This window comes from Pectinophora gossypiella, chromosome 3 (genome assembly GCF_024362695.1).
Source record: "Pectinophora gossypiella chromosome 3, ilPecGoss1.1, whole genome shotgun sequence".
NCBI lineage: Eukaryota > Metazoa > Arthropoda > Insecta > Lepidoptera > Gelechiidae > Pectinophora > Pectinophora gossypiella.
The window spans coordinates 7,011,816-7,300,173 of NC_065406.1; the positions used below are offsets into that span (position 1 = coordinate 7,011,816).

At 37.0% G+C, this 288,358-nt stretch overlaps 2 protein-coding genes and 1 long non-coding RNA gene across 6 annotated transcripts; 2 read left to right on the forward strand and 1 right to left on the reverse strand.

The window, feature by feature from the left end:
• Positions 1-70,807: 70,807 nt before the first annotated feature.
• Positions 70,808-74,101, forward strand: LOC126381766 (centrosomal protein 43-like). Its single transcript, XM_050031240.1, has one exon. The coding sequence runs from the start codon at positions 71,306-71,308 to the stop codon at positions 72,782-72,784; it is 1,479 nt and encodes a 492-aa protein (XP_049887197.1). The 5' UTR covers positions 70,808-71,305; the 3' UTR covers positions 72,785-74,101.
• Positions 74,102-74,208: 107 nt separating this feature from the next.
• LOC126381753 (protein sickie) lies at positions 74,209-223,612 on the reverse strand. 3 transcript variants are annotated; one of them, XM_050031212.1, is made up of 33 exons: positions 223,514-223,612; positions 215,556-215,738; positions 186,692-187,002; positions 160,368-160,474; positions 154,106-154,202; positions 152,311-154,032; positions 133,755-133,929; positions 133,333-133,470; positions 132,819-132,869; positions 132,496-132,673; positions 131,682-131,774; positions 130,889-131,033; positions 129,402-129,515; positions 128,548-128,730; positions 127,471-127,577; positions 127,006-127,134; positions 126,302-126,384; positions 125,936-126,010; positions 91,021-91,104; positions 90,192-90,320; positions 88,565-88,726; positions 85,945-86,179; positions 81,660-81,799; positions 81,241-81,396; positions 80,681-80,990; positions 79,441-80,092; positions 78,722-78,871; positions 77,973-78,184; positions 77,142-77,250; positions 76,578-76,770; positions 76,050-76,208; positions 75,622-75,705; positions 74,209-75,451 (listed from the first exon to the last, which is right to left on the reverse strand). In XM_050031212.1, the coding sequence occupies exons 1-33, from the start codon at positions 223,595-223,597 to the stop codon at positions 75,329-75,331; spliced, it is 6,873 nt and encodes a 2,290-aa protein (XP_049887169.1). In that variant the 5' UTR covers positions 223,598-223,612; the 3' UTR covers positions 74,209-75,328. The 3 variants fall into 3 exon arrangements, with proteins under 3 accessions (XP_049887169.1, XP_049887168.1, XP_049887171.1); XM_050031211.1 differs by having other exon boundaries at positions 88,565-88,729; XM_050031214.1 differs by lacking the exon at positions 128,548-128,730 and having other exon boundaries at positions 88,565-88,729.
• LOC126381787 (uncharacterized) lies at positions 83,283-86,258 on the forward strand. 2 transcript variants are annotated; one of them, XR_007568968.1, is made up of 4 exons: positions 83,283-83,713; positions 83,785-83,870; positions 83,961-84,373; positions 85,930-86,258. It is a non-coding gene; the product is annotated as an uncharacterized LOC126381787 (long non-coding RNA). The 2 variants fall into 2 exon arrangements; XR_007568967.1 differs by lacking the exon at positions 85,930-86,258 and having other exon boundaries at positions 83,961-84,584.
• Positions 223,613-288,358: the final 64,746 nt, after the last annotated feature.

Genomic DNA, 288,358 nt, shown 5'->3' on the forward strand with positions numbered 1-288,358 from the left:
TTTTTGGAGGAGAAAAACATGTTGCAATGAAACGTTTTTGCCTAAACTCAAATCTGCGTTTTTGCTATCTCATGTCATCATTACACGCAGCAGTGAGAAATTTGAGTCACACACTTCGACAATCGGCAATAATGTGGATTCCATTTTAATTTCGACGTCTCTACAATCGCCCCAGAGGCTCCTTGGATCGTGCAGTCGAACATATAAAAGAGATTCGAGGTTGTAACTTTTTAGCGTCAGACGTCTACTCTTTCATATTGAACTGTGAAAGAATTTGTGCTGTCGGTTACAAAAAGCCCGATAATCGGCTCTGAAAGCGCGCCGCTATGAAACGAGAAGTTAATGATTCGTGGCCCATTCTCTGTAATACGGGCAGCAATCAATTAAAAACGAATCGATACGCGTACAGCAAGCTTTACGTGTCAATGGCCATGCAGATGTGCTTAGTTTGATTATTATATTAAGTACATGAAAAGAGCACTTTTATATTAATATTTTCAATGATGTCAGTCACCCTTTTAGCTATAAAAGCGATCAATCAGCTAAGATATAGACTGTATCGGGTGCGAACGAGAGATGTGTCATTTTGTATTATTGTACCTGCGTCAAGTCCGCTCCCCTAGTTACTTCTCGTGAATTATTGCTCTCTGTCCAAACTCCCTATGGTGTATTTGTTACATCACAGTATTTTAGAAATACCTGTGTTATTACGCGCCTCACCTCATCGCATTGTAAATGCAATTTTCTGATGCATTTTAGCCGAGATGACAGCGCAGAGATTGAATGAAAGTTTCGCAACCACACAGAGCGGAAGTAAACTCGATATTTCGTTGGCAAGCCGGAGCTGGCCCGGGCAATCATTTTTCAAATGGTATTTTCAGATTTGTTCCTTTCATGGTGATATTTCAATTCAGGTCAAAAGGATTCAATTTTCCGTGATAGCGAGTAAGCAGGGTTGGACGTTAAGTGGCGATAAATACTACACGCGCTCAGTCCGAGGGCTTTGCTTCTGTTTTCCGTTATTACTACGCCATAAGAATAAGAGGTCTTTCCTCTCTGCATCTTCAGCATGTATTAGGGAAAGAAGCGTTAAAACACACATTTATAGACCGTGCACTCTCGTTTTAAAAAGAATTATGATTATCCACAAAGAGATCCCATTTTTTGGTAGATAAAAGAACGAAAAATATGAAAATTGAGGCTAACACTTATCGGCGATTCGTGGCACACAATGACAGGAGTGAGAATCTTCATTTTTTTTACCGACTTCAAAAAAGGAGGAGGTTCTCAATTCGACCGTATATTTTTTTTTTTTTTTTTTTTTTTTATGTTTGTTCGGGCATATCTTCGTCGTATATGAACCGATTTTGATAATTCTTTTTTTGTTTGAAAGGAGATATACCCAAGGGGGTCCCATGTCAAGGAAGTCAGGATCTGATGATGGAAGACCAGAGAAATCGAGGGGAATTTTCAAAAATCATAGGAGCGACTAGTGCGTTTGTAAAGTCATATTGATCGGATCGATCTTTAGGCTTCGGGAAAACTTCCCGACCTTCGAAAACTGGTCAGCATCAGGGAGATACCCTATGGCCTGGCAAAACTATACAACCTGGAGCAATTTTTCTTTCACGAAACGTATTTAAATCTTGATCAAATCCAATCGCCGGTGCAAAAAAACAAAATGGCGGAAAAAAAAGATGGCCGCCATACAAAATTTTGTCGATTTTGGAAGAAGCCCGTTTGGGTAAAAATAATGTATGGGGCGCTTACTCAAAACGTCATGTAGAGTACGGAAATACTTTCTGATCACCAAAAACTGCTCCGCATCAGAGAGATACTCTACGGCCTGGCAAAACTATCGCACGTGAACCAATATTTCTTTGAGAGCACTTATTTAAATCTTGGTCAAATTCCATAGCGCGTAAAAAAAAAACAAAATGGCGGAAAAACAAGATGGCCGCCATACACAATTTTGTTTTTTCAGAAAATGTCTCGGGATATAAAATATATATCGGGGTTGTGGTCGGATCGTCATGTTAAGTATGGAAATACTTCCCGATTTTCGAAAACTGCTCCGCATCAGGGTGACACCCTACGGCCTGGCGAAACTATCACACCTGAACCAATTTTTCTTTCACGAAACCTATTTAAATCTTGGTCGAATTTAATGGCCGGTGAAAAAAATACAAAATGGCGAAAAAACAAGATGGCCGCCATACCAAATTTTGTTTTTCCAGAAAATGTCTTGGGGGTAAAAATGATGTATAGGCGTGTGATCGGAACGTCATCTTTGAAAACTGCTCCCAATCAGGGAGACATCCTACGGCCTGGCAAACCTATTGCACCTGGATTTTGTTTGTTTCCACGACACCCATTTAAATCTTGGTCAAATTCTGTCGCCGGTGAAAAAGAACAAAGTGGCGGAAAAACAAGATGGCCGCCATACGAAGAGGGACAGTTTCGAATAAACAGGACACGCGAGCTGCTTTAGCCGCGAGCCAACCACGCGAAATCTACTGTATCTATATGTATGCGTGAGTGTGTATGATAGCAGCTTCCACTGACAACCACATGTGTGTATGTACACATACACATGTGTGTGTGTGTGTGTGCGTGTGTGTGCGCGCGCGTGGGTGTGTGTGTGTGTGTGTGTGTGTGTGTGTGTGTGTGTGTGTGTGCGTGTGTCTGTGTGTGTGCGTGTGTACGTGCGCGTGTGCTCGTGTGCGTTAGCGCGTGTGTGAGTGTGTGTGTGTAAACATGTTCATCAATAATAATTGTGATCACTACTAATAATATATTATATTATTATATATGAATATAAATCAGAAAATCTGTCTGTCTGCATCCTTGCTCGGTCTAACCATCACTTAAAATCGTAAAATAAAATAAAATTTTTAACAAAAAAAAACCGACTTCAAACGCAAAACTAAAAAGCAATAAATAAATTTACTTCGCACAAAGTAATTAGTACGTATTTTCAATTAGTTAATTATTTTATAATTCTGAAGTCGGTGCCAAGTAAATGCTACAACAACCCTACTACAATATCAAATTACTATGTACACACAATATTGTTTAATACCTATATCAAAGCAATTACAAAACAATGTCAAACAAAAAATTACAAAACAATCAGTATTGAAAAATATATGAATCGGTACTTCGTTGTAGCATTTCCTTGGCACCGGCTTCAGAATTATAAAATAATTAACTAATTGAAAATACGTACTAATTACTTTGTGCGAAGTAAATTTATTTATTGCTTTTTAGTTTTGCGTTTGAAGTCGGTTTTTTTTTTGTTAAAAATTTTATTTTTCTATTAGTCGGTTTCGTAAAAGATCGCTATTTTCATTAATGTGCTGAGCGGTAATACTCTCATGGATTTAAAGGGGCCGTTATTAAAATAAATAGCTTCATAAATCGGATCAAAAGCCGCATTGATCTAATAAACCGTGATGAAAGACAATAAAAGTCACGTTGGACTTAAAGACAATTCACTTAGCTCCCTCAAAGCGGATCGGAGCCGGCTAATGCAATCAGAGCAGCTATTGTGGCAATTTCGAAGGAAATCGCATGAAGGAGGAACCAATGGGTCGGTCGACCGTACTCTTTCATAACGATATTATATTTATTCTCCGCGATTCAAATCAGTACCTTTGACCCGTCCGCGTCCGTGGCATTACTCTCGCGCCATTTGTGACGATATCGCCGACATGTGAGAAGTATTGGATTTTCCCGCGGCTTACGAGTACTGTTCAACAATAACAATTATTACGGTTTTGGCAGAATTCTTTGGTAAACGATAATATTTTGAAATATTGCACGCGTACGTGTAGGTTGCAATTAAACTTGGTAGACCTTTAATAATAATTTGATTCATAATTAAAGCTTATGTAAGTACAATTATTTTTGGTTCAGAACATATAATTATAATTAAGTATACACTTGAATGTAAATGGTTCATTATAAAGCTGAAAAAGGTTTCTTTCGTAATGAGTATTAAATGGGCCAAAATACGTCGGTCCATGATATACGGCGCAGAGAGATGATAATTGTTATCTGAGTACACAGTTGGAAGATTCACAGCTGGTAGGTACTTTGGTAAGGCCTGAAATAATTTATAAAGTGAAACATAAATTGAAACTTGTTTAAGGAATTTGCTGTAATTTTGATGGAATTTGTAGGTACGCGCTAATCCATGGATATTTACCTTATTTTTACCCGACTGTGAATTTCAGAGAAATATACCTATTTTCTTGTTTAATACTTTTTAGATAGTCGGATTTTAGTTTAGTTTTTAAATTTATAAGTACTTTTATATTCTGAGGTCTGAGTGTCTGAGGAACTATCCATATTAGTTTCGATAGCTTTCAATATAGAATTTAAGTATTGCGTGTGATATTTTTACTTTTTTTTGTAGACGCAATGTTAAAACTGGAGGTAATCGAGTGAGGATCTTTTTTAAAATTTATGTGTATATCATTAGTTGTTATATTTTTATTGGTATATGGCTACTTATCAAAAAGTTTTGCGGTTATTTTACAAGATGTTACACTATTCATCCACTTATCAGAATCGATGGCCAACAATGATTTTTCATATCGGAGTTCCATACACGTACTATATCATAGATTTTGAAAACCAGGCAGGATTCAAATCTAGTATATGTTGCATATGCATAGCAGCGAATGATTCGTTAAATAATGACCAGAAGAATCGCTTTCAAAGGAGAAATTAATAATTCAAAATAACACGCGCAAAAACAAGTAGGATTCACAGAAGCTTAAACGCTCATATATTTCCATTATCCCTGTAGAATACGACGTTGAAATAGGTAAGTAATGTCAGAGGAATAATAAAGTCCGGAGCGTCCTGTTTTTATTCACGATTTCAAACGTTTAAAACAACGGAGCTGGTTATACGCGCAGTACAAAACTTTCAATGCTATTGTCAAACTTAAAAAGGAATTCCTCTCCGACTTGAAGCCAACAAACTTTGTCATAATGTATTTGAAAGCTGCAAAAGACAAGTTTTCAGCTGTCGTTGCGCTTGGCATAGAGGAAACGTTAAACATCAGCTCTGTGCAGAGATACCTATAACACGCGATATTTTTAAGAAAAATTACTCCATGCTCCATCCATAGCAACAAAATGGACAATAATAATCTTATTTTGTTGTTTTCCTCAAAAAAGTTGTTCGTGTTCTTTTTAGTTATGAAACGTGTTTTCGTGCACGCTTCTCTTCTCGAGTCTAATGGAATGTTAGCCTTATAGCCCGCAATCTCATTGGATTTAATTTCTGTTGCCCCTATCTTAATGTCCGATCGTACCATCGTCCCAATAGGCCTTCGCCGGGTGGTCCCTCATAAAAAGAATTCGATACTCCTATAGCCAATGACGTAACCATTATCAAAGATTTGTTTACGATATTAGTGGATTTATTCGCATTTAATACTGCAAACTTCGCGCGATAAATATTTTCTAATGACCACTTTGTTCTTCTTTATAGACCGTGTTTTTGTTAAGGATGAATGAAGCTATTCTATTTCTCGGGCGTGGATCGATTCAGACTGGCCGCCTGATGAATAAGCCTTTTGAGAGAGATAATTTGCAAATCAGAGCAGGATTACTGTTGTTCTGAATCTCAGTAGATAAGTAAGGTATGTACTCCCACAATCCGTTGACTGCAAATTGTCATTCAGGAGAACGGATGAAATAAAACTGTGTACCTTCAGTTTCGCGAAGATTTAAGTACATTGACCGATTTTCTTATACAATCCGTTACATTGTATAGGTAGATAAGATAGTGAGGCATGGTGTCGTAAAACAGTATTTACGAGGCGGTTATGTCCGAGTGAGGTTACTCGACATTACCCGACCGTTGACGCGTGCTCTTTAGCGCAGCGCGCGCCGCGGCGACCGCAGCCCGCGGTCGGGGTCGGCGCTGGCGGCGGATAAAAGCAGCATAATTAAATTAACCGCACTACAGGTGCACGAGGGCTCGGTTTCTTTGATATGAGACGAGGAAAACTTTGTTAAACCCCCGAGTGGGTGGTAACTTGAGAGCGACCCGCCACGTCATTCGTCTCGTAATTCTGCAGAAATCCGTCTAGTTACGCTGCTAGCTACTACATAATAGTTTGTTGGAGCTCACTCCCCTTTACTTACGATGTATACTAAGACAAACTCGCTACAAAGTTTTCCATACATATTTTATGGAATGCTCTTAGTCTGTATTCGTCAAAGAAAGCAATGTATAATGTGATGTAATTCGAGCAATTTATTCTATTATGCGCCAGATCTTGAGGAATGGGCGAACAAATAATGGAAAGACGGGCACGTCGACATAATGGGCTGGTGAGTGAATCGTAAGTAATCGTTTTTATTCAACGTCATATATTCATTCCAATTTCTTTGTGAGATAGTTGGCAGTTGGCAATGCAGGTTGTGGTGACATATTTCGTGCGTTTATAGCGGGAACAATGGCAGTTGTCGGGGTTTATGGGACGGGTCGTTTCTTGGCAGATGTAGTAATGACTGAGCGAGGCGACACGGAGCCTCTAGTTCCCTGGCTCCCTGCGCCCCGCGCCACGCAAAACACAACTACTGACGTCTTTCAGTGCCATGAATAACGAACGTTGTTTCAAAGACCCATCACTTCTAAGCGCAATCTACCCGCCATGATACAACTTTAATTGTTTCCATTTAACTTTTGAGAACTTTGTCTAATTAAACATTAATGTCTAGGTGAAGTGTGACATCAAGCAATGTGAATACCTGATTTTCGTTGAAGAAATAAAATGTAAACGTTTACGAACACAAACATTCACACTCGAGATGTGAAATGATTCCTTTTACAATATTAAAGAAAAAAACAGCTAACGTTTGATTGCTTCTGGAAACAAGACTATTATTCCTGTTAAAGGTTCTGTAATAGGTACGTGTACACATAAACACAGTATGTGAACTGTCAGTAACATAAACGTATGTAAAACATTAAAGCAAACCAATTCCGTTCTGTCGATAAGAAGCCTTGAGTATAAAGAAATAAGCGGTCGTATGTTCGAGCGGCGTCGAAAGGAAAAGCAATTAGCTGGAATGCAAATAGCAAAATGTATTGTGGAGTTGAACACATTTGCATGCAAAGCGCGGCCCCCAAGCCCCTGCCGCGCACTCATTTCAGTACAGGCTTCCTTTCAAAACTTCCATCGTAAAGCTAAAAAATTGCAACGCCCATTCTAATTTCGTCCGCGGAGAGCAAATACCCCAATAAGCTTCAGTGAGATCTTAGGTGAATACATAAAGGCTTTTCTATTAAATTTTAATGGAAAAACTGTACGGAATACCAAAGACTGAGTGGTTTAAATAAGTAAGTGTGTACTTAAGGTAAAAGGGGTGAAATTAAGGGACATTTTCAAATTGTCTTGAGCCGCTTTGGTGATTGTAGTATTTGCGTCCATTGTACATTTTGTAACTGGAGTATATTATCATAGTTGCGGGTAATTGTATTTATATATATTTCGTGTGTACCTTCGCAAATAAAAGTTAGTCTCGTATTACGTGAGTTTCATTGTGCGCCGCCTCCTACTACCTATTTCAAATATATACTAGTAACGTAAGTCAGTTAACAATTCATTTGTTTTCGTGGAAACGGTTTCCTTCGAACCATTTGCGTCGGCGGCCGTTTCGCGGCGCCGTTCGTAGGAATTGTCTAATTAACCTGCCTATTACGCGATTTATGGGCAGCCCTCGCGGGCCGGACGCGGGAGTAATTCCGTTCAACCTTATTGATTGTGGCGTTACGAGTAAATCACCGATGTCCTACATATCTGATGGCGTGTGATGTGCCCGTGCTGTTCGCTTAGGTGTGAGCTTGTACAATTTGTTGCCAATTTTGCAAAACAACGAAAAACTTAGGTACTTATCTACACCTTTTTTGAAATAACTTTTAGAGAGTAAGTAAATTGTTCAGATATTTTGGATTGGTATTTTATAGTAAGGAATGGTTCATAATTACATCGTAGAGACTGAACACTTTTTTACCAAGTACTTACCAATTATTTGGACAATCTTAAATTCCCTTGCCTCATTTCCTTTCTTTAGTCAACTCCATTCACCAAACTCAGCTACTGAAGTGAGGTTTTGAAGTATTTATTGAAGATATTCACAGCAGTGAGAGCTGAATGCTCCGCCTAACTTCGCCAAATTGTTAGTGACAAGACCATCTTCCAAATTTACGATGAGCATTACCATCAACTGCTGTACGAATAGAAATACGATTCCCCCGACGACGCGCACTCGCCATGCATCTGATCGTGTTTACGAGATCGTGTAAACATTTTACAGTTCTCGTAAACATAAAAGCTGTAATAAGGGTTAAGAATGAGCACCCCTAATGTAATATAATCTAATTATAATTTATTAGCATAAAATTATGTTGAGAAATCACTAACATGGTTGGCTCACAACCTATTACGTTGGTCTAACGGAAATGTGGGTAGGTACTTAGTTCATCTTGCGATAGATGTACTTCTGACTACCCCGGTAGTCGCGACTATTATAGTCGTGAGCCTATGCTATGTTGGAAAATCTTATATACTTACTTCTATGCTGAACTGGGATCATTGCAAGATTTCGCTTCAAAAGTGACTGCAAGTTGTCATCTGGTTACTTGTGGCTCTGGCTGGCGGGTGCCGTACATGTATGAAAACTAACATAAAATAATGATTTGCCTGTCTAAATTCTAAAGCCCCGCAGTAAAACACGTCACGGCACATTTCAATTACCCCGTGACGTGTAAGTATTCCTGCTGGTATGAAAACAGCGGCTTACGACATATTAAAATGAGCCTGACAGCACTTTTCACGTATATTTTCCACATTTTGCGCAAATAATGTACCTCACACGTTGTTTAATATTTACATAATTCACGCCCGTGATCCAGACAACTAACTTATAGTTTTTAGACTAATAGGCATGGCATAAGAAAACCAGGTATGCTCAAAACTGACAGCTAGCATTTCAAGGTTAGCCCAGCTGACGTCATCCCATCCTACGTTGCCATTTAAAAAATAAATTACCCACGTCCAATATTTTAATTTACTTTGAACGGAAATTTTGTACTTTTAGTAAAAGATTAACGTACAGCTTTAATGTTTTTTTATATATGTGACAAATAAAAGATTTTCAATAAATAAATTTAGGTCCTTGGAATGTTGGAGATACCACGTTAATGGTAACACTTAATGCGGCGGCACACAATGGCGGCGTGTCATAGGATTGAGCATACCTGGTCTTCTTATACCATGCTAATAGGTATAAATAACATGAAATATGATACGTTTTGTTGCACTATAGACGTAGGTTTGAAGCTGATGTACGTATATATAAAATTATAGTAAGAATGTAACTTATTTCCCCTAAAAGAAGGTACAGAGTTTAAGTAACATTCGGTAGATTCGGTAACAATATTTATCTAGAAACGCACAGTGGTATGCTCTGGCTAGGAATAAATATGTATCTTGGGAGAAATCCATTTTATTGAACACTGATTTTTCCTAGCTAAATAGTTTTTACTATAGGCCTTGGTTACAATTAGAATTTCGGCCCGGTGCTCGCCGGCCACTGCAACGGCACGCTCGCTTCGCTCGTGCTATGTTGTTATCGGTATACTAAATTACTAACCTAACCTAACTTATTATTATAGTAAATAAATAAAATAGTTTAAATAAAACACAATAGTTTAACTAACTGGGAATTTCTACATTTAGCAGGGAAATGGCGTTACAACCAAAAACCAGATTTAAGTGTAACTTATTATAAATAACTACGTATGTTGCGTTGACGTGATACATTCTCAAAATTCCAGTTACCTATTTATATAAAACACTTTCATTAGGAATATTCTTTTACAGAATATTATCACGCTTTGTTTCATTAAGTATTTTTTTGTTAAAGACGACAAATACAGCTCCACATAATTGTCATCTCGTTTGAGTTCGTAGAGTCTACATTTATTTTTCGGTTTACCTACGTAGATAACGCAATTTCGTTCATTTGGTTAATTAACTTTACTCTCGTGCAGATAAATTGTTTACTCTTTCATATCCTTTGTATTCGATTCTCATTGTTATTTGGCAATCAAAGGAATCGCCGAGTGAGGAATTTGGATTCACGTGTTTCGGTCCTTTTTTAAAGATTGCCCGAGTTGAAATTGATTGAAGCGGAGATGGGAGGGGAGATCTGCGATTGTAGTGTCAGGGAGTTCCGGAAGGGCCATTTTTTTTAGCTATAAATTCAGGACGTGCTCGCTGGCCCCGCGCTTGCGTCGAGTACTCTCTACCAAGCTGTTTGAGTAAACGCTCGCTAATTAACAGTCCTTCCCTCGATTTACTCAAAACCTTCAAAACAATTTTGAGATCTTTTCATTTCGGGTCGGATGAATGTTATGAACTTTAAAAGGGTGTGTAATTTTTTTGCACCACTGCTAACGCTGTCTGTTTTTAATTATTTTTTTAAAATATCTGTAAGTACGTTATTATGATTACTTATTAAAGACATTTATGCCACATGACCGCACAAAGTGGTGAGCACTGAGGGCTCTCATCCATAAAATATTACATCAGTTAAGGTTAGTCAACGTTTAAGGGTTGGTATAAATCATCATAATATGATAGTACAGTGTGAGTTAATAGGACTGTAGATAGGGTGCGCTTGTGGTGAGGAAATATTTTCCTCCAACCCGTGTATAAAGTAACGTGCTAGAGTGAGCTATAGTATACGCTCTGTATACAGGGTGTCGTGAACCATACATAATCATGTAAGGTCACGAATTATCTGAATTCTGAATCACATTCCAAAACTGAAATGTGTCATAGTTATATGAAATACCTATGGGGCAAAATACCCACAAATGGGCAACGTGCCCATAGCTGTCTAAATATAGGGTAAAAAACCAACGATGTTAGAATATGTGATTAGAATGTTTCATAGTTATATGAATACCTATGGGGCAAAATACCCACAAATGGACAACGCAACGGACATAGCCGTCTGAATATAGGGTAAAAAGCCCACGATGTTTGAATATGGGGTGAAACCCCGCGAATGGCCTCCAACCGCCCCTTACAGCCATCCCTGTCCACCTGATTGCCTTGATAAATTCATCTGATTACCTGATAAATCACCACAACGATATTACCTACTGCAATGTTTTACTGTTTGTTTTACTATCCGTTTTACTGTTTACTGTCTGTTGTTCTCTTTATCGATTTGTATCGGATAATACAAATATAGCATAACTGATATCTAAGTAATTAGGAAAATATATAAGTATTATAAGACTTAACTGAATATTCTTCCTGCACATCGACAGGAAGTCTGATAAAACTGTTGTTGATTGTTATACCTGAAAACACACTGTTTCTTCTCTAATCTGTTTCTGAATAATCTGAATATTCACTGATTTCTGTTCTCTCCTCTTAATGCAATTTCATTTGTTCCTTTGTCGATTTATACCAAATAATACAAGTACCTATAGTATAACTGATATCTAAGTAATTAGGAAAATATATAAGTATTATTAGACTTAACTTGGGGGAGACCTATGCCCAGCAGTGGGCGTCGTACGGCTGATGATGATGATAAGACTTAACTGAATATTCTTCCTGCGCATCGACAGGAAGTCTGATAAAACTGTTGTTGATTGTTATATCTGAAAATACACTATTATTTCTGCTCTGATCTGTTTCTGAATAATCTGAATGTTCACTGATTTCTGTTCTCTGTTCTAATGCACCTTCTTTTGTTCTCTGAAAATTATTTAGTTTTTTCGTAATGACAGCCCGCCAAAAAGCATCAACTTTTTTCTGGCCAGTGTTATTATGACATATATAACCTACAAATCGATTACTCACTCGAGTAAAAATAAAATCGATATGATGCATTTTAATATTATTATGAATTTGATTATTTAAATTCGAGAACTGATTACAGTTCGAGACACTGCCCCGACGCAAGAATTATGAAATACACATGTGTTATGATTAAGTTTAGCATTCTAAACCCTGCTGTAGATTTTGAGTAGACTGTTCAATTTGCTGCACTATGTTCTGAACAACTTGATAAGCAGTTTGTTGACTTAGACTCAAACTCTGTTTCATTGCTATGTCCTGTTAATTTAGCTGAAGCTGTTGTTGATTATGAAACAGCGCACTGAATCAAAATTTTGCTGATGTTTTCAATAAACATAAGCAGATACGTCTATTCTGGATAACTGAAAAGTATCAGTAATATAACAACTTAATATATCTAATATCACAACTTTCTCCAGATGATGTTAGCATGTTTGGTTTGTGCTGACAAATAACGACTGAAAAAGGACTAAAAATTTGAGCTATTCCAATTTGTTGCTACTGGAGGTATAGCTTAATAGAGGGCAATTAGGCTCTCACCTGAATATCCTGATCTGCGACTGAAGAGGTCGAGGCTGCTGATATCATCGACAGCTCCCTGATATGCGTCAGCGTATAGTTTACCTCTTTGAACTCTTGATTAATGTTCTCCAACTCCCGAAGCTCGTCAACAAGGAAGAACTCCTAATTGTACTGAATAATAACCTGGAAGGCATCCACTAGCTGTGGATAATGACGCCTGGATTGCTTCTGCGCCACTGATAGCACGATTGTTGATTTATGTTCTATAACTGTTGCATATGAATTGGTTAATATACGATATTTAATTGAAAACTTGGTCTTAACTTTTAGCAAATGGTTGGTATTCATTCTAATAACAATACTTACTGACTATTTCGAATATGTTTACACTGAATTTTTGCAATATAAATTGAAGTAAAACATAATAAAATTTGTACCCCAAAAACATAAAATCAATGAATTAATACTTTTAGAAACTCGTAAATGAACTGACTTACAACAAACTTAACAACTCAATTCAACTGATCTGATTTCTGATTTGTTGATAACTGGTATAGTCAATCTGATTTAATGTTGATAACTAACATGGTCAATCCAATTTGATGTTCATAACTGTTATGGTCAACAGTTACATGGTCTATCCGATTTGATGTCGATAACATTAACAACTGGCTTCGTCCTTCTGATTTATCAACTGATTTGGTTGATCTGATTCGCAAATAATCTGGTCAATCTGCTTTGACAACTGATTTGGTCCATCTCATTTAACTACTATTATTGGCCCATCTGATTTGAGTTAACTGATTTAACAACTGTTATTGGCCCATCTGATTTAAGTCAACTATTATTGGCCCATCTGATTTGAGCCAACTGATTTAACAACTGTTATTGGCCTATCTGATTTGAGCCAACTATTATTGGCCCATCTGATTTGAGCCAACTGATTTACCAACTGTTATTGGCCTATCTGATTTGAGCCAACTGATTTAACAACTGTTATTGGCCCATCTGATTTGAGCCAACTGATTTAACAACTGAATTGGTCCATCTAATTAGGTCCATCTGTTTTGATGTCAACTATTCTGTATCTACTGATTTCGTACTGGGTATCATAACACTAAATTACATGTTCAAGATATCCCAGCATCTCCACCATGTCGTGTACCATACATAATCATGTAAGGTCACGAATTATCTGAATTCTGAATCACATTCCAAAACTGAAATGTGTCATAGTTATATGAAATACCTATGGGGCAAAATACCCACAAATGGGCAACGTGCCCATAGCTGTCTAAATATAGGGTAAAAAACCAACGATGTTAGAATATGTGATTAGAATGTTTCATAGTTATATGAATACCTATGGGGCAAAATACCCACAAATGGACAACGCAACGGACATAGCCGTCTGAATATAGGGTAAAAAGCCCACGATGTTTGAATATGGGGTGAAACCCCGCGAATGGCCTCCAACCGCCCCTTACAGCCATCCCTGTCCACCTGATTGCCTTGATAAATTCATCTGATTACCTGATAAATCACCACAACGATATTACCTACTGCAATGTTTTACTGTTTGTTTTACTATCCGTTTTACTGTTTACTGTCTGTTGTTCTCTTTATCGATTTGTATCGGATAATACAAATATAGCATAACTGATATCTAAGTAATTAGGAAAATATATAAGTATTATAAGACTTAACTGAATATTCTTCCTGCACATCGACAGGAAGTCTGATAAAACTGTTGTTGATTGTTATACCTGAAAACACACTGTTTCTTCTCTAATCTGTTTCTGAATAATCTGAATATTCACTGATTTCTGTTCTCTCCTCTTAATGCAATTTCATTTGTTCCTTTGTCGATTTATACCAAATAATACAAGTACCTATAGTATAACTGATATCTAAGTAATTAGGAAAATATATAAGTATTATTAGACTTAACTTGGGGGAGACCTATGCCCAGCAGTGGGCGTCGTACGGCTGATGATGATGATAAGACTTAACTGAATATTCTTCCTGCGCATCGACAGGAAGTCTGATAAAACTGTTGTTGATTGTTATATCTGAAAATACACTATTATTTCTGCTCTGATCTGTTTCTGAATAATCTGAATGTTCACTGATTTCTGTTCTCTGTTCTAATGCACCTTCTTTTGTTCTCTGAAAATTATTTAGTTTTTTCGTAATGACAGCCCGCCAAAAAGCATCAACTTTTTTCTGGCCAGTGTTATTATGACATATATAACCTACAAATCGATTACTCACTCGAGTAAAAATAAAATCGATATGATGCATTTTAATATTATTATGAATTTGATTATTTAAATTCGAGAACTGATTACAGTTCGAGACACAGGGTGTTAGTGAGTGACATCGTAACGAATACGGAGGGGGATGATGAATCATGAGTCTGGATGATTCTTTGAGACGGAAAATTCCACTTGATATCAACTCAAAATCATGGCCTGAATCATCTCTCAAAATTTTCGTTCCGATGTCACTAACAGCCTGTATATAAGGAATGTATCTGTGGTCTTTTCAAAGCCGCAAATAATAAGCTTTCCCAGTCATATACGGAATCCCGGAAATACGGAAATGATTCTGATTTCTGATTTCAGTGTATCATATCATCGTAAACAGCCTATATACGTCCCAATGCCGGGCATAGGCACACAATCAGCCGGAGGGGGTATGGAGCATACTCCACCACGCTGCTTCAGTGCGGGTTCAGTGTAACTGAGTAATAATTCAGCACACATTGGTAGAAAATAAAGTTCTCACTTTTGCATCTAAGTACCTATTTTTCTAACCAATTTTGCCAATTTGTACCTACAGTTCCTTTGTGTGATCCTTTTTTGGTCGCTAAGTTATGGCATATGAGCCTAAATGCGGCGCTGGTACCAATAATACACATATATTATAGGCCGTTTATACAAAGCAAATATTGTAGTCAATTCTATTACCATTTTGTGTTCACGAGGCCTTCATACATCATGCCGGGTCGCCGGTTTATTTCGGAACAATATTCGGCCTCCGTCAAACATTGGAAATGAAACCGTTGGTTGTGGTTGCTATTCATAACCGGAAACTCTCTCTCAACTTCCTGTACAAATATTAACGTATAGACGGAAGGCATTAGCAAGTTTTGCTCCAAGTTCATTATACAAGGAAAAATATTTTTGTAATATCATGTACATTGTACCTACCCCTCAGATATTTAATGTTTTTTCCGTGTTGAATAAAGAAGTAATAGCTAAAATGCTTATTTTTCGTGATGAGATAAGGAATTAAAAAAAAATACTGATTATAAAAAATACTATTATATTATTATATATACTATATTATTGAAATAGAAATTAAAATAATGGTGCTGATTCCAGTACACACCATCTAATTTTAAGTTATAGCTGTCATTTTCTTATTCGCTGAAAAAGAAAGGGACAGGTAATCGACAGGCAGAAAATTAAAACACCATTCCAAAATTTGATATTGGCCAATAACCCGAAATAATTAAGTTGACGGCACATATCAAACGGGTTGCATATGGCCTATTTTATTCGTCCGGGTTATTCATTCATTTTAAAATCTCCCGTCTCTTTCCTTTACGGTGGATAAGATAATGACGGGTATAACTTAAAATAATATTAACAGGCGTCTGCAGGAATGGGAGCCATTGGCCATAGTAAGTAAGTAGTTAAGTTGCAATAAAACTCGTAGAAGTACAAAAATGATTGTACTTTCATCCATCGTTTAATTGATAGGTCTAAGAATATTAAGATAAATATGTTGCCTCTACACTAGAGTTTAATATATATTTGAAGCTGTTGAAAACTTCCCAAAATTTGAAACGATTTGTAACATTTCGTGTGGCCGAGACGATATCATAATCATTTATTTGTTAACCATGTGTAACATAACAATGATCTTACAATTTATATTTATATATATTGACAGTAAGTAGGTACCTATTAGATTTGTTAGCAATTATTAACAATTTCTTAAATAAAAAATATCCAAAAAGCCTGTCAAGGGCTATGTAGGAGCATCATTCAAACATGATAGGGATTCATATGTCCCCGATGAACTTGAGTAACTCTAGGTTATTTTCGGCCATGTTGTTGACAATTTTGTGGTGGAGTATGTTGTTTGAGGGGGAGTATAGCGGCATGCCGGGCTCGTTGGCCCGTCGTCGCCAGCCCTTCACTTGCGGAGTGAGCCTCTGGAAGCTCTTGCAGCACACCTTGAAGCCCCACATGCAGCCAGCCACGGTGCCGTCGAACTGCAGCATCGGACATTCTCGCAGGTCGACGCACACCCCGCCACGCGCCCAGCACGTTGCCTTTGTATTACCTATACGTCATTTATTTATTAAGTAGTCACATTTATATTCTATAAATCATTAATTACAATATATACATGAAGGGCGTAATCCCGGATAAATTTAATTAAAATATTATAATTAATAACTAATAATATAATGTAATGTTGTTATTATATAATGTTAAGTACTTTATATAATAGATAAATAAAATATGGGATTTATATCAAAATCAAAAACGGGATTCAAAATCATCAATACGGGACTAACCTGCCTGGCACCCCGGATCTACAGGGAGTAACACGCAGGGCACACCTGCCCTGCGACTTAGACTTCTCAGCGGCCACATAAAACTCATACATTTTATGAGTGGCCCTAAGCGACATTTATAAAGGATTTCATTAATTGGTATATTTCTAGTCGAAAATATCTGTATTTTGAGGGGCGGCTAAATATTTTGCTAGGGCCGCCACTGCTGATTGTGATTCGCTACTTGCACTAACCGCACATACAACTTGCCGATGGAAGGTTCTTCGGGTAGTTGCCATCGTCCTAGAATAGCTGTAAAGTCGAGTGTCGCTAGTTGTGTGTGTCTGTGTGTGTCACATAGTGTGTACCACGCTCACCACTGTTTTTCCCAGACTTTTCTATTTATGGTTCCACCTAGGCGCATCGTACTACCAACAGGTAAACTAGTCCAACGTTTGCTTTTTTACTTTTTTATGTGACGTAACTTATTGTAGGTTTGCTTCAGATGGCATTATCTATTTGGCTGGACAAAATTGGGAGCTCCGAGGGCGCTTACCCGGTACAAAAAGTTGTCAAACGACAGACAAACAGATAATAGATTTCTCAGGTGCAGCTAAATTCATATTGCATATTCATATTTAGTGTAGAAAATGAAACATAAATAGTTCGTGTTCAAGTAAGAGAAAGGATTGGAATACCTAATAGACTAGTACCTTTATCACTCGTTGAGAGGAAATATAATTTCGCAATTCATTTCCATTAATTTGTTGGAAATATAATAAAAACAAAAATTTGCGGGCGGGCGTGGTAGCCTCCCTCGAAGTGCGGCATCGAATATCCAATGCGGGCCCGGCCTACTTATGTAAGATGTTCATAATATTATTGGATCATTACATAAATACTTGTAGACACATGAAAAACGAGTGATTTGATTTTACCAAACATTTTAACGTTTTAAACATTACGTAAGTACTGTTTTGCTAGCCACATTAGAGCCTATCATAACATCGACCTGGGATAGACATTTAGGAGTCGCCGTCGCCGGACACGGCTTGGATGATTATGATGATGATGAAGTACTGTTTATTTTAATGTTTGTTTTAAGTGCAATAAAGAGTTTTGTATTGTATTTAATAATCGTGCAAACATTCGTGATAGACATACCTACAATATGAATTTGTAGTATAGATGTGTCTTGGAGGTAGAAAGCTATATACTCAATCGGGACTAATATGACTACTGCGTAGTCTGATAGCTAGAAGAGAAAAATAAATAAACAAAAAAATAGTAAAATAGGTTAGTAGATATAGTACGCCTCGTCTACACTATCGGCGAATTTAGACGGTTCGCAAGCAATCATAGACGATGACCGGCGCGTACAGCTAGGTGCTCTCCACGCGAAGGTGCTCGGCCGTAATCGCCGATTGTGCAGAAGGGTCTTAAAAAAGATGCAGATACATTGCGATGTGATATCCAAAGGACTATATCACACGCTGTGCTGCGACTTCCCTCAATCAGCGCTTATCACTATCGACTCGCTAGGGTCGATTCATTCTTTCAATTATTTTCCCTCTCAGACGACGCCCTGAGCCGAAGTTCGCGTCCAACTGGGCCCCTTCAGGCCTGTTGTCTTAAACGTTGTACCGGGTGAGAGCCTTCAGCGCTCCCCATTTATCCGGCTAAGTAGTTAATGCCATCTGCGGCAAATCTACACGTAAAAAAAAACACGACAGCGCGCGAAATATTAAGGTATTTTACTAACCGTAAACAGGTCTTCCACCGTTAAGACCGACAAATATGTCTTTATACGTGGTGGGCAGTAGTAAACTTTTAGCTTTTTGCTTCTCTGCGGTAGTTTTTTCACAAGATTTTTGAGCCGCTGACAAAGCTGCGGCTGCGAGGACGAGTGTCACGCGCCATGTCCATAGTTCACACTTACTGCTCCACCGCACCATTGTAAGTTCTCTACATTATTTGCCGTACAGATAACAACATTTTTACGATTAACTTTCTAAATTAACCATAAGCTATTTAAATGGTTTTCTGATAAGGCGCCTTATCAGAATTTGAAATTAATTTTAGACGAAATTTTTATTTGGATTTCAACAACGAATTTAACTAGTTAGTATGAGAGCTAATGTTTCGGAGTTGGTCTGGTTTCTGAGGTTCGGCTTTTTCCTGTTTTTCTTGCTTTTCTTGTTTTCCTTCTTCTTTTTGGCCATATATTTTTCACGGTTGGTGACAATTCCTTCGCCGGCACCGAATTCGTAGTGTAGAGGCCACGGGTAGTGGATGCCTTGAATGCCGTGAGCTCGGTAGTCTTTGGGTTCGTAGCGGTTCCAGGCGAAGCAGCAGACGTTGAGGCGGTTCTTGCAGCCAGGCACCTGCGTTAGAAACCGGTGCCCGTCGCACAGCCTGAAGTTGACGCACACGCCGCCCATCCTCCAGCATGGCGTTGTCACCAGCGACCCTGTTTAGAACCATCACCTAATTACATACCAGTAGACGTACCACCACAGCAAGTTCATATCGCGAGTGCTAGAATAACTACACCAATAGAGTTGATTTATTTATCGCGCCTCTCGCGACTGTATCTTTTTAATAAATATTTAATTGCGAGCGGTAATTAGATTTGTTTTTGAGTAGGGTTTGGTGCCACTGCAGTTTAAAGTGATCAAGAGATGGGAGGATATCAAATACTGACTGCGTCCTGAGGTCCCGGCGGACAGTTTGGTGAGAGCGGAGTGGTACGCCAGCAGCTCAGCGCGCAGATCCTCGTACTCTTCGTCTCGCGATAGGTCTAAGTTGGCATTTGACCTCAACTGGGCAATCAGCTCGTCGGTAGGGTCAACATGATCTTCCGCAGGCTCGCCGTCTTCAGTCGCCAGCACCACAAACGAGACCAGTATCAACTTCAGAAACACTGCTAGTCCAGACCACATATTTTACATCGCAACTATGAACACTCGCGACCCAAAACGATTATTTGATTTCTTTTCAGTACACTTTTTATTGAGGAAAATGTATTAAATCAATGATAAGCCAGTCGATGTGGCAATATATTCGTATCCTGCGCTATGTAACTAAAATGTACTTACTAGAAAAACAAACCCATACGTGAAGATTACGTAACAGTAGGTACCTCGTGTTACAATACAGAGCAGGGATTAAAATGTTGTAGTCGTGAATTGCTATTTAAGGTATTAATTTGAAAGCAAAATTGAAGCTATAAAACACAAAGTAGGGTTGTAGCCGGTCCCGACTGGAATAAATATCTGAATAGTCACGCGACCACCCGGCACCCGACACATTAAACTTAGATTAAACTTTAATTTCGTCGTTATGAAAATGACTATAGAAATCAATGTTTCAGTATCAGTTATGGTGGTCAATTAATCATAACTGATTGACTATTAATGTTTGTATAAACAACAACTTCGTTTTACCAAACGCAAAGGATAATTATCAGGATAATGTTTTATTATATTCACAGAATTAAATTAATTCGCAGAATTATTGTTCTTGAAGTACCTAAATAATCCAAAATGATCCCCTTTAAGGAAAATTTAAGATTATTTACCGTTTTTATGGGTGTTGCCACTTAAGTGTTATATGAGTTCTTGTAAAGGCGGATACAATTATTGCTAGCCATGGATCCCGCACGCCGCCGTACGGCGTACTCTTGATATGTGTTCAACAAGCGCAGCACATGCTTCGCCACGAATATGAAGGTACTAAGCATCTGGCGCATGGCGTGTTTTTATCCGGCTTACGACTTTTTCTATCAAGGTATTTATTTTCTCGCTGGAACGGAACATAGTCTTCGGTTACGACGTCGATTCAATTACGTATCTTCGCAACTATTGTGTACAGATTCCAACGATCCTCAACCAGAACGAAATCCCTTAAAAGTCTAAATCAGCATACAGCATATCCTGATTACGTTTATTCTACGGGACGAAAATGTGCTCGTTTCCAATGCATGTTTTAGGCGGATTACATGGGAATATATCCAATAATGCAGTGAGTGGCGATGTATGCCGCTGCAGTCACGACACAAGCCAGCCTAGCTCGCACGGACTCATCGCTCATCTGCTGAATTATTGAGGGCCCGGCGCCGGCGACCGTCCCGGAATCAATCGCATCGCTCCACGCCGCCGCCGCCGGACCGGCACCACCCACCTATAAAAACCTTTTGCGAACGTTTGTCATTCACAACGGTTCAAAGAAGATTTTCCCCCACGAATATCAATTCGCCTGGACAGGTGACGCGTAACCCGAGGAGACACGAATGCTTCCTACATATACAATGGGACCCTGAATAAATTTTGTTCCATGTGGAGTGCTATTCATTTGAATCCATTGTAATCTAACAATCACTAATCGATTTACTGTAAAATTGTCGAGAGCACTCGTTTGTGAGGAGACTCGTACATTTTAATCCAAGTAAGTAATGCGCGAATACCTTTTATGTTGAGTTCACCAAATTGCTCGTAGCTCGTATCCAGCGACCGTTATAGATGATGTTACGTCTCTGTTGACCCTTTCAGTAATTGAATAGAATGAGACAGCAGTCTTTTGTCGGGAGGTGCAATTTGAAGGCGCGTGGTAATGGCGCCGCTTTGTCCTGCCATTCTTATGCGCCCACCCTCGCCTTCGGGAGACAGATGGGAACAGCCACAACATGTCTGTCTACACGTCTACATTACGTCACGTACGACACACTGACATATTACTCTCGCCAAAGGCTTACTGAAACACATTTAAGCAATAAAACACTCTAGCTAAACTGGCTTATAAAAGTGTATAAAGCCATAGTGTACATCTAATCTCGGTAAATGCATCGGCGAAACTGCACCGTACGAGGCGCATGTGAGCTACAGTTATCGACGTATCTGCACCGTCATCCATTACCGAACTATTTATGAGTCGTTTGCATCTCAGTGAACAAAGAAGGTTGATTAATCGTCTTGGTAACGACATCTCACCGAGTCTACGACGTAAACAACAAAGTTTTACTTAAATCGCTTTTAGAGAAACGCCCTTAATTGCGCCGAGTCAATTTTGACAGTTGATTGTTGCTCGAAGACAAATGGAAACTAGCTTCGAAGCTAAAGGTTGCACTGGCTTAACTACCTTTACAGAAACAATTGTAGAAATAAACATTGTTGGTTCGAAGTAAGTATCTGTTGTAATAGAGTAAGAGCCCCGCGTTATTGTGCCCACAACTGTCCTGTATTAAACCACAAGAATGTCTGTCATCTTGTACAATAAACCACTACTTTACTGATGTTATCTTTTTATTGATATATCAAAACCTAGTATGTACCACAGCACTTGTTAAAAAGTACAGTAACTATACAGACAAATAATAATTTAAGTAGAACTGATAAATGTGTATAAATGAGTGGGGTTTATATAAATAGGACGCAAATCTCTCGGATAATAAACACATTCTGGTGCCAAAATTACATAATATAGAATAAGTTAAGTAGTCAAAGCTAGTAACGTTTGTCTTTTTTTATCGAACAAAAACAGGAAAATGAAACAAAAGCTTAATTTTTTTTTTATATCTTTTCATGACAGCCTCTTTTCTTTGAAACTTTTTGACAGTATAAAAGAAAGGACAAAGATACAGATTCGTATCCGGAGCATATCTAATGGTAAGCGATGATGCGGCAACGAAACACGGTTATTCAGTAAATATCCTATTATCACTGAAGCGTTTTAGAGTGAAAAGCTGCGAGAAGGCACCGGGGTGAAATACTACACTATTGTTATGAATAAGTACTACCGCCTGGATTCTACTCTCAAAGTGGATTCTCTAGGCATCATGTTGGAATACAAATCACGTCTCTTACCCTAGTAACAGGTCACGATTGAGGCCTACCACCGGTCCAATATATCCAAGAGAAATTGTTCTTTTTTACTGGACTAGGCGCAAATAAAAAATGTCGTAAAAACTGATAGAGGGGCATTGTGCGCTTTTAAACATGATGAACTATTATAATGGTTATGGGCGATGAGCTGTTTATACTCCCAATGTATCAACAGTGGCGGCGAATTGTCTTCATATTTGTGGCTCTGCCCACCCCACTACGGATTACGACCTTAAGTTAATATAAGTAAGTAGGTATGTAGGAGTATTTGACCTTTTGTTCTGTGGTTGTGGCTCTAGCGGAGTCACGCTTACAGTTTTTTAACTTCTATTCCTCACGTTTCGAAGTTGTACCTAATAAGTTGCAGAACTAATATATTTTGACTTTCAATATATAATTGCTTTGTTTTAAGTTTAGATGACGTTTTCATCAATATTTAAATATACTTCTAAAATATGTCAAGAATATTAAATTATTCATTTTTAAATACTTTAAACATATTTACTTACGTACTTATATAAATAAATAACTATGGGGGTATTCAAACCAATGAGCAACCCTGGTTGCCCAAGTCACACATTTTTAACCGACTTTATTACTGATACAGGTTTAGACAGGATTATATACTACAACTACAACTTGGTATTGACGTATGAAGAAAGTAAGACTAAGCTTTAGCTTTTAAGAAAACTCAGCAACGTTTCTTGAGAAAAAAAAAGATTATCTTAACAGAAAGCGGCGAAGAAATCAATTCTATAGACATGTTTTTTTTCTTGTTGGAAGTTAAAGTAAAAAGTAAAGACGTACTTAACGGTTATCTAAATGTTCCGGAAAAGATATATTCAATTCGTCGCGGTACGAGAGCACGCGTTTCGAACATCGGCTGATCACGTCGCAAATATTGTACTCAGCCCTAGTCTTCTTCTATAGCGATGCTTACTGGCGTCCCCGCCGGCGTGATCGACGATCTCCCTCAATCAGCGCTTATCGCTATCGACCCATTAGGGTCGATTAATTCTTTCAAATATTTTTCCTCTAAGACGACGCCTGAGCCGAGATTCGCGCCCAACTGGGCACCCTCAGGCCTGTGGTCTTAAACGTTGTACCGGGTGAGAGCCTTCAGCACTCCCCATTTGTCCGGCCAAGTCGTTAATGCTATCTGCAGCAAATGTACAATAAGTCATGTCAAAAATAAATAAAATAAAAGATGCTTACTGGCGGAACTAGCCCGATTATACAAAATCGAAAAAATGGATTTCAGAAGTAGACGCTTTAGCCCATAACAGTTAAAACCGCGTGCAAATCCGTTCCATGATTCTCGAGATTAGCCCAAACATTAATTATACAGGACAGACCTTCGTTCCTTAGCAACATATAATATTAAGTACGAGTACTTACGTAATATCCTTACGTTGTTTCTGGGGTCGATGAGATACTGAATTTATTAATAATTATGAAAATTGTATGAAGTAGAGCTTGAAGAACTTAACTAGTATGTGTAGACGTCACAGTTTTAACATAGAAACAAGAGGTAAATTTCCACGGAGTTATCAATCTCCGTAATTAAATAAGTTGCTTGTCATTATCAGCCGTACGACGCCCATAAGTTGCTTAGTTCATAATAATATATCGTTCCAAATAATCTTGCTACTTGGAACATACGAGAGTGATTCTGAAACTCTTAGCTTGTGGAATTTATTAGTAAGAACTTGTATAAGTTTTGGTTATCCTAGTAGGCATTCTAAGTCAGTTCCTGGATGATACTACTTTCCAGTACCAGTTCTAGAAAAGTAGCTATAGGAGTCTCTAGGTTTCAATTTATAATGTACCAATCCTTTTATATTTTTTCCAAATCCGTTCACTGGTATAGCGCTGAAGAGAAAAATAGATAGAAATACAGACTTTCTTGACAGTAGGGATTAATTTTATACAGTAGTCAACAGACTATTCTAGAATTCAGTTTAGAACGGGACAAAGTATTTAATCAAAAGTTTAAAATTAACTCTGAACCTTGTTCGACAGAGCCTACGTAAAGTCAAGCAACAAAGCTAATCAAGCTTATGAAAATAATCAACTATAACATAGAACGCGCAGAGTCGAGAAGATTGGAAGAATGAAGGTTAGGTCTTTTCCCAGCAGTGGGATCAAAGACACTAGATAATAATGAACAAGGAGAGGAGATAGCATAGAAACATACTGCTGGACGGCACCAGCACAGTCGTGAATACCACATTATACAAAATGGATTGTCTTATGGTAAGGAACTGGATTTCCATTCACGTTAAGTCTAGGGCTTTTGTGTAATAAATTATGTTTATGTGTTACTAGTAACTTAGCCATAAGATAAATTGTTAGTAACACCTGATGATAACGAATAAGGGGTGTAAGTTCGTACACTTTTATCTAGTAACTGCTTATTCATATAATTTTGAGGAAGAGTAAATAGGCAGGGAGAAAGCAGTGGGGCGAGGTACAACCTTATCGGCCCAGCAGTGCGGCACGCTCTTCTCGAATAAATAGTGAACTTTAACTGGATTATTATTATTCTCTCTCTTTATTTTTAAGAGCTTGTCGGTGGAGTAATCGCCATCCCTCTCTTCTTCCCGCCAAATCCTTCACCTCCTGATACGACACGACCTGCACCTTCTCTTTTATTTGTTTCATAAATGTTCTCGTAGGTCTACCCCTTCCACTTTTCCCTTCAATTTTTCCTTCTATGATGTTTGTCATAAATGAATCGTGTAGTATCAGGTGGCCAATCATATTTCCTCTCCGGTTCTCTATAGTCTTCATTATGGTTTTGGTCTGGTCTCTATAGTCTTCTTTCTTCAACTCTTTCCAGCACTTTTTCATTTGACACCATTTCAGTCCAGCTTATACCCTCCATCCTTTGCCAACACCACATCTCTGTCTCTATATGTCATACTCCACGTTTTACTTCCATAGAGTGCAATGCTCCAAATGTATTATTATTATTACGAAACCAAAATTAAAGGTAATAAATACCAGGTTTAAAATATGTCGAAAGAAGTCCCAGATTGTGCATAGAATTATCATGATTTTTCGATTAGTTCTGTGATAAGGCAAGCGTTTTTAAAACGAATATATAAAATTCTATATCTAGCTCACACTAGTACGCGAAGGTAGTGCTTGTATAAATCAATACGTTTCCTCCGTATCGCCTAAAATAGTCCTTTATTGACGCGCTACATCCGCTCCTCCTCATGTTTTATTTAAGCTTTACAGACGTTTTTGTCGCTTCACTAAAGCTTTATTAAGTCGTTTCATATTAAAATCAAGGAAAGCCGGTCGATGCTTCATATATCATACGCCCTCCCACGTCTCGCTTCAATGGTGTGTATTTATAGTTTGCATTGACATAAGGAGGGTTTTCTGAAGTGACGTTAGCGTGTATATAAAAAAGAAGCTCTTATCTACTTCGATGGCATTTCAACTTCGACAAATGAGGCTGATGTTATAATATGTTACTATGGTGAAAGTATTGAATATAAAAAAAGAGACAGCATTAAATTTTGAAAAATAAAAGTGTATTTTCTCGTTAATATTGTGGAACAGTCTTAAAGAAAAACAACCCAAGTCCAAGTTAATGACTCCAGTTCCAAAATAAGTTTTCAATTTGGTTTGAGAAACACGGACAGGCTGACAGAGTACTGACAGCAATAAAGTTCCGTTTTAACTTGTTACTGCACAAAAAACGACAAATGAAATGTAAGTACATTACATATCCAAAATGAGTACCCAGCGGAGTCCTAAAAGAACTACTGACAAACTTTTAAAAAAGTTTTGAAACTATTAAAAGGTTAAACGTACGGCGGCGCAGTTAGTTAGACGTAATGCGCCTTTAATAAACAACTTCCTAATTAGTTCCGCGCTGGTTTCGCACACTCCGGCTTGCACGGCCGCGTAATTACAACATGTAAGCTCTAAATATCCTATAAAACACTTCAGGCTCGTTTAGTACTGATTATAAAATTTTAGTTCAGCTTTATGCTATGCCTTGCTCCTTACAAATACTTCGATTTCAATTAATCTGCATTTACCTCCATTTACATTTTCGTGTAGCAATTCATAATGACGTTTGCAACCCCAGCAACTATTTAGACCTCTGATTTGTAGCCCTGACGTAGCAACGTAGCAGCGTAGCTCATAGTTATCGTAGCGCTACGCAGATTCAACATGCAAAAATAAAGCTAATGATCTACGAAAGTAAAAAACTATTTTTTCTCTTAGAAATAGTTACTTATTTAACCGCGAAGGACAAATCTTCTCTAGTAATTGTTTATGTAAGTTTAGTTATTAACATGGACGAAGGGATATTTTTCCATTTCGCAAAAATTGTGTTTCATTTGACCTAATATACATTTGAGGCTACGTTGGCGACAATTAGGCCGATATTTGTAGAACGGTTAACCGCAAACACGACCTTAATAAATTTTGATGACCGTATTCGTTTTTAAATCGGCGAGTACATGCACGTGGCATCTGCTGAGATAGCTCATACAAAATGTATCGCGCTTCCTTCCGTTAGGGAGGGCACACATGACAAACAGTGGGCTGTGTACGTAGCCGTGAGTCAACAAACTGCCGGAGTCCTTTCCCTGTTGTCTCCGCTAATTGTACATGCAAAAGTGTATTGACTAGCTCGTTGTTACAATCAGCCTCGCTGTCGAGCGAGAAAAAGCTAGTTACGTACGTTAAAGGCCCTCGTGCCGTGGTCATATATGTATAATGTAAAGATTCATGAAATTAGTCAAAATTTTATGTGCTAATTCAACATGTGAATGTAATAATTCAACATTCAATTTTCGCAAAATCGAATAGCAAAATAAATATTTCTATCAAAAATGGCTCACAGAACCGTAACTTTGCACAGTCAACAAGCGACCACAGGTTTTCACAACTTGTAAATTCGTATTGATTCACGGCCCAATATTCTCGTTTCGAATTCAATCCAGGTGAGTCAAGTCAAAAGGTAAATCGATTATAATCCGACGATTTAGCTTTCGCCCCAAACTGCTTGATTAAACTTCGATCGCCAGCACGTAGAGCCCTTAATATTGGGAGTCGCGTGTGACCGTGGCCAGTATTTCAGTTTGATTATGTTTTTTTGGTATGAGTATTATCTAACCACTAAAATACCACATTTTATTTAATATGGTACAACACTACTCTAGTACACTACATTAGATCACATATTAGATTACTCTAACCAGGCTAAATTTTAGGCGAGCCAACAGTGTGCATGAATCGCAATGCCGAGTTAGGAACCTACTCCTTCGTTACTAGATAGCATACTGGGTACTACGAACGGTCCAAAACAGATAAATTCCAAATCCAGTGCTCTTGAAACAAATAAGTCAATTTACCTGATTGAAACCTGGAGGTCATTTCCGCTCGGGAATCTTTTATCTTCTTAGCGAAAAGGAAAGATTTCCATTATTACGGAGTAAGCCCTGCTGCTCGTCGCATTACGAAAATAAATGCTTGGTTCGAATTTAAAGAGGATATGCGTCGTTTACGTCAAAGAGATAGCTGAGGTCAAAGGGTTAAATCCAATCCGAATTAATGAGGTGTGCGATTTAATCCTATCCCTGCTATAATAAAATGTGCCACATAATCGAGCGGTAGCGACTTGCGGGAAACGTATCTTTGTAACTGAAGTGGCTCTCGCGACCCGATGTGCCCGGCATAGTAATATCTGTAGATATCACAATGAAATGGAAAAGGCGATATTCGGACCGCCCATAACGTTTAAGTTTCGATAACTATAGTAGTTTCACTATACAAATATTACAAGAGCATCCTTTCAAAGTCGCACGTGAACTCTATGTTGAAATTAAACGCACTTAGGTCGTGAATTTGTTATTTAGGAGTGAGTGTGACAAGCATTAGCGCGAAAGAGCCCCCTCCCCCGCGTCTGCACGTACACAGGAAAACTCTTACCGAGAAACATCGCGGTCTCGCACCTGTACGTAGTTAGTTTATCTACTTGCGTGAGCCTCTTTAGTGTCTCTGAGAGTCGGTCGGCAGTGCTAACAAGCTCCGCTAACACAAATTCCCGCAACCAACATTATTTAGACCTCGACACCTTTTCCTCTTCACAAAATATAACTCGTGTGTGAGTAAATATTAAAAGTAGGCATTTTCGTTTATAATTCGTAGTTAATTTACGTTTCAAAGGCGTGAATGAACCAAATCCGCAATGTCATTGCAAAACGGTGAGGCAGAACAAAGCATATTACTCGCGGCGGGCTGGCGCAAACAGTCAGCGCGGTGTGGCCCCGCGGTGTATCTCCAGAAACAATATTTATTGTAATCAGCTCTGAAATATTATGGAGTAGATTTTCATTTATATTTAAGGCAAATGGAAAGGGAATCTTATTCGCTCGGTTAGCGCGTGCCGGCGCGCGGCCGCCGCGCCATTTGTCTTACCGCGCCACTTCGCATTCAACTGTCAAAATTGATGTTCCCTTGTTAATAAGGCTCAGTTCAAATATAATTAAACAGGGGGAGTTCTGCTTTCACTAACACTCCTCGCCGGAGCGCGAATAAACGTTTTGTAACCTGTCAGATATACAAACAAAAGACATAGAATTACGATTGATAATACGTTCATGTACTTCAAAATATTAATAGAGTATATATGTCATTTCTGCTGGCTGCTACCTATTTCCTTTGAAAAATGTCCGCGCCGTTATTACGTGTGCATTTTACAGTTGAGAACGTGAAGAAATTCTCACGGTCCGAGCTTGTTATAACACTGTAATTGGATTCTTTAACTTCATTCTTTGAAAGAGAGATGTGGTCTTGATTTAATAAAGAAGATAATATTTAAAATAGTGACTCTTTACTTTACTTTTGTAAATACCTTCACAGTACTTTGCTATGTATAAATACCAACTGTATTAAATTACCCGCCATAAAGTAGTGTAATATTTTACGGAGCTTTTTGTCCGGAAAAGCTTGGAGCGTCGCCTCCGCTTGAAAATAGAGCTTTTAGTAAAATAGGGATATGAAAGTTGTATTTGTGGCAATCGATAACTTTAGTTAATACAAAACTACCTACATTAGTAACGTATTTGTAACTTGTTGAATGATTATTGAAAATACTTTTATTACAGCTACATAGAATCTCTCTTCAATATTTCTATGCACGTAAACCAAAAGGAAGATGGCGCATATGTACATATACCCCATTAGATACCCAATATTTTTCTTTCGTAATGATCAGAATACTTTTTACCGACATCTGTTCGCGAGTTGCACAATCCGGCTTTGGCGGTGGGTTTCGCCCTATTTTATCATTCTCTTTCAAACTCCATGTCTTGTGTCTTTGAAGTTGAAACGCCTTTATCCTAAGAGCGCGAAAGATAGACAATAATTTCCTTGACTTTAATAAGTTTATTCAATACAATATTGATAGATTGTATTGTAACTCATCGGACCAATTCCATAGCGGAGATGGTAAAGGAAGGGTCAATTGCAGGATTAGTAGGTCAACCCAAACAATGACAGATACGAACCGTTGAGTACAAATGTAATTACATTGTTCAATGTAATTATGCGGTAGAGATAGAACAGAACCGCAATGTCCGTAGGACCAGTGTTGCAGCTTAACATAAATCCAATTGATTCACGCACCTTCACATACCTAGCTGTTTTTATACTACGTGTTATATATTTATAACTATTATAATAGCGGTCCGGAAGTAGCGGTGATAATGAATCTGATAGCACTTACCGAACTCCTTGGACGCCGGGCCCGGCATATGTATTCAGGAGGTTTGCCTATTCATAGAACACAATCTTAGTTATCCATGGGCTACACTCCAGCAACTATTTTCATCACACTTCTCTTGTTTCCGCAACAAAAAAAAAAAAACATCTCAAACGGGGAGATAATTTTTGAAGATACTACGAGTACTAGTGCGAATGATGTGCAACGGTCTTCAGAGCAATGTATCAATTTTTTTTATGAATTGACAAGAATCGATCTCATTCATTAAATCGTCGATAATTAATATAGCGCTGATTGTGGCGCCATCGAAGAAAAGGAAAAAATGCAAACTAAGATGACTGGTAAAAAAATACAAATACTTAATGTAAAAAAAAAAAACAATCCAGATCTGCCTAGGCAGAACTCGATTGGTGTATTTCAGCGATTAGACCAGGATATACATCGACTACGGACATATTATATAATTTACCCTACTACCCAACCGATGTCCCTGCGTTTCACATTTACATAATATATAATTAGTTTACTTATAGTCGTCTTCGCGTCAGACCTAATCGCGACGTTTAGTAAACGTCGATATGCAAGATTGATTGGCAGCTCGATTGCTAGTTCGTTGCTGTATATTATACATATTTGTCCATTCTCTTTCAATAATAAAGCAGCTATTCAAATAGCAACTATATAAATTAAATTCCGTCATATATTTAGCTAAGGCAGTTCCCTAAATAAATAAAATCTTCATTGCAAGTAAATATTGACTGTGTTAGTATAAAATTTAAAGAACAGAACAATAGCAAAAGCTTATGATGCATAAGCCCATTGCAGTGACGCAAATAGGGGCTCACGTCCACAATCGAACAGAGAGTAAAGCAACAAGCTATAATTTTACTAGATTTCACCGCAGATTACGGTAACTACTTATAACGTTTTGTAATTGGATGACTTAACCTAAATTCTAGTGTAGAGCTGGAGTTATTACATGCATGCATGTACGGAAACATTAAAGATTTTATTTGGTTTTTGATTCATAATATCGTAGAGGATAATAATAATCACAAAAATATACTCTGCGTGTAGATAAGTCTCTTCTATCTAACATAATAAATGACAAATTTCAAAATACGTCGATATACGTCCATAGCCTGGTCTACCCTATTGTAACTGAGTCAAAGGAAGATTAATTAATCGACCGTTAATCTGTTATCATTTTCCCTATTTTGGTGTACTCTGCAGATATCTCCTTGATAAATTTCCACCCATTATTCTTATCACGATTGGATTAAAACTTTGCCTTTAGTGGCTCCCCGATTAAAAGAAAAGTTGGTTTCCTTTTAATTGCGATGAATATTTTAGCTTTTGCTTGTTTTTCATCATATCCTAATTCTACACCACACTATTTTATTGGTTATTGAACCAACCCTATGCGTTCCAGTAATACCAAATCAAAGAAACGTGTACTACGAACGAATGTGCGTTCATCTTCTGTTAGTTAAACGCCGTAGGTATACTTTATAAAGTTAGACCTAGTTATAAAGTTGGAATTTTACACAAAGTGACTAATTGAAAAGATTTTTATTTCAAAATCAATCTTTTTAAGTACATCATAGGTAATCTTTTCAATTTAAAACATAAAATAGGAGCTCCTAGCTGTAAAAATTATATATTGTTCTTGACAGTGGAAGTTTATTTTAGAGTGATGTATATTGTGTGAACAGTTTGCGGTGTGAAAAATAAATTCCATGTAAATGTAGTGTAGTGAGGTGCCGGTATATTCTGCGGTATCAGCGGCGGCGGCATGCGGACAATCCAAATATTGTATCACTCCAGGCTTGTGTGTATACCATATAGTGTGCTGGTCATATACTAGCTTTTTTTTTTTTTTTTTTTTTTTGACGTGACTTATTGTAGATTTGCCGCAGATGGCATTAACTACTTGGCCGGACAAATGGGGAGCGCTGAAGGCTCTCACCCGGTACAACGTTTAAGACAACAGGCCTGAGGGTGCCCAGTTGGGCGCGAACCTCGGCTCAGGGCGTCGTCTGAGAGGAAAAATATTTGAAAGAATTTATCGACCCTAGTGGGTCGATAGCGATAAGCGCTGAATGAGGGAAATCGTCGACCACGCCGGCGGGGTCGGTATCGGGGTCCTGAAGTGTTTGGTGTCGCGAGCTGATTGGCTGCCTCTATGGTATACTAGCGCGTGTCCACGTTTAAAAGCTTTTATAATTATTCTGTTGGTAAAGGTGCTTGAGGTAATGGTTAGCTTGGGAGGTAGACATACAAGCTCAGCATAGAATTTATATACCTGATATCTGCTGTGTTTGAATAGGAGCGCATAAAATCATAGAGTACGCAGCTGCTTTATATTCTAGAGTAGGTATATATTTTTGACGAATGGAGTATGTCTTTATTTGAGCAAGATACAGTCTACTGTTACCAAAGAGTCACAACGGGATTAGATTCCTCACTGCTAATTAAGTATTTTTCATTCATAACAATATACATCATAAGTTTTATAAGCTTCCTTGTCTATTAATGAATATTTTAGAAACCAATTTCTAGATTGTGATAAAGTGGAGATAGAGTGGAACAGTTCATGTCACTTTGTTTTAATTTAAAAAATCATAATAAAATTATCCTTATTATAGGAATATAATTGTAAATACACAGGCAAGAGATAGTTCGCTTGAAGTTTTGAATAGTCAGGATTAACGTATGCGGAAGCCAGCTGATTCCAAATTGTGTTAAATAAGTCACACATTGGGTTGCAAATCAGTATGCAAGAGGTGTGGTCCTAGTGTGAGGTGAAGCACGTTGATTATACACCCGCTCGGGTACCAAAGTCCTAATAACCTTTCGATTAATTCGTATTCATAATAAGTAAGTACTTTGTTAATACGGAAAAATAGGAAACGGTTTTTCCAATATTGGTCTACATAGTGTTACAGTACTTTCCATTATATTACACGACGGAATGTTAAATATTAAACATGGTATGTCACGACAACGCAATTGCACGTTGTGTTTATTTTCCTGTTTTTTCATTTCGCTAGGTTATGCTGTTGCATGCTAAGTAGGCAGGCAAGTACTCACGGCTGATAAAAATAATACGAAACGATATTCTGTACCTATATACGAGTAATCATAATCATACATCCTAGGACAATATCTCTGACTCCGTGCCCCCGCCAAGATGAGCAAAGTGAAGCGCAACCTACGGGCAGGGCACTACTTACCTATTCTCGAAACGTTTCGTAATTTTTTTTAAACCCTCATAACTCTGGTTTGGATCATATCAGATGAACCAAAATATCTCACGATATGTAGTTATCAGATCTCATGTAGAGCCAAGCTTGTAACTCTAGACGCCCTAACTATACAAACCCTAAGTTTACAAACTCTACACTGTCTACACGTTAGGTAAAATATGTGGCATGGCCGTTTCACTACCATCACGATGAACAAACGATTTCACAACCGCCACCATGGGCGTAAGGTAACAAATTTATTGACTGTTCATTGCCATTCTGTTATATAGTAGTAAAGAAACGGACAAGGCTCATATTTTGCCTAGCGTGTAGAGTTTGTAAACTTAGGGCTTGTATAGTTAGGGCGTCTTGAAGCTTGGTTCTACATGAGATCTGATAACTTTTTGACATTGGGATCGATATGATCTCGTCTAGGCGACATTTTACATGAAAATGTTTTTGTTGAGATGTAATATTATAAATATTGTGTGTGTTGCCATGCCAAGACGCACACAATTACCTACTCGCATAACTGGTTCATATACGAATGAGTCAGTGACAGTAGCAGATGAAACTCAGAATAATTGCCTACCCATTACAGTACGATTTGTTGTTCATATTATTTCCCGCATTGTGAGCCTTTTTGGAGACCATGAGGAGATTGACATGTTTAATAAGGATAAGAGGAAGTAATCGCCCCGCTTTATTAGAAAGAATACATTTATAAGCAATGACGACGCAAACAAAACAAAGCTATTTACTAGTATAAATAGTGTTTAGAGATACCTTCTATATTTTATTGTCTAAACCAGAAGAGTTATAGTGAGACAAATGGCTAAGAAACAAGATTTATCCTGAGACAACATCAAATGCAGCTTTAAAACGGTTTTAGGAATCATTTATCACAGTAACTCAGTTTATAATGCATCAAAATTTATGATCGAAGTTTGGGGTGATTTCGTCACGTAAGCGTTTAGGGTGGCTATCATTAAAGGGTCCATCCGAGATATCCCATGCAAAGTTTGAGTATCCATGGATAGTAGCGGGTGTACCACACTTGTATCGATTAGCCACTTGCCCTTTGTGCTCCGCTGATCTCAGCACTTCGACAACCTTCGCGCCCTTGCCGTCGGAAAACATCGTCTCGTGCCCTGATAAAATTGATGCTCAGATTTACAATTCGTCCCTAATGACCTTGGCAATAGATATTGCTTGCATGTCCCTAGCTGCTTATCATCTCGCGAAATTCGTATTGGTAAACAATGGCGTAAGAATCACTAGTGTACTTGTAATTATGATAGAATTGCAGGACTCGCTTGTCTCCTAAAGGCATAGCTATCTATTGACTACTATTTATAGTAGAATAAGCAAGCTTATTATGTTTATGACACATGAGTCGGTATTTTATTAAAAGCCCAATGCTCGTTTCCTGTCACGACATCAGATATGTGTTGATTTATCCTTACGTTTTCCCTATTTTATTATAATACGTACCCGGTACAGTGGCTGCAAGTTGTCTTTGATTACTTGTGGCTCTGCCCACCCCATTAGGGATTACGGGCGTGAGTTTATGTATGTATGTATGTACGTACCCGGTAGAAAAGTTGTAATCCGAATACTGCACAATAATAATCTAAGTATTCTAAACATTTTGAGTGTTATTTATTATAAGTTTTTTATAGGTAAAATAGTAGTTCGTTTTGCTAGGTAAGCGTGTATATACGTGATATCAGCTTAGACGTCATCTTCACTTGCCATTAGGTTAGATTGCTGTCAAACGCAAGCCTATTTTATAATTAAAAACGTTATATTATATTAATTTATTTAAAAAGAAATGCTACTAAATATTTATGTGGGTAAAAAGAGAAGAAGATATTATTAAAAGTAACCACTCTGTGCGAACTGAGTAATTCTAATGGAGTGCTTATAAAATTAATGAGCTTAAGAAAAAAAAATATTGGTATCATTATGGAACTATGCCTTTTAATTACTTAACTTCCCCATTGGTTTATTAATCCGGGGCTTAAAAAAAGCAATTAATGGATTCGAGATTTTCTCATCGACCGCATTTCTGAGAAGTAAGTACCTAAGTACTAAGCTGCGCCGTCGGTAGAGCTGCGTTTTCATTAGTGACGCCAGTAGTCAGGTTTCTGTCTTGTACTAATTACTTAAGTAAATCGTTGGAATACAAGAACGCGTTCACTAATAAAAGTCGCTAGGACTTTAATCTTCGAAGAAATCCGAGGATATTTTTATATACGTCAGGAAAAGTGAATGTCATGGTAGATACTCGCATTGCGAGTCATGTGCCTAGCACGCCGTACACTTTACTATGTGTTCTAAGTGCGTAGCACATGCCTTGCCACGAGTATAAATGTCTCAAAATGTGTGTATTCGCCTTTAAATGCTAGAAAGCAGTTTGATTTAGAATGCACTATACCTCTCAGTTCCGCAAGTGATGGATGAAACAAAGATAGGATGGTAAGTACCTATTTCTTTAATTGAGTTTTTAAGTAGTTTTGTGGTTAAACAAAATATATTTTTCTTCTTCTTTAATTAATATAAGACATAACTTATCAAGACATTTGATCATGTCCTAAATATTCACATAAGAAGATTGTCGCTGTTATTTTAGTTTCGTATAGTTACTCATTAATAGTATTACTTTATTTTTCTTATAATTTCTCTAAGTATTATGTACTTAAGTAAAAAAATATTATGTCAAAATATAATAGAAGTTATCACACGTGTGTAAGGTCGTCGTTATCGGTGGATCGATTGCGTAAACACAAACAGTGGCGACAGCCATGATAGAGCGGCGTGTGCCGTATTCATACGGCGATACTTTCGTATCCATCACAAGTGTCCGACTCGAGTGGGGACTGTTGCGGCGAATAAGTATTTTGAAGATGTTATATTTAGCTAGTATTCCGCCCGCGACTAAATCCTCAAATAAGCCTTTGCAAAATATCATATGGCCATCAATATCATCAAATCGGTTCACAGTGGTTTCAAAAGGTAACAAACAGACAGTAGCGATGTTTTTCCTCCACGCCCACAGTGCGCTAAACCGCCGCCATTTTAGTAGCACGCACTTACTTCCTCGTCGTCGTAACTTTTAAAACATTTGTCCAAACGTAGTATAACAGATGGTTTCTGTACTTTAAATAAGGTAAGCGAGTTAAGATTTAGGTTGGCATGAATAAAGGCCCTCCTTTTTAGCGGTCTAGGGCGGGAAGCGAGTTTCTATGAAACGGCGTGTGTGAACATGTGCATTGAAACTCACAAGCATTGTCTGTGCCTGTATTGAGCTTAAATGTGGTCAGTATTATTACAAAACGATGACTAGAGATAAACTAGGTTTAAAAAAATAATCCGCTAAAATAAACGCTAATTGACAAGTCATCATTGTCAAGTCATTGGATCGCCGATCCCCAGTTACACTATCAACTTGTGACTAGCGGGGTACTATGCTCTGTTCGGTAACCCGAAAACATCCTTTGGCGGCAGCACACCCTCGCCGCCAAACTACTTTCTGATGTAAGTAAGTAGTCGTTACATGAGCCATATCAGGGGCCTTGGCGGCCCAATAATAACTCTAACACCAAGGTTGATGAGGTTGGTAATTCACCTCACAATCCACACGATAGAAGAAGTCATAATAGTTCTATGCAGAATATGCGACAGGAGCGCCGCGACCGCAGGACTATCTTAAACACCGGGTATACAATATAATCCAGTTAACCAGATGCCCGAAATAGTCCTTCATTATTGCACCTTTTAGCGGGTTTAATTATGTGTTTTAAATTAGCGACTTTAAAAGGCGAAACTTTCAAATACGACACGTTTTAACCAATAGATTTGCTTGAAATGATAAATAGTTTGAAGCGTATCTAAATGTCTATCTTGATAAAAAGAAAAAAAGTGATGTTACCTGAGTTGCCAGCAAGTAAAACCTAAAAGTGTCCCAAGTTTCAAGTCAATATCAATAGTATCTAGATAGGTAAGTATTTGCTAAGACTGAGAAATATAGAAATCTCACCAAGAGAAATCCATTAATAAGAAAGTCTTTACAAGACTTAGATTTAAGTACAGGCATTTTCAATGAATATACAGGGTGTTAGTGACATCGTAACGAATACTAAGGGGGATGATTCAGACCATGATTCTGAGTTGTTATCAAGTGGAATTTTCTGGCGGAAAATTTATGTTTTTTTTGTGTTTTTTTAAATTATTTTCAGTTTCATATTTTTGCGACGGTAAGATGGTAATGGATATCATAATCTTCACGATAGAAGAAGAACCACGTAATGGATTTTCATGCGGTTTTTGCATTTTCTTTAAGAAGTCTATGGGGTAAAAATGGGGGCTTGCTAGTTGTAATATAAGCATCAAGCTGTGTACTTCATGTGTTACAATTTATTTTCATCCAATACCATGTAAGTGTTTGTTAGTATCAGGTATCATAAGACAAGTGTTGCATACTTAATAAATAAGGAGCTCGGGAGCCTTTGAGAACGAAGCCTTTTATCTGTTATATGCTGTTTGTGTCTCAAGAGTATCCGTGTATATCTCTACTCATAAATAATATTGATAAAGACCGGGTAATAAGGTAGAAAAGCCACTACTGTAGTTAACGTACTGCATAAATGTATGGTAGAGTTATCTAATAAAGAAAGTTATACTTAATATTAACTTGAATTTTGCTTCTATAATATAAAATAAATAGATAAATGAAACATTATTTTATAAACAAGTACCTGTATACCCCGTTCGTCCAATCGAACTTTTCAAAGTTATGACAAGATGGAGTAACAACCCGGAAAGGAAAAAATAAAATACGCGCGCAAAAAGCTTGAGGTTGCTTTATATATTTACTACGAAATAGAATTTTCAGTGTCTACGTGTTTCATCTGATAAAAGAACCTACTCAAATTGCCTCGCAGGGGTCAAAGCGCTCAGTGGCTCGTCTGAGAGAAATTCGCTTCTTTAAACAGCATTATAGCGTACAGACTAAAAGCTTCTTGCGAACGAGAGGTCGTTAACAATGAAATCTATTCAAATACGATGATACGCCTCGTAGGACGGCTAGCAGAGCGAATAATACCAAGGAGCGATGCTTTTACTTATGCACAACGTGCTTGACCGGATTTTTAAATGACTGTACCCTACGGTTCGGGTGCACGGCACCTGGGTCAAAGAATGGCAGAATAAAAGGTATGCCCTTCTGACGTCGCCTCGCTCAGTGAGATGGCAATTTGCAAACTAATCTAGTTCAGGAGGAGATGGTAATGGAAGATCGTGATGTGACGTTAGAAGGAATGCATAGGGATCATGCGAGTTGATGAGAATTGTTTGTTTTTTTTTAGTTTACGTAAAAGCAAAGACACTAGGTACTAATAAAATGTATGTACTTAGTTGTATAAACGCCAACTCACTTAGTCTCTTGTGAGAGATAAATTCTGTTGGTGACGCGACTTTGGTGGCGCCATCATGGTGTGCTAGTGAGATAAGGACCTAACGCGCTACAGTCCTGGACAACATGCACCTCTAACCGAATTAGTATTATATTAAGCTAATAATCAAGTCGACTTTAATTTACAGGTTTCGACACGCGGTGACACGTTTTGTATGAAACCGCTTCGCGCCATGGCAGGGTATCGGGTAGGGTAGGGTACGCTGACATCTCGCATCCAAACTCCAACATTGCCGAAATTTCGGACTCCGAAACGTGATTTCTACTGCTGAGGACTTTGAAGCAAAGCGTAAGCGTTAAAATAAGTTTTCACCCATTGGCGCTTATTGCGGGCTGTCCACTTGTGTCAGCCACCCTCCCTCCGGCAGGCCCCGGCACTCGCTCACCTTCCAGCCACTCCACTCTCATTATTCTTTCATGCTGCTTCTACTCTAATTAAGGAAATTGTATTCGAAATTTAAACAAAACCCCCAGAGTACCTCATTATTTACCATCAAAGTGTGTTTAGATTCAGCTCCAGGTAAATGCGATTCAACCCTGATTTATCGCTCAACCGTTATTCAATGGATACTTATTTTGTGTTGTGTTAAAGCGATTTCCTTGTTTATACATTTTCTGGAAACAATACGCTTAAAGTACCTTTTATTTACTTTGAAATAAGGCAAAATGAATATATTTGGTAGATACACGTTGTAAACTGTACGGTGCGTTTATTATACTGAGTAACGAAAAGTTAAGTTATCAGCGACTTATCACTGTTTCTGGGACATAAACTCGGAGTATAAGAAATTGAGCGCGTCACAGCTAACAAAGCGGTCGTCTTTAAGGGTCGCTATTATTTCCTCACCCGAACACATTAGTAGGGACTACGACACTGGCGCTTGTTTAGCCACTACGCCCGCCTACGATAAGATTATCTGCCCCGAATGCTTCCTTAATCTTGCAGACTTGTTTCCTTTGTCCCCCATATATTGACCGGATCTGATTATTGTTACATATAAAGCCAACCCGGCTACATGGCCGGAAATTGGACAGCTATTTATTCATAATCCTTTTTAGAGATCCTGACAGAAAGCCCCGGTGACAACCGTCATGTTTCCAAACATCTGACCCTCGGGCTTGGAGGGATTTCCACCCCGACTAAGAACAAAATCCACGTACCTACCTACTTTTCCTTATTGACTTTCATTTTAAGTGTTGAAAAATAAAGGCAATGTAACTGTTTAAGCTTTTTATCTATTTGTACTTTGTCATTTTTATTTTAAAAGTCACCTTAAACGTTAGGTACCTATAGATACTTGAGAAAGACTGTTCAGGCGGAACGGCGTTAAAGCACTTTAGCGAATAGCACAAAAGATCTGTCAATATCAAAAACTTTTTCCTATCAGACATTGCTTTGCGAGTGGAATGGAATTCCTCGCACACAACCGCTTCCTCTATTTTGCTCTCCGGTTCACCCCTCATTATTTAAAAGAAGAGATACCGTGTGTGGAGGCTCTATCGATTCTCCATTTAGCTTTGTTCTCAGCTCAGGATTAAGGGCAAGTTTCTGTACTCGACCAACGAGACCTCCAGTAAACCCCACTGCAATCTCTTTCGGTAAACACTGAATAGTTCCACTTTAAATTGCTTTTCAGTGAACTTTGAAACTCAATATTTGCCGTCGGATGGCCGTTATCATTTCGCACAAAACTGTTGTACGTCGAAGCCGGAACCTCGTTCGGAGCTGTCGAGCAAACTTGCTTATTTATTGATGTGTTTTGTAACTGGTATCTTGGAGAACAATGTCTCCTTCATCCTCTGAGCCTGTTGTAAAATTACAATATCGAAATAAAATTTCTTTGAAATTAAATTAACTTTTCAAAGGACACCGTTGAGTGGGCCCATAAATTATATAACTTAATATTAAATTATTTTCCTTGTCCGCGAGTGAAATATATTTTCTTAGAACGTCTCTTAGCTATCATTTGTGCAAAGCCGGATACAAGTTTAGTTTGAAATGTTTGATTAAGCGTCTTGAGTTTAATGTTTAAGTTTAGTGTTACCGGGTCTCGTATGCGCGACCTCTACCCCGCCGCAGTACGTCATGTCAGCTATGGGCTTCAATGTGTTATCAGTGAGAAGGATCAACGTAGTGCAATTAGTTTGTGTCCTGATATACGAAGCAATTAGCCAATAACGACGCGCCCCCAATTACTGCCGCTACCTGCCGCCGCCGGACTATCTCACGAGTGCCAATTATATATCCAGGTCACAAGCTCATCGTGATCATTTATTCAAATATTATACAACTAATAACCCTCAAATCACAACAAGGGATGGAACTATCAGTTTAATGTGGTGGTTGGCATTAATTATTGGCTGGACTTTGAAGTCAATGTAGGTAGAAATTGTTATTGATATACTTAAAGCCGACTCAGTCAGAAATACCGCAATTCATTACTGGCAAAAAATAGACGTCATTTGTGATCCCATAAGCTTAATAGGAAAAAAACATATTAAGTATAAATAATGTTAATGTTTTCCTTACATTTAAATATTAGAATATACTTTTTTCCTTCTATTATTACCAAAAATAACCGATCTTGACAAATCCTACTCTCCAAATCTGTTTACACAAACCATCAAAGTCAATTTAAAATTAACTCGGAATCAAAGCGAATTCTTAACGTAATTATGAATTGAACAGCACATTCATATTTGAAAATTAGCGAATTTTGTTAACGTAGTCCGTTTGTATCTACGTTGTTAATTTGATAAAAAGTCCTTCGTCAGACTACACTTGATTAAATACCTACCTAAGTACTGCTACGACGATTTATTTCACTCGGCAGTCGCTTTCTTTTTCCAATGAACGAAACATGGCCGCGGTGGCTTTTAGACAGTTTAAAATTGGTACCGTTCGGCTTTTAAAAAATACAGTGTTTTGTGAAGTTTCTTGCTACTTCTCCACAGTCAAACCACGTTCCGGAGCGGTTGTAGAAAATCGACGTTCAAACGGTGTTTTATATTGAAGCTACTTTGAAAACAGACGACTTTGAATTTAGTTGGCTTACGGTTCCTTTCCCGTTTCTTGGATCAAAAAAATGTGCGTGTTTGTTGATACGCTGGCTTAGGTATTGTATTGACGCAGCTGTTGCCCGCGTTAATATTTGTCCGCTCCGTAACAATCCCAATATCAGAGGAAGTTTCGGCGTTGCGCTCCATTATTTATTCAGAGGCTTCTGCGTTTCTTTAACTTTCCAGAGCTCGGGGCAGCGTTATTATAAACGAACGCTCGCCGGCACAATTGGCCGCAATTTTTCCCGGCGATGCCCCCGGCTGTAGACACAAATACTTTTTCGATATTTGCTCATACCGGGAAAAAAGCAAACATTAAAAAAAGTAATAGGTTATTTATTACATAAACGCAACAATGTTAACACAGTCATGATATCTGCCGTTGGCACAAATTCAAATTCGGCCTAATATTTTACAGCGAAAAATGGCCAACAAAGTGTAACAAAGGATTAGCGAACAATGATGCAGTTGAAAACTGTGGCGATTAATTTTGTCGAAACTGTTCCTCGCTTTTTAAAAAAGGATATAAATAAGTCACAATCTAGATTAAACTGTTGAGTTTATAATGGTAGAAAACTCGCATGATCGAACATATTATAATTTGCATGACACGTCAGGTGATGACGTCATGGCGTGAGTGTAGGAGGCCGCCCGCGCCCGCCGCGCCGCCGCCCGCCCTGCAGCACGCTCGCTGCCGCTCAATGAAACCACTTGGAAATAATATAACAACCTACTTACGAAAATACACATTTAATATTTTTCTTACGGCAAAATATTACGAGGTACGATAATACTGTATCTTTTATATTAAATGTACAATAAGGAGCAGCTCCGCAGAGACTAAAATAAATTAAAAAGGAATAACTAAGTAATGGAGGTAGGTAATTATCTCTGAACGGTGCGGTGGTACCGACTAGAACAGGAAAAATGAGGACGAAGTCGTAAATTAGTTAAAATCTTTCATAATGCGTACACCCAATTCGTTTCTGAAGTTGGACGACGTTGAACTTCTCTACGTCTTTATTCTATAAAGAACTCTGATACGATTACGGTTTTGTGCTAATTTTCCGCTTTGTACGAAGACTTTATTGTAAGTAAGTATATTGTGTAATATTACTCGAAATGAAATACATCAAAACGTATTGCAGACCTTAACGACTTTCCAAAGTTTATACTTAAACAATTTCACAAATGTATTGGGCAATTCAAAGTTTATTCATTTTAAGTTTAAAAATAAGTAATAAAAACAGAAGGTTCACAAAGTTGTTGATCTTGTTGTATTTTGTTATAAAAAAGAAAGGAGACGTGTTCGACATTTTTTGTTCAATATATTTTTATAATATAGATATGGTCTAGAATTGTGAGTAATAGTAATAATACTTACCGATAATGGTACGTATAATACGGGAATAACCAAAATACTTTGCGTGACTGTAATTGAGATAGATAGACATTAGTATTTGTGTTATCATTCGTATGGAAAAGCACTATTTGGGGGAATTTATAGACAAATGTTCTGAGCGAGGCTACATGAGGCATCGAGAATTCGGGACCGAGTTAGGATAGCGCATAAAGGAGATTTGCAAAGAAATGGTGCAGTGCGGCGCAAGTCCAACATTAGCCCGAACTTTGTAGAGGGATTTAAATAAGTTGTAGACGAAATTTGTGCCTGATTTTGGCACCAGCTCCTTGCTGCGCTTACTGTCTGTACACAAAAACTTAAAAGGCAATTAATTAAAGAAACACATGTACAAAATGCACGCGAAGGGATGACAGAGACACATTATGTCATAATAATTATAACACCAATACCGTACGGTCACAAAAGTTGCTCCACACTATATTAATTAAAAAAAAATCGTAGATGTTGTATTGAGCACCAGCTTCGACATCATACCATAACATAGCATCACCTCTGCATCCTCGAAGGGGCCGGCAGAGGCGTATAGTACAGCTTAGACACTAGTAATAAAAGTCTATTGAACCGCAGATGAGATGCTATTGTTCCCTAATGAGCCATAATGTTCGTTGTGTATTATTATGTCGGCCGTCATTGCAAAGCAGATTGCAATTACACCTTTATGTCTATGTATAAAGAGTGCTGAAGGGCCCGATCGCATAATTAAGTCTAAAATGCATCGTGACTTGTAAAATGTATTATCTGGGATTCCTCAGCTGTCAAGCGTAGATAGTTGCCTGAATTATGCAGTAGATTTTAATTGCTAAAGAAGCTAAATCCTGTCAGTATTAACTTTAAGCGGAGTGAAGAGGATTAACTAGAGCAAGGAAGGCTTTCATCGAAAACATTAGGGCTAAGTGTACATTTTAAGCAGTTTTGTTTACGTCCCATAAAGATGAGTTTTACTTTATAAATATTAATTAAGGGTAGTGTATTTTTGTAAAATGGGATAAAAACGTTTTCTAAGAACGCCTTTCAGATTACTAGGAATATTCTAAATACTTATATAATATAACGTGAGTAAGTAAATTATTTTTAGGTTTTAAATAGATATATATATGAATTAACTTAAAAGTATAAAACTAACATACATAAAGATTGCAAGCACAACTTTGGACGTGAAACAGATACTTAGATTTCTTTTGAAAACTACCACGAGAACTTGCAACAATTACGCTCATTTTGATGTAACATTTGTTCCACTTTGACGTTAGTTATCGAAGAAAATTGCTAGAGAAAGGAAATACAATTCTTTGCTAACAGCGGAGTAAAGTTGTAGTGTAATAACGACTTGCCGAAAGGGAAAGTTACTTCCAGGCGCACTCACGACTCACGAAGGCCACAAAGTTCCATGGCAGTCGTGCCATGGCTTATATTGCACTACTGCTGGGTAATTTCGTCGGTCGGACCTTGTACCTGAATTTAACTGGCTGAACTTGACTAAATTGCCTCACGTAATGTGCTGCTGGAAAATGTCTTTCAAATTAGTTGCGAATACGCTCATTTGTGCAGCAGTTTTGAAATTGAATAGGTAGTTCGATTTGAATGTTTGTAGTAATGTAATGAACTAATTTACACTGTTAACGAGAAACTTTTTGATGTTACTCTCTACTTTACGTGTTTTAGTCACTGTCATCACCGGTCTTAGACTTACACCGGCGATTCAGCTCACTACCTATCATGGTCTAACAGAAAGCTCGGTGAGGTGTGGGTTCTTAATTCATCTTGCGATGGATGTACCACTAACTATGCCAATGGGGATATAGTCGTGAACTTATGTTATGTTATGCTTTAGAAACACAATACAGAGTGCCTGCCTGCAAGATGTCTTCTGCCAACTAGTAAGCAGTAGTTGTATGGGATATGTCCCAATAGTCTACCATTTATGGTCAGTCACATCTCTAGCGCGAGCAAACCAACGCGTCTCAATGTTTGGATCTTGGATCATGTCAGTCATCCCGTGATCATGGCACTTGCAACAGTGTCGAAATATCGGGAGTCTCATATCCCCATTTAAACGCGGTAAGAACCCGTTATTATGTGTTTTAATTATGATAATAACCGCGTAAACTTAAAACAATGGTGCTAATTCCTGTAAATACCATCTAATTTTATTTTAAGTTATATCTGTCATTTTCTTATCCGCCGAAAAGGAAAGGGACGGGTAATTGACAAGCATAAAATTTATGGAACACACGTCAATTTTAAGCACAAATCTAAACCAACCGTCTAAAAATTTTACATCAGTCAATAACCCGACACATTCATTTACTCATCTATACTTATAATAAATCTGTAGAGAGGTCAATTCTGTACATTAAATATTTTTTCAAAATAACTATCAGGGGGTGATAAGTGATCGATACTGATGCCAAAAATGCAATCAGTAAAATTTTTGTCTGTCTGTCTGTCTGTCTGTCTGTCTGTCTGTCTGTCTGTCTGTCTGTATGTTCCTTATAGAAACAAAAACTACTGGACGGATTTTAATGAAACTTGGTACAATTATTCTTCACACTCCTGGACAGGTCATAGTATACTTTTCATCACGCTACAATCAATAGGAGCAGAGTAGTGAAGGGAAATCCTTTTGTATGAAAAATCTAAACCACTCAAGTTAGACGTTTGAAATTTGGCATGCAGGTACCTTAGATACCGTAGAGGTGCACTAAGAAAGGAATTCCCGAAATTCCTACGGGAACGGGAATTAGCGGGAAAATCCTTTTGTATGAAAAATCTAAACCACTCAAGTTAGACTTTTGAAATTTGGCATGCAGGTACCTTAGATAACGTAGAGGTGCACTAAGAAAGGAATTCCCGAAATTCCCACGGGAACGGGAATTAGCGGAAAAATATTTTTGTATGAAAAATCTAAACCATTCAAGTTAGATGTTTGAAATTTGTCATGCAGGTACCTTAGATACCGTAGAGGTGTACTAAGAAAGGAATTCCCGAAATTCCTACGGGAACGGGAATTAGCGGGAAAATCCTTTTGTATGAAAAATCTAAACCACTCAAGTTAGACGTTTGAAATTTGGCATGCAGGTACCATAGGTACCGTAGAGGTGCACTAAGAAAGGAATTCCCAAAATTCTCACGGGAACGGGAATTAGCGGGAAATACCTTTTGTATGAAAAATCTAAACCACTCAAGTTAGACATTTGAAATTTAGCATGCAGATACCTTAGGTACCGTGGAGGTGCACTAAGAAAGGAATTCCCGAAATTCTCACGAGAACGGGAATTAGCGGGAAAATCCTTTTGTATGAAAAATCTAAACCATTCAAGTTAGACGTTTGAAATTTGTCATGCAGGTACCTTAGGTACCGTGGAGGTGCACTAAGAAAGGAATTCCCGAAATTCCCACGGGAACGGGAATTAACGGGAAAATCCTTTTGTATGAAAAATCTAAACCATTCAAGTAAGATGTTTAAAATTTGGCACGCAGGTACCTTAGACACCGTAGAGGTGTACTAAGAAAGGAATTCCCGAAATTCCCACGGGAACGGGAATTAGCGGGAAAATCCTTTTGTATGAAAAATCTAAACCACTCAAGTTAGACGTTTGAAATTTGGCATGCAGGTACTTTAGTAAACTTAAAGCTTAGTTGCAACAGGATATTACAAAATTCCCACGGGAACGGTAGTTAGCGGGAAAAAACATTTGTATGAAAAAATCAAATCTAAATAAAAGGAGAAACTGACTGACTCAGTGACTGACATATCAACGCATAGCCTGAACGGCTAAATGTAGGCATTTGAAATTTGGAAGGGACATAGCTTAGGTACCGTAGAGGTGCACTAAGAAAGGAATTCCCGGAATTCCCACGGGAACGGAAATTAGCGGGAAAATCCTTTTGTATGAAAAATCTAAACCGCTTAAGTTAGACGCTTGAAATTTGGCATGCAGGTACCTTAGTTAACTTAAACCTTAGTTGCAACAGGATATTGCAAAATTCCCACGGAAACGGGAGTTAGCGGGAAAAAAACATTTGTATGAAAAAATCGAAACCGCGTAAGATAGATGTTTTCAATTCAATTCAATTAAATTATTTATTGCATTCCATGTAGTACAATGGGGTGTTACATAGGCATAGGAACTAAAACATGGACCCTGTAGGGCACAGCAACGTTGAAGGGAAGAGAGGAAGTGTGTATTAAAATTAAAACTCAATGAACAATCAATTAAAAAAAAATCAATTCAATCAATTGATTCAATCTAGCATGCATGCATACCTTAGTAAATATAAAGTTTATTTTTGGCTGTATTTTGAAAAATGGGAGTTATTGGGAAAAAAATTGTATGAAAAAATCTAAACTGCATAAGTTAGATGCTTGAAATTTGATATGCACTCCCACACACACAAAGATCTCTCTCTTATATAACACGCCACGCGGACGAAGTCGCGGGCAAAAGCTAGTTCTTTCTAAAATTAAGAGCTGTGAATCATCCGTCCCTTTCCTTTTCGACGGATATGAAAATGACGGATATAACTTAAAATAAAATTAGGCGGTGTTTGCAGGAATCGGGGCCTATGAATATGTAATTAAATATATCCTAATTAATACAGTTCATTCAATTATTTGTGTGAATTTTATTATGACGACCACCGCTCCCTACAGTAGTAGTAGCGATTTGCATTTCTTTAAAAGCGAATGCGAATGGGGAGGTTATTTATATTAACTATATCTGGTAACTAACGGTATACAGTGGATTCCTTGCGGTAGGGTAAATAAAACCGTAATCTTTGAACTTTTATGCCCAAGAAGCTGCTATATTTAAGTTGAATCTTCTAGGTGCCAAAACTGTATAAGCTACTTTAGAGCTTAGATCACTGATAGTTTAATAGTGTTAGTGCAAATCCAACTGCGTTAAGTCCTACTTAGGTAACTGGTTAGGTACCTATCTCTATCAGAAGAACTCAATGTTAGAGATGGATGAAATCTTATTAGAGTTAATCCTGAATTTGTCGACTGTGTTTTTTAATCACTTCGATGTTTTATGAAGTTTGTTCCTAAAAATAAACATGATAGTTTTTCAAATACAAAATATATAGTTTCAACACTATTTATTTTTGGTATTTTGACTATTCGATGCGTAATGCCAAATTGCTCGGCAGCGTAGTTATACATACTCGTATTTTGCACATACCTACCTACATCGCTGATCTGTAGGACTAACATGCGCAACGTGATAAAACTTTGTCACGGTTATTTTATCGTTTCTGACGATATAATTATGTCGTTTTGTCGACATATGTGATCGGTGCTAATATGTGAACCTAAATAAGTCACGTCGTTCTGTCAAAAAATCACGTGATACGCATGTTAGGTAAAAGCAAACATCTATTTCGACAAAATTTATCGAATCGATCGATAATTTTATCACGTTGCGCATATTGCGCAGGTAGGCCGTTTAATAACAGTGGTATGCCTGTAAAATTTAATTAGAGATAGTTATGTACAATTAATACAGGTATTTTGAATAATTAGTACTTAATTGAGTTCAATTCTGGATCCACGCTACAAGTACTTATAATACGATGTAGATAGATTATTAATAAGCGTTTCAGTAAAATAACTAAATGTCTCATGTAGCACCTAACATAACTTACTTATTACGTTGTATTAATTTATTTATTATTAAATAATGAGACCAGGGTTGATGGGGATGGTAATCCACCTCACAACCCACACGATAGAAGATTAAATAATGAATATGGTTGTAAGACAAATATTCAAAAGTGATCGAGGACAGAAAATTCAAGATTTAATATTTCGTAGTAGGAAAAGAAGAAGAATACCAAGAAGAGCTTACATTACTAAATTAAAGGGAAGGCGAACGCCATGTCTTATAAAGAAGTTAAAGAATTGGCCTTGGATAGTGAAGAACGGAGAATGCTATACCGATAAGAGCGTGGTTCTTATCGGTATAGCATTCATTAATGATGCAACATAACATACAAAACATAAAAAGCCTAAATACGACCTACTGCTGAGCACAGACCTCCCCTCAATCAACCGGAGGGGGTATGGATGTTAATGATGCAATAATAATAAATTGTTTTGAAGAACTAAAGTCAAAGCAACTAGGGAATTGTAAAGGCTAGACCACCTGCGGCTATTGCATACAACAAAGTAAACGCTGTGCTGTCGTGCCACTTTAGCTCTCGTCTCTCCACAAACAAGATTATCTTCTAGAGCCATCTAAGAGCATATCAGTGACTCGACACGGAATAGAAACAAAGTAGTATTTAGCTTTATTGATAATGCTTCAGTCATCATCACCAGCCCATTACCGTCCCCACTGCTGGGGCACGGGCCTTCCCTATAGATGGATAGGGAGATTGGGCCTTAAACCACGACGCGGGCCCAGTGCAGATTGGTGGTTATTAACGACTGCTAATGCGGCCGGGACCAACGGCTTAACGTGCCTTCCGAAGCACGGAGGAGCTCGAAATGGAAACTTTTTTTTTTTGGTCACCCATCCTATGACCGGCCTTTGCAAAAGTTGCTTAACTTCAACAATCGCAGACCGAGCGCGTTTCCGCTGCGCCGCCGAGCTCCTCAATAACAAATGCTTCAGTACTTTTGGACAATCAGGTGATCAACCTGTAATGTCCTAACCAAACTAGGGATCACAAAGTGATTTTTTCTGATTGGTCCCCACCGGGATTCATGAGTCATGTCAGGAGCCTATGGCGGCGCAGTAATAACCCTGACACCAGGGTTGATGAGGTTGGTAATCCACCTCACAATCCACACAATAGAAGAAGACTATGCGCATGAGTAGGTCCGTCCGGTATTATGTCGCTACACATACTGCCGTACCCGCTTGATAACTTTGGAAGTATTTTCTATGGGTATTTATCCAAAAATCCATATTTTTTTTAAATTAATACCTGAGAATTTGCTTCAGGGATGTATTCTTTACTTTCTGTCATACTGCTGTCCTAACCAGTGTGTCATGGCTTCCATTACGATATTGTTTGAACGTCTTTTCAACTGGAGGTACGTCCAATGGTTTCTTGTATAAGGAATTATTTTAAACCGTTACCCTCACGTCCTAAACCCTCTTCAGCTACGGTCACTTCAAATCGCCGTTTTGTGCTGGCTCACAGTTTGAAAGTTTAACATATTCTATAGTAACTATCTTGAGTGGACACCTAAACTAAACATTGTTTGATCTATAGACTTGAAACCAGAATATTCCTTCGCCTTATTCGCCGATACAAACAACATTTTATTCAACATTTCATGCAAGACCCTCGAAACTTTGCACAGGTCAAATTTCGACTCGGCGGCCAAAAGTTATCCAAAAATCTTTGGAGACAGCCGTCTGGAGATAGACGTCTTATATGAAATTGGATTTGGAAAGTAATACAAATAATAAAGATGAATTCCTTTTGGAGATATCACTATAGAAAAAAGTCAGATAGAAAGACGAATCACTTATATTAATAACTTTGGTCATTTTCTTCCTAAAGTTATCATCTAATACTGATGAAGTTTAGTTATCATCGTAAAACCGCCGCTAAAAGTTTGTGTTACGTTATACTAGCAAGTAGTAATAATCTATGTAGGAGTACATAGATAAGAACCACAGGTCCTATCGGGTTGAGTTGCATCACGCTTTTTACTTTAATCTTTTTAAATTATCCTAAAGGACAAACGCTAGTAATTTACTGCTGCTTGGTATTTAAATATATTTTCTATCGCGTGATAAATAAGCATAATATCCGTACTTATATAATATATATTAGTGACATCGTAACGATAACTTTGAGGGATGATTCAGACCTTTATTCTGAGTTATCAAGAGGAATTTTCCACCGCAAAAGTATGCAACTGAAAATAATTTAAAAAACAACTACATTTTCATGAGTTTTCCGACAGAAAATTCCACTTGGGGTTAAAAACTGAAGTCCGACAAACTATTTTCCGAGAAAATATCAACTCAGAGTATTCGTGTCACTAATACACATACTTACCTGTATGTACTTGTACGGGGTTTAAGTGACATCGTAACGAATACTGAGACAAATGATTCAGCTCATTTTCTATCGCTTTTTCTATCGCAAAAGTATAGAAATGACAATAATTAAAAAAAATCAAATAAACATCATAATATTGCGGCGGAAAATTCCACTACTTATTAACTCCGAATCATAGTTTGAATCATCCGCCTTAGCATTCGATATCACTAACACCCTGTATTCGAAATTATGATGATCAATTGATTGACATACTTATTATATTGGAAGCATACTCCAATTTGACTATAAGCCGTATCTCTCATTAATAATTCAAACGGGAACGGGAACCGTTCATAACCTTCAAAATCACGTTAGGTATATCTCTAAGTATTGATAAGTCGTTCAACCTTGTCATAATACCTTACCTGTATGCAAAGTGTCTATGGGTTCCTCGCAGATGTCTATTATAATAATTGCTCAGTAGGCTGCCATGGTACCTGCATAACTCTCTACCGGTTTATTTTATTGACGTAACATTTATAAACTTTGTTGGACTGGAATGAAACGGAATACGTTCAGTTGATTATCATCGGCTTATATACATTCATGAGCAATATCATGTACTCACTTTAGAACCCTGTCGCACTATCATATTACGGTTTAATTTGTCATTATTATTTGTATTAGTACTCGTGACTGTACAGTATAAACTTCAGCTTTCTATATAATTAGTTGAATCTAACTGCATATTTTTTGCTCAAATTCTGATTTCACTTCCGTCAACCTGACTTGTCCTTCTAGACCAAAACCTGGCTACGTCAACTTTAAGGCAGTAAGTGTGTCTGTGTATGAAATTTACAGCGCGTTTAAATAAGTCGTGTTACTGCAGCGTTGCTGCCGCGCGACTGGAGTTTCTTGTTCATATTTTGGCAGTTCTTCGAATTATATAACTCGCCTAGACATTCGCTTCTCTAACAAAAAATTAACTTGTCTCACCTACACATATTACATTTAACACCAACTTTCTTAAGCTTTGAATAGGCTTTGGGCCCAGGTGGATCGGAGTAAGGAAAACTTGTCCAGGGGATTCATATGAAATTCCAACTTGGAGTGTGAGTGTGGAACGGTTCCTCAAAACATGGAACACTCCATGTCTTGTCCTTCATACCCTGCCACCTCTACGCGGGAAGACTTGATGCTGGCTACTGACAATTCTATTCCCGTAGCTAAATACTGGGAGGGTACTATATAAGTCTGCCATCGACTCGAAAAGAAGAAGAAGACATCAGATTTCTCATCAAAACAACGCTATATAGATTATTGCTTAACACAATCTTACTGTTTGTCTGACTGTTTGGTGTACATGACGTAAGACTTAGTATACACCTCTGCCTACACCTTCGGGGATATAAGGCGTGATGCTTTGTTATGTGGTGTTGCTGGAAATATTGGTTTCATTATACCTGAAATGCTTTAGTCATTTTTCGTGCGTGAATTGTACCAATTTTACTGCAAAAATGATATCATAAATACATTGCTTCTTCCTGTTAAAACGCAGAAAAAAAAGCGTTTAAGTATTCCAACGATAATATAAGTATCATGGAGAATGCTACACCGACAAGAGCGTGGTTCTTAAATTAGTGATGATGATTCCAACTATAAAGCATTTCAAAATTTCTAATTTTAATCTTTAGATTGAGGGATATTTTTTGTGAGTTATTGGTTTGGGACAATGGGCGGGCGCGGCACTGGCGCGTGTAGAGCACGAAACGAGACGAGTGCCCTCCATTTACTGCGGAAACCGAACGAGGACCACGTATTACCTCCCATTTGAAAGGAAAACTTTTATCGCCCCAACCAATCTATTAAGTACCTACCCTTCAGCAAGAATCCACACAATCGTCGACAAGATCCAAAGTCAAACTTCAAAGAAAAACCATACTTTTACGCAACCATAGTACGTCTATAACTAATAGTCGAATCCTGGAACGCATTACACGCATAAAATTATTTATGTATTCAAAACTTTCCAATCAAAATATCAATTAGTAAAGCTGTCGGCATCAACCAGAAATTAAGTTATTACAAATCTATCACCAACATTAAATTTACTTATAAGTAGTAAAAGAATGATTGAGTTTTCGTTTCTATTCTAAGTAACAATTCCATTTAAATAATCACTGTCGTTGAAAAAAAGCAGGCGTCAAACGTGTGAATGGTAATGCCCATATTAAAACTTTGAAGCCGTTTTATCGATAAAATTGTCCTTATAATGGGTAACAAAAGTTGTCGTATAATGCTCTAACGAAACATCTTGCTAACGCATCGAACGAGCTCTACTATAACAGTTACTTGACCTGCCTAATTAGGTAGCAAGATAATAAGGCGGTTGGTAAAAAAATATTAAATGAAGCTGGCTACCTCCCCCGGCGGGAGGAAAGTTTTCTTATAACAAGAGTAGTGAAGCGCGACCGGTCTCTGGGCAGCGATAGACTAGGTTAAATGGGTAGCGTGAAGGTTGGTGAGCCCTAATTGGGTTATGTGTCAGTTTAAATAAGGATTGTTCTTGCGCGCCGCGAGGGGGGCACAGCGCCATCGTGCCGCGATGAGCGCCCGCCGCAACGATACGCCGCCGCCGGTAATCTATGATGCTTGTCTCACCTACGGCTACGACGCTACGCGCTACGCGGCTACGCTCGTTACGCAATTTACTTTTAGTATCCCAAAGTAGTTCTATTTATCTTATCTTAATGTACGCAAATGCTTTAACACTGAAATTTAATCAAAGCTCATCATCAGCCGTACGACGCCCACTGCTGGGCATAGGCCTCCCCCAAGGATCTCCACGACGATCGGTAATCAAAGCTCAATATTAAATAATTTTTGATAGTAATTACGTTTCATACGCTCTGTCTAGTAACATGAAACCAGTTTCAATTTCAATAATACACATTGTTGCTAGGTATACCTGAAATTGTGAAGTTGTATAATCGAATGTTCTGTTGAAACGTAGAAAATAGTTTACAATGTTAACATGCGAAAAAATTGTGAGTCACGCGAAGTTGCGTGTCTGGATGTTTTTTAATTAGAGTATTGTCACATTAGTAGTGAGGGGTGAACGCTATCTCTGTGAGACCGGTACAAGGAAATCCGCACCACATCCGAAACAAAAAGTAATTACTTACTTACTTAAATAAACGATGGTAATAGACCCAACGGCCTTTTCATCCCCTAATCTATTCACTTAACTAACAGCACTTCCATTCTCATTATTTTTTGCCAGTCTCTGATATCAATAAAAAAGGGAACAAAAGCAAATCGCTTCTGTAATTTATATTTCTGCCTATTACATTTATGCCTTATTTGACAAAGCGGTTGAATTGTGTACATTTTATGTCGCTTTTAAAAAAGCTACTGTGTCATAATCATAAGTCATGGGTCTCAGCAAATTTCCCTAATTAAAAATTGGCACCGTCGGTGTTGCTATGAAAGCAATATTTTATGATGAAGTGGGAAATATAATGTATAGGCTGTGTTCCACGGAACGGTTGTTGTTCCGGTTTTCTATTCACCTTGGCTGGGGGGCGTGCGTGCCGGTCGATCGTTATTTTTGATTAGGGAGCTTATTATAACGACATTTTTTCACAGTATGAAATATAACTTCATAAATCTACCTTTGTATCGACGATTATAAAAGTACGGTTTTGAGGCGGCCGTTTTAAACGATAGGTACTTACTCAATATTTGCGAATAATCTTGAATAGTAAGCTGGAGAGAATAGTAATCTCATGTTGATATGACAAATCTTGATAAAACGCTAAGGTAACAGTTCAACAAAAAGACGTAAGTATTGAGATAATTCGGAGCATTTGCTTTTCAGCCAATTAGTAAATCCGAGGAAAATTTATAAATAAGGAATGCCTTAAACAAAAAAAAGTGTAAAAGAAGTACTGAATAAATTTAATTTTGTTAATACGGAAGGACAGCCAAGCTTGTCCAAGATAAAGTTTTTTAAACCAATAACAACTAAGTAAGTCCAAAAAGACCGAACAGTATAACATGCTCCAAACTTTCCAAAGTCTCTTGGAAAAATTTGTTCATACATTTTGTTACTTTAGGAGAGTATCCTAGTCCGTACTCTCAGTGTGGAAGCAAAAGAGAATTACTAAACAACTAAAACAGATTTTCGTGTTCTAATATAAGTCTTGTACGTAACACAAGAGAAAACAATTCACGTTGCACATACTATGGGATATGGAATAAAAAAAAAAACATTCTTGAAATTATAAAGAAATGTTTCAGGCAAAGGGCACCTCGCATTGATATCCTACTTTGATTATTTAAAGTCATCGTTTAAAAAATATTTAAAACATAAATTGGAGTGATAGTAAATAAATATATAAAAATAAATATAAGTATTCCGAATAATCAGTATTTCGGCTTATTCGTAATGAGTTTTTAGCTTTAAGTATATCTAGGTTCGGTTTCCGTTTATATCGATTCCGAATGTCAATAGCGACGCGCCGGTACAATCTGCGTGATAGATGTCTTTCTCGGTCGCTCGTTTATCAAAGATCTTACTTGCGAATCCCGCCTATTTCCGGGGATTTTTTTCACCGCGAGTGATACGGGTGTAAATTGAACCGGGTGTAAGGTGGGTATTCAGTATCCTAACCACTCCAGAAAAGCGGCATTCGAATCGGTAAATAGCTTTTACGCTTGTAAATTCGGAAGTGGCTGTTGTTGGATAAGATGATTACGACTCATTTTTTATTGTGTTATTTATCACGGTGGCTCTAGTCTGATGGTGGGAAGCCGTGGTAGCCCAGTTGGTAGAACGCCTGCTACTTTGAGTTCGCAGGTTCGAATCTAACACAGTCCTAAACCAATGATAGTCAAGTTTGTTTTCGAATTCATGTTTGGATCATAAATGTCACATTCCCGAGAAATGCATTTTCGGAGGTATGTGACCTAACCTGTATTGGATTGGCTTTCCCTTCGCGGGTTGAAAGGTCAAACAGGCAGTCGCTTCTGTAAAAATCTGGACCTGTCATATCTTCAGGTGGCTCTCGATGCCTCTCGTTTACTATGTATTTATTAAAAACGTTGTAGATATGTCTGGTCTTCATTGGGGTGATGGAGTACTACTGTTCTGTGGGTTGATGTCTTTTCTTCAGAATTCTTTGGATTAAACGAATTTGACAGACTGTTTTTTGACAGGTAATATATTTGTCGAGGCTTTATTCAAACGAACGGAGTTTGATATTCCTTCTATTCAAACTACGGCAATTCACGAAGTAATATCTAAAAGTTACTATAGTAACATATTATGTACATCAACGTCTAAAAGCTTCTAATTGATTTTGAAAACTGATAGATAATTTGTGATATTATAATGTGGTTACGTAGCCCGGGTTATCTTACAATATGTAAGTACATTGAATATGAACTGAAAAATGGTTGCCTGCCGGCTCTGCACCGTTATATCGAGGGTTTCGACCAATAGAAGCAGCGAATGATATAATGAATGATACGTGGCGCGTTTACCGTGCCGAGACGGCTGGAAGAAATTGTTCTAGAGTAATAAGGCCACCCAATTGTACTGTATCCATGTATTATGTCTGCTTGTTAGAATTAAGTTCCACGCAATAAAGTGTGTTCGATTTGATTTGATGAACTAAGATTAGACGATGAGATAATGGACGTATTATTTTATATATTTTACGCAGCGTGTAGATCTCAAGTACTTTTCCTAATATCGGGGGCAGAATTCTGAAATTGCAAGCTCAGCGTAGTGCAGAGCAATTCTTGAGAATGTTCTGTATGCAATTTTGCAATCCAGATTAAATGGAAGACGATCAGTCTCGCAGCATTCGCGCTTCGTGCGAGCACGCACATAGTTGCTACGTACCTACCTATATTCTTCGGTTTATAAGTATATATAGAGTCGCTCCTAAATAATTTAAACGCAAGCTCAGTGTAATATGCGCTCAAGCCGCTCAATACTATGCGTTGTAATATTATAACTCGCTTTTAAGCAATGAGCGATAGTCAATTTCTTAGCTTCATCATTATGAATAACCATAGTTTTGTTAGATACACGGTAAGTACCCCTTCCGGTTAATTGAGGGGAGGCCCATGATCAGCTGTGAGATGTATATAGGCTAGTAATAACTTCTCACTTTTAGAATAAAATGTAAAAACATTTTATTACCTTCTATTACCCCAGTTATTTTACTGGTGAACAGTATCAGTTATATTTTCAATCTACAGATAGGTAATGATACGAACAACAGTAAACTATTAATTAATCAGTTACACTTCATTGGATTCTCATTCATTTGTTTACTTCCGCAAGGATTCCATCAAATTGGAAACCCACTTCTCGTTAAGGAACCGTACTCCTACAATATTAAATATCTACAGACACTCGCTCAGCTAGTAAAGACATTTACCAACTAGTATACTAGTATAGCTTTTGTAAATCATTCCCTAATCGTTTTTCACTAGCAGTCAAACAGGCAATTTAGTCGTTGTATTAATAACTTCCTTGAAATTAAAGGCAAAGAAAGCATGGTGTCGTCGAAATAAGTGAAGGTTAATGGAAAGCGTGAGCCGCCTTGACCGTATTTGTGGTCGAACGCGAGGCCGCTACCCACTCACACGTTGTTTCAAGGACAAGAACGCTTTCCAACGCTTATGTCAATTATTCCAAAGCCTTCATGCTTTAAATTGAAAGTATACTTATTTAAATTATGCGAGAATTTGAACCGAAAAAACGAACTTTAAGACGAACTATGCTATGTTTAGCAATGACGAGTTTGGAGAGACGCTTCGCTTACCGTGTTTCGAGCAATATAGTTTTTAATGAAAAGTTTAGTATCTTATAACTTTGCTTTCAGTAATACTTAAAAGATGTCGTATTTTTTGTTTAATTTAAAATTCAATTACTTTTTAATACTTAAGCTTTATTCCTTCATTCACCGTCGTCAGTTCGTTTCAACAAAGTGTTTACATTTACGGCTCATGAAATGAGTTATCTCGGCAGTCAGGACACGGGAAGCTGGGTACAGCACAGCCCTGGAACAGGTTACTTTATCCAAAGTACGTAATAAGTTTATGCAGAGATTTACGGTTAATAACACTACTTCTTTAATAAAACAAGTTTTCTCCGCTCTCTGAGTTTTGCTATTTAAAAATATGAAAATGAGGCTGGCACGGGCTTTAAATAGGAATTGAAAACTACAGTACTTACTACTACTGAAAGCTCGGTGAAGCGTCGGTACTTAGTTCATCCTGCGATTAATGTACCTCTGACTACCCCAATTGGAAATATAGCCATGAGATTATGTTGTGTTGTTATGTGAAAAATACAGTTAAGTTTGAAGAGTTGACCAAAACACCGACCGCTACAGCCTCGTCGGGTAGAGTATCGGGTGACGGTGTAACCGCAGTAGGGCTCAGTATGTAAACGCATTGCCTTCGTTAAAAGTTGGTCACGCGATCCGCCCTTTTATAATTATTTCTCGACAAACATAGGCTTGACTTGGAGGCTATTTTTTCCCTCTCACCTCAATTTAGTTACTATGGGTTACTAAAGTCGTTACGTCATTACTTTACGCGTATGTGTCTAATGTCTCGGAACTAAGGAAAGTAATCATCTCTGAGGGCTACATAAACTTGCAGAGAAAATCATAAGACAATTTAGTACGTGACTTCATAAAATATAAGAATCGGGATCCTTCGCGCTGCGCCTTCCGCACGATGCTATATCCTGCGTAGAGTCGCGGCGCATGTTCACAACACAAACTCTGTTATAACTCTACTGGAGTTAGGAAAAAATGGGATTTAGTTTATTTGAGGGTAAACATCGGTCAGAAAGAACGTGAATTATAGTGCCATTTGTTGGCGAGCCTTAACTCGTACTCATCGTAGGGTTATCAAAACTAAAATTTGCGCTCTACGAGAAATATAATGCGACTTGTCATTTTATACGATAGAGAATTTATTTTTCACTTTAAAATAGTGTACGATAAAGATATTTTCCTGAACTGAATACACATCTTGTAAAGTCAGTCATTGACTTTTCAGCTCACACGAAAAAGGAAAGATTAGTTCGATGACATTTTATAAAGCAACAGAAAGTTCTTTGATCAAATATTTCTAGAGAGAAAGACGATAGTGTATCAATAAAACGCAAGATGAAGGAATAAAATCAATATCGACGAGCAGAATTTGACACTTTCTTGGCAGTTAATTTGGCGAAGGATCCGCTCGGTACTATCCTCGTTACTTACGAAGACAGCGCACAAGTGTCACATAGCTTGTCTATCTTATTACTCGGGATCAATGATACTAATATTGCGTGCTCGAGGCAACTCACGTCCTTATGCGCCCTTATGTGACGTCATTTGATTAGGCAAACAAAATATTCACAAACCAAGCGAGATTCTCACGGCACCGACTCACTAAACAAGTGAATTTCATTAGGCGTGACTCCGTAATGGCGAAAGAACGAACAAATTTACTTTTTTTTCCTCAATGTTCACTCGGGCAAGGACAACATTTTCCGAGGCGGTTGTACTTTCTCGACGCGTTAAACTTTGGTAAAGTGTATCGACACGGCACTATAGAGCGAGCTCTACGTGAGCTTCTAAGCGGTGTTACTATTGTTGCAAGAAAATGTTTTATCGACTACCTATAGAATAGCTTTGCTGCCTATGATGTCACAAAAATGACAAACTTAGTTACAGTAGGTACTTACGTCATTTCGTTTCATAGAAAAAATAAATAAATAGATTTCTACGTTATCGAGTATTTAGGTAGATATACCGTAACTTACTCCGAATATATTGAATTACTTAATAAGTAAACAGAGAATGGTATTTAACCAAATTACACTGCAAGATTACATTTAGTAAACAAACAATTCATTTCTGTAGATGTTTTAAATACTTAGCAGTTCCAGTACGGAAATGTGTTCGGAATTAAATGGATATTTTAATGCCGGTATAAATTCTTAATGTCAAATTATTCTTATTATTACTATTGCACAAATGGGGTGAAAAATCCTTTACTTTGTTGTGTTATTGGGGAAAATGTTATGCCCGAATTGTATGATAAAGTCGTCAAATAGACCTAGGTACATCTCTCTTAAATCTGTATTTTTTTCTTTTTGGTGCATAAGGTATATAAAAAAAAAACATAAAAGTACTTAAATATGAAATTATGAACATTATGGTTATGAAATTATTTTCTCGTTAGGTGTAGTCAACCCTGAGGCTGCACGGGACAGGCTCGAACCGACGTAAACCTGCAAAATATACGTCAGTAAGCCACTCATGCTTACGTGGTTGCTGAACGTCTAGGGCGAGCCATTCCACCTTACTCACAGCATAAAATCTCATAAAACACAAGATTATTGCGCCCGCGACCCAGGATTAGAAGTGCTCACTGAAAGAGAAATAGTCGCCTACTTCTAAAAGGTGGGATAATTTCAAACATTTCCTTAATAGTAATTTTATGTTTCGTTTGAGTTATGTTTTTGTAGAGCAAAATTAGATCATTCCGAGCGCTATAAGCTTATCTATTAGACTTAATGAAGTATTAGTAAGTATTTAGTTATGGAATTATTAGACAACAAGTTACACCCTTCGTTCTCCGATACTAATATTTAAATTCCCTCACCGAGCAGTTGAAAACACGATGTTTATTGTTGATATATATTTTGTCAAATGCAAGTGGCCACTATAGGGAGCTCCACGCGATGCAGTTTAAATTATTTCCCTAGAGCGTGTTTATCCGCTCGCATCGCGTTTCTATCTACATCCATTCTCCGCCGCCTCAAATGTCAACCCGTCGCATTAAACGCCAACTGCCACTTCTAAAAACAAGTATTCGTAAATTAAAAAAAATACTTTTGTACCGCGGAGGTTCTGTTGTATCTGAAACTCGTTTTAATTAACGAACTTTTTAAAACAACAGACAACCGTCCTGAGTAACATCCGAGAGCATTGTTATCTCGGATAATTAAGGCAGGTTCACTCCATTTAATATACCTAATAGAAATGATGCGGCGTCATCGTACGAACATCGTGTATTAGTAAACACCGCAACTGCCCGCAACCAATTCAGTACACCGCAAAATACTGCCGAATTATTCCAATTATCGTTTCCACTAATGGGATCAAACAAATGTTATCCAATACGCACACAACATTTAAACAGTGAAACACATTCATACCATAAGTAATACTCAGTATTCATCCGGATGTTATTGTTTCATTTCTGTAACGTGACTGTGAGTACACCATAACGCCATACCCCAGTATGCCGTATATACCTTATAATACGCTTATATCAGATCGTAAGCTTTGGAATGTAAAGAAAAAAAATGTTCTTAGAGCACAAAACACTCTCCAAAACAATACCTACCCTCGTTAAAACGAAAAAGGACGAAATCCAATGATGCATGAACGGCGGCGCGTGAGGCGTACCGCTTGGGAAAAATGCCTGTGGTTTAAAAACAGGCCTTCCGCGTCAGGGAGTAGCGCAGTAAACATGATAATTGTAATTTTACGCTGTCCCCCCGCTCATCCCGCTCGCTGTGGACAGAATCCCCCCCGCCACGCGCCGGCCGGCTGTTTTCACCAGAGCCCGCCAACCGTGAACCGGTCAGAACGCCAAACGACCCTTTGAAACATCCCTAAAATTTAATTAAAACGTTATAAAGTACAATGTCTATTTAATAAGTAGGTAAGTACCTACTCCTAGTATTATTTTGCGTTTATAGTTAATCTTCTTCTTATCGTGTGGGTTGTGAGGTGGAATACCAGCCTCATCAACCCTGGTGTCAGGGTTATGATTGAGCCGGCAAAGCCCCCTGACATGGCTCATGTATTGTAACGATTACTCACTTAAGTACATCAGTAAATAGTAACCGGGACCAACGGCTTAACGTGCCTTCCGAAGCACAGATTATCTTACTTTCGGACAATCAGGTGATAAGCCAGTAATGTCCTAACCAAACTAGGGATAGTAAATAAATAATTACTTAAGTACTTAATTTAACAAGATTATAATGCATGTCGATTTATTCATGACACTTTTGATCACAAGCGATAAATTAAGTAAGTCAGACACAATTAATCATAAAATACTTATTTACTTAAAGTATAATTTTTCAATTATTTTAATTCCACAAACTTGGGCGTCAGTTACACAAATTAAATACAGGAACGCTTGTTTTTCGTATTTCTTTTGTAATAAGAACAGAAAGTAATTTAAATAAAATGTCTGAAAAGGACACTTTTAGGAAAATGAGTGTTTTTTATAAAGGACGGACGGCTGTAAGCGGGTGCGGGTGGCTTAGGTATACAGCACCTATCCAGTACGAGTACTAACGGTAGCAGGAGTTTACGTGACATTTCAATTAAACCGTGGATTTCCCTAATGAACTCGGCGACTCTACTAAACTTCGCAAAAACTCTCGCCAACTTAACAAAGTTCAATTAAATGGAAGTAAATTTTACGTCACCCCTTTCTTGGGATATATGCTCGAATAGAACCTCAGTAAATGTAACCTTTTTCTCTTGCCTTTGTGTAAACTTACAGGTAACAACATTTAGAACGCCAACAGATTAAGCAACTTCTTCGTAATAAACTTTTTATTAAAAATGTTCGATCATCCGTCTAATACCGATCTCTGGGATAGGTAGACCACTATGTAAGTAATATCGGAACTTAGACCAACTCCTCATATATCTTCAAGTTGCTATGACTAAGTTTAGCCGCACTGTCTTGCGAACCACGCAACTTGAACGGGCTATACGGCGTACTAGCTGCCGCATTATTGATTCTAAGGTCCCTATATCAATAGGACACATGGTGGCACAACCTCGGTCTCCAGAAAATATATGCAGTGGTATAAACGCTAGCTCACCGCTAGGTGAGTCATTTTACAGTTAGGGCCATATCTCACTAGAACACCATTGTGGCACCGCTACCTTCGCGCCACCAACAAAATCTATGCAGTTGACCACGGTCTCGAAGGTGGCGCTACCATGGTGTCCTAGTGAGATATGGCCCTAACTGTAAAATTGCATGCATTACTCTCCTATGAACTATGTCTTCGTAGTTTCCACACTGCAGGTAATATGTTTCACGTCAGACACTGAACTTTCTTATAAATTTTAATCCATTAAAAACTGTCAAAAACATGTTGAACGACTGCCGTAATCCTTAACGGTAACAGTTTTAGGATCAGGTGGAGCGTTGCGCTGTAAGTAATATAGGTGTATCCAGAACAATTATGAGTGAGTAACATAACGTACTAATTATACTAATGTTATACGTAATACTCTGAGCAAAGTAGGCCATACCATTCGCAATAATAGGCGGTTATGACTAGTAAGGAGATAAAAAAACGTTAGTGGCTGTTTGTGTGTTGGAGAATATTCATAAGGTTGTTTGGCGATATTGCGGTGTCCACGACAGCTGGTTCACGTCGACAGCTGTAATTCCACTTTATTGGGTTTATAGTGGCGACACTTGTACCCGCCCGCCATGAATACAGATACAACGCCCCACTTACAAATGTTCTTATTGAAAACACAACTCACCTTAAACATTACGTTGCTATGTTCGCATTATAATTGAAATTTTACAACCAATGCAGCAGCAAGATTTTCTTCTTCCACTGCGGATAGTATTCCTTGTTTATTTTATCTTGAAGACGATTGCAGAGACAGTGGATCGGGAAATTCTATTTTCAATACATTTTATATTCCCTTTGGTATGGAAATCGTAATTGCCGGGTCTCTTCGCGACGACGAAGGAACTCACTTCAGCGGAAAGATATTTTGTCACGGCAGCCCTTTTTAATCGTTATCATTATTGTTTTGAGGCGAGTGCTTTCAAACAACTGGTCTTCAAAATTTAATTACGGCGTGACTAAATGAGAGACTGTTAAGGCTTTCATTGCCGTGATTGGAGCAAAACTTGTTTACCCTGATACCGTCTCAGAATAATGCTCTCCGCTCGCCGTAATGATGGCTAGAGGTAAGATACTCAAACTTATTGGGCAAACTCCGACAAAGAAATTATTGTGGTAATTACGACCATTTTTGATGTAAGTATAACGTTTTACAATAGCAGAAATGAAACAGATTTTCTACTTTACTCGTTATGAAGTTCTCATTTAATTTTAATATTGTTATTGCAGCATCATTGATCTCCATTAAGTTCAAGTAATTATAATGTACCGTTGTTTATCCGACATCTGTGGTATGATTAACTCTGTGTACGCTACAGGCGCAGGCTAATGGAGCCGAGACTATCTCTGTTAGCTCAGTTAAGAAGCAAGCTCCTGCAGGTAACAGCCTTGCGTAGCTAAGGCATTATAACCATACGATTTATGATACTCTATCACATGTGCCGTATCGAAAAATGTACGGCCGAGGCGTGACGGATCACCGATATCGTCACTTATTCGGGTTCTGCTTTTATAAACAACCTTTGACATTCAGATTATTACTTGCGTAGCGTACGTACTCGGTCGAGCGCCTTGATAGAGCACTATTGTACGGCCATTTTGTTATTCAATACGCACAGAAATACTAGCGCCGTAACATTTTTCAGTTCACACGTGACTAGAAATTGTACGGCGCGAATCACATTTCTCGCAGAACGAGGAGCCACTGTTCAACGTTTTAACCATAACGCGCCTCAAGCTAATACCACCTGCCGAGCCCTGCTGCATATTTATTCATAGGACGCTGAGTACATGGTCTCTCAACTCGCTAAACACCTCAAATTACATCTTTCGTCCGCTCTTTATGACGTATTTATGGATAGATTATATTCTACTACGCGCAGTTACATCCCAGGAGACGACCGATGTACGTAAATTAAAATTATTTCTAGTTTGTTTGGCAAGTACGATGTGAACAACCCTTTCTACAAAGTTACGACGTCAGAGGGTACGTCCTTTATTTATTCATTAACTTAACTCATGTTTAAACTGAAAATTTTGTCACGTAAAAAGCCATCAAAAGATTAGTGAGCAGGTAGGTAAAGGGTTAATCCTGAATTTCTAAGAGAAAGTTTTTGAAAAAGGTACTTTACAATGGTTCAGTCGGGCGGGTATGTGTAAGTGTGTCGTCATCGGGTCACATCCACGGCCGGTTCCGTTCACCTCGCCGCTGATTTAAATATGCAGACGCTCGTATTGATTGTCTCCAAGAATAACGCCTGCCGCCCTGCCGGCTCGCGTACCCTGAACCAGTGCGCCACCGCCGCCGCCGCCGCTAACCGTCAACCTGCTATTTATATTATTTTTATTTTTGTTCCATTCGTTAATTATAAACCACCCGCATATTAATATTTATTACCCTAAACTCGATAATAATCACTGTCCAACATGATACTCCAAATAACCTATCGTTAACTTTTTCACTTACTTTTTGAATACCAAAGCAATTTATACTTAATAGTCATAAGCCGATTTCAATAGAACATTTTTACACAAATAAGTATTTGTATGGCAGTGGATGAATTAATGACCCGGACAATATATCTAAAGCTATTATCAAGTAGCACGTTTATACAGAGAAGTTTCTCTACCCTTGTTCCAATTGTAACATAATTGACTGAAAGTAATTAAAGTGGCTTAATTTATTTTTCATTATGCAAATTAATTCAACAAATTGTAGATCTTGTTCAAATCGTATAAACAGTCCTCGTCGTGAATATTTTCCAGAGCCCAGATTGGCTAATAACATTCCTATTTTATTTTAATTCTTACTTATTTTCGCATTCGCATGGCGAACAACAATTTTGTGTTTTAAAACATGTAAGCGTTGGCATGACTGCCTTGGCGATTATGTATTTAGTATACAAAATTTACGGAATGATACATTCAAAAACAAAGTCATTTTATTTAGAATAGAACAGAATTTTCGAAAGCTCTACTGAAGTTTTCGTTCCTGTAATTTTATTCTATGAGTTCGCATTTCGTTTGATAAATGATGTTGGTGGAATAAACGTATTATTTGGGTTTGTTTTATAATGTATTGTGTCAGTTTATGTCAGAAGAAAACAATGACACTCCGTGTTTGTGATCTGCGGCTTACAATTTCAATTTCAGTTTGGATAAGTACGTGACGTGACGGTAAGTATGCGAAGTTAAAGTATTTATTAAGTTACAAAAGACTTGGTTCCACTCGAGTTAGACTAACGAAGTACCCATCGAAATCAGGTGAAGTACGCTTCAGGTTGCAAAAGGGTTAGTGTCTTAGGAGAGCCATACCATTAGCTGAAGTGTGGTTTTAGTTTAAGGAACTACATGACGCTAGTAGAGGCGTGACGGATTGTCGAAAGGGTTGCGTTAGAAATGTTCGAATCTTGTTGGGTTCGGGTGAATATACATACTATTGATCCTGTAACATACGGGGACATCTTATTCCTGAAATCGTAAAGATTTAGAAACACAACACTTCACCAAATTGGTAACGAAGCTGAAGAGATCAGTGCTCTACAGCAGGATTTCTACGAGCTACTACGAGGAAACAGGACACCAGCATCGAAGTTTGTATACGTTTCGCATAACTTGAAAGGGCGAACTATTAATTCTAATTATCAAAGCTCAATATGGTGGCGTGTACCCAAAAGTTACGCGGCCCAAGATCGTTTGTCTTGAAATAACTTTTAAATTAGAAACGTGCTACGTTAACAGTCATCTTTATGATTAGAAATGAGCATGATACGTACTTATACCTCATATATTATACGCGTCATTAAATACGGGCCGTAATCTCCTTTATATGCGAAATGAAAAATTTTAGAGTTGCGCTAACGCTCAGATACTCGCAGAAGCGATAAAAGATCTATAAAAGTGACGCCGAAATGTTATGAAAATGTGTGAGATTGCTGTCCTTATCGTACATATTTAAAACATTTGTGAATGTAAACTAAAATGTTGATGAAGTTAGTACCTACGTTTTGTACTTTGCCTATTTCCGCAGCCTAATGTCGTGCGGTATCTTGCTGTGGGGTTAAGAGGCAGATGTTAACAGCATTTTTGTTCTGCAAAAGCGAACCATTCCAGAAGTCATTTAGAAATACATTTAAAGAAATTAGTGTTTTAACTTTGGCTCACAATAATTATGAAAAATTAATATGTCAAACAACATTTAGGATTGTTTGGGAAAAATAGTGATCGACATATTGTTACTACCTGCAATAAGCGTAAACTTGCCTTACATATCAGTCGACTGCATAAAATCACTATATCTTTTAAGGGTCAATGTATACGTTTTATAATAAAATTTTCATTGATTATCAGAATTTACCTTTGAACCGTTTTAAGACAATAATGAAACAGAAACTTTGTAAAAAAGGTATACGATTAGTATGTTTGCATGTGATTAACTCTCTGGGAACTGATATCAAGCAGCCAAATTACTAAATTGTATAACAATATTTTATGTCTATTTTTAAAAGAACGTCCAGGGCCCTGTGCCTAGTTTATCTTGCAGCTTCTTTTTCCCGGCTATACGCGTTGTGAAAAGCTGCAGTAGTTTTAAGCGGATGAGACGTTCGTTATGTAAAAAATGACGATTCAAAGTTTTTGATTATATTTATTAATGAATTTACGTTTATTATTCAATTATTTATATAGCACAAAATATGTACAAATACCAACGTCCCGCTGGTAAATTCGCCACATAAGTTAACAAATACTAATCAACGTTGTTAATTTTAATGCATGAGAAATTGGACGAATTATTTTGTCCCTCCTCATTACGGACTTATATTAGCATATTAAATAATCTATTTAATTATACGAAGTGTTAATACGAACATGTTAAATTGTAATTATATTGATGTGAGATTTTATGGTACCTATGGTATTTTTTTATCTAGGTAGGCAGGCAAGTACCTAAATAAATAAATAATAATATTTTTTATTATCATCACTGTCATAATTATTATGGACACCAGCTTATTATTTGTAATAAATTACATCGACGACCATACTTATCTACTTAAGTGCTTATTATATTTAGGTAGGTACCTTTGGTAGCTGCCAACATACTATCTACAAATTCTACGTGAGTGCTGTATTCTTATTTGGTTTTTAACGTAAGTAGGCCTGTTAATTGTTAAAGTATACTTTACTGTTCAAGATAAATTATGAAATTCTGATTACTATTATTAAAGACTGATCTAAAACTAACGAAAACCATTTTATTTTTGAATTTTAATCAAGAAAAATGTAATAATAAGTCCGACATTTTATCACGTGTTTCTATGACATCACAGTGTAGGTACTTACTTTCCATAATAATTTCGTGTGTTAATGTTTAGTAAAAAGTAACTGATTTGACTAGTTGGAAACAAGTCTACTATAAATAGATACTTATCTCTATACCTGTACCTACATTGCTTCGCTTTTTTTCTAACTTATTCAATTATTCAGATGTTCATGTACTTTTTGACCTATTAAGTAATATTTTATGTATTGGTTAATTATACCTACTAAGTAATATAACCACGTGCTTATCAGATCCTTGCACCAATGTCTGTACTAGAAAGCTGTAGTATAATTTTATAGCTAAGTCTGGTATTTCTTCTAATATTTTTGTATTGTTGGTGATATGCCTAGTTAATAAGTGTAAGTGAAATATGACATTATTGGAGCCCAACGTGGGGCAGCTACACAGCGCGCACACGTCCTGGGCGGAGCATGGCGACTGGCGAGGGTGAACTATTAATTATATCACCTGTCGTACCTCTATTGAGCCTCGGACCTCATGGTTTCTGCTCCACAACGCTCCAAAAATATCGATTCACGACGAATCCAGCATGTCGGCCGCCCTGTAGGGCAGACGGCTCCTCTCGCTCTACGTACACATAGGGACACAACACGTCAAGCGAGATATCAAAACGGTTTCCCGCCACTAGTATTTCAACACTTATTCTCGCACTATGGTGAAAATTCCTGTCGATAATGCGACATGTCAAAAGAAACACTGATTTTGTGAATTATCATACATTTTTAGTTCAAGATATGACTGAAAAACAGACTAAAAGTTTCATTCTGACGTTCGACCGTGCGACGAGCAATGGACCGATCCGTGGCGCTCGCTCGACCCGACTGACTGAATTTCCCACATTTTCCCGGCGCAAGCCTTCAACCCCTTGTAATCGAGCACGCTCACAAAGATATAGCTGTAAAAATGTAGATAGGTAGGTAACTAAGTATATACCAGAATAAAGCTGCAGTTGAAGATTCGTATAAGAGGAATGTGTGATCTAAATTATTAATCATGATCTATCTTTATATACTCACGATTCCAAGCTTTCTATGTAATCGTTTATATAATTATAAAAAATAGATATCCTTCATAAAAGGGATAAATAGTATTGTTAACAGTTTTGTGCACTTAATGTTATTGTTTTGAGACCGTATGATTATTAATTATTCATATAGGTAAATAATTCTCTTCCAACAAGTTCCTCAAACAGCAATAAATAAATACGGTAGTTAGATACATTAACTAATCCGAGTTAATTGTTGTCTAATATAAGCATAGCGTAATAAGATAAAAAACTTTGTATCCAATGTTAAAAGAAAAAAAGTATATTATAGTGTTGGAAACCGATAATAAAAAAGCATTGAGACCAATAATTTCATTTAGATATTAAGTCAGAACTAGCAATGGTTAGCTTATCTATATAAAAATAGCTCGTTTTGTTTCGATTTTAAGTGTAATTAAGCATAGAATATGAACCAAAATTCTACACATTTCGTTGTAACTAAAATCGTTGTAACTATGTTATCGATTGAAATGGTATGGTAGCATATGGTAGTTATTGGACAGCACTATTACGTTCGACTTTGAGGTTATGTCATAAAAAAATCGAAATTGACGTTGTTCGGGCTTTTCGGCGGGAAACGGGAACGGGACAGTTGCTTTCTTCATTGGGTAATCTAAATAATTAATACGAAGTGGTGTTTTGTGGTTAATGATCGCATTAAGTTAGTCGGAAGACATTCGCGAGTGTTATTATATTGGAGTATTCAATAAACAAAGTGTATCTGCCTATTTTCGCTTCGTGCCGGGAAGCCGCTTCATAACTCAAAAGTTTATGCGGACTTTTGAGTTAATTCGTTTGGGGTTCGGAGTAGGAGTCTACTCCGAGGGTGGGGGCTTAGGTTTCATCATCATCACCTTTCATCATTTCATTAATCATCAAGAAAAAAAATACGTCAGACATGGCTGTATGGGCATAGTTCCCTTTGCCTTACCCTTCGGGGAAAACCAAAACAAAAAAAAAAAAATTGACGTTGTTCGTTGACTTGTTTGTGTTTTGGGATTCGCATTATTTATATTTTATTTAATTCAAAGGGTGTTATTAGTATCCTACAGTGGAGATTAATATGGCACAAACTGAAGATACTGAATTGAGAGATTTAGTGATTGAAGCTTTGGAAAAAAACGGATCCCTTGCCAAAATTCGTGCGCTACTAAGAGCGAATGTTTTTTTGGTTTTTGAAGATGAATACGAAAATATAAAGCAAAATGTGAGCTTAGACAATATTCTGAAATTGCCGGAAGGCTCCCTATGTTTGTCTATAGTTCATGATTTTCTGGAATTTTGCAATTTGAAAAACACCTTATTTGTATACAAGGCCGAATCTCGACAGAGGAAAGATTACAACTATGAAGGGCAAAGAAAGTTAGCTGAAAAATTGAATTTGCTAAGAAATGACAACATTCAAGAACCAATACTGATAACACTTCTAAAACAGGTTTTGCGATCAAGTCATCACAAACTATTGGACCAAAATGATTTATGTAATTTTAAGAGCCAAGAAAAATCCACTGAGAATATATTCAAGGATGATCAAAACTGTACCTATATAGTGCATGAAGACTCTAATACCAGCACCACTAGCAACTCACAATCGGACAACTCCTCTGATGAGAAAAACAAGTTGCACTTGCGACTGCAGCTTGATAACTCCGACACAGATACCTCCAGTGACTCAACTAGAGACAAATTCAGTTCAGAATACATTCCTAATGAGCATAATATCATAGATTCCGATAAAGAAAAAACTGAAAGCATTTATTTGTCAAACCCTAGTGCCAAGATGAAAATTGAAAATAATTCAAATATTTACACTGACAATAGACCTAAATCAAATTATTTACAAGAACTAAAATTACTTAATAATAATAGTAGTAGTGAATCTACATCCTATATTGAATTAAAGCCATATAAACCTTTAGATGAAAAATTGATAAATACTGCAGGTGTACCAATTATGGAATTAGATGAGAAGTTGCCCAGTCCCACATCAGTCACTAGACCACATCCTAAGTCATTTGCAGAAGAGCATACATTACCTTCTAATATAAATAAAAATGACTCAGTATCTTCTGCAACACTAAGTAGTGGTTCTATGAAAAATGAAGAAGCTGGAACAAATCCAAAACAAGAACGAACATCTGATGTAGACTCTGTTGAATATAGCAATGACTTTACATCATCACATGTTACAAAGAATAAGGAACTTACAGATAAGCCACCTCCTTCTCCAGAATCGGTGCAAGAAGAACTTGAAGCTAAAGCACCAAAAAATTCTTCTTTTGAAAGTCAGAACCAGAACTCACAAAGCTCTCGAAGCTCAGTATCAATATCAGATGTTGCAGATTTGATTAGTGAGAAGAGTTTGTCCTTCAGTAACCAGACAAATGACAATAATTCTGCAGAAAATAACAAGAGTTCAAGCAAAAAATCTAAAAAATCATCACAACATGAAAGAAGTAAGATAAGTGATGATTCTGCAGAGTTTTCTGAATCTCCAATACCATCATTATCTAATCTAAGCCTTGATATTCACAGTGATTGAAAGAAACTTGCATTTTCTGTATGCATAAGGCTGTTAGTGTACATTAAGATACCAATCAGTCATGTTTTTAAGACACCTGCAAAAGTGTAGCATTGCCGTTTAGGCTTTTAAAATTGCACTTAGTCATCTACTTTAGTGTTCACTCATTTGAGCATAAAAAGGGCTTACTGTCAGATACTCCTATTGAAATAATGAACATTATGTGTTAACAAACATAAATTTAAATGGATAAAATCTGACTCAGACAGGATTCAAATCCACAGCTCTTGTCAAGCTGGGACAAGCATGATAATGTTTACACCACTGGGTCCTCCTCCTGTCCATGTGAAATTGTCATTAGACCAATTATGTGTCAATCTAATAACTGACAATTATTATTGTAATTCAGCAGAAGTGATAAACTCATAAGTCATACTTTGGGCTCATATGATTTTTCTTTTCTTAACTACGTTATTAGGTTGATCATAAAAAGTAGAGTAGTCATCATAGAAGCTGTGTTTTTTAAGGTCTGGAAATATTTACACAAGGTAGCAAAAAGTGGGTTACACCAATCATGCTGTTCTTTTTACCTTTTGATTGTTCTTTTATGTTTTATAATACCAAATGATAATAAAAACTAATATTTCAGGCCCTCAGCTTCATTTTGTGCTACTGTCAATATGTCACTATACACACTGTCACTGTATACAGTATAAAGTTATACTGTATATTATAATACTGTATAACTTTATATACTATTTTTATTATACTTTACAGTGTATGTATATAACATCTGCCTTTCGTCAAAACTGTATTATTTTATGGCCTGAAAACCAATATATCTTAACAAATAAGTTCCTTGTGTGCAAGATGTGAAATATGGTTTTGTATTTACAGAGATTGATAATAGAAAATAATTATTATTACAGTAATTTTGTGGAATTAACCTGTACATAATATTTAAATATGTGCTAACTTTTTAAGGTAATTAAGCTTATTTTCAAGATTTGCTTGTTTTAACTTTTCTTCAAAATGTGTATGTGATTGACAAAACAGTTAAGTTTTTGTGAGAAAAAATAATAATTAGCAGATTGTAGTTCTAGGACTAAAATTCAAGACGTGTTATGTTAGGTGAAATGGTTGTGCCTTATTTGATGTCAACAAAATGATTACTTCAATGGTTCCTTACAAATGATAAATAAATCTAGTCCTGTTATAAAATGTTTAAACTGGTTCCGTCCAAAATTGCTCCATTTTCTTGATTGCTTCAGCATAGTACTCATGCATTTATGACTTAGAATAAGGCTTATAGAAATAAAGAATTTCATTGAAACAAAATTCTTCAGTTTTTTTTTTGCAAAAATCAACATAGCCTGTTATCCTGACCTAGCCTAAACTTCTTTTTCTTTGAATAGTAGAATGATTCATAGAAATGACAAACAAGGTGTTTTGTAATCAATGTTTATTTCACAATTTTCGTAAAGCATAGATTGTAGATATCACGTTTCAGTTATGCACACAAGTCAATCCATACCAAACGCTGTAACTAATTGTTACATATTTCTATACAAAAGTATCGCTATACTGTTTATGGCAAAGTAGCGGTTAGTGTAATTCGCGTAGAAAAAATTATATTAAACATATTTTATTTACACCTAAATATTTTTATTAGGTACATGAGTTTTTAATATGAAAATGGTATAAAAATTACGCTTTCATATATTACATACAATTTCTAATAATACAAATGCGGTTCGTATTCTAACTTTGAAAAGTATAACAATAGTAAAAAGCCACAATGCTTCATATAAACAGAGTATAACACTTGCAAAGTTTGTTCCGGGAGAAGTTTGTTCTTCATATAAACTAGGTACTGTGTTTACAAGAATATTATTTGCAAGTTTATTTATTAATTTTACAAATAACAGTATTCTGCTGGATCAAATTTTGCAATGTTACATTATTTCATAAAAGTGGAAAAATATCCCCTCCAGGCACTATTATTGTTTTCTTCCTCACAAGCACTTGTCTCTCTGAAATTCGACGTCAACAAATCTCATTAATTTGCAACAAAACAAAAACATTTTAGGGCGAAAGGCTTGGTCCTCACGCTTAAGATATTTGTATACATCACAAATACAGCAGAGGATAATCCTTTCTTTGAGGAACATTATAATCTGATTGACTAAAAAGCAACTTAGTTATATAATATACTTATATTATAACATAAATTTCAAATTATAATAACACTAGCGTAAATAAATATAAATTTACAAATATGGCAAATATTTGGCTTTGTATATCATATATTTTTCACAAAATTCAAACGATAAATTAAAGATATCAGAGTTATCAGTCTGTTTTGTCAACTTTGGAATCTCCAGTGACACACTGAACACCTTAATGTTAAAACAAGAGTAGAGTCGATAATAATCTATAAATACACATACTCTATACGTATAGATGTAGCTGTGGAGATTTTAGTGTCCTCGCGTCAATCAGGTTGAAGATGTTACTCTCCATTATAAAGTATGGAGCCGAGTAGCGAATTGTATCGCGGTGATGTTATAGCTCGTTGCCCATAGAGCTGTCGTGCGTGAGATTCGAGTCCATGCTGGCATTGTCCGAGTCCTGGCTCTGGTTGCCGCTGTAGTTGGCAGCCTCTTGCAGCCGCATCAGCATGTTCAACTGTAATAGGAGCAATTTAAATAAAGAATAATTGAATATTGTTATAAACAGTAGGCTAAATTTTCTTTTTAGACTAAGTCAAATAGAATCACATACCTGTCTTATTTCTAAAGTGAATTATTCCTCTGAAATCGTTGGTTTGGTGAAATATGATAGAGACTAGAACTTACCAACGGATCTTGATTGTTGTTAGTATTCGAATCCTGATTGGATTCTTCGGCACCACCTTCGTCAACCATAATGGGTCTCAGAGTCTGTAATAAGGTCAACAAAATATTAGAAAATAGGTACGAATAATATTTAGACACATCCCTATTGGCGTGGAGAAAGCCGCTGACGAAATATAAAAAGATAAAATTTCTTATAAGTGAAGAAATCTCTGCATGTCCTCCTAACTGGGTTCGTTTTTGGATAACACGTTTTCAAAATAATATTTCAATACATTATTTCAGATACATACCAAAATATACTCAAGTAAAGGGTACGTAAATCTCATGCATACATAAATACATAAAGCGCACTGGTTTCCTCTCAGTCATCCGGAGAGCATACTCCAGCACGCTGCTAAATGTTATAGTAAATCATTAAGACTACTGACATGCGAGTGGTTAGGCTCCCTCCAGGGGTAGGAGGCGCGCACGTGCGCCAGCGGGTCGAGCGCGGCGTTGCGGCGCCGCCCGTACAGCGCCACGCCCTCGCGCACCGCCTCCGACGCGTACGGCACGATGCTGTAGTTCCACACGTCCGCGAACCATGCCTAGCAAACGAACACTTGTTGATAAATATGCACTGCTGCTAAAAAATGGGCTTCTGGTTGACCACCTGATGGTAAGCGAAGATGAGCTTACCTAGTAAACGCCTATTTAATCAAGTTTTGAGGAATATTGATTAGGCAGGGTAAAAAGCAAATAGTTTTAGCAAAAATAGCAGGATTTGCTATAAGTAGTAGCATTTTATTTTTTAGGTCTGGCAATATTGCAACTTTTCCCGTTGGCAGCGAAAAGTGTGGGTAAAATAGAAGTTAGGAAAACATTTCAATATAATTTCTACCGTTATGATAAGAGTTTATTTCTAATTAATCTTTCCCGTTATAACAAATATTTTACTTTGATATCTAAATGGTTACCTGACTAGCGTCCAAATCCATGGGGCAGGCGAGGAAGAGCCGTGGTCCGACGGTGACGTCACTGGAGGAGTGAGCTTCGAGGAAGGCGTTGAGAGCGGCCCACACTCCCGGCAGCCACTCTAGTACTGCCGCCAGTGCCGGCTCGCGGCGACCGAGACGGAGCTCGAGCGAGAACAGCTTGCGGCGGAGATATCTAGGGTAAAAAAGGCAAATGTTATCAAAATCAAGTCAATAACCATTTATTTTCAATGTAGAATCCTCACAATTTTATATAACTTTACTATTTTTTTAAATATTTATCACTACACTATACTTCACTAATATAATATTAAATTTTTGTTATAATTTACAATCACATCGGAACATGTGGTGAGGAGAAAATTCGGTGCAAGAAACTCCTCTAGAACTTTATAAACTATGTGTGACCCTGTTCACTCCTGTACCGGAAGGGATATGGAGTATATTGCGTCATATTAAAATAAAAAAATGATAGTTATCTTTCTTATAGTCGTTATCTTTCACATTATGTGTAATGGCTGATACTTCGGATGAATATTCACATACCTTGCTAAGAAACCTTTGACTGGCTCCATGTGGTTGGCAGTGAGGAGCCACCTGAAGTTATGATGAAGCTGCAGATTCGTGGTGTTGCAAGTCGCTTGCGACATCGTACCTGCAGACAGTGAATAACAACTTTAGATATATGAACGATATACAAATGATAATAAAAACTAATATTTCAGGCCCTCAGCTTCATTTTGTGCTACTGTCAATATGTCACTATACACACTGTCACTGTATACAGTATAAAGTTATACTGTATTATTATAATACTGTATAACTTTATATACTATTTTTATTATACTTTACAGTGTATGTATATAACATCTACCTTTCGTCAAAACTGTATTTTGTGGCCTGAAAACCAATATATCTTAACAACTTTAGATATATGAACGATATACAAAGTATAGTATTTTCCTTATAAATGTATGTTGTTCGTAGCTTATAGATATAGCATAGATTAGTGCGTTCTTCTGTCGTGTAGATTATAGTCATGAAGTCAGTAACAGAATTACCAGCCCTTTTTTTACCTTTGATGGGTTTGCTCTTGGCCCCAGACTTGCCCGAAGGCATTGACGACGCTTAAGATGGAGCGAGCTCGCCCAGAAGGTGCCTGTTCACTCTGGCCTTGAAAGCACCCGGGTTATATACATTCGGAAATACAGAAGACGGCAAAGAATTCCACTCCCCCTAATGTCAGAGTTATTATTGAACCCTAATGGGCGCAGTAATGGCAGTAATGACATGGCTCATTAGTGCGTATTAAACATTGCTCCAGAATTGGACTGAAGTAATGACGGTGATATTGGCGGTATATATGAATGAACGTACCAATAATAACAGGCATGTTCCTATTATCCGGCGGCAGTAGTCCGGCGAAGGCATCTCCCAAAGCCGAGGCATGTTGTAGGTTGTCGAGTACTACCACTGAAGGCAGTGCCTCCTCCCCCGCCGCCGCGGCCGCCGCCGCCGCCGCCGCGCCGCATTGCTCGGCAATGTTCGCCAAGTACGCCCGCACTTCGTTGCAGGATTTGCGGTCCACACTGTTGATTTAAATATAGGGTTAGCGCATATTGTTATAGTTACTTCATAGTCGAACTTATCTCCAATAAAAGAATTGATGTAAAACGTGAGACTTGATAGATTAAAGATTCACATTTTTTTGGTAAAAAAATACATAAAAAACGGCTCAGAGTATACATTGTTTGTTCTATTGTTGGGAGTCTCATATCTCTGATAATAACGCGGTAAGAAACCGGTATTATGTGTTTTAATTAGGTCAGAGTATGTAGTATTAAACAGAACGTCCATTTCAGTGCAATTAGTAATTATATTTCAATAAAGATTTTACAATTGTTTCAATGTACGGTAAGTATTAGATCTGTCAAAGTACGGCAGCCAGCCTTGTGACTGATGTTGTGACGTTCATTAGCATAGCTATGTTCCGTCGAGATTACGCTCATCGATTCTTTTCTATGTAAGTAGGTAGTAATAATTTTGTGAGAAATTACTCGTAATATCTAAAAAAAAAAACATTTGTCTATTTGAATGGTTCATAAAGGGATGTAGTGAATGCATACTTGAATGTAGCGACGGCCTCAGCAGGGTTGCCGCGTCGCTGCGTGCGCTGCACGTAGAACTCTGCCAGCTTGGCCGCGAGGTACGACTTGCCCGTGCCGCTCGGCCCGCACAGGATCACGCGACGGTGCTCCGATAATAGCGATACGTATCTGAACGGTAGGATGTGGGGTTTATTATGTTGGTATGCTGAAGTAACTATAAATATTGATGGATCATGCTCAAATTTCATCCCGATGCGGGTAATTGTAATTTATGACATAACATAGATAAACAGCCTATATACGTCCCACTACTGGGCACAGGCCTCCCCTCAATCAACCGGAGGGGGTATGGAGCATACTCCACCACGCTGCTCCAATGCGGGTTGGTGGAGGTGTTTTTACGGCCATAGCCTGGACCAACGACTTAACGTGCCCTCCGAAGCACGGAATCATCTTACATTTTCGGACAATCAGGTGATTTAAGCCTGAAAAGTCTTTACCAAACAAATGACAGTCTCACAAAGTGATTTCGACAATGCCCCCATCGGAAATCGAACCCGGACCTCCAGATCGTGAGCCTAACGCTCTAACCACTAGACCACGCAGCTGTTGTAATTTATGAAGTTGTTGGCAATAAAAAATACTGAGAACACATAATGTAGGTATAATATATGCATACAGACACCAATCTAATTTTGAACATATTTATAGTTTAGCAGTATGTACTGACAGCTTACCTGTACACAATATTTTTTGGTATAAGGCTGTCGAAAGCCAAACTGCCGACTCCTTGAAGACAGATGTAGAGAGTATTGACAGTGCCGACGATGTAACCGCACGGCAGCAGTTCCGGGAAGCCAATCTCCGGGCCGCGGGTCGCCTCGCCCAAATGATACGAAGTTATAGAGTCAGTGTTCAACCCCAAGTTCGTTCCCGGGTCTATCCTTGACAAGTAATCCTTAAACGTCTTCCTAACTATATAATCTAAGTTCTGCCAAGTCGTCTTGCCAGATATATAAGTGTACGCTATCGTGAATTCATTGCAATTTATTGTCGAGTCACTATTGTACACGTTCTTATAGGAAGTACTGTGCGTTGATTTATTGCTCTTAAGGCTATTCGTGTTTGATTTATTTATAGGAGGGTAGTCTTGTGTCTCGGCTTCTGGACTGTGGTTCTGAGACATTCGCGGCGAGTCGAAGCTGGGTTGTTTGTCGAAGTGGTTGTTGTAACCACTTGACGATTGTTTAGCGTAGAATCTGCATTCAGACTCCGTCAGCGTATCTTGCACCTCCTCGAAATATCTTTGGAATGTTTCGGGCTGTCCTAAGTACACGGCTATCGCTATCTTCTTGCCGTCTGTCGTGTCCCCTTGGCTATCGGCCACACCTGAAAGATAATAATAACGTCATAACCCTGTTTACACTATGGTGTTGTTGTTTGTTATTCTTCTATTATGTGGGTCGTGAGGTGGATTATCGACCTCAGAAGGAACTTAGTGTCAGGGTTACTATTGAGCTTCGAAAGGCCCCTGACATGACTCATGTAACGACTACATAATCAAGTAGTAATCGGGGCCAACGACTTAACGTGCCTGCCGAAGCACGGATCATCTTACTTTTACATTTTTATTACATACTAATTCAGGTATCAGTACTGGTTGGAGGCCGAGGAAATGGATTCTGGTAGGGCTCTAGCTAGATAATATCACCGATTGAGAAATTGGTCGGTGTACTGCGGAACGGAAGGCGATTGGGGCAACCACCGTTCTACACGCCCTATCTATGGAGTATTGGCGATTACTCCACCGACAAGAGCGCAGCTCTTAAATAAAAAGAGAGACTAATTCAGATTATTTCTTAATGTAACGTCTAATTGAACATTTCTGGAAGGGTTTATTATCTATGTCCAATAGAAAAAGTAAGTATTTCTATACATAGAAAACAATAAAACATCTGAATAAAAGAATGAACTTACCAATGTCAGAATAACTTTCGCCAATCGCCAATTCTCGAGTCTTAGGAGGCGGTAGGACACTGTTGATGTCATAATCACCACTTAGTCGATCGGTGGCACTCAGCCCGTTGGCAAAGATATCCGAACTCCCATTCAAGGCCCCTAGTAAAGCCTCGCTGTTCTCATTCAACTCGCATACAGCTTTGTTCCCGTATATAGGTTCTACTACGCTGGATTTCGGCGAGCCTTTCTTTGAGAAATCCATCGTGGGTGTAGACGTCATGCAGTTAAAGTCCAAGTCTAATGGCTGCGAGTGGATGTCTATTGTCGTCTGTAAAAAAGAATATCTTGTTATATAAGAGTAAAATGATGTTAATATCGTTAAATTAGTAAGAAACGGTGACACCTACCCATTTTTATCCACATTATAAAGTTTTAGGAGTTTCCGTTTCTTTGAAGCGTTCCGTAATGTTTGAAAGTTCTAAACTTACGTATGCACTGACTGATTACTCTGCGTGTGTGTATGTGTGTGTGTAAGTGAAAATTCGCAACATAAAAGGGGCAGTTTATGTATATGTTACCTGGTGCATGGTGGCCTGGTCGGCGAGGCTGAACCGTCGCGGGTCCTCGACCGCGGAGCCGCCCGTGCCCAACGAGCTCTGACTGCCCGCCAGCGAGCGTGACGTCACTAGCCGCTGTAGGCGCTCGTTGTTCTGCTTCAGGTTTAACATCTCGTTCTGGAAGTAATTGTAAATTTTGTAGTACGTACAAACGAAGTCAAAAATACATGGTTATTTTTCACTCGCACGGCAACACCAAAGGAAAAGTTGTAATATAATAGTCAGGCAAAAAGATTATAGAAAAAATCCAAATTAATGTCCTTTCTTTAACTTTAACTGGAGGTAGAGGGCATGAATAAAAAAAAGGAGAATAGAGGAAGAAAATACTGCACCGTTCCTTACTGCGGATAAAGGCTAGAAGAAGATTTAAAAATACAAACCCGCATTTTGATGACTGTGTCCTTGAGGCTTTCCAGCTGGTGCGCGGAGCTGAGCGCCTCCAGTCGGATGTCCGTCAACACCAGGTCCTTCTCCCGCAACTGCCGCTTCAACTCGTCTACTAGCACCGACTCGTCTTTTTCTGTGAAAAGGAGGATCCTTTAAAGTGTGGTTAGTGGCATTTTCTCAAATATAATCCTTTCAGACGACGCCGTGAACCGAGGTACGCGCCCAACTGAGTACCCACGGGCCTGTTATGTAAAATTTTGTATTGGGTGAGAGCCCTCATTTGTTCGGCCAAGTAGTTAATACAATAAGTCACATAATTTAAAAGGTGGTATGCAAACACTTGAACATTACAAAAACTCGCCATAAGAACGATCCTGCTTCCGCCTCCGTGTGCATTGAGGTTATGGCGTAATAAACCGAATGTTTGATTCATAATTCATGAAAGTTTTGAAAGATTCATAATGGAATTTCTTAGGTTTTTCTCTACATTCTACTCGTTTTGTTGCTATCTAACAAGTTCTAAATATAGCTATTTGACCGGTTAAAACACTAGAATGAATTAGCGAGTTAACTAGTACATGAACATATAAAACTAGTCCTGTTCAATCCAGTAACAATACGGTTGATAAGATTCATTCGAATAATATACAAGGCGCAGACCTCGTAACGGGTAATGGGCCGTATTCAATCTGTTGGATTTGTTCCAGGCTAGACTTTAATAAAGTATAACCAATTATGGGCTGATGACCTGAATGGTTGATTTATTGCGTTACTATTACTTATAAGATATAAAGTAATACGTATATTATTGATGGAAAAATAAACAATAAAGAATATATATTTTTGACGTGTAAGCCCCCTTGTTTTGCATGCACTACTTGAACAGTACAAAGTACCTTGTTCGCTATTTATTAAATTTTTGTAATTTTAATTTATAAGTGACTAATTGTATTTAATTTACGAATATAAAATATATAAATTTATTTAATTGTAAGTAAGAGCCAACACAACAGTTAACAACCAAAGGCACCACCCTGCACCAGTATACATACATAACATAAGCAGATAATAAACGGGGTACGGAGCATACTCCACCACATACCAGTATACGTTAGCGAAAATTTTAAAATATTGTTTTATCTTCATAACATCGAGAAACAACATAGCGCTGCAAAATTGTTTGAACGATTTCTCTCAAGATGAAACAATGTTGCAACATTTAAAACATTGTTTGTTTGGTTATCCGTGATTGTGTACTCGACACGACGCTATCCCTATGTTTGTTGTGGATCACGCCCGCCGCAGGGCGTGTCCGTTGTCCCGAGGTTTATCGCGTGACAGCCCGTGAGCTTGTCAGTTCCTATGAGATGCCCCGAGTCAAAGGTTTTGTTGACTACACTAGTACTAACATTATTTTATTTGTTCACGAACGTGATTAGTGTCTGCTGAAGATGCGAATAAATAAGACTTAGAAACGATCTGTTACATTTGTTACATCTTCTTCTTCTATCGTGTAGGTCGTGAAGTGGAGTACCAACCTCATCAAACCAGGTGTCAGGGTTTGTAACGAAGCATTTCGGACCAACGAGCCTTGTAGCGACATCTAGTGGTTTCTTGCGATATAACGTTGTTTTTATATTTTACCCACAGGACATCACAGATGGCGCTGCAGGGTTATCGATGGGCCCGAACATTTTAATAATTTTCTTTTCGTTTTTCTAAATTTGGTATATTTAATTATCTGCAACATTTATTGAAATTATATTATATTTTATTTAGGTTTTGGATCAAACAAGTCGATCGATTGTTGTCGTTGATTCGGCGAATTTATGGTTTGGTAGATTTTTATTTTGATTGGCAACATTGTTGGTTCGTGTGTCAGACTGACAGCTGGCTGAGCTGAGAGACAGGTTTTGGAAAGTGGGGACGTCGCGAGAGCGCCGGAGACTCCATTGCCGAAACCCAAATGTGGGCAAATTAAAGCCACAATGTATTGGCGGCATCAAGAGCCGATGTAACCATTTATATAAATAACTTAACTGAGATGGTAAGTCCTCGCAATTCTTCGTGCATATTTTTGCACCAACTTTGTGATAACCTCGAGGTCCTTGTTTTCAGCAACATCACTGAAATCCCATCGCCTAAGGTCCAGTGGGTGGGTTTAGGTTTCATCCGAGCGATGCCCAACTATCCCGGATGAACCTGTAAGTTATTTTCTTTGTTTTACACTCGTGAGTTGCATTGCCACGCTGTCAGCTGAACCACATGCTAATCATTGCCATTCCTTGTTGCAGATGGGGTTTTTGTTTTCTTTAAAGTTTTAACGTTTTAATTTTCTAACGTTTTGCAAGTTTAATGTAAGAAGAAGTTTATGATTGGATCAGATGATTTCAACAATGTTTTGTGAATGAAGATTCCTACTGTTTTCTTCTGCGTTTGCAAGTTATTTCAAGCTTCTTTACGGCGGAGCTTGCCTTGGTTGTTTGCACATGGAAGCTTTTCTTTGTGCGGCGCGCATGTGGATGTGCCGCGCCTCTCCTTTTGTCAACACACCGGATAAGGCCCGGTGAAGGTCTGCGAGGTTGACCGGTGGACGTGCAGCCCGCCAGCTGCGTAACAGTTGGCCCGCTGCGCCGCCATCGTCCAGCACGCCCTGGCCTGAGCCGGCCTCAACTCATCACCTGTACGGTATTCCGGGACGCCTCAGGTAGGCCTGATAGTCACGAGGTCCTCGAGTAAGTGAGGTGCCTACAGGTGTACGGACAGTGTTTTTAAACATAGTGATATCCCATGGTTGTTACGGAGTGACAATTAACCTGACGGACCAAAGCGCGACCTGTCTCCCTCCATAGGGTTTTTGACCTACCTATGGTTAATGAAATTTGTAGATTTAAAAAATATACATTGTACAAATTCAAGGGAGTTTTCTTTGTCTCATGCTCACCGGTCTATAACATCTAGCTGTGCCCTTCAGGTAAACACCACTTTATAAATTTCTGAAACATATCGATATCAGTATTTCTATAACACCTTTTCCATTCACCTACCTTTTATATAGGTAGTCAAAAATCTAGTGTTTCAGGTTACTATTGAGCCGCCAAAGGCCCCTGACATGGCTCATGTAACGACTACTTACTTACGTAAGTGGTAACCGGGACCAACGTCTTAACGTGCCTTCCGAAGCACAGATCATCTTACTTTCGGACAATCTGGTGATCACCCAGTATTTGTTACATAAACCTACTGCAGTGAAATGCACTTTATAAATAAACTTTTTGCGGTTGTTTATTTCAAAATAAATACAATTTTATTTACTTATATTATTACTTATTTATAACTGCGAACTATTTTGATATGTGTTGTGTTTTTTAATAACAAAGTGGCATGATGGTACCGAGTTGACCGGCTATCACCTATTTTTAACACCATACACACTTGGAAAACCTTTATGAAGCTCGGAAAATTTAAAGTTTTCCTTTATGCCTGGAAAGTGTATGTATATAATCATTGTTTTATGCATTACATACCCGTATATTTCATGATTAGTAGTGGGTATAGCTCTCTGTATAAATAACAATTTTGTCCACGCTCATGTCTCAAGGCAAGATGAGATCGTACGCATAAAAGGCGTATCTCGGACGTCTAAACTGACGTCTAATGCTACATCGTGTTTATAAACAAGTACAAAAACACCTAAACACCTTCGTTAGAAGAGGTATAAATCGCGGCAAATAATTGTATACCAAATGTTGAACTTATCGACTTATTTATACCTTTCGATCGACAAAATCGAGAGAAGCTCGGTGGCGCAGCGGTAAACGCGCTCGGTCTGCGATTGTTGAAGTTAAGCAACTTTCGCAAAGGCCGGTCATAGGATGGGTGACCACAAAAAGAAGTTTTCATCTCGAGTTCCTCCGTGCTTCGGAAGGCACGTTAAGCTGTTGATCCCGGCTGCATTAGCAGTCGTTAATAACTACCAATCCGCACTCGGCCCGCGTGGTGGTTAAAGGCCCGATCTCCCTATCCATCCATAGGGAAGGCCCGTACCTCAGCAGTGGGGACGTTAATGGGCTGGTGATGATGATGATGATCGACAAATGAGAGAGTGTGCTTTTTTGTTATCGAAAAATTTTACGATAAAATGAGTGCATAGGCCTTTACACCGATAATTCATTGTAATCAAATCGTAACATTGTTTTGTTACGACATCATCAAATAGACGAAACAATATTTTGATATCCTTTTTTAAATTGTTATTTTCAGGACCTTTGGGCTTACCTTTGGTCTGTTCCTCACTGGAGGCAGCAGGCTTGTCCTTAGCGGGTTCAGCCAGAACTTCGTGCGAGTGTTCGAGACTGTTCTCATTGCTCCCCTCGCGGATGGTGTGCGGGTCGTCGTAGTGATGCGACCCTGACGAACTCTCTTGCGACGACAATTGCCCGAGAGAGGAATGCTTCGCCGTCTTCGATATCTTCGCATTTCTTGAAAACGCTTTCGTGAATGACGAGCGTAACTGTTGACACGAAAACTATGTATTAGAAAAAATATATTGAAAGAAAAATGAGGGCACTATAATCGTGCCTAATTTGTAATATTGTTTTAATTGAACCAATCATATTTAAGTATTTAAATTGCGAATATCGTTGCTGACCGATAAGAAAGGCTTTTTACATTACAATACACAATTCTGTATTGCACAAAAGGAATATATAACATAGGAATACAAGAGAAATGTACAAAAAAAGAGTTTTAATGCAATATTTCCAGCCAATATCAAGAGAACGACTTGTAACGTTTTGTGGCTCTTCCGATTCCAATAGGGGTTACAAGTAGCAGTGTGTGTACCTGTGTATGTAAGTGAAAAATAGTTTTGACGACCACTTTCTACATAGATTTGCCTGGCTTTACAGCCTTCTGTTGTTTACTACTGGATATAAACTGTAATTGAATGTGCATTTAATAGACTTTACGATGATCTTGTAGCTTTCCACACAGAAGCTTCTACTTCATAAATATTAAATAGATAGTATTTCTTGAACTTGTGTTATGCAAATACATAGATAGTAATATGCTCAGGCACGTTTCAGCACCTAACTGTCAATAGAAAGTTCAAACAAATAATAGCCAGTCGATAGATCGTTGAATATGAATAGAGTCATATAAAACAAGTGTTTTGAATGATTAATATTGCAACTAGAGATTCCGATAGAACAATGTCTCGAAATTATCTACGATTTCACGGATCATCATTCAGCATCTCGTAACAATATAATGTAATAAACTGAGTGACTGCTACTGGAATGTGATAATACAAGTTATATATGTCGCATGGATATGATAAAAACGGGGTTTTGATCAATTCCCTAAGGGATTTGATCAAATCACGGAGAATGTTAAAAGAACAACACGATTTTATCTTTTCCCTAAACAAATCTAGTGAATTGAACAAATCTCTAGATTGGTTCAGTGAAATGAAAAAAATAATTTTGCTTGGGTATTTTAAAGGTTTATTTGGTATGATATACCTACATAATTATAATAATCAGGTGTAATATTTATATAAAGAATGATAAAAAATTATTTAAAAAATATAAAATATATATTTAGTTGCGTATGATATGCCTATTTGTAATAATCACTTATAAAAACATGTAGCTGATTTGTGGCATCGTAAATTACAAAAAATATTATTTTTCTTACAGGCACATCTATTCGTTTTGCATCGTACTTTGGACTTTTGGCAAGAACATTGAAGAATATTGTTCTAAGTAATGGTGATTTTTATATCACTATTTCCTTGTATTACACACACCTGATATCATAGTAATGTAGGTATAACTTACCAAATAAACCTTTAAAATATCAAAGTAAAATTATTTTTGTCATTTCACTGAACCAATTTAGGGATTTGTTCAATTCACTAGATTTGTTTAGGGAAAAGATAAAATCGTGTTGTTATTTTAACATCCTCCGTGATTTGATAAATCCCTTAGGGAATTGATCAAATCCCCGTTTTTATCATATCCCTGCGACATATATACCACTACTATATATATATATTTATTATGTGTGATGTATGTGTTGTTGGCGTTGCTGTTGTCCAAGGGGAAGCCTGTGCCCAGCAGTGGGAAGCAGGCTGTTTATGTTTATGTTAGTGTTTACGAATATAGATATGACGTGTTACTCAGTATATGTTCAGGTACCAGTCTATATTCTATAAATAACACTTGTAGCGTTACAATTGTTTTAGTCGATTCACATTACCAGGACGATAAGCAACATTGTAAACTCTGCCATTGAACTCGAGCCCAAAGATATGTAAACTAACTCTTTAACAACTATTAAACTACTACATAACGTATAACCATCCTATTTACGTCTCACTGCAGGTCACATGCGTGCCCTCAAATTAACTGGAGGGTGAATGGAATGTAGCATGCTATATCAATCTGTACCACATTACAACTTACAAAATTTTTTCGTAAATTGTAAATATAATCATACTTGCAGTATCAATTTTGAAATAGAATTGAGAGGAATAAACTTCGTCCCGAGATGTTGCAAGTTTAGAATGCAAGACTCGCAAGTTTTATTACTTAAACGTTAGCAAGTGTAGAAAAAGGAACATTTTCAACTTGGCCAGTCCTTCAGATGATATGTAGATCAGCTGGGAGCGTTAACACTGATATGTGTAGGTGAAGAACTTCTTCTTCTTTCTTCTGTGGTCACGCGGATCAAACCATATCTCACATAGTGAACAAGTGCCCTCTGCACCGGTTCCCAGGTGGTATAGACGAGCTGCATTATGTGACCGATGCGGCAGAGACTTGGTTAGGGGAGCTTCAGCAGGATATTTTATTTTTGTCTGCCATACGCAATAATAATAAGAACTTCTTACCCATCCCTTCTTCTTGTGCTTCTTGTCGTGGTGCGCGGAGGAGCCGCTGCTAAGGCTGTTGATACTAGACACACTGTCGGTGGACAGGTGTCTGGTGATCGCACCGTTGCCCGCCTGCGACCCGCGCTGCGGGGACCCTTGCGGCGCTTGCGGCGTCGCTTCCTGCTACAAGACAAGAATTATATGAAGCCACGCATTTTCGTCATTGCCAATTTCTATAGATGTAAAAAGTTCTCTGAAAACTTGTTGGTTTTACAATTATAGTATAATTATGATTCAAAAATTATGTCTTTTCATGAAATCCGGCTATGCCATCCGAAGCAAGTCCATTACAATAAGTGACTTAAAATAAAATACGAATTAATAAGCAGTAATGTTGCAGTTTTTACTATTTTATATCGTGTTTTTGTTAATTCTCATTCCGGTTTGCAAATGTCTTGGAGTTATAATAAAATGAACTTGTCAGAATTAAGAAACGTGTCCACTACTAATGTGGCAATGACTACTTTAGAACACAGATACGAATATACTTACATAGAAAGAGAACGTATTCAAACGCTGCATAATCACAGCCCATACGAAATAACAGAGTCTTTATAAATCAGTGTCTGCTTTCTATATTAAAATACGGAGAGGATGACATAGAAAAGCCGAGTGAGTACGCCATGTCACTTATTGATTCCCAACGAGTCGCCAACGAACGGGGTCGGATCTATTGATGGTCAATTTAATGCAAATACAACTGGATCTCTCGTCCGCTGCCTTATTTGCCGCTGAATATCAGATCTCGGTGCCAAGTTGAAGAAGTTATTATCACCGTAATCGGTGTAAATCCCGAGTTTTAAACATAGATGTCGTTACGAGCTACAGAGATATCTTCCGTAACGATGTATGGAGATCGATGGCAACCAGTTGACCGATATAATGTGGTCTACATAGTCCACATTTCGCTAGGTGCTGCCGAGTATGACTACTATATTTAGCAGAAGGAAACTGACCACCCAAGTCAAGTTAATGACTGTGAAGCGTGACGTGTGTGGCATTTCAGGATTCGTTTTACTCGGACTTGAAACAAAATCATAGTGTTTCTTTTTAAACTACAAGATTATGAATTGAAATGTGACCACGAAAACTCTATATAAAACGCAATAAGTTGATTAGTCTCGCTTATATTGTTTTTATTACTTTTCCGATCACGCATGACATTTAAACTGAAAAGCCTATATTTTTGCATTACGACAACTGTTCAAACTTATTTAACCTAATGAACCAACATTTTAGTTTTTGGCTTGATATATTGTACAGTTTTCGCAGATGACATTAACTACACGGCCGGTTAGATAGGTATCTAAAGTTAGATAAATAGGGTTTTTACCTATGTCAGTTTAATTCAGTTGAGTTTTCACTGGTATATCGTGGCTGACTTTGCTGTTTTGCTGAAACGATTTCTGTCTTATGGTCAAATGCAAAAGATGCAAATCAGTTTCGCCAAGAATTACGGATACGTCAATTCGCGACATCGGCGACGATGTGTGGAACGTAATGAGGCTAGATTAAAGACTGTTTTTTATTTGCCTACAGTTGCGGCTCAGTCGTAAAGTAGTAAATATAAAAAGTGTATATTTACCTGTCCAGTGACATTGACGCCGTCTGCTCGGATGCCCATAGACTGCATGTGTGCTGTCGTGAGACCCGCCTGGATGGACTGCTTACGCAGCAGCTCGATGGTCTGACGCAACTCCGTCAGTTCAGAGTCCTGTATAAATAGGTAATAAATAAATTAAAGATATATATCTGTATTGTTTATATTATAATGTCCTAGTTGTCATAATCTATTTCATTTCAATAAAAGAAGAACCGGAATGAAAGAGGGAAATTGCCGGAGTTTGACTATAATGTTCGAAGATCAAGTTATAATTGTCATTAAGTAAAGAATAAAAGCCAAAGACTTTTCTTGTTGTTTGGATTGTTCATTTCCGAGTAATGATTTAATATACATACAAAATTACTAGAACTAATTATAGCATGGAAATGAAGTTGTAAAAACATATCCGTTGTCATTAAATGTAGACATTTGACGAGAAGAGCAAATAAAAAGTTATTCACATCCGTCAAAACTGGTTGCATGAGACAACCTGCGGACTACAAAGCAATAGCAAACGTTTATGTTAGGTACACACACGCACGATATTTTTATAGTAAATTAATGTTCAATTTATTTTTGTGGTGTTCTATTGTACACAAATAATTCACAGGCATAAAAGTTCAATGCTCCAAGTATAGAATAATATTAACTCACCTCAAATTAATTAAAACGAATGACTTTATACCGCATAAACGGTTCAATTTAAATTAGTTTGCAAATCGAAATCAGAGTTCAAGAGTTCGGTCTATTAAAGCATCGTTATTAAAATATATGAGTATTGATTTACATTCGGTGAATGTGGTTTTATTACCTTTCTCTCGGCGGTAGCTGTGAGTTGGTGGAGCCTCTGAGTCATGTTCGATAAGCTCTGCTCGAAAGCAGACACCACATGCGCCTGCAACAAGGGAGTACGTATTAGATACGAGATTCTAGAAGACTGTAGTTCATCGGTACACATAGATGAACTAAGTGTCTTGCAGAACATGCAAAAGAATCCCAGCGTTGTTTATTGTAGAATAGCTGTTTTAAAAAAACATAATACCAGCCCTTTAGAAATCTGTGAAGTAAAGTAAATATAGGGAATATACTACTCCCTACCCGAGAGTGCAAACTACAAAGACGTGTTGTATATTTATTAAGAAAATTTAATTATATGCAACAACACATAACAGATAATGTTACTTCAAGCGACACTATTGCGCCGTGTAACTGCGTTTTCATTCATTTAGTAATAAGAGATGACCACAAGTCGGCACAGATCTCTCTATAACACCTTAATAGGTTGCTCGCAGCAGGGTGGGATTATGTATCCCGCTCGACATAGCTCGGTAATGATTCAAACAGCTCAACTCCTAGAAACCGGTAGAACTTATATGATAGAATAATTACTTACGTCATTTACCGTAGTTAACATTATCGTAAATATCGCCTTAAACATTTTATTAACTGTAAAAGTGAGTCAGCGAAATAAATTGCTTTATAGGCCGGTAATAGTGGTCGTGGGCGGTGCTGGACATGGGACCCTTTGTTTGCCACGTCACAGGAACGCACTCAGCGAAATTAAAACGAGGGTACCGACCCTTGCACTGCGCTTTACTAACATAATACTGTAACGAACAACCGACCACGAGATATCAAAACAAAGAATACATTACTTTACAAGGGCAAACAAAGCACGCCACTCGCAAGTGCATTTTTAATTGAGAGATAAACGAGAATTGTTCGTATCTTTAATGGGGTATTTCACCTGCCCGTGCGCATGTTGTTTAGCCAATTATGGTGTCGGACTGCCATTGATAGATCTCTTCCCAATACACCTTTTGCGCGTGCCAAGCTAAGTGGCAAGGCCAGGAAAGTACACCAGCCGGTTGTTCTGAGGGTTCCGTTCGATAATATAGCTACAAGTAGGTACACCTACAACCCAGGTAGAATAGGATAACTAATAATATCATAACGCGGGGCAGAATACACTTAATCTAACTGTAAAGAGAAGGAATTTCTATCGCAGCCTCAATAATTCTGCCTAGACATTACTATCTATTACCCATGGGAACAGTATATGAGTACAACGAACATAATTACGAGTTGGCTCACAGTTCTGAGGGCCCCAAGTGAATATGAGTTACGCGGACAGGTGGCTAAAGCTAATTATTATCAACAGCTGTGGATGCAGCCGCGCTTTAAAAACTTAAATGACAACTATTAAATAGTCTCTTGACTGCACAAGTCGTTGGATAATCCATTAAATAATTTCAGGTGGTACCTACTACAGCGGTATGGTTGTTGACAGTAATTATGATGCCTCGAGGAAAACTTTAGGCGATGAATCGATAACGTTTTAAAGTTGAGCAATTAACTAATGTTAGTTCACATTTGGAGTACATTGCCCCCGTAATATCACTCCGGAAGGCACGCAACGTGTATTACCGTAACAAACAATATTATGTTCGATAGATTCAACGAAATTTATTCGGCCGCAACATCAGGCTTTGTACTTAACGAACGCAGTGTAACAATTTGCACCAATTGATGCACTATGAGCAACTTCCGACTTTCACACAGCATCGTTTTACCAATTAATATTTATAGCATCACCGTTTTTATTGACCATCTCAGCAGTAACGGCGTAAGCCATAATAAAACGTGACATCGTAAAAACGGCTTTAAATAAAACATCTACTAACATATCTATTATACTTATTGCACCTTTTGAAAAGGAAATCATTACTTTTATTAGTTTGGTCAATAATAAATATCCACAATAAATGTACGCTCGTTACATGTCGAATCTTCATTATCTCAATATATTTGGCAGTACACATGTTCGCACGATAAAAGTTGTAAGTAAAAGCATGTAGAGTGGGTGTCACATGTGGATATTTGTCTTTCGTATTTATTTAGAGCCCACTCGCCGGCCCACTGGCTGCAGTTTACGATTGTTCCAATATTCTCAACGAGGAGATTTGTTCAAGTGCACTCTTCCTTTTTCGGCCGAGTCATATTTGGACTACAGTTTTATTGACAATTTATGTTAAGGCATTCACTGACGGAAATTAAAAATTAGTACCTAGCCACCTTCATAGAAAGGTCTTTGTTTAACGGGTTAATGAAATTGGAGCTTTATTCCACTTAAGAAGTAAAATGTATACTTTTATGATTATGATAGCCATAAAAAGGCTTTTAAAAGGGGATTGAATTGCAGTCGTGCTGAAAACAATGGGCGCCTTAGAGGGACCTTGCAAGAAATGTAATGCGGATGTGGTGTGGAAAGTGTGTCGTGGCTGACCACGGCGTCTGCGTCGTGGTCCTAAGGCAGTTATCTCACGTCCAATCCCACTTGCAGCCTGCCAGCCGGACAACCGTGCTAATGAACTACAAGGCCGTAAAAGCTAACTCGTCGCACTAATCATCTCACAGCCCTTATATAGCAAACAAAGGGTTCTAAACGCTTCCTTACTTCTGTAGACAGTAAATTACAAATAAGACATTTATATAAGATGTTCGGTGTAATAAAACGAGAGTATGGACAAAATTACAAATTACATGAAAAATATTGTAAAAGCTACTTAATTTCATTTGATATGGATATCACTCCAACCCGAACCCGGGTAAAAATAATATTATATTCCACGCCACACGGATAAAATTATATCCTTATCAAGCGTGGCGTTCAAACACATAAAGACAAACTCTAGTCAAAGGTATCCTTTGTTTCAGTCTGGCCGGCTTTCCAAACAAGGTTACAAAGGGCATATGGCAGAGATTGTTCAAGTTCAAAGGTGTCCCTGGTGGCGGTAACAATGCTTGCCAGATCTAGCCGCCCACGCCGGCTTGACAGTATGAAATATAGACACCAAATACGATACACAAACAATGCCACTATCATAGAGATAGCGAACAAAATAATGCTGGACGCCTGTACAATACAGTGACATTTGTAGTAAGTACAAGTTATTGTGGGACTTTCTAATAATCCGTACTTAGGTTGACTTTAGAAGTCTCGGATAAGAAAGGTAACATCGACGAAACATATGAATAAGTTCTACTGATTTTATATTCCTCTACAGTTTTTGATTTCGAAAGACATTATTCCCGTCCGCGATCAGCAACCGATAGCTAAGTATGTCAGTCAACAAACATGACTAATTTTGAATTCAAAGTGCAACGCAACATTGACGACAAAAAATGACAACAAAGTTATCTATACAAATTGTGACTATTTGACATTATGAGCGTGGGAAACGATATTTTATATCACAAAAATCGGTGAATGGGAACTCTCGGGGTCCGATTAATTCCGCACCTGACCATCGTCTTTTGTAGTAGGCAGGTAATTTTTTTTTGTTGGAAGGTTCACCACATTGAGTATCAGGATGCGATCTTTCGAGATTCAAACACCTGTTATCGTTATGAAACTAGTATATTTGAAAACGCATCTAATCGAGACAATATGCACTTAATATTTTAGAAGAGATTTCTGTATTATTATTTGATATACCTACCTACTCAGCCATAGATTGGGCGCAAAACGGGATATACTTTTTGTTTTGCGTTGCGTTGATGGTTAGCGGCGGATACACTTTGACAGAAGTGAGGAAGTGAAACAAACAAAGGCAATGTTTCCTCAGTCACATCGGGGGAACTCTGCCATTACACCCCGCCCTCGGGACGTCAGGTGAACACGCCACGTCACTCATTAATATTCCACCCCAACTAGTATTTAATACTTTTTATGGACGCTCATTGCAATCTATACAGGTTTACATTAGGGGGTGTATGAACCACACCTATCTAGTTATGTATTCCGGACCTACCGCGGGTACTGTAAGAGTCCTGACGTAAGCTTTCTAAGTATTGTATGAAGCGCATTCCCAGACCTCCGGCGCAGACGAACAACATCCGTCCTGCGCATTCAGCTTTAGATAAGCCCGAACTACCGGGAGGTATTGTTGTTTTCATAGCTTTCTTAGATCATAGAACTAGCTCATAAGTTTAGTCTTAAGTTGACCACTGTAAAGTACGCATTAAAAGTTTAAATTCAAAATTCAATTTTTGCTTTTTAAAAAGAGTCCCTCGCTCCGCGGCAACTTAAGTGGCGCAGCCGGTAGGATATCCGCTATTGGAAGAAGCTGTACCCAGAAGACCTGCAACTCGGTTATCACGGGTTACAGTACGGTGGATATTCTACGAACCAAATAAATAACTTTTGGACAAGCGGCGTGAGACAAAGGACGAGTACTCTCTCGGTGGCAACGCACAACTCTAGTAGGAGGAAATGGGATCGAGCGGTCTGTGAGTAGACTTTTTCACTATCCTGTCTTATCCCTTTCTATTCCAGCTAATTGTGAGACTCATTTAGGTAGGGTCTGACAATCGGACATAAATTGCCGAATGTTTTAGACAGCTAGCATAGTTTAGATAGGATCTGACATTTGGTCACAATCGCCGAATGTTTTAGATAATTAGCATAAAGTAGTTAAGTGATCTGATTTTCTAAAGAAAAATAATAAAATATAATTGAACAGAAATAATTGAAGTGATTTATATTATTGTCTTATTTTGTGTCATTTACTTGTGTATTTTTATTGTGTTTTTATTGTGTTTCTATTGTATTTTGTGTCTTGTGTTATATTTTAAGTAGATAAAAATGACGCAACAAATTTCTCTTGTTCCAAACGAAATGCTAAGCCTTATTCCAAAATTCAGTGGCGAACCACAGTTGCTAAATTTATTCATTAATAAAGCTGAGTATGTATTATCGGCATATGCCCAGCAACAGGACAATCCACACCAAACGCAATATGTATTTCATGCTATTTCAAGCAGACTAATAGACAAAGCAGCACATTTACTAAGCGAAAGACAAGATGTGAACACTTGGTCTTCCTTAAAAGATTTATTAATCCTACATTTCGGTGACCCAAGGTCGGAAGAATGTATAGCTATCGAATTGGAATCAATGAAAATTAAATCTGGCGAATCGTATCACGATTTTTGTTGTCGAATCCAACAAGTGCGAAGCACTCTGTTTGCTAAAGTGAATCTATTACAGGATGAAGGCGTTAAGGCCGCGAAAATGATAATTTACAATAACACTTGCCTTAATGTGTTCATGTATAATCTGCCCGAGAACCTCATTAGGACGGTGCGACTTAAGGGTTCTAACACGCTCGAGAACGCCTTAAGCGTAGTTACGGAAGAAGTAAATTTCCAATTTCAATACGACGCGAAAAATAAGAACAAAACTCAACCCGCACAAGTTTCACAAACACCATTTACGAGAACAGCTCAAAATTTCAGATTCATTCCATCCGGTGCTGGATTTGGACCGTTTCCACAACAGTCCCGTAATCCTTTTACCCAACAATTCCAACCTAATAAATTCGGATTCACACCAAAACCCCAGTTCGGATATCGACCCCCGAACCAAAATCAAGGATTTAGATTTGGTATCCCCAACCAAAATAACTTTAAATTTGGAATACCTAATAACCAAAACTTTAAATTCGGTATCCCTAACCAACAAAATTTCAAATTTGGAATCCCAAACCAAAACGCACGATTTAATTTCCCAATGAATCATCCGTGGTATAGGCAAAACTTTAATAACCCGCAACAAACACGACCTCTGTATCAAATTATGCCTAAAGCCGAACCTCAGAAACCGCATGCATGTGCATTGCCCGAGCCTGACGTGTCGATGCGGACTGCTACAGCGCAATTCATGATCGACTCCCCTGACGAATATAATAATATCTACTATACCGATGATTGCTTTGTCCCATACGATTACAACTATGAGGAAAACTATTTCACCGCGCAAGATGATTTTTCTGAGAACTGCGAGGGCGTTCCTCCCCCTGAATTTGAACAACAAGCTGAAGAAAATGAATTGACTCCAACGGACTTGCCAGCCGAAAATTTTCAATCAAAGGCCTCAACAAAACCCCGTCTCAAATAATCCGAATAAATTGCGTAAATGCACTAAAATTACCCCATATTAGAATACCTGAAATTAACGCTACATTTATGATCGATACCGGAAGCTCTAGGTCATTCATAAGTCCCAAAAAGGCAAACGAATTTTTTGCAAAATTCAAAATTCTGGAACCATTCGAGGTTATCAGCACACATGCCCGTAGTTGCCATAATGAAGTAATACAAATTCCCCTTTTAAAGACATTTAAAAGCAAGTTACAACAAAAATTTTATGTCTACGATGTTGATAGTCGCTATGACGGTCTAATCGGCTCAGACTTATTGAAAAAACTGGACGCATCCATAGATATGAAACACCAAGTACTGCGGACCCGTGACACCGAAATACCCATACTATACGAAGCACCACACGAGTTGATTTTAGGACCTCGTACCGAAACTAGGGTTCGCATCCCAACTGATCTACAAAACGGACATGCAATTTTGGACTTTATAGAGTTCACTAAAGGTGTCCGCATGCCAACCGCAATAGTAAACTGTGTAGACTTTATGGCTACGTCAGTTATACAAAACGCTACTGACGACACCATAGCAGTGACGTTTAATAAACCTCTGCCTGTGACACCATTCCAAGAGAACGAGATCATAGTAAATTCTACTGACCATAGTTACGACGTTGACGACCTATTGAAACAAAATTTACAGAGACTGAGACTGGACCATATGAACCAAGAAGAGAGAGACAAAATATCAAAATTATGCTACGAGTTTCGAGATATATTCTACAGTGAAGACATCCCGTTAACCTTTACAAATCAAGTAAAACACGAAATTCGCACGACAAATGAAGATCCAATTTATATCAGGCCTTATCGTCACCCACCTGCACAAAACTTAGAAATTCAAAATCAGGTTGAAAAGTTATTGAAAGATAATGTTATTCGAGAGTCGCACTCTCCATGGAGTGCGCCAGTGCACTTGGTCCCCAAAAAACAGGACGCTTCTGGAAAAACCAAATTCCGTATGGTAATTGATTACCGTCGCCTCAACGACATCACAGTCGACGATAAGTATCCACTTCCAAACATCAACGACTTGTTTGACAAACTAGGCAAATCTACATACTTCAGTACCATCGACCTAGCGAGTGGATACCACCAAATAGAAGTAGCCGAGAAGGATCGACACAAAACTGCGTTCTCTACGCAAGCCGGTCATTTCGAATTTACCCGTATGCCTTTCGGTCTTAAAACCGCACCCGCGACGTTCCAGCGAGCAATGGACAATGTCCTCCGTGGCTTGCAAGGATTACATTGCTTGGTGTATCTCGACGATATAATCGTCTATTCATCCAGCCTACAAGAACACCTAGAAAAGCTAAGAAAGGTATTCGAAAGATTAAGAGCAACAAATCTCAAAGTCACACTTGATAAATGCGAGTTTCTTCGTAAAGAAGTACTCTATTTAGGCCATGTAATAACTAAGGAAGGTTTGAAACCAAACGATGACAAAATTAAAGCCGTTTTGAAATTCCCTTTGCCAAAAACAACTACGGAAATTAAAAGCTTTCTTGGTTTAGTCGGATATTATCGAAAGTTTATAAAAGATTTTTCCAAATTAACACGTCCACTTACTAACTGTTTAAAGAAAAGAAATCGGATTCAGATCAATCAAGAATACATTAACGCATTTGAAAAGTGTAAGGAGCTTTTGGTAAATGCCCCTTTGCTACAATTTCCGGATTTCACAAAACCCTTTGTACTTACTACTGATGCCTCAGACTATGCGATAGGTGCAGTCCTATCTCAAGGACCAATCGGTTCGGATAAACCAATCGCATACGCTAGTCGTACTTTAAACGATGCAGAAACCCGATATAGCACAACTGAAAAGGAACTTCTTGCCATTGTGTGGGCTACTAAATACTTCCGCCCATACCTATATGGGAATAAGTTCACCATATATACAGATCATCGCCCACTAACATGGTTAAAGTCCATGAAAGAAACCAATAGTAAATTAACTCGTTGGAAACTACGTTTGGCAGAGTTTGATTACGATGTCGTATATAAAGCAGGAAAACAGAATAACAATGCTGATGCACTATCCAGAATAAGGGTAAACGCAGTAGGTAACGATTCGGAATCCATGCGAGTCAATGTTGACGAAAGTGAACATAGACTCAGATCCTACTTGGATGACGTGGTAAACGAAGTAGTCAGACTAGGAAGCCGACCCCAAAATCGACGTAATGAGCAAGTAAACACAGATGATGTAATAGAACTCTCATCGGACGATGGAAGCGAAACCCCAAGGGCGGGACACAACGAATTGGAGTCCCAATTCCCAATCGTCTCACCATCGGAAAGTACCATTACAATCCCTGAAAACACTAATAGTAACACCGATACAATCCATTCCGCACGCGATATTGATACTAATGGAATCCCCATCTTGAACGAAGCAATCGACAGCAAACCCAATCAAATACTGGTTTATACCTGGAACAGAAATGAAACATCAATTAATAATTTGTCCAATTCAAAGCAAAGAATAATTGAAGTAACCTTACCTTTAAATAGACCGGATCTAGTAAAAGAATTCCTGAAAGGTTATGTAAGACCCAAAATAAAACAATTCATTTACTTCGAGAGTGAAATTCATCGCAAACAGTTTGTACAGGCATTTATATCCCTATTCAAGAAGGGCGCTGTACATCTCATGGAATGTACCAAAAGAGTAATAACCGTTGAAAATGAAGAAGAACAGAGACAGATAGTGCTGAAATATCATGAGGGCTCTACATGTCATCGTGGTATAAAAGAAACTTTAATGAAATTAAAACGTGTCTATTATTGGAACAATATGGACATTACAGTAACCGCTATTATCAATTCCTGTGAAACATGCAAAAAACTTAAATACGATCGGAAACCCTTCAAACCGGAATTACAGTTAACGCAAACTCAGAATAAACCATTTCAAGAACTTTTTATGGATGTATTCTCTATAGAAGGACAATACTTCCTCACAATAGTAGATGCTTTCAGCAAACTGGGACAAGCTATCCCTATCCCAAGCAAAAACACCCCTGAAATAGTACGCGCATTAATTTCGTACTTTTCTTATTACGGTACCCCTAGAATCATAAATGTAGACCCCGGCACAGAGTTTAACAATACCCTTTTGAAAGAAACCTTATGTTTCTACAAAATAAACCTTCATATCGGAACTCCGCACAACCCAAATTCCATGGGAATAGTAGAGAGGTTTCACTCTACCATTTTAGAAATTTATCGTATCGCAAAGTATGAGCGAAAACTTACCGACGCAGCTTCCGTCATGACGTATGCTATCATGGCATACAACCATACAATACATTCTACTACTGGATTAACCCCATTTGAAGTAGTATTAGGACACACGGATTCCTCAAACGCGTTTGATGTAGACTTTAATAAACATTACACCCAAAAACTAATCAACGATCATGCGAACCGAACAAAATTCTTATATAAGTACCTAACAGAGAAAATGATAGACCACAAGGAAAATATTAGGGAAAAGCGAGGAGGTGAGAAAAACATTAACTTAGACGAAGGAGAGACAGTTTACATCAAAGGAGTGAACACTAGACGTAGCAAAGACAAACCACGTTTTGAAAGGGCAATAGTATCTGGAAATATAGTTAGGAACACTGTACCCATCCACGTTAGGAACCGCGAAACTAAGGTAACTATTAAGGATATTCGACGGCCCCCACAGGTTCGCGACCGTGCTGCTGGTAATGAGCATCCAGAGCCAGAGCCAGGCCCTTCAACTGCAGAAGATTGAACGGAACCCTGGAATACTTCCTGTGAGAAAGGGACGCGCCATTATTACCTACGATAAATGGTTAATTTTTAAGACATTAGATTTAAACCTTGTATATGAAGATTTAGAGCTCAATGTTAATCGACTTGCGGATCTAAACGAACATGTGCTACATTATTTTAAACAAAACATTACCTCCGAATGCACTGATATTAAGGTACAAACTGAACATATAAAGAACATAACCATACAAAAGTTTAGACAACTTATTCCTTCTGTCAGACAAAAACGAGGACTGTTAAACCCAATAGGTTCACTAATTAAAGTTTTAACGGGGAACTTAGACAACGAAGACGCAATAAGGTACGATAGTCAGATCAGTAAATTACAACAACAACAACATAGTGTCTCTATGAAAATCGCCTTGATAACCGAAATTATGGGATCTGTTGCAAATGTAACAAATGCTACGAAGAACAATTTTATCCAGCTCGATAAAGAAATACACGATTTGAAAATATTACTAAATGAATCAATCCAAACAAGCCAAAGTATAAATAAAGTTATCCATGTCTATAGTCTTTTCTTACATAACTTCCAAATGCTCTACATAAAGCTGGACGAAATTGAAACTGCCGTTGCATTTAGTAAGGTAGGAACTTTACATCAATCGATTATTGATACCGATGAATTTATGACTGTACTTAGGAAAATAGAATTAACTGATAAATTGGTTTATCCCGTAGAGTTAAATAATTTGATAAGAATTGAACAATGTGTAGAGTTAAAAGCGTTTTCTAAAGAAAATCAGATTACCTTTATTATTGAAGTTCCGTTAGTCAGATCCGAGAGTTATCATTATTATCGAGTCTTGTCATTACCTGTAACAGATAACCTAAATCTAACTACCCTAATAATTCCTAAATATCCTTACCTTATTGTGAATCAGTCGAAAGCTCTGTCGCTCTCCCACTCTTGCCTGGAAATAGAAAGAAGCATCTTCATGTGTCATGAAGACTCCATTGTTCCGCCGACTATGGAAGATGTCTGCATCACCGATCTACTGAAGTTCGTCATTAATACCACCATGTGTTCCCCTATTCACGTGGATATAACAAAATTCAAGTTACAGCCAATAGAGTCAAATCGTTGGATATTCTACTGCAAAACCGCTACTCTAATGACGTCACAATGTGGAGAGGATGTCACTAGAACATATGTTGAAGGAACCTATATACTTACCATTGAAGACGCCTGCGAAATAACAATCCAAAATGTAACTCTGAAACAACACCGATCGAAGGCGGGCAACGTTTTATATGAGAAACTTCCAATAATTGATCTTCCATCACTGTCGACGTCAAAGCCAGTCGTCTCGAAGAAACCACTTAACCTGGATGAAATAGATTTACAGACCCTGCAAAGCCTGTCCCATGTCCTGAAAAATAGTGAAAGTGAATTAGTTAGTGAAGTGAGCACATATGGAAGTGTAGTGAACGCAAGAAACATTAGTATAGGGACTCTACTTCTCTATGTAATCATAATTTTAAGTATTTTCATATATTCATTTAAACGTTTTAAGAATTTCATATTATCAGATCGGAATCATCAAAGGGCTGAAAACCACCCCTCCGATAATTCCAATCTTATGGAGGGAGGAGTTATGTATTCCGGACCTACCGCGGGTACTGTAAGAGTCCTGACGTAAGCTTTCTAAGTATTGTATGAAGCGCATTCCCAGACCTCCGGCGCAGACGAACAACATCCGTCCTGCGCATTCAGCTTTAGATAAGCCCGAACTACCGGGAGGTATTGTTGTTTTCATAGCTTTCTTAGATCATAGAACTAGCTCATAAGTTTAGTCTTAAGTTGACCACTGTAAAGTACGCATTAAAAGTTTAAATTCAAAATTCAATTTTTGCTTTTTAAAAAGAGTCCCTCGCTCCGCGGCAACTTAAGTATCTATACAATAATTAACACCAACAATGTAGAGAAAAGTGATTCACTCAGACACACATCTGTTAGGTAAAACAACATAACAACAAGACAAGTGTCCAGATACAAAAAAAAACTTTCACATACAAAACAGTTCGTTACTTTTTTGGCTAACGAACGGACAGCTACGCCTTTGCCTAAGTAATGATGTATCACGGTTGATATTATCTCTAAACAAGTCGATGGTTCAATGTAAGTGGGAATGATGTAGCAATGTCTCCCATGATTACACGTTTCATTACATTATAAAACTCGTCGGTAAACGGAAATTGAGTATAGAAAATGAGAAATGAGAAAATTTACTCACCTCTTCTAAGATAGGACAGCTTTTATAACGTGATTTCTTGATAGCCAACTCCCACCAGGGAACAGGCGGTTTTGATCTTAGTATGGTTTGACAGCCGACTTTTGGATCAGGCGATTCATAGAGGGTTCCCAATGTTCTCGAGGACGATCGTGAAGGAGTTTGCTCTCCGTCTTCGTCGGCAGGAATACCGGTTATACATTCGCAACACTTGTGTGGCCTTCTTACGAGTGTTTGTGGTCTGTAGTCGGCACTGAACGAATGCCGGTAGTTAAGGCGCTTCGAGAACCCGTTCGTTTCGCTTACAGATCTCTTGAACCCGTTCCTATTATTTTGTAGAGCCATTCGTGGTATCTGCTGCACTTCGCTGAGAATTGTAGGTTCGTCATTTAAACTCGTGTTATCACCGGTGAGCGGCGTATTCGGTTCGGAATGATAGCCCATTCTATTTCGCTGTAAGCTTCCATAAAACGGGTTTTCTTTTACACCAGGTTGTTTCAGATCTATGAATTTAGGTCTCCGTAAGTTTAGAGTGGCGTATTTCTGGGGCGATTTGTGAAATTTAGATTTATTAGGCAGATCTCTGAGCACGTCTTCCGTATCTGTGGACGGTATCGTTGAGTTGTCGCTATAACTGGATATAGGGCGGTCGTTGTCGGTGAGATACGAGGAGGATTCTGAGCAATTATCTCGATCGCTATGACTCCTTCTATAGCTGACGGTCGAGCCTGTACAGTCTGCGCGCACGGAATGTTGTTCCGCACTGTCCTGGTTGGCGACGTGCTGCTCATACGATTGCCGATCCCCGTTATTCAAGTTTGCGATTCCAATTTTTTCCCCCGACTTAACATCCTGTTCCCTACAAAGTTCCAAGCTTTTCAATCGCCGCCGTGGCTTCGTGTCTATAGAATCGTAATGAACTTCGTGTCGTCCGTTCACATGTTTCACTGGAGAATTGTTATTCGAGGGAGGCGGACTCACTTTAGCGTAGATTGGTTCCGTAAAGCTAAGTCGTGACGATTTGTCCGAGTTTGTGCTATTTGTTGCCGGTTTCGCTACATATTGCACGTCTAAACTATTTTCAAAATTATTTTTGGGACTTCTTTGTATTGTGAAATATTCCGAATGTCTCTGAGGTAGGTTCACTATTTGGTTAGTTGGTTCTACTAAATTCCTTATTTTGATTCTACTGCGGGGTGCACGGATAGTAGCGAAGCCGTCGTGGATAGGCGAGCCATGGTATACTGCCGAAGTGGTCACCGCCATCACAATTGTTGATTATATTATTATCATCGTTTTAAACATTTTCACGTATATTGCACTTGCCGTGGAACGTATTAATGCACTTTATTCGACACTTATACACACATGCAAAGTTTGTTCCATAGTTTCTTTGCTTTATTATCTGGAAAGCGCAAAATTGTAAAATACAGCTCTAGTGACTTGCGCAAAGCGAGACGTGGTAGTTACGTGTAGTAATAACACATTATAGGATGTAATGGAAGACATTGACAGTATATTACGGGTTTAAGGTTTCTAAGGTAAGCGCAGCCATAAGACGACTCTTAAGACCGCATTACGTAAGTAATATAAAGCTTATGGTTATAGTAATATACATTATTTCATTTTGAATGCCTGCCTTATATTAAGACCAGTACCTACTTGACCCTTTTAAAAGCTATAAAAGTTTATTTTTGTCCATTTAGTGGCTTCCATTGAAAAAGGTTCCACTTGACAAAGCACATTGCCTCCTTTAGTTAGTTATTACTAGTTTTTACTTTCAAGTACTTTGTTCTTGTTTAATAATTATAATATAACACGTTAAAATAAATATAGTTTATAATTACCTACTAGACCATGAGTTTTGTTATTACACCAGCATTATATAAAATGTCGGTTTTTTTATAACAAGCAAAACGACATAGAGACAATAAGCATCCGGTGCTTGTTAGTGCGGACAATTACGGCTAGGGTCGATACTTGTTGTGTAAAAAAAGATTTCTGATTATAAAAATGATTCAAAAGTACCTTGTTCAAACCGCAAACTTCGTGCTTCTACTTTTAGGAGTATCTCATACAACGGGTACGGACTACGGACTCTGTAGCGAACATTTTAGCCTACAAAAATTTAAACTCTATGGCAATATATTTTCATATTATTTTATTAAGTACATCCCAGCAGTCGGAGAGCAGGTTAATTGAGGGGAGGTCTGTGCCTAGCAGTGCAACGTATATAGGCTATTTATGTTATATAATTACGTATAAGTATATTACACCAATAAGAAGTCTGTCGCATACTAACCGTGAGTGACTCGTGCGCAGAGCTTTAGCATGACTCACTTCGAATTTCGCTTTAACGTTTCATTTAGTCACTGACACTGCAGTTGGAGGTAAACACGCCATGCCTGACAAGTTATAACATCCACACAGACGTCTGTATTACCTACATTATGAATATTCATTGCATCATAACGTCGTGCTTTACGAGTACGGACTTGAAACACGATATACCTAGCAGAGAGAGTATAAGTACCTAGTGTATGCGGAAAAAGAAAAGTTGGTAGAAAAGGAATTAAATAAAAATCTTCGTTACAGTTTTTCTTTACCAAAATATTTTTACTCGATTAAGTCAAAAGGAGGGTTGTAATTTTAGCAGGTCATTTAGGTAATTAAACACGCAGTGGTCCATGAGGCAAATATGGTTATTTTCTTTTCAAAGCACAAAGAAGTTTTTTTTTGACGTGACTTATTGAAGATTCGCCGCATATGGCATTAACTACTTGGCCAGACAAATGGGGAGCGCTGAAGGCTCTCACCCGGTAAAGAAGTATTGGGCACGTACGAAAGTTATGGGTAATAATAATACAGGGTGCTAGTGACAACGTAACGAAAACTTTGGAGGGATGATTCAGACCATGATTGTAGTTGATGATATTATGGGGAATTTTCCGTCGCAACAATATAAAACTGGAAAAAATTTAAAAGACCCAAAAATTTTCACGAATTTTTAGACAGGAAATTTTACTTTTTTACTTTCATGGTCTGAATCATCCCCCTCAGTATTCGTTACCGTGTCACTAACACCCATACGTACTCATATGGCTAGCTGTACGTACTTGTACGGGATGTAAGTGACATAGTAACGAATACGTGCTGAGGGGGATGATTCAGCTCATTATTCTGAGTTAGTATCTTTACCTTTGGATTTTTCCAAATTCAACTAAATAAAAGCATTAAAAAAGTACTAAAAATAATAATAAAAAAAAAAAATAAACCGTGAATATTGCCACGGAAAATTCCACTTGATATTAACTCAGATTCATGAGCAGAATCATCCCTCTCACTATTTATTACGATGTCACTTACACCCTGTATACCTAATAAAGCTAGTAATATTTAAAGTCATTGACATTGAACTTGAGTGTTACGTAGTGTGGAGATTGAGCCGACATTAAAGTTGGAGTTACGAGGGCTGCATTATTCATCTACACAGGAACAACAATAGATTGACCGGCATAACCCGGGTCAACGCATACGTTCCCACTGAGCATGAGTGTTTCGTCGACGTAAACCTATTCTATGATAGTTTTATTTAGTTGTATTTATAAACGTTGCGTATTGATTAGGATAATAGGCTAGTATCCAATAAAATCAGTCTTCTTCTTCTATCGTGTGGGTTGTGAGGCGGATTACCAACTCCATCAACCCTGTTGTCAGGGTTATTCCTGAGCCGCCATAGGCCCCTGACATGACTCATGTAACGACTACCTACGTAATTACATCAGTAAGTAGTAACAGAGACCAACGGCTTAACGTGTCTTCCGAGGCACAGATCATCTTACTTTTGGACAATCAGGTGATCAGCCTGTAATAAAATCAGTTACTTTTTATTAAACGTCAAAACACGAAATGACTATGGAAATTGTACAAAAAGCACACTGTGACGTCATAGAAAAACGTGATAAAATGTCAGACTTATTATTACGTTTTCTTGATTACAATCATAAATAAGTAAAATAGAAAAAAGAAAAAGTATTTCGTTAGTTTTAGATCTGTCTTTATTTAGTAATCAGAATTTTATAATTTATATTGAACCTAGTACACAACCCAATTTGTCAGTAGTACTAAATTAGCTTAACAATACTTTTATTTACGATTATCACTGTTACAATTAGGTATTTATATTACATATTAATTGTTATATAAAGCATGAAACCGTTACACCAACGGCGTACCTACCTACTTAAAACAAAATAAAAGTCTGGCGCCTATCCGCTTCAAAAACGAATCGAATAGAGGTATGTTTAGTTAAAATGCTTACTAAATTACTATAATTCATATTTAAACTGTTCAAGATAATGCTCCCTAATCAAGTAATCATAATGCATAAAGTTTTGTAATATAAATTACTAAGCTGCATGAATTTATGTCGTGAGAGAAAAGAACGATTGATGTAATTATAATTATATTTATTCAAAGTATGGCGCTACTAAAAGCGGACTCAAACAATGGCAGGTCATGTTGTGCGGGTTCAGCTATAAATTATGAGGGGATCGGGCGATCGAGCACCAAACGTCTCGGGAGGGCAGGGATCGGGAGCACTACGTACACACTCTCAAACTGTTAACAAAATCCTTTGAAATATGCGTATATTTACTGTCTGTTACGAAACATGTTTTGAAAGCTCAAAACAAAAATCAATCAACAATCAATAACATTGATTTATAATATATGATATTATGTTGATTTACAATGACTGAATCACGCAGAAGAGTCAAGGATTCCAGTTCCACTTCAAAAAACAATTTAGTTTAATTAAAAGAAATTACACCTCCAATTTGCTTAAGGTGATTCGTTTTCCATACAAAAGTTTATGCAGTGCTACAGGAAAACGGATAGAGGAATATTGTTATAAAACCGATAAATAGTAATATTTTGGTGTATTATTTTCGCAAACTAACAAAAATTTAGGGTCCGAATACGAGAAGTACCATATTTCAGACCCTCAATTTTGATCAATTCTACATTTGTAGTGGTGGAGATTACAGTGTATTTGCTGAGCGTGTAGAGGTGTCAATGTTAGTTTGTGTGCGTGATAGTTTTTTTTTTCTAAAGGCTTTGACTACTTGACAAGTGTAATAGAATGTCAGTGACAATTTATAAAGAGATGTTGTATGAAGAGAATAAATATAAATAAAAAACTAAAAATACTACAATCTGAGAAAAGGAATATTGGAAAAATATTTTTGTAATAACGTATCTTATTTAAACATTTTTAAATAATGGGTAAATAACCGTGTTTTAAAAGAGGACATATATTATAATAAAAAATCAATACATAAAATGAAATGGCTGTATGGGCATAGTACCCTTTGCCTTACCCTTCGGGGAAAACCAAATCAAAAAAGAAGTTGTTGCATTTGCCGGCCTAAATAGTAGTCATTTATAATTAATTGTTTTTCCATCCAACATACAGATTTATTTATATTCTCTTTGCCGCGGACTTTTTGGTGGGACCGGGAACGGGAAGGTTGCTTTCTTCATTGAATAATCTAAATAATCAATACGAAGTGGTGTTTTGTGGTTAATGATCACATTAGTCGGAAAACATTCCCGATAGTATTATTAAATCGGAATATTCAATAAACAAAGTGTACCTATCTATTTTCGCTTTGCGCCAACAAGCCGCTTACTTCGTTTGGGGTTCGGAGTAGGAGTCTGCTCCGAGGGTGGGGGCTTAGGTTTCATAATTTCATTAATCATCATCAAGAAAAAAAAACACAAGACATGGCTGTATGTTCATAGTTCCCTTTGCCTTGCCCTTTGGGAAAAAAAATAAGATAAATTTTGAAATTCTTATGTATAATAAACAAACATCACAGACATCATGACAGATCTAAAACTAAATAAAATCTTTTTTCTTTTTTCTATTTGACTTATTTATGAATTTTAATCAAGAAAACGTGATAATAAGTTCGACAGCAACCAGTTCAGGTCCCCGAAACAGCCCATTTCAGGCCGCGTATATATGGAAATACTACTTCAATACGTCCCAGCCTCGTCTTTTTTTAACGTCCTCGTTATAAAAAGACGTCCTAACCTGAACTAACTAACCTAACAATAAACACCACGCGTAAATATAATGTCCAGAAATGCGCTGTGAGTCGTCTGGACTGGGCGCGAAAACAACATAGAATTCGATTAGGTGCTAAGTGTCCCGCATGCTATCACCAGCTGTCACTGACATACGTATGAAGTCCCGCGGATTTTATTGGAACTAAATGACAAGTCATAATAATTATATGCGGATACTGCGACATCAGCGCCGTGCTTGCGGGACGTCCTGAAGCGCTATTACATCTTTCAAACGCGATGCGACAAAGTTTGAACCTACGCAATTTAGGAAAAATCTACCTTATTATTACTGTACTGTGATCGTTATTTGTAAAATCATACAATACATATACACAATTCTTTATACACAATATAATTATTATGACATATTGTGGACTTTTCGGTATACCTACAAAAAAGGAACAATTCAACCATACGTTGTTTTGTTATAATTATCTCAATGGGCTCAGGCAGCGTTTTCGCCGAAAGCTCCAAGTCGGCTATATTTGTAACGATAATTATGTTTGACATTCATCATCATTTTTGAACCATTTTATACAAAAAAAATACTTGTATAAATTATAAACCCTAAAGCACGCCCATGAATCACTCTACTCATTGGTGAAAACCGTATGAAAATCCGTTCAGTAGTTTTTTAGTTAGCCGCATGTTCACTGATGCGATTAATGCCTGTTAGAATTTTACAAAATAAAAAATACGGAAATTACGGAAGGTACTTTAGTGCAAAGTAAATTATTGTATACTTAATTATAATATTATTGGTAAAAGTGATACTTTTTGAAAATTCCGTAACAAATACACGGGTTCGCCAAATTCAATTGTAAAAAAAAAATACAAAAAGTAAAAACAATTAAAACATGCACTTGGGTTTGAACCGTGAACCTTAAGAATGGCGGCTACTGCTTTACCAAATGCGCCATTTAGAAGTTAGAAGTAGACTTCAAATTATGCATCTCTTTTAATAGCTAACCTAGTTCGCATGTGTGTGTGACAGCTTCGTGTTTGTACACAAATTGAAATGACATCAACTTTTGATGCAATGTTTTAATATGATATCTTCAGTAAATACTTCAAAATTGTAGCTTAACTTAAAGATAATGTATGTAAGATTTCGCCACCTAACATTTCACTGGGTCAGAACTCAACACTAAACGAATAAATGGAAAAAAATACGAAAACTGCAGAAGTAACGCCATCTACTGACGCAGCGTTACCTAGCTGACTGAAACACATCACCTTAATAACCGCAGATTTGCAGTTAGCCTACATGCTATTTTAGCAACATTTTGAGTATCACTGGAGCTTGGAAGGAGAAGGAAGGAAATAATGTTTATATGTCTGCCTCGTTTGCACTTAGCGCAAGCGTGCGCCTGCGCAGCGAGTATCAACGACCTGTTGTGCGTACCCCCCCGCGCTTGCTCACGCGGACGCAACAGGCCTGATACAATAATTTCCATTTCACGGTCATTTCGTAACATTTCAATAACCCTAGTGTTAACGAAGTGGACTTTTGTAAATAAACAAGCATACTCGAATGTACATACAATGATCACGATTTACGCGATAGCGGGACTTCGACGCGAGTTGCGCAACGAGCAATAACGACGCGTTGAAGTTAAACACTCTTAAGTTGGCATTCAAATATACATTTTTGAAACCACAATACAAAAGTCATTGCAAATAGATCGTGACCCTAACGGTTTCTTTTCTACGCATTCGATCATATGAGAATCGATTGTTTAGTCAAGTAATAACAGTGTGATTGTTAACTGTACCCGCGGTGCAAGCTGCGGCGGGAAATGATATCGTGGGCATGACCCTAATGAACGCTACGCGGAATTTGGCCCTAACTGTACCACTTGCATATGTTAGTACGTTTTTTTTCTAAGTATACACATGCAGTCATGATGAACGTAACACAAGAGAAGCTTATATTAGCTCTGGAGTAAGACAGTAGATTTCTATCAACGGCAGAAATACGATTAATGTTTTATTAGGCGGACTGGTTTGTAATTATGAATAGAATGGGCGGCTCGAAAAATGGTAGGTATTAATTAATTCAGCGAAATTACATAAACAAGAAAGTAGAGATTACGCAACGCCATTTAAATATAAGGAGAGGAAATAAGAATGATTTATAAAATACATACAAGCTTTATTGCGCCGTAATTATTTACTTACAGACACGCAAAAAGGATAACATTATCATTGTAGGTATAGCGATGATCTCAACGGAATAACTATTCATTAGTTATGTATGCCATACGCAAAACACATGTGACCTCTAATAATAAGTATTTACAACAAGATAAATCTGTTGAATACATAACACCTAATCAGAGAGGAAATAAGAAATTACAGTTAATTATTTACTAAGTAGGTATGCAAAATGAATAGCGTCTTTGATAGTTAATAAATTAGCAGTAGTATAAGTATGAGTTACTATTAAAATTAATGTTAATTATGCCCAAATGAGTAGTCAAACCAGATGATATGAGTTTGAGCATGAGTTTAAAAGTTTACAGGCTCAAGGAGAGCATCTGTCGTGCACATGGCACGGCGAGGCGGGGCGGCCACTCGATGGGATAGAACACATTCGACCCGACCGAATCGAACCACGCTGAAACAATTACCAGTCCGAACACTTAACTGTAAGGTAATACCAGGTAATGCGGTCAAGGAGTTTAATTATGGCTCCACTACATTAAAGAACGTCGCGATAATATCACCAAAGTTAATGTAGGCCGCTTTACTCTCGTCACTTTTCTTTACTCACAAGATGGATGCAAAGCAAATAACAAGATATTACGCTCAATTAAAAAAATATATGTCCATGTCGCTGTCATGTCCCAATTAGCATAAACAGACAATTTCTATACGGTAACAAGGGGCCAGTAGAAATCCTAGTGAAACGGAACGGATCCATTTCGAATGAAATATGTTAGCGATATCGTAGGTATTGCGAAGATATGAGTGTAGATAGACAAGTAGGTAAGACAAGACAAATTTCACAGACGATGGTTATAAACAAGCGAATAACAGCCCGGGTGGGGCTCATTGTTCGCGCTGCTTGTGTGCGCATACGTCATGTTAAGGCAGCACTTAATTTTAAGGGCAGTGACGCGACCTCCGACCTCCGTTCTATGCTATTGTCATGCTAATCATGAATACCAGTCACTGATCAACTGTGACGAAATGTGCATCGCGATCCGCGGCTATTTACATAATTCGAGAATGATTGAAGAAAGGTTCTAACCAAAATATATTTACTGGCAGAGTGCGTCATATAAGCTGTATTGTCTCCCTGATAATAGTTTTTGTTAATACTCTTTATCAGTATAACGTACTTAACTTATATAGAAACGATAACACAGACCACCATAATTAAGGACATAGATAGAAAAAGGTTGACTCATGACATGACCACCGGTGGACGTTATCTTGTATTTGGTTGAGTCAAGACCACCGTGTTGTGTAAACGTCTAAGCAGAATAATGTTTATTGTTTACTGTAACCCGAACCTGATCCCTGGCTTATCCTGCTATAAGTAGATGTGGTGCTACCGGCGTTTCCTTGCTAGATATCGCATTATCCCGTCTTGTAGAGCTTCCTTCCGCGCCGGTTATAGAACTCACTACAGGATAAAGGATAAACCACTTATCTAAGGAAGTCACTACCTGCGGCCATTCTTGCAGTTGAAAACAAAAATATTTTAAGAACAGATGACGTTGTTAAACTATGATGTAAATCTAACAAACTGAATGTTACGAAGACACGTGGGTTGAGGTTTTAATCTTTTTTTTTATCCAAGTGCTCGATTTATGAGTTCGGATTTTTATACAGGGCTGTAAAAAACATATGATGGCGGATCTGCCCACGTAGAAACAAGTTCCATATTGTTGAAGTGGCTGGAGTAAATTAAGATTGGCCACTCCTGTCAAGGTCGCTTGGACGGTTGACGGTGACGCAACACCCGCTGGACGTGTTCGGCACTAAATTATTTCATTCATAAATCCTCCACGGGACAAAAGGTCATTATGATACGCTTCGACTACAAGAACGAGAGATTTCAAACAGATTTTTAGATTATAAACATTAACGTTCATAAACGACTGCGTTTAGACTAGGTAATCAATTTAGAAAGAAAGCACCAAGAAATAGTTACGTACACGCAACAAACTAATAATAACTTTTGCTTTTTTGCGCTACCAAACTCAGTTTCATCTCCCATTAAGTCAGCGATATTTCGTTAATTGTTCAACCCATTGTCGCGTGATGCAAGAACATAAGTCACATTGTATCAAACAAGTTTTGTCCTTCACAGAGTAGATATTGCGTAGTCGCATTCGGAACGTTTATTTGATACAACAACACATTAGAAACGGTTAATAAATATTACAAGTACGACAAACCCGAAGCAGTAGGCTACCAGTCCGAGCCGCTAGAAATGAATGGGTTACCTACAATCCTACACCAGACATTGTGACTGAATTCCGGTTTTAGATTCCATTACTATAAATCAAATAAGGTACATGACATTACAATTATGCAAAGCATTCAGAACGCTTTCAGGTGCTACTAATGTAATATCAAAGGAATTCGTAGAAATTGCTCAATTGGAAGGAATTTTCTCTACAAGTAATATTAACATCCGGTAAAAGTCCTTTCGTGCGACATTCTTTATAGATCCGGTGAACTCTATTTCCAATTAAAATAACATAGAAAATATCAAATTCGAAGGTACAATCAGTGTATGGTCTGCGGATCAGGAGGAAAAATTTAGAATGTAGTATAATACCTCTCTTTATAATGCTAGAAATGTCGCAGAAGACTGTATGGAATCTAGTTTTGTCTAACATCAGGGCGGGCACTAGAAGAGATAAACTCAGAACCTGTCGCTAAACAGGGGGGTTAAAAAGGCCACATCGAAGCTATTCATCAAAGAAAGCAATATTGCTTTTTGACATTTGTTTGCATTGCGCACTTACTTTTATATGCGCAAAATGTCAAATTGCAATATTGCTTTCTTAGACGAATTGCTTCGATGTGGGTATTTTAGCCCTCCAGAGCATCATTTTTATCATAACCTCCAATAATCTTAATGTGGACGTGTAAGTGCAAGTTGTTTTACAATTAGATCGCTTACAATGCTTACTGAGCTTACGGAAGCACTTAGGTACTTATATTAATCCGATACACATGAAACTACTGATGTAAATGATGTCATAGAGGCGCACTTATGAAGATTGGAACATGTGTAGGCATTTTATGATGATTACTAGTCAAATCAGTGCTAATAAAACAATTATGTACTAGGTCGTTAGATATTAACAAGCATCAGTTCACAGGTCCACTACTTCGACGAGATCTAAATGACGCAACTGACAATTATAGCTGTGCGTAAGAGAATATCTACTTACTGTGTTTACCAATCTATCGATCTAGTTACAAAAGGCGATAAATAATGAGTTGTCGTGGAACAATCAGATCTCTCCAAGGACGATGAATTTAGCTCTATCTCTTGAAAATATCAAAATATAATATAACAAAGTGGGTTATTGTACCGACATAAATTTATATATCATATAATATATATAAAATCAATAAACAGGCAATTTTATCAAAAGCGAGAGAGATTTCATTTACAGTCACTTTTAAAATTAGTGTCCACAGATGAGTATGATAAAGTTGATAGCACGAAGCAATTGCCTAGTAAATCGATTAGGTTAGACGGATGACGTGCACTGTGTCAATACTACCAACGTCTACTACCTTTGTTAAAGTAGCATGGAAAATATTCTAAGTTTTTCTTTCCGTCGCTGGCCATGCGTGGAAGATAAATAGGTAGGTAGTTCGCTTTAATCTAGTATCCACGATCTATTACCCAATACAAAGTAGCTTAGATATTTATGAACCCGTATCAATGATTCTAATGCGGTTTCTTTCCTGTTGTTATTACGTAAATTTATACTTTGCACGGATGAAAATAATTAGGTAACAATTAAATTTCGTATACGAATGCCTTCCTGTTATCGCTGAATACTGGTCCAACTTCCGACGTAGTCAGTCAGAAAGCTACGCTCGATTTAACGCTTGGGTAAGAAGGACGTTACATGTTATATCGATTGTTCTCTATTCGTTAATTCTTTTTACGAAATGTATAAAGTACTATAGGCGGATGACAGGGGAACGGGAAATTTATCCGTATATTTCGCATTGGTTTATATTGCAGACATTGCCTCGTTTATGTTCTTTGCAAGGAGTACTAAAATATCTAAAATCAAAATGCTCTGGCTTTAGTCCAAAATGCTAATGCAGACAAGTGCATATCGTCGACATAACTACGCTGGAATCCACAGCTGAATCCTAAACACTGACACCTGAAGTTTCAAGCTGTGTCGTTTACGAGTTCGTTGTCTTTGTTCTGTAAACAAGTGTTCACTATTTTCTGTTCACGCCCAAACTGTATAAAACATTAAAAGTTTTTGTTGACACGGTGGGTCGTAAACCGTACGTTACCAAGTATATTAACGTTAGAACATGCGCGCATACGGTACTGCGGCCCGAACAATCTGTCATTCACTGAGTCCCATAAAGATAAGTTTCGAAATTATACACCTAAAAATGGAACTCGCTTTTAATATGAAAACATAGAACAAGCAACAAGGCCTATAGCATTTGTTTACGAATGTGGAGACAATTCAGTAGCCTATTTAGCTTATTGAACAAATAAATAATGCAGGGGCGCTAGAGATCCCTGGCCCGTCTCCATACGAATTAACCTCAATTGAGAGAGCCGAGGAGGCGCTCCGCTGATTGAAGACACTGTACTCTAACTACCAGTAAATGCCCCTTAGTGTCTTCCTACTATTTGTATACCGCTGTATTAGCAGAGAGATATTGACCCTGATTCTAAATAAACACAATTCAGAAGCCCCTGGACAGGTGCAACTCTGTGTTTCACAAATATGTTCCTAAGTACATTACACTTCCACAATGCTTTAAATTCAATTGATAAGATACGGGCGATCGTATTCTACATTCAGAAAGATAACTTTTATCAATGTGATGCACGATAAACTAACAACAATAAAATATCCACATCAAAGTATGAAATCTACTGTAACAATCAGATAGGTTAGAATGAAAGGAGTACCCGGATGCGTTAGATCAACGCCATAAATGCAACGCTTCAAAGAAGTTGAATCTTGTACAGCGTGCAGTAAGGACTGTAAAGGCGTCAAGCCACAAATGGGCTATGATTAATGGGAAAAATAATCTTAACTACATAGGCACCATCCGGCGGAGTTTCTTTGCTCGGTTTCCTTTTATACTGTACTTAGAAAACGCGTTATCGCTGACGTACGTCAGGTTAAAGTGGAGCAAAAGTGTTGGAGATGTTTGCATAATTAGTGTTTGCGTTGGATTAACTACCGCGGATGCTGCAAGTGATAGCCGCAGGTTACGTAAATAGAACGTGGATCGTCATTCAGTGTGTACTCCGCGGTGACAACGTCAGTCACGGTCTCCAGCTACCAGCAACAAACAAGTTTTATTGTTGATTTACAACAACTATAAACATCGCCTAAAGAAATAAATACTCAAGCACGAAATCTTTAACAAATATTTTTAGAAGGACAACTGCTACATTAAGTGATAAATTTTGGCCAAGGAATCGTTTGCGGGTTTAAATATGTACGTAAAACAGTCGAATACGTAGTAAATTATAAATGTTAATCATATTCTAACAAAAACAGTGTTATCGTAAGAAACATTACTATTTTTAAAGTGGTTTGTCAATGTCTCAAGTTTTTATCATAGTGGGCCACTTGACGATAACTTATTCGTAAAATTATTGTGCTTTCCGAAAACACGGAAACAGAGACAACTTGCTCAAGTTGTAGGTATTTAAGTAAAAAATAGGTTAAATAAATCTACGCCAGATGCCTCTTATGGTGCATAAAAAATAAATTTGTGAAAAAAAAACGGGAGAAGAGTTGTAACCCGGTTGAAATCTAAAATTCTTTGAAAGTTGCATACAAAACGTCGCGGTCGTAAAGAGGAAAAAGCATCACCTTGTGTTATCGACATAAAACACATCAAACAAGATGGGTATCAAAGGTTTGACCCCAAATAGAACCAGAACCGCCTATAAACTGTCTCGTTCAACGTTTCATGTTAGCTTTTATCGTTTGTTTAACTCTTTACAATTGACAAGTTTCACTCTCCAAGTGTCGTCGCAGACCTTAATAACGTGCGAATTGAAAAAAATCAGGAACATTTATGGACATAATACTAAATGAAACATTGCATTAGAGCGAGTTTATGTCGCCACACTTTCTTATGATGAATAAGGTAACAATAACGATACGAGTTTAAGGAGACTAGCGTCCGGCTTCGAGCAGGATGGGCGACCGATAATAGGGCCTTACAAACAACTTGTAAAAAAGGGGACGCGTTACCTGCTCCCGATTGTGATACAAAAACTACTAGGGATGATATCCCAAACATCGCACTCTATCTTACTGATAAACAAGTTAACATGATTAAAATATTAGCGACTACAACTGATAATAGAGCATCTTTACTCAATTGTCTATGTCTTCTGTTACAAACACGTTATTCAATGCAGGTAATCAAAATTATTATACTATTAACGTATAATTCCTGTGTATTATTATGTGATTATTCATCAAAGATACAAAGATACAAAAAGCTGTAAACTAACAGCAAATTACACCCGGATGTCTTGGTAACAAAACAACAAATCTTAACCAAACGTGTTTCGCTCATATGGAGCTCAAAAATGATGGAATACACTGCTCCAATAATGGTAACTACCAAAACTCGATGACAAGCCACTAGATCACAATTAATGATAAAAGGTTTATTGAAACATTCACATTTTTCACTGTTATAAACACTGGAAAGTTGCAGTTTGTTTATAAGAACCACGAATTATCGCGCGCGAAGTAGTAAAGTCGAACGCACGTGCGTCCGTCCATCGACGAGACTCCATACACACTGTCTGGCTGTTCGTGTTCGTTCGCTCGTTCAGTAACGGCGGCGGTAGCGCTGCATAATGGTGACCGGTTGCTTTGAATTAACTGACTCACGGAATAAACGACACCAAACCCCGTACCCCGTGGAACCCGGATGATCGAACAACTAGCTGCTATTGAATTAGCCGTGGGGTGCACAGGGGTTGCGCATTTAGGGCTATGTGGGATTATTGATAGAGTTCAATAAAGATGACTTTTTCGATTAAGGGAATACGACGTTAAATATTGGGAGCGTTGACGTCGATATTAAGGAAGAGTTGCCAGTATTCGATTATAATAATGAAGATAGAGCGTCATAGAGCGCGCGCCCCAGATGAAGCGGGTCGCACACATTATCGTGCGAGGGCCTCGCGTTGCGCAAGCGGCAGCCACTTCTGAAGATTTATAGGCCGCGAGCTCGAGTTACACTTGATAACGTCTGCGCACGCGGCAACCGCATAAAGACGGTGCCAGCTTTTTGTTGAAACTAAACGTGCGTAACGCAAACAAATTACAACAAGTTATTCATCCCGCACAAGAATTATGTATTTGCCAACTATTGTGTTCGGACTACGAAACAGCTGTTAAATAAGTTGAAAGTTTAATACGGTTCTATTACTGTAGGTATTGTATAGCTTGAGGATGTACTTATGTGCTAACCAATACCGTTCAATGCAAACTTTCTAATGATCCCAGTTCAAGATTTGGGACATGTGTAATTAATAAGGCGTGTAGTTGATTACATTTCCATATGCTGACGCGACTTTCTCATCTTATATTAAGGTGATTCGTTTTCCATACAAAAGTTGATGCAGTGCTACAGGAAAACGGATAGAGGAATATTGTTATAAAACCGATAAATAGTAATATTTTGGTGTATTATTTTCGCAAACTAACAAAAATTTAAGGTCCGAATACGAGAAGTACCATATTTCAGACCCTCAATTTTGATCAATTCTACATTTGTAGTGGTGCAGATTACAGTGTATTTGCTGAGCGTGTAGAGGTGTCAATGTTAGTTTGTGTGCGTGATAGTTTTTTTTTTTTCTAAAGGCTTTGACTACTTGACAAGTGTAATAGAATGTCAGTGACAATTTATAAAGAGATTTTGTATGAAGAGAATAAATATAAATAAAAAACTAAAAATTCTACAATCTGAGAAAAGGAATATTGGAAAAATATTTTTGTAATAACGTATCTTATTTAAACATTTTTAAATAATGGGTAAATACCGTGTTTTAAAAGAGGACATATATTATAATAAAAAATCAATACATAAAATGAAAGAAATGGCTGTATGGGCATAGTTCCCTTTGCCTTACCCTTCGGGGAAAACCAATTCAAAAAAGAAGTTGTTGCATTTGCCGGCCTAAATAGTAGTCATTTATAATTAATTGTTTTTCCATCCAACATACAGATTTATTTATATTCTCTTTGCCGCGGACTTTTTGGTGGGACCGGGAACGGGAAGGTTGCTTTCTTCATTGAATAATCTAAATAATCAATACGAAGTGGTGTTTTGTGGTTAATGATCACATTAGTCGGAAAACATTCCCGATAGTATTATTAAATCGGAATATTCAATAAACAAAGTGTACCTATCTATTTTCGCTTTGCGCCAACAAGCCGCTTACTTCGTTTGGGGTTCGGAGTAGGAGTCTGCTCCGAGGGTGGGGGCTTAGGTTTCATCATTTCATTAATCATCATCAAGAAAAAAAAACACAAGACATGGCTGTATGTTCATAGTTCCCTTTGCCTTGCCCTTTGGGAAAAAAAATAAGATACATTTTGAAATTCTTATGTATAATAAACAAACATCACAGACATCATGACAGATCTAAAACTAAATAAAATCTTTTTTCTTTTTTCTATTTGGCTTATTTATGAATTTTAATCAAGAAAACGTGATAATAAGTTCGACAGCAACCAGTTCAGGTCCCCGAAACAGCCCATTTCAGGCCGCGTATATATGGAAATACTACTTCAATACGTCCCAGCCTCGTCTTTTTTTAACGTCCTCGTTATAAAAAGACGTCCTAACCTGAACTAACTAACCTAACAATAAACACCACGCGTAAATATATGTCCAGAAATGCGCTGTGAGTCGTCTGGACTGGGCGCGAAAACAACATAGAATTCGATTAGGTGCTAAGTGTCCCGCATGCTATCACCAGCTGTCACTGACATACGTATGAAGTCCCGCGGATTTTATTGGAACTAAATGACAAGTCATAATAATTATATGCGGATACTGCGACATCAGCGCCGTGCTTGCGGGACGTCCTGAAGCGCTATTACATCTTTCAAACGCGATGCGACAAAGTTTGAACCTACGCAATTTAGGAAAAATCTACCTTATTATTACTGTACTGTGATCGTTATTTGTAAAATCATACAATACATATACACAATTCTTTATACACAATATAATTATTATGACATATTGTGGACTTTTCGGTATACCTACAAAAAAGGAACAATTCAACCATACGTTGTTTTGTTATATCTCAATGGGCTCAGGCAGCGTTTTCGCCGAAAGCTCCAAGTCGGCTATATTTGTAACGATAAGTAATTATGTTTGACATTCATCATCATTTTTGAACCATTTTATACAAAAAAAATACTTGTATAAATTATAAACCCTAAAGCACGCCCATGAATCACTCTACTCATTGGTGAAAACCGTATGAAAATCCGTTCAGTAGTTTTTTAGTTAGCCGCATGTTCACTGATGCGATTAATGCCTGTTAGAATTTTACAAAATAAAAATACGGAAATTACGGAAGGTACTTTAGTGCAAAGTAAATTATTGTATACTTAATTATAATATTATTGGTAAAAGTGATACTTTTTGAAAATTCCGTAACAAATAGACGGGTTCGCCAAATTCAATTGTAAAAAAAAATACAAAAAGTAAAAACAATTAAAACATGCAGTTGGGTTTGAACCGTGAACCTTAAGAATGGCGGCTACTGCTTTACCAAATGCGCCATTTAGAAGTTAGAAGTAGACTTCAAATTATGCATCTCTTTTAATAGCTAACCTAGTTCGCATGTGTGTGTGACAGCTTCGTGTTTGTACACAAATTGAAATGACACCAACTTTTGATGCAATGTTTCAATATGATATCTTCAGTAAATACTTCAAAATTGTAGCTTAACTTAAAGATAATGTATGTAAGATTTCGCCACCTAACATTTCACTGGGTCAGAACTCAACACTAAACGAATAAATGGAAAAAAATACGAAAACTGCAGAAGTAACGCCATCTACTGACGCAGCGTTACCTAGCTGACTGAAACACATCACCTTAAGTTTCACTGATATAAACAAACATGCATGACATTATCAAACATTTGTACACGACGCACCAATGTTGCCAATTGTGCAGGATGAGACATCAACGTTCCTTTGTTAGCGCGTGGTTAGCTTTGGCTAAGTGCCAGAACACGCGCCTACTGCAGCGGGTAACTTTACCAAATACAACTAAATTCTAGTGCAAATCCACCACTCGACAAAACACAAAACATGCTGTAGCATGATTGTGTACAGTCAGTCGATGTTAACCTCGAGTCAATATAAAGAATCATGAGAAACGTTCAATAAAACAAGCGATTCAGTAAATGGACAAATGACTGACTACCCACAGAAATTGTATTACGCGCCTTAAAGGTCATATAAAATTAGAAGTTCAGATTATTGATACGAACTTATGAATAGTAAGCTTCATTATCTCAGTGAAAGTGATCCACTTTGTTAGAGGGGTTTTTTGTGTTTTGATATTATGTTATTTTCTTCCAAAATTGAGATAAGTAAAAGCAATAAAGCAATAACAAATAACCTTTTGAACCAAACAAGCTGTCAAGAAATAAACAAATCAGCAATAACTTGTGACAAGAAGTGCAAGTAAGAACTAAATGCATCGAATTAAATAACCATTGCATCCAATTGATACCTTGTTGGTAATCATCGAACGTATTACCACTTATATGCTATGCCACATGCCAGCAAAAACTTGAAACGATTTGTATAGCTAAGGCAGTGTAACTGCAATTAATACTAACAGTAATGATTATTGATGTGCTGAGGCAGCGAGCGAGGTCGTATAAAAGAAAACGGCGAGCTTCAACCATGGAACGAAACTGACGTCCACTTAAAAGGAATAAGAAATGTAGCTTTCAAACGGAAATAAACTTTAAATCGAAAGAGAGAACGATGTATTGATAGTTTCCCAGTAAAATACTGCTGGCGAGTAGACACAAGCGTTCCAAAACTACACAATGGCGTCGCAAGAACAACGATAGACGTTCGTTTGCTCGTGTTGAATTATTTATGGCGGCCCTGCTTTACCAGACAGTAAATTAAGAGAACAAAAACAACCACCCGACAGGCTCTCATTGAAAACTTTACTTTTTCTTGGATTAAATGGGCAGATGGGGAAATATTAATGCGTCCGTAGGCCGTTATTTTCCAAACTTTAACGAAGGGACACTCATTAGTCGTCTACCTTTTCTTTTGCAACGCTTTCGTGCAGCACGATTTCATCAAGAACGTTTCGAAAGAAATCCTTTGTTTTGCAATTAAACAACAAAAGGACAATAGTGACTCTCGAATTTGATTAGATAATGACGATTCGATTTTAGAACAAAACATTGTATACACACGGAATACTTTTGTTTTAAAAAAAATCTATCGAACTACGGGTTTGAAATCACATAGACACTTATTGTAAAATTGTAACTTGATACCTAAGTTGTTATCTTGCTTGCTTGCTTGAAAGTACGCCTTCTCGCGCCAATCTCACAGAGCAACAAGTTATGACTCACAACCGATACAATTATTACGGGCCTTAAATATTTCATGTCAATTGAAATTAATGACATGTGAGACAAGACCGAAGGGCTCCCGAGTTATCGCCATATTGGTCCGAGTCCGCATATATTGCGGTGTGTCAGCCGACACAAGAACAAGTCAACAGCGAAGTGTGTGGCGGAAAATTTATTGTATGTTCATAGAAAATTACGACGTGTTTATTACTGCTGTATTAATATTTCCAGATGGATATTTATGTTTATAAGTATGTAGTGGAACTGCTATAGACTTTATGTTGAGAGAAATTGTAAAACAGACCGAATGACAAAACTTAGTAGCTTTCGTTGTCAATGTCCAGAAAAAGGATTAAATATCCGAGAGATCAACTCAAGATGAATGAAGTTTCTGTCAAAATATTTTGTTATTTCAGAACTTAATCGCTTCTCTTTTAATCGGCTTTGGTGTGTTGCAATCTAACAAAAATAACCAGCGACAATATTGCACTTAGGTACTTCTTTTTGTGGTCATAATTTTGAAAGTAAACAGCTCTTTTTACATACAATAATCATGTTTTCCTTAATGATGATAATTATATACTTGTAACTCTGTTAAATATAATATTCATAGCAACCTTCGAGTCATAATATGACGTTATTCGTTTTTATTTGTCCTTAAACTTTGCTACGTTAATGATGGGTCAAGACGATAATATTACAACAAGACACGTTGCTTTAGCTCTTTGACAACAGTTTTATAATATTATACAACAGTTTTTTTATTGTTTTATTATATATATAGTATCTTGGCTTATTAAAAAATATCCAACTGTGACGGTTTCTGGTATGCCTCATTCCCTTGATTAAAAACAGGCACAGGAAAACCTATGCCAGTAATAGGGTTAACCTATTGACCAAAAAATCGAAAGGTAATGTAGGTCAATTACGTTCGGGTACTTAATAGCAGTGAAGCAGCTTCTGATTAGCGCCTAGGTGTATTGTACGAGTAAGCTACAATAAATAATCATGCGAGAACTACAAACTTCAACATTATAAGCCGACGACATCCATGCTTGTTACATTCTCAGTTGCATTGATTGGCTTCAATCTCGCTGGGTGTTAAGTCATTTGAAGAAAATCCAAAATTGATATGTTTGGTACACAAACACGTCACATAAGTTTCTTTTTCACAGCAAAGATTCGTTATGAAAGTGGTAGTAAGTTCGTATAAATGTAGAATTTTGAACAGTTCTGTACCGGATCACTACAATTCATGATTTTTTTATTTCAATTCCATTTAAAATTTAGCAACTATGCGTATGACTTAGGACCTAGAAGTATCAGCGGTAGCGACTCGCAGTTGGCGTTTGGCACAGATTCCTACCGCCAGATATGGTTACAAATAGGACCGCCGCGTCTCACGGTCGCCCGACCCGGCCCTTACATTATTTACTGACCCCTCACTTTGACATTGCAACTCAACTTTCTTGCATTTGGATAATTCTCTCGTAAAAAATGACCCGGCGTGTTGAGTGAGAGATTACTGTAGAGAAACTGTGTGGAAAGTAGTAGCGATTGTGATTACGCACTTATCCGGAGGTGGGAAGAAAATGATGAGTCACGTCGGTTTTGACTTTTGACTCTTGAGTTGATCATTTCTTTAGTTTTAAGAGTTCTGAGTATGGCAAATAATTAGTACAACAAGTACATCTGTACCTACTAAAAAAACGTATACTATACAGCACCAACATGTAAACAAGACAAAACGTAATAAAACTCCTTGAACGCAGGTGCATCTCGAATGAATAGCTACCAGAATTAGACAAGAGAAACAAGACCCCATAAAAATAACCTTAAAACAAAAGACGCGGACGATCCTTACGAATCCCTATCGAATGTCAAAAAGTGAAAGTCCAAAGCCTTGTGTCAAAGTGTCAAGCAGTACCTACCCAACCGCAGAATGTAATTTACGTGCAGCCACTAAATTGGAAAGTCTAATATTACAATGCTTATAAACAAAAAAGATTAGTTAGCTAAGCATCCGTGGGCCAAGATAGCTTAACAAGGTGGCAAGTAATATTTATTCATTATTTTGTCTACGAACACAATATCATGTTTCAATAAATGTGGGCGCATGTTATTTGTGGTGACAGCTCAACTGTTGACAGTCGACAAGTCGAAATCATGTTTCATTTGTTTATATTGCTCCTATGAAACAAAATACCAGCGTAATGGTACATTGATTGTACTTTCTATGGAGTTTGTCAATGTATTTCAACTACTAGGAGAGCGCTATTGATTCTCTGAAGATTTAGAAATCTTATCTTCAGGATTCAGGATTCAAGTTCTCGACAATCTCACAATCTCACAGATTCTTGTAGTTTTAATAGTAGTAGAATCCATCTGTCGAATCGCAGAAATTATACAGGTACTTTTTCTTTAATTTGATGAAAATGTAGGTAGTTAAAATATTATCAGAAAAGAGAAGAAACAATATCGCATTCGTTATTAACATAAAATCACGTAATTAAAGTTCTGGTTCGTTGTTTTAAATTAATGTAAAATTTTTGGTTCCTTTCATTTCACTTCGAAAGGGCTGATATGGGTTTCCATTAGAATATAATTTAAATACTAATAACCTATAAACGTACCTATAGTATAATTGTAGGGTGGTATTAGGTAGGTACTTACATTAGTCGTAAGTTGTGTTGTCAGCGTATGGACTTTTTCTTTAGCATCAGCGAGCTCTCTTCTCAGCTTCCGAACCTAAGAGAACAATAAATCAGTAATTAAAACGAAACCAGACAACGCCGTTCAATGCATTGTTCTAATGAAACTTAAGTTTTTGTCTTTCTCTCACCCTCTTCAAAGTAAGTCGACTTACTGTTTACGGGTTTTATCGACGTTGAGTACATTTTAATTACCTACGTATGTGGAAGCCTGTTATTGGCTTATTGGCATTCATGTATTTAATAATTCGATCATTTTAAAAACATAACCGTAAAAGTAAACTCCTCAAATAAAATTTAAAAAAGCATTTGATTTGAAATTTCTTACCTCGTGTGCTTGCCTCTCCTCGGACCCTGCGCCGGCAGCTAGAGACGACGCTGTTGACACCAGTGATGCGGTGGACCCGTGAACTGTAGGACACATTCTTATGATGTATAGGCTCTACAAGTTGTAATAATTGTATTTTGATGGTATGGTAACAAATGATGGCTGATGGTCATTGATCAATAAATTAACATTTAAGTGTAGCTCAAGTTAAACTATACTTCAGACCTAACAGTGCCTGGGAGAGAAATCAAAGTGCTTTGACGGCTTTAAAACCCGTATTACTGTTTGTCTAATCAGTGGATAAGACTTATCCTATCTGAGTGACCAATCTATTGGGGCACCTCGGAGCTGATCTACACCAGGTTATCTTCAGCAATACGTTGATAAGAATAATGGTGAATAATCGTGGGGCGTAAGCGTGGCCAATTATTGGTCAGCAAAAATTTAGTATCGATCGCCATCGACTCGCAAAGAAGAAGATCGTGCCCCGAACTTGGCGGGACATACTGAAATATAAACTTCTTTACATTTTTAAGACAACTTAATTCGTACTGTGCTTCAAGATGAACCCAACTTTACATCTTTTTTTCACATTCATATTCATTTATTGCATGTCACAAACAATTAAGGGAACATTTTAAAATACAACTTAATAACATTTTTTCTTACGATCCTTTAATGTTTTATATAAAGGGTCAAAATACCGTCATCATTCTTCTTAGGATAGTGGTGCGAATGTCTCGGAGTGTGCATGACGTTGGCAGGCTGGTGAGTGGGGCTGAGAGCCGAGCGCGGCGATGGCGACGGAGGCTCCGACACGCCGTAGTTCAGACCTATGGTCATAGAATAAAGAATAATGCTGCGCATAGAACGGCAACTCACGACTCCGCAACAATTCGTATCGGGTGCCGAGCTAGATTCGATTCGACTTCACCCTGGGTCTTTCTTTAGTCTAAATATCCGTAAGCCGCTAAAGAGTAACGGGGGAACGCGCGCAGACTGGCCCGCGCACTTATGCAGTAATTTATTGTATGGAGTGTCCTGGGCGTGCAAGGATTTAGATAAGGGCACAGATGAGAAAGGAAAATTACAATGTGATGTTGTTTAACAAAGAAGATTCGTAATTTGATGCTGTTAAAGTATGATAAAAAAGGTAATCAGTATTTTACCTTGTCCACCAGGTCCGTATTGCACTGGTAAACAATAATACGGCTCGTAGTCGCTCTCAGAAGACCTTTGCAGCATAGAAGGATATAACTTCTCCGACTTCGTAGATCTGTAAGCATTTTGACAGTCAATATCCCTTCTAGAAGCTAAAGATACGGACGATACGAACCGTACACTGCCACGATACATTTAGCATAATGACCACAAAAGCCTATTGATTTATAGATTTATCTAGCTCCTACAAAGAAGTTCAAAAGTAAATAACGGAAATTAAATTTAAAATTGCATAACTTCCAAGTTTGTTTGATTTGTGAATTCAATGCGCAAATTATGTTTCGAACGAAATTGTGAGAAAATTTAATTAGGTAACTTTAAGTATTTGATTTGCAAAAATAACATTTAGCATATTGATTTATCGTATGTGTAAATTAAAATGAGAATGGTAAAAAGCCGTGCCAAGTTCAAATCATGCAAACGATGTCTTGGTATAAGAGAAGCGTGCCACCTCGAAGCAAATATGAGCAAACCTTCCTTGTGGCGTACCTTGGGAACGTCCTATCTCTGAGGTAGCTAAAATTTGATCAAATAACATTTATTTTATACGAATCCATAACTTTTCAAGTACCTTATATACGGTCATGACGGGTAAGTGATGTTAATGAACATGAATGGGAACAATGAGTGGCATGATAAAAGAATGACCAAATACAATAGAAATATTTTAATAAATAGATTAATTAGAACTTTGACCTGTACCAATGACGAGCTAATAGCAACTATTTACTAAAAGATTGTCTGAGAACGATAGTTTGTTAGATACACAGACAAAGGGGATACACAGATATAAGGGGACTGATAGCCGCAGTTCTAACTAGAATGCCGATAGACTGTCGCCAATTTAGACAGGTCTGACTGAGCGCCATTACGTATTTGTTAAATGCAGCCTCGATGAAAAATACGTACTGAAAAGGCTGCAGCTTAGTAGATCACGTTCCACCCAACCAACCTCCTTGTACTATTGGAGCGCAAATAATTACAGTTTAAATCGCTGGATTATTATGATAGATGAAAAGACGCACCTAATACTGTTGCTCCTGTTAAGCCGGGAGCCCTGAGCGTCTCGGTGCATGATGAGCTTATTGTGTGTGAGTGAGCTGCGGTGTGAGTTAGGGGAGGAGGTGTGTTGTGCCGCCGAGTGCAGCGACGTGAGAGACTCCATACTCTCGCCCTCGGACAGGCGGCCGCTCGCCGAGTATGTGTTGCTGAAACCGGGACAGTTCAGGGGTCATGCTGGCCAGTTGTAGGGTGTCTGATGTTTTTTTTCTTTTTTGATGCGTTTTTAGAGTGTTTTAGGTATAGTTTATAAGAAATAGTAGGCAAATGCGCGCAAAGTTTAAGTATTACTATATTCTTGAACACTTTTCCGCAAAGAGAATTTGGTTGAAAATAATTTTAGAAAACCAAACGGATTTAGATTGTAATCTTCCTACAACTGGCCATATCGGAAAATGGATAAAGCACGTGAAAATGATATAAGTTTCCACATAATGTTAATGCATTTCCAAATTCCAATCACTCGAAAATGACACGCATAAAGGAATGAAAAGGGACGTGAAAATGTAAACGATGATGCTTTATGATCACACAAGGGAGCTAATTTACACAAACTGTACAGGTTTTTTTAATTACAGGTAGGTATTTAGGTATAGAGTTTCTTACTGAGGAATACCTTTCACAATTCCTTACGCGCACTCAAAACTGATTCTTAGTAGAAAACCATTGTTAAGTTTGAAAATCTTCGAAGCGTCTATGCTCTTTAGTTCACAAATTACTCATACACTGGATGTTCAAAGCGTAAAATTGCGAAGGATACTCTCAATGAAATGTTATATCAACACTCAAGTTACAAAAGAAAATATTTACAAATATTTACCTGTGTCTCAACCAAGGCGCGTAAGGTATGCCGTAGTCTGATTTCACTTCGGAATATGTCTGTGTATCAGACAAGCTGCCATCACTGATCTTCATACCACCTCTTGGGGCAATCCTGTAAACACAAGGTTTCTTCTAGTTAACCCTTAGGATAGCGGCACACCACTGGCAAATTTCCCACGATTTTTAAGTGTAGATATAAAATTATAACCAAATATTTATACTGATAAGGATTGTTTACTTTACGTCAGAAAGTTGTGATAGAATCGATAACAAATAACCGCACAGGTTCATAGGAAGCGTTACTAGATAAACAAGACTAGAGACATGACAAATATCAGTCTTTTTAAGTATGTTAATAAAGCCTAACATGCAGACCCCACTGATACCCTATACTGACCCTATTGATTGTCAGAAACAGCAACAAAAATAAAAAGAATAGATAAATATCTTAACCTCTGATCTTGTTACCTGTAACTATGTGTCATGTTCAGTAGATTTCAAAGTAAATTACTATTGTGTTTTTGAACTTTGCATGCTTTACACTTCACTAACTCAAATGGACTGTGTTTATGTGCAAGTTCTGACAATATCCAGCCAGGGATGGACTGGGAAATCAATCAATTTTATAAAATCTTGGCATAGGTTTCATAATGAACTTATGTTGGAATATAAAATATAGTAGAACTTACATGTAAAATAATTATTTAGATGTCATATTATAAGTAGGTACTTCAGGTAGGGTAGGTATTCCATTTCTACCTACTTACATAAGTACCTATACGTAAAAATAGTGGTATACCTAATGTTATCTATTTTTATTCAAATAATAATGTGATGTTATTTAATATCAAGAAAGAGATAACATAACACACTTGACATCTACTACGTTTTTGCAACTTACCTATCTATTTTTATTAATAATATAATCTAAAATAAAACAGAATACAAGAAAGGGGCAAATAAATAAATTATACTACATAGTGTGGAGTACAGCTCTGTAGCATGATTCTGAAAAGATCCCAGACATTTAATTGGAAGTAAAAAGAGGCCAAATTACATTTCTATCTCATTCTAACAAATGGGCTCACAGACGCCAATTGTTTAATTGATAAACCCAGCTGAGCAATTGTCTGAATGTTAGGGTTCTGTTCTTCATGCCGGTGCTGTAATATTATGATATTTTATATGTGTAATAAAATTTAATACATTTATGTGATGTATTCTAAGTTTAGATATTACATAATATTTTTGTAGTTCAAGTACCTTTGGTTTAATTAATAATATAGCTTATTTTGAATGTTCAAAATAAATGACATTATTATTTAATAATAGAATGTGAGGTTTACCGGTCTGATATGCCCTTTTTGCTCAATAACAATAAGTCAAAGAATTCATTCTACTTGTATTTTAGATAACTAAGGGCAATATGACTTCATTGTACTATATGAATGTTTACTCTATTCTATGAATGTTTGCTCTTGTTACCTATGGTGGTGGAATAAAGCAGCAAACTCATGTGTGCCAGGTTTGGGCAGGGACTGTGACCCCAGGAGACGTTCTCTGACTGACGCTGATAACTGCGCCGCTGCCGTGCCACCCAGAGAATAGGACTTCGGCCCAATGCCATTTTCTGGAAATAAGAAAGATTTCTTTTTTATAGAAGATACCTACAGCTAGATCAATGCTATCATCATCATCAGCCGTATGACGCCCACTGCTGGGCATAGGCCTCCCCCAAGGATCTCCACGACGATCGGTCCTGCGCTGCCCGCATCCAGCGGCTTCCCGCGACCTTCACCAGATCGTCGGTCCACCTTGTAGCGGGCCTGCCCACTGAGCGTCGTCCGACACGTGGTCGCCATTCTAGAACCTTTCCGCCCCATCGGCCATCGGTTCTCCTCGCTATGTGTCCTGCCCACTGCCACTTCAGCTTTGCAATACCTACCTACAAGAGAGCTATGCTCGGTATTTCCTTGCTCGATCGAATCAGAAATGAGGAGATCCGCAGGAGAACTAAAGTCACCGACATAGCTCGGAGAATTGCAATGCTATAGAGTAGGTATAAACATTGTTTGTTTATTCCAGTAGGTGGATTCGTGGAAAAGTTTGTTAGGTACCTAAGAAAGTATACCAAACTACACATCGCTACAGTGACCTTGCGGTTTAAAGAGGTGTCTATTTAATTCGTATGAGTTATATTAGGTAGATATCAGCATTTAGATATCCGTGTCAAGGCAATGACTAAAACATAAGTGTAACTATTCAAAAACAAACTTACTGTGAATTTGAAGATCTTGTGTGCAAGTTTGTGTTCCACCCGAAACTTTAACCTTCGTTCTGGGTACTGCGGAAACTTGAGCGGTTCTTCCACCTAAATAGAAATGAAATATTAATTAAATAATTCAAGTCATAAATGGAAAGTCAACTTAGTTTTTTCTTTATATTCGCGCGTAGACAGATACGTATTCGCGCGAAACTCCCATTCCAAATTATTTTCCGTGACACTGACAACAGCTGACAGTTGCGTGTTGCGTTTTGTTATCTTTTTTTTTTTTTTTTTTGGTAATGGCTTCGCATTTTGTTATCTTTATCTGCCAAAACTTTTTATCAGATTTGAATTTTTTAAATTTCACGGAAATTATATTTTATAAATATTGAAATATTTATTTATGAAATAACTTCGTATGTTTTGCTTAAATATAAAATTATTTACTTATATAGTTAAAAGCTGTACTGGCTGTAATCGATGAAAAAATAATTATTCAAAGCCATTTGTTTAAGAAAAAGAAAAGAAAAAATAAATATTTAATGGCTTTCATATTATTTTTTCGGCGATATGGGCCAGATATATTATGATGAGACTAAATTTCTTACAATTAAATTCTCCTTGGAGAATAAAACTGAAAGAAAATACTTATAAATTTTATTGCAATAGGTAGGTCCGTTAGGTAGGTATATCTCATAGAGATAGGAAATGTATATCTTCTCTCCACACTTGTTGAATCTTCAGAGAAATACCTAGCCTACCTACTCTACATCATCGTATAAGATATACCATGCTCTACTACATGGTACCTATAAGAAGACCATACCGCTGCTATGTCCATGTTGAGGTGGTCCATTAGACTGTGGAGCAGGTTGTTGTAATCCATTTTGCCTCTTCACATATCCGAAATTTTGAGGAACTTTCGCTTTACTGGAGGAACAACTGCTGCCATTTCCACCGCTGGAAACGCTGGATGGCCGAGATCCACCACTTGGGGATTGTAGCTGAAATTAACAGTTTGCTTTTATTAATTATTAGGTAGGTATCCCTACTACTTATAAAAAGTAGGTATAAGAGTAACAAATAAAAAATATTTTGAGAACAAGGCCGGATGAAAACCCCGCTTCAAAGAAATTAAGTACCACATACCTGAGAGCCGCCACTTCTGGAAGAGTGCTGACTAGAATTTGACGCTGCATACTGTAAGTAGAGCAAATATTGGTAATTAGACATCAACCATTCTAAACACGAGTAATAAACACTTAACTTTCGTACCTATTTATAGTTATTAACTCGGATGACATTCACTACTTGGCTAGTAAATGGGGAACGCTGAGGGCTTACCCAGTGCAAAATTGAAGACAACAGCCTGAGGGTTAAATAAAACCCGCTAATTTAATAAAATCATGTTTAAAAAAGTACTACGAGATTGCGTTAGCAGAGCCATGTCTATTGGATTTATTTGGTTGTACCTAGGTACCTATAATCTAATTTCGTTTTTCAATAAACATAACAACATAAACAGCCTATATCATATACGTCCCACTGCTGGGCACAGGCCTCCCCTCAATCAACCGGAGGGGGCAGCAGCGTGGTGGAATATGCTTCATATCATCTCCGGTTTCACAATATACCTACCTAAGTAGGTATTATAAAATTTTACCTGTGGATGCGGCGCTATGCCAAGCTGTTGCGCGGCAGTAAGCTTCTCCCTCTTGTGGTGTTGCGGGGAGTGGTGACCCGTGCGCCGCTCCCCCTTGCGACTGTGGGACGGGCTTGGCGGCGCTTGCGCAGGCTGCCCCTGTAATGTGGGGGTTATTGGTAAATTATAGTGTTGTCGTTCAGGTGGCACATTGTTTTGATATTTTTTGGATGAGTCTAAAATCGGCATGACGATTTTGAGCTGCAGTTGATGCAGTTGCTCATGGCTATCAGAAACACTGCCCTTCAGCAATAATCCTAAGCCTGGTGCGAGCGGCTGTCTCTCTGTTTGCTGGCCATAGACACCTACAATCTACCACGCGGTAAACCGCGCGTTATAATATGTAGACATACGATATATTACTAGTATATAGAATCACGCACCAATGGCGGAGCGCCAACGCCGGGCGAGTCGGTGTATTTCTTCCAGGTGGTGTCTCGCGGCGCGGGCGGCTGTCTTTCCGTCTGTTGGCCACAGTCCGCCTTGCTGCGCGTGCGCCCCACCACGCGGTACACCACTCCGCCGCTGCTGCCTTCCATCCTACTGCGGCCGCCGCGTCTATTGGATATTCATTGGCTTTAGATATAAGGGAAATATTATTATTAGCTCTTATAGTTCGGTGGAGTAGAGCCTAAAAAGTCAAGTGACAAGATAGTCGTGTAATATTTGCATAACGATGAGCAATGTAGTAATACTAGATACATAGAATAACTACCTATCACGTTGGTTCAATAGAAAAAATATAATAGCTCGGTGAGGCGTGGGCACTCAGTTCATCTTGCGATGGATGTACCTATGACTTCCCCAAACGGAATAAAGTCGTGAGCTTATGTTGCCATTTAACATACGACACACCGTTTTATGCATGTAAGTCTCACTAAATGTCAATTTTTTTTTTTTTTTGCAAAATAATCTAATCATTTAATAATCACGAAATTACATAAATACTTAATTAACAAAAATAATGCTATTTACTGCACTCGTCAAAAAGCCCGCCCCTGACTAATCCGGGCGCGAAGGTGCCCATTACACTAGCCGCATTTCCTCGCTGTACAGCATTGGACAACCTTTGCGCCAAGAACAATCCTGCACGGGGGTCATCTCCACTCTCTCTTAAACGACGTCCGATTTCCGCTATAAATTTTTTAGCATCGCTACCCCAACCAACCCCCCACCCCCCACCCCGTTTTATGTAGATATGTTGTCGTATCTAATATTTCCAAGGATTCAGTGTAACATAGAAATGATGAGTTACGTATCGATCAGATTGCCTCTCCTCTTTATTGTCTTAATAGGAGTACATGTCTCAATGCACAGGATTGCACGCGGCTGCCCTCTCGTGAACTCGATTTGATACGCTCAAATGCCTTTAAATATTGATTGATATTCTGCAGGTCACAATTAGAACAAACAGTATTCATTATTGTGAAATACCTATAACCTGTAGAGCATGTATTTTTTTAAACTACTAAAAGCTCTCTTTTAGGTACTTATGACATGAGGCATCTGTACGTTAGTATTATATGATCTGTGGAAGCTGAGCTGAGCGGATAAATATCAATATTTAATAAGTTCAATGAAAACCCTTAGGAATGTTTTAAGCTCGGCGAAGTCGAAGCTGGAATTTTCTATTACCTTTAAACCAACCCTCATTTTGGGACTGTCGTCATGTAGGTAGGTACCTAATTTTATACAGGGGAATGACTCCCTACATAGATGAGTCAGATAGGTATTGTGGGTATTCTGTCTGCAGTAAGTATAGTATAAAATAAGTAGGTATAAGTACCTACCTAAACCAAGGTGATATTGTAATTAAATTATTAATTATCTACTATAAATATATACATATAAATAAATGGAATTCCATAGTCTCTGCTTACCCCGGTGGGAAATACTTGGCGTAAGTTTATGTAGGTATGTGTATGTATAAATAATTATTCCAATACTAATAGTACCTTCCTAATGAGTGATTAATTACATGAATTAATACATTATCCCCAAATGTATGAGTAATTACACAGTAGCTTGAATTACGAAATGACGATATGCCGTCTTGTTACAAACACTGTTTGTTCAATACCTAAAATTACGATACGAGTCTATCCAGAACTTTAATTATGAATGGTACATGCTTACATACATACCTATAATATAAATCACACCCGCATTCCTGGTTGGGGGTGGGCAGAGTTATTATTATTACTGCTAATATTTTTTGTCATTGTGACATAAGCACAGATCATAAGTGACCAAATCGTACTCTATCATTTGTATTTTTTAAAAATAATGGTGACAGGTTACCAACCCCATTGCGTATTTTAGTCAGCTTACCCTATTAAACACTATCCAACTCTATTACAAAACAAAGACTTCAGATAATAGGGTAACCATGAAAGAAGTCCCGAAGCCGGGACGCTCTAGTGTCGCAGTTTCTACATAGAATTAATATTATAATATATCAATTAGACTTTTTACGTGGCGTGGCCTAACATACATACATAAACTCACGCCTATTTCCCACTGAGGTAAGCAGAGACTATGGAATTCCATTTGCTTCGATCCTGACATACTTCTCTTAGCTCCATATTCATCAATGATTACATACACGCACGGCGGTTCAGAGTATATCGTACTGAACCTTTTCTAAGGACATCATATTTTTAAACCTATTATTAACTTTTCGTTTGTTAATAAGGCAGTATGAAATTACAGTCACTACCTGAAATTACAAGATTGTCCGGAACTTCAATTATAGTAAGTTACAAGTTCAACTCGGTATAAATAAATTAAAACTACGGAACTTTCTCACAAATAAGGGCCTAAATCTTTGTGTTTTCATGTAGGTACTTCTACAAATTGTCACGAAACATTTGCTAAGCAGCCTTTGCGTGTGTTCGGGGCATTTTTACGATCGCGATCGTTCTAAGCCGCACACTACTCGCTTCTGAAAATATTCGTGCCCAAATGGTTCTACTTAAGTATTTATACTTCGCAGACGATAACTAAGTGGATTTGTGCTAATAATAGGTCTCCGACCGAACGACCTCCGTGGTCCAGTGGTTGATCGTTGGGCTCACGATCCGGAGGTCCTGGGTTCGATTCCCTTTGGGTTATTGACATAATATGTCACAAAAATGTTGCTGTCCTAACCTTCGGACAATCAGGTGATCCGCTTCGGAAGGCACGTTAAGCCGTTGATCCCGGTTACTACTTACTGATGGAAGTAAGTAGTCGTTACATGAGCCATGTCAGGGGCCTTTGGCGGCTCAATAGTAACCCTGACACCAGGATTGATGAGGTTGGTACTCTACCTCACAACCTACACGATAGAAGAAGAAGAAGATAGGTCTCCAATCTCTATGTACTTGTTTGTGTCTAATTATTGCAGAGCTAGTCAGGTTTTTGTGGGATTTTAGAAGTAAATGGTTGTTTAGTAATAAAGCCCGTGGAGGTTCAATAGTAACCCTGACACCAGGGTTGATGGGGTTGGTAAACTACCTCACAACCCACACGATAGAAGTAGAAGAAGCAATAAGGCTGCCTATTGTGCTTATTTTATTCGTCTGTACATGTCCTGATTTATGTTTTGGTGCAATAAAGAAGTATTGATTGATTGAATGAAGGTAGTAGGTGCTCGTAACATACTTGGCTATGTAGGTATATACATACCTTTATATATACATTTATAAACAACTAATTGCCCTAACAGTGCACCTAATAAGTCTATAACTGATTTAGTGCACTGATTGTACGTAACATCAAGGATTTTCCTAATAAGCTATTTAAAATTCATTACCTAAACTGACCTAATTAAAAGAATCAATTAACTAAAACTACACGGTAGCATGCAAGTTCGTGTTGCAAACATCATGAAATCAACTTTTAGAAAATTATGTTTTCTACATTGACTCGACCGGGAATGTAACACGGGACCTTTGGCTTACATGAATTATATAGGTGATTGATCAACCGTCACCCGCAAATGGTTCGTCCAATCCTATCTCCTTTAAGACCTCGTAATTAAAGTGGCTGTAGGTCATCTCCTGATTACTTATGGCGATGATTCGTGCTTCGGAAGGCACGTTAAGCCGTTGGTCCCGGTTACTACTTACTGATGTAAGTGAGTAGTCGTTACACGAGCCATGTCAGGAGCCTTTGGCGGCTCAATAATAACCCTGACACCAGGGTTGATGAGGTTGGTATTCCACCTCACAACCCACACGATAAGAAGAAGATGGCTCTGCCCACCTCATTATTCACCAGTTCATACAAACTCACCCTTACACCCACACATACTTATATTCACATACATAAATTGGAAAAACGTACACCCTCACACACATCAATTTATCCTAACTCTTACCCCCACACATACACACTCACATACATAAATACATAATGCATTTATTTTGTTACTGACTTATTATCGTTATGATTACTTCTACTATTATACTGGCAGACACTAAACTCGCGTACTCACACATTCATATTCCTACTTAACACACGCACCCTTCGCTCTAATACTTAGATGCAAGTTTAATTTTAAGTTTCCTTTGGCAAACTATGCGCCAACATCACATGTACCCATTTTATTACGGTTTCCCAAGATACAGGCTCCACCTAGTTTGGGCACCTCTGTTCATTTGGATATATTTTTAATCCTATTTATGTGCCTCATTGTATTGTTTTCTGGGGGGTTAAAATGGCCACATAGAAGCAATTCATCTAAGAAAGCAATATTGCAATTTGACATTTGCGCATATAAAAGTAAGTGCGCAATGCAAACAAATGTCAAACAGCAATATTGCTTTCTAAGATGAATTGCTTCTATTCTATGTGGCCATTTTAGCCCCCTGGTAATAAAAACATTTTTCATTTCATTAGTAGTGCAGGTATGTATATAACACAAACTCACGACTATATTTCCAATTGGGCTAGTCAGAGGTACATCCATGTGAAGATGAACTGAGTACTCACGCTTCACCGAGCTTTCTGTTAGACCAACGAACGTAGGTGGTGGTGAGCATTATAGCGATGTATACCTATAATGTACAGTCATGAGCAATATCATGTACCCACTAAAACCCTGTTGCAGTATCGTATTTGTCATTTAATGAGACTTACGGTTTAATTTGTCAAAAGAGTTAATATAACATGGTTTCAAAGTGTATATTACGTATATTAGTGCTCGTGAGCGTACCTCTGGGCTCTACATTAGTGGTTAAAAAGACGTCAGTTCGATTATATTAAAATAAAAAAAAAAATCACCTAATTTCGACCTTATGAACCTTGTAGTATTTACAGGAGTTTACTAAATGAAAACTAAGTGGCTAAGCGGTACTAATAAGTCCGCCCGTTTCAGGCAATTATGGCCGAGGTAATCTGATTTCCCTAAGTCCCATTTTCGCTTTTAAAGGTGGCGGGTGGATCTCATTAAGCACTTGGTATTCAACTTCATTCCTGGCGTGTAAAGTCTACTTTGTAAAGAACAAAGTTGTATTCTTTAGTATAATTCTCTATAATCCTACGTCAGTCAGGATTACGGACACTTTCTAATTGAACTCGTTAAGTAAGTATTTATATCTTCTTTGTCTATTGTTTTAGAACAACATAACATAGCATCGCGCCTGTATCCCCCAAGGGGTAGGCAGGGGTGTATAGTATATACAATTACACACCCAGTCCTCGCTAGCCATGTTCAAGTCCCTTATAATAGGGGACATGTGTAATCACACTCTATTATTTTGATGTGGAAAACCTCCTACATAGGTTAAATTAACTTCCATTCTACCCGTAGGCACTATAGTTTGGGAAAGGTATATTAACGCTCTGTTGTTTATTCGCACACAGGATTTTGCGTGTGCATAACATACATACATAACCTCAAGCCTATTTCCTACCGGGATAAGCAGAGACTATAGAATTATATTTGCTTCGATCCTGACAAATTTCTCATGCTTCCTCCACGTTCATCAATCGCTTCATACACGCACGCCGGTTCAGAGTAGATCTTAGGTACTAAACCTTTTCTAAGGACAATACATTGACCAAATTGGAGATGAATGATGAGTTACAACTCCTTCTAGGTCTTCCTCTGCCAGCCCTACCATCAACTTTCGCTTTATATACTGCTTTCGCAATTCTAATAATTACAATGTGCTAATAATACATAACTTCTTCTGACTGTGATTCTCCAGTGGATTCTTTACACCCGATACCAAGATGAGAAATCGTAGGGCTGGGACGGGTAGGGTTTTTTATTATTTACGCCTGCGATTCAGCATTTGATTATTTTAGAAGTGTGGGGGAAATAATAATATCCGGTACTTCCCATATTATAGGTGCCCACCTATTTTAATACCTTTCCTTTACGTCATCTTAGCGTATTTACGTCAAGGGCAAATGTAAGTACTTTGTTTCTTATGTAAATGACATGTAATATGTTGGAAAATAAGAAATAAATTCTCTTTAACCAGAAGGGCTGAAGAGCTTTAGGATTTATTTTTAGCGATTTACCACTCGTATGTACTCGCGCAGAAGCTTGAACTCAAAGAGGAAGGAACAATACGTACCTAATATATCTACCCCACATAGGTACACCAATAAACTCAAGCCAATAGGGAATATTCTCTAATGGTGTGGTGCAAATACAAAGTCATAAAAACAGTCGCAGGGAATTTTCCTTCTTTTCCTACATACATACATACTTACATAATTAAAATCACGCCCACCAAGGTTTGTAAACAGAGATCATGGAAATTAATTTGCTTCGATTCTGACATAAGTAAAATACAATACAAAAACTCTTTTTGCACATATAAACACAACACTAAAAACAATCACAAATGTGACAGGAGAAGTACAATCGGCGGCCTTATTGTTAAATAGCAATTTCTTCCAGGAAACCTAAGCACCTATTTCATTTGCTTTCTCCACATTCATAAATCGTTTTATACATGCGCGCTATAAGCGTTACTAGACCTTTTTTTTTAAAAGAAAAGTGCCTATTTAAGTTGACTTATGCAACATGCCCGGAGTGGTAACTAGCATAAAACCTCAGTTATTCATTTCATCTTCTGGTACACAAAAGACTTGTCCATAAGACGTCTTATACGTACCTATTTGAATGAAAAGAAAATGTTATTTAGCTATATGTGCAATGCTCTCAACATCATTTGCGCAACACAACCCGCGCCCTTATTAAAAACAACACAGCTTGCACACAATATGTTACAGTGTTCACAGAGTACTCAAAAGTAGTATATCCAGAGATCAAAGCAGATTGAATGCGGGTAGCGAGGACTAGGGTGGCCAAACATTCATTTTTTTCAAGAGACACTGTATTTATTACTATAAGATATGAGGTTAATTAGCTACATGTGATGAAATTTACCTAAGTATACTGAATAAATCCAGTTGGACTGGACATGATTGTATTATTTGTGACATGTAAAAGCTCGTAACGACAAGTAGTAGGTACATTTACTATGCCAGTAAAGTTAATAAAGGTAGCGCAAGTGCATAAAATATACACGAAATATACTTGAAGGTACAAGTAACTGCGAGTGGCTGAATCAAAAATTATCCTATTATTTGACTTCAGTAGCAGTAGAACGAACAATGGTTATCAAAAAGTTAAAAATGCAACGAGGTACCAATCCTTTTAAAATAATTTGATTTACAGGACTACCTAAGTACGTGTTAAATGGGTTAGTAAACTGTGTCTAAAAATACGCCTGTAATAGGATAACCACCCGCTAGTTATAAGAAATAATCTGAATGTCCCATAAAATATGTCAGGTTTGGTCAGCCTACTAGGTGCCGAACAATGGCTTTCAATGATGGCAGATACCGCTCCCGTTGAGATGCGCAACATGTCGTCGTGGCGTGTGCGTCAAGCTAGCGGCCTCAAAAAAAAAATGGGCACGAAAAAATAATTTGACCATACCAAATAATAGTACTCTTATTGAAAAAAATAGTACCTGTTGTAAAAAAATTAGTACCATCACGGTTCTGGATTTATAGCCATGTTTTATTGCACTTGCTAGCTTGACGGTGAGCGAAATTTGGCGAGAGTTAACGACAAGGTCTTTCGCTTTGATTTAAACGCCAAAAAATAGTACCGAAATAGTACTCACCCCCTGCAAAATACCGAAAGTATTACTTCAACGGTTCCAAAGTTATAAAGGCAGTTCTTTGATCCCGCTAGCTTGACGTTTTGAAAATACCTATTATCTGGGGAACGCTTGCATACTTCAGTATGTAACTAATGTCAATAAACTCGTATGAAATAGTACTCCCTACCATCATAATTTTGATCCGATTCACTTTGTAGCAAAGTTAAAAAATCATCATAACCTATGCCATACATTTGTTGTTGATACAGTCACGTAGACAATTACATAACCTCACAATTTATTCGTAAGTATTGCCATTTTGGAGGTCTACCCTACCATTTCTTTGCACTTCAGAGTGCTGCTATTACAAAAAATTCCTATTGCATACACCCATATGCACTAATTTTAATAGAAAATGGCTGCATGGGTCTAGTTCTTATCGAAAACAATCTGTGATTTTAATACATCATAATACATTTTTAATCTGCTGTTTTATTTTATAATTTATACCTTCATGTTCAATTTGTTACGGATCGAAGTGTTTGTTAATAAACAATTTGCAGTATTTGTAGAATAACTCAAAGAGTTTCAACAATGATATTACTTTCATCTGACAACCCTGGCACTTCACCAATTTTTACCCAAAAATGGGGAAAAATACTAAAATCTGACAACATTCTTGACCATGTGTAGTAATTTTGTTCGCGACTGTACTTGTCTTGATAAATGTATAACATAGGTTATAATGACTTTGACATATTTCTACAAAGAGAATCAGGTCCAAATTATGATGGTAGGGAGTACTATTTCATACGAGTTTATTGACATTAGTTACAAACTGAAGTGTGCAAGCATTCCCCAGATAATAGGTATTTTCAAAACGTCAAGCTAGCGGGATCAAAGAACTGCCTTTATAACTTTGGAACCGTTGAAGTAATACTTTCGGTATTTTGCAGGGGGTGAGTACTATTTCGGTACTATTTTTTGGCGTTTAAATCAAAGCGAAAGACCTTGTCGTTAACTCTCGCCAAATTTCGCTCACCATCAAGCTAGCAAGTGCAATAAAACATGGCTATAAATCCAGAACCGTGATGGTACTAATTTTTTTACAACAGGTACTATTTTTTTCAATAAGAGTACTATTTTTTGGTATGGTCAAATGATTTTTTCGTGCCCATTTTTTTTTGAGGCCGCTAGCTTGACGCACACGTCGTGGCCTACTTGCCGCACTTGCCATCTGACATTTAATGCCTCCAGTCTACAACCTAACCTCCAGCGAGACAATTCAGTTCGGAACAAAATGTCGTGGTGGTGGAAACTTTTCATCCGACATTACTTAACATAGCATGATTATCATGATAGAAGGAGAGCGACACATCGATGAGTGAAAAGACACGAGAGATATGTCACTAACCATGCTATATTAAATATTTGATAATATATTGATGCTAATTCCTGTAAATACCATCTAATTTAATTTTAAGTTATATCTGTCATTTTCTTATCCGCCGAAAAGGAAAGGGACGGGTGATTACCCGTCGATTTGATTTGTTGATTGCTTGTCGATTGACAAGCATAAAATTTATGGAACACACGTCAATTTTAAGCACAAATCTAAACCAACCGTCTAAAAATTTTACATCAGTCAATAACCCGACACAGTTAAGTAGACAGCACGTCAAACAGATTGCATACCAGGGACGTACCTTTTTGATTCGCTCGGGTTATTCATTCATTTACTTATTCTTCCTAAAATTAAGAGCTGCCTCCCTTTCCTTTTCGACGGATATGAAAATGACGGATATAACTTAAAATAAAATTAGGCGGTGTCTGCAGGAATCGGGGCCATTATATAATTATAACATCCAGGCAATTCTATTTGCGTAGGCTATATCCAGTAGCCTATTTGAATAGACACCTACTAACAAAGTCTAAAAATAATTGACCCATAAAGACCTGAAAAGGTCTTTGTGGGAAATGCCAGTAGAGCTTTTTTAAAAGGCACATAATATTAAAAGTACCTACCTGCTGTTAGAAAAGAATCGATCGCCTTAATCTCCACTAATACATCACTATGCTAATGAAAGTCACAACACTGGCTTCTCTACATTTTGCATTGAAGGTTTTGAAAAATGTTATTTCTGTTATTTGTATTGAAATATAAACACTATGTACAGAACAAGAACGTTCCGTTCTGTCTAATACTACTTCCTTACCTACCTATCGACACAACTATCGGTGAAACAGCAATCAAAACCAGTTGTAAAAGAAACTTGTCTTCTCTACAAATTCGTGCCTATATGGTTTAAAGTCAAATATGTTATATCAATTATTACTTTAATTACAAGTCAATAAACTTTAAATTCTGATAGATTATTTACTAATAACAAAGTATCGTAAATAAAGATAACGTACGAAAACAAAGCAAGTGCGCTTTAAGATCCGTCAAGACATATTACCATCATTGTATTATGAAAGAATTGTTGTATTCATAAGTGTATGAACATTAATCAGGCCTTATTTCACTGAGATGAACAGGGGCTTTGTTGGAGAATCGATATAGTTTATTTTTACTGGTCTAAAGAGTTCGCTATCATTGTACTTAATTAGGTAAGTAAGTACTTTTAAATGTAATTTAAGGGCAATAAATTATTTACTTCAAACATGAAAATAAAATAATTACAGTATGTATCGTTTTGCTTGACTTAATAACAAACAAACTGTAATCGTTTTTAGTTAATAGCTTCATTATTAGGCTTAAAACATTTTTTATCAAAACCCGTAGCAATACCCAGATGCCTATAAAAAATAATTAAAACTTTTTAACGAGGGATAATATTTGTTTCGTTGCATATTCGTTTTCAATTTTAATTATCAGATGCTCTCATTAACTCTGCTCCGTGAAATATTAATACAATAGTTTTTAATGGGCATATTATTATGTGGTTTGATTCGGAAACGTAGCTGCGCGTTCGATGTTTAATTTTCATTATTGTCAACCAGTGATATTTTAAAATTTAAAGCATTCGCCAACATATTCAAACTATAAAAGAAGGTACCTAGTGGGTAAGGTTTTTTTTTCTAAAGGTCCATTTGCTTTGGTACCAGTACCAAGAGGCATCTTAGAAATGGAACTAGGTTTAGTCTTGAGGCAGGTCAAACAAACTGGAACTGATTAGAGTCTGCCTTTGCGGTCGGAACTCCGCAGTGCCCTACTTACACCATAGCAAACAAGATGCACTGATTGGATCTACGTCTTGCCTTGAATTTCACATTTCCTATTTATACTTTCTTCTTTTTGATGCGATGGTAGTTAAGACAAGTTCTGCGCTAAAGCTTACTGGGAGAAACGTGTCGTTTAGCTTAGTGTCCCTAAACAGTTGAAATGTTGAACAAGGTTTTGAAAGTCAATAATGGAACATACATTATACCTAATAGGTACTTAAATCGCAAAAAATAGGACTAAGGATGTTTTTTTGTTTGTTTGTTCAAAAGGCTACCAATATAATTTTACTTTAAAACACACAAGGTTAAAATGCTCCAGTCCACTCTACGTAATACTCATAATGCGACATTTAGAACAATTATGTGCCACCATAGAGCCGTTAATCTGCAACCCTCAAGTTTTGTCATTTGAACCATTTTGGCACTTGCCTTATTTCGGGGCAAAAGCGGGAAGAAGCGAGTGCCTAGCATCAGCTCAAATAGGCAAGGCTAGATAAATTGATAAAATGGAAAGGACATGCCACCGACGGTACGCTCGAAGGATAATTAAGGAAATGGTCCGGTATTCGTATTTACCAGATTAACTAAGAGTAAGTATATAGGTTATAAACCATCGCTACATAGATAACAAGGAAGTAAACTAAGTATAAAAATGCCCTCTAGTTATTAAATAACTTGTAATGTGTGTTGCTGTTGCAGTTTCCATAACACCTTTTTTGTGACGTGACTTATTGTAGATTTGCCACAGATGGCATTAACTACTTGACTGGACAAAGTTAAATTGACCTTCAACAAGTATACCAATTGATGAATGATATTCATGATAATTACGTTGAATTTTGAAGATTTCTGAGTGAGGCATAAAAATTACTAGGTATTTTCTAGATAAAATGTGTTACTTTCACCGTTATCTAACAGAAGCGATAATAGAGTAAACATGTCAGCATGTCACAAAATATTGTTGATCACAAACATATCAAGAGAGATTTATAGTCTCCAAGTAGTGTAACATACTAATTATTTTTATGCACCGAATTTATCAGAGGTTAAAACAGTTTTTGAATAAGGCAGCTAACTGAAATCCACGTATTTTTTGCCATTATCTAAGTAAAACCCTAAGTACGCTCTAGCAGTAAGTTAAGGCAAATTGGTATTAAGCCTTAGGCAAATTTCTCAACCAAGAAAATAGTTCATCGCCTGTCACATTTTCGCCAGCAGTTGAAAAGGCCTTAATGAAAACTCTCGCCCGGAGTCTCGTCTAATGACTCCGAACTACACACGCCTCATTATAAGGGGGCTGAGCTCTCGTTATTTCTCTTGCCATTATTTTCGTAACAAATGACGAATGTCTGTGGATTTCTGTTTTATTTCGACCCCGACTGTCTGCAGTCTTCTGTTAGTCTTTCAACGCGCTCATTACTTGGAAATTACTACGTGTACCGTTTGTGAAGGGAGTGTGGTATGAACAAAGTGATGATTTGAGTTTTTTCCTTAAGTTTTATGGGATTCTTGTAGCTGGAAGCCAGAATTAACTGCAAAAGCTTCACCTGAACTTCCTTTTAGACCCAATTATTAATAAGTAGGTATCAACTTTATATTTTTCTTATAAATAGAGCGAGAATAAACATTTTCATATAATACCAGTGCTTTTGACGGTCAAAACTCCAAAAGCTATCTGGCTTGTATAAATTGAACATTCGGGGTGTACTCAAAACCGAGCGGATTTCCTCTCTGTGCAGTCGCTGCATTCAGTCAGTTATCGGAGCACAAAGTTTCTTTGACGTTCAGCGGGTACATTTGCAAGTCTGTGAATGTTAGCAATTTGAAATGTTACTTCATTTTCAAAATAGGAAAAGGCATTTTACTATTTTTGATGGTGTTGGTATCGTAGTCAGTGAGCCCTCAGCGCTTCCCATTTGTCCGGCCAATTAGTCAATACCATCTGGGGCAAACCTAGAATAAAAGACACAACTTACCTATCTATAACATCACATTAGATGTAATGTAGGTGATACCTTATTGTGTTTACTGTTCATTGACTCATATATATTATAAATTATCCAGGTATTTTTTCAGGATGAGTGTAGTTTACATAACACTTCATAAGTGCTATATTCTCACTTTGTAAGTAGGTACTTTGATAAAGAGTTATTATTATATTTAATATGGAGTGGCCACTAGACACTTACTGGAAATTATCTTTTCACTGAGTGGCTTCGCTTACCTGCCTAACCCCGAATAAGCGTTTCAGCAGTCTATCATCGTATGTACTTACCTAACTCATATCAATGATCATAAAAATGATGCGCTTATCTTAATAGAAATTGTGTTTTGGTGTTAATAAACTTTCTTTCACTAACTTTCCTATTCAGTAACCTGAAAAGAGTTTGTCATTGTCGCTTCATTACCTTAATCTCATGGGAGATGGGCTCAACAGACTGTCTACCCTTGTCAAAACTAAGATACGTAACGTTATCCCTTTTATTATAATATAGCTAAGTGTTTTCCTCAGTAGTGAGTCCGGATTTACATCAAAGGAGGACAGAAATGGAAGTAACACATCAATGGTGGCCTCTTGGTAATAGGTATGGAACTACTTAAATCATATATTATTAAGACGAGTAGTGGCACCAAAACCCTGTCCACATTGATAACGAAATCGCCTGTAACATCAAAATCCACAAATATTCCACGTTGGTACAAATAATTCATCGAAGTCCTTCAAATTCCTTTTATAGATTCGATGCAAACGGTCCCTCCTAAATAGTCGTGGCCTAAAACTCTGAAATAGGTTTACAATACGAGAAATCATTTTTTGAATTGGCTATGAAACAAGTCAACAAACTCCGTGATAGAATAGACAATGAATATCGACCTGAAAAAGGTATCTATAGTGGAGCTGCTTAAAAAATCATGCACCGAGTGCAATGAACTGTGTAGTCAAGTACTTTTGGAAACCTGGAATTCCTGTTGCGAACATTATTGCTATAACAGAGAGCTTGGAAGAGTTCTGAACCCTCGACAGTTCTCATTAAAATTTCAACAACGGACGGAACAAACTGAACATACTGCAATATCCGATCAACGAGTTATTGAATTCTGTCTTTGAAATTTTGATGTCTACCTTCTTGAAAGTTGATTGAAATGTCAAAACCCTCTGTTCGATAAAGATTACTAAATAATGATATGAACCCAATCAATTAATGAATCAAAGTGGAACTCTACAATCTAAATATTCATTTGTAAGCAACTAAATTGTAATATAGTAGACATACTCAATGTACTTCGGTTGATTAAAAAATATTTATACCGGTAACTATTTGAATTCGAAGAATTTGAGTGAGTAATACTTTTAAGTTAAGTACCTACCTATAAGTTCTTAGAAAGGTGCTATAATTAACAGACACTTTCACATTATGAAGTCTGCTTCGCTTAAACGTGTACCTACAAAGTACTTTGGTACAATACGTTACCTGTATAGAATGTCCTGCAATATCGCAGTTTCATTTCAAACTTTAGGCATCAAAAATCTTCACTTTCATCGATGTTGGCATGTACCATACAAATTAGCTACTCGAATTTATGCCCTTTAAGTACGACAGTCGCATTTTCGCAATAGCGTCATGAAATATTATAACTACTTCTATACGGAGTTTTAATGTGAGACTTATTAATAGTCTGAATTATGTACTGTTGTCCATGTGTCTAACATATTTGATAACACGTGTTCTCTATCGACGACACGCTCATGACGATTAGCACCAAGAAACGTTTGTCGCCTCATTCAGTTTCAGATAGTTAGCAAAATAATATTAGATTTACGTGGGCAAAATTGTGATCATCATCATCAATTTAAGAGCCATTACGCTCTTTTTGGTGTAGCATTTTCCATTTCAGTCTATCAAAGGCCAATTCCTTGACTTCCTTATTAGTCACGACGTTAACCTTTTCTTTAATCGGTTCCATGTAAGCTCTACCTGATCTTCCCCTTCCTCTCTTTCCTTCTATGATTTTTTTAATAAATTCGTCGTGTCTTATTAGGTATCCAATCACCTTGATAAAATTGTGATATATTATCAATATTTATAACACGGGGACAGAAAAAACAAACAAAGAATAATCGAGTCGATTGCTTGTGCATTAGAAGGAAAGTTTACTAAACAGGGGGATGTGAATATCAACAATATCAAGAGGGTCACAGCTGCGAAAAGATATCTACGACGCAAGCACACGTTTCATTTCGGTCGGTTTGCTTCCATTTAAGTAGGGGACACAATTTTAATGCGGTGAATTTGAATTTTTACTTTCACCAATCAGCATGACGCTGGTGTAAGTTTGTCACTTCGAATGTATTGACTTTGTGAATAAAGAATCTTTTGTTATTCTTTGAATACTACGAGTACGACTTATCAGGGTACTTTTGGCCAACTCAGTAAACAAAATTTTGTGTATAATTCAAAACAACAGCAAACGAAACATCTGTTTAATATTTGGTTATTCCTAGAGTAAATACTCGCAGATTTTCCTTTGATTCATATTTTCTTATTAGCGATTTCATATAAAACCTAATTCCAATGCCAATTATTTCCAAAAGGTGCATTAAATGGGTCAAAACTCTGTTTTAGAATTTCGTAATACTTGATTGCGAATTCAAGTGTGAACAGGGATCATAGGTTGGGGTCTAAGGGTGATCCACGGGTGGTCCGAGCCCACCCTATCTGCCTGCAGATCCGTAATAACATGGATCAATTGCTTCGGGTCCACTCACTTCTACTTATTGCCAATATACTAAAATAACATTAGCTTATACCCCCGTTTCTGCCTTTAAGCTGTTGGCAATATCAGAGGTGACTCGGCTGCTAATGTCAGTTTTTACCCGTAATGCTGAAATGTCAGGGGCATGACATCTGTTGCGGTAAAACTACCATTTGAGGCGATGATATTACTTAACGTGCCTTCCGAAGCACGGATCATCTTACTTTCGGATAATCAGGTAGTCGGCTTGTTATGTCCTAACTAGGGATCACAAAGTATTTTTTGTAATATTATGTCCCCACCGGGATTCGAACCCAATGCTCAGTCACTGGACCACGGAGGCCAATGGATTTAGCTTGTTCACCTTTGAGGTGGTAATTACCTCCAACCTTCCAAACTCTTCCAAAGCACGTAAGCGACTCATCTAGAGTAGGGAATATAGTATTTTGAGTATGTTATACTCGTAGATATCTATAACATAGTAAGTTGGATCAAACACTAAGCATCCTGATCATTACTTTAAAAGGTTTACAGATAAGTATACCTAATAGATGCGTAAAATTTCTCACAGGCCCTGAGTTTAGTATAGTCTAAGTATAGTAAAGTATGCGGGGTACATATCATTGTAATTAACAATACTTATTATATCAATTCATAAGTTATTATTTAAATACTAGGACTAACTAGATATGTATCGCGGCATGGTGGCCACATGTCACACAGCGAAGTATTGACTTCGCCATAAGCCAGATGTTCGCAAGGTCATTGCCTCGGACAATTGAATTGTGCCCGTTACGAAATTCAAGTGCTAAGTAACGCTGGAAAGTAATAAGATCTAGCTAATTTATATTGTAAGAAGCTCGAAAGTATATTTCAGTGTATCCCTCGTAAAGCATCAACCTTCGGGAAAATAATTCAATTTTAAATAACTCACAGATTAACGTTTGCAACAAAAATGCTTAAATACCTAATTATGCTTACCAAATTCATTTTGTCCATCTTGTATTAGGTATGCTACACTTTTAAACTTATGTGTAAAGAGTATTTATTATCTCTAAAGCACCGTAAGCTTACAAAACAACGTCAACCGCGGAAGCAAAGACACGTAGCAAGGCAACACTGATCCTTACATTAATGTTCGCGAAATTATTATCTTGCCGTACAAAAGTGCAAACAAACATTCCCACATCGAGTCCCGCGAGGAATCAAGCGACAGAAGGCACAACGCGTATGGTCCACTACGACGACTAGGTTACACTTATAACTAACACCAACAATGAGTAATCGAAACGCAGACGACGAGATCGGCGGGGACCGCTGCACGAGCCACGAGCCTTTGTTAGCGGTCCAGATCCATGGCGCCAGCTGTGATCGGCGTGCTCGCCGGCGAGCGGGCGTCTGGCGGGACGATCGATGCCGCCAACAGATTTACATTTTCCGTGGAGGAAATCGGGAAAGTTTGTCACGTGTGAGAGCGGCGGGCGAGGACGGCGCGCCCGCACGCCGGTAGTGCGCGGCGCCGAGTGCCGCCGCCCGCCCGCGCCGCCGCCGCCGCGCCCGCACGTAGCCACTGCTACGGCACACACGCTACCACCCGCTACCAACGCAGCATACACTCAGTACCACTCGCATCTTCATACCGATATAGCATCCAGTTCAACTGCATGTTGAATATTATTATGTAAAATCAGTTTATTTATTCAATTTCATTTTTGCAATTGCGTTAACTACTTTCAAAACAATAAACTGCCTTCATAAGAAATTTCGAGGCATTGATTGACAAGATTATACCTAGGAAGTGATGGGAATCCAATGTACTTAGTTAGATGTCATACGAATGGCTCGGGAAGAAGAGCGTAGGGCGTTACAGACGGCAGCTGGGAACTAGAGTTTTATGTTATCATAGTTAAGGTCCCGAATGCTGCGATGTTATTAGGGGTGGTTAGGGTTGAAGCGGCGGGGTGGCGCGGGGAAGGCGTGAGACGTAGGACTATCGATTTTAGTCACCCCGCCCTCTCCCCAGGCATGCGACAGTGTGAGTGCCCCGTACAAGTCCTCAACACTGCGACCGGCGTTGTTCGCTTCAAGCAGCTCCGAATATTAACAAACCCCTTTGTTCACGCGGATGCTTCTCCAAATCACAAACCCAAATCTGTATTTATCCGAGAAAATGGAAAATATTGAAAGGGAAGGAATTTTCTCAGAAATGAAAGTCTCATCTCGAATTTCGATAAGAGGAGAAATGGTAAAGTATATTAAGAAGTAGTAATCATAACGGCTTTTTCCACTGTTAAATTCTTGGATTCACCAAGAAAACAGTTTTAATAGAGCACATTTTATTATTCAGAGGTACACGCATCGGAGACAAATGGGATGTTCATTTAGGTAACACGACGTCGGTAGTGACGGAAGGCGGGCCGACCACTTGTGGATCCGCCGCTCAGCCGACACTATTGGAAAATGGATATCCTTACACATCCACTTGCTACAGTGACATAATTTCCTCCAGGTGTGAAAAGGAAATATCCGTTACCCCCTAGTAAATAGTGTTCTATAATAGATATCAAGTAGTTGGGTTACTCACGCCAAATTAAATTCACAAATACTTTAATCCGTCACTATAAAGAAAACGTAAGAGCCCGTGCCCGAGGCAATGTATAAAAAGCCCTAAAACGCAACCATCACCGGAGCAATCCCATCACGGCAATGAATCTCACGCCCTCAGGGACCATTTTAATTCAAGCTTTATTGCGGCTCCGAGTGAGGGCTCCTGTCGTTTATTAAATTCTGTACGTGCGATAGGTAGTAGTTCTATTTAGATTTTAACTAAGCTAACACTTACCTCTCGTCCAATTGTTGCAGCTGTGATGTTTGTTGATAGTTGATCCGTCGACCGTACAGTGAAGCACCTCCTTCAGACATGTAGCCGTCCATTATGTCATTGTTTCTTCCGCAATCCATTTCGTTTATATTCATTCTCCTCAAACAATCGCCGTCAGACATATATCCTGATGCAATGTCTACGTCACAGTAATCAGGATTAGAAAAACCTGGACCATAGTTGAGGCGATCTCGTAAGTTGGCATTTTCACGGCCAAAATTAGCTTTCACTGTATTTGCGTGGTGAGGGTAACCGGGAATGTTTTTCTGAGTCAGACCAGAAGTTCTCATCGGAAGTGTCAAGTGACTGTTGTATCCCCGAAGCAATGGCCTCATAGGCATCACGTTCATCAAAGGATTTTCATCCTCACCAAGCGAATTATCACGACAATGCGAAGGCGTGCTTGATCTACTACTATTGTCTAGTTTTCTGTTCAGTTCTAGTACCGCTGTATTATGTTCAAAGGGTTTTAATCCAGCACTTTCAAGAAGGCGTTTTTGTGCTGCTTCCTTTTCAGATATTTCAGCTTCACTTATGACGTCTTTTAAATAATTAGCGCTCATATCCAGCCTTTTATTAGTCACATTAACAGTCTTAGTGACGTCAGAACCAGATTCACTTGACGGTCTGTAGATTACACTGTCACTGGAATTTGAATTTTGTCCGGTGGTGCTGTGCGTAGAATTCGAATGTGAACTCTCGGACATTTGGGAAGTAGGGTTCTGATTCCCCGAACCAACAACAGGCATTGGAGACACAGCCAAGGTCTGTTTCTGAGATACTTCTTTACTTAAATTAGATTGTTCTCTACTAAATGGAAGTGCACTTACGTTATTAGTAGAATTTAAACTAGAATTGCTTTGTATAGGACTTAATTGACTATTTGTACTTTTATGAATAGCATGTCTATCGTCTTTAGATATCTTAAATGTGCCTTTGACAGCGGCTGTCGGTTTTGGAATACCAGTATGATTTTGCACACCAAAACCTTGTCCTTGGCCTTGTGCGTTCTTGGCTTGTCCACTCGCGTTGTCATGGCCATCTGATGGTTCACTCAGTTTCAGTTGACTTCCTGATGGCTTCAGCATTTTTGAATCGATTTTGTGTTTCGAACTTCTCGAGTGATCATCAATTTGATTCAGTTTCGTATTGCTAACGGACTTGGGAGCGGCCAATTTAGACTCTTTGTCCCTTGATGGCAGTTTAGGACTATTTCTTGATTTATCATTGTTATTTGTTTTAGAGCTAGATTTACTTAAATTCGTGGAAGATTCTTTAGGGGATTTTGAATTTGCTAACTTAGGCTTAACATTTTTGCCAGACTTGTCTTTTGATAACGTATCGTTTTGTCTTATAGTTTTAGGTCCTATTAGGTTAGAAGATTTGATATGTGAGTTGGGCACGTTTGAGGATTCATTAAGACTTAAACTAGAGTCGGATCTCTCGCTCTTGGCTGATGAGAATCCGCTGGAAGAACTAGTGCGTTTTGATACAGCAGTGCTTTTGCTGTTCTGTTTATCGCTGCTCAGTTTATCTTTATTGAACAGTTTGAGTTTGTCGAGCATAGAATGCTTCGTTGGTGTTCCATTGTGGTTAGTTGTTGTCTGGGACTGTTGTTGAGTCTGCGTCAGAGTTGAGGGGATTTTACTGCCGGGTGCCAACAGGGACGAGTTTGGCCGGGATCTGCAGCAAGTAAATAATAGCTTTAATTAAGGGAATTGGAACTTTGTAAGTAAAGTAAAGTAAGGACACTTACCCTGATGAGGACGGAGCGCGTGGTATGAAACTAACAGCTCCTTGTCCCAGAGGACTTGTGGAACGACTAGAACTTGCAGATAATCCACTTTTCCCACCTGTGAACAAATAAAATATTTATAGACACTTAACAAAACGTATTACGCAGCAGTACCTACTAGGTGCTACCTACTTAGCTGTTATGTTAAAGTTATAAAATTGTGGAGAATTATGTATCTGAAATCGACATTATTCGACAATCACATTTACAATGAAGACAGTAAACATACTTATATTATTGTTCAAGTAATCGTTATCTATTAACACTCCAGCTGTATAAATATTTTATTATCGAGCCACATAACTTCTTTATAAAAAGTTGTAGATAAGTGTGAACTTTTATCAAAACATGGCACGGGTGGCCGTGGCTGCGCGCGCGACACACTGCACTACTCATTCTATGAACATTTACGATTTACATTCATACCAGCATAACTAGAACTTTGCATCCCCTTAATCTTCAACTAACATAAAGGGACCCACCCAATTGCCAGGGTTCTTATAAGATTGGTGCGCTCCTTCGATCGTCATAGCGACAAAATAATAATTCATGACGTCATTATAGTTTGTAATTCATTGGTGCGTATTGAACAACCCTAAACAAGGGACATAATGAGTCCATAGAGTCCATAAACCGAGGTACATTATGGGTTTCCTGTTAGACCGTATTGTTTTATAGAGAGACAATGTTGTTGCACTTTGATATTCGATGTTGAAAGTAAACAATTCTCTATGTAGCCATCATTAGAATCGTCTAGTTCAGGAAGAGCTGTTTTATAAGTAGCTTCCTCTAATCCTTTTATGTAAGATCTGTCTGTTTTTTGAATAAGAGCTACGGATAAAATGTTTCACACATGACGTCTGCTAAAAGATTATGTTGATACTACTGTGATAAGCGTGGGTAACATTAGGGAAAGTATATTTTTAATCTATACAGGCTTTCATAATCATTAACATACAATAACCAAAAGTACCAGCAAGTGACTATCACATTAATTAACATTATTTTCTGTTTTAAAAAAACAACTCGTGTAAATTTATGATAAAATGAGTTCTTATTTTTTTTTATTTTGTATAAAACAAGAAACAAAGAAAAATTCTCGAGTAAAAATAAAAGTTACATAAGTATTGCACTTTTGAAATTAAAAAAACATCCGAGCGGTAAAACAGAAGTTTTAATTTATATAATTTGTGTAAGCGATCCGAGCTGAGGGTAGAAAACTTTGAAGATTCGACTTTTCTTTTCTGCTTAGAAAAAAAGATTCTTGAAGTATGCATCTTAAGTATAAGTAAGTACTTAAAGAATTATTTTTTATTTTTCATCGAGAAAATCTCGTATTTATGCTTTGAGCATTTACATAAAAGTACAGTTTTAATGTCTGCTAAGTCCAATTAAATCTTCGTCAGTTTTCTTGACGACGAGTCGGACTTTGCTTTCTGGATAAAAGCTTGGGATACAACTTCCGGTGTAAGAAAATAATTAATTAGTAAATTAATTAGTAGTTACTATACAAACTCCTCTATGCCAATATGATTTACTTACCTTGCCGTAACTTTTTGAAGAAAGTAAACCATTTCACACCTAAACCACTGGACCGAATTTGATGAAAATTGGCACAATTGGCTAAAAATATTTTATAACTATTTCTAGCTACTAGCAAGCACATCCAGGACGCGGCGATTGCATCTTCCAATCAACTCGGCATCCGCTCTTTATCTTCACCGCTGTGATCCATCACTTAGAGCATGTCAGCACTTATGCTGTCGACTGACATGCGACCGTGAGGTAGGGAAAAAATAGCTATCGTCACATTTTAGTATTTACCTAAATAATGACGTCACCTAAACTTACATTGTGATGTAAGGAAAGGTTTATGTAATATGAGCAAAACTTTTACAGGAGTCGTTGAGTAAACGAACAAGTTTTAGACTTGCGTTATCATCGTGACATGTTAGGGGTGGTTAATTCTGACACCAGGGCTGATAAGGTTGGACACTGATCTCACATTCCACACGAGAGGAGAAGAAGATCAATATGTCTACCACAATGAACAATTTAACCAATTATTTAACATATTCGAATTATTGCAAATGAAAACTGTATCGACTTTTGGTAATCGGTCTAAAATGACTTGTGAAGTAGAGCATGGAACCAATTTATGGATTAACCCACGACAATGTCCATCTAAGACAAAATTACGATCATTAGAATACTGAATGCTAAATTACCTAAACCTAACTCTACAAATGCAGTGCAATTTGCCTTTTAAGTGGTACTTACAATCCCAATTGCCTTTTAATAGAGTCCAATAAACATCGATGAGTGGTTCGTTCGGAAAATCACTTTGTTCTTAAATTGAAAATTTTACTGTCACGCACACACAAATCGATTAAAAATCAATCTTTCAAAACTGCTGTTATTTTAATATCACAAATTAAAAAGTTAAACGTTTGAATTTAGAATGAGTGCGCGCTCAGAGCCGCGCACGTCAACTGAGAATGCACTGGTAACTGACGCACACGGTGACAGACGGGCAGTACAAGTCTTAAGATATCCCGTGAGAACATTGATAATCGGGCCTATTATAAATCGTGAACATTATTTTCCTTTAAACCTTTCGTGTTTAGGACATCTATAATTAAACATAACAAGATACCAACAAACAAAGACGTCCATAAGTACATGTTAGTGTTTTGGCTCTACATTGTGATATAATCCTATTAGATTATGAGTTCACGTGTTTATTGCAAAATGAAGCAAACAGGATGACATTTCACTGCTTATTTAGCAATTTATTATTAGGTTATTGGGGATTATGATACAAATTATATATTAGGTTATTGGGGTTTGTACGTGTTTTTTTTTATTAGGCAAATTCATTAAAATTATTGTGCAACTTAAATACCGAACGGATGTTGTTACATATTCTTTAAATGAATTATTGTAGCTATTAAAATCGGATAAATGCTCTCATGTGTATCGTGTTTGTTAATTCGCATATGGTCAAGTGCTTAATGTCATTATCCTGCAATGGGAGTGAACAGCCCTTTGATACAATAAGACGATAAAAATTCTTCTCGTATTACAATAATTGTATCTATTTGTGTACATGTCAACGACCTCTAAGTATCAGTAGTACTCACTCCAACTCTTGACGGAATACCTTTAGGCGTTTCACAGCCGTAGATGCACCCGCAAGTTCCATTTTATTTATATGTGGTTTTCTACGGCTAAAAGGCCTCCGTGGTCCAGTGGTTGAGCGTTCGGCTCACGATCCGGAGGCCTCGGGTTTGCATCCCGGTGGGGACATGTCACAAAAATAACTTTGTGATCCCTAGTTTGGTTAGGCCATTACAGGCTGATCACCTGATTATCCGAAAGTAAGATGATCCGTGCTTCGGAACGCACGTTAAGCCCTTGGTCCCGGTCACTGCTCACTGATGTAAGTAAGTGGTCGTGTTGGCGGCTCAATGATAACCCTGACACCAGGGTTGATGAGGTTGGTATTCCACCTCACAACCCACAGGATAAGAAGAACGGCTAAAAGCCCCATGAATGATCAGACTAAATCTTTTTACGCTAGATCAGGGGCGACACGGTGAGGTCCATCGACCTTATTCATCGTCTTTCAACCCATGTAAAAGAGGACTAAACGATAGGATAAATGCATAATGCAACTTGTCGTCTTTAAGACTTACTTAAGTTCATCTCTAGCTTTGGAAGCCAATACCAAAATACTTCTGCCACTACAATTATGATTACATCTATGTACGTAATGTACAGTCATGAGCAATATAATGTACCCACTTTAGGACTCTGTCGCTCTAACATATTTGACATTTAATGAGACTTACAGTTCAATTTGTCAAAAAAGTTAATATGACATGGTACCAAAGTATACATACTAATACATATGAAAGTCCGCCGCGGACTCTCCGCGAATGAGTGGGTATCACCTCCCAGAGGTGTCAGTCAGTTTATGAGTCATAAACAGTCCGGACGGACATCTGGCATGTGTCCGTCAGCTTTATCATCTACCCTCATAATGTACTTATCATGTTAGTTACTTTGTTTGAGACAGAATAATGGCCGCTTTTAAGGAAATAATGCTAAATAAGTGTTGTGTTATAAATTATGTTACTTTTGTAATAATAACATGATTGTATGACGGTTTATTTAGTTGATTAAGGCACCAGCTTTTGTCAAACGTAATCAGTGAAGTACCGTTCCCGGGAATGTTCTTGTTTTAAAAACACTTTAACAAAGAAAGAAAGAAAGAAACAAAGAAAGAAAGTTTATTCAGTACAACAAACAAGTAACAATTATAAATAAGGCTCTGGCTCCTAAACTAGTATAACTGTATTTCAGGAGCCAGTGTCTTCCCCAATTGACATACAGCAAGGACAACAAGGACATTGGCTACTTTTCTTTTTCAAATTATTCTTTCTTGTACTCTGGTCTTATCTGCCTTAAGGTTGGGTAATAATGCTCTTCTCACATAGTTTCGCGGCTTTTTACTGCCGGAACGGCACAACACGTTACGGTACGTAATATACAATTTTTTCGATTTATAATTTATTCTGTCTCTTTAAAATTAGTCATTCATTATCAATAGGGATATTTAGGTTTAGGTAGTTATTCATGAATACCCGGGATCACCGGACTTTCGGTACCGGACTTGCGTGAGTTATTAATTCATCAGTGCTGTTTGCACTAGCACAGTTGGCTTTACCCATCACGTTGGTCTAATAGAAAGCTCAGTCAGGTATGGATAATTCATCTTGTGATGGATGCATCTCTGACCACCCCAATTGGGATATAGTCGTAAGCTTATGTTATGAATGTTTTAGTATATAGGTAAATGCTCTTCAAATGGTTTAAGTTAGTTTGTCGTTGAACTAAGTTAGCGTTCAGCCGACTGAAGTGATGAGAGCTGCTCTTAGTTGTTTATATAAGTTTATAGACACTCTATTCTGTACGTGCATGTGTAGATGAGTATAGTTATTTGTCTGTGTGTGTACTTCCATCGGACTGAATGCTCTCTCGTCGCCAAGCTGTCTAATTGAACCTTGTTAAGACGTAATTGTATTTCTCTTTGTGCTTTGATAGTTTGCTCAGGATTACTTTGGACATAACACTTCTAGCAAGACTTCGAATTCTCTTTTGTTTAAATGAATTCATTAGGGTTAGCCCTAAAGAAATTTACTTAAGTACAAGTTTACATTGAAAACATAAAGTGAGGTGACTGTAAGTCACTCTTTGTATTCTAATATCGTGTGGGTTGTGAAGTGAATTATCAACCTTATCAATCCTGGTAAGTATCAGGGTTATTATTGAGCAGTCAAAGGCACTCACTCTTTGTATTGGAGTCCTAAGATAGATATTTAATCAATATGCAATCGACGATATTAGAGAGGACATCTTTACTTGTTTTTTTACAACATAATAATAGATGTCGATGATAATAAAGAATTCCGCCGTTTTTAAGTTATTTTTCTTTTCCATAGCTTCAGCAGTAAATATAGCTTTCACCTAAGTATATCAACTCACGAGCTTTCCGCCCGCTACTTGGTCCCACGCGGACCTTTCGATATTTTAGTATAGGTACGAACTTACTCTTCCATTCCTTTAATCCTTCCATTAAAAGCCCTGTTGCACATCTCTGGCTTTCGATCTATTTATAAGCCAATTTTTATACGACTCGGTTCAGTGGTTTAGTCAGGTGATCAGCCTGTAATGTCCTACTAGGGATCACAAGATGATTTTTGTGATATGTCCTCACTGGGATTCGAACCCGGGACCTCCGAGTCGTGAGCACAACGCTCAACCACTGGACCACGGAGGTCGTTCCAAAAAGTAAGGTGATCCGTGCTTCGGAGGGCACGTTAAGCCGTTGATCCCGGTTACTACTTACTGATGTAAGTAAGTAGTCGTTACATGAGCTATGTCAGGGGCCTTTAGGTGTTCAATAATAACCCTGACATCAGAGTTGATGAGGTTGGTAATTCATCTCACAACCCACACGATAGAAGAAGACTTACATTTAGTCGTGAAAAAGTAACAGACAGACGAAACTGCTATGTGTACTGCACATTTATAATAGTAGTACCTAATGGGTGGTCCTTAAGGTATCAGTCTGAAGGTCACCAAAACCAAGCTGATTTATAAATTTAGGCCTTAAGAATGTTGCATTCCCACAGCAATTCGCACAGCTATATCTTACCCGCATGTATCGGCGTGGCTGGGAGTGGGCGCTTGTCTGGCGGAGCTCGCCGCGCCGCCGCCGCCGACGCAGGCAGAGGGATCGACGTCTGCAGCACCGATACTTGTCTGAAACAAGGATAATAAAGGTTAACATGGCGGACAATGTCCGAAGCTGAGGGTTGTGTTGTAACTAAGTATTTCGTAATCTGTGGAGCGCAGAACTCTTTACGAGACGTTAACTTGGGTGCTATTCAAGTGGACCTGCTATTGTGAATGACTCAAAACACTCTTACACTCACCCACTCTTATTAGCAAAAAATAATTAAGATAAAATATTTAACAAATTGGTTTCACGTAAAAGACATCAACCGGAGCTTTTTTGTAAGTACTTACATGTAAATTATAACGTTCATAAGTTTTTAAATAAATTGTTATTTAAAAACGCTTTAAATGTTTGCATTTTCTATTTATAGTAAATACGTATTTATTATTAACAACACAGTTATGATTTGCATAGAAAATAGACAACTTTTATAATTGTGTAGTACCGCTACTCGACGCTAGATGGCGCTAGCGGTATCGTTGTATAATAATAACATAATCTAACGACTATTTTTTAAGTAACTATAAATAAATATTCATGTTTTTATTGGATGCAATATGCACTCAAACTTTGTATAATGTAGGTTTTGATCTTTGTTTATAATTAAACTCCTAGATATACCACTATTATAATCCTAAATACATTAATTTCTCAATCACATAATATTTATAAATACAGTTTTGTTTTAATGACACACCGACCAAGTTAGGTACGTGGGAACGTGTCTCATCTTTACATAGGTAAGTAGGTACCTATGTTAGAATGCAATGCAGTGTCGTCCAATCGATAATGACACGAAATCTAAACATGAACATCTGGCGGCGACTCACGCGCACACTATGTCACGTGAGCCGCATTTGGGGGCCGATGGGGTCCTGATTCAAGGGAGGGTCCGCGGCCTAGTCAAGGTTAAGAGGAGTGAAATAACATTTAGTTATTGAATTTGAATTGAAAAAAGCTATAAATAGAAAAGCGAACTGTCAGTTAGTACGAAATCAGCGTCGGGAAAATATAAAAAAGTAAGTAAATAATGTATTAAAATGTATACTCATTAAATATTAACATGTAACCATAGTCCCGGGATAATTAAAAAAAAATTTAGATTAGGTAAATCATCATTCTAAGACCTGGAGGGTTAAAATTGCCACTTCGAAGCGATTCATCTAAGAAAGCAATATTGCTATTTGACATTTGTTTGCATTGCGCGCTTACTTTTATATGCGCAAATGTCAAATTGCAATATTGCTTTCTTAGATGAATTGTGGCTATTTTACCCCCCCCTGATAGTAAAAGGATTTCGTATAATCCCAGCTATTTCAAATTGATACTAAATGCGTACCTGACATCGCTTGACATGCGCAGAGGCTTTGCGCAACGGATACATGACACTTCGTGGTCGGTGAAACGGAGCATGCGCGACAAATGTTCAACCCTGCCTATTTGGGAAAGCCCTATTCGTTCTACTTTGGTATGGAACAACAATAGACAGTATTTTAAACACGAATGTATAATTTAAACCCAACGAGTGAATATACAGTGTGCTTAGTGACATCGCAATAAATACTGAGGGGGATAATTCAGACCATGATTCTGAGTTAATATCATGTGGAATTTTCCGTCGCAAAATTCATGATTTTTTAGTTTTTTTTTAATTATTTTCAATTCTATACTTTTGCAATGAAAAATTCCACTTGATACTAACTCAGAATAATCAGCTGAATTATCCCCCTCAGTATTCGTTAGGTACAATGTCACTTAATATGATTGATGATTGCATAGTAAAAGTTTTTTTTAATTGTAAGTATACATGCAAAAAATCCCTTCTTTCACCTGGTGGACCACGGGAAAACCCATACAAAAAGGTGTATACAGCCAATAACAGCGCAAGAGTTTGTCATTGATACCCGATCTTCGATACACATCACAAAAGGATAGGCATAAAACACGTTATTTAAAATCAATCAATGTTCTATACAGCAGAACAAGAGATAGATTCTAAACAATGAAACACCAGCCAACAACGGACAAAACAAAACGCTTAGACATTTGGAACGCGCAAACATTCCGTGAAAAGCGTACCAAAACACGGCACAGAATGACTTGCGTTTCCGGATCCTCCCGGAAACAGGCGCGGAGGCTGTCAATGTGACGTCACTCCACCTGTCCTCGAATTTCTTTCAACGTTTTCTCAAAATATACAAAATGGGGAAATATCAACGAGTGTTAGAATATGATTCATAGACGAATACCAACTATGCTTGCTCACTACAAATATTATTTTCAGCGTTTTTAATGTATGTAGTTACGGTGTAGGATTTACTTAGTGAAGAAATGTGATTTTTCTAGGGGAAATCTGGAAACTTATTTTTTAATAAAAATTACTATGCAAAAACCGAAGCCGTGGTAGCCCGATTGGTAGAACGCTTGCCTCACACTTTGAGGTCGCAGGTTCGAATCCAGCACAGGCCTAAACCAATGATTGTCGAATTTGTTTTCGAATTCATGTTTGGATCATGAATGATTATCACGTGCTCTGCGGTGAAGGAAAACATCGTGAGGAAACCCACGTTCCCGAGAAATGCATTTTCGGAGGTATGTGACCTAATCTGAGTCGTGCTGGTTTTTCCTTCGCGGGTTGAAAGGTTAGATAGGCAGTCGCTTCTGTCAAAACCGGACCTGTCAAATCTTCAGGTTAGGTAAGTGGACCCCGTGAAAAAAAAAACGGGATAACGGGATGCTAAGAATTACTTTGCAAAAACTGTATATATACAGGGTGTTAATGACATCGTAACGAAATCGTGAACTATACAGATAATCCAGCTAGCAATGGTATATGAACTGTGAAGCAAGAACACTTGTCTCATTTTATGAATAAGAATGAGTATTATGTATCATATCAGGAAGAGACAGAATTACAACGTATTTTACCGTGTAGTAAACACATAGTAAACATTACAGCCCTATCAAACTAGCTACTTGTGTACACTTTCCTCTAGATCAAAGATTGGACATTTTACGGCCTGTTGCAATGGATAACGTTAAACGCCAGACAGCTGAAACAAAGTAAAATTTTATCTTGTTTACGTACCGCTGCTTACATAGTCCGAGAGCTTATTCCGAAGGAAGGCAATTCGATAAGCACTAGCTGATGGTCGAACCTATATTCTTGTCCCTTTTCAAAGCTAAATAAACTCGAGGGATGGGAAACTCGTATATCTTACGTTCAAATACACCTACTTTTTGTCTGTCTACATTGTTATAAAATACTGACTGAACTGAACTTTTTAATGAGAAAACTTATAAACCGAGCAGATCTTTTTAGTTACAATAAAAAAAAAGAAATACTTAAGTACTATTGGATTCGAGACTATTTGTATTCTTCTAACATCTTTCAATAGTTAACCAACTTCTTCATGTTAAAATAGAAACGTCAAAAAAGCATTTAAAGTAATTTTCCTTAACATTATTATTAATCCACTGGTTATCCTACTTACTAACCGTCAATAAAAAAGTAAGTTCACAATTCCTAATACTGTGTAGTGTTCTGATAATGTTCGTGTTATAAAAACAACAATTTGCTACGAAATTATATTCAGTTTTGGAATTCATAATCCCTCGACCATCTTTACACAGCTAACAGCTCCTAATTTCAAAATGGCGATGCTAAGAAGCCTTCAAAAGGAGCCGTTATACTCTCATTAACATTCTAAGTGCGAATTTTCGAGTAAATTACTTTGGTAACTAGTAAAAGTTCCGTCTAAACCTACTCACGCCTGCGTAACGAAGTTGTGAATATATCTCCAGTTACCGAGGGTGTAATTGAAATTGGAAATCCTGGAAAAGCTATTGAAATTTGGATTATATATTAAGTAGGTGGAAATGTATTTTTAGAGAAATAAATTAAAATTACGATTTCGGAACAAATCGGATATTTGGATTTAAGCTTTATGACAGTTCCATTTGTATTTATTTCAAATATTACAAATAATAAATAGTTATCTAAGCATTTTTGCCAAATCACTTTTAATGGTACTTACTAACCTGAAACGATGTAAAAACCAGAAAATGCCGCCACTCACTATTATTAAAGAGATAACAATTTGTAAAAAAGTAGTTTCGTGTAAGTAGTGTTAGATAGAAAAGAATCAATCAGCATATTCTTGCTCGACTGATATGTCACATGCTTATGAACGCTACAACACTAGCTTATGAACTTTGACCGATCTAATTCTTACTGTGCATTGAAGCTATTGTATACGTAAAATGTTATCGTTATTGAAATATCACTAATTGCACTGAACTGGTCGTTCTGTTATATACGTAGTAGTAATCATACCTCCTGACTTCAGGCGAGGTGGGCAGACTTCTGGACTTCCTATTCTTGCTGTGGACCCGGGCATGGCCCTGGCCCGAGTTGGCGTTGCCCATCTTCACTCTTCTTCACGCTCTTATAAAGTTCAACACTTTTTCCACGAACATTTTTCCGTAATAACCGAACACTCTTTCAGCACTCTTCATGTTATTATCACACTATTGTATTATTTTCTTCCGTTACTATAATATTGGAAGGACACTGTTATAGACAAGTCGTTCAGCTTGTATTCAAGCCTTTGTAAGCGGTGTCAGTTCAATGGACTGTTAATGTTGATATACCTTCGGTGAATGTTACGTATAAAGTAATATTTACATTGATTCATGTTTTCTCTTGATATGTGACTAATTTAAGGACTTTACCGGTTCGAAAATATTACCTTTATGTTACTGTTATACCACCTTTAACAGTTCAGAACATAATAAACCTGTTCTGTCTCATGGTGACTCAAAATGCCAAGCATCTGATTCGCCGTCCTGCAAATTCCTCTATGGTTACCGGTTGCCCAATATCCATCTACATACCTGTATAGGTATTCCGGTATATATATTTAGTGGATAGCCCGTCTGATCCCCGCAAATGCCAATGTTCACCATAGCAGGAATTGCAAAGGTCGAAGCGGTTGAACCGCCGTAACTTACCGACTGCGGTAACCACAGTGCGTCCAACGTTTGTGTATCGTCTTTTAAGGGATTTGTGGTAAAATGTTTTTAAGCTGCGGCTTGGAAGGTTCAGGATATTTTGGTTGACAAATCATGTGACAGACATTCATTGTCAATAATTGTTATTTTATCGTAACAAATAGTCAAATATTATGCAATTATTATTTGTTTACTAATCTAATCAAAGCTACTTTATTGCACACAAACAAATCATATAAACATTTAAGTACTAATCGATTATTTTAAGTTGATTTGGATGCTTAGTAAAGACAATAGCCCCTCAATAGCAGGTGAAACTCACTCACTGAGGTTTGTTATGAGTCATGAGGCATGTCAAAGAACAGTTCCTGTTCATCCGTGATCGACCTCAAATGATAAGTGCCATTTATGTTGTTCGAATATTCTACAGTATTAGCTTGTTTGACAGTTACTTCAATTACAACTAAGTTACCATTTTGAGAAGTGAGCCTTCTTTGCCTAAACTATCCCAACTATTTGAGAGAACATTAAACGTTCAGTAATAATTCATGTGAACAGCCAAAGTTGAACAAATTACAATTGATTACATATGATGGGGACGCAACGATTAGCGTTATTGTCTCTTGTTCGGAGAATTAAGGACAATGGGAAAAAAGTATCATCACTGAAGTTCTTTTTTTAAGTTCATTGGCCTTTAATTAAAAGTTTGCTTTGAAGAAGTAAGTCGTATTAGAGAAATATATAAAAGTAAGTGCGCGATGCAAACAAATGTCAAATAGAAATATTGCTTTCTTAGATCAATTGCAACAATGTGGCCATTTTAGACGCCCTGATTTTGATTGAATTCACTTTTATATAATTGGCTTTTGGCTTTTGTAATTGGCTATTTGTTTGTATTTTTAAATCTAAATTGTTTTGTCTTGTAAGCTGTTGGTTTTCCAAGAAATAAATAAATAAATATGATAAACAAAATGGTGGTGGACTTCTCGCTTATCGCTCTCTCTCGCTCCTTTTAACACCCTTCAACTGCATCGAAAAAGGGAAAAAGGATATATTGTCAAACGTAAGTTCCAATTTCGCGTGAACAAAGGTCTGTAATGCTTTATATAAATAGTCACGGGCGTTGTTGTGTCAGAAATAAATTATACTAAATGCATTCTAGAGTGCATTATCGAAATTATTAGAGTGGGTGCAGGCGAGAGCGGCGAACCGTGGTGGATAAAATAGGTACAACGGGCGTATTCCGGTCAGTAAGGTCTTTAGCTTGACCGCTTTGTTCTACTGCCACTAGATAACAATAATAGTAATGAAATGATAAGGTTTTAGATAGGTATTGTTTAAATAGTAACCGTCTATTTTCAAGTTTGCTGAGATCAAAATATGAAAAATAGACTCTAAAGTGCTCTTAATTTTGTGTTACTGTACAAATTACAAACCATAACGACATTACATAATGATAAGTAGGTAACATAACTAAACAGCCTATATACGTCCCACTGCTGGGCTCAGGCCTCCCCTCAATCAACTGGAGGGGGTGCGGAGCATATATTATTATACTTCACCACGCCTAACGGCATAAGTGACGATAAGTAGATACGTAATAAACCCTATAATATAGACAGAGCTTATTTTAAAGCTGTCGCCTAATAATAATCTCCTATTCATCTTATCTATCCAACTGTATATTGTGTCTAAGTCCTAACCTCCATATGGCGACAGTGACAAAAACGTCTTTAAACGTCGGAATACCCATGCGCTCATTATCACTCGTCAACGCTCGTACTCATTGTCTTGTCTGTCCTTAATGCCTTTTTGTCCTAAACGAGCTTTTGTGTCCAAATAGGAATTATGGCCCTATTATACCATAATTCCGCTTATAGTTTGACGAAACATTATTACCGTTAATGTAGATAGTGATTTCCGATGGTTATCAGTTTTATAAAGTGAATTGTTTAGGGATTATGAGACTTGTAGTTTTGTATGCCTTGAGGCAAGCGTGGTTTTGAGATCGCTCTTTCTTTCTTATATATAAGTATATACATATAAGTATCTATTGCATCTATCAGCTATTACTTTACTTATTTTAAAAGCATACAGAATATAATTTACAATTAATAATTAGGACATTGCAGGCTTGAATCACCTGATTGTTCGGAAAAGTAAGATGATTCCATGCTTCGGAAGGCACGCTAAGCCGTTGGTCCCGAACTACTAGCCCAAACACCTCCACCAACCCGCAGTGGAGCAGATTGGTGGAGTATGCTCCATACCCCCACCTGATTGAGGGGAGGCCTATGCGCAGGAGTGGGACGTATATAGGATGTTTATGTTATGTTAATATTAATTAGAAGCATACGTAACTTCGTCACATTTAATGCTCTTGAGCACCTAAATTACGGTAAGTATGTTGTTTCCATATCTCGGGCCTATGGAGTCCCGGACTTTTGGAAGGCGTGCATTTATGTTTATTATTGCAAAACTATAGTTTAATGATTATTAAACCTAGAAAGAAGAAGCCCAAGAAATCCATTTCGAGGGTATGAGACCTAATTTATACTGGGGTGGTTTTCTCTTCGCGGGTTGGAAGGTCAGACAAGTAGTCGTTTCCGTAATAAACTGGACCTGTAAATTTTCAGCTTAGATAAGCGGACCCTGTGAAATTATGCTTGATGATTAGACGCGTAAAGTCTTGATTTGTAATTATGTTAATATTATTTTGTTAAGAAATATTGTAATACACATTGACTAATTTGAAAAGGCAATGAACTATTTGTTCTCTCGAAATACATGCAAATGGGAATTTGAAAAAAAAAACATTATTTAAACACATTTTTGAATCAACAATGAACTCAAACCAAATAAAAGTGCGAAAAATAAATATCCACGAATAAAAGGACAACATGATGTATAATAAAACAATCGTTTAAGTAAGGGCAAGGGTGACAATGATAATAACGGGTCGTGGACAAGAAATTGCGATGAAGGTATAAGTGTGAGTAAATAATTCATGAGACACCTAAAACCCCGGATAAAGCCAAATGTAGTATATATATTGTAATGTATATTGTATATATGCATTCTGACAATAGGAAATAAGATAAAGAATCCCATTCGTGAGACCTTAAGTCGTGAGGGGCACATCTAGATTATAGTGATCTGTGGTTTACAGTTTCATGAATTTTGCGTTTAAATGTTTGTACCTACTTTCAAAGTAAAAATTCTTATATGAATATCATAGATAGTAGGTAGGTACTTTGAAGTTTCATTTAAATAATGCGCTCAAGTATGATAGGTGAATTATACCGAAAGTATGACAATAAGTATTAAATGTACCTACGCTATCACAAATTAATAGAATTGTCTTACCGAGCGCCGTCTAACACCGTGCGTCCGAACGAGACAGACAGTTCGCGCGCACTCCCTTACTCCTTAAGGGCTTACGGCTGCAATAGACTAAACTGGCCTCTGTCGGGGGGTGAGGTTACTCCAATCAGTATCGAGAGAGCTGAGAGTGTCCCTTCTGAAGTAGTATATTTTTTCATTATTCTATAATTGAGTTTACGAAAATTATTGATATCTATTACAAATTGATCTACCTCTCCACCAAAAGCCAATCTATGTATTTGATATAGGTATCTATTAAATTACGCTCTAAGGTACACACTATTATTTCACCATCCCAAGTTAAAACGAAATTCTATTTCCAAAGAGGTTCCAAAGAGGTTCCGAGTCGTTTTCGTCTCCCGCGCAGCAAGGCAGTGATTCGTCGAAAATGTAAAGAGTGTTCATATAAAAGCAAATTAATTAATCCCATACAATGTGGATATAAACAGGGTGTTGTTTGTGCAACGAGGGAGGCGTGAGCGGCGGCGGCGCGACGTTCGGTCTAAGTTGTGAAATTAAAGCGAGTGTTGAATAATAGTTGTTAAAAGCTAATAGAGAGAAAATAAAATAGCGTGTCATGGATTTTAGGCAAAATGAGAAACGCGGATATTTTGTATTCAATATAAAGTAACTTTATACTTCTTCACTAAATTTGTGGCTTTCATTTGTTATTATATTATCGAATTTTTCACTGATGATAAGTCTAAATCTGGCCTAAGGAAGAACATGATCACATTGTCAATGCCTATTTAAGTTTAAATCTTGTTAAAACAAAATGTATGTGGGAATGAAAGCTTATTATGAACGTGATGTGTATGAGGTGAAGTTTATGAACGTGTCCTGAGGGGGAGTGAGAGGGGAGAGTGGAAGGCGAAGGAAGATGGCGACGGGTAGATTTTGGAAGCGAGGTTGTGCTCTGTATTATGTTGGAAAAAAAGAGAAAATATAAGAAACTAAGTATTACATAGTTATTTCAATTTTACTCCACCACCCTAGATGTATTATTTTCTTTTCTTCACTGAGGTGTGATTATGAATACCGTTTTCATGATCACACTCGAACAGTATGACAAATCGCAATGAAACTTGTTCAAGTTAACATGACGTAATAAATAGCTGCAACCACAACGGTCGAGGTAACGAAGGATCAACATAAATCATGGAGAATGGCGTGATTCAGTGAGCGTTGCCCTTATCTAAAAATATCACCGCGTCGTCTTAGATTCGAGTGGAATACGCATCTTTGGAACCAGTAAATACGAGTAAGGACGATTGCCAAAGCAGGGTTGAAGTCGAATCAGATTTCAATTTTACTGATGCTAAGGAATCAAGATGTATCAATTATAAATTTTGGTGGATTGTGTCCGAAACAAATATGTGTTAAGAGAGAGTTAAAAATATGTTTTATTATAAACATATGGAGGTTGTAATAGCGCTTTAGCGCTTAGGTCGATTTCATAAGACGTCCTCAGGTCGGTTCATACAATATATAGCTGGTTTAAAAAAATAAAGCCTAGGTGTTATGTGTACGTTATGTATCCTTACAAGAGCGAAATGGTCACTTTGTATCTGTGTACCGAGAAATATGCATTTAATCAATAAAGATTAAAAAAGCACTTAACCTTCAAACTTTTTTGTCTTAGCGTAAAATGATTAAGAAACGATTGCCATCCAAAGTAGCTACTAGCTCTCTTTTAGTCGCTTGAGGTGCTGTCTATCCCTATAGTCATTACTGACGCGAGTTCTAATGTATTTTTTTGTTTTACAAATCTGTCCTCTTTTCACTTGCACCGCGGTTACGCAGCAAAAGCCTTACCATTATCTGTGCACCGTTATTAACAATACCTAATAAACTCTTTTGTGTGAATGCTCAGCTGCGAAAAATCTCAGCCCCACCACTCCCATATACCCAGCCATTGAACGTGGAAAATAATAGACCACAAATTAAATAAATCGTCAAAGACATAGCATTCAATGTCTGAAATATGAAACAATAGGTGTAGAAATTAAAAAAAGACATACATCAGATGGTACGTTATAGATTTATAACTTACTTAAGCTCACGCCTATAAACCCATATCGGGTTTTAGTCGTCATAAAAATACCTATATCTACCTATAGCTGTTGATAAAAGGCATTGCTGATCAAAGATAAAATTATGACGATCTCTAGGTACTTGCAACAGGGACAGTTTATCAAATACAAAACTAAACTAGAAAATGAGTCCATCACATCCGACTGGACATAATCCCTTATGTGCTTGTCGTCCAATTAATCGAACGAAGCGGTCGGACCACATGACGCGAGTAGAGTTCTAAGTGTTACTCTTAGATCGGCCTCGAATAAATCGTCGACAGGATTGACAGAAGACGACATGTCATGTCAAACCCATACATTGTTCGATTATTGTGTCGTTTTTTTTGTAATCGATTATAACTTCGCTAAGGCCCCTGTGGTTAGGCAAGTCACAAACGATTATGATAATCGACATTAATTAACAGTGATAAAAGTGTATGGGATTGATATAAAGTGACAATTATCAAACCCAATTGTTTAGCAGCTGAAACATATTTTCGTGTTGGTAGGATTATTTAACAACGTGAGCAATATGTTTGTGGTAGATTTATGAAACTGTATTTCCATATATATTTTCATTAGAGTGTTAGGGACAGTCGGTACCTGGGCAGAAGTGACAGTAAGTCAGATTTATCGCGCGTCCCCTCGCTCCGGTTTTGAATGTCACTCGAGGCTTGCAACTTTTCTTCACTCCCTCCTTGGAAGTGAATATTATTATTTTGGTGAAATGTTGCCAAGTTTACAGGTAGAAATTGTATTTGAAATGAAAATACTGCTGCTGTACGTTGATTTCATATTTGACGTCAATAGAAAATACTGATAAAATTGAAAAGTAAATAAAATACTTCGATATAAAACATACCTGTATACTACGCTATATTTTACCATTTTTTATTCGGTACCTAATTACTTAATTAAGCAGCAAAAGTACAACCAAATGAGATCAGATGATTTTAGTCAAAACAATTTTAATCGAAATATACAATGCTTAAGGGTTGCCTGGAAGAGATTGCTACTTAGCAATAAGGCCGCCTATTATACTAATTCTATTTCTCTTTTGTTTTGTATTTTGTTTTTTCCTGTTTGTGCAATAAAGTATTTGTTATGTTATGTTATGTTAATGCGAAGCTTTGACAATAATGGTTTACTCCCAATTCACACAACATTATGACGAAAATAATTAGTTGGCAACAAAACCAGCGTGTGGAATGACCAGAGGGGCTCGTCTCGATCCGTTCTGCTATGGGGATATCGATTTTCGTGTGAACTATTGTTCGGGCGCAGAATCCAAGGGGGACTATGCTTCCCCTACATGCAGTCCCACACAAACAAACACAGTTTAACCCAACTTTTTTACGACAATACCGCACTAAAATGTAATAAACTTGTAACTTAATAGTTACAACTGCTTAAAAAACTCACTAATATTTCGAATTGGGAAATTAAACCGTAAAATGTTAGACGTAACGTGAAATGTAACTTTTATTGCCAGTGTAAACGAAATGGAAATTGCCTAAGCTTAAATTGATCGTTTTTAAGCTCTTTTTTACGTCGTTTTTGTACGAATGTAAAGTAAGCATGACATGGCAGTTTTTTTGTTTACTCAATTATGGAAGTATTCCTATACTGACTGTCCCGACTCCCGCGATATGATTGGGTGTGAATAATTTAAACGATAAGATTAAGAGTAAAGGATTACGTTGCCTGGGGATATCTGCTTATTCTATTCCATGTTCTTTATGCACCTTATGTCACTTTATGTCAATGCCATACATTTTTATCACTGTTATCGTCGCTTTTCTCCGGCCAAGTAGTTAATGCCATAATAATATGCAAAATCTGCAATAAGTCACATGAAACAAAAACAGGAGCCTGTTTAATAAAACTTACAATTGTAAATTAGAATAGGATAGAATAGAATAGAAATAGTTTATTATGAAAGGACGCCACACACAAAAAGAAAGACAACAATATCATATCAAATTTCCACTAAAACAATAACAAAAAAGCAAGAAGGATGTTAGTCGAAATGATCATAAGGTGGACGTCCTGAGATAAAAGGGCCTCACTCAGCACAAGTCGCGGCGCGAACCACGACGCTGATATTATGTGGACCCTATTGGGTGACGCACAAATTACAATGACAATTTGATGTACATTGCGGAGTATGTGATCACGAATATTTTGCAGTTTCATATTAGCTACGTAATGAACATCAAATTGTCGTTGTAATTTACAATTGTTAGTTTTATTGAACAGGCCCCTGGTGCTTTTCGAAATCGTTTGCGACTTTTTTCTAATTCTAGAAGGAATAGAGTGTGACTAAATAGTTCACACACTTGTATACCTATGTCTATCTTTGTTTAACACTTATTTACCGTAGGCGACCCAGTAAGCTTAATACAATTTAAATAAATAATACTATATTTAAAGCTCGCAAACTAAACCAAACATTCTCTGTCAAAATATTCAGTATACCTACCTGTCTTCATTCTTCTGACCTCTACAAACATAAGTATAAACTGCATGTACATTCCACTGGCATTCATCCGTATGCAGTCTTGTGCAAAAAGGATATAATTCAGAATTTATTCGAGTGTTGCATTGCAGAATGCAGTGACTGCAGAGAACGCCTACTCACAACGGACTGGTTTACTAAACGTGGGTAGAAGTCTGTATGCATTTACATAAACTGATCAACTGACACGCACATATCTAAGGAAGTTATCTCGGGTTTATATTGTTCAATATGAATTACATAATTGATTACGTTTTACTGTAGACAGATAGGGAGATTGGCAGGCAGATTTGCTGCAGTATTAATTGTAATCAATCAATTATCAGTTATGTTATATTTTGTTATTTATAAGGTCACCTGAATCTACATTGTGCAATGGCAATAAAGTTATTTAGCTATTGGGCATCGTGTACGATGATCCAATTTATTTAACATATTCCTTTATTGTTGGCTGATTCAAAAATGAACTAAACTTTCAAAATAATATACTTATTTTTACCCCAAACTCAAACTTGTTTTCTTTATCCTCAACGCTTCAACTCTCAATTCACATAATACCACTATATAATAAAAAAATTTTATATTTATTATGGAAATTTTGTTCAATTGGCCAATTTACTTATATTTTAACATGATAAAAATATCGTAACTGTAACTTAAGATGCACTTAAGATGTCTTTTTTTCCCATTCGCTTAGCAATATCCTCTCTTTTATTTAATTTACTCCTACAACTTCAATCGACACTTGCAGCCGAAAGAAAAACGAGTACTGCGAGTGTGCGCCTACGCCGAGATTTAGCACGAGGCATATTTTATTGGAAACAAAGGCACACGAGCATGTTTACAGTCGCATCGTGCAGTTTATGTTATCTGTGGACCCGTCTAGCAGGCTAGGTGCTAGCCGTGGGCGTATAACCAGATAGCAAGGCCCTCGCGCCTCGCCCCGAGGAAAGTGCGAGAGCCCAGAAATAAGCACTGACTTACTATTATTTTCTTTTTTGAATTGATTTATTTAACGTTTGCTTATTATTATTAGCATGGATATGCCTCGTTTGGTATTAATCTGTTCACTTGATCGAATCAAACAAAAGGTGGACTATGAGAAAAGGTATTTTTTTGATCGCTTTTAATGTCTATGACAAAATCGATTAATACGGAAGGACTTATTTGTATAAATAGTCCCATTTTGGTTCAGACTTTGTAAACAAATGTTTATATTTTTGTATAGAGCTTCGAGAGTCTTTTGCTAAGTTGCCGGTGAAATAAGTAGCGTCGAAAGCTTAGCCGGTAACTTGTTGTCTACGCCAGTCTAGTACCCACTAGATGTTGTAAGACTGCAGTAAAATTGGATTACAGAAACCGCTTTTCCATATACCCACGTTATGGTATTGGAAACTGGTCTCAGAAGTTACCTAAATCAATTAGGTATTATAATTTAAATATTGTTGTGAGTTTTGTGAATCAGCGAGCTCAACTAAGTACGTTCCGATAAATGAAGTAAGTATATCGTGATATAATGATATATGTATACCAAGAATAAAAAGTTGGCTATAATTGTATCTTATACATATGTAAGTATAGACTAGGTATATAGCTACTAACGAAAGTGTAGTTGCAGATTTCAAAAGATATCAGTTGTTTGTGTTTTCCTGTTCTTTACTCCCCAGAAAGTAATCTATAGGAAATACCTACTATTTATTATGGAAATTTTGTTCAATTGGCCAATTTACTTATATTTTAACATGATAAAAATATCGTAACTGTACAAACAAATTAAAAGTTTTACTACAGTAATGCACCAAGAAAAACTTTTGAACTTTTAGACCTTCAACACGGAACGAACGAAAACTACCGCTAAATTCATTCTTGTTAAACCGGTATTATTGCGAATAATCGGTACCGGTATTTTTATTACAAGTTATTGTTACTTGTAGAAACATATACCATTTTCAGTTTTGTAACATGGGCTCTGAGACTAACATGGCCATAAAGCAGTAAGTACATGAGGAGTTGTAACAGCCCACTCCAATTCGACATGCCACGCTTCGGGTCTGACTTACGGCTATGGCGATATAAACCAGCCAACACAACGGCATTTTCATTATGAATAACAAGGTACACGATCGTGGTAAGTACACAGCACTGGACGTTCACTGTTATCCTGTTGTTTATGATTGCTTCTAAAAGGTATGATTATAAGTAAAATACTGGTTTCATCGGGATATTCTCAAAAGCAAAATACTTATGGACATATCACTGAAACTATTTGAAGTACTATAGGTAAAACAAAGTTAAAGTTAAGTCACAGATCAGAAACGAAACGTGAATCACGCACATAAACAGTTGCTCAAATTAACTTCGAATGCAGCATTAAATGTAAACATGGACATCGTTGCGTCCGTACCGCTTACACTGGCTATAAATACTTAAAGAGCTTTGCGGATCGTAAAGAATAATCTATAACTACGCGATTGTCACGGAGTTGAGTTGACGTGTGATGTATACGCGCGGGTGTTTTAGAACGCGCGCGGTTTGAACGGTTTCGAACGCGCACGGGCGCGAGCGTGCACGCGGTACCATTGCATCCACGCGACAGAACTCAACTCCAATGAAAGCGCAAGGGCCTTCCTTCGCCCCTTCCGAATCCGTGATCGCGCGGGATGCAGGCAAGTAAGGCGGGCCATTCACCACCCGTGCGTTACGCCCGCGCGAAGCTGCGCTGGGACTGGTGACAGATTGATTGTCATGACTGGGTACCGAATATCTTTGTAACAGCGTTAATATTTTAGTGGGTGTTTCCCTTCAGAATGTCATCTAAGCTTGTAAATATTTTTCTTTTTTTAGATATCTTAATTTATTATCAATAAATACCGCTAAAAATGACTTAACAAAATAATGCGTTTGAAAATCCTTATTTACCATTTCGAAAAAAACAAATGCATAGATTTTACCAAACGCAGTAGTTTGGTTTGGCACTAGAACCTAGTTGATAGCATTTAAGCGGTCTAAACCGCCACCGCGTGCGATTTACGCATCGATTTTCGACCAGTGTATAGGTCCCCTCGGCATTTAGTATGAAAAACTGGCAGTACGGGTGCCATCTGCGTTGGGGTGGGTTCTGCATTAGTGGGATGGTGTTATGCACTCAGGGGTCCGAAGTTCGCGCCTTATCACGCCGGATCAGCCCTGAAATAATTTACACAGGGCCGGGGTAAACAACATCCTAAGATAAGGTGTGCCTATACGTACGGTAGGTAAGCAGATAGTATACTTTATGGATACCGACGGATGCTGTTAGCAGTTTAAATCGTGTTGATGTTAGGGTGCGAGTTTATTCGCCTGAGCCGTGTTTTGATAAGTAAATTGAAGAGCTATGTAAATGTGATCTGCGCCTTTACTGTAATTAAATGTTTTAAGGTGGAGAAATGCAGCCTATATAAGATACCTACTTACGTTAATTAATAATAAATATAGCAAGAAAACGACATTGCAAGAGTCTTTTTTTTTCTATGCATCCACCCTGCTAAGTAGAAGAGCGTGAAGATAAACGAAAACTACAATTTTAAAATCCTGGCACTCTCCCGCATAGACCTTAATATTTCGTATTGTAATACATAATTCTCGGAGGGTTGGGAGGGTCATATATTGCGTCACAATGAATTTATACTTATAGTTAATATCATCAATATCCATTAGATAGCATACCAACTGTTTATTGATGATCGTAATGATGACTTCGGACAGTTCGACGAAGTCATGAAACTGTCAAAGCATATCGAATGTCATTGTTCGAAGTCGTAACCTATTAGCTTTTTCTTAGATTCGGAGTACTGACACCGAGACATCAAAGTGGCTACAAGTTTTTTTGTGGCTACTTTTGATTCTGCCGATCCCATTACGGATTGCCTAGAAGAAATTGCTACCTTAGCAGTAAGGCCGCGTTTTGTACTACTTATTTGTTTGTAATTATTTTGTTTGTTTTGTATGCAATAAACAGTTTTTGTCTTGTACTGTATTGTAAAACAATTTCGCAGGCAATTACTACACAAAACCTGAACTTTCTTGTTTCTAGTATTTTTGAACTCGTAAATATTTTTTAAAGGAGCAAAGTTTGAAGTTCTTAAGTACTATTTCTTTCTTTTCTCTGCAATTAGGTCCAGTTTCTTTGTGAATTTAAAGTTGAAAAGTTTCAGGATTGGCCGGATTATTGAGAAATTGAGTATCTACTCACCAATATTGCTAGAGCTTCTATCAATTATTTTCCTAAGGACGAGGGCTACTGACCGCTTACTATTTTATCGATCCTGTCCTGTCTATTTATAAAGCTTTATCTAAGTATTCCCTTTTAATTTCTCACTAGACGACTTTTAAGTCGATAATCGGTTGGTAGCAATATTCATAACATTGTAAGTTTAAAATAAAACGTGTAGTTTTATATTATTCCTTATTATGGTAATAGGCAGATATTATATATTTACACACATAAACGAAGATGACACAGGTTTAAAGTATAAGTCGCGACATGAAAGAAGTCCACGTCTTTTAATGGAACTGATTGACAAGTCATAATTATTATTCTATGTAAAATCTGCGACACTAGCGCCGCGACCGTGGGACTCTTGGTATTCTTCAGTTTTTGTCTTGTAATAAGATGTAGTATAGTAATACTACCAAACAACTAACTATTAGTATGGACAGTGCTACATGCAAGTTTACAGCCACTCTAAGTATTGAAAGGTTCGTCGCAATACTCGCAATAGACTATTTCTAGGTGAATTCAATAACATCTTGTAAGTGTTTTTCATGCTATTTACTATCATGGCCTCCTCCAAGATAAGAAGAAAACTATCATGGCATAGGCATATCGTAGAAGACGGATTAGATATGCCTATGCTATGATAATAAGTAGCATAAAATATTTCTCTTTTCCTTCTTATTCCTGTCCATGCATGGTAAAAGCATTGGAAAAAGCAATTAAAAAAATAGAATGACCAATCCTCGACAAACCACGCTCAACTTCAATAAATAAAAATTCCAATTCAGGGGAACGACCAACTTATGCTATTTTGTAATTTGCTTTTTTCGCGTCTGCGTTGTTTTTAGTTTCATTTTAGTTCGTTTTTCTCCAGTTTTTGTATTAGTTTGCCCCAACGAGCTCCGGTAGCTACGCGGAAGTAAACATTGTTGAGCCGACTAATTCCCCTTTCGCTAAATAAAACCGGACTAAACTATTCGTGGAACATTTAAACTTCTTAAAACATCCACTGATTTATATTGGAGACGTGAGGATATGAGTTGCACTTTGAAATGTGTTTTTTTTTTCTTATAATTTCGTCTGTGACTAATGAGACGTGTAACGAAAGATGAATCGGCCGATAATTTTAAATTAAACAATTACATTACTTGATGAATTCATTTAATACATCGAGACACGACCTTTTGCGGGCTATGTTTGCCTGTTACCATGTTATTAGGTATATCATCTTGTGCGGTATAATTAGCATTTATATAATTTATATAATAAATATGGTACTCTTTTCGATTTAGTTCCTTATCATAGGCAAACTAACAGACACGATAGACGTTGTACAGTCATGAGCAATATAATGTACCCACTTTAGGACTCTGTCGCACTAACATATTTGACATTTAGTGAGACTTACAGTTCAATTTGTTAAAAAAGTTAATGTGACATGGTACTAAAGTGCGTACATATTAATGCTCGTGTACTGCCTGATCGCTACGCCACTTATATATCGGGTTTAATCTTCTTATCATCGTGTGGTGTCAAGGTTACTATTGACCCGCCAAAGGGCCCTGTCATGACTCATGTAACGACCACATACTCACAACAGTAAGTAAGTAACCGGGACCAACGGCTTAACGTGCCTTCCGAAGCACGGATCAGGTGATCAGCTTGCAATGTCGTAACCAAACTAGGGATCACAAAGTGATTTTTGTGAGCCCAGCGCTCAACCACTGGACCACGAATAGTAAGACCGTTAATAGTGAGGTAATTGGATTTATTAAATAATGATCACGATCTATATGATCGAATCTGTAAAAAATATTCGTCAAAATCAGTACAGCCCTTTAAGAAAAGTTCAGTGACATTCATAAGTTGGTAGATACATACATATATATAATAAGTTTATAATTCACTTACTTCTTTCCTGCCAAACATGTCTGTTAAGGTGTTCATTGTTCGAACGTTTTTTCGTCACTCGCCCAATCCCTGTTTTACGGGCACCAAATATTCTGGATTAAACGAAGCATTGAACTCATAACACGTAATTTACGAGGACATAAAGAGTGCAGTTTAATAAGTGGAAGTTTCAACGGGGGCTCGCTCTTGGCGAGCGATCGTAAACCAAATCGCGGCCAGCTCTGGACGACATCGCTGTACGCCGCTAGCGTACATACCATACCTATCACGCCAGTTACATTTATCGGGGTAGGCTGAATTTGATAACTAACAGTTTTGGCATTGGTGTAAACTATGTAATTACTTAGTGACAATATAATTACAGCGATTCTGGTGGCTTTATTGTAATTTAGACAGTATTGATGAGACACATAATAACGGGTTCTTACCGCGTTTAAAGTAGGGATATGAGACTCCCGATATTTCGACACTGTTGCAAGTGATGATCACGGGATGACTGATGAGATTGGAGTGGAGTAGGTCGGGAGTCTCATATCCCTACTTTAAACGCGGTAAGAACCTGTTATTATGTGTTTTAATTATTATAATAACCGCGTAAACTTAAAACAAAGTATTGATGAGATTGATAAACAACCTCGCAACAAATAAGCTCCTTTTTTGAAGTCAATTAATTAATAAGTATAATTAAACTACTACAACTAAATACAACTACTTACAAACAATGAATAAGTATATAAAAGTAATACGACTCCACACAACTTTATTAAAGTTTGTTAGATCACAGTCCTGATAAGCGCAATGTCCGCATACCTATTTGTTATCGATCACTAAGCTAAGACACAGTTTGTCAAGTATACTCGATCGATCATCACGGCAAAGCAGTGTTTATAGAAGATCGTTTCTACACTCGTGAGGGTCCTAAGATGTTTGTTGATGGAGCCGAACGGTAGACGAGTGTGTCCAAACAAATACTTGTTGACGCGTAGCGGCTGCTTGTATGACATCTGAACCATGCGCATGATTCCGCCGAAGAGAGAAAACTCGTAAATGTAAATTGCTAATTTATTTCTCTCTAATAAATATGATCTTTGGCGTAATCGTTATTAGATCGGTTGATTCGGTTTTGATGGCTTCCAAAACCAATAAGCATTTCTTTCTGAACATAACACTTCTTTTTGGTTCTCCGCAATCGGGTAGAAATAGTACGCCGTTTGATAAGTTTCTGTGTTGTTGAGTTGGTGGTTTGTCGACGATTGAGCGTTCTATTTTTTTTTTATTGTTTTTTTACAATGCTTGTTCTATGAGTGGTCAGGAATGGGAAAGAAAAGTGGAATATTTCATGCTGCTTACTATGATGGCATAGGCATATTAAAGAAGACGGATTATCTACAAGTAGTCACCTACAAGAGTTATTGGATTCACTGCTTAACCCGGTGTAAGCAGAGATCCCACCGGAGAAGCAGACTGCATCTTCTACATTCATCAATTGTTTCATACACGCACGCCGGTTCAGAGTATATTATACTGAATCTTTTCTAAGGACATGTCCAATTTGGTCAATGTACGTCCTTCTAGGTCTTCCTCTACCAGCCCTACCACAAACCTTCGCTTTATATACTATTCTCGTAATCTAGAAAGAAAGAAAAGGGCAACCGTAACAATGCGTAATAAATATTGAAGTTATTTCTGCGAAAAGTAAAGACTAAATTAGTTTTCCATGAAAGGCAGCTAACATTACTTTCGTTATTTACTAGTTTTAAAGATTTCTGACTTAGTCTAGACTGCTTTCTAGAAAATATTTTTTCATAGAAAATTATATAAACTCAGCCATTTCAGAAAATATTAAGATTTCCCTAAGTAATAACATTTTGCCAGAGCTATTTATTTAGCTCCAGTAATTTGCGTCACAAATTACAAATACAGCCTTCACAAATCTGCTAGATGTAATCTAAGGCACGTGGCACTGAGTAGCCCGTTCTCCCCGGTTCCCCTTAACTTATTTAATTGCTTAGCGACAGCGGAAACTCAACATTAGTACCCCGGCTTCAACTTTTGCCGATGGTTTTTAAAACGAGTTGAGTTTTCCGAACCAAGCTCAGGGGGGTTAAAATGGCCACATCGAAGCCATTCATCTAAGAAAGCAATATTGCAATTTGACAATTGCGCATATAAAAGTAAGTGCGCAATGCAAACAAATGTCAAATACATTGTAATATTGCTTTCTTAGATGAATTGCTTCGAAGTGGACATTTTAACCCCCAGCTTTACACACACACACACACACACATACGAGATCTCTCTCACGTATCCACACACATACCTCACTCACTCACGCACATCACACTTACCCATACATGGACACACTTTTATTTAAAATATATTTTTTATTTTATTATATGCTTAACCATAGAAATGTACGGGTTGGTTTTCAGTTCCATTGAGGGAGTTGCGAGTAATTCCCAACACAAGTACTTTAGTTACCTACTTCCTGGGCTTCAACAACGAAGTTAAAACTATTTTATTTTTTTATTATTTTTATAATGTCGCTGGTAGACTCGTTGCCTAGCAGATGTAGTTGATTGGAAACTTTCGAAAGACTCAACGATTTTATTTATTTATTTCAAATTTTGATATAAGATTTTTATAATATAAGATTTGAGAGCTTATTTTGCAAAATGTATACTTATTGATACTATCACAACGTCTTTTTCTTCTTTTATAGGAAAGGCTAAACTGAACTGTCGTAATCCTATGTATAGGGAGATATAGATAGTGATGCGGATTAGGCCGGGTTTCCACTGGCGCGGAGATGGGCGGAGAAGAGCGGAGATGTGCGGATTTGACCTTTGGAAACGCAGCCTTACGGTTGTGCTTCTATATAATAATATGCACTGATTGCATGCATTTATGGTGTATCTAAACTTGTCAACGACATGAACCATATTTCCCAAGGAAAGTTACAATTTAGAAGCTAGTCCCATATTTGACTTTGAGTTTGAATTCATGATTGGATAGATAATTGATATCACTTGGATTTGTGCCCGGTTATTGGCAGTACCACGAAAAAACACCGGCGGAAAGAAGGGAGGAATGGCGATTACTCCACCGACAAGAGCGCAGCCCTTAAATAAAGAGAGAGTATGGCAATAGGCTCGCCCTCTATTATATGGGACTTAAACATAGCTGGTAAGGAGTGGATGTACTATACAACTATGCTTACCCCTTCGGGAATACAGGCGTGACGCTGTATTATAGTTGTAGTTCCGGTACCGAACCTACATGCCTCTAAAGTAATCTCCCGACCTCTATCCACTAAGCTACCCCGTTTCCAACAGAGTAAACAACTTATTCCCATCTCAACTGAGCACCGCACACTATGGCATTTAGTATTGTATGCGCATGCGCCGATGCGCAGCTGCCGTACAAGGAGTGTCCCGGTAAGGAAAGTGGTTCCATTGTGGCGTGCCACGGTTGTTCACCTAACAGAAAAACTGGTGGGAGTTGGCTACTGCTTCTGTGCAGCTCTCGCTTTTGAATTCATTATTATTAGGTACTTAATTTATTTGTTGTCACGGATATTTTATAACGTAATATCCACCTAATACTTAAACTTTAAAAAAGAAAAAAAAAAGAAGAAAAGGTTAACGTCGTGTCTTATAGGGATGTCAAGGAATTGGCCTTTGATAGACTGGAATGGAAAATGCTACACCGACAAGAGCGTGGCTCTTAAATTGATGATGATGACTTAAACTTTATAGCTAATATAATTTGTTCCTATGTAAAAGAATAACAAAAAGTTATTTCTCTCGATTCAACATTCCTTCACTTCTCATCAATACTTCCATAACCATCCACATCACAACTCCTTTAACGACCAACATAATGTGTTGACAATGAAAATTAAAGTAATTCGTCGTTACTATGGTTACGGGCAATATAGATGCACGTGCGCCGGCGTCGATGCGCAGACGCAAAGAAGTGAACAATGCCTTGTTAGGCCTTTGTCGTGAGTCAGGTTTGGTAGCCGTGACACTGACATCCTCGCATTGTGTCATCAGGGTTGCATTGACCGACGCTCCCGCAGGCACTCATCATAAATTACAACAAACAAAAAAAAATAGGATTATTAGACGATTGAGTCAAATTAGATACTTTTTACTAAACGTTGGTCCCGGTCACTACTTACTGATGTACTTAAGTAAGTAGTCGTTACATGAGCCATGTCAGGGGGCTATGGCGGCTCAATAATAACCCTGACACCTGGGTTGATGGGGTTGGTAATTCACCTCACAACCCACACGATAAAAGAAGAAGACTAAACGTCAAAACAAATTACGTTACCACCAAATTACTAAATGTCTCTACTCTTAAACTGTTATCTCACAAAACTCTGCAAAGCTCACTGACACTTGGTAATTGCTGTGTAGTAGGTGGGTAAGCACATAATCAATACCTATTTCACATTAGGTATATTTCTCGTAGTCATATAGGTACATAGTAACATAACAAAACAAATACGTTATTACGCATATAGGAAATACAAAATACGAAACAAAAGAGAGATAGAAAAAGTACAAAAGGCAGCTAAATAGCATAATTTTCCAGGCCACCTTTGAGTATAGGAGATGCAGTCCCGGACTTTTTTTTTGGAAGGCGTGTGTAGAGCTGATGCCCACTCGTAGAGGGCCCTTAAGACAAATTTACTCTAAATGTGTCTAGAAATCAAGCTTACCTACCGCTTGCGATAACCAAAACCCATCCGAATGAAGTCGCAGCGGAAATCTAGTTTGTTATATAAGTAGGTACAGACGGCTTTACAGAAATCCATGTGGATTATTCTCACTGTCTTATCTCGCTTGCTATTTCTAGGAACGCTATATTGGACTTTTTACAACCTTTATCTGTCGGTAAACAGTCTGATTCTACGACTTTGCCCTCAAAAATATCGCTGTTATTTTATGATTTTCTTGGTTACGTTGGTTTGCGCGGTGTCTTTGAAAAACCACAAAATTGGAATCAGAGTATCTAAACAAGCTATTCGATAATCAGGTATTTATCCCACTATGGCGGAAGAAAAAGGAGGGTTATGTGTTTGACTGCCATTTATTCATGTAAGAAAGTAATAACAAAACTCATGCTATGACTAAAACTGTAGGTAATTTCCCAGAAAATCGATATAGGAAACTCATTACAAATACCTAGCAGTTAATCGCTCAAACGCACTGAAATAGACACGTTTAGTGTTTACTGTAACTTCGAAGCATTGAACTTGCTATTTTAAGTCGGTAATAAGTTCAGAACGAACCTCTTTGTTTACTAACATAGAACATGAGTAAACGCGTAATGACCATCATCTCGGCAACTCGCCAATAGAGGGCGCTGTACAGAATTAGAACTGTCACTGGACTAGTGAAGTATTATCTTTTCTCGCTTCTGCGGTAGGCATTTCCGATCTTCCGTTACATTTGCCGGCTAGTTTAAGGATGCCTCAATCTTCAAACGATGTCTTGACGGTCTGGTGCGTTTCAATTCGGACGCGTTAATAATCCCAAAGTGGATGCACTCGGTAAGCGAGCTTATTTATAAACGCCAACTTGAGCAGGGCTGTCACAGCGGTTGATCTGCTTTCGTAATTTTGTAGGACGGCGTCGAACAGTAAACGTACGATAATACGAAACAGAAAAAACAAATATTATTCTATAAAATGCGTTCAAAAGCATCTCACGCCCGTATACGGGCACTCATGCCACAAATAATCCGTACCTACATCTATACAACTTGCAGCAAGTATTGATACGGAGTACATCACCCATATCAGGTTCATCTCGTAATAAAGGACACGATCCCTTTGTCGGTTTTTACGACAAGCCCAGGTAGACGCCGACTAGTCGGGAAAGCTGCCAATATTATAGTCGGTGATTAGTCGCCAACTAGTCGGCGTTGAATACCTGAGCTATATGAGAAAACTCCATGAATATGAATTTAACAATATTAACATACTAAGTAAGACCGATATTCACGGAAGAATAAGAAATTATATTATCTACTTGTAATATTTATGACCAAAAGTGACAACCACCAGTAAAGATTTTTTTGACAATGACAATAATAATTGCTGATGTTGATTTGTTCTTTATAGTTTCGTGTAATTACTTTTTATACGGTATTTTCTTATACGTTACTAACTGGAAATTTGGCGACTATCGGGTTTCTGGGGCCGACTAATCGGCTAGTCGGCCCGATCTAGTTTCCAGTCCAGTCTAGAAGACGTAGTATTATTTCTTATTCTATGCTAGAAGTATAAATATAAAATGGTAACCCTTATGAGTAATGTTACTGGTTTAGTGGGCGCCCGCGCCGTCGCGCTGCTCGTGCTCAACTTGCTGTCTCGTTGAGAAATCGCGACCGGCAGCTGGGATCACGACCCGCACGGTATACTGTTTACTTGTTATAAAGTTAAGTGGAAATAGTTCCCTTTGCCTATAATTTGTTCAAAGGATAAGAACATAGTTAAACTCACGTAGGTACAGATCCTCTGCGTGAAAAGGCGTAGGTGTAAAGAATTATTATTATTTTTATTTTACAATAAATGAACTAAATATGCATGAGAATAGAATTCGTACTAATAATTATAATAATAATTATATAATAGACACATAAACTACCTATAATTGGCTCACACGTTTTGTGTCAGTTAACCCCAACATGGATCATCAGCGTGAGATAAAAGATGAATTGTAGTTTTGATATTAAAACCAGGAGCCTGGAATCTGCCACTCTTAACTGAAAATGTTTAGTGAAAAGTAATTTAATTTTGAACTTAGTAAATAATCACCACAGAATAGATCCAAGACCTTATTTTAGGAAACTGAAAAAGTTTGAATATGACACAGCGCCATCTCGTGATATTTTATAACAATGCGTGACGAAAATGGTCCTAGTGTTCAAATAGTAGTTCCGCTACTCGGTAACAGATGGCGCTAAACAAGCCTAACATAATAAACTTCATCCAATCTATATAACCATAATTCTAATAAATTAAGAGCTACGAAGATTATAAAAACAATAATAGTTAATCACTCACCTATTTGCTGTTAAAGTTGTCATTTCAGCTGAATTTCCGCAGGCCGTCAAAACTTCATCGCTGCTGCCACCTGTTATTCGTTGGACGGAGCTCAATGACCCGTCGTCGCTGGAGTTTCTGCCGACGTTCGACGCATTACCGCTAGGTGGCGCTGTTCGCTGTTTTGTGGCTTGTTTATGTCTGCTTAGGGCGAAAAATAGCGCCAACACCGCTTTTAGTTTGGCGTCTCGAATATCAACTGCAGTAACTTGTTCTAGCCCTTGGACTTTTTGGGCGTGAAGGAAGTCCAAACAGCACTGGACGTTTTCCAACTGAAAAGAAAGAAATGTGATATTAGTTAAACGAAATACTTACGTAATAGAACAAAATGTGAAAATTTAATTTTTCGGTATTGCAATGAAATTACTAGACCAATTTTGACAAATATGTTTATTTTTTTTATTTTTTTATTTTATTTATTTCAACTTCAATACACTATTTTTAAACTGTTTATGTATTATATTTTCCTTACAGATAATAAAGAAAAGCTTCAACTGTTTAGGAATGTAAAAGAGTTCAACGCGTAATATTTTTGACCGGCAATAAGCATTCACAAGCGTGTCGGCATTTAAACACAAGAATATCTGAACCATTCCCTACCCTTTTTGGTAAGTCATTCAGACCTTAAAATGGCATCCAGTCATGTACGTTGTGCGATTTATTAATGGGACGATCGCGGAATGGCTCGAATAACTCTTGATACTTTGCGCGTGCGTTCCCAAACCTGCATGCGGCGCGTACGCAATGAGGTTTATCGCCTCCTATCAGGCCTTGAACAATAATAGACTTGGTGCCAATACGTGACATTTTTATAACACGTCTGTTACATAATTATCAGCCTGATTGAGCTTAGACAAGGTATGCAATTAGATTATTCAAAAACGAATAAGTATTTTGTATTGTGAATTTCAGATGACATAAACCATTCTGTCATGATCGACATAAATATGCGCATATCTGCACACCTTATCTCTCGTATCAACCATCAAATCAATTACTTTCAACACACATTTCTCAAAAATCAGTATACAACTGAAATCCGTAACGACCTAAATTATGTACAGCCCCTAGACGGCCAGTAGCTGCTTGCATCACGGCTGCGCTGGCGCCGATCCTTAAAAGGCTGCTTCACGTAGGTCACGCAGCCCTCGGCCATATAGGTCTGTCGTAAGTTATCTGAATATCGTGTGTAAGTTATTTTTAGGGTTCCGGAACTGAGGTCGTTTTTCCCCAATAAAATGTGAATTATCTGACAAGACTTAACATTTTGCTTCTCGCACTCCGTAGGAGGTCGAATCCAAAAACTTTAACTTATAGGGTTCTTCAACATATGGTGAATTTCCTGATTTCCTTAATTTCAGATAAAACTCAAAAAAATACGTATACAGTTGGTAACGTAGTTACACTTTGAAAAGTCATTTTTTATACGAATGTCTCGGCCTTCTAAAACTACTGCAGCTTCAGGATAAGTAGCTTGCAAGGAAAACCTCAGAAATATAAGTATTATAATAGGATAAGTATAATAATATGCCGTGACCTCGAAATATTATTTATAATAGAAGATATTCGCGATTCATTCATCGTTTTGATCCAGTTATCAATTCAATCTACAAATTTACATCAAGCTCTACTTTTCACAGTGTTCTATATCTTAGAATCAAATAACCGAAAAGTACCGACAGTCATATTACGTTTCATGTTACGGTAAGTATTACCTACTTATGCGAAAGATATTAAAGGTTCCGTGTTTGAAGGTCGGTTTTGTTTCTCATGCATCGTTTTATCTTTGGCTCTTATTATACCATAGGTCATGAACTTTATAAATACCTTTGTTTGGGTATTCGGTCGCAGGTACGCGGTATACTGTACTATTTATTTATTACATGGAAAACCTAAAAAATATAAAAAAATAGTTTTATTAAAACCAATTACAGGTTTTTAACCTATAGAAACGGCCTCTGTGGTCCAGTGGTTGAGCGTTAGGCTCACAATCCGGAGTTCCCGGGTTCGAATGCCAGTGGGGACATATCACAAAAATCACTTTGTGATCCCTAGTTTGGTTAGGACATTACAGGCTGATCACCTGATTGTCCAAAAAGTAAGATGATCCGTGCTTCGAAAGCCACGTTAAGCCGTTGATCCCGGTTACTACTTACTGATGTAAGTAAGTAAGTGTAAGCCTTTCGCGGTTCAAAAACCCTGACACCAGGGTTGATGAGGTTGGTAATTCACCTCACAAACCACATGATAGACGAAGAACAACTCAACGAACGAACCCGAGACCTCCAGATCGAGAGATCAACACTCTAACCACTAGACTACGGAGGCCGTTGCTTTACACGTATAAGAACAGATTTGAGATAGAGCCACAACAATTGTTTTTCCCATGTCATAAAAGCGACAGTAAAAAAATAATTGTCTCATTATTTCACCACCTTAGGTGCACAGCGTGAAGGACGATGGTTTCACCTTGCAACCGCGCGTGCTTTCATCCGGCCTCACTGGATTAAAATATTTCTCCTTATAGCTTATTGTAACGTACACAGGACAGAAACTTTGTCAACATGCTGGTGTTATGTTACAATAGTAATTGTTTTTTATTGGTATCATATTTCTTACAAAGTTTCGGGTTACATTTGGATCTTTACATTTTTTTCGGTCATGCGAAATCGGCAATACTTATCCGAATGATTTGGAGATTTTATTTGTGTGTCGTGAGTATATTATACCTATTTGTACTTATTCGATTTGCTCCGATCTCAGTAAGGCATATAGGTAGGTAAGTTATGTGTTTTAATTATGATAATGGCCCCGATTCCTGCAGACACCGCCTAATTTTATTTTAAGTTATATCCGTCATTTTCATATCCGTCGAAAAGGAAAGGGACGGATGATTCACAGCTCTTAATTTTAAGAAGAATGAGTAAATGAATGAATAACCCGGGCGAATCAAAAAGGTACGTCGCTGGTTTGCAATCCGTTTGACGTGATGTCTACTTACCTAACTGTGTCGGGTTATTGACTGATGTAAAATTTTTAGACGGTTGGTTTAGATTTGTGCTTAAAATTGACTTGTGTTCCATAAATTTTATGCTTGTCGATTACCCGTCCCTTTCCTTTTCGGCGGATAAGAAAATGACAGATATAACTTAAAATAAAATTAGATGGTATTTACAGGAATTAGCACCAATAACCGCGTAAATCTAAAACAAGGTATTACATATCAAATCCTCACGACTATACTCCAAGTGGACAAGTCAGATGTACATCCATCGGAAGATGAACTTGAGATCCCCGCCTCACCGACCTTTCTGTTAGACTATCGTGATAGGTGGTGGCCGTATCGCCGTCTATAATCAGCATCAATGTAAAAGCAGTACGCATGCGCCATCCTTCACTAATAAATGAGACTGGTTTAAAGAATCTGAAGTGCTTCTTTTCACACATATAGGGATTATCAGTCTGTCGTTATGTCCGTATCAGTATCGCACCAGAAGGCTGCGTAAGCGCTGAAAGTCAAGTGCATCCCGTTATTGGGGCTGGTGGGGTCACGGCGCACGGGCGCCATGTGTGTCGAGGTTGCCCGCGACACACTCTCGCGCAATCTCGCATCTCGCCGTATTCACTACTCGTAAACAAGCAAAAGGGATAATAATAAATAAATTGTCCATGAATATACATATACGCATATATGTATACATTTCTCGAATCTTGTCAAATTATTAGGGTAGCAAGCGGACCCTCTGCAAACGGGATATCGAGATGATGAGTATATATATATGTATATAAATTTTTCAATCAGCTTAGGCAGGTCATACAGGTCTATCTCAAGAAAAATTAATAAGAAAATACGTTTTATTTACATTTAGTTAATTATCATAGTTTTCTGAAGATAATAATAAGGTATTAGTAACACTATTAGTATCTGCACAACTTCTAATTATATCAATAAAAATTACATAATCTCTACCATCAAAGCTTCATCATCTCTAGCATTATCCAATTTTTTCACAGGGTTCGCTTACCTAACCTGATGATATGACAGGTCTGGTTTTTAACCCGTGAAGGGAAAATCAGCCCAACACAGGTTAGGTCATGCACATACTTCCGAAAATACATTTCTCGGGAATGTGGGTTAGGCCTGTGCTGGATTCGAACCTGCGACCTCAAAGTGAGAGGCAAGCGTTCTACCGACTGGGTTACCACGGCTCAAAAAATAGTAAGTACATCAAAGCATTGGAAGAAAATGAATATTTTATTATTAGCGGTCCGGCCAGGGAGCATCACGCTAATATTTTTAAATTGTTTTCGGCTCATTGGCTCTATCGATATTAACTAAGAAATTAATTAATTATATAACATAACATAAACAGCCTAGATACGTCCCACTGCTGGGCACAGGCCTCCCCTCAAACAACCGGAGGGGGTATGGAGCATACTCCACCACGCTGCTCCACTGCGAGTTGGTGGATTCAATTATATTATTATATCCTACTTAATTAATAAAATCATGCTTAAAATTATCATTCCGTCACTGTTCATTTTAATTGCCTGTCCAGTCCCTTATCAGGCAAGCGTAAACGTTTCTTTCGTATTAAGGTCCAGTATATATCATGATAAGCGACCCCTGTCTATGGGGAGTGGGCAGCGAGACAAACGTACGGGATAATGTCGCAACTGTCACCCAGTTGTCACGCAACACATGGGCTGAGTAAGGACTAGACACCTTATGCTGAGCGGACTTTCAACTAACCGCATAATACATTCATTTGTTCAATTTATAGAAGCAATTTGTGTCATGCTCCCCCTGCTCTACTACAAAACTTCTAATTATATATCAATAAAATCTACATTCACGTGTACACCAAGAAAAAAATTGTATATCAAATATTATTTATATCCAATGATAATGTATGTTACTTTACATAGCAGAACATAATATAAACGTCTATGTACGGTCACGAGCATTAATATGTATACCCTTTGGTACCATGTCACATTAACTCTTTTGACAAATTGAACTGTAAGTCTCACTAAATGTCAAATATGTTAGTGCGACAAAGTCCTAAAGTGGGTACACTATTTTGCTCATGACTGTACGTTCCATTGCTGTGCACAGGTTACCCTTAAATCAACTCCGAGTGCTTGTGCAGCATACTTCACCACGCTACTCCACTGCAGGTTGATGAATGCGTTTTTTGTGCTGGAACCAACGGCTTAACGTGCCCTCCGAAGCACGGACTCCATCTTACTTTTCAGACAATCAAGTGACTCAAGCCTACAATTTGCAAATGTAATGTAACTTTCTGCAAATATTTTTTACTAAATTTATGAAAGCTGATAGTTTTGGGTCCGAAACCGTAATACGAAAGACACTTAGTCGACTTTTTTCTATGAATAACTAAGTATGGAAGGTTGGTTCGTTTGGGGTTTGACGACATGTTTATTGACAAAAATATAAATCAGAATCATTTATTCAACGTAATTATCATGGATAAACTTGTTGAAGGTCAATATATATATTTTTAATTTACGTCATTTCGCAAGGTGTGACAAGAAACTGCAACAGCAACAGACAAAAACACAAAAAAAGAACAAATCAAAATAATAATGTAAAAGATGTCAAGCACACCGTCAGTTGATGTGTTAGTACATTACACACATAATGCGACTACCAAACGAGCAAGTAACAGCATCTAAACACACATAATAATAATTTGTTTTGTTTGTTATGATTTGTATCTGTCACGAGTTGTTAGCTCCAGGGCCGCAACCAGAACCGTTAGCACCAATCGACAATACAACATAATATCGTCAGAATCGATAAAATAACTGTGTCACGTTATGCATGTTAGCCCTGCCAAAATCGTATTTTGGATCGTTCGTTTTCAATTCGCATGCTAAAATACGCATATGTCGTGGCCAGATCGTAGAATTGATCATTTCATGATATGCTCGATCATTTCATGAAATGGTCATATTGCATGAAATAGAATATCATTCGTTGGCCACATCATGTTGTGGTTTGGCCAGATCAATGAACACAAAACATTTAATGATATGAGCAACTAAATGCATGATTACTTCATGATATGGCCAAACGTTGGCAATAATATCATAAAATTAGTAACATTATTTCTATATATATTAGAAATTCGCATTTTTACCCACGACGGAACGGAGCAGGTATATGCGTTTAGGGTGAGAGATGTTTGTGTGTGCGTTTGTGCAAAGAAATGTTATTAATTATCTTCTAAACTAATAATCCGATTTTGATGCGGTTTTCAATAACGGGTTTGTGTTTGATGAGTTCATGTTATTAGACAAGTGTCATGTCTGTAACTCACTAGGGGGCGCCACAATATTAGTGTTTAGAACAAATATTATCCGAAACGCCTGTTCAATTTATAATAGCAATTTATTTGCAATAGTTTTTATTAGTTAATTGTTTTTGACAGGCGTTTTTTTTTCCGGTTCCATTGATTACACGTAATTACGTCGAACACGGTGCTGTTTCATTGCTACCTAAATCCCTTAAAAATCAGTAAAAAGGCATTGATATGCCTTTTTGCCTGATGGCATATTCATGGTCCTTCGAGCCAGATTTCAGAGAAGATCCCAGATCACAATCAATAAATTGTAGATAAATTAATACGAAGTGATTGGCGAAGATTAAAGAAAAATCAAGATCGACTATAAGTGGCACGTGGATTGTGTGGTCAAGTGAATCAAATTCATCCAATTAATCCTCATTTAATTCATAAAGTTGAACCCATCACTTAATAATCAGGTAGTATTAAGTAAACAGCCTCCGTGGTCTAGTGGTTAGAGCGTTAGGCTCACGATCTGGTGTTCCGGGTTCGATTCCCGATGGGGACATTGTCGAAATCACTTTGTGAGACTGTCCTTTGTTTGATAAGGACTTTTCAGGCTTGAATCACCTGATTGTCCGAAAAAGTAAGATGATTCTGTGCTTCGGAGGGCACGTTAAGCCGTTGGTCCCGGCTATTAGCCGTAAAAACACCTCCACCAACCCGCAGTGGAGCAGCGTGATGGAGTATGCTCCATACCCCCTCCGGTTGATTGAGGGGAGGCCTGTGCCCAGCAGTGGGACGTATATAGGCAGTTTATGTATGTTATGTATTAAGTAAAGCAAAGTGTTGTTAATTACGGTTAGTATAATTTTAATTACATTTATTACCCACGACGGAACGGAGCATTTATATGCGTTTAGGGTGAGAGATGTTTGTGTGTGCGTTTGTGCAAAGTAATGTTACCACCTATCTTTTAAACTAATGATCCGATTTTGAGGCGGTTTTTCAATAGCGGGTTTGTGTTTGATGAATTCATGTTCTTAGACAGGTGTCATGGCTGTAACTCACTAGGGGCGCCACAATATTAGTGCAAAACAATGTTGCAATATAATCAAAACGAAATGTCCGATTACAATTCTGTTTTCGGCAATGTGTACGTGGTAGCTTATTGCATGTTCCCAAATAATAAAAATTACGTCTTTAACTCACTAGAGGGTGCTACAATATTAGTGAAAAATAGTATTGCAATAATATTAAAACGAATTGTCCGATTTCAATGCGGTTTTCAGCAATGGGTTCGTAGTTGAATGGTGCATGGTCTAAGATAAGTCTTATGAAATTAACTCACTAGGAGGCGCTGCTATATTAGTGTGAAACGTTTATATTGCAATATTATTAAAATTAAAACGTATTGTCTGATTTCAATGCGGATTTCAGGAATGAGTTCGTGGGTGATTGGTGCATGTTCTCAGATGAGTGTTATAAAGGTTAACTTTAAACAGAAAGCAACTGTATAATATATAATAAGGGACTTAATATTATGTGGTAGGATGAATCACACTTATTGTTTTGCGTGATCTTACCTACACATTATATAGATTATGATTCGTATATGCTCTCTAAAAAGTCTGAAATAAAATTAAGCAAAATTAAAAATTTTGAAAAAACCCACGACGGTAAAAATCTCATCGAAAAAGAATAAAATAACTCAAAACCCCCGACTTAACCCAATTATTATGTAACGAAATATTATATTAGACTTAAAAATACTTTCTAAAAAGAGTTGATATCTCGAGACATCGGTAATAGATATACTTAAGTACCTAAACAATGAATATGGATGTTTACAGTTTTTTCCTAACGTGTCTGTTTCTCGAAAATATACTTAAATGTAGCGATAATAATTTTACCATAATACATAACCGAGGAATATCCGTCGGGGGCTGCCTTTTCTATATGAAATTTCAACAAAAATTTAATCATACTCATAAGTGTATTTTATGTCGTCGTTAAACATCTACAATTCTTCAATAATTGTATTCACGTCACTAGAAAAATTTTTAGCTGGGTTAATGGCAGCCCCCGACGGATATTCCTCGGTTATGTATTATGGTAAAATTATTATCGCTACATTTAAGTATATTTTCGAGAAACAGACACGTTAGGAAAAAACTGTAAACATCCATATTCATTGTTTAGGTACTTAAGTATATCTATTACCGATGTCTCGAGATATCAACTCTTTTTAGAAAGTATTTTTAAGTCTAATATAATATTTCGTTACATAATAATTGGGTTAAGTCGGGGGTTTTGAGTTATTTTATTCTTTTTCGATGAGATTTTTACCGTCGTGGGTTTTTTCAAAATTTTTAATTTTGCTTAATTTTTTATTACACCAAATAGCATGGACACCGCCTACATTAACGATATGGTCAACTTAAGTTGGCCACTTCATGAAAATGACCATTTCATTTTACGATCTGGCCACGACATATATGCCATTACCATTTCACGTAGCACATCAGAATTTGACGGTGTCAGGTATATACTTTTACAAGTGAGTTGGGGACTAACTATTCAAAAATGTGCATGTTGTAAAAAAAGATAACGGGATATCGACTAGGTCATTAGATATTGAAGATTTCCTAGGTGCAAAGTGCTTTAAATGAATAAATAAACATATCTGCAATAAAATATTATTGTATAGATATTACTTGTTACCCTTTTAGCTAGGATGTTCTACCATAGTCTCCAATGGGAACAAATCTCCAATGGTAGTCAGACGTAAACAAGAAGCGAAGTATGGAAGATAAATTTATTTTTGAGGAACTGAATTCTCGCTTTTTAAACCACTAGTCATTGTCGACATATTTTAATTCATCGAGCAACACGGAGATCCGCGGGTCGGTGATATTGGCTCCTAAAATAAATACTCTTTGACTGACTACAGTCCTGTACTCTTTACATTACTCACAGCTTTTCATTGCTGTAATAAACAACGCAATCGTATTAAGTTGAACTTGTAAATACATTATGATGTAGTCAGCGTATAAACTTAATTTATTGTAGCCCACATTGTAACATGAGCAATTTAGTAGCAGTGTCAGGTAAAAGTTTTTAATTACTTACGATTAACGAGTGTTTACTTCAAAGGGTTATTTTAGATCAGTTCCTAAAGGCCGTTTCAGACTGGTGCTACAACAGAGAAAAACATTCCACATTGCGAGCGGGTTGTGAGGTGGATTTAAAACGTAATCAATCCTCAAGGCACGGTTATTACTGAGCCGCCAAAGGCCCCTGACGTGGCTCATGTAACGATTACTTATTCACATGTGTAAGTAGAAACCGGGACCAACGGCTTAGCATGCCTTCCGAAGCGCGCATTATCTTACTTTCTGATAATCAGGTGATCAGCCTGTAATGTCCTAACCAAACTAGGAATCACAAAATTATTTTTGTAGATGTGTCGCCACGGAGATTCGAACTCGGGGCCTCCGGATCATGAGCCCAACGTTCAACCACTAGACCATGGAGGCCACAGAATCGACTGAGATTTTTATGAACGTGACGCGGTTTATTTTAATTAGTCTTTTAGATTCGTGTGAAATAGATTTTTGGAGAGATGTGACCTCAATCGCTTCTGTAGAACTGTAACTGAACTGAACTTGTCATATAGAGTTCCCGGGTTCTTAAAACGATGGGAACATAAGTATCACAAAAACTCTGTGTGATCCCTAATTATTGGTTAGGTTATTGCAGGCTGATCATCCGATTTTCTGAAAGTATGATGAATCGTCCTTCAGAGGCGCGTTATGCAATCGGTCCCGGCTACTATTTAGTTATGAAATATGTACCTAGTCGATACATGGGCCATGTATTCTTGACATCAGGGTTGATATGGTCGGTTATTGACCTCACAACCCACACGAGAGAAAATCATCATTAGAACAATGATCACTTTGGGTATATCTATTCATTACTGAGCGTTATTTACCTATTTAGATAGACATTGGGGGGGTTAAAATGGCCACATCGAAGCAATTCATCTAAGAAAGCAATATTGCATTTGATTGCATTGCGCACTTACTTTTATATGCGCATATGTCAAATTGCAATATTGCTTTTAAAGATGAATTGCTTTGATGTGGCATTTTTAATCCCTCACTTCTCAGTGTCTGGTATGCTTTCTTTTTTATTTCAACTAAAATCTGTGTTGCCTGCAAATTACGAATATCTGGTCTGATCAAAATGTCGCAGTAAAAGTAAGTAAAGTGACCCAGTGACATTATGAGTGTCGTTTATGTAAGTCGGGATGGTTACGAGTTACGAGATTCATTACCATCGTCCGCCCATTACCAACTTTCCCTGAAGTTTTATGAATGAAGTTTGGAAATGTGTTTACATGATCAGGGTTTTTTATAACTACTATTACTACTACACCATCGGTCCCGGGTTCAAATCCTGGTAGAGACATATCACAAAAATAACTTTGTGATCCCTACTTTGGTTAGGACATTACAGGCTGATCACTTGATTGTCGAAAGTAAGATCCGTGCTTCGGAAGGCACGTTAAGCCGTCGGTCCCGATTACTACTTACTGATGTAAGTACGTAGTCGTTACATGAGCCATGTCAGGGGCCTTTGGCGGCTCAGTAATAACCCTGATACCAGGGTTGATGAGGTTGGTATTCCACCTCACAACCCACACGATATAAGAAAAAGACTCCCAGGCAATAGGCTGGTTTCCATGGGACATGGGACTTAAACATAGCTGACGAGGAGTGAAGGTATAAGTTATACAACTCTGTCTATCCCTTTAAGAATACAGACGTGATGTTATTTTATGTTATTACTTCCTTTCCCCATTGAGGATAACGAGTGTGAGTTTATGTACGTTTAAAAAGATAGTTAATTAGTAATTAAAATTCTACTGTGATAGGTGAAGCCTGCAGTATGTTTTGGTAGTTAGGTACTTATTGGTGCCTTGAGGAATGTATGGTTAAAAGGGAAGTTGGCAGGACGTAGTCATGTTACTCGTGAACGGACGGGAATGTCGTAGGACGGAATCTCTAACTAAACTGACTAAAAGATGCATGGATCATTCAAATATTTCTTTTCGTTCCAGACAATGACGCTACTAAATATTTTACGAAAACAAATACTTTAAAACAAAGCGTTGACAACCGTTTTGTTACGGCAAATTTTAAATGATAGAAATCGTTTTCTTTCAAAAATTTTATAAAGACGAACTTTGTGAAAGTATACATTACACACTATATAGTACCTACTTTCCCAAATTCCCTCGATGTAACGTGACTTAAAAATCTTTTATTTCTAATAAATAAAGTGTCAGATGTACCATCCTACTTATTTCCCTTATTATTCGCGGTTTCTTCCATTAGTTACTTACCTAAATTACACGGAGCCTCGTTTACATCACTCACGTCCCCAGTCACTTCACCGTTCGTGGAAAAGTAAAACTTGCAGATTGATTGCGACAACAATTTACAATCCAGCCCATTACAGACTTTCCCTGATATTATTACTAAATAATGTGGAGCCCCGTTTACACGTCGCGAGTGACTTGTTAGTCTGGTAACTTGACCTATCGTCAGTCTGGTTTCGTGGATAAATTAAGTGAAACGTTTATGAATGTGAAACATTACTGTACTTAATGATTACGTTCGGTAAAGACTTTCCCTGATACTTTTATTAAGTTATGTTGAGAACTTGAGATCTGTTCACAGTAGTAGACGCTTGTTCTACTAATACGTAATAAGTTAGTATCTCAGTATCCACATATTTATTAATAGGTGTCATACCCTTAATATACTTAATGTGATGGTGGATGGATTACACTGTTTTAAACGGTTCTGTCAATTAAAGACTCTTCCGGATGTGCATACATTGTGTAAGTAGGAGTCTCCGGACATGACAAAGATAATTTTGATCTCATCTACTAAATTCTTGTCACTACAATTTACAGGAAGCATTCATCAACAAAAGAATCATAAAGAAATGATGACTTGAATTAAACCAAACTTTGTGCAAATTCATCTTATTTAAAGTCATCTTAATTACTTTAATCTAAATACGTCCTTACTTAATATCTACATTACATAATCTTTTTTAAATACCTAAGTGCGAGTAACTTGTCCATATTTTAAACGTACTTGGTATAAATCAGTGTGAACGAAACATAAGTAAAGTACCAGTAATAAATCTGTCGTACCCGAAACAAATTAGTCCACTTGTACAAGTACTTCACCGGTGGATTTGTCCGGAACTAATCTTGAAATGCGTGGCTCGTTTTGTTTTGGGTAGCAACACTGTAGCAACGTTAGCGTTGTCGTGAGAAATTTGTTTCCCATTATTATGGTAACACTGTATCGTACAGTTTCTTTGTGATTATGGCTTTATATTTTTTGAATCACTTACTTAAGTACATTACTTTGGTAATACGACTTGACTAGGCTTAGCTGGGTTAAGTATTCAACCCTAATGCACGCGAATCGATTCGATAGTTGTACAGATTAGCCCGAACTTAAATATAGGTAACATTCTTTCTATTCTACTGTATTTGTTTATATTATATTTTGTATATTTTTTAATTATAGACTTTTGCTGGACTTTCAACTACCAACACCCGTCTTTCATCCGGTCATTGTATCATTAGAACAAAGTGGGTGAGGCAGTGACCCGGTCATAGTTCTACCACCAGTATCTGAGTTCGTCTAGTCATAAATCAGCTGGTTCGGCAACTCCGGCGCGGTTTGTGCTATTCTATGACTAAGACGTAAAGTGTTAATACAAAGTGCCGCAATATTGTCCCCTGTATTCGTTCAAAGGTTAAAATTATTCACAGAATATACTAAAAATAAAATCAGCGTCAAAAAACTTAACGAATTTTGTTATTTTTGTACAAATTAACTTGCTTAAAAATTTGCTCGTAACATCATTACATTATTGAATAATGATGTACCTACACCCGAGTAATGAGAAAATAGGTAATTATCACGTAAAATTTGAACAGCGCGTTTGATTATTTTTTTTTGGCGAAACGTAGCCTGGATAATCCCTCCTTCAAACTGTGTAAATATTCACTTTATATTTTCAACAACGAAAAAGGTTCAAGCCATAATAATTATGGCTTTTACAAATATTGTCTTCCAATAGCTTACACGTTTAAGACTTAAAATTCCTTTAAAAAATTAAGAGTCGTTAACTACACACATAATAACAGATTTAAAGGTATTTTAAGTTAGCAGCTGCAGCTACATGAGCTAGATAAATATTACAGAATTAAGTAACGTGATCTTTATCGTCAAAACTTCTATTATCTATGAGCGATCTAGTAGGTACTTATATGCATAAATATTTAATTATGCATGTCAATATTCATAATGCATGTCAGCGGTAAATTTATATTATGCATGTCTATCGCAAAATGAACTTACCTGTCCGTCAGTTATTTTAATTATTCAATACTTCAGAAAATCAATGAATTTACTTTGAATAGCACTTTTAAGTAATTCAACTTTCAAGTAGCTATGACGTACTCTCGGGTCCTATGTGAAGTATTTTAATGAGTAAATTCCTGTAGTACAAAGATCCTTTACAAAGTAATATTAGCCCGATTGGAATTTATATTACTGGATTGATCAGGTATTTACAATACCCATATGTTTAGAGCTCGACCGTGCTATATGACATAGTTATAATTGTTTGTGTAAAACTGATGATTTCATAAATACATACGGTGTTATTACAAAAGGCAGACTAAAGATAAACTAGGTTTAAAATAACAATTCGCACCACGAAAGAAGTCGACGGATTTTAATGGAAGTCATAATAATTCATTGGAGAATCTACGACAGTAGCGCCGCTACAGTGGGACTTCATTCGTGAGACGGACTATATTTTAAACCTAATTTATCTTTTAGTCTTCGGTTTGTAATAACACTATAACAGTTTAAAAAATATATTTGCACAAGAACAAGTTTAGTAAAAAAAATATCGACTACGGCAACTGTGTGATCGACTGCTACTTTATCAAGTTAATCCTTTTAGCTATGTTGGCAAGCTTGGTTCCCTGCCAGGTCGCTACGTTCCGAAGTCGATCCCTAAGACGACGCCAAGCATAGCTTTAGCCGCATCAAGCTCAGTGACTTGTTTAATAGTCGTGCTGTAAGGTTGGTTCCAGAGCAATGCATAATAATATAATCTATACGGACTGTTCTATGTAATGATCTGAAACGGGTGTTCAGTTTAAGGCAAAGGTACCTAAAAAGCAAAGCGATACCTACAGAGCATATACAACTATATGGTATTATGATGTTCTTGCGTCTAAGTACATTGTATCTCCGGTCTCTAGATCTCCGAAACACTGAAGACGAGAAGAGTCCACACGGACGTACAAAACACCGAAGAAGAATGGGGAAGCAGTCGTTTTGAAGCAGAATAAGAAGAATACAATTTTATCATGACCATCATCAGCCAGTTGTATTTTAGTTTCGTATACAATCATGTCTCAATTTACGCTAAACTCCATTTTCAGCAGCTCCTCTTTTCAAGTAGCTACAAATTAGTTTGAATATAGGTAACCTCGGAATGGAATAAAGAGGTTGGAAAGGCCCTCGCACATTTTGTATGAAAACCGCTATCTCCGGTTCAACCCCACTCTCTTTTACTTCTTTTTATTCTATTCCATGTAGGTAATATCCAAAGACGCGTCAGATATGGCTATTCTAGTAACATAATAGCTACAATTTACAATAGATTATTCTATTACACACTATAATTTTGTATTATACGTATAGACCACGCCCTAGTAATAAACAATCAATCTACTTAAGGCCAAGCCAATTTTAACGTCAATCTTCAAGTTCAAGGTTACATCACCAGATGTATATCTTGTTCCAGCAGATAATAAACAGTATGCTCTGATTTCTGAAACGTGCACAGTTAGTTACGTCGTCAGTTGTATCATACTAAAGCTATGTATAATTAGGGAATCGACTATAGCTGTTATGCGTATCAGGAGAAGATAGGGAGACAAGTCGAGTTATTTTTCCATAAAAAAGTATGGGAAGTCATTAATATGTCGGAACACAGATGTACCCAAGAAACAATATATTATAGTCTATTGTCTCCGCTATCTAATGGGTTAAGAATACATACACAGAAACGAACGTACGTTATCTATCTGCTATTGGGATGGGAGAGTCGCAAATCATAAAAAGACAATTCTTGAGACAGTAGGGTAGTTCTAGTCAAATCAGTAAATTTTGACTAGACGTCAAAACACGAAATTGCTATGGAATTTGTATGCAAAAGCAACCTGCATCATAGAAAAGCGTAAGAAAATGTAGCACTTATTTCTTTTTTCTTTATTAAAATTCATAAATAAAAAGATGAATAGAAAAAAGAAAACAGTACTTAATCAGAATTTCATAATTAAATTTGACCTAGAAAACTATCCAATTCTACCACTCTCTTGCAATAAGCGTCATACATAACATTGATGTTAGATGTATTAGTAAGCTTTATATTACACGTCTATTCGTTAAGACTTGTAATCCGCAAGTTCAGGGTTGAATCGCCACATGTCTCTCTGCTCATGCAGATAATACGTTAAAACTAAACACATGTTCTGATTTTTGAAACGTGCAACTCGTTCGTTATATATACTATAGATACACTTCAGGGAATCAGTGTCTGAAATCTGAATCCTATCTGAAGGATATTGCCTAACTGGACAAATACTTAAAGAACCTCACGTGAAGCTTACTTTATATAAAAAAGCTTATTATAAGATTAATGATTACCTAAATGATAAAAATGTCTGGTATTGAATGTGTTCCTCTAGTTATTAAATATCTTGTAATGTACCCTCATTGATTTAAAAGATGTTGCAGTTTCTTGTAATTTCTTCTCCTTGGTCATAACACCTTGCGAAATGACGTAAATTCAAAAATATTACATTGACCTTCAACAAGTTTATCCATGATAATTGCGTTGAATAAATGATTCTGATTCTGACCCAGGTAAATTTTGGTATCAAGACCAGCGAATCTAAGGGAAATATCAGACCTCCCAGATGTTACAAAAATTAGCTCAGGCGATATTGAATACTGTCCGAACAACATAGAATTAATTTCAGAAGGGCTTGTACACAATATTACGTTTATTTTGAAATTATCCAGAGATGTTCTTTTTTTTTATCCATCTTTGGACTTCGTATCAACAGTGGCTGCAAGTTGTCTTTGATTACTTGTGGCTCTGCCCACCCCATTAGGGATTACGGGCGTGAGTTTATGTACGTATGTATGTATGTTCTTTACTACTTTTAAATACTCCCTGGTTACGTTGCTGAATATGAAGTATGAATACGCGTGGAAATCGTGTTATTTGGACATGGGTTTAGCTAACAAAAGAGGTCCTTTTGTGAAGCGCCTTAAGTTTTGGAAACATCTCTAGCATAGTAACAAGTAGGTAGTAAAAGGACAAAATGAAGTAAACCATGTGACCTATATAGCGAATTGTGATTGAAGCGCCGAGTGGGCGGGGTCAGCGGACGTGTCTATTGCAACGAGACGGCCTGAGATGTGATCCCATCACAAACTGGCCGCAAATTGGGAAACTAATCACTATGCAATGGTTAGTAGGTAAAAGAACTTATACCTTTTCTAAGGGATTTATTTGCCGATAAATTATATTGCTATTGGCTCTGGGCAATTCTCAAGAGATAGCAAGTTTCTTGTAAATTGGGTATGTTAGACGTTTCTAACAGATCGACAAAAACTGTAGGCACAACAAATACAGATGCATGTAACTGTTGAACTTTCTTTTGCAAAAAACAATAACGAAAGCTGTGAAGTGTAATTGTTGTAAGATTATAAATATTAGAATAGTGCTCTGTGATACTGTTTTCTTCTAACAAAAGACAAAAGAAAGCGGTACAATTACCAATTGTCGGTACAAATGTTTTGAGAGTAAATCGTGATTAAGCACGAAAACAATATAATATAAAGGTAGGCGGGAGTCATCATAGCACTGATAAACTGATGACTCAAGAATAGTCATTTCGAAATTAATAAATTTAATTTTAATCAATACTGACTAACCTATCCGGAGGTCCCGGGTTTGAATCCCAGTGGGGACATGTCACAAAAATCACTTTGTGACATTACAGGCTGATCACCTGATTGTCCGAAAGTAAGATGATCCGTGCTTTGAAAGGCACTTTAAGCCGTTGGTTCCGGTTACTACTTACTAATGTAAGTGAGTAATCGTTACATGAGCCGTGTCAGGGGCCCTTGGCGGCTCAATAATAACCCAGACACCAGGGTTGCTGAGGTTGGTTGCACAACCCGCACGATACAAGAAGAAGAATGTTGTGTGCACCTATAATTGGCTTATGTAACAGTCTAATTCCTGATGTAACTTTTATTTTATTTAATGTTTTATTATATAAGCTGTTGGTGTACCTTTTTTATAAATAAATAAATAAATAAGAAGAAGAATACCGATTAACTATGACTGGGGTAATTTACGTAGTTATGCTATACAAGTCACCTTAACCACCAAATGAAACTTGGTCGGGTAATTTAGGAAACAATTTTGTTTCTATTAACCCTGTCTGGATGTGTCGCGTGGTCGAATATGCTTCATACATCTGTTGATGACAAAATTCGGAACTGTTAATACCTATTCCGGAAACGAGAATTGACAATCGATAAATAAAAATATCGACAGTAAATAGGTCATCTGTATTCTTCTGCGGAACAACACAGCATATGAGACCTTGTTTCTACGTGCACTTTTCTATGCCTCTTCTGTTCTGTGTCTACAATCATTAATATTGTATAATAGATAACTATAATGTAATTATCCAATTATCACTATCTTAAATGCGATAGAGTTATCAAACTCATCGCTAGAGTATGATGTTATTTGATGTCATCAAGTCTATCGTCTTCTTAGTTTTGACAACAAGATGTAAGTAATTAATAATAAAGTGTCATTTTTATTTTATAAAACAACAATCTACAATATTAATTGATGACTAAAGAAAATAATCATTACTAAGTAGGTGCTCTTAAAATTTGCATTTAGAATGAATCCCTGTTATGACCACTTTATCATTATCATCGTCGTCAAAAACTTGATTTCGAAATAACCATGAATTTATTTCATTTCATCATTTAAATGATCGATCCACCTATCTGCTGATCTGTCTAATCTTTTGCTACTATTTCAAAAAAATCCAAAACGAATACTTTCTAAATCAAACCTCGACCAATGCAAACTCGAATGATGCTCGGCGAATGATTTACGTAAGTAACTGGGCCGATTCTAAATATTTAATTTGTGTCTATTTACGCCTTCGGCAATTAAAATCGATGAATCACAAAGCCTCTACCGACGAATCAGTTTTTCATTTTCTCGTAACACCGAGGTAATTTTAGAATTTTAATGGTTTAAATATAAGTAGTTAAATATAAAACGTTCAATTGCCGTTTAATTTTAGCTCAGTGCGAGGCATTAAGTATTCTGCGAATTAGTTCGCCGATTGTTTCAATGTATTTATACCAACAATGTTGATCATTGCTCTTATAATTCCGAGAAAAGTGCTTCAGACCTCTAATTGCAAGAAGCAAAAACAAGTTATTGACAATGGGATTGTTGTGAGCAATGCGTTGAGTAAGATCAGCTTTTGGGTATGACTCATGATTCCAGCATACTCGCGAACTACTATAAGGAAAATAGTATGGTTCTGTGGTGCTCTGAATACTAAAGTACTGTGTTAGGTATGCACTATTTCTCCTGTCTCAATAAGTCAAGGTCAGCGGTCGGAGACGGTTATACGACTACAGTAAGTAAACATACACAATATTTTGAACTGATCATAAGATTCATAGAATCATCTATGAATCTTGATATTTTATAAGATTTCGAAACTTTAATTATTTTTTAAACCATATCGTATATATTATATAAGATACATATTCAGTTCTTGTTACAAAATACTAAGATATGGACCATGAAAAGCTATAACGAAAGATGACGTCATTATCTCCGGTACTTACTGAATATTTCGATATTTCGCAGAAAGTTTTATACGATGAACAGGAATATTTATTTTATAGCAGTGTTTTTCAGGAATGATTCCCTCAAATTCTAGGTACAGCTATTTAGGTTTAAAATTAATTAATTATTATTAAACAGAACAAGCAGTTCAGTACAATTAGTGATTATATATAAATCAATAAAGATAGCACTTTACAGCCTCAATGCGCGGTAAGAATTAGATCTGTCAAAGTACGTAAGCCAGTGGTGTAACTTAATTTGACTTCATTACTGATAAATATATCAGTCGATATTAAGTCGATCGATTTTTTCTATTTAACAGTGAAGTTTTCCAGATGTTATCCTTTTGTGACGTGCATAAATAAGGAAAATAGTTTGCAATTGTAGTAAGAAAACTTCCATTGAATTGGAATACTAGAATTAAGTCACGTAGTTGCGGTTTTAAATATTAATAACTGTTTATGAATGGACGATATAATTTTAGTCATTCCGTGCATCATCTAAAAAAGCAATAAAGCTATTTTGACATTTGTTTGCACTGCGCATTTACTTTTACATGCGCAAATGTCAAATTGCAATAATTGTTTTTTAGATGAATTGCTTCGATGTGGCCTTTTGAACCCCTCCAGTGTGACAGAATTATGACCATAATCATGAATAATGTACTTACTGATATTTGTACACATATATATGGGTATACTTTATTTAGCTTTATTATAGTGATGAGTTTCTTAGAAGCAGCGCAATGATGTCGAGACCAATTGTATTTAGTCATTAAGTCGTAGCACGCTGATAGTAGATTTGAAAATTCGAATTGATCGATACCTATACAATAAAGTTAACTCTTCTATTATAAGAATTCGGTTTCATTTCGCGATTATATTTTTAGTATATATGGATTATATTACATTGAGTATTTATTAATATATGTACGTATAGTATAGAATATTTATTATATTAACTTTAGTTTTACTTTTAGGTATTTATTTATTTATTTTTCGTTGCACCATCCCGCATCCAAGTTGTAAATGTTTGTCTCCTTTTGTTGGTTGCCTGGAAGAAATTGCTCTAGAGCAATAAGGCCGCCCAAATTGTACTGTATTCATGTGTTATGTCTGATTGTTGAAATTTTAGTTCTGTGCAATAAAGTATATTTGATTTGATTAGATACAGAAATTGTCGCGTGTCTGGCTTTTGTTCTACCATGCAATTAAATAGCGTGATATTGTATGCTAAATACTACTTAAGGTTAATAAGGGGGATAGGTAAATTATAATAAGAAAGGCATACGTCCCAAAGATTCTATTAAAAGAAAAAAAAATCTGGAATCATCAAAGATTTGGGGGGTTTAAAAAGCCACATAGAAACGATTCATCTAAAAAGCAATATTACTATTTGACGTTTGTTGAATAAGTAGTAGACCCACTACTTTACACTATTACGCAATTCAACAATCGACACTCTAAGAAAGAATAAATAGGTCAAAAGTGAAACTATACGTCCCTAACAAATTCCTTTACTATTAAATAAAAGCCGGTTGTTAATCTATTGATAAATGAGCATTATCACTCGCGACGGCGCGATCAAGGAGTGTACAACATATCGAATGATCAGCATCATCATCATTAGATGTGCTCACTTATTTACATAATTAACTGAATCAGGTTCTCAAACGGTTGACCTGTTTGCTCTAGTCGCCCAACAAAAAAAACTTAGTAAAAAAAATAAAAGACGACACAATCACAAGCGTCCCAGATGCTGTCTGGTTTCGGCGATTATGAATTTTGACGTTCGATAAACAAATGTAACTGTTAGCGCAAGGAGATGGTGCCTATCTTTGAATTTTGTATAAAAAAAAATATCTTTTGGTTTTGTATAGTGGTACAACTGTCTTTACAAGTGTGAATAATAACTTCAACCCTTTTTATACAAATTCTGTTTTCAAATTACTTATAGGGTCCTCAAGATTAAAATCTTTCTTGATATTTATTATGTTAGGTGCCTGCCTACCTACTTCTATTTTTACTCTGTACAAAATCATAAGTTTTCAATAAAAATAGTTTTTATTTTCTTTCCAATCTACGTGAAATATATTCTACAAGTACATTTGTATGTATGTATGTAACCTAGGTATCGATATGTGGCAAGTGTGCAGTAGGTATAAAGCTCTCGACATTAATCTGCCTGTCTTAAACGCTCCGTGACAGTTCAAGGCGACGATGTATGACTGGCGCCACACATACATACCTACACACATACATTCACACACACATTTCATATCATTTTTACAGCTGCACTCCGCCTCATGATTTGTGTGATGTGTGAACAATTAGCTGCTTGCTTAAACATTGTTTTGTTTTAGTAAAGACGTAGAGAGATTCAATAAATTTTATATTGTTTTAAGAACAATAACTTTTTGGAGGTGAAGAGGATGTATGGTGATTGGAGTTCAATAATTATGATTTAGGACTTCGTGGTAAGTAGCTAGGTGGGTACTTAAAACATAAAAAACACATTTTATGATTTGAAATTGCTCATACAAATAAATGGATTACCTATCTATTTATAATAAAGTAACACCGCCACAAACATAAATTGTACTTATTAAGTACCTTTTTAAAAATTATACCTACCTAAAATGTAATTAAGTACCTACTTATCAAAAGTTTTTCCAATAGGAAAGATGACAGGTAATATAATATTTTCAGCATCAGGTAGATAAAAGAAAGTTACGCAAACAAACACATGAGAATGTGTTGCCATTTAGGTACCTACACAAAATGTGAGGGTAGCTTGTAAACACAAAATGATGAGACTAGGCAGGAAAAGGACCTAAGTAGTTGTATGGTGATAGTAGCGTAAACATATGTAAAAAAGAGCTCGTTTATGTAAGAAAACAATACAAAACGATCATAGGTAATAAATGGTATGTATGTACGTGCGTCATAACTTCGCAAATTAAGAATCTCTGTAGCCCATTTATCATTATTTTACTATCCACCATTCAAAGGAAACAAATTATAAGTAAGTAATCAAGAAGTAATTTCAATTACAACATGATTGCAAAGTAATCAAAAACATAATCAATTATTAATCTGATCAGAAATAACGGTTATTTTATCTGCAGTAATCAGGCATAAACCATTTGTCAATCACAATCACCGAAAACGGAGACTGATTTCGGCGTGCGAATTAACGGCATCGACACACCCATATAAACCCATCTTATAAAAGTAGGTGCTAAAAAAAATAAACGATAGTTCTGATATGCATAATAAACCCCTACTTACATATCACGATTAAGAACTTTTGCAACACTAATCCGTAGAAAAAATAACACTCAAAAAGTTTTTCAAACAACACCAAAAGCACTGTCCACTAATTTAATCACATTATCACACTTTTATTGTTTCGTTTCTGTCCAAAGATCAATATTCAAACATCGATCGTTATTATCACATTCATCGATTGAAAATAAATCGATGTCGCGGAGAATTTAAAATTCGAATCGGAGTAGTTCGAGGCAGCCGTTACAGAGTGTGGCGCGCGCGCGAATGAATGGTTTGCCGCGTATCAGACTTGGCTGAGATGTATTCACAGTCGGGGATTGAAAAAAGCTGCCCGGCTAGAGGATATACGCTCGTTTACTAATTAAATAAAACGGTTTACTTTTTAAGGATATTCCGTTAAGGCAATTGCATAGTGCTGATGAATGAGCAGAGACTGTTCTTTGTTCAAGGAGTTTCAAAGTTAATATGCTTTTTTACAAGATTTAAATTAATAGCTTTGATTACCTACACGCCCACTGCAGGGCAATGGCTTTTCCGCAGAATAGACAAATTATACTTATGGAATGTTTCCATCACGATGTTCTTATGTTTCTCCAATACTCACTACAGTTATTATTCAAATTAAAAAAGAAACAAAAATAATCAAGATAAGAACAGATAACCTACTTTATCAAAATTAAGCTTAAAACTACTTTTGTATTTTTATTTAGCAATAGTGGAACAGGTACGCATCACAACCACAAGTAGGTAGGTATAATGTACAACACGCAATACAAACTGGATTTCCATCGCTTGCCGTTATATAACATAGTAGATAAAGGACAAGTTTTAAGACCTTGGCGTTGACATTAACTAAAATAGGAACATCATTTTAGTATAAACAGAATGTCTACACTTAACGCCTATAAAGAAGATAAATTCATTTAGGTATCCTCATATCGATAGGGCTGGTATAGGAATTTAATATCATCAGCAAACATACTTTGAACTGTACATATTTACCTATAGTGTGCACATTACATCAAACACGAAGTTATTCCTTCTGCCGATTTCTATAACAAACATGACATGATAAACATCGACGAAGAGGCGTTTTACGTACCAAACCACTAATTTCTAAGACCTAACAAATCGCGTACAATAAATCATAGAAAGAAGCGATCTAGTTGGATTGTTTGACAGTTACCAGTCATCTTGGCTAACGATCTATCACGGATGGCTCGCAAAAAACTACTTACATATTTGAACTATTTGTTTTTTGCCCGCTATGGTTAAGGCGATGAAAGGACTGTCTGGGAGGCCCGCACTTTGGACCCTAATTAAATATGTGAAGGGCTGCTTTTAAGGCGTATTATAGATAAAATATTGTTTGTTTTTTTAGCGCTACTTTATAAGATTTTTTCGTATTATGTAGGTACCTGTATGTTTTATGGGCTGTGTTGTCGAAGTTGTGTTCAAGTAATTAACACACCTTTCTTTATTTTTTTTAAGGTGTTTCTTTTTTAAGCGTCTCAAAAACGATTTTAAGTAAAATAGGTACATGTTGCATGAAAGTCACGTTTTGATTTCTAAGATTACAAAAGGTCAACAACATAGTTTATTTATATTTATTTCATAGGTACTACGTCACCCTAACTGACCTTTTCACATCCCACAAATAAGGTAGGTATGTACTTTTTATTACTCCCGGCCTCTGTGGTACAGTGGTTGAGCCTTGTGCTTTGCTTGGATCACTTTGTGATCCCTAGTTTGGTTAGGACATTACAAGCTGATCACCTGATAGTCCAAAAAGTAAGGTGATCCGTGCTTCGGAAGGCACGTTAATCCGTTGGTCCCGGTTACTACTTACTGATGTATGTACGTATTCGTTACATGAGTCATGTCAGGGGCCTATGGCGGCTCAATAATAACCCTGACACCAGGTTTGATGGGGTTGGTAATCCACTTCACAACCCACACGATAGAAGAAGATTACTCCCGAAAATAATAAAAAATAGTTAAACAGTGGTGAGTGCTACAACAAAAAAATCCTTATAAAAAAAATGACATTTTTTTACAAAGGTTTTTCTATAAGTAATCTAACTACTTATAGCGTTTGCTCATATATCTACTTCCTTGACATAATAATTGAAGAAACAGAGAAAACTAGTATTGTTCTAAAGCTTTCCGGTGGTGTATTTCCTTCAACATTTGTTCAAACAATACACACATTTAATTTCATGGCTAGCACCTGGCTAAATTAGTGCACTGGTTCGTAATAATTTATTTGTTTGATCAAACATGCATACGCTAAGCTCAAACGCACAAACCTTCTAGAATAAGTAGAGCTAGAATGGAAATAAACTCTTAAAAGCTGTTGCGGTAAATTATGTCGCGTATCATTTGTTTTATGAGAAAACAATCAAGGGTTCGTTTTATAAACCATTAAAAATTTAGTATAATAGTATTATAACTAACCAGTACATTAATGAAATTTACTGCTACAATGTAGGTGTCGAAATAATTTACAAATCTAGAGCATTATTCAAAGTGGTAGCTTGACTGAAATGAATGGAACCAATTCGTCATTTGATACCGTGCGTAGATACTACCTATTTAACACCAACGCTACTAAAACAAAACAGTGGACTGACGCAAACAAAAGTTGTTGATGTTATGACATAAGAAATATAATTATAATATGCTATTAAGGGTATTTTTCTTGACACGAGTAGGTTCTGTATTAATGATTTTTTTATGTAATGATTAACGGAAAACCAGGTCGTAAAGGTATTTACGCAGCGCCGTCTACAATATGAGGAGCCCATAGTTTTATTTTGCTGATGATCTGATCAAAGATTTATATTTTGGTATGGTTCGTTTACGACGCCCTTCTTCTTCTCTTCTATCGTGTGGGTTGTTAGGTGGATTACCAACCTCAGCAACCCTGGCGTCAGAGTTATTATTGAGCCGCCAAAGGCCTCTGACATGGCTTATGTAACGATCACTCGCTTACATTAGTAACAAGTAACCGGGACCAACGGCTTAACGTGCCTTCCGAAGCACGGATCATCTTACTTTCGGACAATCAGGTGATCAGCCTGTAGTGTCCTAAGCAAACTCGGGATCACAAAGTGATTTTTGTGATATATCCCCGGTCCGGTTGTGATATAATCCCACTGGGATTCAAACCCGGGACCTCCGGATCGTGAGCCTAACGCTCAACCACTGGACCTCAGAGGCCGTTACGACCTTTAGACTAACCGTATTTAGAGTGGGGCAGTTATTCCTCTGATAGTTGTGGATTTGAAACCCAGTACATAGTTATATCAGTATTCATGAATACTTATCTCTAGCAGTCTCTACCGAAAAACGTCATAATAATTCAGTGGGCGCCAATCGCATTCGAATCGCGCAACAGACAACATATTTTTATTTTTTAATGTGAAGAAGCTCAGGGTATAGCATGTTTTACAAATAGATTTCTTGCTAGCCGTACTATTGAAACAGAAACAAATAATTTCCCTTACAACAATTGACTTGTAAGTTCACGTGTAATGTTAGCTTATCGTGCTAGTTTACGACTTATTCTTGTTCCCAACAAACGCTGAACTCTAAGGAATGATGTCGAAACCAACAGTTTTCAACCAGAAACATTGCCAACTTGCCACGTCTCATAAAACATGAATTATGGGTTCACTATGGGAGCCCTATTGCGAAATTCATTCATATTAGAATCTTATGTTTATTTTGCTTTACCTAGGTTTTGTTACTGTATGGAAACTGATATTAGGCAGCCAAATTACTAAATTATATAACAATATTTTGGTGTTTTTTTTTTAAGAATGTCTAGTTTAGGGTCTATACAGGTCCCCGGCTATACAGGTTGTGAGAAGCTGCTGTAGTTTTAGGCGAATGAGACGTTCGTCAAGTTAAGAATGACGATTCAAAGTGTAACTATCTTACTATCTAATATATAGAGTGTGTACCTGTATTAAACGATACGCGTACTTAATTCTCAAAATGATTACATCCGCGAATCGTAGTATCTTCATTTCGTATAAGAACGGCAAAGGACTAGAATAGCTTGCCGTAGTCTGTGTTTCCCCTTCATTCTAGCAATAAGCAAACTAGGGTTAATAGAATTTTCTAGCTAAACGTAGTACTAGTACCTTAGGCTGCATAATTAACCATCTGGTGAGATTGTACCGTAACAGATACCATTTGAAATTAAAACAGTACTTATTTATCTTTAGCGATTGACAATTTGACAGGAAGAGTAACAGTGGTTACAGTGCAGTCATTTCAATTAAATATTATCTGTTCTAATGCACTTGCTTTGACAAACTTATAAATATAAAAAAATATATACTATACTCTTTTTTTGTATTCTCTTCTAAGTGCTGCGTGAACCCCACCCCAACCCCCTCCTAAACCCCATAATGTTTCCAACCATGCAGGGTTGGCTGGAGGAGATCTCTTTCAGAGATAAACCCGCCTTTTGTTTTATATTATCATTGTCTTGTTTTTCCTTGTACAATAAAGAATTATACAAACGTCAGGTGTCTAAGTACGATGTACTTACCTATAATTTTTCTAACATAGTATTTTTTGCCACTGGATGGTGTAGTGCATATGTCGTGTCCTCTGCGGCGGATGTGGTTAGTGGAAGTTGACCCACCGCAACCCTATCAGATTACGTAATGTGGGTAATCTATCAAGTGATAAGTACTAGGTGGGACTACTAGACATTTTTAGTTACGTAACAAAAGAGTATATTCTCAAAACTTTGTCGATGAAAAATAACATGACTGGAAGTAAAAAAAAATGTTTCACATATCTTCCGTTCTAGTAAGAACATTTTTTTTATAGAAGTTTATATTTGTAATACGGGAGGCCTTTACCCAGCGTTAGGACAAGAGATGGCTAAAAACACTAATAATAGTTTATTTTCACTTGAAAAAACAATTTACAACAATATTTATATACCTATAAGTAAATAAAGTACGCACGAGGTAAGTACCTACTTTATTCAAGTATTACATAATGTTTTATTGACAATACTTTCTTTAAGAAATCGACGTAGATAAAAAAACCTATCACCCTATATCATACGCAAAATGCACAGCTATACCTACAAATTAGTCTGAGTAATACTTCTCACTTCTTCCTTCTATTGTCTGTCCAACTTTCTTTTATTTTTAATAAAACTTTCCCACTACACCGCCGGCCGGAAGCAAGGCGCGGCGGTCACAGGATTCGGGTTTGTGGGCTACCTATACCTATACACGGCCACATATACCTGCCTAAATGATTTACGTTCGATAGCTATTTCTAGCTAGACAAATACTGCGATCGCTTTCATTTTTGTCCGTGTTTATTATTAAACAAAATGCACCGGATATCTGACAGAGCGGCGCTCGCGCTGTTTTGACTCGCCGAAGATTGATTTTGTTGGTTATGGGAATTTTAATCACGTATTTTAATTAATTAACAACCGGGCTGCTGATGGTTTGGTATCGGTATTTTTTTTTCTGCTTTATTTATTGCGATGGAAAGAAATAAAAAACCCGTGCATATGTCAAATCACTATAGAAATGCTTTTTCTTTTCATTGTACTTTAAATCACTTAACCAGGTTCAGGTTTTATTTCCTACATTTTTATTTTTTATATACCCACGTTTTCTTGTGGTTTACCTCTTATTTTTATACGTTCACAATTTAAATTATATCACCTAATCAACCCCTTAAAAATATGTGTCAAATTACATAGCCTGACGCCTCCTTGTTTAAAATCTTAATTGGCAAAATGGTGGACATAAACAGCTGATGTGTCTTATTTTGACATTAAAATTTTTTAAACTTGACTTTTAGGAGAGAAGAACCGCTTATCAAATTCTATCAAAACTTAACTAAGCAATGTCAAAGTATCACTATAGAATAAAAATATCAAAAAACTCAAACATTGTTTAAGCTTTAAATAATTGATTCGTTAATTAGTGTTAAAGATATTGATTAACGATTTTTATAATAAGGCTGCAAGTTAGTAACGCTTGTTTCATTGTGCTCGAAACTTTTATTAACGAACTGATAACGCAAAGATAAATATATTTTTCGGCTATGTCAACTAATCTATACGCTTGTACTCACCATTTGCTGTGGGTTTCTAGGTTTGCGATGAGCCCGAGGCACCTTGAGTCCAGTGACACCTTCCAGCACGTCAGCCAGGAGGAGGCCGTCAGCGCAGTCGCGGGCCAGCCCGGCGCCCGATGTGCCGGCCCGCCGACGCGATCGCGCCCGCTCCAGGTAATGGTTCGCCCAGTCTGTGTAGATCTGTGAAGAAAAAGGCGTTGGTAAACAATTGGGAAATACAAAGTTTGTATTTTGAGGACAGAAACGTTTCAGTAGATATGATAGTCCAATTTTCTCTTCAGATTTCAGAAGGTGCCTAGTGATGCAATGCAAGCACACATATTTTTTTTATATTAAAACAATATAATTATATATAAAAACAAAACAAAGAACAAAACAAAACAAAACAAACAATATATATGTTTTATATTTGTTTTATTTGTGTTGTATGGAGCAGGGTGGTGGAGTATGCTCCATACCCCTTCAGTTGATTGAGGGGAGGCTTGTGCCCAGCAGTGGGACATAGGCTATTTATGTATTTTATGTTTTTATGAGTTTTAATATTAAATAACTTGCGCTCCACTGATGTCAGGCCAATTGATTTTCCGGTCAAGTAATTAACGCCATCTGCGGAAAAGCCTATGAATAGGTTCTTACCCAAACTAAATCTGTATTTCAAGAAAATCGATACCGCACAGATGTTGTAAGGTTATTTGATATCTTTATAAGTAGCCGGTTTTATAAAAGGCAAGTAAAAGCCATTTTTCAATGAAATATGTCTTCTTAGAGGCATGTTACGTCGGGACAAAGGACTCCGATTATATCTCTACCAATACAGCTTGGCCTATCAATTGAGCAGAGTTTGATATATTTGGGACCATTCACTTATTTCCTAGGGTCTTATAAGGGTACTTGACGTGTGGTCTAGTGATGTCAAAATGTATGAACTAGTGTCTATTGTTTCATAGCATGCTTACGTCATCGGGAAGTTTTATTATTCATGCCTTTACATTCATACCCCAACTTCAGAGTAATTAATATAATACGTACAATACTAACATTGCAACATAACAACTAACATATTATATAATATACTTCATTATACTGCTCTTTTAGGTTTGCAGGGAAACAAAATGCTTTCTAAATTATCTGACTGAGGAGCTCGGTGGCGCAGCGGTAAACGCGCTAGGTCTGCGATTGTTGAAGTTAAGCAACTTTCGCGAAGGCCGGTCATAGGATGGGTGACCACAAAAAAAAAGTTTTCAGCTCGAACTCTTCCGTGCTTTGGAAGGCACGTTAAGCCGTTGGTCCCGGCTGCATTAGCAGTTGTTAATAAACATCAATCCGCACTGGGCCCGCGTGATGGTTTAAGGCCCGTTCTCCCTACTCGTATCCATCCATAGGGAAGGCCCGTGCCTCTGCAGTGGGGACGTTAATGGGCTGATGATGATGATGATGATGATGAAATTATCTGACCTAACTTGGAATCGAACTTAGGGCATTGGGTTACCTACTCATATAAAACTCAACAGAGCGTATCTCATTGTGCTTGAAGGTGATTAAGAGATAGTAATCAATATAACATAGGAAGGCATGAATTGCCAACTGGAGTTTGAACTTTATACTTTTGTTTGCAGAGGTTAACCCAGGTCATGCCACGGAGTCGCGGCCGCTCGTGACCACTGACTGTTTGGAATTTCAAAAGGCGTTACAACAAGATAGAACACGTTACTTTTATTTTAAATTTGCAGATCTTCGTAGACAGCATTGACTACCTATATTAGAAGGTAGAAAGTCGATATCATAAGAATTTAATGTCTTTTTGAAGTGTCAAGCGTCTTTACCAATAAATCACGACATTTTTCTACATGAACTTAAAAACAGCTTCCAGTACTTGATGTCTAAGTGCTACTAAATCATGAATGAAAAATGTATATTTTATGCTTCAACTTTGTTAGCGCGGAGGGCCTTTGCATTATTCACGGCGAGATCAAGGGGTTATAAAATCTTTACGCTCTGCATACGCCCTGGGCATTCCAGGGAATCTAGCACGGATGACGTCACTAAGTGTATGAGAGTCATGTCGAGTGAAGTGAATTCTTAAAAGGATTAAGTCATGTTGGAGACAATTTGCAGTAGAATGGGGACAAGTGGGGCAGCGCAGGCGCGACTTAGAGACGCCGCGCGCCGCGGTCAGGCCAGGGTTGTTCGGCGATTACGCTTATGGTTGTGCGTAAATTTAACGCACAATGACTTGGTTATTAAATATTTAATTTATGTCGAGCTCTTGCCAAGGATGTAAATTAAATGCCGCTTACGTACAAAAGCAATGAACAGTCATAATTATCTACGAGCTACGAGATGTTTCCGTAATATTTGAAATCTTTGGCCAAGGAATTCAACGAAGATCTCTAGGCTTTCCACTACTGAAGTCTCAATGCTGAGATTCGACAAATTCGTATGCATACCCTCCAAATTACACGTGATGTTACCGAGAGCTAGACTATTAACTGACCTTATGGGAAGTTTTCTCATTGTTGTTAAGCGAGAAGTAGTTGCAGCTAATAGACCACAAGATTCGGATCTCTTTTCTCTCAATTAAGAGTCCTTATTGAATTAGATAGAGCCAGTAGTCGACAAAGAAGACTTTCAGCTACAATTAGTATTGGCTTTCTAAGATTGATGATGAACTGAATAGGTACATAAGGTACCAGTCCATTGCCCGTGAAATTCGACAGATCGATAATACTTCTTTAAAATTCTTGGACAAATAAGCGTAAGAGTTTGTCCTTTTCAATTTATTGTCACTGTGGCGTCCTCGCGTAATAAAAATATCTTTGTTTCTTTCTTTTCTTTCGCAATTTAAATACCTTCTAATTTCAAACACACTTAGGTAACTAACATCCCTAGTTGAGATTGCAAGCGGGGCAGATATCTAAGTGGTACCTCCACTGGTACCATTCTCGCATCTCACGCTAATGACTTGAGTCTGCTTTGATGACCACTAATGGCACGATTAGATATATCTCACTTACGTTTACAATATTAGAGGTAATGGATAAGTGATTTATAAAGCCTGCTAGTGAAGCCATTATAATAATAATATCCGTGTAGAGCTGCAATGCAATCATAATACATTTTATTGTTGGTAAAAATCATTATCTGTAGGTAAGTTGCGCTGTCACTTACCTACTAAAGTATATCTAATTCTGTTATAATTTATCTGTACTCATATTTTATCTTACTCAAGTTGTCGTTTCACGATTTGCGGCTATACTCATACCCGAGATAAACTTTTTCAAAGGCTAAACTTTTTGATAAATCAATATCAAAAGATTGATTTATCAAACAGTTTTTTCTTTAAATATATTGAATTATTAGATGATATTATAATGTAAACATTTATTCATAGTTAACATGACAGGACAACATTATTGATACGATCCTCGACCGTCAGTAGAGGTATAGAGAGATGCAAGCATTTTTCTTACATTTATATTTAATTCATAGCGAATTGATTTGTAAAAAAGAAACTGTTTGGTATTTTTTTCTATCAATTCTGGAAAAATTCGTAACGTGTTGGACAAAAAGTTGTATCATAGATTTGCTATAAAACCATGGCAAATCTTATAAGGAGCTCGAATTATATAATAATAAATTTAAAATGAAGTCGGTTAAAATACCACTTGATCAATATATCGAATTAAAATCATTTAATCGTTAATCTTACTAACACGTCAAAGCAATACCACCCTGCGTAGAGCTACTCAGCCAATCTTGGTTGAATCGACAATCTCCTAGTATCACACGGCTGTTTATTCAAATCTATTCTGAATAGCCTTCGATTGTAATAAATCGAGCGTTGGACACTTTTATCGCTCTATCTCTGCGTACCGAGAATACGATATGTCCTGCCTTGGAATGGAAAAAATTGTAGAAGACGATGTATCGGAATGACATTGCAGTTGCAGTCGGATACCCCATAGTATTATTCAATAAAACAATTAGGTTTGTTGTTTAGAATTTTTTGTTATCTTGGGTTTTTTTTCATAAAAGAAAATCATTGTTTTTTTCGGAAGTATGCACTTTTAACTGGTTATAAAGAAAATAAACATTCATGTAGTTATTATATAAAACAGTGTAGATTATTAAACATTAATTCGAAGAATCCAGCAATTTATTAGCAAAAAAATCCTCGCCCGATAAGATTAAATTTTCTTCCTCGAAAAAAATAAAACAATTTCCAGAGTCTTGTAAAATAAAACGATACCCGTTTACATAAGTTTCTTTACTGCTAAGTTGTTTCCCGCACAGCTGTGCCCTGTTACTGTTGTACATGTTAGACGTTCATTCTTATAGCCCGTCGACAGAGAAGAACACAGTTTACGCTGGAAAATTCAAGACAACATAGCGAGATGCTATTTAAAATGTTCAATATGTTCAGCAACACATTAGTTGGAAATACATTTTTTAATTTGGAATTCCATTATAAATTTCTTATAGGAAACATTTATTTTTATTTAGGCAGTTATTGATAGTTATATTTAACTGAGTAGCAAGTAATAAATAGAATATGATTACGTAATTACTGAATTATATTATTCTTTATTTCGACAATCGATTACAGTATCATAGACCGAACAGTATCATAAATTGTTTACGTCTCCAACAGTGAAATACTAGTGTAATAGTTTACCGATAATGATGATAATTCGCTACAAATTGTTAAAAACGAATCAAAAGCTAAGGCAACCAATAAATTATGATAAAAATATCGGCAGATTACCGCACCAATTAAGCAACACGGCTCATACCAAGTTTAACTTCAAAAGCGTCAAAGTTTGCACCGAAACATCCTTCCGCTTGCAACCTGGCAGCAAATAATTAATTAATCTGAAAGTTACGCGCAACAGCACCAAACGACGTAACAAGAGCGCGTATTTGTGTGCCATACGCAATTTACGCGTACAATGCTCGAGTTTAGCCCCGGCCCGACCAAAATAAACAAATCAACATAAGCTTCGTACTTGTATCCCCTGGAGCGGAACCCTTCATTGTTTTCCTAACTACAACACTGGCTTTCATTTTTGTCTCATATTTCCCGTTCCTGATCCTCGACATGGGTATTGGGAGTTAGCATTGCCGTTTTAGTTTGCTAAATAGGTGCCTCAAGAAAATATGATTAACAAGAGTTAATCTACTTTAAATATACACTAGTTTCTTTGAAATATTCGTTATTATCTACTCTTTTATTTTGGAGCCAACGTGTATCCAAGAATAAAAACCAATGACAGACAATTCTTTTGTCACTCGACGACGACGTCCTCTTCCCGGATACTCGTAAAATTGTGGCTTCCAACTCCACTACCTAATCTTTCTATCAGTTTTCTTTCAATTTCACAATGCTTCAGTTTTACTAGTGATATGAAATACTTTGCTACAAAAAAGTTTTCGGGGAAGATATTATACATCATCATCATGTATCACCAAAAGATTATCGCGTATATTGCTCTGAATATCGATCATGCTATGCAAACTATAATTTTAAAGTAAGTAGTTAACTAATTTATAATGTTAATAGATATTGTACTGGGTTAAATTTTTTGCTAACAAATCAAATCTTGCTGTATTTTCACGAATACAGTTTGCATCAACATAGGCACAGATTTCCAGATAAGCTTAACAATAAACGCAATGAAGTGACCTTTGATCGACAATTGGGCCAATTTGAATGAACAGCGTGGCCACAATGCGGCCAATGAAGCTATTTGCAAGTCTTTGACCCTGTGTTCAGCAGATACAGACGGTGTAACCTGACCGCATGATCGTTGATTACACGCCTCAATAAACTCAGCTGCTGAATTGATGAACTCTCATACATTTGGTATTATGATTATTTATAGCAGATTTGATAGAAACTAGGTATTGTGTTGATCATCAAATAGAGTCAGATGAAGTAGAAAAGTGTTTGTTAGTAGCAAAAGCTAGAAGCTAGAAGTGGAAGCGACTGTACGTATGCAACAGAACATACAACATAGTTGCCTACTGCTATGAAAGATGTTCAATAAGGACAAAATACATTAAACTTTACGACCGATAAAGAAAATCCACAAAGAGACAGTCTGTTTTCAGAAAACGTCAATATTTAGATGCATAATGTTATTTTTCACCTCAAAAACACGCATAAGCGGACGACGGTGGGCCACGTTAGGTGAAAATCTAAAAGTGTTAAGTACGGAAGCGAAACGAGGTCGGCTTTTAATATATCTGGGCGGTGTGAGCTACGCTACTATTGAACAGTGTACACATCATTCACACACGTAACATCAAAAGGGAAACAAATCCTATATGAGTTATTACCTATAACTAATGTAATGTCTGTAATATAGTTTATTAACGCATAATCTTTATCTGCTTTGGAGTTTTCGTTTGTTATTGAGCTTCTTTGCACTATTTTATTCTAATGTTTTCTAGGTCTAAGATTACAACTACTGCAATTATCTATATAAAAATACTTTTTTACAATGGTGTCGGCCTCTGCGGTTCTGTGGTTTAGCGTTGGACTCACGATCCGGAAGCCCCGGGTTCAAATCCCGAAACATATCATGAAAATAATTTTGTGATCCCTAGTTTTAGGGTGTTAGTTTACCTCCACCAACGCGCAGTGGAGCAGCGTGGTAGAGTATGCTCCATACCCCCTTCGGTTGATTGAGGGGAGGTCTGTGCCAGCAGTGGGACGTATATAGGCTGTTTATGCTATGTTTTTATGTATGATCCATAATTTTGTTACGATATTTCAGGCTTATTATCTGATTGTTCGAGAGTTATATGATCCGTGATTCGAAAGGCACGTTAATCCGTTGGTCCCGATTGCTACTTACTGAGTAAGTAGTTACAAAAGCCATGTCAGGGGCTTTCTTCTGACACCAGAGTTGTTGAGGTTGTTAATCCACCTTGCAACTGATACGATAGAAGAAGAAATAGACAGTGGTGACAAAGCATTTTTTCTCTTATCTTATTATGAGCATCATCATATTAGTAACTTGTGAAGTACAATATAAGTACAGTAACCGACGTCGAAGTGTTTTATAGTGCAATATTGAAAGAACAGCTCAGCTGGGTAATACAGAAAACTAACTGAAACACGTAAAGAACATAGTTCACTAGCACTACGTGACACGGCCCCAGCACAAAGCAATTTAATTCTGCTTCACTTCAATCCATTTCTACGTTTTGTAAAATAAACGGATTCACTAAGAAAATGTACGCTTCGAAATTGACTGTAAAGGCCCCGCGAGAGAATGAGGTGAGGGGTACACATACAGGGTCAGAAATCTGAAATCAGAATCACTTATTCAACGTAATTATCATGGATAAACTTGTTGAAGGTCAATATGTAAATTTTTTTAATTTACGTCATTTTGCAAGTTGTTATGGCTGAGGAGAAGAAATGACAAGAAACCGCAACAGCAACACATCTTTTAAATCAATGAGGTATACATTACAAGTTATTTAATAATTAGAGAAAAACATTAAATACCAGGGTGTTAGTGACATCGTAACGAAGCCTTTAAGAGGTGCTTCGGATCATGATCCTGAGTTGATATCAAGTGGAATTTTCCGTCATAAACATTTCATGAATTTTCCCAACGCAAGAGCAGGGTCCGCTTACCTAACCTGAAAACTTAACAGGTCCGGCTTTTAACAGAAGCCACCTGTTTGCTCTTCTAACCCGAAGGGAAAACCAGCCCAATTCAGGTTAGGTCACATACGCAACGCATTTCTCGGGTATGTGGGTTTCCTCACGAGGTTTACCTTCACCCATGAAAACATTTTATTACATTTTATTTAAAAGCTTCATACAAATATGAACCCGAAATTACAATACCTTTTCAGAGTGTTTATTTATTATCTATCATAACCCTTTCAGGCTTTTATGCAATCTGAAATATGAAAATGGGGAAAAACACCATTACCTGAACAATGGAGCGCGTTTGGCGAGTGACGTCATCAGTGGAGCCCTGAATCGAGCGGGGGGCCCGGATGCACGTGGGTAACATGTTTCCAAAATCCCAAACACAAACATAAACACGTTATCTCATTTTGTGTGTACACAAACTGGTACCATCCAAAACAATGACCAGTAATTATTAATTTCTTAATCACATATCTGCACAAATGATACGGTTCAGATTTCTGGGCAACGTGGAAATTAGTAGGTGTAAATTGGTGAGTACCTAATTTAATAAATCGCTAGCTGCGAACGATCCTTATCAGCCGAAGAGAATGAAAACTTTCATAAAGTGATATCTACTTAAATTAACTTTTCGGTCGAGAGATGTTAAGTTAATGTTCATAAGAGAGTAGATTGTAGTTATATACCTATAGTTTGTTTAGTTCTAATTATTTGTAATTGGTAAGTTTAATAATATTTACTGGAATTAGATTTTAGTAATCTATTTCATTATTTGTAAAAGTTTTGAAAGTTAATTAAATGGAGTTTGTCTTATGACGGCTTATATTAGTGCGAGAGACTTATTGGTGTCCTTGCAAAATTTTGCTTTTCTCTACCTGATTATGAGTCATTGATAGAAAACTATACAAAGTAGGATACATGACATTCTAAAGGATTATAATATCGATAGAATTATTAAATGTAGGGTTGGTGATGTCGAAGTGAAGTAGAAGGAGAAAGTTTGGCTAGACATAATAATGTAGAAACATTTAACAACCTATCAGTCCTCAACTAACATGTAACTAATGTCACAGAAGTTGACGAATGTTTAACTCGGAAGTTCAAAACAAAAACATAGTACCACGTAGCTGTAGTACGTTACAGTGCGTCACAGATCATGAATGAATGGATACGCCCGTCCTGCAGGGAGATAAACTCTGTGCATATTTACTCTACGACGCGGCGCCTGCGCCCACGCGCAACGGATCTTACTCATAGATTTGGCGGAGTTGAGTGATTGCTTCAGAGGGTAATAACACGGTTAGATATTAATCAGTACTAGGTTTTTCGAACACAAAACTCTTTGTTAGCGAACGGTCTGCGGTGTAAATACTAAAAACCTTATTTCACCAAGTCACCGATATCAGCAAGTAGAGTGTCAGTTATCGTTTACTATATACCCAGCAGTTCTAAATGCAACAAAAATCTAGATAATATAAGATTTTATCGCCTACGTTTAATTACATTCGGTAGATTTCGATTTACAATGATTAATTATTATTGTATGCAGATTAAGCTAAAACATACATACATAAACTCACGCCTATTTCCCTCCCAGGTAAACAGAGACTATGGGATTCTATTTGCTTCGATCCTGAGACACTTATCTTTTTTCCTCCACATTATTCAATCGTAGCTAGAAGTATATTACAGTATGACAATAAAGAAGATCTAAGTATTTACAGTTTCTATAAACTAACTGTAAATCTTTGTTGCGTACTTGCTCAAAAGTTCTTCAGCGAAATCCCTTACTTTTGTGGTCGACCATAAGTACGGGTAATCTGCATAATAACATTGTAGTGTAGGCGCCATGGCAACATTATATTGAAATGAAATAACACTGGCTAGAGGCTTGAAACAATGACGAGAACCGTTCGGTGGGCGGGACCTTTATTACTTTGTCTTTATGCACTTGCAGGGCTAGATGATTTGGTATTCTATTATGGCTGAAGGTAAAAAGATACTATTGAATATTTATTTTCAAAATTAATTAGATGTGCTTACTTACTTCCTTGTATATTACTATTAGCACAATTGACGTCTGTTTGAGAAGGATAACACGCGCCTGAGTTAGACCTTCGTCGTTTATTACAAAGCTTTCAGCTACGTTTTTCATAAAATTTTGTACCATGTATAAAGTCTTGCGACTTTACCTGTAAGTATAATACGATTAAGTAAATAAAAACTTGACATTGACTTAAAATTATTAAACTCCTCAGAAAGCGTTAATATTATTACGTATACCTAACTCATAAACTCATGTCTTGTTTGATTAGACACCCTCTTCAAATATCGATAACATTTCCACTACTTATAAATAGTCAGATTTGCCAAAAGGAAAACGAGAAAAGAGGACACACCTCGTTTCTAGCACCTCTTTGAACTCTCGCGTTTGAAATATCATAAAGCAGTCACTGCGTCAGTTAAATAACGACATCATATCGTATTCTAAGAATTATAATTTCCTCAATTTTCCTTTCCCAACTTTATTTCGGGCATTAATGGTCTCGGAAGGAAAACAACAGGTATTTCTACTAACACTGCTATATTTGTGTTCAAACCGATTCGAACGCACGTATTCTAAACAGTAAAACATTTTCAAATGAACTGGAATTCGACTGTGAAAATGTTTTTGGTGTCGTCACATCAAAAAGTCGGCTAAAGCGGGAGCTTATTGACTTATGATCGTTGGACACGGTTTGTATGTTTTTGATCTTGTTAACATGTATGTGTAAAAAACATGAAGAGGAGCGTTGTTTCCATACGGGCGGCCACGGCGGTCGGCGGTTGGCGCGGCCGGTACATCCGTGCCCGTGTTTATTTACACGCTTGTCAAAAGTTCGACACACGCCGCGTATTTATAACCGCGGAAGGTGCGCCGGAGCAACGAACTTCGTGACATAATCATAAAACACGAACATTTACAGCACTATTATACAGAGACAAAACATACGTTAAAAGTGTTGTCGAGATAACGGCTCGGCTACTCCCTAAAAGGATTTATGTGGCAGTTGTTGTATTTATGCACGCTATCAGACAATTGCTTTTCTTAACACACAGCCTTTTACGTCGGTTCACGATTTTATAATACATACGGTACTGATATCAGCTGCTTTATTGAGTTTATGTCATTGGTCTTATCTGGATTCCTGGCTACTTACATTGCAAAAAACGAAAAGATTTTTTTTTTGGGAAATGTAAATAAGTATTTTGTATAAAATAGTTTATGTTAGTTCTTTATTATGTGAGCAATTACCTTTTTAAACATAGACGATGTATAGCCATTATTATTACAAACCACTTAAGGGCAAACGACTCTCTCTAACTAAAATAAGAGCCAAACTTACAGGTCAGAGCTTCTCCGATGTATGTACTTATACTTGTTTATTTTATCGCGCACGTCATACTTATCCATTATTGCATTCGTGTGCGATAGCCCAAACGGCTGGCTTCCAAAACGGGTCTGTTCCGTTATTGGGACCGATGTTTGATAAAAGGATGTGTCGACCTTGTCCGGCTGTGTGTCTGTATGTAGGACGCACATGGGCGGTGCATTGTTACGTAGGCTCACCTTAAATGCAAGCTATAATAACCGCTAAACATTCAATGTACTGCTCCGAGATAACTGCACTCGCTGACCTTACGGACTACGGCAATTTCTATGCTTACACATGCTAAATATGAACTAGTAATTGGTTTGTAATAGGAGCTATTGTTCTGTTCATTGTTATAACTCTCTACTCGTATGTAAGATTGTATCTGTATAAGGGCGCCTTTAAATTAGTCGCGTTGCTGCTGTAGCCGAATGTATGTATGTCAAAAAGTGATATAAATATAATGTTTTGAATAGCGGCGACACGTCCGATAGAGCGAAGTGGAAGAGAAGTACGAAGAAGGCAGACCCCACCATCAGATGGGAATAATAAATGCCAAGGAGAGAGAGAGAGAGTTTTGAATAGCGGCGTCTTGAAATACAAAGTTATCGCGACGAGATTGAGTTTTATAAATAACTGCAATGAATATATAAATAATAAAGTGCTGATTTCAAAACATTACATTCATTGTTAGTCTCGCAGATGTTACGATTTTAAGGTAGCCAACAGACATCGACGTCCAATGAAGCGAGTCACGACCACCTACTTTAGCAGCTTAAAACTGTAAAAGACTTTCTAGCACATAAGTAATACTTATATGTAGTTTTATTATAAAATAGTGTCGTGCACTAAAATACATTATGAAGCAAAGTAGGTACTTAAACAAAATACCTACTCCTAATGACTTAAGTCGTCTCCGCGTAGATAAGTTGGCACACTCCCTTATTGCACGTCTCATTGACCTTGTGCGCTAATTTTGCGTCGAATAAAATAGCAGGTAATGTCTTAAAGGAGTGGCTGTCGAAATCATTAACTAAGTAGATAAGTGGGTTCAGTAAATCTTTGGAACAGTACCTATATGAGAACATACGCACGCTACCTCTGATTGATATGGCACAGCGAGTAGGGCATCCAAAGGCGCGGCTACCGAATACTATCGATCGTTAAATAGATGAGATGAGATTTTGAATCTATTATTTTTATGGCCCAAGATTATCGTACGGACTTTTGGTTCTTTAGTATTAACCATGTTTTATTTATTCCTCATTCATTACTGAGCTGTTGTAAATAATAATTCGGAGATTTTTTTATTAGATGAGATAAATTGAAAACTTTAATGAGAAATACTCGGGCATCTTATAAAACTAAAAGTAAGTACCTGGTTAGTTATTCATTCTCCGAACAATATGAGCCAATATAAACTATACTCTGTAGTAATTTAAAAAATTGTCCTAAACTTGGCAAGAAAGAAAAGTTTATTTGGAGGCTCCTTGAGCTGCAAACATTCGCATGTAACGTTACAAAAGCGAGCATTACACTAGTCGGAGGAGAACAGACAAGTAGTCAGTGCGCAACGTTGTGCGCAGCATTCGCTTGTGTAATGTAATGTTCGAAATCGAATGCTCGCAGGCGAATGCTCGCAAGTGAGGAAGCACCCTTAAGAAATAACAGTAATGTTTATGTTTGTAAGTAAAACTTCCATTTACGCACACAATTCCGCTTTACGCATCTTTACTGTGGCCATAAAAGTAAACTTATAACGAGATTCAAACAGAAACCGCCTGCAAACCACATAGAGTACCCCTCTAATAGCCTCACAGAAACAAAACACATCGATCTAACCATGTCTAATTGACTGCTAGCTTCTGCAATTGATTCTCAATTCACTTCAGAATACCTACCTAGACAGCCAAGCGTACTGAATGGAAGGAGGGTACCAAGAATTGTATAAATAGCCACTAGTATTTCAACTGTTTATACGATTTAGGGTCAGACTTAAGCTAAACAAAACAAAAGAACAAACATCTATGAAAAGGATGTGCATTTAGATTCCGACAATATGAACGTACACCCAAAGTTGGTTAAAAATAAAGCGCTTTTTTTCGCAATAATCCTGTCAAGTTTTAAATCAAGTGCACATGTATCACGCAACATGAGGCCGACAATACGTTATAATTCATACAATTATACTTAAGTATAATGTTATAACAACCGTTTGCAACCAAAAGCGCAGTCAGAAACCGGATAAATTGATGAGAGTACAATCGCGAGTTGCCGTTAAAGGATTCTTTTAAGATTATAATAATTTATTGTTCTGAGAGCAGCTATCTGATATTGTTAACATTGAAACGTGTCGAAAACTTCAAATGATACGAATTGTTTGCAGCCAACAAGAATAACTTCTGAATGAGTGTTTGTTACACAAAAAGTCTAGTGACTGGGTACTTTAAATAGCAATAGAACTAAATCTTCCAAATCCAACGAACCAGAGGTAACAAATAAATAACAGAAAGTTGCCCAGAAAGCCGAAGTGTCCTGGAAGTGTCACGTCAACAAAGGATAAGTTTGTAACCAATCGCGACGTGTCACTATGACATCGGACGAATATAGCGCGCGCGACGATCTCATGTTGGAGTCGTTCCCGCGCAAGCGCGTGTTTCGGGCGCGCGCGCCTCTCTTACTAACGCGACCCACCTCCGAAAGCTCCCAACTATGAAAGCTCTCGACTGTTAGAGAGGGACGGATAGAGATTTCTGGGACATGTTTAGGAAATGAGTTCATAGGTGACTTTGCTGGGGTTTTACGTGAGTTTAGAAAATAAAGGGTTAGTTTTAAATTAAGATTATGAACATTCAGAAACAACCTAGGCACAAAAACTTCATTATCCGCTAAAACTACACCATATATTATTGACATAATGTTCATAAATTTAAAGTCGTAATAATCGTCGGCTCGGAGGCTTTTAAAGTCCAAATCGCATTGTTTAACTATTGCGTCTGGAAATCCGGGAATTATGAGGATTAAAATTCAATTAGTTAAATAGTTTATTAATTTGTTGTACTTATTTAAATATTGGACGATTTAATGCAAAAAGTAAACAGTCATAATATTATAAAGAAACAACAACATAGCAGCTTCGAAAGATACAACAGCATTTTATCTCGTCTAATACCTTGCACCCTGCACCCTGGTACCCTCTCGACCTGTCACTTACCTCACAAAACCAGCCTATTGTACAACGGCTAGCGTCCGGGAAACCAACACTTGACCTACCGACGTATTTAGACCTTTTGTCCGGGAATAAAGGGAAGCGTGACTTATCGTACCCGGACACATTGAAAAAAAAAAACACATAGTAAAAACCCTATGAATACGACTGTGTTATTATAATAAATTATGTGTCGCGACGGCTTTCTTGTGTTGATTGCCAGCTTTTCTGGGTAGTGTGTGAGTAAAATGTATCTAATTTGTGCTAGTTGGGTGGTATATTTATATTTATGCTCTTCTTTACAAAAAGTACTGTCCAGGATGTATAATAGATTAGAAGAGTAGTAACTAAAACCGCAACCGGCATTCACCCATAAAGGAATTTATTAAATAATTTTAGTATTCGCGATCCTGTGCCATTCACAGATTCGAGCATCCTGTCAAATCAAGTAAGCTAGTTGTCATTTTTTTGACGTTGTATTTTAGATTTGCCGCAGATGGCATTAACTACTTGGCCGGACAAATGGGGAGCGCTGAGGGCTCTCACCCGGGCTAGTTGTTCAGAACTTCAATTAAATCTATTGAAAATCCATCACAATATAATTTACCAAATTATCTTCCAATTAAACGATTGTGTAGAGAAATGAGTATCTTAAAACAAAAATAGTTTTTGTTATTATTGATTTATCTAGACGTGTTTATATCGTTGCAGTAAATACTATAACTATTACTAAACTTGTTTATAGACAACAGACGCGATAGTTTACAATAAGGCGTCCCAATTGCATCATGTTTTGATGTTTTGCGCCTGAGTGCGCCCACTATGCTCTAGTGTTGTCGTATTGACTAGGATTTTGAAAATGTTCAACTTTCAGGTATTTTATTGTGTATTCGGAACGATTCAAAACTTTTATCAGAGCTTTGTACTTGAGATTGTTGAAAACTTGTGAATTCCATTATTGCGCTAGAAGTTGTATGTCTAAAGTTGTAGAGTTGATAAAATGATGACGTCGTGTCTAATATGATGGACTAAATGTATAGGTAATATGTGGGTTACCTTATCTGGCACTGGACAATGCATCTTGACTGGTCTTTCTTGGGGTGCCAATACCAAGACCAGCTTCAAATCGTTTTCTAAAGTTTTTGATCTTCCCTGCTCTACACGGATAGGTATTATTATCAGTTTACTTATTGTCCTGGGTTCACATAAAACATAAACAGCCTATTACGTCCCACTGCTGGGCACAGGCCTCCCCTCAATCGACCGGAGGGGGTATGGAGCATACTCTACCACGCTGCTCCACTGCGAGTTGGTGAAAGTATTTAACGGCTTAGCGTGCCTTCCGAAGCACGGAATCACCTTGCTTTTTCAGACAATCAGGTGATTCAAGCCTGCAATGTCCTTTCCAAACCAAGGACAGTCTCACAAAGTAATTTCAACAATGTCCCCATCGGGAATCGAACCCGGATCTGGAGGTGATCGTGAGCCCAACGCTCGAACCACTAGACCACGGAGGCTGTTCTGCGGGTGCTGATCTGCGTTCAGTAACATCAAAATTTCCTACGAAATAACGACGTATTACTAGTATTATTTACAACACTACTATGCGCCCATGCGTTCTAATTGCGTTGCCACAGAACTCTATAAAGCTCATGTTTGCATCTGCGTCCTAATTTCCAAATTACCCTGGCTTACTTGCAGGTGTATCTGCTACTACTGCAAACATCGTAAAAATATTACCTCTTGTAAAATATAGGAATATTTTTAGCTTGTAATTACTGGGATTTTGTCCTCCGGGATAATAAGCTTTGGTCGAGCGGTTTTAGTTAATTAAGCGGCAAATTTAGTGAATTTTGTTACTAAAATTTTTAATAAGAGTATTTTTAGTAGCTCTCTGCTGTTAATCTTTTTTCTGAGCTTACTTTTTGTTTTAAATAAGATCATAGGTAGGTACAGAAACCAATTTAATATCATATTATACAACATCGCGTCTATGGTCCCCTTTTGGTATTTTTATTCATCAGTTCTCGATTAAAATTGTATATTGCTTACTCATTTTTGCCTGAGCCGTGAGATGCGATATCCCACGGGCGATTTCCGCCGAGACGATCAATATTTGAGCAAACATAGACTGACTCGCAGTGAGTGAGTCACTTCTCTGACTCACTGTCACCTAGCCCGAGACTGAATTAACCTACACAAACAACTAAAACAAGCCCACTATGATTACACTGTGCGATTGTGCAATACGCAGACGATTTATTGATGCGATGATCGGTACGGTTTCCGATTCACTTCATTTAGACGAACTTTACTCAGATGTAGTGATATAGAAACAGGACGCAATTTTTCGTGAATCATTTTTAATTATATTATTATAAGTCTACCGAATAGAATAAAAATGCACTTTATCATATACTTGTTCAAACATACCTATTAACGCTTTTAAGATTAATCCAAACGCGGGAATATTTTGAATTTTGAATAATAAATTTATTTATAATCTGCCCCATAAAATAAATGGTTGGTTGCAACCTCATTGTTTACAATAAACATGTTAACATTTAGACGAATTTCACAATCGCTTGGCAACAGCGTCGGTGCGGCGTCAACGCTTCGAAAGTCTTTCCCGTCCCACTTCATAATGGACTTAATTTATTTTTCATTTCATTCAATTTAGAGTCGTACAACACCCAGCATAATCGAGTTGCAGCAATCACAAGGCGATAAATCAAAATAATTCAGTGTAGTCGAAACAATTAAGTACCAAATGGAGTGGCGGGCAAGCGGTGTTACGACGTATAAATTAGAGTACCTCGTGTTTATTGCCCGAAGAACGTGAAAAATGGGAATACTCCTGGCATGGTTTCCCTCTTTTGCCGTTGTGTGTTGTGTGCGTATAATATACTTACGATGAATATTTTTGCAATCAATTTTACTTGAAGCATGAAAACTTTTATAACTTAGTGCCAGCGTAGGAACATTAAATACGTTTGATACTTGCATTATTTGCCATTCAACTATGAGTGGTCGTTTTTTGCAACCTTTGTAGTATCAAATTGTTTGATTTCTTAGATATTATATAGATTGTAAAGCGCCCATTTACTAGGATAAGTATTACTTTCGTTTAGTCATTCGAGTAACTTACACGATACAGGTATAGGTTTAATAGTACAGTACACTTTAAAAACTTCTACTTTTCTTGAGAATCTGATAATTTTTATAAAATCTTTTCTACAGTCGAAACAGCCGCTGTGCCTTCTTTAATAAAATTACTTTAGAACTATAATGAAAAGATATCAGTTGGTGATTTAATACTGGCACTGTAGTACTCCGACCTGAATTTCCTTGTTTTTTTTTTTATTATTTTATATTACGGTACATTAATATAAAGAGGAACGTCCAGCTCATAACAATTTGTTATCATTCGTTCCGCGTATCATTAACGGTGTATGACGATTTGCGTCAGTCTAATTGGCTCTGCTGTGCCTGTGCTTTGAATCTAAAAATACCTAATTAATTTTATATCTTCCAAGCGAATCACTATTTTCATAACTACCTGCTGCCGTGTCTTCTGTTACGTGAATTTCAGTTTTAAACTTAACCTTTACAATCCAGAATCCGATACTTTTAAAGTTGTTATCTAGTTTTTTACTGGATATCTTAGCTGCTATATTCTCAGTTGTGGATAAAAGTACTAAAAGTTATTTCTTTTATATTTTTCTTCTTTATATATCTTAGAACCGGGACTAGACAAAAAAATTTAAGGTCTTATCTCACCAGGGCACCATGGTTTGTTTGTTGTATGTGGGTACCATCTCTGGTACCCTTTAAACAACTGCATACATCTTGTTGGTGGCACCACCATGGTGTCCTAGTGAGATAGGGCCACTATGCCTGCTTATAGAGTTGCACGGATATTGTTGATGTTGAAATGTATTTTTATTTATATTCTATTTTTATTTAAAGCATATCAATGCAGGCAGAGAATCGTGCTACATTATGAGTATAATTAACCTGATCTCTCCCATTAAGAGGGCTACTATTGAATAAACGAGAAATGATTGTACAGACAGATACTACATTCCTTTTGCTTTTACCTAGTTCAGTTGGAAATGACTTTGTTTCCCATCAAGTGGTTTAATTATAGTTGAATAGATTGAGCCATTTTCTTTTTGCGATGTTGGCGCATGTAAATCGAAAATTTTATTTATTTTTCTATTGGCTGATTGAGGGGAGGCAAGGGCCCAGTAGTGGGCCGTACATACGCTGTTTATGTTGTGTTATGTAGGTTTCTATAACTGGGGAATATGCTCACTCGTTGACGATTGATTGAAGGGACGCCTATGCCCAGAAATTGGACGTACTTACCTACCTACTTGTTGTATAGGTTTTGGTTAGGGTTGTGAGGTGGATTACCAACCTCATCAACCTTAGTGTCAGGGTTATTATTGAGCCGCCAAGGCCTCTGATAAGACTCAAGTAACAACTACGTACTTACACCAGTAAGTAGTGACCGGAGACTAACGGCTTAACGTGGCTTTCGAAGCACGGATCATTTTACTTTCGGACAATCGGGTAACGGAGCTGCAATGTCCTAACTAAACCAGGGCTCGCAAATAGATTTTTTTAATATGTCGCGGAATCGGTATTTCGGGATTATATAGGTAGATAAGTAGGTTGTAGTCCGCCAAACTGAAGTGGGACTGGGCCGGACACGTTTGTCGGATGCATCCGGAGCGATGGGCACGGTCGTTATTCACTGGATACCTCAGGACTGAAGACCGCGTAAAAGATGGTGTGACGATCTCAATGCTTATCGGAAGAATTGGCCGGAGATCGCGCAAAGTCGAGAGGAGTGCAAAAATGAAGGGGAGGCCTTTGCCCAGCAGTGGGATCGAATAGGCTAAATAAGATAAGATAGGTAAGCGGGATTATATAAAAAGCAAAGTACTAGCTACTACTAGGTGGTAGATTGTAGTCGTAGTATCTTATTGTGTGTTATATATGAGCTTAAAAAAGATGTGTGATCAAAAATAAGTACTTTATTTTTTTATATCATAGCACTTAAATTAGCGTTTAGTTTGTTACTTGTTCTCTGTATGTAATCATTTACTTAACCTCAGCTAATCTGTCGGTTAGAAGGCCACATCACAGCAATTGGAGCAAATGCGAATTTAATTGAAGCTTTGACTGATCGTTATAAATATAACGATTATAAATATAATCGTCGATTATGTGACTTTACAAATAATAAACACTTAATAATTATACTTTTAAAATAGCTGGTGAAGAATGAATGTATATGCACCTCTAAAAGAGGTAGGCTATTTTAAGATACTGGTGTAATATTATGACTATTATGTATCTTACTCAGTTTCTTTGATTTTTATTTATTTATCTGTACACAATATATGTGCCTCTATGCTGGTCTGGGAGAAAATAAAAAACATAGAACACGTTCAGCTGCTTGTCTTCCCGGGCATGTCGTAAAAACCGACTAATGTTATGGGCGATAGGCTGATCCCTTATCACCATAAGGTTCATCATATCCATCTTAGGACTTCGTATCAACAGTGGCTGCAAGTTGTCTTTGATTACTTGTGGCTCTGCCCACCCCATTTGGGATTACGGGCGTGAGTTTATGTATGTATGTATGTACACAATAGAACACAGAAAGAAACATACAAAGAAAACAGACAGTACAGGCAAGCTTATCTCTAAAAAAGAGATTTTCGTTCCCAATTTTTCATTACAATAATGCAATTTATACACCTATGTACTTTCATCGATTTCCTTTCATTTCTTCGTCGTAGTGTACTTATTAGTAGTAATCGCGAACTGTAGGTTTACAAAGATAAATAATTGCTTTTTGTCATTTCTTGACATTGTGCAGTTACTTTTTTTATATTTGCAAAATTCTGATTGCAATATTGTTTTTTTAGACGAATTGCTTCTATGTGGCCGTCTTAACGCCCCTGTCCATCTTTCTCATCTTTGTGTAGTGAAACGGTCATTAAAACAATGGACAAACGAAAACCTGAACTATTTTGTTCCGTGGTACAAACACAAATTTTGTGTCTGTGTGTGTGTGTGTGTAGGTATGTATGTATAGGATAGCTGCTAAGGAGGTAATTCCGGAATCATGTTGCTAGAACTCCAACAGACAAAGTCTGATTGAACACGCCTGGCTTAAAATAATCAGTTTGGCTAGATGAAGATAGACATGTCGTTAGACTGCAGTAGTAGATAGATAGGAGATCCACATCTACCTATTTTCTTATATAATTTGATAGCTGCTTCTATAATTTAATAGTAACTTACAGACTACTTTACACGACTATTATGTTGTAGGGGTTTTTTTTACCTATAATAAGATAAGTAGGTAATTATTTGTACAGTAACATGATGGACTAATGTTATGGGCGATAGGCTGATCCCTTATCACCATAAGGTTCATCATATCCATCTTTGGACTTCGTATCAACAGTGGCTGCAAGTTGTCTTTGATTACTTGTGGCTCTGCCCACCCCATTAGGGATTACGGGCGTGAGTTTATGTATGTATGTATGTATTTGTACAGTTTGTGGGTTCATATTTAATTATCCGTCAATCAAGTTAATTTCCTTAAACACATAACACACGTACATAATCTCTCCACTATATTCCCGATTGGTTTAATCAGAGGTACATTCATCGCATGATGAACTAAGTATCTACGTCTTACTAATGAAGTGGGTGAGCCGTGTAGCCGTATAATGGTTGAGCCAACTATATATGTGTTTGTTTCCTTAAAAAACATGATTTATAGCCAAATAGCTATCATAACTTCCGTGTAAGTTCTTCTTTAGAAGTTTAGGAAATGTGAAAAAGCCTGTCAAATGCATGTCCGCCGTTAAAGGTTGTTTTGATTGCAATGTTCCGTTCTATTTGTTCAGAATTTCGTTTAAAACGATGCGTATAATAACAAAATAGCAAAGCGGAATTTTCATGTGTTTACATTTGATAAATTATACGATAGCCGCGCGATGTCCGTGTGGTGCATATAAATCATGGACCCAACAGCGTCCGATTAACAATAATTTGGTTACTACTAGGGTTACCGTGTATTTGTATATTTTTGGATAAATGCAATGTGCAAATATCCTATCAAAAAAAATGACAAATAATACATTACTTCCACAAACACTAACACTTGTATTAATGGCAAAATATTTAAGTTCTTGTTAAAGTATATACTTTATTAATTATTAATTTGATTAAATCCATAGAAAGGAAACTTAAACCTAATCAGATACAAATTCTTCCGTACGTACTGACAGCATTTTTAATTTTGTATGGAATTATAATCGCTATCAGAGTACAGATTACGTCGATTTTTGTTTTTTTTTTGTTTTGCAAAATTCAGATTTATTCCAGTGTGCGGTGCTTAATACAAAAATCGACCTTATCTGTTCTGCGTGATTATGAATCCATACAAAATAGACAATTTGGATAGCGCATACGATCCAGAAGAATCCTGAAACTTGATTTACTATGGAAACGAAACGTAAAAAATATATATATCCAAAAATGTATTAATAAATACAACGATGATCGAACGGACTTACCCAAACACATAGTAGAAATGACTATTTAGCAATATGGCCGCAAATTGTACTTCTCTTGTCACTTTTTTAATTGTTTTAGTGTAGTGTTCGTATGTGCAATAAAGCGTTTTTGTATTGTATTGCATAAGTATTGAAATTATTTACACTACTGTTGGCCATGGTAACCCTGGTATAGGAATAAATCTACATTGGTCTGGGTATGGCGACGTCTGCTAATTGACACGTCGGGTTACTGGACCGGGAGCGAATGTAACCCGAGTAGCAGTTTGTTTGTCATCACTACTAATTACAATGTGACAATCTAAGCCAACTTCTCATTCACAGTTGACTATGGAATTCGCCAATTATAATACGACCTGTGTTCAAATTACGTGTTTACAAGACAATGAACAAAGCTACAGGCAGAAAATTTAAAACGAAACAAATTTTGACTCGGACGGGACTTGAAGTCTTGAACCTGCAGCTCTTGTCAAGCCGGGACGAGCGTGTTAACCACACCACCAGGGGCCTGTTTCATAAACTTACAATTGTAGAATACAACAACAATTCGGTGTTCATTGCGTAGCTAATTTGAAAGTGCAAAATATCTGTGATCACACACTCCGCAATCCGCCGCAGTCTTTGTAATTTACAATTGTAAGTTTTATGAAACAGGCCTCGGGTCCTCCTCCTGTCCATGTGAAATTCTTTCGATCTATGTATCGTCATTAACCCGACGCCGGCGCCATATATCTAGAATATTGAGTACTAATATTACTTAACACCGACAAGTCTACAGTTACATCTGGATTTAAACGTATCGCAAAGAAGACACCTTTGCTTTTTTTAAATGATTTTTATTTTTACAGCACTTGCCCGTGCTTCCAACCCCAGGTCCAAATCCCGTTCCGAGTCTGATTTTTTTTTTTCGATTTAATTTTTTCTCTGTGAGTTTAAAAGCACGGGTAGCTGCTATAAAAACAAAAATCAGAGCTGCAGACGTTCTTATTCTATTATTATTTTTATTTATTTATTTAGGTACTCATACAGCAATACATATGAAACTTATACAGACAGCATTATAAATAGAAAGACTTGGTATAATGCTTGCCAATTACATGCGTACACAGCATTCACCGTAAATGAAAATTCTTATGTCTTAACACACCAAAATTCTAATAAGATAATCCGTATTTCTATTGGTGCAACTACCAACCTATACTCAGACACATATACACACATTCACACCACAAGCACATAAATTACATACACTTTCACACTTCACACTTATTTTTTATTACTTTAATACCGTAGTGTTACCACTGTTTAATTAGTCTATTATAAGTACATACATTAGGAAGCTACTGTCTCTTAAGACACAGGTTCGCCTAGTTTGAGAGACAGGGTTTCAATGCATAATGTTTAAACTTATTTCAATAAATGTTATTATTATTATCTAAGGTTTCGTTTATAGAGAGACGCGGCGCGATACATAGGGCGTGGAGCCGACGGTTAACATCGCTCTTCTATTGTTTTGGCGAATACTGCTATAACACTTGAGCTTGATTTTAATTATTGCTCCATTCTCAACAAAACTACTCAAAGAAATCCGTAATAAATGCACTCTATTTAACCTCACACCCAGACTTGCAAATCACAAAGAAAATTAATTCAAATTGCTAATGAGTAGAGAGTAGACAATGGGATGGAATTGGACGCCCCTAGACCAAATTATACCTCTAAGTGCATACGGTAGTGCATCTGTCACTCACAGTGATGTCTCGAGATGAGGCCCCGTGGCCCCTCAAGATGGGGGTCCTGAAGCCTCGTGGCCCCCTTCCCTTCCTTAAGTACTTCCTTTGTATAATTAGTGGCTAATAAGTCTCCCCATTGCGTGTTCAGTGAGTCTCGGGAAATGTGAGCGAGCTTGTCCATATTGATCAGTGACTTGAGACATAAGGGTTTCTAATTTACTTGACATTGTGCAGAGATAAGTCAGATTGATAAATTTTTGTCAATTTTTTTGTAGCGTTGCAAAGAGGCTTTCTCTCGGTAATTATGTGTATGGGTTTGAGAAAAGGACCTAAGCTCAAAGCTTCAAACTTCGATCGTCAGATGTATAGTGTAGGAGTATCACTGAATATTGGTATATTATTATGTTCAGACGTATTTATATATGCATGAGTACCTCTTATTTTATTTAGAACAGTGTTCATTCATGTGGAATAGGTAGGTAACACTCATAAATCAACACGAACAAAATGACAAATTTACCTAACCCCGACCCTTCAGACGTCACTCTAGTAAAATATGGACTTTATTTTTGTACCACATCTTCATTTTATATAAAGGTACTTACATAATTCCTAGTACTCATGCCTTCGCTTATGAATCATGAAAGGACGAGCATAGCTACAAATCGCAGAAAACAAATTGCAGTCTACTTTGATATAATATGAGTATTAGTAGGAATACAAACAAAATAAATCTCAATTCGCACGTATACCCATCCATCACTTTTCCGAACACTTTACAAAATAAGGCAGTATATTTAGAGGGTGCATCTTTGATGCATTTGCCAAGGAAAACAATGACGGAATGGGGAGAGCAGATAACTACGAAGACAAATATTAGTTCTCCTCGACTATTGAAATAAACATCGATAATGAGGGAAAGGAAAATAAAACTCTCGTGGTGGAAGAGTGGGTATTGATTTCAACTGCCGCCGCCGCGGGTGAGTAACACTAGTTTTAAAAAAAGAAGAGAGAAGAATGTTCATTTAAAATCTATACTGTTCCATATTTTTGTGATGAGTGCGTAACCACGCACAAAACCATCCTAAAACAAACCCACTTAATGTCCTAATCCCAATCCTACTTAATGTAAACTTCGACGTATTGTATCTTAGGCTAACAGATACGAACAAACGAATATAGATAAGTAATATAGTGGATATTTGTAAGTAGCACATAGATACTAGTGATTGTATTTACTGTACTACTCAGCTGTTAATCTTCCTAAAAGTAAATAAATCAAAAATAAGTAGGTACGTAAAAATGTCACAAACATAAGCCACAAATTGATCCTGTTATACCATTACACGTGTATCCACTTTTGCTTTTATATTTAAATCTCCTATCATCTACAACAATGAAAGAAAAAATACGATACGGTTGTGTCGCGCGGCGTTAACCAAAAGCATATTTCATAACGTCGCGAATAAAAGGAAAGTTAGATCCGCATTACACTGATATAAAAGGCTATCAGCTGCCTCCATCTGTCCCTACTTTTCCGGAAAAGTGGGCAAAGCGGGAAAAAGTAGGCAAAGCGAGAATGAACGAATGTACGAGGGAGGCGACGCGAGTGAAGCGCCTAATATTATTATTGTGGCCAAAACGTCGGAACGAAACTCGCCGCTCAGCCATGATTGCATGATGAATTACAGGAGATCATTATTGTTGATACTTTGCACGGATTAGTGAATGCAATATTGTGGGGGAGGGTTTATTTGACCTAAATTGGCTTTAATATACAATACCGTCATAATATAATTTAGTGTGCTACATATATCATCAGGCTGTAGGTAATAATCTTCAGCTGCCGTACAACAAATTGAAGTTGCTAACGTCTTTTCGTTGGTTAAATCTCTAAGCCATTGAATAATTATACATGCAGCAAGTAACCTATACAAATAACAATGTCAGATTTCTTGTCCATTAGTTTATAAATAAGACTCCTGTAAGCGAATTTAATAATTAAAAATCCTTTTAACGGCAACAAAATGGTAATTCAAACGCACCATTTCCTATTGAGTTTAAAAAATACAAAAGTTTTGTGAAGCCCCGCGGGTGCACCTGAGGGTGGGTGCGTTTAGATTGAAATTTTCATTTTCTTCTGAAAACCTCCCGCCCCTTGGACATGGCTTTGAACAGATTTGCATGCACAATTTGTACTTTTAATAATACTTACAAGTGTTTCTCATAACTTGAGTTTGTAATCAAAAATTCAAATTTTGTGCAGCTTTTACAAAACATGTTGTTACGCCTGTTGTTAAATTGATTAGTCTTACCGAAATTATTCCGTTAATATAGCTTTTTGTAGGATTGTGTTGGATTTCATTCACTACAAAAGGTTTGTAGGTATATTTGGATGTGAAAGTCACTCTCACACACTTTTGGGGCGTTAAAGTAAGGTCAAGAGTACTCGTATATTCAAGTGCGCATGTTGAAGAGGGTGACAAGGTTTTATGAGGCAGAGTAAATGCAAAGACAGAATGAGTCTTTGCTGCTCTTTCTAAATGTACGATTGTTAACTAGTAAGTTCACGATAAACATAAAAATATGTTGAAAAAATAAGGCGTGTGTTCCAAGACATGTTCTCATCATCCTAGCTTTTGTGCAATAATATATATCATGGGGTCCCTTTATATAAACTTTAGCCTGTAGATAGGGTTCGCTGCAAGAAATGTATCTAAACAAAATGTAGAAATAGATTGTTACCTCGATAGTGGTCTTCCCCGAAGCCTGCCACTTCATGAGGTGCTCACCCTTCAGCGACCAGCCGGGCGCGTAGCTTATAAGCCCCCCGTTCCCCGCGCCCCCCTGCTTCCCCGCGTCTCCCGCCTCCGCCTTCGACTTCTTGGGGCTCGTCTGAAGCCGGAAAAAGCTGCGTCCGTGAATCTTGCAACTTTTCGAAGGGGAGAAGAAAAATGAGCTCTTTTTAGGCGATTTTTCTTGCTCGTCGCTCGATTTGGAAGCGGAGGGGGTTGGCTCTTCCGTTGCGATTGTGACATCTTGAACGGGTTCGGTGGCTGTGCTACAACTCGGCTTCGGCCCTGAGTTCTCATCGGCTACGAATAGCAGCGTGCGTTGAACAAACGGCGTGGCTTTATTGTAGAATTCGTATTGCTCGGGCACTTTGAAGCTGGACGGTATAGTAGTACGATGGGACTTTGAGAAGCGTCTCTCCATGTATTTTCTTGCCATGTCATTCCCAACACGACTCACATTCACACTTTTCCACTATCAAACTAAGTATTTTATTTAGTATGTTCATAAGACTGTTATCACTGTTATAACCCGAAGTAAGTTATTTTATATTGTTACAGTCTTGAATTATTATTTTTTTAAATTACACATATAATTCTTTTATTATTACTACCTGCTGAAAAATAATGACCTTTTGCAACAGAATGATACAAGAATTTTTAATCTAAAACTTCTAAAGCAATGGCGATATCATTTAGCATAAATAATCAGTATCGAATACCATGAAATAGCTATTAGAGATAGGAAATTGCAGGCAAGATGTAAAAGAAGAAAAATAAACGGTGCAGAATAAATCCATAGCGACCCCTCGAATTGGCAAGATAGGCGGGCGGGACCCGTAAACTATACCCACCTGAGAAACACTGTCACACGACATTACTGGAAATGACTTACGCGAGTAAAAAAATCACTGCTTTTTTATCTAGAGAGAGATATTTTTTGATTATAGAAAATAATCATGATAAAATTAAAAACGTAGAATTATACCTTGATTGACACTATCGAGACCCGCGTTTATTTGTCTAGATGTGATATCCCGGCGCTGATTTTTTTCAATGCACAATAAACAGTAATAAATAATAATAAATATTACATTCCACAAAAGAAATAGTTAACAAAAGTTCAGGTGGGTACATGGAACATAAATTGTAGTGTTGTTCATTGCAATCGTACATTTCACTTTTGTTAACTAAGAGCTTGTCGATGAATTTTATACTGCCTTCTTGATTCATCATCATCTTCCTAGCATTATCCCTATTTTTCACAGGGTGCGCTTACCTAACCTGAAGATTTGGCAGGTCCGGTTTTTTACAGAAGCGACTGCCTGTCTGCCTTCCAACCCGCGAAGGGAAAACCAGCCCAATACAAGTTAGGTAATGTGGGTTTCCTCACGATGTTTTCCTTCACCGCTGAGCACGTGATAATCATTTATGATCCAAATATGAATTCGAAAACCAATTCGGCAATAATTGGTTTAGGCCTGCGCTGGATACTGGTTTCTTGATTAAAAACAAAAAAGTAACTCATATCTAGTACTTCTATGGTTGTCGCCGAACCCGGGACGACGGGTTGCAATTTTCGCGCGGAGGCTTCTCCGGCTATCGATCGTTGCGTGGGTAAACATTGCGCCCTTACCTTACCCCCGAACAACACCAAATATTCAATCTTCTCCCCAAGAGTAAAGGTTTATATTGTAACAAACATCGGCAAAACCCGAAAACTCTCGACTTGAAAATTTCATGAAACTCCGCATCGGTTGGTGTAACGATAATTCTATATTATACCGCGACGACGTGCAACCGAGCGTTGTTATATCGAATTTCGTATAAAGTACTTAAGTATGAGTAAAATTGGTTGTATAAATTATAATATGTAATGAGTTTGTCTGCGCAAGTAAACTATACACTGTCAGTTGAATGCATAGACTTAAAAAACTTGTATGAATAAATTATAACAAAGAAATACAAGATAAACACTTCATTATTAATAAATTACAAATTATTTAAAATATGCCCAACTGTAGAGAAAAATGCAATCGATGTGCATTCATATTTGTTATTGAGTCCATTAAAAAAGTATTAAAAATATCAGCAAATATCTCATCCACACAATTGGAGAAAACATTTCACAGCAATAGAAAAACAGGTACAAATGATTGATTCGCTGATAGGTTTCACGGCATTATTTCCAAACAAAGGCGTCAACAAAACTGCACCCCACGATTGTTCAACTTACACGCACTGCACGACAATCATACTGTAAGGGAACGGACGTGAAAATTATAAGCTCACTCTAGTTTTAAGCTACGTGTTTAGTTAATCGGTGAAAAAAGCAATTTTACTTACTTATTTAATAGTTATAGCTTTTTCATGCGATAAGAATCCGAACCTAAAAGGTAAATAAAACCAATAACACGAAGCACTTACATGAACTTTATTAACCTTGTCACGAATAATATTTATCGTCCTGAAGATTAATACAATTCAGTGCCAAATAGCCTGTACCCCAAAATTCTGAATGTTCTTGAGTAGGTTCTTATAGTTCTAATGTGACGTTTCCTAAAATACTTTCAAGGTCTACAAATCTAAGAAAGTCACATAGTCAAGAAAGATGAATGTATCCGACCAAAAGACAAATGGTTTCCAACCACCCAAATCGCTGAGAAATGAACCGATACTAACATTTTCAATAGATATACAGTAGGTATATTAGTGTTATTGGTTTAGAAGTTCGCCCCAGACGATTTTCTTTTTCTCGTGTACGCCCTTTGAATGGTCCCTGCATCGGGGGAATTACATTTCGATGACATGACGAATCCGAGATGACACGCGAGGGGCAACCTGTCTAAATATGAATGTGGCAAAATATTACTTTGGATCTGACTTCAAGAAAAGAACCCATTTTTATAAAGAACCAAGTTTTTTCCTATTTCATAAGAAATTACCGATTAGTTTTACTTTTCACAATAACAGTTCTAGGCCGTTACTTGGGTTAGAAAATAAAATAAACACTATTCTACGAGTATTGTCTCTGGTTATTTGAGTCCATCTTTCGATAATATAAACAAATAAATATAGAAGATATAAAGACACATTACTTAATAAATGCCTTTATCCAAAGTAAAAAAATACTTCCTTATCATTACATTAGCTGATATTATTTTCTGATCCCCTTATGAAATGTGTCGATTAATCATTATACTTAGAGGGAGTCGAATTATTATCTCTCGACGACTAAAAAATGTTGCAAGGGACTGCCCTCGGCGTCTTGTAAATTTGATTAAGTATCTGCTTTTGGGAGCTTAAAAAAATGTTTCCATTAGAGGAAAAGGCGGATTAATTTCCTTGAAATATCGTATGTAAAATGCCAACGCAGATGATCGGTCCGTCAATGCGTTGCATTTTTAAATATACTTACTTACTTGTTATTATTATTTTATTATTTAATTATTATTTTCTATGGTTTTGGTTTCCTTTTCTAATCTTAGTTTTTTTTATATTTCTTATTTTCCGTGTAGTTTCTGTCCTGTGTTAAATGTAATGTACCTGTCTGTCTGTATCTGTGGTGGTGTCCGAAAATAATAAATATATCTGCGTTTCTTTCTAAAATACCCGCCCGATTCTATCTAGTTACAAATAATTTTGTTTCCTGTGCGTGAGCTTACTAATTATATAAATAGGATTGTCCAAAATGATGAACCAAAAGTAATAGGTTGGTAATCTGTCACTATAAGGTTTATCTTAGGATAGGATGCCAAGATAAAATATGGCTGCGGTTTTCTTGTGACAACTTGGGGCACTGCCCACCCTTGATATAGTTACCTATATCTTTATAATATTCTCATCTACACCCAGTTCAACGACCTGCACGTGTTCTGTTTCGTTTGGTGGATGTCAACAAAATAAATAGGAATAATGGTGCGAGTATAACTACCGACCGAAATAGCCGCGCGCCCGCCGTGCGCCCATCGCACCCTCACCGCGCGAACTTGACAATCCCAACGTATTTATTTTTACCTCTATCTCATTGTATTCGGAAATGTTCCGGAAATATTTAGAATGTCGTCAGTGAGGGTAAAAATAATATAGTGCCTATTTTAATAACTATAGGAATAGACTTTTTAATTCGTTTCTGGATATCATTCAGAAGTTAGTAGTTATATGTTCTATCTCAATTTATTAAACTAAATCGACTTTAGTAACTTAAATTATCTGCACATTTTTGGACTTCATAAAATTATATCATCTCTACTTACTAATACATATTATAAATGCAAAACTATGTCTGTCTTTCTGTAACGCTATAAACCCAAAACTGCCGAGCTGATATTGATGAAATTTAGTTCAGATATAGATTAGACTTTGGGAAAGAACATAGGATAGTATATATATTATTTACTTTTCACGGTTCACAATAAGGGCTTTTTATGAGGAAACTTTTAGATTTTGAAATATTACTACCCAAGTAGCAACCGATTGTCTTAAAAGAGAATTGTAGATATCTTGAAGGCAAGTAGACTAAATCAAACCCTTGTCTTGGATAAGTCTTATATGTCTCCAAGATATCCCTCAAGATATCTTGAAGATACAGTTTAGTAAAAGTGGGCACATACTTTAACTCTTATACAAGACAGACTTAAGACAACGCTAAGTCAGACTTAAACCCTACTTTAGACAATGTTCTTGCATATTCTAAACTTAGAATTCTTGTAGTATCACTTAATACCAAGAATGTATACTTGAAGATATCTACAATACTTAGTTAAGACTATAGGATTGAATTGCACTGAGTCAATTGTAACTTAACGAAGTAAAACTTCAGATCATACTAAAACGATTTTTACTTCACGCGTCTTTATTTTAGAATATAATGGCGAACATTTATATTAACACAAGAAATGAAGACTGTAAGAAAATGGCGTCTAAAATATTTGTTAAGTTGTTTTAACAAAAGGTTATTCTGCCGTTTCACATACAGGAAATTATAAACGCATGATTGTTTCTCGTGTAAAATCGATAGAAAGTGTTAAAAAACAGAAGGGCCTTTAATATATCAGAAAAATAATAATAAAATTTGGATTGATTATTCAGCAAATAAAAAAAATGGTGACATATAGTATAGAGAAATTCATTTTCTATTAATATGTCACAGCTGAACGCAGTAATTGTTACTACAACAGGAATATATATTAATTTACTTCAGTTTTTGACGATAATATTGTCAAAAAAATATTACATGTTTTCTTCCTGTAAATGCAAAATGGCGTTAAGTAATATTTTTCTAAATGAAGTAAGACTTTAGAAACAATTGATTTCGTAAGAATCAGTTTAGAAAAGTAAAGTCAAGTTGCACTTCATCAAGTACTAGTTAAGATAAATTTTACTTCAATTGTCTAGGAGTATACCAACTTAAGACAAAAAGTATTTAGTGAATTCCTACTTAAAACTCTTATATCTAAAGTGATCCTCTATTTTGATTTAGTAAAGTAATGTCGTAAAATCATGTTTGTTTATTCTGTGCCAGAATCATCTATGTAACAAGTAACAATTAAAATCGAACAAGCTTAAAACCTATGGAAAGTATGTTTGTTTGAGAGGTAAGTTTTTCGACTCGTGGAAGATAAAAAAATATTGTTATGCTGAGTTCTTACTTGGATAGGAATGTGATTTACTTAATTATTTAATATTTATCACAATTGGAACTAACAAACATAAACTCAATTTGCTAATGAGTCTCCGTGCATACATTCTCATAGGTACCTACATGGTTCGCTGACGCAAAGTAGGTACGATCACCGCACTTCTAATTGCCAACGGAAACAATGTGATTATTGTAAAAATTAACGAGTATCCGTTGAATATTGTATATACGAAGAACCCTTGCAATTTGATTAACGTCGTGTGTGTGTGGTAGTTTCTAATCCCACCTAAAACATTATTGTTAAAAAAGGCGGCCAAATTCCCGATGTCTTTATCAAGCTAAAAAATAAAGGAATCAAATCTAATGTCCACTTTAAATGCATTTAACCATACACAAAACTTAAAATAGATATGTTTTGTTTATGATTGTGAATAAAGCTTAGTTAAAAATAGGTACATTTTTAAAATTATTAAAAGAAAGAATGAAAGAAGAAAGAAAAGTATCTAGATACGCGGTAGCGTGTCAAGCCAAGTTCAAGAAATAGAACTGGCGAGCCGCACCGTGTGTATTATTACACGAACCATTTGGAGCCACTTTTGACCCCCTCATAAATCAAAAACTATTTCACATAAACGTATCAAATTTGGCTCATATATTGAGACTTATGAGATACATATAAGTGTTCTAAATTTCATAAGCTTATCTCAAACGGTTATTTAGATATTAATGTCCAAAATCTTCATTTTTTGACTGACTGACTGACTCATTTTTATCAAAACTCTAACCCAGTTCCAGATGACCTAGAGAGTTAAAATTTGGTATGCAGATAGGTAATTAGATGAATATAAAGGAAAAAATAAAAAAAACTGGCAACTTTTTAATAATTAGATTCTATCATGAACGCTTAACATAAATACCTAATTAGTGCCTGTACCTAACTATAGATGTAAGAATCAGTAAGTAATCAAAACTCATGACAGCCGGTCTTTTTGTGGTAGGTATCTAGATTAACTTAACATAACATACAATCACGCCTATATGCCCTATCGGGGTAGGCAGAGCACAAAGTGATCATAAAACCACTTGATGCCACATTTGACAAGTACTTTAAGGGTAGGTAAGCAAGTTGGAACATGTGTTTAGCAGTGATAGGTTGTCAGCTTTTCGCCCACGATACAACACAACTCTCATCCATTTTACTGGCTTTTTTTTTATTTTTTTTTTTATTTATTTTGTTTTTTTTTTACCTATAAAGTCGACTTTTAGTTATGAATTTGTCTTTTTAAAAGGACCCACGCGTTACGAAGATATGTACTTACCTACAATAAGACAGATCTTAGGCTACAATATATTATCTTATGTTATAAGAAGATATGATATGTTATACTGTTACTTATAAATAAATTTCAGGACTGACCATTGAACTTGGCACCCATTTAGATCTCACTTCTTTTGTCGTTGAAGTCAACAACCAAAGCATTGCATAATATTGAACTTGGCTCTCATTTCACGTCTATGTTTTTGATTGGATTTATTTATTATTAGACTAATAGGTACCTAATTTTATATTTGAACTTAGCAGGTTTTAATATAAAACTCGATTTTTCATAGTGTAGTGTTGCCGTGCGCTTAGACTAGGTTAGACTAGCTTAGTCATTTTTGAGAAGATTTGTGCGAGACGTAGGTACCTGGGCCGCCACACGCTGGATCGGATTTGAAAAACAGGAACTTACGATTTTTTTGCCAAAATTAAATGATTGTGTTATACCCATCGATATAAAAAAAATTATGGCAATGAAGAAGATATCGCATCGCTAACAAAAACAGTGGGATGTGCATTATCACAGGTTAGTTTTCTGTATTTAATATTCTGCCTTCGAAAACCACCAGATCCTTTTATTATTTGGACTTCATCCATCTTTCTGCTTGCTTCTATTTCGATTTTATCGTCCATTGAATAGACTTTTCTTATGTTTTACTTATTGTAGTCAAAAACGAATAAAACAGTCTTGTATAGGAGCAACAAATAATAAAAATTGCCTTAAGTATATCTAGGCAATCAATTTTTACTTTACAAGACTAAACTGATACTTCACTAAATCAATTTAGTGTTAAGTGAGCCTTTAAATAATCTGAGTAAAGTAAAAGAATACTTGTAGACTTAACAGTAGGCTGAGATAAGACTAAATAGTTTTGTGAATACTTAACTTGGTTTTGTGTATTCTAAATTATCTAAAGTAGGATTTTTTGAAAACTATATAGTGTTAAAGAAGGAAATGAATTTATGAAGTCCTAATAAGTCCTATTTGATTTGGATAAATCTCACTTTAGCTAAAGTTTAGACATATATGACTTAATCACAATTCTTGATTGCTACTTGGGTATTTATCGGTTTTAAAACAATATTCCTCTGTCCGTTTCCCTGTAGTAGTGCATCAACTTTTGAATGGAAGATCAATTTAAAGTTTGTTCTAATTAGAGTCTAGGGTCAAGGGCTATATTAAGAAGTATTTATATATATTTTTTTACGAAATCTTATAAAGAAAGACAATGGAAAGCAGCCATACTGCCTCTTTTTAAACACAATTTGGGGATATCTAATATATTTTATCAAATAAGTAGTGTGTTTACGCAAAGCGCTGCCGCGGCACACACGCTTTGCTCGCTCGGCTCATGGGTAATGGTCAGCATACTAACCTAACCTGGCCCATTTAGGCTGAATAGTTTAATACCTTTGCCTATCCTAGTAACAACAACATTAACAATGACAAAGTGCGAATTTTCAGGTTATAATGTAACCAATAATGTGAAAAATAAAAGAAAATAAAATTGATTATCATAAAAGCTTCCTCACAAAATGAATAACCGATTTTTAATCATGAAAAGATTCCTCGTCAATTTGTATATTTCGTTTTCCGAAAACCCAGAGGCAAGATTGTACACCCCAGCCTTACAAACACATCATGTAGGAATACCTACTACATGCTTGAAGAGTATACTGCATTTTCTTCCTCTTAATAAACAAGAGGCGAAATTCTGAAACATGGGTTACCTCTAAAATACGTGATACAACAGGGTGTTAATTAAGATGTCGCGTCTAGTAAAACCGAGTAAAGTTTTAGTACTCTGGAGACCTTCGAGTTAAGTTAAGGCCCTGCCTTCCTTACTTACGCTTGTGTAAATTATCGATGGAAAACCAGAGTTACTATTCTTCGCGACTTAGATAAGTATTGCGACCTTTTGTCTCTTATGTTAAGCTTTAAGTATGTTTATTAAACTATTTATTTCATTATGACTTTACGATAACGACGACGATATATAATATTTTAAACACAACGAGAAATATTTCGTTAGATTGAGCACCAGGGAGGCGACAAACGTATGTATATAGATTAGGTATATTATTTCCATGAATACCTAAACTCAATTGAAAAAATGTTTATCTTTTCAGAGTAAAATATCTACTATTTAGTTTGCCATCGACACGATAAGAAAAACTATTATTATATAGATAAGTCCATATTATATCACGGCTATGATATTTTACGTTATAACCTACACGATCCTACACTAAACTTTCAGGAGACACATTTTTCCGTGGCGAAACATCTCATTTAATACGAATGATTTTATTAGGGTTTTGAAGTGGAAAGGGAAAATGTGACTTATACATTTATACCTAAGATTTATACACAATTCGATTTACCCGCGTAAGCTTAATTAGTGAGGTCTTAAGGGAAATTACGAGCAAAGTCGAAGGCGGCCGCGTCCTTTGTTTTACTTAAGATAAGTTTGGCGATAAACTCCTGATAACTAACATCCGAAGATTTATTCCTTCGGGTCGACAGAATTGGTAAAAGAAACAAGACAATAGGAACTTAAATGAACCGTATTTAATTACCTATAGTATGGGTACATTTTTGTTAGAAAATATTTTCTGTTTTTGTGGAAACATACTTAAAAAAAACTTTTAATAATTTGAACAAAACAGACCTAATTATTTCTAGAATAAACCTCATACATCATCGTATCAATGAAAAGAAGCGCACGTATGCGTTAGGAGGATGATTTCAGACTACCTACTAAGCCTATCTGTTTTGCAGGATTTATTAGGTCAATGTACTTAAATGATTAAAAAACATACTTAGATAACAACATTGAAACACGACGAACTGTCATTCACATTGTTCGCGTAAATCGCAGAGCGTGTGATGTATCGTAATTCAAGCTACGCAATACGCATGTGCAAGTGTAATTTATGCGTGCACGCAGGCATTACTTCAAATCAACACGTCATTAAAATGCAAATGGCCGCCGGCCGCCGCTGAACTGTAGGCAATTATGTGATTATTAAGCACAAAGTGAAGGATCAACGATGCCTATTCCGCGGAGGTGTCATGTCGTGCTATCTACATTTCAATCAGGACTGGCGCTAGACTACAGCTTGCGTTTTGTAGTGGCTACACGCTCGAACGATTCATAAGAAAATTGTTTTCTAAAGATGTTGTATAGACATGGGGACTATGGGGAATCATCGAATGTAGAGTTCATAGGATAATTTAAAAGTTTCATATAATATTGCGTTACAATTAAAAATGAATTGAAGATTGCTGACCTTATTTCACATTGGCAGTTTTAATAAAACCTGTAGGCTTAATTTCTTCCGATATAAATTTGATCCCGACTACAAAATCAGCGCTGCATTCACCTACGCGGTAGGTAACCATAAGTATATTATTAATAGTTGTACATTTAAGAGATTTATCCTATCAAAGTCCAGTACAAAAGCTTATTGAAGCTATATCAGTGAACTGAGAATATCTGTTCACTTAATGAGTCGAATCCCTCTCAAGTCCCATCCTCATCGCCTTAGCATCCGGTGGTCTTTCTCAGAATGTCTATTTGGGAATTTAGTCAACTATTGAACGATATCAATACCAAAGATTATCATTAGCTTATAGGTAATGAAAAAGAAATTGATTATTCATCAAATGTTTTAGGTTAAGTTAGTTAAATTTAGAATGAGCGTTTGCCCGCGAGGCATATTTTTTTGTTATTTACAATACTTATACAATACTTTAAGGATAAAGAGAAGCTAACCAAGTAAATAAACCATGTGCACTGCAGTATAAAAATATAGACACGGAAACCTATATTACATAAAAAGAAGTTACTTTTTCTGAATAAAATTAATAACCCTTAGCGTCGTTCCTAATCAAACTTCAAAAACTACGTGACTCGAAATATTTAGTATCGGACGGTCATTCAAAATTAAATGAATAAGTTTTATTAGTTGTAATTGTGTGCGGGCAGTGCGTGTGTACCTCGGGATTAACTTCGGGACAGACGGACCCCGGGGCTTAGCTATGTGGGGAAGGATGTATGTACCTATGTCTCACTGTTGACGACTTGGAAAGACCACCAAACTTTTCGTTGTAATAATTTGATGCTTGTTTATGTTCAATTTAGATAGTTAGTTATTCTATTCGTATGTGCATGAGTAAAATATTATTTTTTTCACGTTAATAAATGCACGTTAAGCCGTTGGTCCCGGCTATTAGCCGTAAAAACACCTCCACCCAAGCAGCGTGGTGGATACCCCCTCCGGTTGATTGAGGAGAGGCCTGTGCCGAGCAGTGGGACGTATATAGGCTGGTTATGTTAATACATGATAAAGTAGTCCGCGTGTTTAAGTCCTCGAAATTATACAAAGTACTTATAGCCAAATAATAGTACCAACAATAGCGTGGCTCTAAAGAGAAGAATGCATGTTTGAAAGAAAATAAATATATGTTTTTACTAATATTAAGACAATTACTTTCCATTATTGCAATTAATTTTAAATATAGATCGAAGGAAAATCGAGTGTTTCTCAAACCATACACTTGGATCGCTTGTGGCGGGCAGTGGAACGGATACCGGAAGGGGGGATGGGACTAATCGCGTCTGACAGCTCCCTGATGGAGCACCGTCCACGTCCACCCGGATACATTTGGTGAATTTATTTACATATAAGTACATATTCCGAATTTAAACTAGTTAAATGACTGTCGTGTTGGAGGCTCGAGTAGTAAGTACGAAGGTACTTACCTACATATTAAAATAATAATTTCATAAGATTTGTATTCACAAGACAAATTGTACTTAATACACCTATTGTACCTCTCACGTATCCGTATCGGAGTAAACATAGCCACAAGTTAATATGTTATAAGTAGTTCATCAGATTGAATAGGGCATATTTATGTACTTAAACCTTTGTAAATGGAACATAGCTAGGAGTGGGTGCAATATTATACACCTGCACGCTCTGCCTACCCCTTATATAAAGGAATGCCTCACACACACACACACACAACTACTAAAAACAATACAAGAGACAAATGTCTTTGAGGCTTTTTATTATCCTTATGATGACAGTAATGAGGTTAAGTTTTTACACATAGCCAAAATAACTTTAAATAAGTGATTTTTAGAACACAAAGTTGTATCACAACACTCCAAACTGACAATTCAATCGAAACATGTGTCAAATAATAGAAGTTCGTATTATTTCGTGTAAATGCACAACCCTATTTAGGAGCAGTAAATAATGAACTTTTAAAATAAACTTCAACGAGTTCATAATAAACGCGAGTTTACAACTCAAAGCGACATGGACATAACCAAGTTTATTTTAAGTAATTGTTACTTTTGTCTTCCATATTTATTTTATTCTATGGAAAATATTCTTTTTCGTTGCGATATTTTATATTCTTGATATCTACGCCTAAATGCTTTGTTCTAGGTTGCCTTTTCTGAAACTTAATATCAATGTAGCCATATTGCTCACATAAGAAGCATCAGATAAATAAATTTCCTAACTTCTTAGAGTAGTCGCTAAATATGGTTCAGTATGGACCATTCTTAGACGTACATTTAGTTGTCAGCTATAAGATTTTTAACCTTGAACGGTGTTGAGTACAAGGAACCCATAGTAGATACTAAAACCATTTGAGATTCCCATTGACATTCAGAATTTGCCTTTCAACTGTTTTAAGACAGTAGTTAAACAAAAACTTTACAAAAAAGGTTATTCTAAAGTTACTGATTATTTAGAAGATATGAATGCATGGGATTAACTGTCTGACAACTGATATTAGGCAGCTAAATTACTTAATTGTATACCAATATTTTATGTTTATTTTTTTAAAGAACGTCTAGGGCCCTGTGCCGAGGATTTTCTTGCAGCTTATTTTCCCTGCTGCAGTAGTTTTAGTTTTAGGCGGATGGTCTCATCCGCCTAAAACTAAAAAAAACTAAAAAAGGAAACGAATTAAAAATATATTTTAGAAACACATCGCAAATTTGAAAAAAGAAAATTCAAATTCAAATTTTCAAATTCAAAAATATCTTTATTCAGTAGGTAATATAGTTACACTTTGAATCGTCAATTTTTACATAACGAACAGACGTTCGTTTCCTTTTTTAATCGTCAAGTCTGCTTAATTACAGTGAGTCAGAACCTTCCCTATATTTGAAACCATTGTATCACCTTGTTGATGGTGCCACGTATTTACAGCTGACATTCTATCACGATTTAAATTAATTTCTATAAAATGATTTATGAGTCACTGAAAATGGTAGCGGAAATGACTAATGTTTAGATAATTATTGACTTTTCACTATAATGTTACAGACGAAATATATAATATTTATTCATCGTGATTAAGGTGTCGATCTTGTTATTTACGTAAAAAAATAAGTTATATCAGCGATGAATTCTGATTGCAAATCTTTACGAATAGGTGTACCATTCTTGAGATTTATATACAAACACACATTGTCACACAATATTGTAAATACTAAATATTTAAAATATATTATATACTTATACTTTATTTACTTACACACTAACAAAGTATATTTTAAAAAAAGTAAGGAAATGAAATCGCCATTGCAAAAGTATTTGCTATACTTCTACATGTCCTAGATACTAAACCTTATCCCGAGCACTTAAGCACAAGATTACTCTGACAAATCTCTACGTTCAACAACCACATTTAAATAATTGTTCTTTTTTCAAATTCCAAAACAAACAATCGATAGATATCAAGTCAAACTGAAACTTTTTCAATATTTTGTTTTAATATTTGGCACTGTCAATGTTTTGTTCGGCGCGTTCGGTTTCCCGCCTAAACGCGGAGGCTTTTGGCGGGCGGGCGTTCGTCCTGACGGGCGGGTTGCCACTGGGGCGGGTTGCGGGTTGGTTGCCGTAGCGGGATGGCAAGCGGGGAGCGGGATCGATCGCCACCCTGCCACCGGTGCGACCGCGACATCGTCCCGCGGGATGCAGATGCATGTCACACCGTAAACCGCTAGATGAGCTCTTTGAACGAGATGTTTGCTTTCAGTGGCTTTTACTTCGGTCGTAATGTTGGAGAAAAGCGAGCGGTTTGTGCTTTTATGCACTTATATTAATAGCTTCTTAAAAACTAGAAAAGGAAGTCTGATGATCACTATTGCATGTTTACTGAACTAAAGCAAAGCTTCTGTTATCCAGTCGACTCTACACTCGGTGAGGCCCGTCCTAGGAATACTAGTAACATATATTATAGTACATATTATACAGGTAACGAAAGCCTGAACAATAATTAATCTGATCTGGAAGTATAAGGAGAAAAGAGATCTCATTTAAAAAATGAGATCTTTATTTACATGACAATAATATTCTAAGGTAAGTACTTTACGTTAGTCTTATCATGCCACTACTTAGCTCAGTTGCTTTGAAGATGATACGATCAAAAAGCCCTTTACATCTTAAAATACAAATCCCCACAGCTCAGTGTCAAGACATATCCAGTACATCTGAGTATCCAAAGAAAACAAATTGAATAACTCACAGAAGATCCACGCATTCGTATCCGAAGTGCGACGGGCCATCTATTTGAGGCAATGTCCCTTTGAACGGGATTGAGTTACTCCAAACCAGTATTGCCGATACACGTCTTTTTACCCCCCACACATGGCCAATACATCAACCAAAGGGAACGTAAATACGTGAATAAATAAAGAGGACATTAGACAGGTAGTTTATCTGTAAACCTTTTTTATACTGTTAGATAGAAAAGAATCGATCGACCTAAAATCGACTGACACATTACTATAATCTATACTAATGAACGTGACAACACTAGCTTACGTACTTTGACAGACCTAATTCTTACCGCGAATTGAGACGATTGTAAAATGTTATCTTATTGAAATATAATCAATAATTGTACTGAACTGGTCGTTCTGTTCAATCATACAATATATAGAGGTGACCTGTGCCCAGCGGTGGGACGTTATATAGGCTGTTTATGTATATAGAGGTAACCCTACAAAAAGAGAAAAGGTTATTATTATGTACATACATAAAGTCACTCCTATTTCCAATCGGGCTAAGCAGAGACTATGGAATACGTTTGTTCTTCATCATCATCAGGCCTCATTCTCAGGCCTCGTACCTCATACCTCATTTCCAGATGATTTATACAGTGTCTAGTCAGGCCCTTTTCTTATTATACTTAATAAACTTACTTAAATACACGTATTCTCAATCACGCTTTCTCAATAAAACATAATCTCGTTAAATCAAATGGAAAAAGTTACAATACGTATAAAATAATTGACCACAAGCTCCCAGTCTTTCCGTTCAGTTTTAAAGTCCTACCTATTCAATCAAAGACATTTATAATAATAATAATTAACATTCATCTCTTCAGAACGGCGCGTGCGACGGCGTATTTGAGCGATTGGGCCATTTTTAGCCGCCTGTCGCAGGAAGGGCGCTGGGAATAGCGAACCACTAATTATCGCCCTACCGCCCGTCATGGCGTCTGGGGATCTAAATTAATATACCCGTCATTTATAAGAAATCTCATACTGTTAATGGCGAGTTTCTGTAGACGCCACTTTTGATAATGAGTCGTGATGGGATTCTGTTGGTGATAATTTAAATTTAAATAAATGGTAAAAATTACACTGGACCAGATGATGTCACACAACACTAAACAAGGAGTAGTTACCTATTTATACGTTATTAGCGTGATTAAAATTGTGTTTTGAACTGTACATGTAAATGACAGACGTAATGTGAAGCAGTCGCCGTTCGGGGAGTCGCTGTCACCGCTACAATTCGTGCATCATACGAGTCTACTCATACCGCTGTATCAATAAGTTTCTGAAAGCAGTTTTTATACACAATTTCTCTCTTCCACGCTTGAATTTGTGTTCTGGGTTGTTAAATTAATAGAAGCTAGTAATTAAATCATCTTTTAAGTAGGTACTTACCCTGAAACATTTTCTTAAAAACCAACAAAAGCAAGGTTTATTAACCTTCAAAATAATGTCGTCGTCAAAATATCTGTTTATGTTTCACAAAAAAACAAATGAATGTATGTGTGAGGCCATTAAAGGCGTAAAAACAACGCTCTGTCGCCGTCGCCCGCCATAACTCAAGCTGAAGAAAATAATTTACGATGGCAACCCCGCACTCATGCAAATTGCTACAGTTAGGTCACACTGTATTTTATGTGTCGATAAACTTGTAAGTATATAAAACTCCGTTTTATGATTATCATGACAACAGGTATTCGAATAGGTATTCAAATAAGTATACATTTTTGACTATCAGTAGGTAGTTAGAAGTCAGTGCAATTTATAGGCTGCCCTGAACAATGTTCGTGGGATTCTGTTTTAGGTAGCCTATGATTGGCGCAGTATCAAATGGTCTATGGCAAAAAAATAACGCCTTCTTTGCTTATTGTCTTTGGTATGGATGGACTAGTCGGTGAACTACCCTACGATTTACTGTCCTAACGCCTCCTAGTCTTACAGCGCTCCCCGGTAATGTCATCTGAGACAAATCCACAAGAACATCCGATAGTTTTCATTTTCATTTTGATTCTTTTTTTTCTAGTGTTGCCTGGCTGTAACTTTTAATACCTTTTGTTATTCCGTTATTATTTTATGTTCTTTAACTAACTAAAACAAATTCTACATACATGTTAATTACATAAGTTGTGCACGTCTGTAATTGGTGCTAACACTAGATTAATTGTTGTGTGTTTGTACTGTTGTTGTGCGTAATAAATAAATAAAATAAAAAAGATACAAAAACAATAAAACTGATAGGCTTGACAAAGTGATGTGCTCGCGAACAGAATAGGAGCGGAACCGGATGCGGACGTTTACTGTTCTCTACACACGGCGCTGTCTAGCTTAATTAATTACAGACCTTTAATTACTTTCCCAAAATATCCCATTATTATATTCTATTACTTTTATCAGTTGCGCAATTTACGCTAGGTAGTTTAAGAAGACTGTAAGCGACAAGAGCACCGCAGAAAGACGACAGGAAACAACACACGTATCAAAACATAAAATCAAAAATAAATGTCAATTCATGACAGGCCGGAGACCAGCCAGTCGCTGCCCAACTAAAGAGTCTGCGACAAAGACACTTTAATTAACTTTGTACCTACGTAATTTGCAGTGAGTATTTAAGTGTCTACCTTAACTACTTACTTAGTAGTAAATGTCTACTTTAATAATTATTACTTACTGCAAATTTAACCGTTATCGAAACCAAAGATTCCTCAATAATTTACTTACTTTCCAAGCTTCGCAAGGTTAAGCCGTTGCGCGGTGGTCTCGACTAATACTTACGTAAGTACGAAGTCGTTATATGAGCCATTCTATGTTAGAGGCCTATGGCGGCTAAATGATAACCTGGGGTTGCTGAAGTTGATACACAATCTCAGAACCCACACAATAGATCTAGAATAAAACTTAAAGTAGGTATTGCTTCAAAAAGGAAAATTCACACCAAAATCTCCAAGGGGTAACATTAAATAATGCATACAGCACACCTCATGGTTTATTTACCCTGTCTTTATGTCTGATCTGATGCCTCGTTCATTATTTACGATGTCACGAAGGATATACGAACCCTTACTTCCCTTTACTTCCGCACTTAACATTCTTAGTAAGTAGCAAATAGACATACATTTGACTCATATGCGGTGTTGCGTTTCTCGTATTTCTTTCAATACAAAATATGACTGTACGACTCTGACAGGCCGGCAAATCGCATATAAATATATGGGTGTATAAAGTGTGTTGGTTAGAATTTAGATGCACCCTCACTCAATAGAGAAATAGCCTCTTTTGGGGACCAAGATTTGTCCGGAAGGAGGCGTAATGACGGCGTAGACTGATGAATGGATAGTATTGCTTTTGTTGTAGAACTAAACATTATTTATGACATAAGTATATTAGTATTGTTTTTGTTCGATTTTCCTAAAGCTATAAGTAGAGTGTGTTTTAAATTTAAAGAGCATCTGAAACTTACTTTATGTAAAAAAGCTTTTTATAAGATTAAGGATTACCTAAATTATAAAAATGTTTGGTATTTAATGTGTTCCTCTTGTGTTTATCTACATGGATTTAAAAGATGTTTTGCTATTGCAGTTTCTTGTCATTTCTTCTCAGCCATAACACGAAATGACGTAGACTCAAAAATGTTAAATTGACCTTCAAGAAGTTCATATTTATATCTATGATAATTACGTTGTATAAATGATTCTGATTTGTATAAATACATGCCTAGTGATTACAAAACTTTAATTTCTAATATTTTGACCTTGCCTGCAAAAGCCTCAACTAGACTCACACATGTCTAGATAAATCTAAATAAATTTTATAAAAGTACATTTTCACTAAATCAGAGGCATAGAATAAACAATAATATCATGAGAAGTAAATATGCTTTAAATATTGTCATGTTATAACTTATATAACGCCATGAGACCTGTGTGAAAAACATACAAGACAGTACGTACACTATCAATATTTTCCCCATGTTTGCGCTGTCTACCCCACAGCAGGCCTGTAGTCGCGGTAATCAGGTTACAGCCTGCGTGCGCGGCCTGCCAAATCGCCCGAGGCCCATTGATTGCTCTCAACCCACCTCGAACATGCACCTAGTAGTATTTAAAAAATCAATATTTCATTGTATGTTTAAAAAGTATTTTTTTTTACGTGACTTATGTAGATTTGCCGCAGATGGGATTAACTACTTGGCCGGAGTTTAAAAAGTCAATATGTCATTGTAATAAAGCGAATATAACAAAAGTACAGTACAAGGACGAGACAGTGTCCAAGGGGGTTAAAATGGCCACATCGAAGCAATTCATCTAAGAAAGCAATATTGCAATTTGACATTTGCGTATATAAAAGTAAGTGCGCAATGCAAACAAATGTCAAATAGCAATATTGCTTTCTTAGATGAATTGCTTCGATGTAGCCATTTTAACCCCCAAGTTCAAGTACGTCTTCATACAAACGGCCGAACGCCCCCCACCCCTCTGCTTCTCGATTTCTTAGCATTATTATTAAAAAAATATTCTATAAAAAATATTCTATTGTACGTACTTATTAGCGTCAAAAAAAATGATAAAATAGGCATATTCAAGTTTAATCAATTGTTCAGACACATTTGCTTTTATAAAATATACCAAACAAAAGTACACTTTTAAAATTTCATTTTAGTTTAAATTATATAAGTTAAAGATTTAAAATAAAAAAAAACGTTATTTATAATATAATTTTATCAACTTTCTTCGTAACTATTAATCTATACTTACATTAGTAACATTTCGAGTCCTTTTTATTTCGAGTTTTACTTTCAGGCCAATGTACAATCAAAACTAATTTACAGTGTGAACTTTATTAACAAGAATTAATTACCATGGCAACTCAGGTAGAATAAAGCGTTCAACTGAGTTCCTTGCAAATTAAGTGATGAAACATTTTCCGCCGGGTACGGAGGCTTGCGTTTACGACCACTCTTTAGGAGGGCCTACCTCCAGTGTTTGCCGCACTCCTACCCTAATTACTTAAAGAGGGAAAATCGAGGTAAAACATGCATTTGTTATTTCGCTGAGAGATATGTTGTAGCTTTGTGTAGGTAAGATTATTTTGTATTCGAAATTGGCTTTACTGGTTACTTATGAAGAAGTACATAAAGTATATTTAATGCTATTCTTACATAATTCCATAATCTCTAATATACCGGACAAAACCTCAAGTAAGTAATTAAAATACATGCAGCCATTCTTTATACGAATTGCTCAATTTATTTTTTTTATACTCTCTATTTCTCTTTTGTTTCTGTAGCTTTCTATTTTTATATGCATTTAAGTATTGTTAGGGTTAGTGCATATTATGATCATACTTCTTCTTCTTATCGTGTGGGTTGTGAGGTGGAATACCAGCCTCATCAACCCTGGTGTCAGAGTTATTATTGAGCCGCCAAAGGCCCCCGACATGGCTCATGTAACGATTACTCACTTACATCAGTAAGTAGTAACCGGGACTAACGGCTTAACGCGCCTTTCAAAGCACGGATCATCTTACTTTCGGACAATCAGATGATCAGCCTGTAATGTCCTAACCAAACTAGGGATCACAAACTGGTTTTTGTGATCATATATAAATTATTACTTATTAATACTTTTAGTTAAATTATATAAAAAAATATTATAAATTATATTTAATTTAAAAGTCACTCAAAGTTTTTACCGGAATACGATCTAGGGAGGGGGTGAGTCGGCCATCTTGCAAAAGCAAATTTAATTTTGTAATTTTTTTATTATTTATTTATTATTATTAAGCCTTAAATATAACATTAGTTTAAATGCAATGTCCTGCAAAATTGCATAAGCAATTTGTCTGCAGGATCACAGTCTCGCTCACTAGGTTAAATTACATTAAATTAGAATTAAAAAAAATAGGTAAGTACGTGCTAAATTAAATCTAATAAATATTTTTTTAACTTATTTTCAAACATTTTTGTCTCATTTTTAATGTTCTCAGGCAAACTGTTGATGAGATAAGGTATGCGCTTACTTAGGGTCCTATCCCCATAATAATTGGCATTATTATTGTAGCTTCGAACGGTGTTGGATGTGTAATTAGAAAAATACAGTGTGACAAGGTGTTGGAGGTTGGAGTAGTTTACATAATCGGAGTTTTTACTTACAAAAGACTGACCTTGCCCACAAAGGTATACTGTTGGTTGGTTGGTTGGTGATAATGGGTTGTTCTTGCATCCATTCTTCAAGGGTATTATCTTATATCTCTTTTACACTGTCGGCGATTATAAATGGCAACGGGCGAACACAATTCCGTTCGCAAGCAACTTTTTTACTTATTTGCTTGAGGGTTTGATTATGAAGGTCTTTGAAGACGATGATAGGCAAATTAGTGCCCTCTACCCGATCGACTGTAGTCGCCAATATTGTACTTAAAAGGGGCACTCAAAACAGGCTAGACATGAGGAATACCTACTCAATAGTATTAAGTATAAGTAATCCTCATTCTCTTCATTCATGTCATGGAGCATAGGTAGTAATCGGGCAGTGGTTTCTCACAGTTTATGCGACGATTGTGATTCGCTTAGCAAAACATATTTTAAATTACAAATGATTGACGCCACGACGCTAACACCTTTGAACGCTGCTAGTGTTTACATTAAGCCTATGCCTTTGAGTGAGCAAAACTACATCAATATACGTAGGTGCTGATTCGGACAACCGCGACCGCCTACTTAATTTGAAATTAATTTGACAGGACTAAAAGTAGGTCTTTCTCTTACTTGCACTTATTATAAGCGAAGGACGGCACTAGTATAAGAGAGGTCAAACTAAAATTATGTTAAGTTCGTATCCGCGTGCATGCCTTACACTGCGGATTGTAAGATCATTGCGGTAACCACATCAATTTATACAGGGTGTGATATGATAACGAATAATCCCTCTCTCTTTAATTAAGAGCTGCGCTCTTCTTGGTGGAGTAATCGTCATTCCTCTCTTCTTCCCCCCAAATCCTTCACCTCCTGATACGACATGACCTGCACCTTTACCTGCTCTTTTATTTGTTTCATAAATGTTCTCCTAAGTCTACCCCTTCCTCACAAATAATCCACGACGGAAAATTCCAATGGATATTAACTCAGAATAATAAACTGAATCATCCCCATCAGTATTCGTTACGATGTCACTTACACCTCGTACAAGTACGTACAGGTAACTATACAAGTTCGTATGGGTGTTAGTGACACCCATAACGAATTCTGAGGGGGATGATTCAGACCATGATACTGAGTTGATATCAAATGGAATTTCCTGTCGGTAAATTCATGATTTTTTTGTTTTCTTTAATTATTTTTAGTTGCATACTTTTGCGAGGGAAAATTTCAATTATGGTCTGAATCACCCCTCAAAGTTTTTGTCACTAACAACCTGTATACGAATTACAGGTATATATATATAAACACACGCTTGTAATTCCTACTAAAGCGGGTAGAAGTACCTACTAGTAGACGACTTCCAGTCACTATTGATAGAAAGAATTCAATTTGTATACTTAGAGAAACAGAAACTAATATAATATTCCTTATAGTTAAACAAATAGACGGGCATAGCGTGTCAAAAATAATTTCTACCCCTACTACGAGTATCCTCAGTAAATTCGGAACAAAACGCAGTTATTGTTTAATCGTACCATTACTGCACATCGACGTAGTGGAATAATAATGTGTCGACAAATTATTGCTGGTTTATAATTGCTCGAACGTCAAAAATCCAGGAAGGGATTGAGATACACATGATATTATGTGGCATTTCAAACTTTTATATAACAATGACTATTGATCTTTTATTTTTTACATAATATCTCCTCACCTTATGGTTGTCTGGAAGAAATCGCTTTAAGCGGTAAGGCCGCCATTTGCCATGTACCTAGTTATGTCTCTTTTGTGAATATTTTCTTTCAAAAGTATATTGTATTGTTATTTACCTAATACATAAAAATCATCTGACTAATTATATCATAAAGAACATGCATATACGCACTCGTAAACCGTAATGGGGTGGACAGTGCCTAAATTAAATACAACTTACAACCACTGTTGATACGAAATCCTAATATGGATATAACGAACCTTGTGGTGACATGGAATCAAGTTAGAAATGACAAAATCCTTTTGTCCGATCTTACATGCCCAGGAAGACAAACAGCTGAATTTGTTCTATGTTTTTCCTTTCGCTTCCAGAAGAGCATAGAATCATCATAAATAAAGAACACTTAAATCAAAAGGCTATAAAAATCATTCTCATATTAGATGACCCTTACACATCCCTGAATGCGCGCCAAACATCGACATATGAACGCTCATATCGCACCCCACTAGTCCCGTTGTTTTCTCGAAATGGGCCTATTTCCAAATTAACTGCACGATTGCCTCGGAATAATGTGCGAGCCAGCGGTGTCGTGATATACGACCGGCTGCGAACCACGGCCATACTTTATGGGCCTAATGAAAGGAAGATACGATATCGTTTTCAACAATTAGGGGTAAAGGTAAAAACTTTTATGGTAAGTGCTAGATAAACTGGTATTAAAAATAACAAATGATTTCACAAAAGTTAAGTATTTTTGAAATTCGTTACAATAATTTTACGCTATAGAAAAGTAGAATTGTATGAGTTTAATGGATCAATATCGTTTTTTAATTAACTAAAACAGGCATTTATAAATAAAAATGTCAGCGTTTAATAGAGCGCCACCTAGTGGCGAGTAGCTGAACTATAACGTTGTGAAGCTCGCTACGACTCTATCAAAGTGTCTATTCGAAATACGCGGCTGTAAAAACGGGGTTTGCTTAAGTATTATTTATTTCCACAGATATAATAATGAGTATATTCACTACAAATACAGATTTAATAACTAAATTATATTAGAACAACAGCCAATCTATAATCTCTATGAATACCGCGCTCTATCATACCACAATAGTTTATACATTTTTCGAAAGATGGCGCTAGCTCCTATGAAGTTTCGCAGTTTGACCCACGTAATGAAAACTCTATAAAAATGTATATCGCTTGTTCCTTATTGCCTTCAGCGCTCCCCATTTGTCCCCGGGTAAGAGCCTTCAGCGCTCCCCATTTGTCCGGCCAAGTAGTTAATGCCATCTGCGGCAAATCTACAATAAGTCACGTCAAAAAAAATGTTCCTTATTGTCTCCGTGATCGAATATAACTTATTTAAGTAAACATAGTGAAAACTTGGGCTATTACTAAAAGATTTTCACTTTAGTAAAATAAACCACAATTTCCTTAGAAGGGTCTGAAAGCAATTATGTTGCTTGTTCCTTGTGTAAAAATTTTCACGGACACGCAAGTATTCGCGAAGTATTTTAACAAAACAGGGAGTATGTCGTAAAAACCGTAACAAAAAGTGGCCAACATGCAACAGCGAGACCTCTGCGTAAACTGTCGCAGTGAATAATGGTGCTTTTGGACGGAACTTGAATTATGTCCGCGATTTTACGTACTAACAAAATAAATAGCCGGCAATTTTTCCAGTGAGCTATAAAAGACATTTGCTTTACATAAATTACGACGAATTATTAATGAGGGGTGTTTTCTGGTAAACACAAAACAAGTGGTATCTCCTCATCTTTCTATAAAGATTTTTCAGTTTTTTTTTTAGAATGGAAAAATAGTAGAGTTGGGTCATTTATGTCTTATTTGTAAGAAAGTATTAAAAATGTTAGTACTGACCTTGATTTGTTCAGCAGCTTTCTTCGCCAAACCAGGATCTAGGATGGTGATGTCCAGATCAGCCGTAGACTTTTTAGCTGCTGCACTGAACGCTGCTGCATTCGCGTAGTACGTCGACGATTTATCACTAATGTCCACTGGAGAATTCGGGGACAAGATGCCACTGTCCGTATCACTGACATTAGCAGATTTACGCGCGGCTCCGGGCTTTTCCCTACCAGGAGACTTCAAAGGGATCCTCGATTTTTCCCCACTCGGAGATCTTAAAGGTATTCGCGATTGCTTAGCCGCGTCCTCCGGCTTAAACCCCGTCGCTGGATCGAATATCACGTAATTATCCTTATCGCATCTCACTCTATTGTTCACCGTCACAGTATACTTTTTGTTCGGACTCAGATTAAGGAAGGGATCCTCATTATCTACAGGGCTTTCAGGTATAATAGACTGTATCTTAGGAGTAATCTTCGGAACAGACTTTCCATCTATAGTTCTTCGAACAACAGTGTCATTGGTAAATTTTAAACGTACGTATTCGTTGGATATCGTCCTTCGAACAGGAGAAGATAAGAAAGTAGAGGGTTTAGCTTCTTGTGGGTTACTTTTATTTTGGAAGAAATTTATTTTCGGCTTATCCATTGCTATAGCGGGTGAAAAAGGCAGTCTTAGTTTTGAGGTAGCTTTTTTCTTTGGACTATTTACACTTATATCTAAAGATCCTTGTACAGTACTTTTATATACAGGCAACACACTATTTCTTTGCTCAAGTTTTGGTGTTTCCTTAACTACTTTTGAACTTTTAACTATATCTAAAGATTTATTTATCCTTCTAATGGGCACAGGTGTTTTAAGTCGTCTTTCTTTGATCTTTTTGTCGAGAGGCGGCGTACTTGCAATAGCAATATCACTTTTTTCATGAACTGAAGGTAGTTCTGACGACTTAATAAATGTTTTACCTCGATCACTCGGAAATGTGATATCTTGACTCGACCTAAATAAGTCATCGTCGTTAATATTATTCAAAACGCCTTCAATAATATCGACGTCACTCGTTTCTGAGTTACTTCTAGAGGACCTGCTTTCATTAATTATACTCGATATTCTTTGTTCTACTTCTACGAGAGAATCAGTCTTGTCAGTACCATCGATGCTTCTGGAAGTTCCGCTGCCAGAGTCCGATGGTGTTTGTACTTCAAATATAGCTTCTTGTTCTTCAAAACTCAATTTGGTTGTTTCAGGGAAAGAAGATCGCCGTCTCTTCACTGTTCCTGTTTCGAAGGACGGCGAGTCCCAGTCCACATTTTGTACCGCGCACTGACCACTATCTTTTTTGTGTCGTCTTGGGCTTGTCATTGCATTGCATTTTTATGTCACAACACATACGAAGATCGGGCACCTGTTTAATAAATCATAGGTTAGAATGTTGGAACACCGAATGTAGCTTTTGTTGGGTGGCTTAATGGAAGAATCGATAGAATAGTAGATTCCGTGGCCGTTAGTGGAATCGAACATGAGCGGTAAGCGGCTCGATTGTTATCTAATTACAAGTTGACGGTACCGCCGCGAGGGAACGACTATGTTTGTTATTTTGTCTAATGGAACCATTAATTGTACGGTTTGTGACAGGGGACTGGATAAAGGATTCTAAGTAATTAGTATGTTTAAATGTGTTGACTGACTTGTAACTTCGCAAATGTTTATCAAAACTACCCACACCATAAAATTGATCTCACTAAGGTACAAAATTAGTAAAATAAGGTAAGAAAGATATCATATCTAAGATACTACTTACAAATATAAAAGATGTACACAGAACTTCATTATCGGTAATTTAGACAATCTTCTATGACATGTAAAATTAATGCTGTTCATCATAAAATTTTAACAGAATAGTGAAGATACACATATCACCGTGTGTTTATCTAGCTGAGCATGTTTTAATACAAAACCTAATGTAGAATGTATTATAGACCTGCTACCTACCTACTTAGTTTAATATTTAAACATACTATCCGACAACGTGCGGACACGTGTACATATCGTTATACCACAGATAGTACAGGACGGACAAAGCCAGACGTTCAATGACGTAGCTATGCAGGCACACTGCGAGGTGGGGGACCCAAAACAGGGGGGTCTTATCTAACTTCCAGGCCAGGGCCAGGTATCTTACTTTTAAGGACAAATACAAATACAAAAATATTTATTCAATAGACACGGTATAACAATGCTTATTACACTGCGATATCCACACTAGGCATGCCTGTGTCGTGGTTATCACTTCAGAAAACTGTTTACTAGGAATATACCTGTCAAAATCCATCAATCGCTAACTTTTAATTTTAAGTCCTTATATTCTATTATAACATATTACATATTATAACCTAACATATATTATATCACAAAATCTGGCTATCATCTGATATAAGTTGTCTCTGAAATTAACCTACTTATCCTAACCATGGGGCCCAGGTAAGTAAACACTAAATAAAAACCCAAATGTTACTCATTTCTCCCGACTTCAGAAACACAATGTAAAAGTTGAAAAGAACAATTTGCCATAAAGAAAATCCTATGGAATCTACTACTAATAAGTATTATGAACGACCATTTATTATGTTATGTGTGTATGCACATGTACAATCAAAGAGCAAAAGTGCAGTCATTGAGCAGCGAATTATCCGTAAACAATGGTGAAACTATGAACCAATAGTTGTCATAATTATAAAATTTATGTTTTTGTAGGTGTTTTTGGTCTATTACAGAAACGACATGTAACCAGGAGGTCTTAAGTGCAACCAGTTAATTTATTACTTTGTAAGAAACTGATTGGACTTTTTTGCACCTTATCGTACACCGATTCATTCATCAATATCGTAGTTATCACGAAATCCGCTTACCATGTAAAATTAATTTACTGACAGGGTTATTTTGGTCACCTGTATGTAAGGGACGCCAAATTATGGCACGGCCCATAAAGTAGCTACGTAGGTAACTGCAGAGGTCCACACAGGCGGAGCCCGGAAGACAGTTTTTACGTGCAACCGCCCCGGTGAAGTCTGCCCGTCGTTGTACGGGAAAACGGTCACGAATGTACACGTGTTTTAGTTCGTATGTGCTTACGCATGAATTGGTTTTCTTTCGATTTTAACGGCGTTTTGAATATAATATATGATTATGTCTACATTACGCCGCGATTATTCATTACACTGGAAGTAATGAATGAAACATAAAATATACCATTGTTAATATAATTAAAAATAACATTACATACATACATAAACGCACGGCTATTTCCCACCGGGGCAAGCAGAGACTATGGAATTCCAATTCCTTCGATCCTGACACACTTCTCTTGCTTCCTTCACATCCATCAATCATTTCATCATACACGCACGCCGATTCAGATTAGATCTTACTGAACATTTTCTAAGGACATCTCCAATTTAGTCAATGTACGTTCTTCCAGGTCTGAAAAAAAAACAGTAAGTAGGTATATATTACAAAATGATCCCAAACTTATTAACAATAGCAGAGTTGTGTGTAAAAATGTGTGTGTAAGTAGTTAGAAATAAAAACGCAAATGGCGCTCTTAACTGTTTTATTACATTTCGCCACAAGTGCTGACGAACTTACTGAGAGACAACTAATCCCTCGCCCTCAATAATCTAATTAAACGTGTGCTAAGTAATGGCAATAAAACACATCGTCTTTTCCCGTTAGAGGGCGCTAAAGTTACTTAGTTTGACAAGTACCGCCCACAGAGATCCTGTGATATACGGCCCACTAGCCGCTCTAGATAAATGGCCTTCCTTCATAGACCCTTATCGTATGGTCCGAAATCTTAACATGTCTAATAAAGAACGAACAATAGGATTTGCCGTCTACTCCGGAGGAGACCATATTTATAAACGCGTTACCTTACTTTGAGAGTCTAAAGCCCTTGATGTCTATCTCGTAAAAGCACGAGACATGTCTCTGAATTTTTATACTTTTTGTCTCAGGTGTGCGGTCTACGTAAGTGGATTAAGGTTTTACGTATTGATATCAATTACAAGCATCCTGTGTAGTATTAAAGGAGCTATCGGTACATACATTTATGTATATTATTTCATATCGTTCGTGCGTTCGTTTCGGTGGAAAATAGATAGATAGACAAAATACTTTAACACACACAATGACACAATGGACACAATATACAGAGATAAGGGCACAACAGGCGACCTTATTGCTCATGCAGCATTTTCATCCAGGCAACCTTTGGGTACAGGAAAATTTTGTACAAGTAGTAGCGGGTTAGTGCATTCTAACAATTAAAAATTATTACTACTAGAATAGGTGTGAATTTATGTAGGTACTTATGTATGAATATTTAATATCGTCCCCGAAGAGATGAAAAGGTTCGCGTAGCTGGAAACGCTATTCCTAGTCTGTTACACCTTACGTAAACGTTACGCATATCATGCTACGACGAAGCATCTACATCTGCGTGACTTTTCTACACAGGTGTAATTGTGTTCAAACGCGAGTCTGTACAGAATTTAAAAGCAAATATAATGTCGTTGCCACGTGAACAAAGCACAGCTAATTCGAGAAGGTATTTCAAAGTAAAAGTTGGGTGTAAATTCAGCAAGTTAGCGAACTTTCCGTCGGAATGCGAGCGTGGCGCGAGCTCCCTATGTTCCCAATGGTGTTCACAGTCATGCGCGTCCCACCTCGCGCGACCCTACAATATATGACCGACGCATCCCTTTATAGCCCTGCAAACTTTCTAATTTGTTACGTCTGTCGACAATAAAGTTCAGGCCACAAGTTTGTTTAATCTTTAGTAATAGCGCAATTGTATTCTTTCAGATATTAAGTATAAGAACAGTATAATAGTACATTCGCAAGATTTTCATGCAGTTGAATGTTTGAGTGACACCTTAGTTCATCATGTGATGGATGATACCACCGACTACCTCAATTATTATTGGGAATATAGTTTTTTTTTATGTAATAGTATTTTATGCAACAGTTGTATAAGAAGGGTCAAAAAATGCGACTGGCGTGAGTTGCGATGTGAGCCTTGGCGAACATCGCAATAAGAGACGCCACGAGCATTTTTTGACCTAGTTATACAACGTTGCATACAATACTTTTTCTACGACGACGTCATTTTTCCTTTTTATTTTATACTTTTTAGTGTTTTGAAACGAAACACAAAAATTTTCCAATTTATTTTCCAACGCGCGGGAAAATGGCGGCAAATGTATACTTTTTTTTTATAGTATATCTATGGCACCAAACAAAGTAAAGGTGCCAGTTTCCAGGTCAAAAAAAAAAACAACAACAATGCTTTTTTGGCGACATTATAGTACAGTTACACTTTGTAAACAATGCTTTTATAGGCCATAGAGCGTACACTTTATCAAAGAGTTTAATTATGTATGTACTTATATTAGACTTTTTGGTTATTTAAATGCCAGATTAAAGTAGAGGAGTAGAAAAACATAATAATAGTACCTGTTGTTGTGTTAGTACATAATAGGTTTAAGTACTTACAGGCAATTATATGTCATAGTTCGGACTACTACTTTTGCTTATCTATTCCCAAAACTTTATTTTATTTTTATTTTATTTTATTTTATTTGGGGAGCTTACAGCTAAATTTACAAAGTTACATACTAACTTAACTTATTAATTTAATTATAAAATAATATTATACGAGTGTTAACAAGTAGACATGCCGTCTAGGCATGGTTTTATAGCGTAGTGTCTTTCTGTGTAAACATTAACCACTGGTTTTAACAACAGAAGTTACAAACAATGCAAGTTGTTCGTTATTTGTGTCGAAGTTGAAGTCGAATTCAGTGGTTTAGAGACCGGGCCGGGATTCAAACCTTTGACACTACGATGGAAGTCAGGCGGTTTTCGAACAGGGCTATCACGGATTTCAATTTTAGTAACCTACTAATATTTTCATCACATTTCTGAGACTATTAGATGACTGGGGTAAGTTTTTATATGTGGGCCGCTTCAATAGCCCGTATTATGAATCATTAATTCGTCATATTGCTACTGTACTTTTTTTATGTCCCACTAAACACGGAAATGCCAAATAAGTGACTCATTTAAAAGGTTAGGTACTCTACTGGTGTTAGTCAACTACCGTTCACGGTTGATTGATTCTTCTTATTCATAGAGTCACGACGCCTGTCAGAATTCTTAATGGAAAAGAGGCAAAAGAATAATCGGTAAGTTTACCTAGAAGCCCAAAAGCAGACGGAAAGTCGATTTGGATGCCTTTAAAGGCTATTGGCAGAACATCTGCCTGTATAAGTAACTGTGAAAGAGGAGAGAGGAGGCCTTTGCTCAGCAGTGGGACAGAATAGCCTAAAGAAAAAAAAGTACCTAGAACAGTTTTCATTTCCAACTTTAAAAGGAAAATTCAAATAGGAGAAACGTTTTACATCCACTTATTATACAGAATGGTACAGCAGAGTTCCAAAAGAGGTCGAAATAATTTTGTTTCAAATATTCCTTATCGCAACGTTTCGGCTCCCTCGTGAGCAAAAACAGAAACTTTAACTGCTGGGAACCCCTCCCGTCCGTCTTAAGTGATTTACTGGCGCTCTGCGAATATAACCTTAGAAGGGGCGCCTGTTACCGGGTTACTAGACTTAAAGCCTCCGAAAGGTAACTGCTACGCTATCGCTGCCCTGTTTTCTGTAATCGGATTAGAAAAGGACGGCTACTTAGTGGCTGAAATCGAAATTTGAACTGCATCCCCAGCAATATCCTCCTAAATGGGTCAGGAAGGCGAAGTTTACGTCGCAATTTAGCATTCGGGGGTCTAATAGCAGTAAAACCCCTGCTGCAGAGAAATCTACGAATTATCCGGAATTGTTTCCCGGGATTGTCTTCCGCAAACGTGATCAGGAAAGTAATATTAAAAATGTATGTACTTTTTTTATGAAACTTATTATGAACGAAAATCGAAATGAGAAAAGTTAGGGTACCTACATGAAGCGTTCTTGGACAAAAAGCACGATGAATCTGCAGAAATTGGGACATGCCATACGTTTGGTCACTACTGTGTGCCGTTACATAATATAAAGTATTCAGCTACTTAGGTAACAATTCAGAATAATGCTCGCAATACTTATTACCAACCGACGACACTCTCGCTGCAGTATTCGAATATTTAAGTACAGACCACTTAGCATCAAACATAATTAATTTACTGAATAATAATGCTTATAATTATAATACATTTTGGTTTCAAATATTTTGGTATATAATAACTTACGTACGTACTCTCTTTAAGAATCTAAGTACTATTTATTCTTCCCAAATAGGTAATATTACAAAAACAAAGAAAAATCACCTAAAGTTAAAACGTTCGTTAAATAGACTAAACTAACAAACCAGTTAAAACCGAGCTAACAAAATCCAATGGTCTTTTCGGCGACAATAAACAAAACTACAATAGTAATATAACTCAATAGGAAAAGCACACAATAAGGCGACAAACACATTTTAGCATGGTATTAACACAGTAATATTTTGTCGGAAGAAATTATTTGCATTAGCTAGGGGTGGCACCCCTGAATGCATTCCTACACTCGATGCACTTGTCTCTACGCACACATGCATAGTAATGTTTAAGGTAGTTTAGAAGTGTTTCTTATATTGTTTCATTTGCTGCAGACAATAAGTATGGAGTTGGAAGCTGCAATGTTACTAGCACTAAGTAATTGAATGAGCGTTTTCGCGCGTTTAACAAAATTCTAAGTGAAGTAAAAGTACGAACTTTGTTTTATTTTACGAAAGTTGTTATGATACAGATTATCCGACGCGACTTTGCGACGCTTTTTGTGAGTGTTAATCGCTATCATTCGCTATACCCATACATAACAGAATGAAATGCTTAATTTGCCTTATGTTAAGCATAGCGCTTAGCTACCTTATATTAAGAGAATAATCTCGTAACGGGAAAGGTATTTATTTTTAATATATAACATCGAACTAACTAACCTACAAAAAGATGAAGTCAAAATAAAATTCCTGTCTGTGAGCAAAGTATTTGAAGATACAATATTATCTTGATCGTAACATAAAGAAATCAATACGCCCACATGTTTCGATTCACAGCATCTTTCCGATTTCTTCCCCAATCTTCATTATTGGTCTCATAGAACATTGCAACACCCACGCATTTGGGGTACTCCCCTGCAGCCCGCACACAAGTGCAACAAATGCACTTTATTGTAGGGGAATTTTCGATTAAACATTCAGATTAGATTTTTCGTGAACCATTTATCACGGTTAATACGATGGGTTGCCCACTCTCGCCTGATGAAAGTGGTCACAGAGGAGACTTGATACTCCTTTGATATGGTAATGTAATAAGAAAACATAACCCCCTTTTCAACTCAAGATTCGGGTTACATTTCTATGTGAGTGTTTGTTGATTTGCTTTTTGTTTTGTGAATTATAATTTTTAAACTGTTTTTTCTAATTAAGTACAAACTTTTTCTATGAAGATCTGTCAAGAATGTTTTCCTATCGTATTTCTAATTTACTTAGCCATAATATTTAGAAAACAAATGAAATTTTCATTCCCGTCTCTCTCACAGGGAGAATAATTTGTCAGTAAGTACTATTTCAGCTGTAGGTACTTAACTGATTTCATGTACCCATTGTCCTGGTTATAATAAACTTATTACTATTCCTACTACAAACGCAAACTCAAAAATATGTAGGTTATTCAGTAGTTAACTTAGTTGCACTTTGAATCGTCAACGATTTTTTATCGAATGTCTCATCCAACTAAAACTACTGCAGCAACTCGAACTGTGTAGCTAAGGAAAAGTAACTGCTTAAGGAAAACCTCTGATAGTTCTTAAAAAAGTGGTAAGAAATAAATACAATTTCAATAATTTGGCTGGCACACACTGGTAATACTGGTTTTAGTGTATAAAAACATAGTGTTAATGCTAACTCAATTTCAACAAATACACGTGAATTCTCCTGTTCTCCAAGTATGTGAAAAAAATGAATACCCAAAGGTAATATGTGTAGAAGCTTTCGAGGCGGCGAAATCCGATTTGCACTAACCCGCCCTATAATTATTTTTTCCTCCCCCAGTTTCGCCATTGCGAAAGAATCATGTTATGCCATGACATATGATGTTTGAACAGCCAAGCAACATTCACCCTTAAGACCTTCGCTTAAGGTTCTCTAAAATTACTGTGTGTTTAGTAGAAAATATTATTTATTTTTATGATTCCCAATGTAAGTACAGTAAAGAAAAGGAAGAGCAAGCAAACGGATTGGTCGAAACGAACATAAAAAATTTTAGAGGCACAAAAGAAAGAAAAGGCATTGTACTTAAGGGAAATGGGAAGAGGCCTCTGTCAAAACAATAAAAGTTCTTTGAGATTTCTATACAGTAGAATTGTTTTAATCAACATTTCATATACCAATATGATATACCCACTTTAGAACCCTGTCGCACTAACATATTTGACATTTAATGTGACTTGCGGGTCAATTTGTCAAAAAAGTTAATGTCACATGGTATCAAAATGTATACATATTAGTACTCGTGACCGTACTACAGAGGTGGATAGAAAAATAATACCATTTTTGGAAGGTATCACTTACTATAAGAGGAAACCACGCGATAACGTCCTTGTAAAAGAAACGGCCTAGGATAGGTACCTATCTACTTACTAAACGAAATCAGATAACTTTAAATTCTTTAACGTGATTGTAATAAGAATCATAAGAGCATGTGCATCCTATAACGATTTGAACGCGAAATCTCTTCAACTAGATATATTTTCTGATTCACAGCGAGCTCTGAAGAGCAAACTGACAAGACACTATCTCCATCAAAAATTTGTTAAATTAGTATAGTTTATTTGTTTTTTGTACCATCTAGTGCAATAATATCATATATTAGTGTTATTAATAGTGAGATTTTAGCTGTTGAGAAGTTAGTCTCAACAGACTAGATGTTGTTTTCTTTTTATGGTGAATGTTGTGTTCACTTGTAATAGGCTTACACATAAGTACTGTTTTACTTTGTCTAATTATGTTCTAACTAAATGTTATAATGTGCATAGCTGTAAGTGATCCATAAATAAATAAATAAATAAATAAAGAATCAAAAAATCACCACACCGAAACCGATAGGCCGGGCCGTCGCGCTCAAGCCTGCAATCCCCATCATGAGGCTGTTTCCTATTTATATGCAGATTTCATGGCGACCATAAGTTATCCTCCCGGATCATGCTCTTAATGTTACCCGGATAAATGGAAAAGATACGGGGGAAGGGTGGATTTTTACCGCATCGAAACACCCTTAAACAAGTCGCGGAATTAATTAATGTAAACGCGACACGTTGTTTGTTTGATATGAGATCATATTATAATGTTTAATCTGATGCTATTTGAAGGGTTGGGAATGTGGTTTTTGCTGTTCATTCTGGATGGAGAGTACCAGATAAATATAAGTCAGATTATTTCGTTACGTTGTTATTGGAACCATTTATTAACTACCATTAATTTTACAATACGTAACTAATGTTATTTATCACGCTGATCACCTGATTTTCCGAAAGTAAGACCATCCGTGCTTCGGAAGGCACGTTAAGCCGTTGGTCCCGGTTACTACTTACTGATAAGTACGTAGTCGTTAGATGAGTTGCCAGGGGCCTTTGGCGGCTCACTGATTGCCAACCTCATCAACCACCAGGGTTGATGAATAATCAAGAATATTATTTGTGAGCACTGAGGAAATCTCTGTCGAGAATAAGGTAAACGATATTTACTATAATTTTCAATTTGTATTACTTCTAGCTAATTTACTTAAATAAGACGTAGTCATCACATGACCCATGCCAGGAGCGTCTGGTTGCTCAATAATCGCCCTGATGCCTAGGTTGATGAGGTTGTTCACAGACCTCACAAGCCACACGACACGAAATGAAGATGTAACTCGACTCCATAGCCTATTCATATTTTTTTATAAATATTACAGTCTACAATTAGGTATATTGTACTATACTGTACGTACGATAATTATCAAAACGTACTGGTGGTTTTACACTTGCGTTTAAAACCGTTAATGGAAGTTTAAAAACACCAACAATTTTCCAGTCAGTAATTGTGGTTAGAAAATTACTTGCACGGTAAGCAAATTCTGATTAAATTAAGCGATATTAAGAAGGGGAAGTCGGGTTTGAGGAATTTAATGAAATTATAGGGGATATTACAAGCGCAAGATTACGATATTAGCCCCGGTTCCTGGCGAATTAAAACAGTTGAAAGTTAAAAGTCATGAATTTGTGGCGAGTTAAATATTTCTATTTTTTTTTATATTGTAGATTTGCCACAGGTGGCATTAACTACTTGGCCGGACAAATGGGGAGCGCTGAAGGCTCTCACCTGGTTCAACGTTTAAGACAACAGGCCTGAGGGTGCCCAGTTGGGCGCGTACCTCGGCTCAGGGCGTCATCTGAGAGGAAAAATATTTGAAAGAATTATTCGATCCTAGAGGGTCGACAACGATAAGCGCTGATTGAGGGAAATCGTCGACCACGCCGGCGGGTTCGGTATCGGGGTCCTGAAGTGTTTGGTGTCGTGAGCTGATTGGGCGCCTCTATGGCTAGAGTAATCGGGTCGTCGGGATCGTATATTACGTCCTTCGGACGCCGATACAATATTTCACAGAAGTCTATCACATTGTTTGTTTCATGCATTTGGTACAAGAAAAACCGGTAGGTACTGTTTCACCGGACATTTCGCAGAAGTTGACAATGGGATCATGAGTTTGTCTTACATGACGCTCGTACTTACTATTGTTTGAGGGCTAGTCACTATAAATATAAAAAAATCATATTCATCTTATACAAGACCCCTCAAAAGTTTTTTTAATTGTTATTATTTATCTTCATCTTTATCAGTTATGGTTTATCTTTTTGATTCTCCCATCTTTACTAGAGTCTGGAAGCTTGTTTGCTATCGATTTCTGTCCTTCCCTGTCCTTCAACAAGGCATGCATATATGATGCAGTTACTTAAACATTTCTCCCAAAAGCCAAATAACACAACCCAAAAACTGTAATATAGGATGAAGACTTTTTTCAAGGTTTCCGTACACAAAGACGAAGGCTGTCTCATAATAAAAAGAAGCAAAATGAAAATCGCAAGGAAGTTATGTGAAGCGGTTGTCGCGTGAGTTGGCGACGTTAACTCAAAGAGTCGGTGTTATTTATTGAACAACGTTTCCCTATAGTACTGTCTTATTGTATAACGACTATTGTAAATAGCTGAATAACTCATTTTTATACAAGTTTAATGGTATGACATTTAAAATGGGTCAGAGGAACGCAAAAAACAAAAGATAGATAAATATCGGAATATGAAACATTACATCTGTTGTTTATGTTTAGAAACTACTGGGTTTCCTCAAAAACATGGTATAAGTATATTTGAAGACATTCTGCTTCAAGAGACGTTTGACCTAGAACTCAACGAAATCGAAAACGTAGTCGTTACATGAGCCACCAAAGCCCCCTGACATAACTCACCATATCAGGGTCCCTTGACCGATATGTCCCTGACAGCAAACTCAGCAACCCATGATAAAAAGTACATTATATTCAATTGTTTAAATCATACTAGGTAGTACAAACAGCCCACAGAGCTCTGACCAGTTTTTCAAATCTTCATCAGTAATTTAAAAAAAAAGAAATACACGTCCAGATAGTCTTATTTCATGTATTTTCCTTTTATTCCTCTTTAATTATTTCACAACCCATTTAAAGCTAAATTTCATCACAATAAATGCAAGTTCATATTTAAAGGTACTCTAGTTGACTTTCATCTGGTTTAAACTTGGGTTAAACCCAAGAGTCACGTCATAAGGCGAGAATACTTTCAGAACATTATGAATAATTTAAACATAGACAGCGCCGCGTGAACAGCATTTTGATAAAACGCGTTGGATTTTTGAAATATTAAAATGAATATGGATAAAAGTGATAATTAGTTAGAATAAAGTAAAACGTTCCGAAGTCAGACTAGTTGGGCTCTAGCATATTATCATATGTTGGCTGTTATGGGTAAAGTTGTAAACATTGAGCTGCAACCCTTCTATAGGTACAATTATAATTTAATTTTAAATAGTCATAAGGTTGATTTTAATACTTTTCGTTTTTGCCTATTCAAACACTTTTACTTTTACACTTTTGTTTGTAATATAAATATGCCTATAACATTTAATTTTGGGTGAGATATTTTGAATTATATACATAAGGAAATAGTAGAGACAGTTCTAAATAAAACCATATTATTTTGATTAATTAAATTAAAATAAAAAACCTCACCGCACACCGCAGTACAATGTGAAATATCATGTGAAAGTAAACAAAATAATTTAGGCCACAGTAAATTATTATACAACATACCTATACAACACCCTAGAATTTAAAGTAACCCGACACTGGCAAAATGGGGTTAAAATCAAGGACGATCGTATATTACGGCTCACCCCTGGCGCCGTGTCGTCTCATCGAACGTAAATATGCTGTTTTTAGGGTTCCGTAAATCTCTATAGGTATTACAAACCCGTAGTAAGCTAGTGAAGCACAAAGTGATAAATATAATGAGTCATTGCGATCCTTAAAGCTTGTTTTAGCTAATTCTATATGAAAATTAAATGTCGCTGTTTAATCTAAAATAAATATAGTTCCCATAAATATACGATTGGGAAGACATTTTAAAAGATACTTTTTTCATCTAAAGTGAATTTTCTAAAGTTTTTTTTACGTTTTCACTTACCTTATATTGGACGCTTTCGGTTACTGTAAGCTACGGAACCAATATTAATTTTAACGTGGCACACTTAACAGGTTAGATTGCTCCCTTCCTTTAATTTGTATCATACACGCAGCTCTTTATTGTTTTGAAATTGTATGAGTACTTCAATATAATGTAAACATTTGAAATGTTTATTCTATTCTTGATTCTGAACGCTTGATCTCACATTGAGAGTCAAGCGTTCTTTAAATAAGGCTATCAAGGCTTTTATGTTATACTAGCTTTTGCCCGCGACTTCGTCCGCGTGGCGTGTTATATAAGAGAGAGATCATTGTGTGTGTGGGAGTGCATATCAAATTTCAAGCATCTAACTTATGCAGTTTAGATTTTTTCATACAATTTTTTTCCCAATAACTCCCATTTTTCAAAATACAGACAAAAATAAACTTTATATTTACTAAGGTATGCATGAATGCTAGATTGAATCAATTGATTGAATTGATTTTTTTTTTAATTGATTGTTCATTGATTTTTAATTTTAATACACACTTCCTCTCTTCCCTTCAACGTTGCTGTGCCCTACAGGGTCCATGTTTTAGTTCCTATGCCTATGTAACACCCCATTGTACTACATGGAATGCAATAAATAATTTAATTGAATTGAATTGAAAACATCTATCTTACGCGGTTTCGATTTTTTCTAACTAACTCCCGTTTCCTTGGGAATTTTGCAATATCCTGTTGCAACTAAGCTTAAGTTAACTAAGGTACCTGCATGCCAAATTTCAAGCGTCTAACTTAAGCGGTTTAGATTTTTCATACAAAAGGATTTTCTCGCTAATTTCCGTTCCCGTGGGAATTCCTTTCTTAGTGCACCTCTACGGTACCTAAGCTATGTCCCTTTCAAATTTAAAATGCCTACGTTTAGCCGTTCAGGCTATGCGTTGATATGTCAGTCACTGAGTCAGTCAGTTTCTCCTTTTATTTAGATTTGATTTTTTCATACAAATGTTTTTTCCCGCTAACTACCGTTCCCGTGGGAATTTTGTAATATCCTGTTGCAACTAAGATTTAAGTTTACTAAAGTACCTGCATGCCAAATTTCAAACGTCTAACTTGAGTGGTTTAGATTTTTCATACAAAAGGATTTTCCCGCTAAATCCCGTTCCCGTGGGAATTTCGGGAATTCCTTTCTTAGTGCAACTCTACGGTATCTAAGGTACCTGCGTGCCAAATTTCAAACATCTAACTTGAATGGTTTAGATTTTTCATACAAAAGGATTTTCCCGTTAATTCCCGTTCCCGTGGGAATTTCGGGAATTACTTTCTTAGTGCACCTCCACGGTACCTACGGTACCTGCATGCCAAATTTCAAACGTCTAACTTGAGTGGTTTAGATTTTTCATACAAAAGGATTTTCCCGCTAATTCCCGTTCCCGTGGGAATTTCGGGAATTCCTTTCTTAGTACACCTCTACGGTATCTAAGATACCTGCATGACAAATTTCAAACATCTAACTTGAATGGTTTAGATTTTTCATACAAAAGGATTTTCCCGCTAATTCCCGTTCTCGTGGGAATTTCGGGAATTCCTTTCTTAGTGCAACTCTACGGTATCTAAGGTATCTGCATGCCAAATTTCAAACGTCTAACTTGAGTGGTTTAGATTTTTCATACAAAAGGATTTTCCCGCTAATTCCCGTTCTCGTGGGAATTTCGGGATTTCCTTTCTTAGTGCACCTCTACGGTACCTAAGGTATCTGCATGCCAAATTTCAAACGTCTAACTTGAGTGGTTTAGATTTTTCATACAAAAGGATTTTCCCGCTAATTCCCGTTCCCTTGGGAATTTCGGGAATTCCTTTCTTAGTGCACCTCTACGGTATCTAAGGTACCTGCATGCCAAATTTCAAACGTCTAACTTGAGTGGTTTCGATTTTTCATACAAAAGGATTTTCCCGCTAATTCCCGTTCCCGTAGGAATTTCGGGAATTCCTTTCTTAGTGCACCTCTACGGTATCTAAGGTACCTGCATGCCAAATTTCAAACGTCTAACTTGAGTGGTTTAGATTTTTCATACAAAAGGATTTCCCTTCACTACTCTGCTCCTATTGATTGTAGCGTGATGAAAAGTATACTATAACCTGTCCAGGAGTGTGAAGAATAATTGTACCAAGTTTCATTAAAATCCGTCCAGTAGTTTTTGTTTCTATAAGGAACATACAGACAGACAGACAGACAGACAGACAGACAGACAAAAATTTTACTGATTGCATTTTTGGCATCAGTATCGACCACTTATCACCCCCTGATAATTATTTTGAAAAAATATTTAATGTACAGAATTGACTTCTCTACAGATTTATTATAAGTATAGATTTACACTCTTCTTCTTCTATCGTGTGGGTTGAGAGGGTTACTATTGAGCCGCCAAAGGCCCCTGACATGACTCACGTAACGACTACTTACTTACATCAGTAAGTAGTAACCGGGACCAACGGCTTAACGTGCCTTCCGAAGCACGGATCGTCTTACTTTCGGACAATCAGGTGATCAGCCTCCAGGTGGTCCTAACCAAACTAGGGATCACATATTTACACTTATCCATAGCTTACATATTTTTTTATATAATAAAGAGGTAAACGTCGTGAATTTGTTACAAACAAACTATACAGAGTGTTAATGACATCGTAACGAATAGGTACTGAGGGAGAATTCGCCAAATTCATGCTTTTTTCTTATGTTTTTAAATTTATACATTTTTTTTATAAATATTATCAGTTCCATTCTTTTGTGACGGAAAATTCCACTTTATTAACTCAGAATCATGGTCTGAATCATCCTCTTAAGTATTCGTTACGATGTCACCAACTTGTATTTGTATGTATTGCATTTACTTCACACTAGCATGCTTGCGACGTTGAATAATAGTTTAGTTTTAGTTGAATATTTTTTAACAGCATGATTTTCAGTAGGAGTATATTTGACAACCGAAATACACGGGACGGAGGCGCGGGCGGAAAGCAATATACCTTGCGAAAGACAGGCTAGTTATCTGTACGTAGCGTGCACCAGTAAATTACGAGGGTGGACAGGGGTCATCTGGATCAGAGTTAATACCTGTTGAGTTACAGTCCGGATTACGCCACTCTAACCTTTAGACCTTAAGTGGAATTAATGTATGAACTTGTACATGTAGATGGGTAATACTGGATAAATCAATATTCGGCCATATTACAGCATATTGCATATTCAAGTTGGATGGAAGTTACAAGTTAGTTTTGCAATATGAGGCAATTACTTAGTAAACTATGATGTATACTTTACATATTATCTAAAACAATAATGATTTCATTTTGGTACTTAAGTACATTTGTTTTTATGAAAAATAACGACCGAACTAATTTGTATTTTTTAAATAATAAGTTACCTAAATAAGTATGTTTAAAAACAAAACAAAATATAAAATACTTTCGGATAATGCGGCTAAAATGCCTGAATTCCAAAATGAAAAGATATAGCATCCAAGCAAAATGTATAAAGATTTTATCCATTCGCAGGTGCATACTCAAGCGCAATTTTAGGCGGCAGCGGAAAGCCGTAGCTGTGCTTAGGCTACAATACGAACGGAGATAGCTTTGAGAAACGGCTGCCTAGAATTTTATTGTTACGGCCTTCTTTTGCAGAAAATGCTTTGAAGATTCTAGTCTTACAAAAGTTGAAACGCAGGTCATTGTCCGAACGTAAGGTCATTGTCCGAATTTGCAAGATGACGCTGACGTTATGCGAAACAAGGCAATATTCCCTGCCATTGATCTTCTTTGCGTACCTCGCTATGCAACATAAGAAAAGTTTTGTTTTTGTGTGCAATCAGTAGCTACAAAAGTTGGCAAAAAGGGGCGCGGCGTACTTTAACAATGACTTTCCTTATTGCTTCAATTTTGTTGAAGTCACATCTGAGAAGGGGGCGCGAGGCACACATATCTCACCGACTATTTGTTTAATCAAAAATATATGTTACAATGTTGTCTTTCTCCCGATTCGCTCTTACACATATAAGTATGTAAGTTTAAGAGCGTATAATATTGGTGCTCATTCCTGTAAATACCATCTAATTTTATTTTAAGTTATATCTGTTACTTTCTTATCCGCCGAAAAGGAAAGGGACGGGTAATCGACAAGCATAAAACTTATAGAACACACGTCAATTTTAAGCACAAATCTAAAACAACCGTCTAAAAATTTTACATCAGTCAATAACACAGGAAAGTAGACAGCACGTCAAACGGATTGCATACCAGCGACATACCCTTTTGATTCGCCCGGGTTATCATTCATTTACTCATTCTTCCTAAAATTAAGAGCTGTGAATCATCCGTCCCTTTCCTTTTCGACGGATATGAAAATGACGGATATAACTTAAAATAAAATTAGGCGGTGTCTGCAGGAATCGGGGCCATTATCTGACTATAAACATACTCAAAAAAGTATTTGTTGAGGTTTGGTGCATTTGTTGGTTTGTTTAAGTGTAACATTGTGTGAATTAAGCTGTAAGCTCCCCAAACAAAATAAAATAAATAAATAAGGTCTAAATAGATAATACTTTAAAGCAGAAAATATTGATCTCTTGGTAAGAAAAACATTAAAGAGAGGATGAATATGTTACCAGTTCATCGCTTATGTTAACACGTAAACCAGAAAAATAGATAGGAAAAAAACACGCAGTCGTCTGCGAATTCAAAGAGAAAACCGAAGCGTAGACGTGTAGCTAATGTCTACGGTTCGCTTTACACCGTGTGGTGCATCGAGTACTAAATAGCGACCTGTGTAGCCTGCATAAACAGTCTACCATGGGTACCTTTGTATGTAAGTAAGTGCAAATTGACTTACTGTTCCCGCTTTATTTAAAATCACTTTATATAACAAATATTACAGAATTATTTATTTCGGACTGATTGAAGCTGGGCCTCTGCGCAATAGTGGGATGATAGTTTTATTTAATTCATAATTACCCCTCAATCAATTTATCCCTTTAATCAATCCTTAACAAAACACGATCACTCCAAGTGAGAAAAAAAAATTTTTGGTAAGAAGAGTGATGTGTAATGTTATCTGACTATAAACATACTCAAAAAAAAGTATTTGTTCAGGTTCTTATTGAAAGAGGCAATGTCTAAATAGATAATATTATACGCTCTTAAACTTACATATGTGTAAGAGCAAGTCTGGAGAAAGACAACATTGTAACAAATTTTTGATTAAGTAACTCAAAGTTACTCACTATATGTAAACAAAAGTTGGTTTTATATTTTGGGTTTGTCCGTAATGCTGCGATTGAAAGGACCTTATAGTACAGAATATATAATAGTACCTACAAGTAGTACTAATAATAGTGCCGGCGTAAATGGTTGTGTAAAGGCATGCATAGATAAGTGTCTCTGGTGTAACAGAGTTATCCGACCCGATACATATTATGCACAGTATAAACGATTATGTGGTGCCGGAAGTGGTCTAATCTATAAGCAATGAAGCAAGTAAACTATAATCCTGCATTAAAGTTTGAATGAAAGAGAGCCGTCAAGAGAGTTCGTCTGAACCGTAATATTGCTGTAAGTAAATTACAGTAATAAATCATGAATATATGATCGCTCCATTAGAAACATAAGTGTGATATTGATGTACCACATTTGTCATTAAAATAAGTAACAAAGAAGACAAAGTACCTAATTACACATCTAAAATCATTACTAACTACTAACTCTGAAAATATCATAATAATAGGACACGATCCAGTCACGCAACACAAGTTAGCGCGGCCTGAAATTTCTGAAAACTGGCCACCCAAAGAACAAAAATATTGTCCCCCTCCTTTGTTATTCGACTCACGCCGAACCGGTCACGTCTACATCCAATAATTCTGCTCTGAGTCATCCCGGTCGCTACAATTTTCACCAGAGAATAGCAAACATGTCGCATATGAAATCCCAAACTGTCTTACCTAAAATAAATATGAGATGTATATAGAAAACGAAAATGATGTCTCTTCTCTACAATATAGCAAGACTGTCAAGATTTTTTGATGTAATAAACAAATATTTACGAGCGTAGACGGCTCAATAGACTTTCATACAAGGGTTGCTTTTTTTTGACGTGACTTATGTAGATTTACCGCAAATGGCATTCATTTTTTTTATTTTATTTTTATTTTATTTATGTAAGGAAAACATACAGCTTTTATAACACACATATGTAGTGCAATAGCCAATCAAGTTTTTACCAAAGAATAATACCTGCTATTGGGTATTCAAAGAAAAGCAACAAACTGGATACTATGTTGTTAGAGTTCGATTTTCACTTGAGATGTCTCCGCGACCTGTGCAGGTTGCAGCTGCATAGCACCCGCAAGTTTATTGGTATTACATAAAGTTATTGTAATATAATATAAAGGAGTGCTTTTGTCTATTTAGAAGTTGATTTAGGTTTAAGGATCAGGCTTTTTAGAATTTACATCACGGTGTATAAAGTGCGTAAAGTATTCTGCACTTTTTTTTAAAATAATCTTATATAATTACAGTGAATCAATAGTACTCGTAATACATTCGCATTATTTTTCGCTACATTCTTGGTGAGTTATCTTTTTCTTTTTAAATTTTTGTAGACTCTATATAAACATTTAGGAAATCTAAAAGTGTCATTATAATAATATAGTTTAGTCTTTCGTCCTGAGCTTTTTGAGACTAATAAATAAACTTTTACTACTTAACTCAGAAATCAATACACTGAAAAAGTCTTATGTAGCTTTCACACTTTCGTGATGAATCATAAGTTTCATTTCGAATTACTGATGTATCAGTTGTAATATAACATAATTATATAGCCTTTATATGTCCCACCGCTGGGCACGGTCCTCCTCTCAATCTACCAGAGGAGGCACGGAAATCCACTCACTACGACCCTGACACCCCACTTTCTCTTCTTCCACCAAAATAAATCATTTCAAATATAAATAAAACTCTTTTAACCCGACAAACTGTATTCCAACTTCTTTGACATTTAGCACAATAATCTTGTTAACATTTCTTTTGAAGACGAATGGGACAGAGGACGCACTTTACTTTCACTAGGACACTGAAAACTCATCGGCATATACCGCATAACACTTTCCGCTTGAGGTGAAGTTTTCAGGTGAATAGGCAACAAGGCATGGATATAAACACGGTGTGGCAGGTTGTCGCGGGCCGCGGACGATCGCGCGCGCGGCCGGGAGTGAACTGCCGCCGTGCAGCCTCCGCCCGCCCCGCGCCGCACATCCGCGCATTTGCAGTGAAAGCTCCCCTACACTGCGGCGATCACCGCCCGCGATACATCGCGTAAGTTTTCCCCGTAGTTCTATGGTAAGTATATAAAAATAAAGGGAATATTTATGCATATAAATATTTTGTATCGCAAAAAATCTATAATGGGTTACTTACGCGTGCGCTTAAAAATCGTGCCAACAAGGTAAATTACCGAAAAATATTAAATTTAAAATTTTAAGATGCATCTGTAAAAATATTATATTGCAATTTAAGTAGCATTTCTATCGATTTATCATAATAACAGGGCAATGTTTTTAAATATTTTATCTTTCATAAGCATAAAGATTCGTTGCTACATAACTACGAATCTACGGCGGCGTACGGTGCGTAGCTGCTACGAAAAAACCCATTTTTGTGTTGATGTACCACCGACTAAGTAAATGTTATTGGAGTAATCTATCATAAAGTCATTGATAACAAATAATGTATTATTTTAACTGGAAAGATAGTGACCGATTACCAACAAGGTACTACCGAGGGCCTTAATACCTACTCACGAGTTGGATATCGTACTTCATCCCGAGTATAATAAATAATAATAATACACCATCAAATAAAACAGCTACCAGTTTTGAATAGGTACTTAATCATTTTCATATAAATCGCGTAAGTACAACAAAAAGGCGAATCACGCGCGATTGTAATGACGAATGAAGGATATCAAATTGAAATATACAGGGTGGCCCAGAAGTTCAGGTTCAAAATAAAAAAATAGATAGAAGGGCTCATTAGCTACCAGAAACACCCCCATGTATGTTCAGCAATTATTTACGGTTTAGGAGATATGACCTATTTTGTACCTTTTTCTAGATTTTCTACCTTACTTCAGAAATAATCATTTTGTCGCTATCCCTTTCTTAATAATTATTTTATTTGACTTCACAACTATGCCTGAGGCTGTGTACCGC

Excerpts from the sequence above, each read along its gene's own strand:
- LOC126381766 (XM_050031240.1), top strand. The coding sequence starts at position 71,306 with ATGGCACAAACTGAAGATACTGAATTGAGAGATTTAGTGATTGAAGCT.
- LOC126381753 (XM_050031211.1), bottom strand. The coding sequence starts at position 223,597 with ATGTTACCCACGTGCATCCGGGCCCCCCGCTCGATTCAGGGCTCCACT. Across the intron at positions 86,180-88,564 it reads AGCACAAGAAGAAGGGATGG|TTACGCTCGTCATTCACGAA; the intron begins GTAAGAAGTTCT and ends TCGTGTCAACAG. Across the intron at positions 80,093-80,680 it reads CGAAAGTTATTCTGACATTG|GTGTGGCCGATAGCCAAGGG; the intron begins GTAAGTTCATTC and ends ATTATCTTTCAG.